At 42.5% G+C, this 265,000-nt stretch overlaps 3 protein-coding genes and 1 pseudogene across 3 annotated transcripts in view; 1 reads left to right on the forward strand and 3 right to left on the reverse strand.

Annotated features, from left to right (window-relative positions):
* Window positions 1-12,083: 12,083 nt before the first annotated feature.
* Window positions 12,084-151,009, reverse strand: SKAP2 (src kinase associated phosphoprotein 2). The gene is made up of 13 exons (XM_066630952.1): window positions 150,916-151,009; window positions 141,226-141,331; window positions 136,277-136,302; window positions 122,033-122,134; window positions 77,185-77,262; window positions 76,245-76,328; window positions 59,060-59,184; window positions 58,058-58,121; window positions 57,483-57,602; window positions 42,355-42,456; window positions 33,490-33,602; window positions 18,844-18,945; window positions 12,084-17,422 (listed from the first exon to the last, which is right to left on the reverse strand). Exons 1-12 carry the CDS (start codon window positions 150,965-150,967, stop codon window positions 18,853-18,855), a joined length of 1,065 nt encoding a protein of 354 aa, XP_066487049.1. The 5' UTR covers window positions 150,968-151,009; the 3' UTR covers window positions 12,084-17,422; window positions 18,844-18,852.
* On the forward strand, window positions 127,784-127,900 carry LOC136655156 (5S ribosomal RNA; annotated as a pseudogene).
* Window positions 151,010-257,766: 106,757 nt separating the features above from the next.
* Window positions 257,767-259,241, reverse strand: HOXA1 (homeobox A1). Its single transcript, XM_066628617.1, has 2 exons — window positions 258,605-259,241; window positions 257,767-258,122 (listed from the first exon to the last, which is right to left on the reverse strand). The coding sequence occupies exons 1-2, from the start codon at window positions 259,239-259,241 to the stop codon at window positions 257,767-257,769; spliced, it is 993 nt and encodes a 330-aa protein (XP_066484714.1).
* Window positions 259,242-264,542: 5,301 nt separating this feature from the next.
* The window catches only part of HOXA2 (homeobox A2), a 1,895-nt gene continuing 1,437 nt past the window's right edge, over window positions 264,543-265,000 (reverse strand). The window contains exon 2 of the mRNA XM_066628615.1: window positions 264,543-265,000. This exon is cut by the window's right edge and continues 325 nt beyond it. Coding sequence (XP_066484712.1) covers window positions 264,559-265,000 — 442 coding nt within the window. The 3' untranslated portion in view covers window positions 264,543-264,558.

The raw sequence follows: 265,000 nt of genomic DNA on the forward strand, positions 1-265,000 counted from the left end.
ATAGGACGCTGTTGGCATGCAAATGAATTATCCTTTATTCTTCTGTTATATATGCTTACATAGACTAGCCCTCAGTAGAATTCAATATCATTCTGCTTTTCTAATGTTAATTTCCTTATGATGTTGGAAATGTATGGGGAAGACAGACTCTACCACAATTATGGCCAATTTGATATTATAATTCTGATTTTTCCCCTAAAAGGAAATTGTTGCATTATCAATGTTCGTTCTTACAGTCCAAGTGTAGTGCACATCCTTTTTTTTTTTTTTTCCTCCCATGCTGTAATAATGGACTAAAAGCAAGCTTGCGCCTGGCTTACAACGGCAGTGACCACAATAGTGGCATAATTTTTATTTTAAAGGTGCCTCGACTAAAGATCAGATGATGAGAAACATCATTGAGCTCATTTTACTCTGAAAGGAACAATAACACATTATGCAAATAAACAACAGGAGCAGGGAGTATTCAATATCCAGGAATAACTCAAGAGAACATTAGGTGCCACAGCTCTTTTGTCTGGAGTGTGGCATCAAGTTTAATGAAAACAAAGACAACTGAAGGGGGGGGAGACTACTTATGACTTTTTATCAAAGGCAAAAAAACATTAGCTAACATTTGACTGTGAAGCTGTAATGTACATTTATTAATGTTGTTATAATAATTAAGGCATTTGCACAGTCAGAACATTGCGGCTAAATCACTCTAACAGCACAATCTTATGCACATTTACTCAGAAGTAAATTCCACTGCCTGCAACAGGACTTACAGGGGAAGCCTATGCAAACTTACTAAGTTCTACTGTGTTTGATGGGACTTGCTCCCACATGTGTTTAGGATAGCAGTTTCAATCTCTATATCAAAATCCATGATAACTGGGCAAAGAAGCCCTTTTTAGAGTGGTGGATTTCTTATATTTAAGCAGGGGGAGATCAACTCTCATTCTTCCCAGCATGGCATCCTTTTCAGTGGCCATTGGCTGCTGTCTCTCTTGTGTCTTTTAAGCTTGTGTGCTCTGCTCCGGAACCATCTTCTTTTTTTTCCTGCTATGTAAACTGCTTTGTGGATTTTTCTGTTGGAAAACTTTATATAAATACAGATAGCAATAAGAAAATTACACACAGAGATTTGTTTGCTGGGCAGTTCTGCAGGTTCATTCTTACTGAGGACAGATTCAGGAAACCATCAGATCTGCACTTTGACGTGGGAAAGGATAGTTTTCCTTATGCAGGCAAAACAAGACCCCTGGAACAAAAACAGCATGTAATACTGTAGATCCCACTTTTGAAATCTGATTTTGCTTTCTTTGCTATTGCTTCAGAAAGCAATTGCCTAGAAAGCAATTTTTCTGTACATAGTATTAGCTTTTAAAAGTAGGAAGTCTCCATTTTTGACATATTCAAAAGTTATAAGCCTTCCTTTGACACTTATCTTTTATAGGCTTGGTGTTATTTCATAGGTCGTTGTACAAGTGACTATTTAAGCCACACTGAAAAGTTAAACCTTCTTTTAAACTGATTTAATAACATTTGGTGACTATAAATATGAAGTCTTTCTGTGCAATTGAAGGTATTTTTTTAAAAAATGCTTCTTCTATTAAACTTCTCTTATAGAGGTGGGAAAGAATCCAAGGGATGCAGTTTATATTTCTTAAATCAAGCCTCTGAAGTACAACTAAATCCTTGTTTATTTAAAGCAAACCAGGCAGAGGAAAAAAACAAAGCGAAACAAAGCCCACCCCTAACAATGCTGAAAGAAAATGATCTTTAGGAAAACTTATCCTAGAGAAATACCCCACTACATCAAGTGGTGAATAGCAAGGGATAGTACTGCATTTGGTTCCATGTTAATCTTTAAAATTTAAAAACTCTTTAAAAATTAAGATCACAAATAGGCTACAAGGCTGCTCCTGACTAAGTATGCTTCCACTGCAATTAAGCAATCAATAAGGAGTATTTATGGCCATAACCCCAAGCATGAAGAGAAAGATGTCAAAGATGTGTGCGCCAAACCTCCCTGCTTGGCCATTTGTTGCTTCTAGAATCTTCTTTCATTTCCCATCCTCAGAAAGAATGGATTCTTCACAGTTCTAACTCTGACTGTATCTCTTCCTGCCAACCCCATCTGTCTTCACCCTGCCCCTGAAACCATAGGATATTATTTAAAAGACGCTAGTTTAGAGTTTGGCTGAGGCCTCCAGCATGCTGGGCAAGGTAGCGTGTGAATTGAAATATTACCAATAACAGTTCACAAGTCAATCAGATCTATATATTACTTGGACTGGTAATTACTGTCAGTGCCGACAGCAATGGCATGGCAGTCATTTCTCTTCCAACGTGTGCATCCCAGTGTAAGAAATTAGCTACATCGCTGACGACTTTTCTTCGACAGAGATAATTCTTGAAAATGCTATCTGCAAAAATAAAAGATTGGGCAGCACTTATAATACATTTAACAGCCAGGGGTGTGGAGCCAGTCCAAAATTGTGGTCACTGCAAACCTGAAATCTTCTGACAGCAGCATGGTCCCGTTCCCCCCCGCCCCCAGTTAAAAGGGGAAGAAGATCCCAAGAGACAGTCATTGACTAAATGTGCATTCTGTACAACTATCAGAAACCAAGATAGTAAGTACATAGTAAATACATTAGAACCAAATGATGACCATTTCAAACTGTCATTCTCCCTGAAAAATAAATTTGTGAAGTACATATCTCGCAGCAGCACGAAGGAAGTTCAAACGAGCTCAGACATCTGTGCCAGGAAACAACTACTGAGACCAGAGATGTTGAAAAGTGCTCCCCCTCTGAGGCTTGTATCATTAATTGTTTTATTAGTCAGTGGACTATCCACAGAAATACACATGCACGGCAGATGTTGTCACGGACATTCTGTCTTAGTTGGTCATCTCCCTTTTTTCTATCAACACCAGTTTGGCTAGAATGTCTGGAGGTGCTGAAGAAGGGAGGAAGTTGATACTGTACATGAAAGGAAAAGGCACTCTTTAATTTCCCCACAGGGCCTTCACTACTTACCAGAAGGGTCTCCCAGCCTCTGCCTGTCTTCTTGAAAGCAAGCCTATGTGACATCGGCCTGCACAGAGCCAGGAGCACAAGAAGGAACAGTTCCTAGCTATGCCATCTGGCACCTGGGAGCACCAAATTTTTTAACACCCCTCCCTGGCTCAGAAGGCCTTAGAGAGGCACTTCTGGTTTTCAGCAAAAACTGAAAGTGCCTTTCTAAGACCTCCTGGAGGCCTTCTGAGTGTCAGGAAAAGCCTCAGAAGGCTACTTTTTTACCTCGGGTCTGCCATGGGGGGTGCAGGTTGGCACCTCCTCAAGGCATGGTACCCAGGGCAATGTACTCCCTACTCCCCCTTAGTCACATCACTGCCTAGGAAGCCCTCCAGGTGTCATGTTCATTTTGACAGAAGTTGGCTGTGCAGATTTCACAACTTGCACTGGTCCCACAATTACCTCTGTCACTTGCATGTAAGGAGGTGGGCTCAGGACTAATGGAAACTCCAGTGAGTATGGCATACAGGCACTGGTGGTAGTTTCTTCACATTGAAAGACAGGCTCCATGAGAAACTGCAACATGAATCAATTCCAGAGGTGTAGATGTAGTCTGTAGCAGTGACTAACTGTTGCTTTTTGTGACCTCTTAAAGACTAACCAAGTTCATCTGTATGTTCTTTGTTTGCATTTTCAATAATGCCTAATAAAGGTGTCTGAATCTGACTAACCAAGTTATTGTAGCACATACTTTTGTGCACTACAGTCCATTTTATCTTTAAGCTGCTACAAGATCTTTGCTGTTTTTGCTGCTGCAAACTAACATGGCCACCCATATGGAATGGCTACAGTAGCTGACATTCAAGATTCCTTGAACTGGAGTCTAAGCACAGCAGTGGATTCGGTAATGAATAAAAACTGAGATTATGATTGTGGGTAGTCCAGTAGACCTAAGGGGTATTATATATGTCCTAGATTAGAAGGATCACACTCCAAGTTAGAAGTCTGGGTGTCCTCCTGGATCCATCTCTGCTTTTGTCTTCTCAAGTACATCCTTGGTCAGGACAGGCATAATTAAAATCTGCATTGACTCATGTTGGGCATTGGGCAAGTCAGATTTTCTCAAACTGAATTCCCCATATGCACATGAATCTGCTATAAATATATTCAGTGCTCATCTTAGCGATGTCCAAGGACACATGAAAAACACTGATATATATAAAATACACTGTTCAACTTCTTGTTTTGTCATTAGGATTCAAAGCATTGCAAACAGACTGTGGATGGTTACTGCTTGCTATGGACTATGGGCCCAATCCTATCCAACTCTCCAGCACCAATGCAGCCATAATGTAGCTCCAAGGTAGGGAAACAAACATCCCCTAACCTTGAGAAGGCTTCTGTGACCTGAGGTTGTTAAAACTGAACTTGTGAAGGAAATAACACATTCTGTTCACATACTAGACAATACAGCGGGATTGAGAGGCTATGATCTCTCACATACAGATTGCATGCCAATGCAGAGATCCATACATATTTAGGTGCGCACACCTATTTCTTACAGGTGTGGGGTGCTCCATTTAACCAACAGACAGAGCACTTGTACATGTGCATAATTCAACATGCACATAAACCTTTTTTCCTGTTGGAATTAAGGGTGAAAATGCTTTGAGTGGGTGAGCTCTAGGCATGTGTTGGAGATCCGAAGTTAGGAAGAGATCTCTTGAAAATGACTTGGATTCCAGCAAAATGTATTTGAAAACATTCACACTTTAAACAGAATTAAGTCTCATATGACACTCGTAACTTGACTTCACTGAGACAATTCAAACCCATGTCTTTGGTTTGGTTAAAGAGAATGAAGGTGCTCCCAGCATTACTGTAATTTCAAACATGCAAATCTAGAATCTTTACTTATGTTCAGTGCATAACCAGTGAATGACACTAGGGAAGGAGATTAGAATTCAACTGAAACTCTTCTAATCTTGAATATTCAAACTGGGAATTAAATATGTACAGTGAAGTTTCCATATGGACAGGAGAAGTATCTGGCATGAAGGGGATCTTCTCCAGGCAGTTGCAAATTAGGACAAACCAAGTCATTCGTTTGTCTTTCAGGAAGAAGCACTCCATAATCTTTAAACATGAGAGGGTAACCTCTCAAAGATAAGTAGAAATGCTACATAGATGTAATAAAATTCTGCACTCTGTGAAGTCTCTACGTTACAGATCTTGCAGAACCAGAAGTCAGTCACAACCCAACCATAGGTGGGTCGCAGAAGATCTGTTGCTGCCATTTTGAGGCTCAGGCTTGCATTGCTTGAGCACAAGCCAGGGCTAAGATGAGGTAATTATGCCTGAGACTTGGGCAGGTTTCCTTTGGCCAACCCTCCAAAAGTTTGGTAGGCTTCCACCCATCCCCTTTGTTCCCCCGCCGCCCGCTAAGGCACTCTTCCTGCTTTCTGACTTGTATTGCTTCCTCTTTCTAAAAAGGTCTGTTCTTAGTCCATGCCAAACAAATGTGTCTTAATGGAGGGCAAAACTTGTGAGGCAGATTGTAAAGTCCAGGAGGGCTTGTGTGGGTGAAGGTGGTTCTTAAGGTTGCCTGGACCCAGATCACTTAGAGTGCAATTCTAACCAACTTTCCAGCACCGCTATAACTATGCCATTGGGGCATGTGCTGCATCCTGCAGTTGGAGGGCAATCATGGAGGCCTCCTCAAGGTAAGGCAATGTTTGTTCCCTTACCTTGGAGCTGCATTGCCCTTACCTCAGTGCTGGAAAGTTGGATTGCAGCCTTAGGCATTTAAAGGTTGGAATTAACACTTGGTTTCAGACCAGAAACAAACTGGCAACCAATGCAACTGGTATAGGACTGGAGTTGCACTGTCAGCATCTGCATAGCTGCATTCTACACCACCAGAAATTCCAGAACCATCTTCAAAGGCAATCCTATGTAGACTGCATTATAGTCATCCAGTCTGGATGCTACAAATGTAAGTATGATGGAGGCTGTCTTCTCCATCTTACCTAAAAGTCTGTTCCATTGAATACAATCACTCTGACTGTCATTTAGGTTTGAACATGGATCTTTTGTTCATATGGGTTCCACCTGTTTAACAATGGAGAAGCTTGTTCCAATGAAAGGTCTACAATTTGCTTTTTACATTTTAATTGACGACACCTTTATATAAGGTGAAATAGAATTCTACTGCAAGCCAATGAACAGATTATTTTTTTTTATAAAGGATTTAAATGAGTATTACAGCAACAAAACTATCTAACCTAATTAGCTGTAACTGATAGAGTTTGGGAATTTTTATTTAATATAAGTGGATACATGTTGTTCTGGAACTACCATAATGATATATTGCTAGTCTATGCCTAGGGATGAAAGCTGTTGAAATGTTCTGCTAGTGTTCATTTCTCCCCACTTACTTCAACTTGCTGAAGTTTCTTAAGGAGACACATCACACTTTTGCAAAGTGTGGGTATATAAATCATAATGCCAACCATTTCACTTTTTGTGAGTGTGCCAGAAACCGCTTACAGCTTAGGCAGTGAATGGTCTAATTTCCCCTAAGTTCTTAAAAGTGTTCATCTTTTTCTTTTTAAATGAGGGGCTCTTCTAGTTTGATGTTCTCCAAGGACACAGAGATTATTTGCACAGACAGGAAGTATTTCCATAGTGAGCAAGAGTATAAAGTTAGAAGGGGGGAGACTGCCATGGTTTTACTACAAGTAATGAACAGTTTCTACTTAAGTGCATTTGCCTATTCTTAACACTCCATAGAACATCAATGAGTTTGAGATCTCCAAATTGATTTTATCAATATTCCTAAAAATGTCTCTGCCCACATGCCAGGAGTCAGAGAGGATTTCCAGACTGCATCCCTTATTTTTGATACCATATTCCAAACCCCCAGATTCATGACAAGATTTGATACCGAGTAAGACTGCCTGATGCAGACTGGCGACTTTAAAAGGGGATTGGACAAATTCATGAAGTGCAGGTCTATCAACAGCATGATGGTTATTTGCTACTTCCAAGTTCAGAGGCAGAAAGTCTCTGAATTCTAGTTCCAGGGGAACAATGACAGGAGGATGCCTTCACAGAGATAATAGATGGGTCACTGTGGGTAATGTGATACTGGTCTAGAAGAGCTGGGAGGGGGGTTAGGATACAGTGGTAGGGCCTGCCTCCATCTCTGCACTGCTCCTGCCCCACCCTTCCCGCTACACATTTTCCCCACCCTACCCCCCGCCCAGACTTACCTGTCTGAGTGGTCCTCTGTCCAGTCACCTAGCGCTGGCTCAGTGTGAGCTTGTGCTGAGTTGGCACTGGACTGGCACAGACTGTTGCAGGCATGACTTATAGCATGTTGCAACAGTGCACGCTGGTTCTGGGCTAGCATGCGCCGCATTGTATCAGGCCCTAAAGCAACATAAGAGATTGGTCTTCTTGTTTGGGGGCTTTTATCCAGATCCTGGACCCCTTTTCATCTTCAAGAGTCGATCTTATAGTCTTTTTTAAAAAATTTACCCACACATTTTAGCGTATTTACATTCATATACTGTATTTCTATTGTTAAATGTTTTCATCCCTAATTTGCTTCTACCAAGTGAGGGCCTAATCCTATCCAATTTTCAAGCCGCAGTGCAACCCCAAGGTAAGTGAATAAATGTTCCCATACCTTAAGGAGGCCTCTGTGACTACCTCCCTATCACAGGATGCAGTTCATTCCCCACTGGCACGATTGCACCAGACTGGAAAATTGGATAGGATTGGGCCCTGAGACATTAATGTCTTAATATATAGTGGGACACTTTATTTGCCTTCCCCCACCTCTGACACTGCTGTAGTACCATCAAATTCAATGAAATTACAATAGTACTTTGTAATTAATTGAGTCACTTCCACTTATCCCCCTCCCCCAATGAAGAACACATTTTGGAAAACACTTGTGTGAAATTCTGAAGTTAATGGAATTTAAAGCGCTGGTTATAGCTCTGTAAAAAGTTGTTGTGATCAACTTGCTTTAAAATACTAGAAAAAATGAATATCTTCAGGATGTGTTCCTACTGTTCTCTGTATCACTATAGCCTCTAATACATATCAGTACCAGAAGATTAATCTTAGGAGAATTTCCTCCATCTTAATGTTCTATCATAACTGTCCATGTATTCTTGAATGCTTTTTCTGATTTGACTGGAAAAAAAGCTATTACAGTAAAAATGAGAGGGAGATTAAAGACTCACAGACAGAAAAGGTTATTCCTTTAAGATGCATTATGGTTGTGATCTTTTTGCTCTTCGGCTTTGTGTTTTGAATCTTTGCATTATCTAACAAACACTGGACCTTTCTTTAAGTGACCCTATATAAAATGAATCTTGCAAGTTGTTAATGGATCAATGGAATACACAATTACTAAAATAAATAAGTCTTTAAAAGTTGCCTGAACAGGTGTTCTTTCACATCATCTACATTTTCAGAAGGGCTTTACCACTGGATTCATATAAGCCACTGTCCTTTTTGCTACAGTTGTGGTTTTCAGACTGTATGCTTTTAGGGTACTCTTTCTACATCCATGACTACTGAGGAACCCCTGATTGTCAACTATGGAATACAAACATGTTTCAGAGAATTCCAAGATGCCTTCCATTCATGTAGAGCACCAGTTATGCCCAACCCACATGAACTCAGAGTATGTCCTACAACAGTGGTTCCCAAAACTTTTGGCACTACAACACACCTCATCTTCTGTGGTGGGTTGCAATGCTCCTGGTGGTGCCAGAGGGAGCCTATGGAGGGCTCCTCTGAGTCAGGTTGGACTGCAGACCCACTCTATCAACCTTCGTGAGTCTTGGAATTGGCCACAGAAGCTTTTGCAAGCCACTTTCGGTTTTCAGAAGCAAACCAGAAGGGGCGTCTGAGAACTGTAAGTGGCTTCTCTTGGCTAGTTTGAGGCCCACGGTGGCAGATAGAGTGGGTCTGCAGTCTGGCACAATCCAGAGGAGCCCTCCAGAGATTCCAGGTAAGTCATTCAGCTTCTAGAATGGCTTCTATTTGGAACCATTCAGGAGCATTTACAAGAGGGAAGGCACAACCCACGACCCACCTTGTATGGGCTTGCAACCCACCAATGGGTTGCGACCTACCTTTTGGGAACTCCTGCCCAGCAACATGGTTTCTCAACCTTTTTTTTTTTTTTTGCTCATGGCCCCATTTACCTCTGTGCCTCTCCCATAGCTTCCGTTGGACAAAAAGATACTTTACTAACTGCTCTGATTACACAGGCCAACACACATTTTGCTTCCTTAAACATTACACCAATTCCTGGGTATATTTGGGGTGCAGATTACCTACACCATGGCTTCCTCATGAGGAAGTTGCTTGAACCATTCACTAATGAGGCTATACTCTGTCTCCAAAACTAGATGTGATAGGGCAAAATGGATGTCATTTTTGGAATTGGCACCCCAAATTCATATCAAACCACCATAAAGTTTGGGGAAAAACTTTTCTGTCCCTCAGTTTTGTAGTAATTCTGTGTAATTCTGTAGGCCTAAGTACTTCATTTTTAAGTAACAAAGAAAATTCATAAAAACATAAGATATATAGTGGCAGCATAACCCTAACCCTGCTAACAAAAAAAAATAAATTCTGATAATTGGCACTTTATTCAGTGTGATCCTTGAGACAAATTCATCATACACCTGGCATTTAAGTTTGGATGGTCCGTTCAGAAGCTTACTGTGGCCCCCTAGTGTTCCATTTTTCTGTGTGGCCCCCTATGGTATGGTCGCTTACGGGGGAGGGCATTCAGCCCACGTTGAAACTACTGTCCTAGAACACACACAACATTCCCCTTGTGACTGCATATTGCAGGAGAAAGTTAATAACAATGGACACTCTTGTCTTCTAGGGAAGCCTGTTTGCCACTATTGATCTTGACACTGGGATACCCAGGGACTACTAATGTAAAATTTCTAGAAATGTTGAAACTCAAGAAGTGTCCATTTTGTTCAGAAAATTTGAGAAAACGGAAACAGGCGCAATATTTTTCATCAAACCTAAAAGTACTTGACTCCTTTAAGGATACCTCCTAACTGGGCAGTGGGACACCTCTTAAAGTGATGGCTCTCTTATATTGAGGACAGGTAGAGCAACTGTCCCTGTTCATCCCAATTTAGCATTCTTCTTGGTGCCTTTTTACTGCTGTATCTTTTCACTCACATGTATTTTGCAAACCTCTTTGGAACCGGGAACCATCTTCTTATTCCTTTGATAAGAAAACCAGTTTGAAAACTTGGGTGTTGAAAAGTGGTCTATAAAAATATGCCGTGTTCAAATTGCAACTACACAATATTATTTCTTGTGTTTTACCCTTATGTTTATTATTTCTTATGTTTTACCCGAGTAAAACTCAGTTTTCATAGGTTGGAAAAATAGGGGGATACAGAAAAGTTAAAAAAATTGATGTTTTTTATATTCAACAAACAAAGTAAGTATTTTATTATCTGATCATGGGAACAGTATGCAGACATCAGCATTATCATATGAAAACAGAACTCAGTTTTAGAGAAATCATCAGAAAATTACATCTGTAATGTGCGATAAAGTAGTAAACAATACATTGGATATTTGGTCACACTTTATGGTAACACTATGGTATATCAATATAGTTAGGCTGCAATCCTATGCATATGTCCTACGTGCCTAGTAATATGCCCCACAGAACTAAGTGGGACATGTTTGTGTTTAAACATGCATTGGACTGAGCTGCAACTGGGGACAAGTGTAGCTATTCTAAACACTTCTCATTCAATATCCCACTACATCCCAGTAAATAACTTCTTAGCACCAAGAACCACTTTTTAGAATGACAATCTATTGGGACCCACTGGAAGTGATGTCATTAAGCCATTTCTGCCCAATGTTGCATATAGGTAACAGGGATCAAATGTGGGATCAAACAGGGATCAAATCTGTGGGCTGGACAGAAATGGGTTAATCTGGAAATGATGTCATGGCTGAAAGTGACTTCATGGAGGAAAATGTTTAACACCCACATATGACAAAAGCAAATCAATTAATTAAAAGTTTACAATAAGTTTTAAAAAAATTTTTTAAATAAGAACCCTCTGAACTTCCCAAACAGTTGCTGTTCTGTTTAAAAAAATTCCCCAAACACCCCAAAGGTTGCAATCCTATCTACACTTATGCAGGAGTAAGCCCCATTGACTATCATCGCTAAGAGCGTACAGATCTATAGCATTTCCCCAAATGCAGTCACATACCATGGCCACATCAAGACCAATATATTAAAAATAAAATACACATTGAAATGAAAGGAGACCCACCTGAAATTGGCTTGCAAACCACCTAGTGGACACCGATCCACAGTTTGAGAAACACTGCTTTAAAGTACTATTATAATAGCATTATAAAGTATTATTATAATCCTATACTGGCTTAATTACAAGTCCTATTGTGCTCAATGGACTTATTCTCAGAAAGATCTGTATAGAATTGCAGCCTAATTCAAGTTTATATCAGAATCAGCACCTGAAAGGTCCATAGTTTCCAATTCTGAATTCTTTCAAGGATTGTAAGTGGAATGGTTAACACTAATTGAAACAAGGTTCTAAACTCTGGTCACATGTTAATTTGGTCCTTGCTAGTATGCATTTATTTCCAAACACACAGATTTTTTTCTTCACTTGATGCAAAAGATGGAGGCTTCTGTGATGATGTGCAGTCAGGGTAGGCAGAGCCTCACCAGCAGAATGGTTGGCTTGCCAATCAAAAAACAGCAGGTCACCTGCGTCAGCAATGTCTGGGGAGACAGTAGGAAGAGTTGCTTTTCTTCTGTTAAAAAAAGCTCAATAAAAGAAGTAGGAAGGAGTATGCACAATGGACCGGCTGTCCAGATCACCAGGAGCAATCATGTTCTAGTTGCTTCAGGAGGCCTGTGCAAGATGTATAAGGAGACCCGATACTCAACCAGAAGGGAGCTCTGATTATAGACTGTAGATCTACAATCTACAGAGCTCCCTTCTGGCAGAGTATGGGGTCTCCTTACACATCTTGCCTAACCACACTTTCCTGAGAATAAGCCCCGTTGAACAAAATAGGACTTCCTTCTGAGTAGACCTGGTTAGGATTGTGCCCTCAGTGACCTATCTGTATAAATTCTCCCTTCCCTGTTCTTCCCTCACCATGTTTGACGTGGTAACCATGTGTACAGCCAGCCACTTCCCCTGATTTTCCATACTCCAGTACACTCATACAAATTGGACCGCATGTAGAAAACTCAAAATGTTGCTTTGTCAGTCAAAACACTTTCAACCATATTTTATTTTTTGACTTTTTTTTTAACACAGAGACTGTTTCATTCAAACGTCACACAGTATAGAAAAAGGGATGACAAAGTTGTTTGCCACATGCATTCTCAGACAATCTTTTATCACTCAAACTGGTGTGTACAATCTTGGCCCCTCCCCTCACATCTAGGGAGCTTTTCATATGGAAGAGGATGTCATCCAAACTGCTCTTTTACTCATGTTGATAAACTTATTTTAAAGTAGGAACCATTCAGACAAATTCTCCACCCTCGCAATTACAGGAAGAGCTCCCCAATTTCCGCAGATGCAACCATGATCAGGTCCATGCATTCTTCAAGAGTGCACTTGCGGTTTTAACACATGGAGACAGTACAGTCCATCAAGTATTGTCCACACAAACCCTATATGAAAGTGGCCTACAAACAGTACTGAGCTCCTATTCTTCACCCAGTGGTGTTACTTCTCAGGTTCAGCCTTATAGTTTCACCAAATTACTCAGGCAATTCCCTCTCTTCTGTTGCTGAGCTTCCTTGACTGTCAGTGGAGCTCATCACTTTTATTTATCAATCACATCACATTTTTATACCATCCTCCCTCCAAGGAACTCAGCTTGGTGTACATAGTTCCTCCCCTCCTTTTGTCCTCACAACCCTGACATTTTAATGCCTTTAGAAGGCCTTCTGAGGGCCGGGGATGCTGCGCGTGGCCTCCCTGGGTCTCAGAACATCCTCTGTGGTGACTCAGAGCAAGGCCAGCCAAAAGCAAGTGGCCTCAATCCAAACGGTATGGCTGCAAGTGGGGCAGGACCCTGGCAGCATTGCTGCTCCCTGGAGTGCCATCCAAGATCATAGCATCCCTGTGATTCCCCCTCAGCTACGCAACTATGCAGTGGTGGCTGTGTAACACCACTGTACCCTGCAGACCAGCCCAAGATAGGATTGGGGCCAAAGAAGACCTTACAAGATAGTCATTTTGGAAAATGTAGCCACACAGCCAAGTGAAATGCAATGGAAGGCATTTGCACCACCCTTACTTCTCTGAATAAATTCAGATGACAGCTCCATTTCATTTCTTCATTCACTTTGGAGGCCAGATGGCATTAGAATCATTTACTTCACCTTGTTGTGTTTAATTACTACAATCAACACACTATTTTCCAAATTAATCATAACAAAGTAATTTCATTAGTAACACAGCAGGCTGTTGAATTATTAGCATCATAACAGTTTGCAAACAATTAAACTTTATTTGAACCTTAAAAATTTGCAGCGTGGAACATTATTGTAAGATCTAATGGCAGTCTAGTACAAATCCAGTACAGAGCAAATAATCAAGCAAAATGCTGCATAAAATATGACTTACAAAATAGCTCTCTTAGTATTCAGAGGAACGCCAAGGAAATATAAGTAAACAACGAGAACAAAAGCAATTAGCATATTTTGCAACATTCTGTTCAGTTGCAGCCACATTAATGGGGAAATTTGCCCATCCTAAAAAAAAAGGCTGTGGTATTTGTCAAGCTTTCAAAGCAAACATTTCATCCCTTTTGTTTTGCTGGTTTATTCTACAGCATGTCTGCTTAAGAGATGGGAATATATCACCTTCAAAATATCTTCATTTTTAATGTGCATGTATGTTTGCTAACATATCAATTTGATAACGTGAGAAAAAGGTTATGAAAATAATAAAATGGCTGCTCTCTATACAATCCTATCAATACGAAAAATTGTTTGCTGGGTCTGTCATTCATCAGTTGGCTAAGGACTCCCTCTCCTGGATTTACATGAAAAGAGGAAGGGAGTCCTCCAAATATTTTAAGTTACAAAAGATTCATCAGAGCATCACTAACATGGGTGGGGGATGGGTTTCCAAGTTGTCCAATATGCTGTGAAAGTCTACTGCCATCTACTGGCAAACCACGGCAATACAGCAAGTTCTATTTTCCTCTTCATATAACCATATTTAAAACAACACCAAAGCCAGCTAGTGGTGATAATTCTTGCAAGCAAATATCGCCTCTCAGAGACTTAGGTCAGATTCATAAATCTGCACAGGGCTTTAATCCTTGCACACAAATTCTTCATCCCTGGAAGCATCTCCTTTAAATTAAAAAAATAAATAAATCTACCAATGAACTTAATAAAACTCAGATTTTTCCCTCTTCTAATTAAATTTACAGCTGAAATAAACCACTAAACTTTGATGTACAAACAGTTAGGCAAATAGATTACATAATAAAACTGTTCCTGGACTATACCATACTTCAGACTGCCAATAGGAAGAGAGGGGAATAAGTATCTTTTCTGTTTTTCTATCTTTTCAGATAGAAAAAAAACACACATTCATGGGAAAAGGCTAGACTATAAAGCTCTTGTTCCTGACATGCTGGTTTTCTACTTGCAGGTGTTTTCTTTTTCTTTTTTTTAAGTGAATTATTCAACCATGCAAGTGGTACAAACCCCTGCTAATTGGGTAAGAGGCACTTTTTCAAGTGGGTGCTCCTTTTTTAGCAGGGGGAGAGTAACTGGCCCACCTCACCTCAGCAGTGTCTGTTCTAGTGGCTGTCTGCTGGTATTCATTTCCATCTTTTTAGATTGTGAGCCCTTTTGGGACAGGGAGCCATTTAGTTATTTGATTTTTCTCTGTAAACCGCTTGTGAACTTTTAGTTGAAAAGCGGTATATAAATACTGTTAATAATAATAATAATACAATCAGAGAATGGTTTTACCATGTGATGAACTGTTTGCTCGTCTAGGCTTAAATTTAGTTCCAGCTTGTGGCAAGAATAATCTGCTACACAGAGCACAGCACTAACAGGTCACAGTTAAAAAGCGGTTTGAACACATTTGTTTCACATTTATGTTTTAAATGCACAAGTTGACTTGCAGTGAATCCATGTTAACTCTGGTTTTATCTGCAACAGTTTTTTTTTTTTTACAAGGTAGGAATGGAATGAGGTCTTGGTGAACTACCACCTATAGTCATTCCTTGGTGTTATTTTTTGTTTTTTACATTTTTAGTCACAAACACTAATACTGCTAGAATTACTGATGCTCTTGTGAGAGACATAAATAGCTTCATAATGTTTTAGAGACATTTCAGGTAACCATTTGTAATATAATTCAGAGTTCAGGGGTAACAGACATTCTTTCAGTCTTAACACAATAGCACCATTTGAATGTGTGGTGCTTTACAGCTCAGAAAGGCATTTTGCCTATTTTTTGAGATAGTATCATCAGAAAGGGATCTCTTTTAGCAAGCACATTCAGAAGTGATGAAAAAAGAACCCCTTTGTCAACTTTTCAGGGATCGCTCTCTCTCTCTCTTTGTGGGGGAGGTGGTGGATGGGTAGGGGTGTTCCAGGGAAAATCTGTTCAAAAATTTTTCTCCAAAGTTACATTTACAGGCAATGCAACTCCAATTGATGTAAAGTACATCTGAAGTGTAAAAATGGAGGGGGGGGGGGCTGCTTTCTCACCATCTTCCAAACACCCTTATATATTAAAAAAAATATAATATATTTTACCCAAAGGCCAACAAATCTGTGCCAAATGCCAATTTAGGATACAAGTACTGTATATCTTCTTCCTTCTATGGCTAGCTGGTGTGTCCTTAATTGACATGTAATATATGTGTGGCATGTGTGTAGGTAGCTTAACTTCTCCTACTGTTTGCAGCTGCAACGACTACAGAGGATACTTATTCAGAAATAAAATGTTCAAATCCGTGTGGTCAAGGCCTCAGCTTTAAAGCAACTTTGCAGACCAATAAAGTTGATAAAGAATTATTACATTACCAGCAGAAGACAAAGGACTACTCTGGAGAAAGTTGTATGAAGACAACAGGCTTTAGTCTTCAATGCAACTTTCCCCAGTATTAGAATCCCTTTTGAAAATAGAAGCCGCAACATTTTGCAAGGGTATGCTCTGCACTCTGAGTGACCCTAATTCTGTGCTTACAAAGTAACTCAATGGCAATAAAAAAATTCATATTGTTGCTCTGTGTGTGTGTGTGTTTTCAATATTCATTGTCAAAAAGTCACAATACCCAATCTATTTTAAATTCATCTGCATTTTAACTCAGTTATGTTTGACTGCTAGAGTCTGCTATTCAGGAATAAACAGACAACATACAATATTGTACTAATTTACATTAGTAAATTACATCCTGATTTTGCAATTAGGAAACATACTGCACAAATACCAGAGTATTTATCACATTAAAACAAGCTGGAATGGCAAAAGATTCAAAATGTTGCAAAATATGAAAGAAATCATCAAGAATTCTTATAAAGTACAATATACAGTAAAGCTACATTTACTCTGAAGCAGCTATCCTATTATATTTCACAGAAAAAGGGATCTGCTACCACAGTGTCATTGATGGTTAAGTTTTTGAAAGGTCTGAATCTATTTAACCCATTTTTGCCTGGCCCACAGGTGTACACATGGTCCCTGTTGCATATATGCAACGTTGGGCGGAAATGGTTTAAACAGTAAACACACAGTAAAACAAAACCCAAAGAGAGCAAATGCTAATTAAGCACCTACTGAAATCCATGAAACTTTAGTTACAACTAATGTGTCTTCACTTATTTCAATGATGCTCAGTCAAAATTCACTTTCTTTGGCTACAACTCACTGCTAGAAAAAAAGTTCACAGAAAATTTAACAGAGAAAGATCCATTGCTGCAGAAATGGCAACCCTGTCAAAGTAGAAGCACAATCCACTGGAAATGCTACTCCCATTAAAATGGATGTGAGATGCTTCAGAACTCTTATACATTCATTTCAATAGGACTTACCCAGAATAAATTTCCAGTGCTTGGTGTCCACTTTGCCAAAAGTGCCAATAAATGCCCAAGCTCAACATTTTAGCAATAATTCCACTGCCAAAATGATTAAAATTATATGATAAACAGAGAAATATTTGTGTATAATGTAATAGGGGTTGTGCTCTTACTAAAACCTAGGCATCTGCAAGACTGTACCAAAGATACTTTGAGATGGCGTTCTGTTCAGCAGCTGTAGCCCTGAGCCAGTCTTCTTCTAATTTGTAGTTCTTTCCTGAGAAGGAAAAAAAAATGAAGCCCACAGTTATGTATAAGAAAACACATCACATGACTTCCAAACAAAAGACAACATCCTAATACTCTTGACATCGCACTAATGTTCCCTATGGATGGTGATAAGTAATGCCAGTTGGGGGAGGGGAAGAGAAGATGGCCATTTGATCTAGGCCTCAAATCTCTCTCAAATTCCCCGGTTCTATTAGCAGGTTCTAATAAGTAGCATAACATCTCACTTATCCAATTCCCCGGTTCTATTAGCAGGTTCTAATAAGTAGCATAACATCTCACTTATCCAAATAGCCATGAAAATAATTTAAATCATTCTTATAATAAGAAATTTGGACACATATGAGCATTATTACAGAGTCATCAGGATGGGGTACAACAGAGCTCACAATATTGACTATTCTACTACCAAAAAAAAAAAAAAGATTGCTTAAAACAACTACCAAGCAAACTGCAGACAGGGAAATTCATATAACTACTAAATACATAAAATATCTTAAGTGCACATACCTCCTATAGACTGTTGAAAAGGAATACAAAGTTACAAAGGGATACACTTTTAAGGGCAAGTGGTTTCCATGGGATTGAAAACGATTACAATGATTACATCTCTCCTACTGAAATAAACTGGCCTTTAAAATGATTACTGGATCGTGCCCAGAAAATAATAGTTTCAAGGTACGCACAGATGCAACATTCAGTCAAAGGTTACTCTGAAAGCAGATTCACAATGTTTTGTTCAAATGAACCACTGTCTCTCCAAAATTGAGCCTCACAAGTTCAGGTCAGTACAGCTGCAGCAGAAATAACAGGAGTTGTGCACAGATCTTAATTGGCCAGTGTCAATTAAATAATATGCTCAAGTGCTTTCCCCAACCCATCCCTAAACAGTTTTGAACATTATAACAATAAATAACAAACAAGGCTGCAAAAAAGTACAGTATTATAAATGAATAGATATACCAGAGGTGCTTTTAAAAAAATCAGTTAGTTCATATCAAAAAAATGGAGAAAAGGGGTAAGACCATGGGTCTGTCATTTGCATTACAGAGGTGAGAGAGAGAGCAAGGCTGACCCCAGAAGAGAAAAATCTGCTCTGACTCCCATTTTAACATTACATCTGTACATACCGTCATGATTCAAAATGAGTTTGAAGCATGGTGGTTCACTGAGAGGACAAGAGGAATCCTAAAATGTATCTTCTTTCAAAACACACCACAGTAGTTTATTTTAGGTTCATATAAAAATTACAGATCTGACTTTTTTTTTTTTGCTGCAATCTCTCTTTTTTTTTTTTTTTGTTTTTTTTTACAGAACTCCTGCAAGGATTCCAGGAAAAGAAATCTGTATGAAACAGAAACCAAGAGAACATATAAGCCATTACAGAAGATTGAATTAAAATGTACTTACCCGGGCCTCTCAAATATCATACATCTCCATTATGTAGGCTTTAGGCACCAAGCCAACGGTTCCTTTCATTTCTCCTACCCACCAGCCAAATGTATTGTACTCCTAATTGAAAACAATATGCAATATTAACCTTTAGTCTGATATAAATGCAATAGAGTTTTGCATGCAACTCCTTAAGTTTCCCCCCTTATATACAGTTACAAAAGCATGAATGGAAAATTAAAACATTAAGGAGTTGCGTGTCTATGTTTCTGAAACACTTGAAATGCAGTTAGGCAAAGCAGGAAATTATATTTTAAAAGACTTATCTGTTACCATGTCAAGGTGGGGGGAAAACAGAACTACCTACCAATTGGTCCCTAAAATAAGCCAAAGTTCACCCCATGAGCAAAATAAATGTGCTGTATATTGTAAATATATGTGTATGTAATAATACCATTCATATTCAATTGAAATCTTTTGTTTGCTTGGGATTTTTGCAGTCATATCAAATTACTAGAGACTTAATTTTTTTATGTACAGTTACAGGTGTACTACCTGATTCAAGTTTTTTGCAGTGCAAGTCATTATACAGTTTAGACATATTGAACTGTAGCCGGACAGTTCAATCCATTGAAACTCCCCTCTTGATGACGCACCAGTAGGGGCTCAGCTGAATTGTGAAGGAGAGTTTCAGCTTTGGGAAGCTTCCTTGGGGTAAGGAAACATTTGCTCCCTTGCGTCCCAGGGTAAGCACCTGTGGGCCCAGTGAGTCAGGTCAGATCTGTGCCAGCTCCATAGCTGATGCAAGATTGCGTTGACCTAGGAAGGTGGATCAGGCCTGGGAAGGGGTTCTGGATTTGGCTGAAAGTATACCCAGGTATATAGGATCTCATTCCCAACCACAAGCATACATACTTTAGCTCTCTTCCCTTTTACATCCTTCCACCCAAAACAGCTGGCATCTGAAAACTAATACTTTATAATCAGATATGAAGACCAACTGGGAACCATTCAGTTACATATTCTTAAGCTGCAATGCACCTTGGTTAGTTAACACCATGCTACACTCGCATACAAGAATGATGCTCTCTCCACATAGCCTTTATTCCCTTTCAAAGTCCACTATTGCTTTACAGAGAAAATTCTATCATAGTTCTCATATTCCTGACAGATGACTAATGTATTTTGGTTTGAAATTTGTTTACGCTTGGCGAGATAAATCTGAAACAAAACAAGTATATAATAGTTTAAGGAAATAATATTTTCCAGAAGCAATACCACGTAAGAGCCTTGCGGGATCCAAATTTAATTTTTGTACCTCTGAGGTAAATATTGTTAAGATCAATCCTAACAGGAGCTCAATAACTTCCAGCTGCTGGAATTGTGCCCTCATATACTCCATAGCACAGAAAGCCACATTAAAATAGAGACCTTGCTCAAAAATGATACCGACAGAGACCATGTAGGAAAGCAGAAGATACACACTTAGAAAAACAGAAGATACACACACAGGTCTAGATATAGGTGAAGTTCAACCTTCTGCTGCAATATGAAGAGTTAGTGTCTCTGCTGAAGAAATAACGTGTGTTTTTTATTTATCTGTCATTGAAGGTCCACCAGCTGGCACTGGGCTAGCTCTGGCACTGCGCCGGCGCTAGAGGCTTGCAAACATGCTTTACGGCATGTTTGCGACAGTGTGTGCCGATGGTAAGCTGGCGCGCACTGTTTAGGATTGGGCCTTTACAGCAGGAAACAAAAATGAATTTAAATTGCAACAATAAAATCAATAGGATAAAAACAAAAGTTAATCATAATTGTAACAAGCCAGTTAACTGGAAAATTTAAAACAATAATCCAATTTAAAAAGGAGGAAACAGGTATCAAAAAAGTAGTTGGATGCCATCTGAGAGAACGAGGAGGGTTTGGCTAACACATGAAAGTTAGCAACAAGGCTCCAGGTGAACATCCTTAGAGTATTGAGAAGGCTGCCTTGTTGGTAGCCGACTGCCTAAGCTACAAAGGTGAAAGTGCCCAAAGAAAGGCCTCTGATGAAGGTTATAATTGACAGGCAGGTTTGTGCTGCAAAGGCAGTCCTTCAGTTTCTCCAGGCCCTGGTCATTTAGCATTTTAAAGGCCAAAACTAGCACCTTGGATTGAGTCTGAATCCAATTAGAATTCCATTAATGCTCAGCTTTTACCTGAAGCAAAGTCCTAATGAGATTCTGACATGCACGTGTGCCAATTAACCTGACATTTACTAGAATTTTTAAAGGGGTGGAAATGGAAATGGAAAAATACCAATTTCAATTTCTCTAAGAATTCAAGGATCTAATGTACTCAAGGAATCACTTGGTCTCCATTGCCCACATACACACCTCCCATTCCAATCTTCTGTACATGCATGTCTCTCATCTGCTTCCAACCCACTAATCCATTAGTTGGCACTAATCCATGTAGTGCTGTTCATGCCATCCAAAATATGTCTTCCTATCTGAACCACCTTACCCCTCTCCTTTCAAAATGGACATCTCCCTGACTTGCAGTTTGTCTCTAATGTGCTAATCTGGGAGGAAGAAATGCTTTTGTACAGCTAAAAACAACAAAATATCTTGTGGCGCCTTATGGACTAATACTTATCATAGCCAAAACTTTCATGGCCTATACATTGGCTCCCTGACATACAGACAGGTGTGTTGGCACTTTTTTACAGACACAGTATGTATGTTCCGATTCCAGAAAGACCTGTAGAATGGACCCAGTAGATATGTTGGGACGTTAACATACTCCATCAGATACATGAAGTGAAATACTTAGTAGGGAACTATATATATGAATGGGTACAAAAGGGGGGGGAACCTCTAAAAATTGTTAGTCTTTAAGATGCTACAACACTCTCCGTGGTACTTGTTGCTACAGACTCATACAGCTGTTCCTCTGGATTCTGAACGGCTGTACCCTAAGCTAAACAATACTGATGATCTCCAAGCTCCTTAGAACCACCACTTTCATGTTTTATGTGCTTGGATATCAGGAGCATAGGAACAGAAATTTGTTTCTACTTCTTTTGTGTATAGGATATCTTTTGTGTATAGGATATTAAAAACATAGGAGATGCAATAAAAGCCACGAGACACACTACATGCATTTGTTTAATGGAGCACCTACCACACAAAGTGTGTCGTGCTTGGTTTTCAAAATAACATGCCTTCAGGGGAATGAGAGGAACTCTGAGGAAGAAGTGCAATTCCCCCCTTCCCCACTGCAATGAATGATGCGGGTTCATCAGTGCATGTAGCAATTGGGCCGTGCTGCCAGGATGAGAATTGCTCCTTGCTGCAGCTTTGGAATGATTGTTCTGGGGCCAAAATCCTTAAAGGCAAGAGAAGTTTGCTGTATCACCAGGGGTTCTCATGTTCCAGCTGGGTGTGTTTGCTTAATAAACACATGTTTTTATCCCACATTACCCTGCTTAAATACACAACCTATGTCTCCACAGATTTGAAGAACAGGCAATCATTCATGATGCCAGCCTTCACCTGTGCTAACGGAATCTTGCCAAGAAATATTTGCAAAAGGGGAAAGAAAAACCCCTTTTGTTTTGTTTAATATCAGCTGGAGAAGCTGTCCGTAGATGGGACAGAAGCTTTGTGGAGGGTTTTGGTTAAGTGATCATTAAGGCACTAATGACTAGCGGCAGAGAATACAAGTGTTGGACTAAATTACAGCATGGAAATATTCCATGTAGACATGTCATAAACTAGAAACAACATGCATTTTAAGAAAACCTTTAGGAGTCTCCAGTTGAATTCTTTTTTAAAAGTTGCTTCTTGAAAACTCACAATTTGCTTCTTATTTAGAAATATACCATTTACAGCCCAGTCCTAACTTGTGTTGGAGCAGGCAGGGCAGCAGGCATCCAGCGCAAGTTTGGAGCCAAAAGCAGCACAGCCCAAGGCAAGGGGAAACCATAACTGCTGGATCCTGGCCCTGCCTCCAGCTCCCTGCCCACCCCACACCCCAGGAATGCCCGCTGCTTACCCTCCCCCCTGCCCCAAAACACCTCCCTCCTGCCCTCTTCACAACCCCCCCCCCAGACCCTTACGTCAGTCGATGCAAACTTACACCACAGGGGCTTGATACATTACGGGGAGGCCAAGGCAGCTCCTTACACCCGCCTCCCTGACTCCCAGGTCGGTGCAAACGTGCTTTACGGCATGTTTGCGACACTACTGGGTCAGTGCAGGGGACTTGTGCCCTCACAAGGATTGCACCCTTAATGTACTTGCATGGAACAAATTGTTTAAGACGAAGTGGGTAGTGATGCAACAGTCTAGCAAGCTAATTTATGGATCTGTTGCAGAGGTTAGACTTGAGAAGAGCAGAAAACTGCAACAAAGATGCTTTTAACTTTATTCTGGTGACCACCCTCACGAGCAACATTAATCCTAATTAAAGCATTTGTGGTATAAAGCAAGCAGGAATGAAAATACAGACCAACTTTATAGGGAACCCTTACACTTTAACATTAAGTTGGAGTCATCATTGCAGAAAGACCCTTCTGTAACTGGCTACTGTGTTTACAGCTTGCTTGAAAAATGCTTCTAACTTATGTTTGTGCATGCAATGTTCAATTTGATGCTGCTGTTGTTGTGTCAGGACACATTGCAGGGAGAATAAAAGGCAAGTGATTCATGCAATCATGAGAGCTATATGACAATATGTTATATGAAAATAATAATAAAATATTACAGCATTTATCTTTTTGGAAATATATATGTTAGGGCAATTCATGGGTTCTGATTTCTTTAATAATCTACCTGCTGACATGTATCTTATTATCTATTTTAAACAAATATTTATTAAAATGAGGAACTAATATAGTATGGGTGACTTGTGGAAAAATAAGAATATAAGTATTTCAAGAGAAATGGTAAGAGATAATCAATCATGCTTCAGAACATCACTTTAAATGCACCCTCATTCAACAAAGACCCTTTTAACATCTGAGAGACTAACCAGTTTTTTACCCCAGCATAAGCTCTCATGAACTGGAATCTACTTGCCTCCAGTAGGCCTACAGTTCACAAAAGCTGATGATGAAATTGGACAGTTTTTTCACGTGTGACAAGCCTCTTCACTGTTTTTGCATTAACAGATGAACAGTACAATCCTAGGCATGTCTACTCAGAAGTAAGCCCAACCGACTTTAGTGAAACTTACTCCCAAGTAAGTGTGTTTAGGATTGCAGCCTCACACAGTGATCCCTTGGGAAATTACACTCATTCAATATGAAAAGATGACTTCCAATCACTACCATCAGCAAAGCAGGCCCCTTTTATTGTGGGGTCTCGTGAATGCATTATTCTGCAGTGAATGAATAGATGCCACCAGTCACATGTCAAATATTAAACACTAGTTAGAAAATGAGCACTGTGGAAGCTTCCTGTGGATCCTGCTTATTTATACTTTGTGCAGTATCACTATCTGGTATCCCTCAGTGCATTCAGGTGCACTGTGTACACTTCTCATCAGCTCCGGCTTTGGCTATTGACTCCACTTCAGGGAGACTGATAAAATAATGAACAGTCCTTTAATCTGCAGGAAACCATTCTAGTCAATTTATAAGAAATATTGCATTCCTTTGTAGGATGTGTAATTATTTTCTATTAATCATGCACTATAAAGCTACATTATGTGGTTATTCTGTTATCACTGGGAAGAGGCCTGCAGTCAGCTCCCGACAATGTTTGGTAATTACTAACACAAAGCTTCTTTCTCCTTCTGTAGAAATGCTATCAAGATCCAGGAGCCTGGCAATGCTTTATTGTATGAAATAGCACTCCAATGAAATTAAAGAGCCACATAATGAATGGCTTAAAAGGCAAGTGTGGCTATAGTTGGGAGAAGTGGAGAGGGGAAGGGGTGACTACTTTCCAATTTTTTGGAAGCAGAACTGTAAGGACCACCAGGAGTGGCATTTTCAACTGGTATCAATGACAGGCATTCACATTTAAGCTGGGACCCATTAGTGCCTTCCACCCGAGGTTCTTCCTAATCTGGCAAGAACTTTCCATTGTGCACATTTCTAGCTCTCTTATGAGTTTCTGGCTGCAAACCTGCTCGGCTGCCCGCATTCAACTTACTCCAATGATATTTAAACAATCCTACTGTGTGCAGGACTGCGGCCTCTGCATGAACAGTAGCACGGTCCAACTCACCTGAGTTTTTCATAAACACATGTAACTAGAACTGTATACTAATTCACATGCCATTTTGTCCACATTCTTTGATTTAAACTGTTTTAGTTTCACTGACTTTGAGTCTTTAGAGGAATGATGATGATGGTATTATTATTATTCCTACCACCACCACCACCACCACCACACCACAGGGCTATCATAGCACTTTATACTGATCAAGAGGCTTTGTCCCAAGAGGTTTACAATCCAGACAGGGAATGGAGGTAGGAATAAGTGATAAACACCCTGATTCGATACAGTATCAATTCGGGAAAAAGATGCTGATCAGATACAGTAAATAAGCCCAATCCAAATTACTGAGACTTACTTTAATTTTGAATTGATTTCAACAATGAACAATGGGTACAAATGGTCGAAGTCACACATATTTTCTCATCAGAAAGAGTTAGTAATACCAGACACTAGACATTTTACAATGAAACTTGAGTAGAAGTAGTTAACCTACTCCCCTCCCCCATACTTTATTTTTCTATACTTTCCAAGTATTACATATCCAATTACATAGCAGAATGGAAGCCCAGTCTCATCTCTTTATATTTCACCTCTGCTGGAGGGGAAGAAAAAGGATGAAGAGAGGAGGAAAAGGATGGCAGCAGAGGTCTTGGTGGAATACTGTGTTCTACTTGGTTCCTTCAAGCCCCTCCCATACAAAGGCAGAGCTTGGTGCATGAATGACCGTCAAAACATTGCATGTTGGAGCCTTGGTAGAATATCATATATTCTGTTTAGACTCCATATTACATTCAATCATGGGGGGGGGGGGAGAAGAGGCCAATTCTTTGTATTTTGATTAATTAGAATGATCTGGGTGGATTACAAATTATTCAAACTAGTTCTCTCTAACTAATAAAGTACCACATATCCCTATGGATTAGGCTGAAAAGAAAAAATTGACAGCCAGTCTGAGCTCTGAAAACTACATCAAGCAGGTCCTCAAGGCTCATCCGAACAGCATTTTAAATTTGCCTAAGAGATTTGAGATAGTTGGGAAATTTTAGAACTTTCTTGGGAGTAGTTATAGAATGATACATGATAATCTTGGGGGAGTTAATAAGATCTCTTCACAGCCAAAAGGTTGTATTCAGAAACAAGGTACACAGGAATGGGAAAGAGATCATTATGAACTAAATGAAACAATGGGTCATTTGAATCCAGTATATTTCCTATTAACATGCAAGCCAGAGTTTCTAAACCTGACAGGAGCGAAGCAGGCACTTGCTGCTAAACTCTGAAATTCTACCTCTCCTTATTGAATTGTGATTCTGAACCTACAGTAAAGACACTTTATCACATCAGGATTGGAATTATGGTGCTGGAAGAATTGAGGGTAAGCATATTTCAAATTAATTTAAAATGCTGAAAGGAGTTACTTTAACTTGTGTTCTATTACCTGTTCTATTACCTGTTACTACTTTAAAATACTATAAAATATTTTTAGATTATAAAATGACTTAGGGTGCAATCCTAACCCCTTATGTCAGTGCTTTTCCAGCACTGACATAAGGGCAATGCAGCTTTGAGGTAAGGGAACAAATATTCCCTTACTTTGAGGAGGCCTCCGTGAGTGACTCCCAACTGTAGGATGCAGCACACATCCCATTGGCACCATTATGTCTGTGCTGGAAAGCACTGATATAAGGGGTTAGGATTGCACTCTTAGTTTTTAAAAAGAAAGCATGTACATTTACTTTTAAATTTTACTTTTAAATTTACTTTTAAATTTTATAAAAAATTATTTTGGTAGATTGCAAGTCAAGGATCATAAAGGGATTAGCAGGTTTGTCTTTCAGTTAAGAGGGTGATCATGGAGTGGGGGTGAAACATACAGAGACTGACTTGATTTTTTTTTAAGATTGCATAATAGTATATACATCACTCTCAAGCCTTGTTCCCAAAATCTACAGCAACATATCGTTCAATTGAATAAACACTGACTGTGTTTAGATATCTACAAGGCAACTGAATAGCAAAACACAGAAGCTATATGACTGAGGCTGGGATCCTACAGTATACATGCTTTCCTGAGAATAAGTCTCATTGAACACAATGTGACTTCTGAATAGACATGCACAGGAATGTGCTGACAGTCATTATGCTTAAGTTATAAGTAGGTAAGGCAGTGCAAATACACTTGCTCTTATACTGTGGTCTGGCTTACATGGGTTGATCTGCACAGGGTTGGTGGGCAGATGGCCCTAATGTTTAGACAGGTGGTTGAGCTAGATCGCCATTTCAGTCCCTCTAAGGCACTGATTCTATAGTTCAAAAGTTTGTTCAAAATATCCCCTGATCTGTTCCAGCAGTCTAAACTGTCCCACTGGCAAATGCAATGCTGGGTAGTTTAAAATCACCCAACAATAATATCTTCTTCCTGCAGGTGGAAAGCCCGTGGTAGGGAAAAGGATTTGAGCCTAACCTTCTAGATTTGTAAATTTTCCATGATATAGAGGTGCGTTCAACAAGCAGGTCCCCAGAACGCCCCTCATATGGTATGTTCACATTAGACACAGCACTTTTGAATTTAAGTTTATTTCATTCACAACAGCCATAAAAGGCAGATCACAACTTCTGTATAAACAGGTGGAGAACCAAGAGAAAGAAATAAGAAAAAAACACTCAAGGAATGAAGAAAGCTTGGACTCTGGTTCAAGATTACGCACTGGACCATACCGGCTCTCTGTTACACAGATTTATGTGAAGCCATTTAAACACAGAATCATTCCAAGCCTAAGTTGGATTTCATAAATCAACACATTTACACATTATTCACTCTAATAACTTTTACAGCTAATATTTTCTTCAAGCATCTCCTGGCAATGTATGGTTGAACAGGGGCCAGTTTGCCAATTTCAAGTTGTTCATTATAAGCAATTCAATATTAGTGCAAGATAGATACAGGACTTAAATTACATATGTGCCCTACCACACAAATGTTTGTGTATTCATCTCAAGATGAGCTGGTTAAATATACAAGCTACAGATGCAAAAGTAAATGGATAAATGGCATTATGCCTTGTTCTGGACTGAATTTCTTGATATAACAAAATCTGAAGGCAGAGGACTAGGCATACATTACTTTAAGAAACTACTGGTTTTTTTTTGGACCAAATTTCAGGTTAAGATCCAAGAAAAGTCCCCTCCCCCAACATTACTCTGATCATTACCCTACATTTCCACTATTACAAATAAAAAAAGACAATTCTTCTTCATATTCTTATTCTATGTGTAACAAAAGCTCTGCAGGTGTCCAAGCAAAGGATTAAGGATATACTTCATTTTTCAGGACAGTTTCCCTTCTGTTGTACTGGCATGTGCTGAATTAGAAACAGGAAATGAGCATAGCTTGAGCCATAGTCTCTGAGGTATGCCACACATCATCCCAGTAAATGTTATTTATTGCTCTCAAAATATGCACGTAGAAGTCTGGTGGGTAGAATGTCTGGTTATAAGGTAAATGCTCAAGTCCAGATTTCAGTTATAAGCAAGAAGAATGAAGGGGCCTGCTAATATCCTCACCACAATGCCATAATCATTTGCATCTGGCACAGAAACAGTATGCAGTTTTACAAACTGAAATCATCTCAAGATAACCCACACTCTCCTCCCTACTGTATAATTTGGGCCACAAGATACTCCTAAACACAGCTCAGACATCAATTAAAACTCACAGATACATGTTTAATAATGTTTGTGTTCCATTGAACAATCACACGCTAGATCATCAGGAGCACTCAGTTTGGGAAATGAAAACTGGATCTGGGTTGGTTGCCTGTTACAGTTGTATTTTGTTTTGACATCTTTAAAAAAAACCCAAAAAAAACACCCCTAACCATTTTTTCTGAATTTTTGTATACCTAGTATTCATAAGCACTAGAATAATGATGCCAGACCAGAGATCCTATATGGCACCAAAACCCATGTTGTAGTTTATGTAGATAAGATACAAGATAGCAAGAAGTGGAATAAGAGTCCTTCAGTTACTACATTTTAAAAAATGAATATGAATGAGTTTCTTTTGTTTGTTTGCAGTGAGTAAGTTTTGGAAAACATGTTATTGTCATGCTAAAGTTCCTCTGTGCAGTACAAAATGAGAAGTTGTTTACTATGCACGTAGAGAATCACTTGAAGCTTTTTCCTGCATATATAACAAATGAACAAAAACCTAACACCACAGCAAGAAGTTTTTCATGATAACTTTTTTAAAATTGGGCCTTATAAATATCATTAATCTAGAAAATCTATACACTGTCACATTGTTCCTCTTTATTGTTCCTACTGGGTTGTATCTAAAGAAAGGTAGCCTAAGTCCGACTGAAATTAATGAGACTTAAGTAAGTCACGACTAGCTTGTCTCATTGGTTTTATGGTGTTTTGTTAGGATTCACTTTCCTATTATACAACTCATTAATTTTTCTTTTAAAACACTGAGAAGTTTCTATCTACAGTCAACGTAACTGGAATGAACATAAACAGCAATGTACTAATCATGTGACTCTTCACGTGCATGTTTCTAGGATCTGGTCCACAATGGAAAAACTAGTGTTATCTGAGGTGCTTGAACATCAGTTGACTGCAGAAAAATTCTTTGTGTATGCAGGGCAAATACTATACGACATTATTATTATTAATAACTGTATTTACAAAAAGTTCACAAAGCAGTTTACAGAGAAAATCAAATAACTAATTTTAATTAAAACCTGGAAGCATTTTTGGCAGAACCCCCGCAAAGACGATGTCAGCATTAACATCAAGGATAAATTTTGGCTGTTTTCATTATTACTGGCCCTGTTATAATGTTATTTAAATTTTCCTGTCTTGAAATAATGCTTTGTCCCTGCACAAGCACTTTATCTTTGGACTCATACGGCCTCCTTCCTACAACATATAATACTTAGGTTTAATTCCTTATCAGAAGAATAAGATTTCCCCAGGATTAATGTCAATGGGGGGCTGATATATGATCAGAAAGTAATAAGCAATAGCTAACATCAAGCTGAAGTGGAATTTATGGCACCATTTTTGAACTGCACACATTAGTGACTCACAGCACCTGCATCTCTCATTTTCAACCACTAGATGGTGTTAAAAAATGTTCTTAAAATTGCCCAAGAATCATCCCAATGCCATAGAGCTGAAGCATGAATTTAGAGAGTTAAGAAATATTTCTTCAAGTCCTTAAGCTTCAGTGACTCTAAATTATATTTTACCTTGATTGTGTTCTTAACAAACTCTTTGTCTAGCCGCTAACACTCAGTCAGACCTTGAGCAGATGCCCAGACCACATTATTCTCTGGCATTTTACTTTCCAAAGTCCTTAAATTTAGTACCGACAGCAGACGTCATTTTGCTGAACAAGCTTCAAGAGTAAGTGAAAATGACATGAATTTCAACCTAATTTCTTCTCCAAAGCAGAGAAGAAAACTCACGTATATCTGGGCCGGCTCCAGCAGACCCAACTCTAGAGCCGAGGCCTGCACAGACATTAATCCCAGAAAAAGCAAATGATGGAGGATGAGGGGAAAAGCAAAGTTTCCCTTATTGTGGAATTCCATCCCACTCCTCTTTTTTTATCTGCTTCTTTATCTGCTTGTTAAATCATGTTTTAATCTATTTTCAACCATTGTAAGCCGCCCTGGGTCCCTTTGGGGAGAAGGGCGGGGTATAAATAAAGTTGTTGTTATTATTTTTATTATTATTGGTTGTTTTTTTTTAAGATGGAATGTTTTTGCTCTTGAATCTAACCAGACCATGCACGTGTCCACAAAAAAGCAAGGTATTATTGGTACAATAAAAGAAGTTGTTAAAATGTTTTATAGTCCAATCCTATCTCTCCTCCTGCCACTAGCAGAATGCACGTTCCACTTGCAGGAGGAGGAGGAGAATGCTGATGGAACATCATGTTTGCTAGCAAGTGCAGTGAGCAAATGCACTGGTGGGTGGGTGTGCTGATCAGTGGAGAAGACTCCATCAACCAGTGCAAAGTAAGTGGTGATAGAAGAGGGCAGGGGGGAACGGGGGTGAGAGGGGGAGGAATAGGGGAGTTTCTGGGCAGGACAGAGGTAGAATGGGGAGGAAAGGGGGGATCAGCAGAACTCATGTGCAGCTGGATGTTCTCCCTCTCCAATGCTGTTATACTCCTTGGTTCTGTGTCAGCAAAACAGTTGGCGTGCCTGCACTGATGGGGGGGGGGGATTAGGTTGGATTGCCCAGAATTGTTAATTGGATTTGCTCTTACTAGTTCCATCTGTTAAGTGAAATGTACAGTAATACAATGATATCAAGCAAAATAGGAGGTTCTTAGGCAATTTAACTCCAAGAAGCTGTTGTGTTTAACTAATGTAAGAGAATGGAAGTGCTGGACCTGGACTGAGGTTTAAATCCCTGCTCTGCTAGGAACTCTGAGTCAATCTGTATATGAAGACAGCAGGTGGTGGTGCAGAAGGGGTTCAGCCCTATATCTGAATCAGGGCCCTATGTATCCCATTTGTCCTGGAAAAGGGGCTTCAACAGGTTACAATGGTAATAGCACACGTGGGAGGGCATGATCCAGAATACAGATGTGATCTGCCTCTCATGGTCCCAGTCTGACTGCTGTTTACACACACAAAAAAGCAAGCACCCCAGGGCAAATGACATCTAGTGCGGCTGTCTGTGAGCAGGCTTGGGCTCTCAGTCCCAGTTCTGAGTTGAAAACACAGGAATAAAAATGATATACCTCACAGGACTACTGCAATAAAACATTATTGAACAATTTGCTAAGTTTACAATGAAACAAAAGTCATGCACAGTCAAGACTGTAATTAGCAAAATGACTTTTTGTATGATTCATTCTAGCGAACATCACATTTATTTAATGATTCAGAGCCCAATCCTGTGGTCCGTGGTATGGCTCCATGCCGCAGACCACAGTCGCTCACAGCCACAGACCACAGTTGCTCACCGCTGGGCTCCCAGACGCTGTGCTGGGCTAGCGTCAGGCGGTTCTGGGCTAGCGTCTGGTGGTGGCCCAGGTTCCGCGGTCTCCTGGACCACCGGGCTGCAGAACGGGAGGTGGAGGCGTGGACAGGGGCATGGGGGAGGTGTTCCGGGAGGGGGGAGGCATGCCAGGAGGCGGGCGGGAGGCTTGGATGGGAGGAGGGAGAGAGGTGGATCCGCAGAGCTGTGCTCCACAGGGTCCAGGGTGCTCGTGCAGGGCTGCGCGCCCTACACGAGTGCCTTTACTTTAGCGCGGTAGGCGCAGGATTCAGTGGCAGCCCTCCTCGGAGCTGCTGAGACTGGGCGCTGCGGGCAGCTCAGGATTGGGCTGTAAATCCCTTGCACTTTACTGATAAGGAATGGCACGATGGTACCCTGTATTGATGCTGGGATGATGATAGCAGCAATGGGATCTAATAAGGGATTGCTCAGAGTCACAAGGTTTCCAGACTACAGAGAGGCCCTAAAAGTCAGAGATGCCCTGAAGCTTCTCCATAAGGTCTCAACAATGACACCTTGTGGAAGCACCTACCAAGAGACTAAAGGGTGTTATCATTCTTGTAATACTTAGCATTTTTATGGTGCTTTTCTCAAGTGTGAACAGCACTTAGAATCATGTATTGTCTGATATAGTCAGTACTGCATCAAATGTTAAGTAAATACGATCCCCGTATTGTAGCTGAGGCTCAGAGGGAGCATCTTGCCCTAGTGAGTTCATGGTAGAGGTGAGATTTGAACGGGGAAAGTTATGATTTGCAATCCAGTCTCTTGCTCAGTACCGATCACCAGTACTTCTTACTGTCTTCTCTGTAAGTAAGAAACTTATTCAATGCACTAAACAGGACAAAGTCTATTTTGTGGGAATATCAGTAGGACACTCATGTCAATTACTGTAGGGCAATAACTCTGCCTTTCTTGGGAAATGAAGAATAATTAATTTACATTAGACCACAGGAGTTAAGGAGTGGGGGAAGATAAAGAATAAAACTGTGTGCTGAAGATCAAACGGATCTGTCAGAAGATACATGCACAAGGCCAATGTTCCAAAAATTCAGCCATCAGCACACAAAAAATTACAAAGGAAGAGGAAATATAAGACATATGCTCACCCACACACCGATATGGTAGTTGACAAGGCTAACTTTTACATGCAATTAAACAGCATTGTCTTCAAGGGAAGTTACTTCGTGGCCAGTGGCCAAGATTGCAAGCAGTGATAAACATGCTTTTAAGGCAATTCCTGTTGCACAATTACACTTGAAATGTGATTACACTTAATTGACACAGTAATTAATGCGCAAGAAACTTCTGACTGAATGTAAAGGACATAAAGGAAATGTCCGTTTCCCCACACCCTTGCAGACTGCATGTTTTTTTATTTTTTTACTCTATCTCCTCAGACCCATCTATTCTCAGCAGACTACAGTACCTTGCTAAGAATGTAGATAACGTCACCACGTTTGAATGTCAGCTCATCAGGAACCTCTCCGGTACAGTCCCACAAACCTTGATAGAAATTAGCATAATCGGTTTTTTTATTGCCTGGGGAAGGAAAGAGCGCATACATTAGGTTTGTCAGCATACGCAATCAGGGGCTTTATTATCAAGGTTATAAATGCATCGCCAATCAAAGACCTCCCAAATAACATTTTTCAACTTTTATTTTTTGCTGGAAGTCCACCCCACCCCATCATTTCCTCATATAAGTGCTACAGAAAAGAAGAAAAACAAGTTCTACTCCTTGCAGCCCTCAGACATGTTTTCCCTAAAACACGCAGCTACAAGTTCTCGCAATGCATCGAGTTACTGCAGATCACAGCTCTGCCACTTTAATTCAAGCAAGCAGAGTGCATTTTCCCATATAATAAGAAGAGATGCTTTTGCTACAGACATGGAGAACCTTTCGAAAGGGGGGCAAAACTAGCAGTCAATGTTCAGATTTGAAAAAGAAAAACTCCTATGAAAAATGCTCCCCCCCTCAATTTTATTTTTGACTAAAGCTGTAAAGGGTATAGGATCTGAAAGGCTAATGTTGCTGAAGCTGCATTTTAAAAATATTTGTGTCAGCATCAGCTTAGGACATTAAGTTCTGGCTAAATATGCAACACACACTGTAGCCATCAGCTCATCCTTCTAAGAACATAAGCACAATGAATGCGCTATGTTCAAGCTGCCATACAGACCATTAACTGATTGATTATTTTAGCACTGTTTGCTCTGTAATGCCACCATAACAGAGTAATAAATGCTTTGTCATATGCTTACCATACAGAGAAGCATTTATCGAAGCACAGAACTCAACAGCTAAAATGCATTAGAAGCTTCTGTGCACACGGCATACTTACTTCCTGTTTTCAGTTCCCTGAGCTGCGAGCTGGCTGAGTTAACCCGGCAAAGATGTTAAGTGGCAATAATGAGACAAAGCAGTGACATTATGTTTACACCAACCAACCAGACTAGATGCAAATATCCTGGCAATTTGCATCTGCTAACTTGAACTCCAAAATCATGCTGGTGACACTGGATGGTCAGCAGAACTCCACATCATTATTTTTATCTTTCTGTGCAATACTGTGTAATAAATTCTGGAAAATCTCATTACATACCAGATGGATAACTTAAAAAATAATGTTCTTTCCATTGGAATGATCATCTAAATTCAACTTAAAGGGTTCAATGTAAATTTTACCAATTTTACGCGTTTCTACTCAGAAGTAAGCCATATTGAGTTTAATGGCACTTATTCCCAGGTAAATTGGCATAGGATTACACACTTACCTTTATTTCATTGCTTCCTAAAAGAAGGCAAGATACAAGCCTTCCAATACTGAAATCATCAGTTAATTCAGCTCAAAGCAACACTCACCCTTTTGGAGACACCCTTACCCTTTCCAATAAGAAATGGTTTAACTTCTGGTGCACAACACTAGAGGGCACTTAGGACGGCAATATGAGCAAAATAGGGGATTGTGCACATGCACAAATATTTTTTTTTTTGTTATTTCTTTTTTCTGTAAGTAAATTGCAATGTTAAATATCTATGTAGTATACATGAGTTCATATTTCATTCAGATATATTAACAGCTTATAAATGTAGAGAAAAATGTGCTTCATGGAATTTAGTTTCACTCCTGTACACTACAGCTATGATAAAGAATATTAGTACACTACAACTATGATAAAATCTTTAAAAAGGTGGTGGGTTTGATAATATCCATATCTATCATTTTGTACTTATTCAGCCCAACAGAGTTTTAGCAACTACGATTTGCAGAAGCATTTAAGCCTCCAACTGACTTAGGAGAGGAGCCACAAAGACAGAGCAGATGTTTTGTGCAGGAAACCGCTTTCTTGGGAGTCAGATCACTGGCTAATCAAACTCAATATTGTTGACACTGACTGGTACCTTCACGATTTCAGACAGAACATTTTCTCTGTCCTATCTGGAGAGGCAAGGGATTGAACCATGCAGTAGATGTTCTTCAACCAAGCTATGGTCTTACCCCCTGAAAGAAGACCTCCTGCACACAGAAAGCCTAGGTTCAGTCTCCCACACTTAAGGTTAAAAAGTTCAGGTGGCAAGCGATGAGAAAGACCTCTGCCTAAGACAGTCCCTGATAGTTCAGACAGTCCGCGGACTAGACTGAGAGCTGGCATAGCACAATGGCTAAGGTATCAAGCTGTAAATGAACTGTTCTGGTTCAAATCTCAACTCTGCCAGGAACTTAGTGAGTGGTCTTCCGCAAGCCGCTCAAGCTTCAGCTTCCTAGCTGTAACCGGGATCCTAACACATATATACCAAAGTTATAGGGCTTTGCACACTCATAAAGCATTACAAATGCTAAACAATTATTATTAGACAGGCCAATGTACCAACTCAATATAAGGCATTTGCATCTGTCTTTCTGTCTGGAGGCCTTTCATATTTCTCTCTCTTTAAGGGAGTGGTTCCCAAACTGTGAGCCATGGCTTCCCAGGGAGCCACAGAAACCAGCCAGGACAGCTATGGAATCTTCACAAAAAAACTGCCACCCTATACAATGTATTCCCTATAATGTACACCCTATACCATTGTATACAATGTAGCCCTAATGGAGAGCTGCAGCCAATGGCCCAGTAGGTCAAAAGAGCTGCCAGTTGAAAGAGTATGAGAACCACTGCTTTAAGGGATGAAAGTGGAGAAAAATAGAGAAGAAAACTCTAAATGGCAAGCAAAACAGGGAGGGCTGACAGGACAAATAACTCTGTGTTGGTTTTAATCCCATGAAATTGTAGTGTGATGGGAAGGCCCACCCATTTGGCCCTTGTGATAACTGGATTCTTCCAGTACCACCATCAGCTGCTCTCAGCTGCTGAGCTGGGAAATGATGCTTTGGCAGAAGCAGCAGCCCATGTGATAACTGGGCTCTCCCATGTCTTGAAAATATAATCAAGATTTGCATATTTTCTCTTCTGTCATTTGCAGCTAATTAGTTTCTAAGTGAGAACAAAGTGCTTATTTCTGGCCATCATTGGTTTAGTGATGTCCCTTCCTGCTTAATGATGTCACTCCCAGCCCTTAGTAGGTACCAAGAATGCTATTCAGCCCACTGTATGAAATGACTTTGACATCCCTGCTTAAGGAACACTTAGCTAGTGAGCAGCATACACATTTTTAAAATGTATGAAAATAAAATATCAGGAGTAAAAGAAAGCAGAACCTTGCATGATGAATGCTTTCCTCTCTGGGACCCACAGTACTGCATTCCTCCTGCATTTTAGGAAGCAAATGAAAGCCACCATATGTTACCAGGCCTTGAGGGATTTACAGTACAGCCTTACACATATTGACTCAGAACTGAATTCTGTATGTTCAATGGAACTTGCTACAGGCAAGGGTGCCCATGTTTTGCTCTCTTATGCGTATTTGTGCAATTTTTTTTATATCAAGTTGTTGGGGTTTTTTTAATTGTTAGCCAGCTGGGTGACCTGAATTGTATGTGAAGGTCATGGTGGGACAGTAGCAAATTGAATTAAATAATGTACCTGGAGACACTCCTGTTAACATTTAAGGACATGAGGCAGGCAGACCAAACCAGCATGAGAAGTGATTCTCCTGTAAATGAGATTCTTTCTCCCTAGATATAGACCATGAGCATTTCTCATTTAAGCCTCTGAATCCAGCTACATCAGAACTAACAAATTAGTGGAGAAGGTTCTTTTTAAGAATAAGCACACTAATCCTGGGTGAAGATCAAAGATGCCCACATCACAGCAACAATATTTAAAGCCAACCTCCTGCATGGTAACTGGAATGTAAAAAGAATGAAATGTATGCACTGTACACCTTTGCATTGTCTGAATTTAATTTCAGCTTGTTTATCATACAGCCTATCACTGGCTTCAGACACAATTTCAGATATCAGTGGTTTGTATCCTAAGAAAGTCAAGACTTCTAAGTCTTATTGATATTAACTGAGGCTGAAATTAATCACAACTAACTTGCCTCATTGATTTCAAGGGTACTTCACTTTCTTAGGATACAACGATGAATGAGGGCTGACAAATTGAAATTAAAACAAACAAGGCATAAATGCTATTAGGCAGGGGACCTCTGAACATGTAATACAATATCAACTGATTTTGGATGCTGCTGGTCTCACCTTGTAGAAACAGTCTCAAGGTGCACCTGACCTAGCATTTTTTCCTGGATAGTGGCTTCAGCACCAACTTGAGTTTGTGCACCAATTAAATTTTTAAGCACAAGAATATACAGGAAGACAATGAACAGATGGATGACATTATGGGACACCCTGCTTCCTCAAAAAAAAAAGAAAAAAGAGCAAGTGCAACAATTCCAGACTAAACATCTTGACTGTAGCCTTTAGTTCAGACTTAGATGCTCAAATACAAAATGCTAGGTGTGCAAGAAAAGAAAGAAGCTCTTCCAGCACCCGTATCCAAAACCACATTTGTGGAAGAAGAAAGTGTGTAAGGAATTGGTTTGCGCTAAACCATACTCTACTTAGCTGCTTAAGTCACATCCAGTACACGCACAGAAAACTCTGTGTATGTTTGTGTTGGGAAAAGAAGGTTTAATGTGAAAAACATCTTACATTCTTTAGAAAGGTTAGGAGAAGTTCAGCATCATGCAATCCCTAGTAAGGCAGATTTCGTCAACTCAGTACTACACATAACAAACAAACTTCTAGCATTACATGTTTAACTGGCCAGTGAAGATCAGAGGTCACTGCCAAGCTAAAGTGTAAAAAACACTGCTTGTAATGAATTTCACATCAGGGGATAATTATTATGGTGTTTTATTTCAAGCATATTGGATGGAGCCTACTTAAATTTATGGGTAAACTCATAAAAACTTAAGACCACATTAACAAAGAAAAACATGAACATTTTACAAGAAATAGATCTTTTTTCCCCCCAGCACAGTGTGCTGGACTGAACACATAAACTAGGTTGGATACTATTTATAAGCAATACTTACAATTTGCACAGGATTTGCATGACTGGCAAATTTAGCTAGGAACAAGTTAGTATTATTCTGCAACTTTTTAGACAATTTCTGATGAGTTCAAAATTCTGGGATGGTCTCAAAGGCACAATCACTTCAAAGAGAGAATGACATTTCCACTGTTTTAGACTCAACAATGAAAACAAAACAAACGCCTTGCTTTCAAACATCCAAACCGAATTATTTTTTGATGAGGAAAACTTAAGGTGTTGGCACTTCTGAGTTGTTGTTGTTTTTTTAAAGGATCAACTAACTTGAGGTCCTGCCATAGTCTATTAAATTATGAGTGACATCGAGAAAGTGGAGGGAGAACTTTTCTCCAATTTCTGCAACACTAGAAGTTACCCAGTTTCATTGTGATCACCGAGTGCTGCAGTTTTCAAACTCTGCAGGAGTTTTGAAACCACAGTAAGTCCTTGCAGGGGAGGGGAGGCAGCTGGGGCAGGGAGAAGGCACTCACCAGTCCCTGCAGCAGCCTGTCAGGGGTGTGGGGAGCCCTACACAAGCATCTACAGGACTCCCCAGGCTTCTAAAAGTGAAAGTGGAGCAACCATTAAGGGGGCAGGGGCCAGGGCCTTCAGGCTGGGACATTGCAATGCTCCAGTTTGAATACCACTGACCTAGTGAAACTGACAGCAGATTCAGGACTGATAAAAGAAACTCACACAGTACATAATTAAGTTATGGCAAGATGTAGTGATGGCCTGTAGCTTAAAGGAAAAGAGACCATTTGAAGGACCATTTCTCAATAGCTATTAGCCATAATATCAAAACAGAACCTCCACGTTCAGAGGCCATATGATGCTGAGGGATGGGCAGCTGTGGTGTCAACCACGTGGCATGACCATCACCTTCCAGCTCTGTGTGAGCTTCTTGGGAGCATCTGGATGAACTATGGAAAACAGGATGTTGGACTAGAGCCATAGTTCCCAAACTGGTGGGTCACAAACCTACCAGCCTGGGAAGCACTTGGCTCTGGCTCCTTAAGGGTCGGGGGGGGAGGAGGGGGGAGAGCAACATCATCTCCAGGATCATGCTGCTGCTGGGTGGAGGGGTTTTTCACCTTACATTAGTGATTGCCAGCCTCTGGGGGGTACAAGGAGCCCTGTAGACACCTCTGCAGGGTTCCTCAAGCATCTGTAAAAGTAAAAAAAAAACTTGACTGAAAGCCACTTTCAATTTTTTATCAAAAAACCAAAGTGGCTTTCAATTGTGTTTTTTTAATGGTTTTGGAGGCTTGGTGAGTCCTGCTGAGGCATCTGCAGGGCTCCCGGCACCTACTGGAAACCAGCAGACACTAAGGTAAGGGGTGAAAACCCTCTCCCCCCCAAGCAGCAGTACGATCCTGGGGATCATGTTGCTGCCATAACCTCTCCTCCACCCCTTAAGGGGCCAGAGCCAAGTGCTTCCCAGGCTGGTGGGAAGACCTTAACCCTTGCAGGAGTTTGGGAAGCACTGGGCTAGAGAGACCTGTGGCATGATGCTTCAGGTCTTAACTTACCTTTTGGAAGAGATGGTCATTTAACTTTATGCTACAAGAAAAAGATGTTTGCCCCATATGACAAATTCCTTCTCATCTGTAAAGTGTTTCAGACTGCAATATCAAGTTATGCAATCTTGATATGTCTGCTAAATTCAGATGTAAGAAAGGGGAAAAGAAAAGAGGAGGGAAGCTATCAGTTCTTCAAATAGGATTTGTAAGTAGAAGATTGTAACATGCTTGAAGATTTAGGACACTCTGGCATCATATTGATATTCTCTGTCACCAACAGTTTGAAAAATACATGTTAAACTTTAAGTTTATCAGGACTCATTCCAATAAACATTCTGCAAGTCACAAACAGTGTAAGGCTACAGGTAGTTGGTGGGCTGGTTTTTTTCATACGAACAAAGTAGTGCTGTATCATTATATAATTACAGTTGGTTGTTCTCATCTGCAAGTTCAGCACCCACAGATTTGACTCAATGCAGGTACTGACCGATGTTTGAAGGGCATCAAGGGCTCCCAGATGAAACCAGAAGAGTCTTCCAGTCGCATCTGGGAGGTGTTTTGAGGTTATCGGCCTCCTTGGGACTTAGAAGACCTCCCAGATGCAATCGGAAGACACTTTTGGTCACATCTGGGAGGTCCTTTGAGGGCTTTCCGTAAGGAACTGACAGTCAGTAGATACTAAGGGCCAGCTGTAGTTAGAGCTTAAAGTTCAAGAAAGATGCAAGCCTATACACTCATACTAGGGAACAAGCTTCACTGAATTCAGTGGGATGGGACTAAATGGGCATTGGATCAAGAAATTCATGTTTTGCTTTTCTACTTTGGATGCTCTATAACAATGACCCTGAAATGGGACTGACCTACACTGCGGTAGTTTAAGCTCACATCTAGTTACCGAACTAGGCCTCAGTGATTCGGTTGCCAGTTATACTGAAAACAACATGTATTTAAATGCTTGCTTTATAGACGTCCACTTTTCCAGTGACATCTGATGACTCAAATCCTTGTTTCCTTTGCAGAGTACACAAACCAAAACTGCCTACAACAACCTGTTCATTAGTTTCCTGCAAGGGTCCGGAAATTAGGCCTGTTTCCTCTCCACATGCTCTAAAAAGGAAGGGCATAGCAAAGACATTTCCTGAACACATTCTTTGTCCACCCTTTCTCTGACAGCAGTGGAAGAATGATGTGGAGCAAACACGATGGGAAAGATAACCCAAGGTCCATGTCTTTGTAGTGCACATCACTTGCTGAGTTGGTGTCTGAAGCTGCAAAGAAAGGTCCTATGAAGGACCAGATGTTTGTTTTCCAAATCAAAAACTTAGCTGAACAGTATTACAAAGAGGGGAGCTCCTTAAACTTGATATTCTTTTAAGATCCTGCCAAAAAAAAAAAAAGGTGTCCCTACTGCCAGGCTTCACATACTATATTCTGGGTTTTTCCTCACAAGCTCAGTGTTAATTAGCACAAGGGCCAGGTGCCAAAACAGGGCAGAGAGAGAGAGAGAGAGAGAGAGAGAGAGAGATCACTTTACAGCACTTCTTGGACATGGCTGTCCTTTTCCCATTTTTATGCTGCCACTTTTCTATTCCGCTATCACTGGACGCTGGCATTTCTTAACCTGGTTCATTTGCTTTCTGTGGTATAATCATATGCAATGAAGATATGCATGGCCAACATTTAAACAGGCTGTGGATCAATTAGTGGTCTTAAGTTTATCTGATTTTTATCAAAGAAGACAGAGCTGTGGGTCGATTGTCAGAGCCCGTGTCAAGATGACCTTTTCAGAGATGTCTACATTGCTGGTCCCCTGGGCAACTTGTTGTCCCCTGTTAGTCTCTGAATGACAGAAGTCTGTTCTGCTCAAGCACAAAGTATACACAGATGTCTATATTACATTCTTATAGGTTTGACAGCAACTGCATGTTGTATCTATAAACTGTCCTTTAGCACTGACACTTCCTCAATGATGATAAGCTAATTTATGCAGCTAAATCTCCTTTGTGAAGAAATGAAAGCTAATTGAGTCATTACAAAGTAATTCAGGAAGGAATACCTTGTATAAATTGGCTTACTTTATAAATCCTTCTCAAGTGATTTTCATGCATCCTAAATGGTGCTAAACAGATTCTCCCCCACCCATCGCCCTGCCATTTCTGCTACCATGAGAAATCAGTTGAGAGACAGAAACTTTCTGGAACTTCAGTCCTTTTATTTGTGTGGGGTGGGAAAGAAAATGCTGAAAAGGGAATGTAGACCAATTGAGGTAAATATGAACAAAGCACAGGAGGTACCTGGAATATTGCTAATATTCTCTTGGCTCCATTTCCTTGGTTCTTCAACTTTTGCTGGTGTTGGCACAGACACAGCTGCAGGCACACTGGTTGAATCTTCTTCTGCAGGCACAAGCAATTGTGAAGAGAGGAAAAAAATTTTGTCAATAAGAATTGTAGTCCAACAGTTTAGAACATATAGCACATGGTTTATAGTGTAAATTTTGCCTCACAGAGACACAAAGTACTCAACACATATGTTGGGAAGCAACCAAAGACAGTGAATCCTGATGAAGAGCAAATGGAATCAATGAAATTAGTTAGTTGTGACTAGGGTTGCAATCCTAAACAAAGTAATGAGGGAGTAAGCCCCACTGAACACAATGAGACTTATGTCTGAGTAAACATGTGTAGGACTGCACTGAAATTCAAGTCCCATTTGTTTCAAGATGGGCGGCCCTGGGGGCTGGTGGGGAGCAGGAGGCGGTGCTGGGATCCAGCGCTTATCCTGGATTCTCCTGGGGAGAACAGAGCGACTTCAAGTCACTCCGCTCTCCTCGGACTTGCGCCACCTCCTGAGGTGGCGCAAGTCCGAAAGCCATAGGAGAAAGGGCACCTTTCCCAGGGGTAAGGGGAAACGTTTCCCCTTGCCTCTGGCTGAATCGCTTTTGGCTGCTATCCTGCGCTGGATAAAAGCACAAGCCTCTTGGCTTGCCTGTTCCAGCGCAGGGTAGCATTACACCCTTAGACCCTGTTTGTGCAACATGCTGTACAACACATTGCACAAGATGTTACACTCAAAACTGTCAGCACCTCATTGTTGTGCAATTGCTTCTGCATGTAGAGCAGTGCAAAATGCCACCTTATTTCCACACGTGTTCCTTGGAACAAAACTCAAAGTCTTGTGGACACTTAAAGACCAACATATTGTCTGTGGTGTAAGCTTTCATGGACTAGAGTCCACTTTGTTAGATGCATCAAGTATCTTCAGCTGGTGCATGATTTTTACACACACGCACAGGTGAAGAAATATATATTGGGGGGATGGACGGACCAAAGGCCATAAAATATAAGACACAGGCTATAATCCTATCCACACTTACTTGGAAGTAAACCACATTGACTATAATGGAAATTACTTCTGAGTCAACATGTACAGGATTGGGCTCACAGTCTGTAAGGTTTCTATGCAATGCACAACTGTACATAAAATAATTACAGTGACTTGATGGGAACATTCAGGATAGATGGCTATACAAAGGTGTGGAAGTTAGGCTTACAGAGTGTACTTCTGCCACAAGACAGGGTAATCTCAAAGATAAATCTGTATCTAAAACAAGCAATTCCACCCCATCCTCCTTGAAAAGGTCTGGAACTCAATCCTATATCCCAACATTATCCCCTATTAATAGCATGATTAGTAACTAGCACTCTATTGTGCTACATTAGTTAAGAGACACCATGTCATTGTGCAATATTAATTAATACCTCAGATAACAGTTTGTGGGTTAATATATTCTACTCAATACTTTAATAACAGTAAACAAAAACAGCTGAGTTATGCAGTAAAATCCATCAAGCCACACAGATGGTTGTGAGGTTTTCATTATGTGGTTTCCATAGCAATCATATTGCAAATCTGGAAGCTTCTTGCAAATAAGCAGCTTGTATTTACATGCCTTTCAGCTGCACCATGGAACTCTTCAACATGTGAAGTTATTATTCCAATCACATACAGTTAAAAGGATCACTGGAATATATTTTGATCCATCAACGTTATTTGAATGATATTTGTAGTGCTTTTTTTTTTTTTTTTAAAGAGGAAAAACCCTTATTTTTTGGTAAGAAATATGATTTGCCAATAATTTCATGCTTGTAAGAATTTTGAGGACACCTGTCATTATACCTAGAGGGGAAAGGACATGCAAAAATGATTATTAGATTCTGTAAAATAAATTCAAAGTGATGCATGGGATTTTACTAATGAAGGGCTATGATAAAATCCTGTAGGACAATGGAGTTTTTGCCAGCAATTTTAACGGGCTAAGACTTCAGACTGATTCCACCATTTCTGCCTTGGGAATTTTTATTTGGATTATCAGCCTTCCCTACTTCTGAAGATGTAGATAATATTTGGAATGTAACCAACACTGCAAAACATGCTTTAAAAAATCTGCCATTAACCCATTTCCCCCCAGCAAATAGGTGTACACATTTGAACCCTGTTGTGTATAAGCAACGTTGGGCAAAAATGGTTTAAAATAGTTCCCTCCGTTATCCCAGTCATAATTGCTTGCACATTCAAAAGGTTTTGCAGTTGTTCTATAAGAGTGGCTTCAGATGTTCTGAAAAGGAGGGGGAAAACAGGAAGTATTAGGTAGTACTTCTGGTAATGGCCTGAGTGGCACTCAAGTGTTTCTTACTGCAACAAGATGCACAATGTCTAAGTAAAGAGTCAGCTCATGTATCTTGTTGCACACTGATGGATGTCTGAAGTTGCTCTCAGATATACGTGCTTGTCTATCCCCAGAACAGTTCAAACTAGACCAATTTTCTGTAGGCTGTGGTAACGGAGTAAGCTCCTTTTTACATCTTTCTAATTTTGTGTAACAATTATTCCAGTTATGTCTGAAATTCATTTCTTCCTACAGTCCCCCTATGGAAATGTCCATATGAAGTCATCCATCCTAGGGCATATGGGTTTTACAGAGGCAATACCATACGAACAGGAATTTCTTGGAAGTCACATTAGATGCGTACACGGAAGGCTGTTCAAGTATTAAACTGTACCAAGGTACAATCACTGTTAGTTTGTATCTCGGTACAGTTATTCTCGCATTTCATTCAATGAAGCTGCAATCTACATACAAGTGTACCTGGACTGCAGGTCTGTAAAAACAAACCTAGGTACAGTCACTCACACAGCAATATGTAGCTGGGTACAGACAGCTGCATCCAAGTGCAGCATATTTCTGAACATTCCTACTTGTGTTACACCTTTAAGAGGTTTGATTGAAGTGGAAGTTGTCTCTTGTTCAACCAGAAGCAGCTATGGAGCTGCCGATAATAATTGAGATCATGGCAAAAGGGGAGGTTAGCTCTTTCACATCATGCCACCTTTCTTCCAAAAACACTCTCTCAGAGTTGTGCTATGCCCACAAAGGAGTTATCTGCAGCAAACTTGCCTCTCCTTGTGTGCCACAGTCCCAGTCAGAACATGCCCCCCCATAGCAGTTTTTAGGCTGCAATCCTAACCACACTTTCTTGAAAGTAAGCCCCATTGAACAAAATAGGATTTACTTCTGAGTAGAACTGGTTAGGATTGTGCCCTTAGGTGAGGGACTTCTACTTTTAAGCATGCCTGTTGCTAACACAAGTAGGTGCATGTCTAGTTCAACCCTTAGTTGAAGTAAGGATGATTATCCTTCAATGTGCCATGTACACATAATAGAGTGAGGTATTCCAGATACCTGTAGGCTCTTCAGGGTATCACATCTCATGGAAAAAACCAATCACCAGGGATTAGAATCACACATTTTTTGATACTGCTGAAATAATTTCCCCCACATACCCACAAGACAATATTTTGGCTCAGAATAGACACAATTAATTGAATAAAGCCATGAAGAAGGTGGCTGCTGAAACAGATCAGATGGATTAGAAAGTAATGTTTTGTTTTAAGGAAAAGAAAACTTGCTATATATTATTTACACATACAACAGCTTTAAAACCTCAGGCCTTTGCCCATTTTGTCTGCCTTGAGAAAAGGCAGTTTGTCTATCCTTGAGAAAAGCAAGTCCATAAAAGTAAGCTACAGCAGGCACCTGTTCCACAGGACCTTCCTCCCCCCAGATTAACGCAAGGGGTGATATAAGGAACAATTCAAGAAATATGCAGTTATGCTGATTTTATATTGATTTAACTATTTCCAGTAGGTGGATCAGAGTTTGTGGCAGACAAGCATAGTTGCTGAAAGAATTTCCTTTCTTGGAGGAAATTGAACCTTTAAGAATTAAGAAAAAATGTTTTAAATATATAGCTTGCTTCTTCTTTACAGACATCTCAAAAATAAGAAGCACATAGTGGGCTGCTGAAGTGAAACATATTTACGTGAAAAATGAGGAGGAAAAATCATGGGGCATGGTGTGGCCAGAGTCCCATTTAGTTTCATTGGGAAACAGAAGTATACTCTTAACTTTGTTATCAAAATCAAAGCGGCTTATGTTTGACCCGGTAGATGGGACTCATTAGCCTGGGAAGGCAGCTCATCTGAGAGAAGGAAAACTCTGATCCCAAACCTCCAAACTGTGGCTACCTGCAGTTATGGAAAAGGCTTCAGGAGTCAACCTCGAGGCAAAATCCGGAGCTGGAGTCCCTGAGGAAGTTCATGGCTGAACATAGTCACATTCTTGCAACTCCTGCGATGCCGCTGGAACCAACCATATTGACTTCTGTCTTTCCATTGGACCATTTCAGCGACATAGAGAGGGGGGATTTGCTGCATGGGTAACAGTCTATCCTCCATATCTACATTACCCAGGCTTCGCGCACTGGAGAGGACACTCTGTTCCAGAACCACTATTCAGAGCGTGATACCAGTCTTCCGAGACTGAAGGATGCCAACACACGTTTGACTAGATCACATACACAGTATCTTTAACAGGTTGAACGAAAAAATATAATTCTTATTATCCACATTTTAGTATTCAGCACACAAATACATTTCAGTATTTGTTATAAAAGAAGAACTTATATGTTTGGTGTTTTTCTTTTACTCTGGGACAAAACATAACACTGTTGTCTTAAGTAGGACTAAACAAAATTCTTAAAACACACGAAGATGCACAGTATGATGTGGGACAGGAGAAAGGAACATTCGGCATCTTGCTAGAACAGAAATTGTGTATTCCTAGGAAAATCTGCACACAAACACACAAATGCATGCCACTGTCAACTTTGTGCATATCCTGACAGCGTGGCAGGCTTTCATCAGAATTCCTCTGTTTCAGTTCTGGATACCATGTGGCAATACCACTTGGGAACAGAGTCAATATACAGTCAACCTTAAGGATTGGTGTAAAAAAAAAACACAAAGAAAAAAGAAAAGGGTTTTGAGCACCTCGACCCTTGAGTTATTAACATTTAGAAAATGACACCACTAGCGTAAGCCAGTTTGAGTTCATGGGATACATAAGGATAGAAATAAAATAAAGGAAAATGTACTGATGCAAAACAACTGCAGCCTTTCAAAAATGTATAAACAAATGCAATGTAGCCTAGTAATTTTTGACATTTTGCCAAGACTATTGCGCTGAAATTGCAAGTGATCATTACCTAATATTGTGCATTATTTCCAATTAATTGCACTTACAGGACTGTATCATAAGGTATTCTTTCTCTTGCTGAAGGAGTCTTCCACCTCTGGAAAAAGTCCTTCTGCAGATACCTGTAATCTTTCAGAAAGGGAAAGTAAACCTTAGAATACAACCCACTGTTTTTTGGTGGTGGGTGAGGGAGGGGGATTGGTTGGCTACTAGGACACTATTGGCACTGAATGAATATTTTGGGAAGGTGGTAGAAGTAACTTGTGAAAGAGAGCCCAAGAATTCACCTATGAAGGTTGACGCTTTGCATTGTTGGTGAAAATCAGTCAGAAGAGGTCTGTAACTTCAGGAAATGGAATAAAACTGCTTCAAGAATAATCCCTTCTGCTTTTGTTACAGCAGTGAACAGTATGAGGTGATCACTGAAATTAGCAGAGAAGAAAATATATAATATATACCTATCCAAATACACTGACACTTGGAAGGGTCTTGTGCAACCTTTGCCTGCCTGCCCTTTTTATGCACCCTTATCTATGCTTGTCTTGAAATAGACCAGTAATACTGGGCTTCCTGGAGAAGGAAAAAATAAAAAACAAGAGAAACAGCTCCATGGTGAGTTCTAGAAAACCCCTACATGAAAATAGATGGAATACACATGGAAATACAATGGCATTTTGTGCTGTTCCCTGTGTGGCTGAGTAACTGAAGGAAATTGCATAATAATTTCAGGTGTGATATCTTTGGCAACATGTTATGAAAGGCGTTGTGCAATGTATGCACAATGTATGTTGTGCACATGTTGCACAAGTGCAAAGCCAAGTCAGGATTCTATTCAGATTTCTATGCGCAAGAAACTTGTGCTGTAACTTTCACATGCACCATTATGCAATGGAAAGATGACTTAGGATACATCATGTTAGGTTGCAGTATTATAGGTTCTTTCAAAAAGAGAGAGTGGTTAAATATTGGCTTGGTTGGGTCTTGTTTTGACCTTTATAATGCCCTCTTGAGAGAAGTTCCTCTAACTTATTAGTTTCATAAAAGCTGCTAAAGGTCAGAAACACAAGGATGGACATATACATGCAATTAGAATGTCAAATGTAGCATAACAGTGCATAACAAATACTTTCTAAGGGGGCAATCCTATCTACAGTCTCCTGGAAGTAAGTTGCTTTTGAGAACTTATGATCAGCAATTCTGACATGTTTGGTATCAGTTGCTCAAGTCTACTTTTTTATTTTACAGTTGTTTGAGACATTGATAGGAGACTAGTTCCAGAGAAGCAGCTATGCGAGTTTGTAGTAGCAAACACAACAAGGAGTCAACTGTGTTTCTAGCTTTGACCTGAATCTTCAGGGTCAACATGAAAGTCATATTCAATAACCTCAATGGATCATCAAAGACACAGATGGATAAATATGGTTCAAAAATATTAGGGTTAATGCTTTCAAAACAGGTTGCTATTGCTGTGCATATGGAAGATAAGGCACAAAGCTTTACATTGCCAGGCTATTAAACTGAAATATCTTCCTTCCATGCGACATCCCTTCATGCTAAACATACCAAGTTCCCTCAAACTTTCCACATAGGGCTTATTCTCCAGATCATCCTAGTTGCTATTATTGGAACATGCTCCAGTTGGGCTACATCTTTTATAAAGTGAGGTGCCCAGAATTGGACACTGTATTCCAGGTAAGGTCTGACCAATGCGGAGTAAAGTGGAACCTCTATTCCTCATGACTTGGAAGCGATACTTCTACTAATGCAAGCTAAAATTGTGTTAGCTTTCCTTGTAGCTGCATCATACTGATGACTCATATTCATCTTGTGATCCACTGCAACTCCAAGATCCATCTCACATGTTGTGCTGCAAAGCCAGGTATCTCCCATTCTATACCTTTGGTTATTTTTGCCTATGTGCATAACCTTGCATTTGTCTCTGTTGGACTTTATCTTACGGAGACTTAAATTCAATGGGACTTATTTCTGAATAGCCATGCACAGCAAAGCTGTGCTGTTCAACATCTGCAATTAAAACCTACAAATAAAGTTACCATTATGGATGGCAAGTGGATCCAAAAGTTACTTTGGATCCATTGCATCCAAACACAAAGCAGAAAATGTTCTCATCATGTGATATTTTCCATGCATATTTATCAGCAGAGGAAAAAAAACATATCTTGATTTAAAGTCATGCCTGAAAACTAAATCTCTCAAATTGTAACAAAAGTGACATGGCATAATATTTACAACAATAGCATCAAAATCTGAACAGCTGATTTGAGCCACTGTATTGCTTGCTTTATGGATCATTTGTGGGGTTAAACACTGACATTTATTTCCTGCTCTTTGTCCAAGTAGATCCATTTCTGAATCCAGAAGAATATAAATAAGGAAAGTTGTAGGCACAGCTCACCATGGAAAAAGAAAGCACAATGCAATTTGGGACACAAATCCACAGGAAAAATTAGGTTTACAGATTTTTCTCTTGGTTGCTTTAGCCATTTTAAGCAACTGATACGTATTCTTTATGTTGACAGCATAGTAGCAAGAAATTCAACCAGAGAGACAATTTGCCATATTTTCATTCAGGGTCAATATAATTAGATGTGCCTGCCATTTTGGGGTTGCATGAAGTTGACATTACCATGTCCTACAAATTAGTCTAGATTTTATTCCAATTTCATTAAAATAGCCTCCTTCAAAAACTACATCATCTAGTTATATTGTACTAATAAAAGCAAAAATGAAACAGTGCAAAATGAACAGACATTTTAGAAGTCTAAATACTTGATGTCTAGAGGGGCAGTGTTTCAGTCTTCATTCTTTGACAACTCAAACTTCTGTCTCCTACTTGCACCCTACCAAAACATAAGGTGTCCATTTGCAAAATGACATCCCAAGCTGGGCAATGCACATATTCATAGAAAAAGTTGTAAAGTTTCACAGCATACACTTTAGGTCAGCTTGTTAAGGATAGATTTTACTTCTTGAACAAGCTCTGGCAACTATTGCATCAAGATGGCAGCCACTGCCACTTCAAAATACAAACTGGAGCAAAAGCTCCACTACAGTGTTGTTAAAATACCACTAACTCCTTCAAGATTATTTTCAGTACTTGACCGATGATTAGCATGTCCGAACCTTTGCTGAGTTTGTTCACTCTCCTCCAAAAGAGCCCTTCTTGGTTTTTCCCAAGTGAAACATTCAAGTGATATTTAAGATAGCACACCCACACACACTTAGAAAGAGAGAGAGTGCAAGCGAGCAACCAAGTAAAAATGGCTGCACATTAGTTGATTGCTTATTTCCGTTTGCACACTGAGGTACAAAGTGAGTAGTGCTGATGCTGTTCCCAGTGTGCTCTACAGTGATGGTAGACTTAAGTGTTTTTAACACTTCAGAGATTAGGAGCAATAATTGAAGTGAGCCAAATGGACAGTCCCTGGTCTTATTTGAACAACTGACACCATTGTTTTGGGTACACCAAAGTGCCTTAAAGAATAGTAAACAAAAGCAGGAATGTTGATTCCATTGCCATATAAGTACCAAAGGAAGTAGGGAGGTTGCTCACTCACAATTTATTTGTAAAAAAGATACTGATATACTACTTTTTATTCCAACCTACCATCAAAAAGTAATAAAGCAGTTTATATAGCAAAAGAGCAACAGAAAAAAATGAAGCAAGAAAAAGAGCAGCTCTGCATCTCTTCGGCAAGGAGCTCAATGGTACAGAACCAGTTTTTCAGGCAGGAGGTTCCAAGTCCAGGCCAAGATGAGCAGAGAAAGTCCAGAAACTCAAGAGGACGCTACCAGTCATTGTGGATAACAATGAGCTAGAGAAACCCGCTGCCCAATTCAATACAAGGTAGCTTCTTATGTCTCTGAAAAATCTATCCAGCTGTACAAGCCTTACAATACACGTTAAGCCCAACAGGACTAGGTAGAGACTTTGAGCCTTGCAATTATACCAGATGCTAAAGGCAGCCCCTACTGATCGAGAATATAGTATTAGTTCTAGGCCTTAAGATGTCACTAACAGCCCAGTCCTGTGCATGTTTGTTCAGAATTAAGCTCCCTTACTTTCTCTTACTCCGTAGTAAGCGCGTATAGGATTGCAGCTCGCTCACAAACTGAAACGACGTTGTTTCAATGCTGTCAAGATTTTTACGCCATGCCAATTCTGCTACCTACTGATGGAGCACTTAACTGTTTAAAAAGCCATGAGTGCTGCCTCTGTTACCTTGACATATTTAACAATAACATTTGCTCACTTTTTATGATTAATATAAGGTCTCGTTCTGGGGGTATGCAATTCTGGTGCCGTGTTCTAAAATGTTTCACTGTATTGCTTCTTAATCTTAGACAGGCATGTCACGGAGCAAGAAGACTTCGCTTGCAGAGAAACATTCTATGTTGGGTGTGTAATGTGCTGAAGACGTTCAAGAATAAACAAAGTGTTGCTAATGTGAAACACGAAGCCAGCTGTCAAATAGGTAGTCAACAGTGAAAAAGCTCCAATACAAGTAAAATTACTTTTGCCTCTCTAAGATGACAAGATTCTTCAATGTGGGATTCTCTCACTTAGAAGCAGCCAAGTTCTGTCACATAATGTTCACATCATATTGGTTTTACAAATCAATAGTGTCAAAAATGCTTTCATGTTGGCCCACTGAAAGCAGCAAAAGGAGTGATTGATCAGGACCAGTAATAAGGCATCTTATTTTCATATAAAGCAAATTTGTGGGAATCAAATGCTTGATAGATTGATTCTGAAGTTTTCAGGCAGTGAACTGAATGGGCTGTCAGAGTGGGCTGTGCTGCTATGATCCAGCTACCCCCCACTCACACACACATAGCACACAATGTAAACATCTGTGTTGGATGTGTGTGATGCTCAAATTTGGGCACACAAAATGTATTGAAATCCATTAAAGCCAAGCCTTGTTTCTGCCATCAAGGTCCTGCTTTCTGGCCTGTTACTAACAGCAATATGCTTAGTTAGTATCTTAGCAGGGCCTTTTGAGTGATGGCTTATGATGGGACAAGCTAGTTAATCTTTGAGCAGGAACAAAGCTCTTCGTGGTTCCTCATTGCTATGCAACTCAAACGCCAGAGAAATTGAGGACCCCTTGCTAGCTGTTTTTTATTAAATGAATTGAAAATCTTTTTTTTTAATTGTTCAGGAAAGCTCTCTCTTTTTAAGCACTGTTTACTGTATGTTTGTTAGCTGAATTGACTGCTTTTACTGTTTGCTGCTTTTACATTGTTTTATGCTGTTTTGACAATTTAATTTTTTATTGCATTTTATTGTGTTTGTTATTTGCAATACCTATTGTGAGACGCTTTGAGTTTTAGGAAAACCAGGATGATGGTGACAACGGAGGATGATGACGATGACGACAAACAACAATTTAAATTTATTAATTCAGGGACTTCCAAACTCTGGCCAGGGAGCTGGATCTGGGGTTTGGACTAACCCATTCTACCCATGAGTGGAGCTTATCATTCCACTGTGTTGCCGCTTGATTTTCAGTGAGATCAGGTGACAAGGCACTCTGGGCAGTCATGTCTGCCCGGACATCCTGTTGCGCAGTTTTCTGGGATGCCAGGCAACAGATGTGACTGACCAGAGTATCCCTATCACCCAATCTCACTGAAAGTTACATGGCAACATGGCCAAACAGTAAGCTCCAGTCTGAACGGGGACTGGTTTTTCCGTACACAGCAGTTGTAAGTTTGGGAACTGCTGTATTAATTAATTAATTAATGGGAAGATTTCAAGAGTTCACTGTGTATACCATAGAAAGTCACTATATTCAGCTTCTAAAAAGAACAGGAAATAAGCTACTGACTGTATTACCATGTTTTAGGGCAGTAGCAAACAAGTGAAATGAGAAAGTTGGTATATTCCTTTTGGGAATGTTACTGGGGGGAAAAATGATTAAGCCACAAAAATTTGGTGGATACTACAAAAAGTGCTAAGAAATGTGTTTTATTATATCCTATGCTGTGTGAAAATGACTGTTTTCTGGGTCCAGGATACCTGTGCATCTGCTGGCAAGATGCTTTGGAACCAAGTATACTTATGGACCACAGCTGCAAATATCACAGGTTTTATTACATTTGTGACCAAAGTACAATTATTGCTGACATTTGAGGTTTAGGGCTGAAATCTTGCAAAGGTCAACCTGAACAGTGAAGTAATAATCCCTGGGAACATTTCTTAAAAGTTGAAAGGGGACTCCTCCAGGCACAGAGTAGATCATGATCAGCAGATTGTGGCTCCACTATACATTACTAGCCAAACTCAGGACCAAAGTGATCAGATATCATCTGTGACAAATGTTGTGGTTATTGCATTATTTGAACAAGTGATTTAAACTAACACTTGCTGGAATAGTTGCTATGTCTTGGAAATCAGAGAGAAATTAAGTTTTATGATGTGTTGTATTTTACAGTCAATTTTAAACGCTTTTTATTTTAAATTTAAATATCCCATTAAATACATTTGCTAGAGGAGATACATTTAAGCACATCCAAGCGCTGAAGCATGCCCAGTGAAATTTTCCCCATCTCAGAAAGACGGATACCCTTATATTTGTTTCTTGCAGTGAAGTTGAGTTGCCTCCCCTAAAGGACCATTGTGCTTCAAGGTCAATTTTATGGCAACACAATCAAGATTTTATCTTAAGGAAGGTTAAGGGGATAAAACTGCATGGAATGAGATTAGGCTAGAGTAAAACTTTTGTCCCAAAAAAGTATTCTATTACATTTATATCCTGTGGAATTCAAGGCAGCATCCCCAAGCTATCTCCTGTCCAGAAACACAATCTGCTTAGCTACAGTCAAAGGGGTTGCATCATGTGACCCTCAGTTTGTGCCCTAGGGCTCAAGTCACAGTTTCTTACCTAGCTCAGGGTGTTAAAATGAGGTGCCTCATGGACAGCTGGTATAGACGTACCACCTAAATAGTGATAAATGCAAGGGGGGGAAGCACTTTGTAGAAGTGAAGGGTTCTTTGTTAAATCTGTACAGGCTCTGAGTAAGAAGACAAGAGTTCTCTCTCTTGTTCCTGCTTTTTTGCTATTAGGCCTGTTTATGCAACAGACAACAGTGACTCTAGATCACATACAATGGGCTCAAAACAATAACAAAGTACATTATACCTGTTGTGGCATCTGGGTCAGAATAAAGGGCAATCAGGAGGATGCAGATCAATTAGTAACAGCAAAATACGCACATAAGGATCAAATTACAAGGAAGTAAGACAAATGCAGAATGCCACCTAGTAAAGATAAATGGCAAGCATCAAAGCTGGCTCATCCCTGCAGCAGACAATGTGGCTACTGTCAAGCAGCAGGGAGCAGCAAACAGACTCAGGATGCCCTTCACCCCAAAGAGTCACCACCTTCCTCCCACCCACAGCAGGCAGCGCCACTCTGATCCTCTTCGCCACTTCTTACCTTGCTCCTTCCTTACGTGAGTTCTTTAAAAAAAAATCAGCAAGTGCATTTCCAAAGGATTGTGGAAGGAAGGAACAAGGTGCAGGGGCAGGGAAGGTAATCAACCACTATGACTCTACACACACACAAAATGGTGAAAGTGTGATGATTTCTATGGCTCAGTGTTCCACACTTCCTATTTTGTTGAAAAGAATGGCATGAGAATGAGCAACATGGAGGTAGGGGGTGGGATCACTGCCTTTGGCATAGGTTTCTGGTGGTGGGTTGGGAGTAGAAGATCACCTCAGGCCATACCTGGGAAGAACTACATTGGACATGGGGCAAGACTGGATGAAAATCATGTATGCAATGGTTCCAAAGATGGTAACAGCACAAGATCAGTGGAAAAGCCAAAATGTCAAGACATCCCCACTTCTCAGAGCTCTAATGGAGAGCCACCATTAGCTAGAGGTGTTCTCAAACTTTTTTATTTTTTCACAGATTTTGTTTCCCCCCTCCCCGAAGGAGGAAAAGTGCAGAAAGTGGTGTTATGTGTTTTTACTCCAAGGGTGTATTTTTATACATTATAATTGCTTTAAAAGTATACTAGGTAGGTCAGTGATTTTCAGCCTTTTTCATCTCACAGCACACTGGCAAGGCACTAAAATGGTCAAGGCACACCATCAGTTTTTTGACAATTGACAAGGCACACTGTGCTGTCAATGGGGGGCTCACATACCCCAATGGTCCTATTGGTAAATGATCCTCTCCTAAATTCCTACAACACACCTAGGGATCATTTGCGGCACGCTGGTGTGCCACAGTACAGCGACTGAAAATGGCTGAGGTAGGTCATATAAATGGTTTGATGTCAGCAGTCATTGGTTGAGTCATTATCATGAAACTCCTTCTTGTCCTGTCGAGCCCCTTAATTTTTTTTATTTTTGCAGAATTGGTGTGTGGTGTTTTTTTTAAAAAAAAACACCAAAATGAGAAGTGCCGACAGTGGTGTTATGTGGTTTTACTGCTTTATCATTGCAGAATCATGCCTCTAATCATGGCACATTGGAAGTAATAGCTTTCAAGCAGATATGGAGGCACATTGGAACGAATAGCTTTCAAGCAGAAACCTCCATGGAACCCCTTAGCTACCATTTCAGGCAGGTTCCAATTTATTTGTTTATTACAGTTATACTCCAATATGTCTTTGATGGTGCACTAAAGGCAATGTATTGGATGTGTTTTCCAGGTGGCCTCTCATCAAGGCACTGATCAGATCTAAACCTGCTTAGCTTCCCAGAAAGTTGCTGCTTGGTATGCCTTCAGACTTCACAGAAAATGACCTTGTACAGAACAGTCACATAAACATGAAGAGCTTCCTAAAGTTATCAAATATAAAAATATAGCATTCGGTGTGTACCCCTTCAGATACCAAATTTAAATACGTTTTTGGAAAAATTAAAATACATCTATAGTATATTTTGTTTGTTCAATTTAACTTCTGATTAATAACATCCTTTGCTTTCAGAACTTTGCATATCTATCACATTTACTGTAGAAGTGCTACCATGATCTGTATTTAAGAAAATACTTAATTTTTATATATAGCAAGTGAGGCAAGTTCACCTATGTAAGCTTATACTCTTAAAAAACCTTGCCTGTTATTTTCATCTTGTTGTAATGAACTTCAACTCTAGACACCAAGGGGAAGGGGAGAGATTTATATTTAGTTGTCAAGAGACACTTGACCATCTAGAAACATTTGATCATAACAATCCTAAGAAATTATATTATCAGAATCATGCAGAATTCAATGAAGCAAAATATAAAATTAAGCTCAGAATACCAGAACATCTTCAAAAAATACCACTTTGTTGTTTTGCAGATATGAGAACATACTTTAGGAAAAAACTTGAAACACAGAGAATCACTGGTTAATGCAAATAAGACAACAAAGAAAGAAAAAAAATAATGAGTGAGATGATGGGACAAAGCTGTAAGACATGTCAATTCTTTTAATTAAAAACATATGTAGCAGACATGGTGCTAATGAGCCAATAAACTCAAGAGGCCATATTTACTATTCTTGCTTGATTCCAGTGCCCTTAACAACCAAACTGAACTGTTCTAACTTACATTGGATGAAACAGAATGCTTTACTTCTTTAAATGCCAGAACTGTCTAGCACTATGGTGGAAGATGATGTAGAACTTGAGCTGATGAAGTTGCTCAGGGTCACACAGCCAAGCTTGGTTCTGAACTCAGTTATTCCATATCCAAGACCTATCTGTTAAAACACACTCGGTACTCTGACTATCAATTTTTTTCATACCATCAGACTTGTACACAGAATTCTCATTATGAAACACTTCAAACATACCTGGAAGTAGTTCATAAATGCTATCGTCTATTGGGTCTGTGATAGTTTGCGTTGAAGGTATATCATTTTCCTCAATGTCATCATAGTCTTCCTCCTCTGGAATAATTTCAGACGTCATATCTGTTAACAAGAATGCAGTAAGAGGTTTACAACAGGTATCCACCCAACACACACACACACACACACACGTTTGCTATACTATAGTAGGAAATCCGTAGGAGAACAAACATTCAGTACTTGATGTTGATAAGACTACTACTATCACTTTTATTATTATTAAACCAGCACTTTAAGTAGAGTGGGCAAAACTTACTCTCTGCACCACTGAAAATTTTACAAATGGCAAGAAGCTTAACAGCAGCTTTTTCACATGGTTACTTGAAAGTAAGTCTGAGAATCTTGAGAATCTGAGAATATTGGAAATCTTATTTCCAAATAAGTGTACACACTCTCTCACACTCATTCCAGAAAGTAACCTGAAAAATGGGGAAAAGCAGCATAGGTTCTGTGATAAACAGAAATCTATTAAAGTGCTATAAAGCTTTTTTATTTTTAGCATGCATCACAAAGATTACCTTGTAATACGAATCGAAGTCTCTGCACCCATTCCTCCGCTTCTTTGGGAGTCGCCGCTGTAAACTGTTTAGAAACTTGATTTTATTACTGGTCGGTTATGAAAATTTTAAAAAAAATACAGCCAGCACGATATTAGTAATGAAAAGAAAGTAGCATTCTTGTCACTTCCTTCAAGGCATGATTAGTTATTCTTTACATGTCTTCTGGTACTTTTCTTGCAAGGATGCTTCTTATAATGTACAGTTAATTTTGACAAATTTACGTAATTGAAGCCGAGGATGATGGATTTGGAACTCTGATCAGCAGCTGGCAGCTGTGCAGAAAAAAAAAGGAGCTGCTTCTCTTCATCAATGTCAGAAGCAGGACTGATGAACAAAATTCGCCCTTGACAATTAGAAGACACCCATGAATTTCTTTAGACTGCTGGGTACAGTTTTCTTAAAAATGTTCTTGTCAGATTCCAACACAGTACCTGACAACTTAATTAACTGGCTTTCAACCGCAATCTCAGATATTTAAAACTTATTAAACTTACATCCCACATTGATGCCTAGCTGATAGATCTTGAATCACACAGCTGATATGCGCTGTTACTTTGATTTTTTTTTTCTCCCAGTCCTCTAAGCAATACAATACATATTTAACATTTGGGGATTTAAAAAAATCTGTATGATTCAATTCTTTTACAAATATAATTCATCCAAGAAATCAGGCAGACCTATTAGATAATAGATACTCAAATATAAGCAGTCAAGTAGACCAATAGATTAAGCAGAAATTACATATTGGTTGTTCTTATCCAAAGAAGATAGTATGAGAACTTAATCTGATATTTTTAAATAAAGTCTATTATAAGCATGTATAAGGTAAGCAAATCAAGGACGTTTTTTCCCTCCTTCTCTAACACGTCAGGAGTTGTTTTATTGAAATGTTAATGTCTCCATAACTGGAACAGTAACAGTTTTATCAATTTAATTTCAACACGACATAAAAATTCCAACCTGATAGATGCGTTTATCAGGAGCAGAGATTTCAAAACAGCAATCTTTCTTTCCATCCTTCCGAAGGGTATTATTCATTTTGACGGTGTAGCCATCTATAGCAAATTCACCTTTCTGTTGTTTGTCTGTTGGAGATAAAAAGCAAAGATAGGGTTTCATTTGCAACACTGAACGTGAATGGCCCAGCAGGTTATCATTTATTCAGATTTTGTTTTCCATTTCATGAATATTCGAGAGAACGGGTTACACACATGATTAGCTGAATGGTTTAGGTGATGCCTTGGGAGATAAAGCTAAAAAGAAGGTGCAAAACAAAGTACATTTTTATGAAGCCTGCCTACAGAATCCCACAGGGCGATGCTTACAGATGGTCCTATTTAGTGAGAAATGCATGCAATGACTCTTGTACCTGGGGAGAGCCAAGAACTGGAACCTGGAACGTGTAAGGCAAGTGTACCATAAATCAGTGTCGCTTTCCGGTTCAGTAACAACTGGGAAAACCTGTCCAGTGAAGAAGAAGAACTTGCTGATCTCCCTGCTATATGTGTCCCACTACCACATCTCAAAAAGTGAACCTCAGTTGCTGCAAGAATTGCAAATCTTCAGCCATTGTCCAATACAGTGGAATACATGCTGGGTAAGTAACAGCATGACAATTAACTCTTCTGAGTTCTGGAGCAAATATACACAACTCATGCATGTAGTTAAAGAATGGAAAGAAAAGGTGTTCACATGCATTAGGAATCACATGCATCAGTAATAGAATAATTCAAATGCTTAAATCCATGGTATGCCCATGCCTTGGATGTTGTACGCAGTTGTAGTTGACCTTCTCAAGGAAGTACCATTAGAACTCTTCTGCTTCCTTGATTTGCACACAAGGTTGCACCAGATTCTTGAGCCTGTGTAAAGTCCCCAAGATCATCACATGCTTTTCTTTGATTCAAAATTTTCTAGCCTCAAGGTAATTAGCATTTCTTTGGATAATGTGCACAATGCTTCATATGATTTCTGCAAATGCTCAAATATCAACATCAGAATAAAGGAAACAACATGAAGAAGTTTATAACCACAAAAATGGATACCTATATGATTACCTGCCCTTGCATAATGTGCTTTGAACACACAATCAGAAGTCTTTTCGGGGAAGACAACAGTCTTAGGCCTAACTGGGCTGGTAAAATGGGCAGAGAAAAGTAGCAAACATTGAGCAGGTGATCTGTAGGAGGCATGAATTTAGATTAAGTCTCAAACAAGAAAAAAAATTATTGTGAAAGGGGGAAAACAAATATACAGGAGCACTCTTTGCAACAAGGAAAGATCAAAGAGAAATAGAAATAATCTGATACGCAAGACCATTAATCTAACGTAGAGAAAGAAGACAAGGAACTGCTATAAAGTCTTCCTTCTGTAATGCAAGAATTAAGAAGCATCTGCCAAGTTTGAGACGCAGAAAATTTTTTTAAAAGAAATGTTTTCTACTAGATGGAGGATATGTACTGGATGAATTTACTATCATGGGATGTCACTAAAGTCAACTGTATAACTAAGTTATACAGTTATACTGTATATACGAGTACATATACTGTATGTATGTATGTATGTACATACGTACGCGCATGCGCGCGTGCACACACACACACACACACACACACACACACAGTATAACTATACAGTTTTACTGTATAGTTCTAATTCAAGTAGAATTAGAAAAAAATCAAGAAAGACAGGGCCATTAACTACCACCAATCTGGTCGGCTAAAGGATATAAATATGCTTTGAGTGACCCAAAGCCTGGAAGTGATAAGGGAGCAATTCATCTATAGGTTACTCTGCGGCTTCTCTTTCATTTCCTCTGAAGCAACTGGAGCTGCCTGCTATCAGAAACAGGATGTTGATCTGTCCCAAACAATTCTTCTGTTTTTAGGATAGATGCTGACAGTTAGGTACGCTTAAAAATAAGGCTCAGCATAGTTTAGCTGCAACTGCAACCAAGTCTAAATTGTGCTTGGCTTTCTTATGGAAATCCACTGCAGATGGTATGGGAAACCCCAACTGAAAGTCATCTACAAAACTTTTATAGTATATCAATATAACTTTCAGGAAAGAGGTCCTACTGTTGCAACTGGAACACACAATTTTGCAGAGGGGTTGATGAAGCTGAACTTTAAATGGCTTTTTTGGGGTGAAATAAAAGGTGATCATTTGTTAACCAAATTAAATTGCCAGAGGGGTAGCTTCGTTAAGTCTGCTTCCTCAAAAATCAACAAAGCAACTTGTATCATCTGAAGGACAAACCAATTTATTTTAGCACAAGCTTTTGGGAACTACAATCCACTTCATCATATGCATCAAGTGATGTCCTAGTGCTCTCCATAAACCTGAGATGAAAATAGAGAGAAAATGAAAACCTTGCTTTAGAACATTTCAAGGTTTGCTCATAATGTGTGTTAGGAAAGTAAGGCTAATAGGCACAAAAATTACACGGAACAAGTGTTTCTAGCACATATTCTTCCACACAGTAATAGTGTCACAGTTGGGTACTGCCCTGCTGTCCCACATCATGAAAGCAACTTCCCTTGCTCCAGATGTTGTAAGCATCATGCTCACTATGAGAAACCACAAATTTCATGGATCTCAGTAGGCCATGACAACTGAGTGAACAAATCCAAGCTGAATCACTCAGTACATGAAGTTGCCATATTCCAGGTCCTCAAATCCAGTCAGTCTAATTTGCATACAGTGCAGGGTGACCAGATGTCCTCTTTTTCCAGGACACGCTCTCATTTTTAGCGTCATGTCCTGGAAAATAATTTAAATGCCCTCCTTTTCCCTGTAAGCGAGCCCCTGCAGGCAGCGCATAGGCTTCTTGTAATTAATTATACGTAATAAATTATATGCAATATCGTTTTTAATAGCAAGTAATAAAGTGTTTAAATGAACCACATGAAGTTACTATATGAGTGTTTTTAGCTTTTATCTTGTCATGTTCTATATTTTTCTGGGATGTCCTACATTTTGGGGTGCCTGGATACAATGCAAATCATTTGCTTATTATGCAAACAGATCGGTGAGCTGTGGAAATGTTAAAGCACCACTGGTACTGCTTTTCCCACAGTGTAGGTTACGGCACTATTATTACCGCCACAGATTACCCTCATCCCCTCTCTCCCTCTGCAATCCTCCATTACTCTCATCCCCTCTCTCCCTCTGCAATCCTCCATTACCCACAACCTCCCTCTCCTCCCTCCCCCCTTTGCAATCCTCCATTACCCTCATCCCTCTCCCTCTGCAATCCTCCATTACCCACAACCTCCCTCTCCTCCCTCCCCCCTTTGCAATCCTCCATTACCCTCATCCCCTCTCTCCCTCTGCAATCCTCCATTACCCTCATCCCCTCTCTCCCTCTGCAATCCTCCATTACCCTCATCCCCTCTCTCCCTCTGCAATCCTCCATTACTCTCATCCCCTCTCTCCCTCTGCAATCCTCCATTACCCACAACCTGCCTCTCCTCCCTCCCCCCTTTGCAATCCTCCATTACCCTCATCGCTCTCCCTCTGCAATCCTCCATTACCCACAACCCCCTCTCCTCCCTCCCCCCTTTGCAATCCTCCATTACCCTCATCCTCTCTCGCTCTGCATTCCCCCATTACTCACAACCCCCTCTCTCCTCCCTCCCCCTTTGCAATCCTCCATTCCCCACATCCCTCCTCTCTCCCCCTGCAGTCCTCCATTACCCACAACCCCCTTTTCTCCCCCTGCAGTCCTCCATCCCCCACAATCTCCCTTTCTGCCACTCCACTCCTGCATCATCCCCTGGGGGCTGGGGATAAGAACAGGCCCTCAGCTTGGCTGTACTTGTAAGAGGCGACCAAACAGCCACTGGGTAGATGGGACTCGTCAGCCTGGGAAGGCAGCTCATCTAAGAGAAGGAAACTCTGACCTCAAACCTCCACTGCCTTGTGGCTATATCCAGTTGTGGAAAAGGCTTCAGGAGTCAATCTTGAGGCAAAATCCAGAGCGGCAGTCCCTGAGGCAGTTCGCGGCTGTACACAGTCACGCTCTGGCAACTCCTGCGACACCGCTGGAACCAACCGTGTTGGCTTCTGCCTTTCCATTGGACCATTCCAGCAACGTGGAGAGGGGGGATTTGCTGCATGGGTAACAGCCTATCCTCCATACCTTCTTTGCTCAGGCTTTGTGCGCCGGAGAGGACACTCCAACTTTGCCAGACAGCGTCGGCACGACACGGGAAGCAGCAGTTTACCGGTTATAAGTCTTCGCTCGATTGGTGTAGATGCCAGGGGCTGCTTCCAATGGTGGGAGAGATCATTGAATCTCATTGGGCAGCTACCGCCTGTCTTAAGCTGGGCAGTCCCCAGCCAGTAAGGTGTTGCCTCGCCACGGTCCGTTAACCTCACAGGGTGTGTGGGGTTTAGGGTGAAAACCGACAAGCAGATCGACAACTCTGCACCATGCAACAGAAAAGAGAAAACTCCTGCCCTAAAGCTGGGCACCTAGAACGTAGGGACAATGACACCTGGCTTCTCTGACAACCTGCAAGAAATAGATGACGCACACAAAACAGCTGTCATTGACATGGAACTGAGCAGACTGCAGATGGACATTGTCACCCTTCAAGAGACAAGGCTGCTGGATTCTGGATCTGTCAAGGAGAGAAATTTCTCATTTTTCTGGCAGGGAAAACCACCAGACGAAACCAAACGAAACCAGGGAAACCGCAAACGGTCAGAAATACCCTGCTGGAATCCATCATCCCACCTACTGCGGGAAGTGAAAGAATTTTGTCCCTGCAGCTCCAGTCATCAGCAGGACCTGTCACTCTCATCAGTGCATATGCACCAACTCTGTCTCCAGCAGAAGCCAAAGACAAATTCTACGATGACCTGGCCACCACTATCAAGAAGATCCCTGTAACTGATCACAGTTCGTGGCCCACTTGCTTAGGTCAGTTCGGTACTGGGAAGATGAACAAAAATGGCCAACGCCTGCTAGAGCTTTGCTGTCATCACGGTCTCTGCATCAGCAACACCTTCAACACGAAGCCCCAACATAGAGTCTCTTGGAGACACCCAAGATCAAAGCACTGGCACCAGCTCAACGCGATTCTCACCAGACACTCCAGCCTTCCCAGTATTAAGATCACACACAGTTATCACGGTGCTGCCTGCGACACTGACCACTCCCTGGTGTGCAGCAGAGTGAAACTGTGAACAAAGCGACTGTATCACACGAAAAAGGAAGGAAGACCTCGCATTGATACCAACAACACCCGGGATCAGAGAAAAGTAGAGGAATTTGCACAAGCGCTTGAGGAATCTCTTCCAGGCCCGGCCGATGCAGATGCATCCAACAGATGGGAACATTTCAAGAATGCTGTTTACAACACCGCCTTGTCCATATTCGGCATGGAGACCAACAAGATGGCAGACTGGTTTGAAGCCCACTCTGAGGAGTTGCAACCAGTCATTGAGGAAAAGAGGAGAGCTCAAGCAGCATACAAGGCCTGTCCCAGTGAGCGCAACCTGCAGGTCCTCAGAGCTGCTCGCAGTAAAGTTCAGCAGACTGCCAGGAGATGTGCTAACGACTACTGGCTCCAGCTCTGTTCCCAGATACAGACAGCAGCTGACACAGGCAACATCAAGGGGATGTATGATGGTATCAAGCAGGCCCTAGGTCCAACACAGAAGAAAATTGCCCCTCTGAAGTCTGCTGCAGGCGAGGTCATCCAGGATCAGGTGCAGCAGATGGAATGCTGGGTGCAACACTACTCTGAGCTATATTCCACAGAAAATGTAGTCAGCGAAGAAGCGCTGAACAACACTGAGTACCTGCCTGTGTTGGAGGAGACTGACAGTGAACCAACCCTAGAAGAACTTCACATGGCCCTGGACTCCCTTGCCTTTGGCAAGGCACCTGGAAAAGACAGCATCCCTGCTGAAGTCCTAAAGTGCTGTAAAGAGATCATTGTTACTGAGCTGCATGAAATCCTCTGTCTCTGCTGGAGAGAAGGTGGAGTACCTCAGGACATGAGGGATGCAAACATCATCACGCTGTACAAGAACAAAGGTGACAGGGGTGACTGCAACAACTACCGCGGCATCACTCTCCTTAGCGTAGTAGGAAAGCTGTTTGCCCGAGTTGCACTGAAGAGGCTCCAGGTACTTGCAGAGAGCATCAATCCAGAATCGCAGTGCAGATTCCGAGTCAACAGGTCCACCACTGATATGGTATTCTCCCTTGGACAGCTGCAGGAGAAATGCAGAGAACAACGACAGCCCCTCTTCATAACCTTCATAGATCTCACGAAGGCTTTCGACCTGGTCAGCAGGGACGACCTCTTCAACATTCTCCCCCAAGATCGGATGTCCACCCAGGCTCCTCAGCATCATCAGATCTTTCCACAAGGACATGAAGGGCACTGTTGCCTTTGATGGCTCCACATCAGACCCCTTTGACATCCGAAGCAGAATGAAGCAGGGCTGTGTCCTTGCGCCAACCTTGTTTGGGAATTTCTTCGCTGTCCTGCTGAAGCATGCCTTTGGAACTGCAACAGAAAGCATCTATCTCCGAACCAGATCAGACAGAAAGTTCTTCAACCTCTCCAAACTGAGAGCAAAGTCCAAAGTCCAGCTGAAATGTCTGCGTGACTTCCTCTTTGCCGACGATGCAGCTGTCACCACCCACTCTGCCAAAGCTCTCCAGCAGCTCATGATTTGTTTTAGCAAGGCCTGCCAAGATTTTGGACTGACAATCAGCCTGAAGAAAACACAGGTCATGGTTCAGGATGTGGACTCACCTCCCTGCATTACCATCTCTACGCATGAACTGGAGGTTGTCCATGACTTTGTGTACCTTGGCTCAATGTCTCTGACACTCTTTCTCTCCATACTGAGCTAAACAAACGCATCAGTAAAGCAGCTACCACATTTTCCAGACTTACAAAGAGAGTATGGCCCAACAAGAAGCTGACGGAACATACCAAGAACCAGGTCTACAAAGCTTGCGTCCCGAGTACACTTCTGTACTGCAGCAAGTCATGGACTCTTCGCTCACAACAGGAGAGGAAACTGAACGCTTTCCACATGCGCTGCCTCCGACGCATCCTCAGCATCACCTGGCAGGACAAAGTTCCAAACAACACAGTCCTGGAATGAGCTGGAATCCTTAGTATGTGTGCACTGCTGAAACAGAGACGCCCGCATTGGCTTGGTCATGTCGTGAGAATGGGCGATGGCCGGATCCCAAAGGATCTCCTCTATGGAGAACTTGTGCAGGGAAAGCGCCCTACAGGTAGACCACAGCTGCGATACAAAGATATCTGCAAGAAGAATCTGAAGGCCTTAGGAATGGATCTCAACAGGTGGGAAACCTTGACCTCTGAGCGTCCCGCTTGAAAGCAGGCTGTGCAGCATGGCCTCTCCCAGTTTGAAGAGACACTTGCCCAACAGACTGAGGCAAAGAAGAAAGGCCCATAGGCAGGGAGACAGACCAGGGACAGACTACATTTGCTCCCAGTGTGGAAGGGATTGTCACTCCCGAATTGGCCTTTTCAGCCACACTAGGCGCTGTTCCAGAACCACCTTTCAGAGCACGATACCATAGTCTTTCGAGACTGAAGGATGCCAATGATGAATTACTGCTACAAAGATTATCAAGACTGTATCTCAATATTCTCTGCTTCATGGTGCTGTTGAAGTTCATCATAATTGTAAAATAACACACCAAGTACCCTACTTTCAAAATGGTTAGGATCCCAAGGTCTCTTTGTAAGCTGAAAAAACCAAAAGTAACAATTCTTCAACCAAAACGGTCATTCTGAGCTGCGCAGAGGCCACGGGCAGACTTACATGGTCTCTGCAGGGTTCAGAAGAGCCTCCGGAAGGTGTGGGGGGTCCACACCTGCAAATAAGTGAATCCAGGGATACAGGGGCCCACCCTGTACTGCACCTGTACAAAAAAAGCTGACGCAGTCCTCCATAACTTGGATGCCCGTAAGTTGGGGAGCCACTGTGAAACCATCCCTCAGCCTAACCTATCCCAGAAGGAAGTTATAAGGGGAAAAAATGAGATACCCTTATTTACAACATGTTGAGCTCCTTAAATATGTAAATAAATAAATAAAAAACTTGGTAAGCTTTAGATTCACCTGGCTTCCTTTCTTTCCCCCTTCTATTTTCTACCATAGCTTAAATTTTTTTTTAAGTTGCCCCCTGTTGAGCCACCCCAATACCTGACAAAATGTTGTACTGAAAATATACTACTTATTGAACATTGGAACAATGAGTGGTAGATATATTTTCCTATCCCTTCTCTGAATACAAACTCTGTAGGTGGAAGGGGAGAAACCTTCTCTTAGATCTTGAACAGTAAACTTTTGCATTGTCCACAAATATTCATCAGGCTGGGTGTTTGGCACTGAAAGTGGGAGGAGGAAGACAGCTAGGCATGGGGCTCTAGCTCTGAGGTCTACAGTTTGTAACAATGACAAAAATTGAGTGAAGCAGAAAGACTGTAGGGTTGAACTTTGGGATTATAGCAACATGGCCAGTCGTCCCGTTGCCCCAACTTAGGTTTTGCTTAACACCCAATATAGGGAAGTGTTCATGAGAATGAAAAAGTTTGCTCCTAAGAAAGGTATTACCCAATTAATCTGGATTTTTTCTAATGTATCTAACAAAACTAAACTACTTACAGTGTTTAGATATTTTAGTGCATGAGTTGTTTAGGGCAGGAGAAGCATTTCAAAGACAAGGGAGAAAGGAAGTTTTTAAAAGGGGGTTGCTTCTTTGCACCTGCTCTCACAGATATGGGCAGGGTAGACAGGAAGAACTTCAAGACTTCTCTCTGGATCCTCAAACCTTCCTGCAAGTTCTTGGCAGGGCAAGATGACTTTTTCCGACCCTGTCAGCAGGCAGTTGCAAAGGCTGCCTGATGGATGGGATACCACAATGAGAGTGGATGAAGCAGTGGGCAAGCAACCAGCTCTCCCTCCAGTTGCTGCAGGTTGTTCTGCTGCAGTTATTTACAAAGATCATCAGAATTGCATCTTGATACAGTAGGTCCCCACTTTTCGATGGGTTCACAATGTAATCAAATCACTTTACAATGGACTCTCAATGGTAAGAAGGCTCACCATACAGCTTATTCACTGTACGATAGGCTTATGATTGCTGCCAACAGAACTTCATAGGTGATAGCTAGACCAATCAACTACTGAAAATGTTTGGTAGCATCTTGGCCAATAGCAGCATGTTTAACATCAGGGCTTGCGAAAGTAACTACAAATCTTTGAAGTGGCCCTCAGCTCCTAGCAAAACATTTAACATTGTGATCCTGTGTTTAAGGAAAGGAGATAACACCACAAAGGCGACGTAAGGTTTTAAAGCAGCATTCAGCTCCTAGCATCGTGTCTAATATAACAATGGCCTCCTAAAGAGCACAGTAGGCAGCAAGGATTAGTTCTGTGGTGGAAGCTGAGGTCTTGGAGAGAATTGTCAAAAAAAAAAAAAAAAAGGGTTACTGGGTTTGTATCACACCTTTACAATACAATAATGTCACCAGAACAGTTTACCATTGTAAAGTGGGGGTCAACTGTATTATCTACTTTTTGGTGTGGTTGAATCTGAAGATCATAATGGTAAAATCTCACACTTACAACCCAGTCCTACCGAAACTCCCTCACACCAATTCAATGGATACAGCACAGTTTGCACTGTATCCTGCAGGAAAATTTTGCAGTCTGGAGGTCATCTCAAGGAAAGGGACTTTTGAGAGGTGCTCTACAAAGTAACACCTCAGCAGAAGTAGTGTTGCTGAAAGGGTGGTGCATGTGATAATTGGACTCTCCCAGGGTCTCCCTTAGCAAGGTCTCAGCAGGGTCTCCCTCTTGGCCTTTCCCTTTCCCCACAGCATTCTGAGGTCTCCTTCTGCCTCTCACTCCCAGCTGTGAAAGGGTGGTGATGGGAGAGCCTATATATTATAAATAATAAATAATAATAATAATAGTACAGGTATTTATATAGTGCCTTTCTCGGTTGTTAGATTTCTCCTCAGACTTTATTCAAGGTGGTTTACATAGGCAGGCTGATTAAATCCCCGTAGGGATTTTTACAATTAAAAGAAGGTTCTATCTTTCAAGAACCACAACATTCAGATGTTTCTTTCTGATCTGGTTTCACATTCTGGCCTTGATCCTCCCACGCTCAGAGCAGATGGAATAACTCGGCTCAGCTTGTCAGCTGCTCCAAGGTCGCACGGTGCCGGTGGCCTCAAACTGGCGACCTGTGGATGTTATCTTTAGGCAAATGGAGACTCTACCCTCTAGACCAGACCTCCTGCCCATGTGGGCAGGCAGACCCCTTGCCTATATCATGTGGGCAGGCCGGGTTGTATTTGGTCTGCGGGCCTTATGTTTGACACACCTGTCCTAGATATTCTGGTATGACCCTAAGCAAATTTCTCAATTTGCCTCCCGCTGAATCTGATGATTCTTCCTGGCCAAGGTCCTTCAAAAACCATTGCAAACCTGTGCTCCTGCTGATGATGTCACTGCCTCAGCAGTTAGAGGTCCAGGAGCTCCACTCCCTGCTGACTACACTCTTGCTACCAGTACATCTGGACAGCAGGAATACAAGTATTGAAACAGTACACCAAATCACTAAAATTAAAACCATCTGGATACATCTCGAATTGTCTGTAGGCCCAACTATGTCTGACACTGCCTGATGAGACTGGATGGAGAGCATCCAAACAGTGCAGTGGACTGAAATAAAAGCCATTCTTGCCTCCTGCACCTATTTACTTTTTCTACTTTAAGAGATATTGCAAGGCATATCATTAACTAAAGTGATGAAGAACAAATACTTCATGTCTACTCTATTCTTTCCTTTTCTGCCCCTCCCTTCACACCAAATCTTTGTACATGTAAAATTCATAGAACTGTATATTAGCATGCTGAGAGAGATATTAGGCGCGCCAGCTCGAAAAAGGTTAATCAGGTTCCTTTTTTCTGTTCTTATTTTCTTAAATGAAATTCACTTCAGTAAAAAAATTTTTATTGTTCATTCATTTATGACCCAAGGGAGAAGACAATACAAAATACGTTATCACTTTCCTGTGCTAGAAACGTATTGAACTCAAGAAGATGGAAGCAAGCAAACTGAAGAAAACCACAGTAAAAGGGAAAAAAATCAAGACCATTTTGTCAAGTCAACAGTGAGGCAAAGTTATTCGGAACTTCGGAATATTTGTAAGAAATATTTTTGCTCTGCTTTGCAGAACCGTTTTACACTGATTTCTACATTACTGAATATTCTTTCCAAAATCATCACAGCCAGAATACAAAGGATTCTATGATGGTTGCAGCACTGCTAGGAGAGTTGGCCAATATGTTTACAAGGTCCCTGGATTTCAGAACATGCTTAATAGCAGTTGCAATGATAATTACTTAGAATAAAATCTTGCTATAATCATTATTGCAATGACCCCTGAAAGCAGGTTCACTGTCACAGTAGTTTCAAAGAAGATATACAGAGAAACCTTAGCAAAGACTAACTTTCAAGCTCTGGAATGTTCTAATTCAGGTAATATATTTCTTTCTAGATCTCCTTTTTTTGTTTACTGTCACATTAGATTGTTTTAAAAAGTGGGTCCCAGTGCTTAAAAATTTGGGAAGCATTGCTATAGACTGTTCAAAACTATTTGGAACTGCTTTGAGGAGCAGAACATGAAATTTTATTTAGTTTTGCAGCATCAGAATTGTCCTTGAGGTGAAAAGGTATTTCAGTTTACCCTACTTCAGAAGTTGTATTACATACTTTATGTGGGAATGCCCTATAAGTCCTTTCAGAACCTTCAGTTGGACTAGGGTGTTGCAACACCCCAGTTTGAGAACTACTGCACTATACCTTGAAATAAGCACTGTACATCACTGGCTGGGCACAAAACAATCAGAAAAAGAAGCATTAACCTATATGTCAAGCCTGTACTTCACAAGCTACCCTTGGAGGGCTAGCTTCATAGCTCTTTTTAAAAACAGATTTCCTTATCTTTACCTGTCAACTATTGTTTTCCAAATCTATAATGCTCTGCTTAGACAGCGTTTCTGCAGTGAGCACTATGACATTCCTAAAAACATCCTCCAGCTAATGGATGTTTGCAAAGCAACATAGCTGCTACTTCCTGGAGGAGCCTTTATGTGCAAGACACAGATAGGGTGCTAGTAGAGTAAGACAAGAAAAGCTGACCTTTACTATTACAATAATGTATTCAGTTTTTATAACCACACTTCCAACAAATTAAGTTTTTCCACAGACTAGTGACTACTATTTCCCTCTCTCCCCCCATTCATACACACTTCTGAATGTGCCCCTTTACCCAGAGCCAAGCTTAAATGATCAACAGAACTCGCAGAGACAAATACACTGCTGCATGGGCCCGCTATGGCAAATCCCACCCACCCCCAGTGGTGCACAGGGTACTACTGCTACCATTAGTATTGAGGGTTCAGGGGTCAGCCTGGCTGGCTGGATCCTCTGATGGGCATGAGCCCTTGGCTAACATCCAATCTGGTCAACTTTTGACATCACTTCTGGGTTAATGTTCTGTCCTAAGTGTGAATTCTTGTCTGCTGACCCCCATAATTGAGAAAAAATCCATCCCTTAGTTTGACTGTTAAATTAGAAATATTCCTTTTTTAAAAAACTTTTCTACTGTTTTCTAGTTAAACTTTTAGTAGTTGTTTCTGTTGCTGCATGCATACTGATGTTGTGTGTGCTCTCTTGTTGACCTGGAAGTACCCTAACATAGGAAAATTCTTATGGATGTTCCCCTTTCTGACTATTCAAGCAATCAGTTTGCCTGGGGCAATGTGTGTGCCAGATTTGGTTTTTTTGAAGGGTTGTATTCAAAGAAAGTGAATCCTTCCTAAGCACCACTGAAATCAATTGAACCTAAATAAGTCTTGATAACTAACTTGTCTCCATTGATTTTAATGGGGCTTAGGAAAGTTTCATAAAATCAGAGTTGGAAGGGGCCTAATAGGTCATCTCCTATTAGGCAGGCAATCTCCTGCCTTAGGCAGGAAAGCCTCTTAGAGCATCTTCAACAGGTGCTTGTTGAGCCTTTGTTTGAATATCTCTAGTGAGGGAGAGTCCAAAATCGAAATCTCCTCTCTTGCAGTTTGTACCCATTTCTTCTAGTTTTTTCGGATCCAGTTCCTTACGTAGCCCTGAAGTAACTTAACCAATTGGGGGAGGGGTATACATGCCAAAACTTCCATTTTGGAAGGAAGAAGAACATACGTTCCATTTTCAGATTGTTCTAATGCAGGGGTGTCAAACTCATTTCATACAGAGGGCCACATAGCATTCATGATGCCTACTGAGGGCTGGAAGTGATGTCATTAGGCAAGAACTGGTGTTATTAAACAGGTCATTAAACAGGTTAAACAGGTTAAACATTAAACAGGTTAACCCCTGCTAACTGGTTAAGAGGCACTTTTTCAAGTGGGTGCTCCTCTTTTATTTAGCAGGGGGAGAGTAACTGGCCTACCTCACCCCAGCAGTGTCTTTTCTAGTGGCTGTCTGCTGGTGTTGCATCTTTTTAGATTGTGAGCCCTTTTGGGGCAGGGAGCCATTAGATATTTGATTTTCTCTGTAAACTGCTTTGTGAACTTTTTGTTGAAAAGCAGTATATAAATACTATTGTTGTTGTTGTCATAACCAGAAATAAACACTTTTTCTCACTTAGGAACTCATTAGCTGCAAGTGACAGTAGAGAAAATATATGAATCTTGATCATATTTCAAGATATGGGAGAGCCCAATTTTCATGTGGGCTGCCCTTTCAGCAGTAACACCTCAGCACTACTCAGCAGCTGAAAGCTTGAGGGCCGCATAAAAAGCTTCCGTGGGCCACATCTGGCCCCCGGGCCTTATGTTTGACACTCCTGTTCTAATGTATATGTGTGCTGAACCTTAGGATTACAGAGCATCTGAGAGAAAAATATGTATTGGCAACCTTCAGTCTCGAAAGACTATGGTATCGCGCTCTGAAAGGTGGTTCTGGCACAGCGTCTAGTGTGGCTGAAAAGGCCAATCCGGGAGTGACAATCCCTTCCACACCGGGAGCAAGTGCAGTCTGTCCCTGGTCTGTTTCCCTGGCTATGGGCCTTCCTTCTTTGCCTCTTAGCCTCAGACTGTTGGCCAAGTGTCTCTTCAAACTGGGAAAGGCCATGCTGCACAGCCTGCCTCCAAGTGGGCTGCTCAGAGGCCAGGGTTTCCCACTTGTTGAGGTCCATCCCTAAGGCCTTCAGATCCCTCTTGCAGATGTCCTTGTATCGCAGCTGTGGTCTATCTGTAGGGCGCTTTCCTTGCACGAGTTCTCCATAGAGGAGATCCTTTGGGATCCGGCCATCATCCATTCTCACGACATGACCAAGCCAACGCAGGCGTCTCTCTTTCAGCAGTGAATACATGCTAGGGATTCCAGCACGTTCCAGGACTGTGTTGTTTGGAACTTTGTCCTGCCAGGTGATGCCAAGGATGCGTCGGAGGCAGCGCATGTGGAAAGCGCTCAGTTTCCTCTCCTGTTGTGAGCGAAGCGTCCATGACTCGCTGCAGTACAGAAGTGTACTCAGGACGCAAGCTCTGTAGACCTGGATCTTGGTATGTTCCGTCAGCTTCTTGTTGGACCAGACTCTCTTTGTGAGTCTGGAAAACGTGGTAGCTGCTTTACCGATGCGCTTGTTTAGCTCGGTATCGAGAGAATGAGTGTCGGAGATCGTTGAGCCAAGGTACACAAAGTCATGGACAACCTCCAGTTCATGCTCAGAGATTGTAATGCAGGGAGGTGAGTCCACATCCTGAACCATGACCTGTGTTTTCTTCAGGCTGATTGTCAGTCCAAAATCTTGGCAGGCCTTGCTAAAACGATCCATGAGCTGCTGGAGATCTTTGGCAGAGTGGGTAGTGACAGCTGCATCGTCGGCAAAGAGGAAGTCACGCAGACATTTCAGCTGGACTTTGGATTTTGCTCTCAGTCTGGAGAGGTTGAAGAGCTTTCCGTCTGATCTGGTCCGGAGATAGATGCCTTCTGTTGCAGTTCCAAAGGCCTGCTTCAGCAGGACAGCGAAGAAAATCCCAAACAAGGTTGGTGCAAGAACACAGCCCTGCTTCACTCCGCTTCGGATGTCAAAAGGGTCTGATGTGGAGCCATCGAAGACAACAGTGCCCTTCATGTCCTTGTGGAAAGATCTGATGATGCTGAGGAGCCTGGGTGGACATCCAATCTTGGGGAGAATCTTGAAGAGGCCGTCTCTGCTGACCAGGTCGAAAGCCTTTGTGAGATCTGTGAAGGCTATAAAGAGTGGCTGTCGTTGTTCCCTGCATTTCTCCTGCAGTTGTCTAAGGGAGAATACCATATCAGTGGTGGACCTGTTGGCTCGGAATCCACACTGCGATTCTGGATAGACGCTCTCTGCAAGTACCTGGAGCCTCTTTAGTACAACTCGGGCAAACAGCTTTCCTACAACGCTAAGGAGAGAGATGCCGCGGTAGTTGTTGCAGTCACCCCTGTCACCTTTGTTCTTGTACAGCGTGATGATGTTTGCATCCCTCATGTCTTGAGGTACTCCACCTTCTCTCCAGCAGAGACAGAGGATTTCATGCAGCTCAGTGACGATGATCTCTTTGCAGCATTTTAGGACTTCAGCAGGGATGCTGTCTTTTCCAGGTGCCTTGCCAAAGGCAAGGGAGTCCAGGGCCACGTGAAGTTCTTCTAGGGTTGGTTCACTGTCAAGCTCTTCCAGCACAGGCAGGCACTCAATGTTGTTCAGTGCTTCTTCGGTGACTACATTTTCTCTGGAATATAGCTAAGAGTAGTGCTGCACCCAGCGTTCCATCTGCTGCGCCCGATCCTGGATGACCTCGCCTGTGGCAGACTTCAGAGGGGCAATTTTCTTCTGAGAGAAAAATAAGTATTTCAATAATCATGTACGCCAGTGTTCTTCAACCTTGGGTCATGAAGCCTTGGTTGTGGAGTCGAGGCTACATACAGAAATTAAAAAGGTTGAAGGTCACTGGACTAGAGCACCACCAAATAATGGGGGAGGCATCTGGTGTAACCCTTCAGGAATCAGGAGATCGTGCCCCAGTCCTGCTCAGGATCTTGGCAATTGTGCTAAAATAGCTTTTACTATTGCCAGGTTTCATAGTAACATTTTCTGCTCTCTCCAATATGAATATTTGGTTACAATGAACAGTGCTGAGTGTGCGCAGTGGGGGTGGGGAGTGGACGGAGACAGGGCAGGGTAGGTGGATAGGGTCCTGGAAAGAGGGCAGGATCAACTATGGGTCCCCAATCTCATACTTTTTTTATTTACTGAGGTCGTGGTATGAAAAAGGTTGACCACTGCTATAAACAGTGCTCCCTCTAATTTTCTAACAGAGTGCATTTGAGCACTATCGTGGATGAGAAGGGCAGCTGTGGTGCACTTGGTGATTACATCATCATTGCCGAGCTACATAGTGCAAAGAAGGAAGCTGTGAATGGCTTCAATTAGAGCTGTGCGACCATGTAATTTACAGGGAAGGCTGTCTGTAAATGGACCGATGATACTATCATTATGTAAAATGCTATGATTTTAACACTTGTTAGAATTAAAGCTTTTATAAATTCATTCAAAACTCCCAGGTAAGCATGAACAGGATAGCAGTCTTGGAGGGTCTTGCAAATTCAAAATTGCCATTAGTTCCATCTAGAACTAAATGGAGACAAAACAATGGTAAACAGGCAGAAAACATCAAAACCATTTTTGGAAAGTGGTGGGAAGAAAAGAATAAATACCAAAGGAAACCAAGTCACAATAATGCTAAGTCACCTTTGAAAACTGATCAAAGTTCAGAAAAAAAGGGCCTACCCAAAATTCTTGAGGAAACAGAACAGATAAGACAACATATAGCAGAGACAGCTTATTTGTTTACACCATCTGGAAACAGAATGCATCACTTGCAGAGCAAGGAGAGAAAACTGAACAGGCCAAGAACATTGTACGCAAATCCTGTATGCATCAAAAACAAAAGAATGACCCTCAAGGTCTGCAAACAATCAACTGCTCAAATGTATTCACTGGATTTGAAGATAACCATAAACATGATAATACCTTTGTCGCTTCCATAGTAGTAGAAGACTGTTCGACTCAAAGCACACCAACGTTTTTGCCATTCAAAGCCAAGAAAGCTGTGATCTGCAATTAACGCAATTCATGTTAGACTGGTTTTCCAAAAGGTAATTCAGAGCACAAATGTAAAAGTGCTTCAAATTAGGATACAGCAGAAGACCAGTTATAAAATTCTCCTTGGAGAAGCTTGGATACCCTTTTCTCTATCTTCCACGATGATCACCATATTAGGATAAAGACAACTGGGGGAGATCCTTGGTGGTTGTTAACTTCACACATAGCATTTAATTCAGGGGTGTCAAACCTGTTTCATATAGTGGGGCAAATAGCATTCATGGCGCCTGCTGAGGGCCAAAAGAGACATGATTAACAAGGAAGTGATGTCATTAAGCAGATGACGGCCAGGAATAAGCACTTTGTTCTCACATAGAAACTCACTAGCTGCAAATGAAAGAAGAGAAAACATGCAAATCATGTTCATATTTTCAAGACATGGGAGAGCCCAAATATCACAGGAGCCAGATAAGAGCTTCCATATTTGTGTGTCATAAGGCAATAGCCATGAAAATTTTGAAAAAACTGGTAAACCATGCCAGAAACTAAAGCTGGGATACACATTACCCTCTGGGGAGATAAAACAGGCATGTTTAGAAGATAGAATCCTGCTGCCACTGATGGCTAGATGTTTTAAGTTTTCTTTTCAGAAATCTTCAAAGGAACTCACTTCTCTCATTATCTTTAGCTTCAGCCTTTAATGAACACCACTTTCCATGTCATCTACAGGGAATGTTTTCCCCATTTTTTTCACCATGTTTTCTGTGGTACAGAAAACTGTTGCTATATTGCAACTAAAAAGGAAGGCAGTAAACATTTTCAAACTGCAGTTTATTGGGCATCACTAGAGCAGTCCAAGCCAGTTTACCTTTTCTGCGTTTTTCCAGGTACCCAGATTTTAAAACAAATTCAAGGTCTTGTGCTGCAACAGGAGGAAATTGATTCCCTGAAAGAAAAATAAACACACAGTAAGTTCCTGTTTTTCTAAAGCATTGGCAAATAACGACCTAAGAGAAAACGTGCAATCATTTGCAGTTATATTACTTATGGCCAATATATTTGAACATACAATTACTTTTTGAGCTTCAAATTGGATAGACAAATACCAACACAATGTTTAATTTTATATTGATTTCTTTGGGCTAGTATTCTCTTACTGGTGTGTACACATGTGAAGTACATTTTGAATACTTGCTCAGTGGAACATGGAAGATTCATTAACTAACAAAGGAGATCTGCTTTTAGGGTTAGATGATTATGAATTGTTAAAAGTGCATTCAGTACATGGTCTTTAGCTGAACTCTTCAACAGCTAGATTATAAAAATAAATTTCATAAATATTATGAATCTCACTTGCTGTCCCACCCCAGAAGTAACTAGCAAAAAAAAAAAAAAAAAGTAAAAAAGCGTCCCACCCCAGAAGTTACTAGCAATGATGTTATCCCCAGCAATGATGTCCCATCCCAGGTGGAACAGCAGAGGACAAATGTTGAGAAACACTGATCTAGGATTAACTCTGTTTGATGCACCTCTCATTGCAGTAAGAGTGAGCATGCCAAAACTTAAAATTAAGAATTGATGCCTTCCATGAATCTCTAAACAATCATCCACAATTGAGGGAATCTCTAGACAATTCCTTCCATGAATCTCTAGACAACCATCTACAACTGAGGGAACATCCCGAATTCAGTTAAAATATGAGAGTTCTCAATTAGCTTGCATTTTCCTTGTTGGAGAGGGAGAAAGAAGATGAACAAAATCCTTCACCACCATATTCATTCAGTATAATAGATGTTCAAACTATAAAAAGAATGAAATTGTTTTCTGAATATAGGTGATGCCTTGGCATTCGTTGGGGTTCTGTTCTCAAAACCCCTGCAGACGCTGAAAACAGTGTTAAATAAAATCAACAAAAAAATTTGAACACACCTCCCCTTTATACATCCAAAAAACCCTTTTCTTTCCACTGTAGCATGGCAGAGCAGCGAGGCAAGGACCTCCTCCCCCTTTGCCCTGGTGATGCTTTGCATTCCACTTTGCGTTCTTTCTGCTCTAGGGTTACGAGGTGGGGGAGAGGAGATCCTTGCCTGGCATGAACTAAAACAGAGGTGTTTTAAGCCTTGGAGACTTCCTGATTGCTGCTCTGTCACTCGACAATGGTAAGAAAGGACTTTTTTGTTATGTAAACAACATAATGTGGTTTTATTTGTGGGTTTTTTTTAATTTAAAGGGCCCTTCTCGTCCACGGTGGCCCTGCTGAGTCAAATCCATGGGCGGTGAACGAAGGGTAGACCTGTAGCAAACTTCTGCAATTTAATTGATGAATCAATTAATCACCTAAGATGTATCTAAGTCAGGGGTGCTCAAACTTTCAACTTTAGGGATGCTGGACCTTTAACAAGTGTATAGAAGAGAGAATTGCAGCAGGTGCAACTTGTCATCCCACAGATGACAAGCTGCACCTGCTGAAATTCTCTCTTCTATACACTTGTTAAAGGTCCAGCATCCCTAAAGTTGAAAATTTGAGCACCCCTGATCTAAGTGAAAACAGTAATTAGGAACTTCAGAATATTTCTTACACCATTTCCATTAGCTTAAATTTTACATTGTAATTAATAGACACTAGGAATTGTTCTTCACATCTTTGCTCTTAATTTGTTTGTGCTCCAAATCAGCTCTCATACATCAGCTATTGATGTACGCATCTGTCATCTGTTTACACCACTAGGGTTTTCCAGTAGTCCATGGAATGGAGGCTAAGTGTTGATATTACACATTCCTTTTTAATTTTTTTAACCTTTACTTTGGTTGCAAGGTTGCTACACTTGAACAAATACTGCAAATAATTAAACAGTAATTAATTTCTCTCCTTAGTCCCCATATGTTCCTTTTCCTATTTCACTGTAGTTAACAGAGGCTTTGCACCAATTTCAGAGGGAGCGCAACTGTAAAGTAGGCAATTACCCAACTGTCAGCAAATTACAATGATCACCAAGAGCTCTTGGCATCAAGGCTCGGGTCAGCATTGGGCAACATGAATCATCATTTCCCAGCATGACACCATAGGCAATCATGTCATTCACAGCAGCATCTGCAGGTCTTTTGATTATGGGAGAGAAAATATATCATTAGCATGGAAAAGACTGAGGAGGCGATGCAAGCCAGTAAGCAGAGGTGTCACTAGAGTTTGTGTCTCCCAGTGCGAGAGCTCAGTGCATCACCCCCATGATGGACCTCCTTCCATATCAGAACATACAAAATCATACACGGAGCCTAAATGCAGTGGCACACTAGGGTTGGTGTAACCCCATTAACTTTATTAAAATAATTAACAGTACAAGTTATCTAACAGATCACTAGCCAACAAAAAACCAGTGACCAACTTGATGACACTCACATAAATCAATAAGAGTTAACATAAAAACAGCCCCACTGGATCAGGCCATAGGCCCATCTAGTTCAATTTCCTGTATCTCACACTGGCCCACCAACTGCCCCAGGGAGCACACCGGATAACAAGAAACCCCATCCTGGTGCCCTCCCTTGCATCTGGCATTCTGACATAGCCGATTTCTAAAATCAGGAGGCTGCACATACACATCATGGCTTGTAACCTGTAATGGAGGATTTTTCCTCCAGAAATTGGTCCAATCCCCTTTTAAAGGCATCTAGGCTAGATGCCATCACCACATCCTGTGGCAAGGAGTTCCACAGACCAAATACACGCTGAGTAAAGAAATACTTTCTTTTGTCTGTCCTAACAGGCGCCTCTTTTCTAGGTTGAAGAGGTCTAAACGTCGTAGCCTTTCCTCATAAGGAAGGTGCCCCAGCCCAGTAATCATCTTAGTCACTCTCTTTTGCACATTTTCCAGTTTCAACTATGTCCTTTTTGAGATGCGGCGATGAACTGGATATAATACTTCTGATGGCCTTACCATCGATTTGTACAATGGCATTATAATATTAGCTATTTTATTCTCAATACCTTTTCTAATGATCCCAAGAATAGAAATGGCCTTCTTCACTGCCACTGCACATTGGGTCGACACTTTCATCGAGCTGTCCACCACCAACCCAAGATCTCTTTCCTGATCTGTCACAGACAGCTCAGAACCCATCAGTCTATATGTGAAGTTTTGATTTTTTATATGTGAAGTTCTAGTATTAGAGCTAATACATGACAGCTGACTCCTACTAACACCTTCTTGGTTTCCTGCTGTGCCATAACACCTCATTGGTTCTCAGAACACTCTCACAGGCCACTTTTTAGTTAAGGAAAAAGTTTAGTTTACTTAGTCTGGTTATTTGGCTATAACATTTGATATACAAATATTTCAGTATGGTTTGTTTCATTGCATTCTGCATTAAAATTACTCATCAATTATATATAATAATAGTAGTATTATTCAAAAATACAAACATTTGCATCAATTTTGGCCAGTAATGGTGTCATCCCTCTCCCAAGTGCGTCCCCCGGTGCAGTCCGCACCCCCTAGTGATACCACTGCCAGTAAGATCATTTGCTGAAAGTGTTGCTTCAGTGGGCTGTCCACATATCTTCAGCTTGGTGCTGTCAACATGGGGATGGGTACATAGCCTACTGGTAGGGCACATGCTTAGTATGCAGAAGATCCCAGGAACCTCCAGTTATGGCTGGGAAAGATCCCTCTATGAAATCCTGAAGTGCCACCACCAGTTATTGCAGACAATTCTCAGTTTTATGGACCAATGGACTGACTCAATATAAAGCAGTTTCAACATATTATTTTTCCCTTCTCCATCCCCCTCCAGTGAAAAAAGCACATACCATAATTTTTTTCTAAGGGTACATTTAGAGTTCTGTCCAACACTCAGCCTTTATAGTTAAAGTATCAGAATCCTCCTGTTCAGGATTATTCATTTCTATAAAATAGCAAGGCTTATAGCACAGTCCTAGGCATATCTACTCTAAAGTAAGCCCCACTGTATTCAATGGGGCTTACTTCCAAGAAAATGTGCATAGGATTGCAACCTTAATTTTGTTGTTCCTTTAAGCTTTATGTACATATTTCAAAACACTAATATAAACATACATCTCTGGAGCACAAACTGCCATCTTCCACTCCACTATCTAGCTGCCACAACCACTGCTTCCTGTTAAAGTTATCTGATTTGTCCACTTTAGCATGCAGGTTGCTTGCCTGATTGTCTGTCTATAAGCATTCTGCTTATAGTGTCTGGTAAAAAACAAGATACCAACTGCTTCAAGCAAGCTTAAAAAAGAACAAGGAAGGTAATGGGTGCAGGGGAGAGGCGGGGCATGGGGGGTGCAGGGAACTGCCGATAACTGGATCTGCAGATACCAAATCTGCAGATACTGGGGCAGTTCTATATTTATTTTCAGGTAATAGGAAAGGGGTCTGTAAAGATAGTCTGTAAAAATAATCTGAGATATGCAAAAACTCAGTTGATGCTGTCAGTGTGCCAAAAGAAGCAAGAAGCTGTATAGTTTACAAGGTCTGCAGAATGTTCAGAATGCACATGTACAAAAGCTGTGTGCACTGTCTCCCACATACAAATAAGCTAAAAAAGAAAACTTAAGACAAAATGCACCAGATTTCTTTCCTCCCCCCCCCCCCCCCCGCTATACTATAGGGTTAGCCTAAGATTTTCCAGTGCACCAGAACGCACAGACTGGAGACTGAAAATAAAGATTTGGAGGAGTTGAATATTCTAGTCATTCACACCTCTAGAGAGGGCCAAAGGTGACAGCTACCATTTATTAATATAGTTAAATGAGTAGGACTGTCAACACTGTAGACTGCCAAGCTAGTCAAACTAGTCTATAGGGGAAAAAAATCCAAATGCGGGAGGTGGGGCTGGGATCCAGCAGTTATGGGATCCCAACCCTGTTCCCCAAGCACTGCAGAGCGGCTACTAGTAGCTCCACTCTCTCCTAATGACATCACTTCTGGCCTTCAGCAGAAAAAACGAATGCTATTCGGCCCTCAGTACGAAACGAGTTTGACACCCCTGCGCTACGTGGTCATTGAACGCACTATATAAATAAATAACACAAAATTCATGGCGATCAAGGGCAGATCTTATTCTACACAGTACTGCATCTTAATCTGGCCAGGGTTCACACACCAGTATTAATCTTTATGGTTTAGCAGCCACTCATAGACCTTACTATACTCATCAATCACCACTCTGTTTTGGCCTTCCTCCATTATCTCTTACCTGCCCTGTCACCCTCTAACCTTCACCAGTAGCAAACAAAAATTCCATGACAATTTCTCTCAGGAATGACACCTACAAAAGACAGTTGGATATACTGTTCCTAATCATGGTCTCTCCCAGATGTCTCTGTACAACAGGTTTCGACACCTTTTGTTTCTTGGGATGTTTTATTCGAATACTGGTGGCTCGAGCATGTAGATTTGATTTTTTTTAGAACCAGAAGCGATACTGAGGGTATGCTGAATGATTTTGCTACTAGAGGGAGAAATACAATATTAGTTGAAAATTCAAACATGGTACATTAAAGATCCAGGCAGACATCTAAAGAACAACTTTTAGGACTTGAGTTTCATTTTTTAAAGTCTTTAAATAGCAAGCTCCTCTTGTCATATTACATATCAAATGCTTTAGAACGCCTCTCAGTTTGAAAAACAGCTTACTGTGTAGCTTCAGGAGTAACCATTCAAAGAATACAAGTCTAAAGCCTTGTTGAGCATGTGAAACTTAGCAGCGCAGGTATGGTCGCCCACATAGCAAAGTCACCACCTTATTGCTAGAACCCCTTTCAAAAATCTAAAAATGAAATGCACGGTTGGGGAGGATCCTAGTTCAGTGGTGGAACACATGCTTAACATGAAGCAGATCCCAGCTTCAATTCCTGGGGTTTCCAGATATGGTTGGGAAATACACATAAAACCTTGGAGAGCTGCTGCTAGATAGTGTTGACAAAAATCAAGCTAGATGGACCAAAGACCTAATTCAGTATATACCAGACCTGGACCTGCTTTTCAGCATACTTTTAGTGGTAGTTTACTACCTTGGAATAGGCATTGTAAGTTTTCAGACCTACAGTCCAGTTTTAACCTCTGCCTGTGCAATGGAACGCACTTCCAATTTTTCCAGGTCTGGTCAGTGCTTGGATGGGAGGACCACCTGAGAGAACAATAAACAAAAGCTGTTGCTCAACAAGACTGTTATAACTGAGAATTGAAAGAGCTTGCCAATTGGCATGGCCAAGTAACATCTCTGAAAACTGAATAAACAAACATCCAAAAAATTGTGTTTGTCCTCTTGAACCCCAACATTTTTAGTTTCAAAGATTTCTATCTTGCTTTTCAGGTTTAAAATGTTCCCAAGGCAGTGTACATAACAGAGTAAAAACAAACAAATAAATTAACACGCATCATTTAAACAGCAAAAAGAAGTTAAAATCAGTACTAAAATCAGCCATCAATGTGTAATAGATTAAAACAGGTCTTGTTACCCGTTTCAAAGTAGCAAGGGAAGTCATCTGGTGGTCCTTGTTAGGGAGAAGTTTTCAGAGACTTGGCACCACCATAAAAAAGGCCATGTTCCAGCAAAATCATTGGTGGGTCAGAGAGTACAGCTTTAATAAAGCTCAGGCAAGTTATTTGGGTGAAGGGGTTAAAATAAAGGTTTCATTCAGACACATTACATTTGTTCTGTAATTGTTCCTTACTAGTTCTTAATACTTTGGAGCAAAATAACTCTAGTCATACCTCATCAAATAACTAAGAACACTGAAATTAAGAAAATGCAAAAAGACATTTCACTTTTCCATTTTAAAAAAGATAGCATAACATTTGGGAATCTGAGATGCATTTTTGTCCAATGCACCCAATGGTCTGGCTTAACCATGGATGTTATAATTATACCATCAACAAGCCCTGCTTAAAAACTCTTAACACAAATGCTGAATTAGCATAAAACGTGTAGTGTGTGAGAGACAGAAGTTGATTACTCCATAGGGTCACAGATGGAACTCTTTAGCAGAACACAAAACTGCTCTCAAGATACCTCTGATCTGGGACCAGATTTTTAGCTTGGGAAGCTACTGAATGGAAACATATGTATGAACTAACAGCTCACCGCTGAGAACAAATGATAGCATTACCAGTTGCACTGGAAACATTTTCTGCATGTAGTAAAAAGGAAAAGAACAGATAACAAACACATACCCAAGTTCAGCAGTCTCTGAATTTCAGCACCGTTACAGATGTAAAAAATCAAACACTTCACTGACTCTTTTAAAATACTCAGTCTCACATAAGGTTTTTTAAAACACATCAAGTAGGACTGGGAACTGAGACTGCCGCAATCCTATACACACTTTTCTGAGAGCAAGCCCACTATTGAAGTCAGTGGGACTTACTTCTGAATAGACATGCATGGGATTGTGCTGTAAGTTTATCGTACTTTAACTACTCAACTAGCAATTTGGCATAAAGAAAACTTTCAATTAACAGTGAAAACCTCATACTTTGAAAAACAGAAGAGGAAAAAGAATATTACAAATATAAGGTTGGTGCATCTAACATGTCACGGTGGGAAAGCAATCCAGTCCCCAACCATTTTTGACAGGTTTGTGATTATTCCTACCCTTACTCCTTAAGAACTGGTGGTCTCTGATTTAAGAATAAGAGACTCCCACCTCTGTGGATCAGAAGACATTCTGTACAGAAGATATCTGTATCCAGATACAGCATGATGTCTGAATAGCCCAACTTTCAGATTTCAAAAATTGCATAAAGCTAACAGCAGAGTGCCATTAAAACATGTGTCTGTAAAACTTATACTTGTCTGATTACTAATAGCCCAGTCCTATTCAGAGGGGTTTATGACAGCATAACCCAGCAGAGGACCGCCACCAGATCCAGCAAGGTAAGTCTGATAGTGGCAGAGTGTGGGCAGAACAGGAAGAGATGGAATAGGGAGAAATCAGCACAGATGGCCAGGAAGAGGGTGGCAGCGATGGCACCAATATCCTATCCCTAGCGGTGGGCTTTTTCAATAACAAAATAAGAACATATAACACTGCTTTCTGCATTTTTGTAAAAAAACAAAAATCTGCAAATAAAAACATTCTCTGACCTTCAAATATTAACAATTAAACCTTCAAATAAAAACACCTAAAGTGGCTGCATCTGCTGACACTATACCACTACCTAGTACACTTTTAAAGTGATTATAATTTTAATTCATAAAAACGTGCCCTTGGAATAAAAACTCCTAACACTGTTTTCTGTCTAACGCTGGGAAACATCAAAATTGAAATCTGCAATCAATCAATATAAAATAAAATAAATAAATAAAACTGTTTTCACCCATCTCTATCTATTCCATTTCCCAGCCTCAATCTACCATCCTGGGTCCACTGTAGCTGGCACAGATTGGGGTAGACTCGTGCAGGCAACGGAGGCTTACCCCCAGCCAAGGGAACAAATGTTTCCCTGGCTCAGAGGAGCCTTCTGGGGCCTGAAACTCCTCCATGAGATACAGTGCACACCCTATTGGTGCATCTGCCATCAACATATGGGGAGGTAGGTAGGTTTGGGCTGCCCATCTTGGAGAGTCCTTTTATTCCTCCTTGTTAAAAGCATTGCAGCTTTCTGTTAATATGGAATATCCTCTTGGTTGAGCTAAGAAATTATTCTCCAGTTAGGCCTTCCAGCAGGGGCTAAAAACTTTCCTGTTTCATTTAGCTTTTTCTCTGTAGCTCATTGGTTTGTCATATTTCTCTGTACAGTTTATATTGATTGGGTTGCAACTGCTGGTGGTTGTTTCTTAAAGTATTTTTGAATGTTTGTTCTGAACGCAGTTTGTACCACCTTAGACAGCATGCGTCATTATTCGATGGGTTCTATTTTTATTGTTTTATTGTGTTATTATTTTATTGTAATTTTATGTATTTTTTGTAAGCCACCCTTGTGCAACCCCAATACTGGAAGGGAGAGTATACATTTTTAAATAAATCATTTGCGGCACTTTTTTAAAAAAGGGCATGATAGGGTTTCATGTCTTAAGTGCAAGATAGCATAGTAACATTAGAGTCAGAAATAAATATTTTAGCTACTATAAAATTAACAAGGGATTTTAATGAAACGGCTCACAATCTTAAGAATGGCAGGGCTAGTGGATGATACAATAATAAATTTGTCACTTCCTATAATGCCTACATGAAATCCATTAATATGACCGATATTTGCTTCACATAGCACACTATACACAGCACGAGCTCTGTCGTCTTCATCTTGAGAAGCAAATCAGTAATCAATATTTGTAGAAGCGAGCTAATCCTTTGTAAAAATTACTGGTTTAGTGATTGAAGAGTTTGCTCCATCCACACAGTTAATCCCTCTTCATCTGCTTGAGCCCTCTATTTATTCCAGCCACTTACAATGGTAACTTTGCCAGATTAATATATCTCCACATGCTAAACATGCCTTGACAACTGACAAAGCATACTACTGTCAGGATAATCTCTACAAACACAGGGATTTTTCTTAGCAAGCCAGAAGACAACATTCAGAAATCAAATGTTTGCAGACAGGTTCAACACGATGTGACATGGCCAGCCTCACCCTTCAACCCTACGCAAGCAGTTAACACATCGGCACCGGAACTTCTTTTAACCCTCAAAGATAATCAAATTTCCAAGCATTTCACCATGAAAAAATTCTTCATACATAGGAGAACTGATTTATTTATAGCCTGGAACACACTACCAGTATTCTGTAAGAAATAAAACCTTCCTAAAATCTGCAACTTTCCCACCAATTTGACAGATTGTTTTTCCCCATGGTGAACCAAAGTGGTACCCTGTATCATATCTGGTATGGCAACATTTATTTCAAAGCAGTACCACTCATTCTAGGTCAGGGTTTTCTAAACTATGGATTGCGACCCACTGGTGGGTCAGTAGCCCATGCTAGGTGGATAGCAACCTGGGCCCTACCGCCCACCCTCGCCTCTGGCTCCAAATCAGAACCATTCCGGAGGTGTGGGGAAGCCTCAGAGGCATCTTCCGGGCTGTGCCCAGGCTTCAACCCACTCTTCAGGCCCCATGCAGACTTCAGAATGGCCAGCAAAAGGCAACTTCTGGTTTGCCTCCAAAAACCAGAAATAGCTTTCAGAGGCTTCAGCAGGCCATTCTAAGACCTGCAGAAGCCTGTAGAGTGAGTCGCTGACCCAGTGAAACTCAGAAGAGGTCACTGGAGCCTCCCCCAACATTACAAGGATCATTGGCCAGACAAGGTGAGTCACAGGGTGGAAAAGACTGGGAACCACTGTTCTAGGTCAAATAATCTAGGTTCAATCATAAAATTTGGTCAGACCTGACTAAGGGCCCATAGATTTCAATGGGAGTTACTCAACAAAACTTAGGGTACAATCCTCTGTACCAAACTGCAAAGTAGTACAAATGTATCATAATTTTAATTATTTTTTAAATGTATACCCCACTCTTTTCCCCACTAAAGGACTCAAAGTAGCTTATCATTAAAAACAAACCATTCGGTCAAAAACTCAAAAGCCCCATCAGTAAACACACACTGCCACAAAAACAACTAATTGGATGGGATGCTAAAGAAGAAATCAAGGGGAACCTCAGTAAATGCCTGATGAAAAAGCAAGGTATTTGCTCCCTGGCAAAATACCAGCCAAACAAAAGGACAGGAGTATATTAAATGGCAGGAAATTCCATGGGAAGGGGGTAACATTACAAAGGCCCTCTCACATGTCACAAATAGTCTCCCAGATTTTAAGAGACAGGTAGTTTCATATTCAGAATACAGCGTGGGACCCTGAGATGAGGCAAAAGAGTAGAGAAATTGTTTTGTTTTTGGGAGCAATCCTAGGTATTTTGGGAGCAGTTAGGTAAGGGTAATGCAGCTCCAAGGTAGGGGAATAAACACTCCCTTACCTTGAGAAGCCTCCATGAGTGCCACCCAACTGCAGGATGCAGTACATGCCCCATAGGCACAGCTATGGCAGTGCTGAAAAGTTGGTGAGGATTTGGTCCTTTGAAATATAAAATTACTTTCTGAGAGTGTAAGAAAGTAAGAAAATAAGACTTAGAAATAAGTTCACTGCTGAATTAAGCTCTCTAGTGTCAGTCTTGCTGCTATTATAGTAAAGGCAAATAGCACAATTGAGCAAACTAAAATGCTGAAATCCCTAGATAAATCAAGAGAAAAACACCTGAAGTATCACACTGGGAGTCTGTTTTTATAGTAGTTTCTCTCTCTTCCCCACCCCCCCATCCCATGCAACTGTAAAGAGTTTGCAAGATCAGTTCTGGGACTCTTGTGGCTGCAAGGTGTCCACAGAGGGTGTGCTTCATCTCCATTTAAGGTTATTCTTATAAAAGAGTGTATCAGACTAGGGCTTGTACATGGCTCCACCAGACAGATGTTTGTGCTTAAGGCCAAACTGTGAGTCAGAGAGAAGGGAAACAGCTGGAATAGCAGCAAGCACCAGCAAGTAGAGCAGAATGCTGAAATCCTGAGGCAAACCGCAAGCCGGAGGAAGACAACACCTGAAATACTGTTTAAAATGCCTGTTTTTCTAGAAGTTTCTTTCCCTCTTCCCAGCAAATATGCACACGCACGTGCCTTCTCCCTCTCTAATAAAAGCGGTCATTATTAAGAACGCTGAAACACTGACAGGCAATTAATATAGATTTTCTCTATGTTTTGCTATTTCCATAGGAATACAAGTAATTGGAAAGGCCTTGTTGTACAAAGGACCCAACCCCAACAAACACAGTTCAAATCTTTCATGAAAGACAAACATTCTGCAGACAGAACTTGTTTGAGTCAGCACTAAGTCAAATATGCAAAGTGAACTTTGGCTGCTGTATATGGGGTTGTTTTAAACTTGACATCTTCAGGAGCGGAACAGTAGAGGGTAAGAAAGGCTAAGTAGAAAGGGCAAGAGCTGAAATTAAAAACCCTTACAAATCTTTGAAATGTACACAAGTCTCTCTGGAATTGGCAAATACCACACATATATCTTTAAATATCCCCCCTACTGCAGAAATAAGGATCAAAAGAATACACAATAAAATTAAAAACACAGATATTCCGGAAAGCGGTTTTGAACAAAGTTTGCTTTTTATTAATTGCAAGCAGAGTTCTATACTTTTCTGAATAATAAGTTGTATAAAATAAGCACAATGCTAATATTTCAATATAATCAGTTATTAATCAGGTTTTCCCTGAAAGGGTAAAGAAGAGAACTTTACACACAAATGATGAGCAGATTACCCATCATAAACATATGAAAAGTCAAGCAACAATTCAGGTGCATGCAAAAGCAGATAACATCTGATAGCATGCACTTTCACTTGGAGAGTCCCCCACCCCTTCTTCCTAATCTGTTTCCTCCAGGAGTTACCAATATCCAATCATAAATCAGCTGGGGGGGGGGGAATACGTGTTTTGGAAGCTTGGCCTGAAGAGTCACTGATAAAGGAGCTTAAGTAGTAACAGTACACATTATTCTAGCATCTGTACAACTGGGAATTTTCCAAAACCTGCTTCATGTTACTGGGCCGCCACTTGTGGGGCTTGGACATTGATTATACGATATGAACTATTATGACATACCCATATGATATGAATTGTGATAGTGAGCAATGCTAAACATGGTTTGTCCACCCCTGCCACCTCCCCGAAACTACCACAGGGATGTCTATTCCTGCAGGCAATGATGCAAAAGTCTATTTGTAGGGAGGAGGGGTTTAGATTCGTTAGGCACTGGGGAACGTATTGGGATAAGCGGGGCCTGTACAAGAGGGACGGGCTCCACCTGAACCAGAATGGAACCAGACTGCTGGCGCATAACATTAAAAAGGTGGCAGAGCAGCTTTTAAACTGATCCCTGGGGGAAGGCCGACAGGAGCCGAGGGGCATCCGGTTCGGGACTCCTCATCCCTATGGGATGAAGATGGGGAGGTTAGAGAACAACAAGACAAAGGCAGAGTAGGAGAAGAAATTGGGAAAGGTAGCGTGATGGGATGTGATAGACGGTTCGGCACAATGAGAGGATGTGGGGACAAAGGAGCGAATAAGCAGCCCATCCTAGGGCATTCCATGTACAAATGCTTTTATGCGAATGCCCGAAGTCTACGAGCAAAGGTGGGAGAACTGGAATGTCTGGTGACAAGGGAAAACATTGACATAGTAGGCATAACGGAAACCTGGTGGATTGCGGAGAATCAGTGGGATACCGCAATCCCGGGCTATAAACTCTACAGGAGGGACAGGCAGGGGCGTGTTGGAGGTGGGGTGGCCCTTTATGTTAAGGAAGGGATAGAATCCAGCAAAGTAGAGATTGAAGGTGGGTCCGACTCCACCGTAGAATCTCTGTGGGTTAAATTACCAGGCTTGTGCAGCGATGTAATACTGGGGGCGTGCTATCGTCCTCCAGACCAGAAATCGGATGGGGACCTTGAAATGAGGAAACAGATCAGGGAGGTAACAAGGAGGGACAGGGTTGTAATCATGGGGGACTTCAATTATCCTCATATTGACTGGGTCAATTTGTGTTCTGGTCACGATAAGGAAACCGGATTTCTTGACGTGCTAAATGACTGTGGCTTAGAGCAGCTAGTCATGGAGCCCACCAGAGGACAGGTGACTCTGGATTTAATATTGTGCGGTACACAGGACCTGGTTAGAGATGTAAACGTTACTGAGCCATTGGGGAACAGTGATCATGCTGCAATCCGTTTTGACATGCACATTGGGGGAAGAATACCAGGCAAATCTCTAACAAAAACCCTTGACCTCCGACGGGCAGACTTCCCCCAAATGAGGAGGCTGGTTAGAAGGAGGTTGAAAGGGAGGGTAAAAAGAGTCCAATCTCTCCAGAGTGCATGGAGGCTGCTTAAAACAACAGTAATAGAGGCCCAGCAGAGGTGTATACCACAAAGAAAGAAGGGTTCCACTAAATCCAGGAGGGTGCCCGCATGGCTAACCAGCCAAGTTAGAGAGGCTGTGAAGGGCAAGGAAGCTTCCTTCCGTAAATGGAAGTCTTGCCCTAATGAGGAGAGTAAAAAGGAACATAAACTGTGGCAAAAGAAATGTAAGAAGGTGATACGGGAGGCCAAGCGAGACTATGAGGAACGCATGGCCAGCAACATTAAGGGAAATAATAAAAGCTTCTTCAAATATGTTAGAAGCAGGAAACCCGCCAGAGAAGCGGTTGGCCCTCTGGATGGTGAGGGAGGGAAAGGGGAGATAAAAGGAGACTTAGAGATGGCAGAGAAATTAAATGAGTTCTTTGCATCTGTCTTCACGGCAGAAGACCTCGGGCAGATACCGCTGCCCGAACGGCCCCTCCTGACCAAGGAGTTAAGTCAGATAGAGGTTAAAAGAGAAGATGTTTCAGACCTCATTGATAAATTGAAGATCAATAAGTCACCAGGCCCTGATGGCATCCACCCAAGAGTTATTAAGGAATTGAAGAATGAAGTTGCATACCTCTTGACTAAGGTATGCAACTTGTCCCTCAAAACGGCCACGGTGCCAGAAGATTGGAGGATAGCAAATGTCACGCCTATTTTTAAAAAGGGAAAGAGGGGGGATCCGGGAAACTATAGGCCGGTCAGCCTAACATTCATACCGGGTAAGATGGTGGAATGCCTCATCAAAGATAGGATCTCAAAACACATAAACAAACAGGCCTTGCTGAGGGAGAGTCAGCATGGCTTCTGTAAGGGTAAGTCTTGCCTCACAAACCTTATAGAATTCTTTGAAAAGGTCAACAGGCATGTGGATTTGGGAGAACCCGTGGACATTATATATCTGGACTTTCAGAAGGCGTTTGACACGGTCCCTCACCAAAAGCTACTGAAAAAACTCCACAGTCAGGGAATTAGAGGACAGGTCCTCTCATGGATTGAGAACTGGTTGGAGGCCAGGAAGCAGAGAGTGAGTGTCAATGGGCAATTTTCACAATGGAGAGAGGTGAAAAGCGGTGTGCCCCAAGGATCTGTCCTGGGACCGGTGCTTTTCAACCTCTTCATAAATGACCTGGAGACAGGGTTGAGCAGTGAAGTGGCTAAGTTTGCAGACGACACCAAACTTTTCCGAGTAGTGAAGACCAGAAGCGATTGTGAGGAGCTCCAGAAGGATCTCTCCAGACTGGCAAAATGGGCAGCAAAATGGCAGATAGGCTTCAATGTCAGTAAGTGTAAAGTCATGCACATTGGGGCAAAAAACTTTAGATATAGGCTGATGGGTTCTGAGCTGTCTGTGACAGATCAGGAGAGAGATCTTGGGGTGGTGGTGGACAGGTCGATGAAAGTATCGACCCAATGTGCGGCAGCAGTGAAGAAGGCCAATTCTATGCTTGGGATCATTAGGAAGGGTATTGAGAACAAAACGGCTAGTATTATAATGCCGTTGTACAAATCTATGGTAAGGCCACACCTGGAGTATTGTGTCCAGTTCTGGTCACCGCATCTCAAAAAAGATATAGTAGAAATGGAAAAGGTGCAAAAGAGAGCGACTAAGATGATTACGGGGCTGGGGTACCTTCCTTATGAGGAAAGGCTACGGCGTTTGGGCCTCTTCAGCCTTGAAAAGAGATGCCTGAGGGGGGACATGATTGAGACATACAAAATTATGCAGGGGATGGACAGAGTGGATAGAGAGATGCTCTTTACACTCTCACATAATACCAGAACCAGGGGACAGCCACTAAAATTGAGTGTTGGGCAGGTTAGGACAGACAAAAGAAAATATTTCTTTACTCAGTGTGTGGTCGGTCTGTGGAACTCCTTGCCACAGGATGTGGTGCTGGCGTCTAGCCTAGATGCCTTTAAAAGGGGATTGGAGCAGTTTCTGGAGGAAAAATCCATTATGGGGTACAAGCCATGATGTGTATGCGCAACCTCCTGATTTTAGAAATGGGTTATGTCAGAATGCCAGATGCAAGGAAGGGCACCAGGATGAGGTGCTCCCTGGGGCATTTGGTGGGCCGCTGTGAGATACAGGAAGCTGGACTAGATGGGCCTATGGCCTGATCCAGTGGGGCTGTTCTTATGTTATGGCCTTGATGATAAATCATCTGGTGACTTAGTATTCACTTCTTAGTTTAATCAAGGGGCACACAGTTGCTTTTCCAGGCAAGGGGAGAAGGGTGGGGTATAAATAAAGTTTATTATTATTATTAGGTTATGTTGCTTCCCAATACTTGCACTTGCACTGTAAGAGACTGCACATGTCCCATCCTACATTGCTTATCAGGGCAAAAAAGCAGGACAGCATCTTTCCAAATTTTCCCCCCAAACCTACACAGGTGGGGCTGTCACTCAATAAAAGAGCACATGCTTTGCATTCTGATTCAATACTGCATATCCAGTTAGGAAAAGGCTGTTGACTGAAGCTGTGGAGATCTACTGGCATAGACTGATGTCTTAAGGCCACATGAGGTCTTTTGTGTGTTTGTCCGCAAATAATAAATCCGCTTTTTATTTCATGACTTAATGCAAGCTGGGGTTATTTTTTGATAACTTTTATTTATTCTTTCCTGCTAGTGGCAACTCGATAACTGACAACTGGCAATTGCCCACTGACTTGAATCATAGGTGAAGCAGCTTCTTCAGACAAGAACTATAATGTGTTAAATAAAAATGTTTGCCTTTTTTTTAGTTAAGGAAAATAATTATATATAAAAGTAAAATATAAAAATAAAATGTGACTTTCCAATATGAAAAGGTTCCCCTTTCCTGGCACAGACAATTCAGGGCTAGATGGACAGTCAGACTCAACATACCCTGTACACTTATACCTGCTAACTGGGCAAAGAGGCACCTTTTAAAGTGGTGTCCTCTTATATTTAGTGGGGGGGGGGGAGCAACTATTCATCCCAGTATTCCATCTTCTCTAGTGACAGCAGCTGGTGTCTCATCTGTACCTTTTTTCGACAGTGAGCTTTTTGGGGACAGGGAATCATGTATTGATTTATTTTGCTATGTAAACTACTTCGTGAACTTTTTTTGATGATGATATAAGGCAGCTCTGTATGTTCATAGGTTCCAGTTCACTTCTAGGAACATCACTTACAAGAGTCATAGCTGAACACACATGTGCTTGTGCTCAGTTCTTCAAACTTTTCCTCTGAGATTGACCAATCCTACCTATATACCTGCAGGGTGATGGAGCAGCTCTGGTGTGGCTTCTGCTGTATCCTGTAGGGAATTTGCTGGAGGTCTCTTTAGGGTAAGGGGACATTTGGCCTGTTGCCCCAGGGTAAGCCTCAGGAGTCACTATAATTCAACTTAGACCTGCACCAGCTCAATTGCTGGCTCATTTCTTCATTGATCCATGAAAGCAGGTCACACCAGGGAAGGGGACTGGGATTTGGTGTGCCGAGACGCCAAAGTAGGACACAACCCAACCTCAGGTAGCTGCGGCAGTGAAACTGCCACCATTTTGATTTAAAGCTTAGGTCTGTCCAGTTTGAGCACTGGCTAGGGCTTATAGATGAAGGAAATACTGCAAGAGATTTCCAAAAAGATTATTTGCTCACATATCTTATCTTTAACAGGCTCCCTCAGCCTCCCATCCACCAACCTGCTCTTCCATGCTCTTGTAATCCATCTAGTTCTTTCTTTTACTAATTTCCTTCCCTTCTGCTTTCCCCCACATTGTTTCTATGCCATTCTCTTCCCTTCCTCACCTTCTAACTGACCTGAAGAAAAGAAGGAACAGAATATCACCAGAGTAGCACAGGCCAATTGGCTGCCACCAGAGGAATCATGGCCCCTCACTCACCCACCCTTCTTGTCCACTGGCTCCCATGTTGCAGGTTGACATGGATCCCCACTTCTGACAAGACCATACCCCAGAGGACCCAGAAAAAGTGCCAATGCACATTTTTCCCCTTTGTCAATCAGGGTGAAGATTGGCTGAGGCAGATTTTCTTTTCCTTAACCAGCTCTGTAGTATGCTGGAAGACAGAGGATTTTGCATTAAAAACAAAGGGAAACAAAAGGTTGCACTTTTTCATAAAAATGCAGTAGAAAAAACAGTAATAGACTTGCATAATTCAGAGAAGGCTTTCAACTGTAGTGTTACTAATTTCTCTTTCATGCAATGTGTAAAAGGTCAAATGGATATTTCTGAAAATGACAAAAATATACATTCTGAGAAAGAAAGTTGTCCCCAAGGCTTGATTTCTGCATGTTTAGAATTTAATGACAAAATGACAAAATATACATTCTGAGAAAGAAAGCTGACCCCAAGGCTTGATTTCTGCATGTTTAGAATTTAATCACAGCAATTTCTACTGAGTACATGAAAACAAACAAACAAAAATCTTCACACTCAGGCTGAAGAATGGAAATTCTGGTGGGATATGGACGCCCTTGCAGGTGGTAGGGCAAATGCTAAATGGAGTGATTAAATGACCACTTAGAACAGTTCCATTGCCTTGAAATGGGAAGATACCACTGTATGTGATCAGCAAGTTGCCTCTTAAGTACCTTTTGGACTATAATTTGCTGCTCCACTTCACTGTATATTTTATTAAACTCTTAACATGCTTTGGTTTTTTTTTCCAAAGATCAAAATGCATTTGCATTATTTATCTATTCCCCACCCACCCACCACCAAGCAACCACTCTTTCCAGGCTTTTTTATTTTCTCAGCAAAATAATAACTCCTGGACCTTGTAGGCAGCCAAATATCAGGCTTTAACCATCTGTCAGCTGGCTCGGATTCAGCAAGCATGCTCTCGTAGTTTTGGTTCTAATTGTGTTTAATGCTGCACTAATTATTTCAATGGGGAATAATCTTGTACAGTCAAAGTTGACTCATTTTATAAACTGGAAGCTCCTCAGCTATAAATTGGCAGGTCTCATCCTTCATTTCTCCTAAGCGTTGTGCCAAAGGGGAATAAGTATATGGTTGCTCTGTGACCAAATGTCATGTGCTGGGCAGAAACATTGATCCTGGCTATTAATCACTCTGCAAGCCCTCCCAGTAATCAAAGGGCACAGCTGCAATGATATATGACCAATGTCAAAGCAGAAAGCCCTTTACAAGACTGCATGCCTACCAGCTGATGGCCAGTATGTAGTACAGCATGCACACTAGCCAACCCAAAATGCCCAGGCTAATTAATCATCACCTCTAACTGTTCATACTATCATTAAACACCTTTATTGGCTGAATTATCCAAGGATTCTTGCCCCCTAATTGCTGAGGTCTGGAAGCTCAGAACCTTCTTACCTGGATACACAGAGCTGACTATTACCTGCTCTGGACCACCCCTGCCCTTTCATTCTCCCTTCAGTAAGCATTTGCTGACCTAGCAGTGAACCAGTGACAAGGAGAAAATTGGATACCTTTCCAACTGATCTTAGTGAGGTTCAATTTATTGAGAGAACTAAATAATATCAAAACTGTCAAAATCATTAGATCAACTTTAAAGGCTACTTATTTGGACTTATTTCCTCAGAGTTAAAAATGATAACTGGGGTAGCCAGGGATTGATGAGGCTGTAGCTCAGTGGTAGAATACCTACTTTGCATGCAGAAGGCCCCAGGTTCTATCTCCAATATCTTCAGATAAGGTTATTTCCCCAGCCCTGTCTGAAACCCAAGCCTAGATAATTTAAGGACAATCCTCAACTAGGTGGATCAATGGTCTGACTCAGTATAAGGCAGACTCATGTGTCAGTGATATGCCACTTTTTTCTCCTTTTTAAATTCAACAAGCTCTGTGCATGAATCAAAGTATTGCCATTACCAAAAAAAAAAAAAAGGTCCAGTCATAGTGCACAGGTCTAGGTAGTAGATATCCTTATCTTAGGCCAGGTCTGGAGTGATATCCAATCTGCTATAGGTATTTCAATCTCAAGAGGTGGCACTGAAGCAATGAGTGCAATGAGAAAATGAATTGTACGTGGGTGTGCTTGTTCTAAAGATTTGCAGATGACTTCATAACAAGCTGCACGATTTACCAGAAAAGCTGCAAAGGGGGACTCTTGGAATTTTTACCTGGTCTGGCTCATCTAGAGGCCTCCTAATGCCTGGCTACCACAGATGTCTATGCTGGGATCCCTGTTCTGCCTGAAGAGAGCTCAAAGACCTAAGATATCTTGACAAGACCCATGTAACACACAATGAGATCTTCTCAGAGAGATCCTCCTATTTTTGCAAGAGGAGTGGACTAGAGGCAGTCGTTTCTTAGGTTCAACCCCAATCATGACCCATTTCCAGACCAAACATGCTATGCGATTCTGGCTGAGAACAAGTGTTGTATCTAGATCCCATAAGGTGCAAATGGGTATAGTCAAGTAACTGACACTGATACAGAACCATGGAGAGCTCCAACAGACCCAACATGCCCCAACAAGAGCCAAAGATTGAGATCTTAAATCTTCCCCCCCCCCCCCCCCGCTCAGTCTACTGCACAATGTTGGTATGCAGGCACTAGGAAAGGCAAGTCTACTGCTGAAGAAAAAGCTAGTTCTTTTGGCTCAAAGGGTGCTGTTCCCGAGTGCTACCATTCTTGGGTCTCTTCAGGCTCTGTTCAAGTATCACGGCTCAGGACTAATCCAAACCTAGTATGTCCAAGTCAGCTGGTCCCATCTCAGCACTGGATTCCAAGCCACCACTCAGGTCAAGACACTCCAGGATCTTTCATGCCAGGTGCCCCAGGTTACAACTCACAGCTCACATCCCATTGGCAACAGCTGCATCAGAGCTGGGAAGTGGGATAGGATTGGGCCTTCAGTCATAACTATCTTTCTTTAGATACATCTCATTCTAAATAAAGAACCTAGCAAACAGGCAAGCCAATCACACTGAAATTCCCCTGCGCTGATGGGAGTACAGCCATCACAGCTTGTGCTGTATCCCACAGCGGAATTTTGCAATCTGGAGACCCCTTTGAGGTAATGGGACATTTGTTCCCTTGCCCCAGAGAAAGTTCCAGCCATAACAACAAAGGCTTGTACCACAAGCCTTCCAGGCTATGTTTTAGCCAGATTTAAAGTCACTACCAGCAAGGGTGGTGAACCGTGAACTTCTGTTTCACTGTAATAATGTCAGTTTGGATTGGGCTGCAACTAAATTAAAATGAAATGGGGGGGGCATGGAAGCACAGTTGTCAAATGGAAAGCTTGTATCAGCTAAAACTGCATTGGTGCAGGTGTATGCAAAAAAAACCCCACAGGACAGTATATCCAAGTTTTGTAATATAAAAGTCAGCTATGGTAGGAAAAGGCTTCTTTGCCATCTTTGAACTATTCCATATTTTAAAAAAGAAAAGAAAAAACCTAACGAGATGAGATATCATTCTTAACTGAATTCCCCGGTTGCAGGGAGGGTGATGTTATTGCCAAAGTATGGGTAAGGAGTCAAAATAGGGACCTCTCTGGGTTATTTGACTTATCCACATATTGAAGAAGCTGCCATATCATAGAATTCCCAGGCAGCAAAACTTACTTGAGAATGAACACAGAGAAAAGAATGAAAGCAGGAATACATATGGAATCGGGGAATGCAGGTCATTGGTTGCAATGAGTAAAATGGGAAGTAGCTGGCACACATGCCTACCATTCATGAATCCCCCATAACCCCAAAGACAAGTGTAATCTCAGGCATCAATTTTCTCCCAAACCTTGAAGAAAAGCTGCAGAAAAAAGTGACCAAAATGATTACTGAGCTGGGGCATCTCCCTTATGAAGAAAGGCTACAGTGTTTGGGGCTCTTCAGACTTGAAAAAGATGCCTGAGGAGAGACTGAGATGTACAAAATTGTGCAGGGGGTGATAGAGGGATGTTTTTCCTCTCACACAACACTAGAAACGGGACATTCACTAAAATTGTGTGTCGGGAGTTAGAAAATCTTTCTTTACCCAATGGAACATTAATCTGTGGAACTTTTTCCCACAGGATGTGCTGATGGCATCTGGCCTAGATGCCTTTAAAAGGGGCTTGCACAGATGGAAGATAAGTTCATCACAGGTTGCAAGCCATGATGAAGAACACAGGTTGCAAGCCACTTCTTCCTGGTTTAAGAAGAAGGCTACCTCAAAATGCCAGATGCAAGGCAGTAGCAACAGGATGCAGGTATCTTGTTGTCTAATGTGCTCCTGGAGGCATCTGGTGGGCCACTGTGAGATACAGGAAGCTGGACCTTATGGCCTTGGTCTAATCCTGCAGTACTCTTCTTATGTGGTCTAAAGCTTCTCTAACATAGTTGGTTACAAGAGTGTGGATACTGTATCATTGATATAGGTAAAAAGGAAGTGACCCTGCTCCCCCCCCCAAACAACCTCATAATTCCAGAGAAAAGACTTTAGAACCCCAACCTACAAAGAAAGCTGAAAATTACTTTTCAGTGGTTTGACAGAGAATTTAAAGAAGAAATTTTCAGATAAATTATCAGATAAGAAGGAGGAAAAAGTTCTTTGAGATCTACATACAAAAGTAAGAGTGCTTTGAAGACAATTAAATTATTTCCCTGCAGGCACTGTCTTTTCAATCTGAGCTAATGACATCATTTAAAGATGGTCCATTTAACTAAGAGTCTTTTGCAAGGCAGGCAGACAGAAGGCAATCTAGATGTGTTTGCTAGGATTTTCCCATATCTCGGAATTTAATATTGAAATGCTTCCATCAAATCCTTACTTTCAAACATTAATCAACAGAATGAAAGAATAATCTCATAAGAAGAATAGGCTAAAGCTTTTTAAGTTTCTCCTACATTTTCCTCCTTCCTTGAAAAGGAATCAATTTCACCTTAATGGCAATTATGCCACTTTGGAGTAATAATGATATTGAGTTGGCTCAGTCTTTACTCCTGCCTCTAGAGTGCGCCCAAATCACTTCTATTACCTACGGCTTCAACAGTAAATTTCCAGTTCCTACTCTATCAATATGTAAATTAGCTCAACATTCCTAGAAAAGAAGGAAGCAGTCTAGCCTGTGCCAGCCATTTGCCATATGACCATGATGATTTTATGCTTCTGCAGAGCACATCTGCTTTGCCTTCTCTTACAACCTCTAGGAATCCATACAGATGCATTGTCATCATCACAACATAGGAAACCACCGTATTCAGTCAGACCTCTGATCCATCTAGCTCAGTATCATTAACACTGCCAGACAGCTACTCTCCAGGGATTCAGACAGGAATTGCTCTCTATCCTTCCTGAAGTTGTCAGGGATCAAACCAGGAACTTTCTGGATGTAAAGCAGGTGCTCGGCCACTGAGCTACAGCCCCTCCCTATCAGGGCTTACCATCCTGCACTGGGTATAGATGCCCTTGCCATCCATGCAAAATGCACAGCCTAAGCTGTACATGTGTTCACCAACCTATTGGTCACATAAAAATTGTCCCTTACTTTCAAACATGGGTACCCTTCTACTGGTAGAAATATCTCAAAACTGCATGGAATGTTGTTGTAGTCTGTTCATTTCCTCCTGGACAGGGGAGATGCATGTGTACGTTAGAGCACCTGTGGAGCTCTGAATAGAAGTCAGCAGCCCTGACCCAAAGGTCCACATATACACAGTATTCTACTGCAGGGTACAGCAGATTTCATTTTAAAAGAAGATTCAGTGCTTCTTCCAACACTGCCAGAAATGGGAGAGCCTTACAGCTATTTCCCTATGGAAAATATTGGGAATGCACGTATTGGCTACATCATAGCCAATATTGGCATGCCCCTATAAAAGAATCAGAGTTGCTTATTCTGGGACAATTAAGCTATTTCTGCCCAACATTTCATATATGCCACAGGGATCAAATGTGTACACCTGTGGGCTGGGCGAAATGGGTTATATTCACAATTCAGCAGTACCTCCCACCCTGACATGGCTCAGTTCTGATCACAGTTTACCAGGATGAACTTGTGGATTTTACTTTGCAACAAAGAAAGCAGATTAAAGAATAAGCCAGGCATAAGGACAATTTTTAAAACACTGCAAATTTAATATAGTAGAAAGATACCATAAGATACCATATTGAATGAGAGTGGGACAAGATGTCATTCTACTACTATAGTAATGCGCCAAATCCAGCACAGGCACAAAATTTGTTACTGCAAAATTCAGTATCCTTTAAAAAAAATATTGAGATGCTCAGTGCAAAACAAACAAACCAGCAAGTTTTTAGCCCTTATGGATTAGTAGTCCTTATGGATTGCAAATCTACATGCAATGCTTGGTGAAATCCTCTAAGCCAGAGTGAAGATTCATAAGACTGTTAAAGATTAAAAGATTCCAGTGTCCTACAAAACTCTTTGCACTTTTATATCACTAGAAGAAGCAAAATTATTTGCTTTATTTATCTTAGCTACCCCTCCTACCCTACCCATATCAATGCGTTATCATGCTTGGCCCCAGCATTCTCACACACAGATATGAGCATCTCTGGATGGGCTACAGCACAACAAGGCAATTAGTGAAAGAAGTAGGAGCTCCTCCATGCAGAACTATTTTTAACACAATCTTCCCTGGATTGAAAGAGGGGGATACAGAGGAAGAGGAAATGTGGAGGAGAGGAGAATACTGGCAAATGGGAGAAGCAAAGGCTGGCACATAATTGGGTAAGGGAGGCAGCATCAGGAGGTCTTGAGCTGGTGTTGGTGCCAGCTAAGCGCACTTTAAATCCAAGGACGTTTGAAATTTCAGAGAGCCTTTCAAATTTTTTGAGCGAGATCTGTGAACCAAGTTACTGCTGCCCCCCGGTTGCACTGCCACTCTTTGAATTTTGCTGATATTTTCTTGCTCCATTGTTACTTTTAATTTGATTGGTTTGTGCTGTCTTATTGATGATTGTTTTGAATTTGTACCAATGTAAAATTTTTGGATGAGTTACATTATACAAGTATTTTAAAATAAAGTATCAAGCTGCAAAGCAATCTCATTACAGACTGGACAAGGTGCCATGCAAGAATGTGCAGTGAGTTTCTATGGACACAAGCATAGTACAGCTAACACTGTGATTAAGGACAACTTTCCTTTGTACAAGATCATTTCACTTGATGTTTCTCTCTATAAATCTCACCAGTTTTACAACTTACAAACTAAGCCCCTGTTTTTTTCCAGGTCATGAAAACACACTGTAGAAGACACCCTAGGTAAGTTCACTTGAATGACAGCCACATAAGAACACAACTGCTTTGTTGGATCAAACCAAAACCCATCTAGTCCATCATTTTGTCTTCAACTGCAGTTGGTCAGGAGGTCCATAGGAGCCCCCAGCAGATAATGGAGATGGTCATCACTTATTTGGCCAAAGCACCTGATATTCAGAAGAATGCCATCTCAATTCATGGCGATTTCAGTTGCCTGCCAAAGATAGTAGCCACTGATAAACCCACTCACCCCCCTGAATATAGCAGATTCCTTTAGGAACCATTTAAGTTTGTGACCACCACTACATATTGGGGCAATCAATCCCATATGTTAATTATGTTTTGTGCAACAGCCCTATACTTTTCTCCTTTTCTCAGCCCTATACTTTCTGTCAACTAACTTCATTATGTGATCTCAAGTACTGGGATTACAAAGAGAAAAATTCCTCTGCAAATTCTCCATACACCATTCATGGTTTCACACATTTCTACTATTTTTGACAATATGAAAAAGCATCACATACTTTAGCCTTTCCTTGGAGGAAGCCAGACCAAAGTAAAACCAAATTGCCTTAGTGGATGGTGGCAGAATAAGCTAAGGAGATATTCCTGATGAAGGAAATAAGTGATTTTTGATTTTTTTTAAAGGTACAATAGATTGCCATATTAAAAGGATTGGGAAGGGGTCTGCAAGAAATAGATTGGGCAGTGGGTCAGCTAAACTGTGGTTTAATCATGAACCCCTGCCAGCACTCCCACAGAGTCTTCCACAGCTCTATCCAACCTTTCTCCATGGGCAGAAGGTTCCACCCATTTTCAAGCAGAATGTTCATTACTGGGGAATCCTTATGTTCTCCTCTGAATTGCTGTGCCCATATAGGTAGTAGCAAAACTTTCTGCATTCGACTTTGTTCTCCACAGGGGCCACCACTCCTTTCATGACTCTCTTCTTGTGACATAATAGCTTCCCCAAGCAACGCACCCAATTACAGTCAGGTAGGCTTTTGGTTTTAGGTAGCAGTTAAGGACACAGGAGGAAAGTGATGATAGTACTATCTGATATAAACTGAACCATAGAACTATAAAGCACTGCTCTGAACTTATATAGTCGCATGCACCAATGGACTTTGGCTAACAACTTTGTGTACATATTTGTGCACACCTGCCCTGACAGCGTGTCACGTTTGGCAGCACTGATCATCTGTTTGGAAGGAGGCCCAAGATTCAGTTCCTTGGCACATGCGACCAGCGTTATCAAACCCAACAGCATTGCCCATCTGTTGGGCACAGAGCAAGGGATTCCCAATACAATGCAAGGAAGCCATCTTCAACCCCCAGTCTTGAACACAGAAATCCAGCACATCAAGATTCCCTGCCCCTACCATATGATTTATGATCCAACAGACAGTACATGTACACAATCCCAATTCTGAATGCATTATACTTGCCAGATCAGAGCCACTGTACACTGAAGTGAGCTATAGAAATAAGCATCACCCTTTTGCAAGTTTCCATAACTCTCTTATAAATCGCAAAATGGATTCTCTACACCGCCTCAAAAGGCATTTCCAAAGTGGAATAACAAATATTTAATGCATGGCATCCTAAGCACATACTGTATGCACATTTCTGATTGTTAATGAAACTGGAAGTCGCATTAGCTAGATTGGGATATTAACACCAGTATCCTGGCCAAATATCAAGTTGGATAATTACATCTACCTATCCAAAAAATAACCCTTTGTCACTCCAATTAGATATGCTACTCCTCATTTTCAGGCTTTAAAAGTGTTCAGTTGCATTCACAGTACCACTGTGACAGTTGCTAAATTCTACCCAAGAGGCAGCTGCATTTTTAGCAAGCACAAATGCTGTCTCTAGGTTGTAGATTACAATATAGTCTATGAACACTTCTAAAATATTGGCAGCATGTGTTAACAGTTGCATGAGAAAGGTTTTGAGAATGAAGAAATAATTCACTAACTGGACAGACTGAAAATGTAGAACTTGACACTATGATGCAACATTGATGGGGCCCAAGTGCATGTGTGGAAGCCACTCGAAAGCCAACACATTTGGGAAGCAACAATAGAAAGAGGCTCACGTGCACAAAATGAAACACCTCATTTTAACAGGAGCTTAACTCAAAGATATATGAATCAAAATCTTACTAGTAACTCTTAAAAAGCATTAGAAAGTTTTCCGAACTGTGACCCAAGGGCCACATTTGGTACACCATCACCATTCTGACCAGTCCACTAGCATTACAATTGCATCCTGCCACTTTTTCCATCCTTTTCCCTCACCACTGCTTTTATTATTTTATTTTTACTGCTATCTGCCACATGCTGGACCACTTTTGCTGAAAGCAGCCCTTCAGCTGTCGATACGGTTAATATTTTGAAAATATTCTTCACATTTTGAGAACATTCTCAGGACTTATCTACAAAGTGTATACACTGTTTTCTATAACCGACATGTTCCAGCCCCCTATAAGAGTGAGTGACATCAACTGAAAGTTTGGGGACTCCAACATGCAATAACATTCCAATATTACAGAATACCATACAGCAGTGGTTCTCAAACATTTTATAGACCCCAGATCAGTGGTTCTCACACATTTAGCACCGGGACCCACTTTTTAGAATGTGAATCTGTCAGGACTCACCAGAAGTGATCTCATGACGGGAAGTGAAATCCTACCCACACTTACCCAGGAGTAAGTCCCATTTACTACCATTGTTAAAATAATATACATAGTAGCTTGCTAAAAGTACAGGTCTGTAACATTTTCCCAAATGCAGTCATATACCCTGGTAGCATCAAGTCTAATAAATTAAAAATAAAATATTGAAATGAATGGGGACCCACCTGAAACTGGCTCGCGACCCACCTAGCGGGTCCCGACCCACCGTTTGAGAAATGCTGCCCGATTTATAAATACCAAGGAGCGTGGCTATAATGGTGATGGGGCAGCAGTGCTCCCCCCAGTAGCAATTTGTTTCACCCTTGATACACATAGCCTAATCTGCCCTCTCATTTTTGCAAACCAACAAAAATTGAGTCACAACCCACTCAGACCAGTTTGAGAACCGCTACCATGTAGTTTTTACTAGTAAATGATTTGACTATTTCCCTCGCCCCTTCCACCATCAAATCCATTTTTCAAATTGGCAAAATAAAGAATGTTCCGAACCACAAGTGATTTTCACCTCAGACTCAAAAATTTTTCACTGTTGCCTCAGACTCAAAAATGTGCATGACTCAAATATTAAAATGAAAAGGCTATTTTTCTTATTGTTCTCCAAAACTGGTAGGAGTAGAAATGTTTTGTGCCTCTATTAAGCTACATTAAAAAAAAAAAAACCCACCTCTGTATATGGAAGTATTATTGTTACTAAGAGTATTTATATACTGTAAAAAAGCTCCCAATGCAGTTTACAGACATTTTTTTACTTGGAGGAGGAAGTGCTTTTTAAAAATGGAGTATGTCACTTCACTGCCATTCAGAGATCAAAAAGGCTGCAATCCTAGCCACATTTTCCTAAGAGTAAGCCCCATTGAAAAAAATAGGACGTACGTCTGAGTAGATCTGGTTAGGATTGTACCCTTAGTCTATCCTGGCCAACATTTCTCTGTTACCTGTTGCAGTACATTAGTATTTTATGCCTGAATAAAAATTCTCTCTTGTGAGGAAAAAAAAAACAAAAAAACACCCTTGATGGATATTGCAGAATATTGCTGCTGCATACAATTAATATTTACAAAAATAAAATGGCAGACTTTTGAAAGAAGTTTCAGTTAAGAAGCAGGGAGGAATATAAAGATAAAAGTTAGATTCTAATCATCTAACTTCAGGTTTGAAGTTCTCTGGTGGAAGACAAGATCTCCTGCATAAACTGTCCAAAACCGTTAACTGTCCTATTATAAATGCCACGCTACATGAATACAAATTATTCTCCTACTATCATGAATTTCTTAGTAATTTTATTATTACAGTAGCTTAAGAACAACCACTGTTAGCAAACAGAATCATCTTAGCTAAAGATTTAACTATGAATACGCCCAACATCAGAACTTCAGCCTAAGGGTGAGAAACCCATAAAAAGTCATAAAAGCCAGCATGCGATTTCCCTGATCCGGCCTCTTAGGGTCATAAAACTCAAAACATCTTTCCCAAACTGTCTCCATTCACTTGTGCCTTAACTATCTGGGTTATAAATACTTTCACCCCCTGACATGTTTTCTCCCACAGGCTCCATTTCCTGTGGAAATTGTAAATTCTTTACAAATTATCATAATAACCAATGCATTGATGCAACATTATTATGGACAAAGAGCTGAAATGCTTCCCTAGACAATATATGCACACATACACAAGGGTGTGTAAGCAAATAAAAACCTTCTCTTGAGTCGAAAAGGTTAGTATTGGGGAATACTTCTTTCAAAGTGCAAAGAGAAGATATTGTTTTGGAATTGGCTAAAAAACAAAAACGCCACCACTATAACATGTGTTAATTCGTAAATACAATGCACAGCATCAGTACTCTGCCTGTAAACATCTTTATCTCCTGCATTTTCACGACAACAATGCAACCACTAGAAGTCTACAAAGGACAAATACAAAATTGCTTGTAGGCTCTTATGGAACAGCTAAGGCATCTTTTGCATGTCGCTTGACAATAAAGCATTATTCCACCACCACAAAAGGGGGGGAGGGGAGATCTTTGGAGAGCGTATAGTTTGTGCAAATGTGCAGTTGCTAAGAGGAAAATATGCCTCTCTTCGAATCAAATAGCCCAGCTCAGCACTGCTGTTGGCTTGGGGCGAAAAGCAAATTCCACCAGCCACAAACTTAGAAACAGTCTTGAATTATTTGTTGCTGACCGCTGGTTGAACCCTGTCCTGATGAGCACCATCACCATTAGCTACTTCTCGGCGTATTCCATCACCCAATGGCAACAGCAGCATGCTACAGCTCAGGCTAGGAGAAATTGATCAAACAGGGTAATGAGACTATTTCTTCATGGAGGTTGTTTTAAATGAATATAAATATTTTCTTTCTACATAATTTGCCACAAAAAGGTCACCAAGCTCCCTACGATTCTGAAGAAATATGCTACAGACACCCATCTCCATATTTGAGCAAAACAAACAAAATTCCATAGATTTCCCTTCCCCCTTTCTTTTTCTTCAGTATAAATCTTAATGGCCTGGTAGCATCCTGTACAATTGATTAGAGGAAATAAATATTTTCTACATGTTTTAGTTACAGCTGCAAAGATATCATGCAGTTTTGGAAATCATGACTTTATTATGAACTGACTACAGAGGAACATTTTCGCTGAGCAGCCTAAACAAGCATACTTGAAGACATGGGTTGGTGTGTGTGTAATAATAATAACTTTATTTTTACCTCGCCTTGCTCCCCGAAGGGACTCAAGGCGGCTATGTATGTGTATGTGTGTATTATGTGTGCAATCCTCTAAGGAGTTTTTCAACACCTTAAAGACCAACACATTTGTGGCAGCATAATCTTTTGTGGACTAAGGTCCACGTCATAAGATGCATGAAGTCCATATATACCGGCCAATTGAGGAGAACACATCATGCATCTGATGAAGATGACTGCTGCCCATGAACCCTTACATTATGATCAATTCATTCACCCTGAAAGGACCACTCTACTATGGTCAATGGCACCCTACATGACTTTGTAAAGAAAATGGTGTTTCATTCTCTCAAATATTTGCGTAGATACTAATCTAGCGGTGACATTGACTTTGTGGAGTGCCCTCCTTGCAGAGGTTAAGCATGCCCTCACTCAATGTAGGTACCGACTGGCTCTTCCAGAGAGCTTTAGTGCCTGTTTTAAGTCTACTTCCTGCTGCTATTTCTAATATGCTATTACTGAAACAACTGTGTTATTTGTTCCTTTGCTGGCTTTATATGCTGTTGGTTGTTACTATTTTTTACTTTGTGGCATGTCTGCATTGCTCTGTTGATATGTTTTGAACCACTTTGGATCTTTTCAGGGAGAAAATGTTTTGTTATTAAATAAATACTTTTAGATAGGTTTTGTAGTTGCATATAATTTCACAGTATCCCAATTTGCTTCCAGATTTCCAACACAAAGTGCTGGTCTTGGTCTTCAAAGTCCATAACAATTCGGGACCACATTACCTTAAAGACTGCAGACTCTTGTATTAATCTACTGCTAAGGCTCTGTTCTCTCACCTGCCATTAACAGAGGTGCATTTGGTGCGGGCCAAGGACAGAGCTTTTACAGTGGTGGCCCCATGGCTACAGAACTCAAATATTCAAACAGTCCTCTTAATTGCAGCTTTATAAAAGGAATTTTAAACATTCTTTTCAACTAAAATTTTTTAAAAATTATGATTAAGTCCTTCCCAACCTTTACACCTACTGATAAGGATATAAAACAATATTTAAGAGCAGTAATCATAGTGTTTCATGTCTGTGGTGTTTTTAATTTTCTTAAAAAAAATCCAAAACAATTTATATTAAGCAATCCAAAAATACAGTGAATAAATAAAAGGCTATTGGTGAAACGGCTCTGCTTTTAGGAAGTGCCTAAGGTCTTTCCATGCTATCAAAGGTACCCAGAGCAGAACTTCAGATGTTGAAAATAGTTAATGGGGAAGAACATAAAGGAAAAGGCAATCCTCTAAGTACCCAGGCTGCAAGTCATCTAGGGTAATGTTTCTGAACCAGTAGTATTTGTACCACCTGTGGTACTGGGGTTGGTGTCTGGTGGTATATGCGGGACCTCCCCCTGCTACCTGGCAGCAAGACCAGCAGTGCAATGCAACAAGCAGCAAATTTCTCAAGTCAGAGATAAAAACACATGCACATGCGCTAAAGCACAGGTGGCCAAACTGAATTCTTGGGGGGAGGGAAGGAGATGATAATCTTAAGGACTGAAAATGTATTTTCCCACTTAAAGCAAATTCTTTTTATTTATTTATTTTTTAATTAACACACACAGGCATACAAACATATAACATACATTTAGGAGTGCTAAATAGCATATACCAGGCTTGTCCAACTTCGAACAGGTTGTGATCTACTTTTTCCGGCCAAAAGTGCCGGTGATCTACCACCATGAAAATTAAGTTTCAAATTAGTTTCAAATTAAATTTTAACCCAATAAAGTTCGAGGATTCCCCCCCCCCATTTTTAATGAACCTTCTGTCATTTACTTGGATGTGGTCAGCTGTTAAGCAAATTAAGCAAAAACAAAACAGAGAGACAAAGATCCAGTAAGAACTGCGAGGGGAAATGGAAAGTACATTTTTTCTTAAAGTTTTATTGAGTAATAACTTTCTTTAACTGTCTTGATAACTTTCTTTAACTTTTATTAAGTAATTTGTGTTAAATTTAGGTCGACTATTGATCCAGGCTGATCTTGCACAATCTTTAATATTTCGCTCTTGCTCATTAGTGAGACATCTGAGCCTGCATTTCATCCACCAGCTTTTTGAAGTTGGGTGAATATTGTGTGAGGGCCAGTCTCAAGGAATCCTGGAGATGTTCATCTGTCATGTTGGAACGTTGTGTACTCTGCCATTTTCAGATGGGAAAACGCAGATTCACACAAATAAGTTGAACCGAAACAGGAGTGTACAGCTTCACTGTATCTTCTCAAGTTGGGAAATTTGTCTCTAGGCACTAGCTTCCAAAACGATTCCTACTCAGCACGGATCTTGAGAAAAATGTCATTTTTAAGGGTTAATATTTCGTTTTCAAGAGATGGCTTGTTCAATGAGTAATTTTTACTGATAGCAGCTGCAGTTTCTTTAATGTCCACATCTACTTTGAACAGGTATGACAAGTACTCCACAATTGTTCCAATTTTTTGAAAGTCACAGAAACTATTTTCGAATTCCTGGATAACAGAACAGATTTCTGTCACATACTTCTCGTTCTGAAAAACAAAATTTGGGTATTGTCCCAGATGGTCCTGCGTATTAGGAAAATGATCAAAAGTGTTGTTTGCAAGGTCAGTCATCATTGACTCAAATTTGCTCTTGTAGGATGAAACTGTACTCATCATCTCGCCAATGCACTTGTTTTTACCTTGTAGTTCAAGGTTCATATCACTTAGTTGGCCTGTAAAGTCAGTGAGAAATGCCAGATCACATAACCACTCCTCATCTTCCAACTCTGCTTGATCATCTCCCCTCTCCTTCAAAAAACTTATTACATTCAGTAAATCACAAAATCTTTGCAGAAATTTTTGCCTACTTAGTCACCTTACATCTGTGTGCAAAATGATTTCTGCTGCCCCTTCATCAAGAGTAAGATTGAAAAGCTGTCTTTGAAGTGATCTTCCACGAACTGAATTTACAATTTTGAAAGTGATGTCCATGACAGTCTTTGTATTGAGTCTCTTGCTTGCCAAAACTTACTAGTGAATGATGCAGTGGTAAGAAAGGAAATCTGGGAAGTCGTCATGCTGTCTACAGAGGGCTCTGAAACCGTTAACCTCACCTGTCATTGCTCTTGCTCCATCAGTAGTGATGGAAACAAGTCTATGCAATGGAAGATTACACTTTGTCACAAAAGAATGGAAAGAATTGAATATTTCCTGACTGGTAGTTCTGCCTTTTAAAAAAATCATTCCAAGGAGTTTTTCTTTAACACTGAAGTCTTCAAAAACCATCCGGATAAAGACTAGTAACTGGGCTATGTCTCTTATGTCTGTAGATTCATCCAGTTGGAGTGAGAAAGCAACACAATTTGATACATCCTCCAACAATCGTTCAGTTGTGTCTCCACACATCTTTTCTATTCGCCGCACGACGGTGTTTCTTGACAATTGTACATCTTGAATAGCAGCTAGGATCTCTTTCTTATTTTTAAATCCCTCAAAAAGATTGTCAGCTGCTTCGAGAAAATAACCTTTTACAAATTCCCCTTCAGTGAAAGGTTTGCATTTCTTTGCGATCTGGTCGCTGACCTTGAAGGATGCTATGGTTACATTGACCGAATGTAACCTTGGTTTCACCATCAACTGTTGCTGAGTAGCCAATTTCGGTTTAAGTTCTTTGAGCTTCAGTTTACGAATTTCACATTTTGGTGGAAAATCAGCATCAAACTTATTGCTATGCACAGCCTTATAATGACGTTCCAGATTACCCTTTTTGGGCAAGGATACTGGGGCGTTACAAATTAGACCACAACACTTGTCTTTCACCATGATGAAGAAGCAGCCCATTTCCCATTCATCATGAAAGGTTTTGCTCTTCTTTGCAACACTCATCTTCGTTATACTGGGGTGGCTGGATGTAAGAAGGCCAAATCTGCTTAGTATAAACACTGGCTGAATCTGATCCAAAACAGTCATTGTCCCAAAGTATTAAAGTATTAACAGGAACTAAGGACCTCTGGATGATGTGCAGTACAAGGACTAGAGATGACAAAACCACACAGGCAATTCTAAAAGTAAAAATAAGAATTCATCATACTGGCACCAAACAGTCATCAAAAAAACTCAAACACCTGTCCAGCAAACCAGAGAAAATCAAATACCGCCAAACAAGTTCAAATACCACCACATGCAATTTAATAAATTCTGCACACAGTGTAGAATCAACACAAAGGCAAGGCAAAAGAAAATTGCAGTGTAGAATCAACGCAAAAGCTAGGCAAAATAAAATTGCAGAGGCAAGCAAAAGTCACAATGGTTTGAACCAATTCAAAGACAGGGCATAGGCAAGTTAGAACAAAATTGGAAAAGCCTGCCAAAATCACCAAATTCTTGACACTTTGTTGTGCCTGCCTGAAAACGTTTAATGAAAGTGAACTATAAAGCAACCAATGACCAGCACACGACACAACTAATACGTTAAGTGTGTTCAGTTAAAGCCTGGGCGAATGGATATCGCCCGGTATATAACACACTTCTAAGGGATGTTGGGGCGGGGGCAGGAATGGATTATTCTGAGAGGCAGGAGACCAGGTATGACGCCAGGCCTGAGGCGTCTCGCCACGGGGCACGGGCGGCCGCCCCCTGGGGTACCCACAAACTATTGGCACGAAAACAAGCACCCCCAAATCACCAGCAGGCAAGATTCCCACAGGCAGGGAAAAAAGACAGGCAAAGGATCAGCAGCAGCAGCAAGCCCTCAGCAGACGACCTGATTCTCCAATCTGATTATATTTTTTTCTTTAACATAACCACCTATAAAACAATTCATCCACACGCTAACATTTCCAGCTATTTTTTCTAATTCATATATATCACTTTCGTATATATTTATTTTTAAGTAAATTTAAACCAGTTATTAACTAAATAAAATCCTCCAATTTTCTTTAACCCTCAGGTTAACCCTCGGGTTTCTTTTTCTTTCTTTCTCTCCATTTTTTCTCCTGTAACATCTTTAATAATTTATCACCATAACAGAATCCAATAAGCCCACACTTTCTTGTATAAGGTATGTTCATTCTTCCAATTAACTGGGATATGTTTTCTTCTTCTTGTTCCAACAAATTTTGTATTTTGCGCACCCATGTTACACTGTCCATCTTCTCTATTTCAATCTCCATCAGCGTCCCCTCTAGATCCTGCTGATTTTCCACTCTTCTAATTTCTGTATCACTCTTCTGATGATAATTTCATCCCTCACCATCATCTTTTCCGCTTTATCTTCTGTTTTCTTCACATCTTCCAATTGCTCCTTGCACACATCTCTGTTGAGAGTCTTTAAACTGGCTTGAATCTGCAAGGACTAACTCAACTGCTGTCTTCTCATTGTGAGCAGTTTTTCCAAATTTTTGAAGATCATTTGAGTTCAAATATCTGGAACAGGCTCCATCTTGCAATTTCTCTCTGATCCACAAGATGTTCACAGCGTATTATTCTCCTTACTTCCACCACATGTTTTTTCAGTCAGGCATTTTTTGAATTTTTCTTACAGATAACAGTGTGATTAATGGAGAAAAACAAAACGAAAGGAACAGTCTCAAGGAGACAAAACTCAAGTCTAATAAAAATTATGTCCACAAGTAATTCTGGATTTTAGTCCACACACCAAATTATATTTATAATTATAATCCACGACCGATTTATTCCACTACAAAGATAAAGAGCACTTTCAAAATCCTTAAAAAGTTTCTCATTAACGCCTTCAGTGTATCCAGGGTTTTAGCCAAATCAGTCAAAGCCGGGGACAATATTAACACGTACTTATCTTAAATTTCCAACTTAAACTTTACGCTTCATGTTTTTTCTTCCATATGGTATCTTAGCACAGAGCCAGCAGCTTGATTGCAGACACTGTACCTCCCCCAATACTGTCCCTGACGATTAGGTTTCCGAAAAGAAAGCCCCCCCCCCCACCTTTCAAAATCTCTGGTACCTGCACTGTGGAAAGATCTTATCTCTCCTGATAAAGATCTTCAGATCCTCTTCAGACCTGCAGTTTTTTGGGGGGAAACAAACTCTCTCAGGAGCCCCTGGAGATATATCTGTTCATCCACTGTTGGCTCCTCCTCCTTAAAGCAAATTCTTAAGTGGTCATGAGGACCTATACTAAAGTTGGTGGCTTGGTATCTTAAGTTGGTATCTTAACTAGGGTTAACATCACAAACCAGGATTATAACCAACAATCGTTGAGCGATATATTTTCACAGGCCATAATCTGTTCATAGAGACCTTCAGTAGCTGGAGATACTCACACACAATGAAAATGTATGGTTACTGCAAAGTATTATTGAGAAATATCCGGTGTGATGTGAATCAGCTGTGCAAATTGCCTTAGAATTCTAAGCCTAGCCAATAAATTTCTAAAAGGAGACTAAAAATATTTGTTGGACCATCATGCAAGCTGTGAAAATTGAACCACATGGTTGAAGTTAGAACACTACTGGCAACACCATTATATCCTTCCAAAACACATCCAACACTGAATTCTCAACATGTACACAAATGAGTCAAGACTGCATAAAATTCCCAATTAAAATCAATAGTTAGGAAAAATTAGCAACCACCAGCAAAAGCGCTCTAATCAACAGTCTAGGCATTTGACAAAGTCAGTGGCAACAGCAAAGGAGTCATCACAACTTCAAGTGCCAGTGAGCCAGATGGCATGACTGGAAAAAATTATGCTCACAGACTGGCAGCTTGATCCTGTGATTACTGCCCAAGGGATGTGGTAATGAAAACAAGGGATAGTTAGATGTGACGGAGTAAATCAATTATCACCAACTCATTGCAGCCCCCTTTTTCCAGATTACTTCAGAAACTTGTCCTAACTATCAAGCACCTGGTAGGTGAAAAGGTTACCATCATTTCCGATGACAAAGTAACTTTGTCAATGAAAATGGAACAGCATGAAATACAATGTTTATCTACAGTTGATCAAGAAATATCTCCATCTTTTGCAACCAATGATTATGGAAGAGATAAATGTATTTCTAGCCAGTGCCATGAATCCCTTCCTACAAACATCTGAAATATGTGCACACTGAAGTTGCATTTTACAATCTTCCCTCTACAGAGTTCTTTCAAAAATGTGTTAAAAACATGCAAAAGGAAGTAAGGCAGTTTTATGGGAATTATTTCTGGATTAACATCACAAGTTATTTCATATTATAATTTAAATAATCCAAGGTTGAAATCCTCTGTACATTTTCCTGGGAGTAAGATACCCAATTCAAGAGGGCTTAATTCTGAGTTGACATGCATTAGATTGCTAGCATCCACCTCCCTGCTAGGGTTCTAGAGTCACCTCCAGGAGTATGAGTGATTTGCTGTGGTGAAGCAGTGACATTACTGCTGGGCTCCTAGGAAGGAAGAGGTGCTAATGGCTGTGCAGCTGCTGACATTCTTGGCAGAAGGAGCTCAGCAAGGGGATGGGAGGGTTCAAGAAACCAGTCAGGAGAAAGTAGAGGGTGAAGGTGCAAGAGAAGCAGGCAAAGAGAACAGAGAAGGTAGAGAGAAGGATAGAAATGACAGCGGAAGACAGAGAGGGAGAAACAACATAGGAGTGGGTGCACAAAGGAAGAAAAGGAGGTGAGGCCAACTGGGATGGGGCTGACAGAGAAGGGACATACAGCCCAGCAAAGGAGTAGAAGAATGCTAAGAGAGAAGCACAAGGAAAAAGGAGTGAGCAATAGGAGGAAGAAGGCGATAACTGGGAAAAGGCAGGAGAAGAGGTGGGGAAGGATTTGTCCTCATGGAAACCTACAGAGCAGGCAGGAAGGCAGGCACTAACCCTCACAGGCAGGGGATTCTTCAGACCTCTGTGACACCCCACTGAGACAGGAAGAGAGCTGCAGGAAGTTCCATCGCACTTGCTTACAGAGAGCAGCTTCTTCAGGCAGCTAGCTCAGTTAGCGCCTAGGTTCCTCCAGGTATGCTCAGGACACCCTACATAAAGAGGCAAGCTGTAAGTGGGTAGATGGCCAGCACCTCTGAAGCTCCCTCAGGAGACTCCATAAAGAAAGTGAGGAAATTACACAGGGTCAAGAAGTTCCAACAGGTCTGGTGAGCAGCAACGCTGCCAGCATCAGTTCTTATTTGTGGCACCAGCTACATATTTGTGTCCCAATCCCTATGAGGTGGAGGTTGCTCTTAGTCCAATCCCAGGGCAGGGACATGGGCACCTACACTAATCTACCTTCCTGGATTGAATCAAGGTTGAAATATCATCCAGTGTGGAAAAAGGCTTCAATACACTCCAAAAGCAAGAAAGACTTTCTATTTTTTCTTCCAAAGATATACATAAGCCAGGGCTGGACAATCCATTAAGTTTCCAGGGCCTCTTTCCCCCGCCTCTTGAAAAGCAATGAGCCAAACAGCAGCAATGCCATATCTATTTTGGACCATCACAGACTTTGAGCAGATTCCAAATGCAGCAGACACTGCGAGCCACAGGAACCACTCATTCTGACCATTGTAATAGCAATATGCAATTCCCTGGCTATTTTTCCCACAATAGATAGGACAACACAATGGGCAAAAGGCACAACCCACTGGAGACAGGAGACACTACCACTAGGAGACAGTGGTACAAATGAAGATGCTAAAGTGGCAAGTGGGCATCCAGAAAAGTGTCTATGGGCCCTGGTTGCACAGTTAAAGAAAGTTGACATTCAGCAAACAGCATCTGTGTCAAAAGGAAATGGTTTTTTGGTCGTGGGAAAAAGGACTGAATGCTTTTGCCCAAAGAAACGTCTTGGTGGACATGAAGAAACTCAGAACAAAACAAGAAATGCAAAAGTAACAATCATCAGGTGAATATTCTGTAAGGCAACCCAAACAAAAAGGCATTAACAGATCACGAGTTCATGAAGCACTCAGTTCTGCAGTGCAAGCAAAATCATGAAAACTGTAAGAGGTGGTCCAAACCGAAGAGTAGCTTCGGATTTTGTTTCACTTTTCTCAAGCACCATTCCCACGCCAAGCAGAAAACAGTGCTTTGAAGACACTTTCCCAGGTGCAGAAGGGCACCCTTGGATCCAGTTCACTGCCTGTTGTACTTAAATGTTGTGATCGGCCTGGTTCTTATTGATATGGCACCTGCTTTATTGGATACTGGTTTTAAGGTAGCTGTTCATAACTGTGAGAGTTCTACTTCAGTATGGTAAAGTGAAGTTTTTTTTTAAAAAGTTAATGATCATTCCCAATAAAGTCCTTCAAGTAGCACAGGCCAGGTCCTTTTGAGGTAACTATATGCCAAATCCTGTTTGGAGGCAAGAAAGGACCACCTTTACTGAGATCTTTTTAAAAATGTTTTACACAAAAAAAGCAAAATACAAATACCACAAGACACGTTCCCTTCTAATCTGACCTGCAAGCTTTAAACAAGAACACATAAGTGGTGTGTCATAATTGATTTTCTTGATCATTAATTTCCTTCTGCAGTGTGTGGATACTGTGCGCACCATATTTTTGAGAATCAAGCAAGCACTCAGACGGGCATGTTTTCAATGTTCATTTTCACTGCCTGTATTCAAAGCAGAGAGCTATCTGTAGCTCTTTGCACTCACGGCATTTGTTTCAAATATTTCCATCACAGATGTAGAGACTCTGATGTTACAGGGGAGAAGAAATAAATAAATCTGCACATCAGTAGAAGAATCAGATGCTAAGCCTGAAACAAGAGCTAATAGACACATTTTATTTCACAGCTGAAAAGACTTGATGCATCATGAAATAATTTGAGTCCTTTTCTCATAATCAGAGCATCTGAAGCTTGATCAGGCTCCGTGATACATACCATAAAAGGACAAACTGACCAGTTTCACCCAATGAAGAATTTATTTCACAAGCATTAGATGGCATTCTCAACATGCTGCTCTAAGCATTGTCATTTTAGGGTGGCAAAACAAATGAAACAATCAATACGTTCTGAAAAGATGTCCATCCAAATATGAGGATTGTTTTAAATAGTTCAGGCAAGTGGGTGAACAAAATCAAGTAATTGTAGAACAGTTTTTAAAAATCAGTACAACAAAAATACAAACAAAATTCTGCACACAAACGACTTCAGGCACACTAGCCTTAGCTGCCGTTGACTTCCAATGAATCTTTGCAAACCATGCTTTCACTTGAAACGTAGTTCACAAAGGACTTTCCTCTGACACATAAGCAGTCCCAGCCACCCTTCAACACACATTCAGATGGTTATAGCCATCTGCTATAGATGTGCTATAGAGGGCACAGAGACTCAAAAATCTTCGCTGCAACCATGAAAACTGTTGCGAGCTTCAGCCACCTGCAATCATGAGCACATGTGCAGCAGAGGGTAGCTTAAGGTTGCTTGCTTACTTGCAGGAGACAAATCATACTATATGAACCCACTGTAATTTCACTCCAAATCAAGGTCAAACAACACAATATTAAAGATTTGCATAGCACTTTCTGAATATGCAAAGCATTTCAGATGTACCATCCTGCCATGAACCTTACAACAGCTCTTTAAAGCACATATTACCCCATATTACAGATGGGAAAGACTGAGGCAGAGAGAAAGTAGCCTGTCTAAGGTTACCTAGTAAGAGATCATGGCAGAGGCAACATTCAAACCAGAAAGCCCCCGTTCACAGCCCTTTGCCACTATGCTACAACAGCTCTTCTATGAGACTTTTAGAAAGATACTGTACCTTGCAAATATTATGTTTTGCCATTCTCCCTTCTCACCTTACTGAGAAAGACAAGTCTCTTTGCAAGAAAGACAGCAATACTAACCATGTAAGATTAAGTCAACACAGTCCTTTCCCCATCCCGTTCCCCCTGACTTCCAAGGCTAAAAAGATCAAGTCAGGGGCTACACCCTGCCATAAACATATTAAAAACAAAAAGATGTGCAACATTGTTGTATTCCACAAGGGTCTGTCATTTCAGTTACAAAAACCGAGTCATCAATAAGTGGGGGGGAAATCCTATTCAAAAATCAATTATCCAGAGTCTTTTGTATAGAGAAGTGCCACACCTTTCAGACAACTGGTATTAATGAGCAGGCATGACTATAGAATCTCCATCAGTTTTTCTGACAAAGCTGCAACTACTCCAGTCTCTCATTGAAATTCCATTAATCTGGTGCAGCCGGGTCCACTGCGAAAATCAAAACTCCATCTAACCCTTTATCAGTTCACAATAACCTACGAGTGAACTCTGCCTGTTAGCATACAGCAAGTTATGATTTTGCTATCAATCAGGCTGCAAGCCAATAAAATAAAAGCTAGTCAGAAACAATGTGCCTGGCAGGATAAATCCGTATTGTGTTTTATTTTGAGTTGTCTTGTTTTGCGCGATTCTTTCCACACCCGTTTTAGTAAGGTGTCCGGACTGCAGCATTATTCTCCCTTCTTGTAATTTAACTGCTGCCAGTAATCAAGTCAAAGCATCACTGAAATGTGCTTGAATTTCGTTAGGAGATGCGACTTATGCTACTTTTGTACCTTACCTAATAAACCATAAAGAAACCAAAACACATATGGCTAGAGGGAATAACTGGAAAATTAGGTGGCCATTTGGGAACAGAGTGAACTTTTGAACCAAGGAAGCAGAGGGGGGAAATATTTTTTAGAAAACAAAGAGTGGGATTGGGGGAAACAGGTTTTAAAATGCATTCAGAGATTTTGGGTGGGCTGACATTTTCAGAACCTATGAAGTTTCATTAGCATTATGAAAATATACATAAGTTTAGAGTTCATCTTCTACTGAAGTTTGGAGATATACTTTGTGCGCACCACAAAGGAAGTACAGAAAACAATCAGATTTGACAAAACGGCCTTTTGGTGACCTGTATAATTTAGTTATACTGTACTCAATGTTAAAAGTTAAAGTCCTAATTAATACACCATTGGACAGACAGAGAAGGATTTTTCATTATTACACTGTACATATAACACCCCACAGCCACAAGCAGAAAATTGTTGCTATACATTCTCAATTGTCTTTGGCATTTTGCTCAAAACAGTCAATCAGAAGCTAAATTATTTACAACACAATCTGAAAGACTGTGTTTAATTCCACTGCTGCAGTATAGCCACTGAAGATGTATGTTAAATGGAGAAAGCTATTGGCTAATTGAACACTTTATGCCACAATTTACAATACATTTGTTTTCATGTATATACCAGCAATTTCATATGAGCAGGTACATATATTTTCAAACTTGATACCTGGCCCTGTGTTTGAGTACCTAACGGGAATGGTTTCACCTGCTCTGTCATGAAAGATCAAAACTTAAAATGCTGAAAAAGCAGTCACAACAGAAAGTAGTCTGAAAAGAGATAACGGGCTTAATCAGAAAAGTGTCATCATATTTAATGCATTGTCCTACACATAGATGTCATACAGTGCAATCTTACAATGTTTACTCAGATGAAAGACTCCCAGGAAAATACGCATAGGATCTCAGTGTTTGTGATCCACCGATTACAAAAAATTTACGTTTCCTACTGAGCAGATATCAATACACATGAAGTACATTCCACATACACAACTTGCACCAGTTAAAGGAGAGATTGATACTTAAACAAAACAGGAACAGCTTGTTTCATACAAAAATGTTCATAGGTATTCCATATGAATTTCACTCATGGCATTTTTGATAGGAAATGAACTGTAAGAACCAGTGGAAATTTGTTAAATTATCTGCAGATTAATATGGATGACCATACTCAAGCATCAAGATTGTTTCAAAATTCAGCATCCCTTTCACGAGCAAAAACAGTTGTCAATTTTTTCCTTCTCTTTTCCCATCTTTCTTTTAGCACGCTCATAGCCATAAAACAAAGCAAAATGGCATGTTAGTGGGATATTTGTTAAGATATAAATTGCTTCTATCTTTAATACCTGGGGGGGGGGAATCTTTGGAAATAAAATCTAGAGTGTTTTGCCAGTAAAATATAAATATATATTTGAAAAGATTGAAGGAAAAAAAATGTGTTGTCACCCTTCCCCTTATGCCAACGTTGGGCAAATTCAACAGAAAATTTTTTTTTGGATGGCTGCTGTTGCACCATTTCCAGAGTTCTATGAATACAAAGATGGTGTACTCTGAACCAGTTGTTAGAAGGTTTATCACTTAGGCACATACTTGACTTATCCCTGTTCTGCAATAGACATAATTTTATACCTCATAAAAGCAATATATGTTTCCAAAGGGAATAATCTGGATAACATAAAATGTGGAGTAGCATGTTGCAGGAGGCATATTTTCATTCAGCAATTGTACCTCGAGATAGAGATGGAGCTGCACAGTTTGATCATTGTATGACAGCAAAAGGCATCGCTCATTTCCAAGTCTAAATTTTTGAGCAGCCAATTAATATACACAGTTATTTATATACAAAGGTAATTTATCCGTGATTTCCTGATAAAACTCAAGAATTTTATCATTGCACACAATGATGCAATAATTTGCATTGAATATTCAACTGCTCTTGTCCTCAAAGATAATACAGAAAATGATAGTGTGCTATTTAATGAACTCAGAATTGGGGCGGGAGGAGAGGACCTAGGCAAGCATTATGCCAAAAACTGTTTGAACAAGAAATCAAACTGAAAAGCCAATATATTAATTAGAAGACGCAGACAAGTAATTAATTTAGTATTTTTATGAACTCATTCTGCATGGAGTTTGCCAAAGAAGAAGAAAGAAAAACATTGATCAAATATGCTGTTTCATTATTTATAACATCAACAGAGCAGACCATTAAGTAGCACAATAAAATTAAGCAAGACTCTGATGCAGAATTCACATGAGATTTGTTCCAAAGAAAAATTCTGTTTGTGTTTTAGTCACAGATCCACTCTTAGAAAGGGAGGAAAATCTGAAGAATTCTATTTTGGTAACAAAGAACAAGTGAACATGATATGAACTTTTAAAAAATAAAATTCATTGCACTTTTTCTGCCACTAGAGAGCGCTCTTCAGTTCCTTAAAGGGTCTAGTGACAGTAAGAAAACAAGGCCCACATGTATCTTAAGGCCCTGATGTTTATCTGTTTCCTAACAAATACACCAGTCAGTTCAGAAACGCTGCAGTCCAACAAAACTTCCAAATCAACAAAACCACTGTGTCTTGAGATCAAGAAGTCACTTACCATCAGAGGGGCCTTCATCATCTTTATCATACCGGTCAGAGACCAGGGAAAGATTGTCATGAGGGGTAGAGCCTTCATCCTCTTCCCCATCTTCTAGTTCTCCTACACAAAAACAGAATTCGCCAGTTAGTAAAAGAGCCAACAGTGCATGGTTTCCCATTAGTGAAGAAAATGTCCCCATCTTCCTCATCTAATTAGCACTATAAACAAACATGCTCTTCCCCCAAAAAGGGGAAAGGGAAAAAAAAAAAAGTAAATGTGGGACAAGACAGGGCATGTACTTGAATCCACCACTCTGCAGGAGTGGTGACCTCAGAGGTCAGCCAGGTTAAGCACTGGCTAAGGGCCCACCCAGTTAGGCTAGTTTCTGAACCCCAAGTACTGGCAACAATGATAGCCTCCATGCACCATGAGGGAATAGAAGGGGGCACCACAGAAAATCCCCTGCAGAGCTTTGTCCTAGCCCACCCCATTCAGTCCCCCCCCCCCAAGCAATTCAGCAAGGACATTGTTCTATGGCTGAAGTGACAGCAGTTTTCTGTCAAAATCTATGAACTACTTTTCTTGTGCAACGCCCGACATTTGCCTTCTGACAGAAAATAACAGCATGTAGTTACATATGAATGTTTATAACAAAGAAAAAGTGGGATCTATATTAAAGTCAAACTAGATGAGCTGCACATCATTGTGCAGCTGCAGGTTTGTTTTTACTTTAAAGCTGCAGCCATGTGAAGGGGCACAGTCAAAACTCGAGCACACAGATAGCAACGACTAACCCAGTGATTTTCAATCTTTTTCACCTCGTGGCACATTGACAAGGCACTAAAATTGTCAAGGCACACCATCAGGTTTTTGACAATTGACAAGGCACACTATGCTGCCAGTGGGGGGCTCACATTCCCATTGGCCCTACTAATAAATGATCTTCCCCCATATTCCTGTGGCACACCTATGGACCACTCGCGGCACACTAATGTGCCACGGCACAGTGGTTGAAAATGGCTGGTCTAACCCTTTACCTCCATGTCATTTTCCCCCAAACACCTCCCCCCAAACCTGTCATGGGCTCTTGTGCAGCTCTGTTTTAAATAATAAGAATCCAATGAGATGGTATTGCATGCAATGCACCCTTTAACTTGGCCTTTAGCTGCAACAATATGGGCCTGGTATGCCTGTAAAGCTTCAGCGCTGCCAGCCCCTCACCAACACTAGCATAACAGTCACTCAACACCAAATGGAACACTGTGCTATAGCACAACGTAGTCAGATTGCTTCATACTGAGCACTCATTTACTGAGTAGCAAATCACGGGGCATATGTGGCATGACATATTTGTTACATGAACGCTTCATCAGCCATGCGCCCGGCAATTCAGCCTATATCCATCATGCCAACATTCAATTCACTTTTCAGCAGCATTCAAACAGGGTAGAAGCCATACCATTCACTTCACCCACCCACACATCATGAAACTGATTTGGTCATGTGAGTGGTCTTCTAGCCCAAGATCATTAGTAAGTTTGTGCAGGCCACAGTGAACTCAACACTTGAACATGCTTTGCTTAACAGGGTTTATTTCTACCATTACTCCACTACAGTTATGTTACATTGAACTATATTACTAAATGGAGTGAGAGACTCCTCTTTGATGAAAAGCAGGAGATGCATGACACACAGATATTAAAACATTTTCAGATTCCACAGACATTTAAATGCTGCACATAAGCTACTAATTAAACTACCGACAATTTAAATCAGCACTAACCAATTGTGAATTTAAAGACAGACACAAGCCCAATATTGCATTAATCTATACTGCAACTTTTCACTGTCATGGCTTTCCAAGTAATCCTGGAAACTGTAGCTTTAATTCTATGAGCAGTCTAGGACTCTCCAGGTTCACTGTACTTCTATTATGCTACAATTCTTGCAGATCTCTGTAATCTAGACATGTTATTGAATTTTCTACAGTGTACAGAATCAATAGACATTCAACTATTTATGGCCAAGAGCATAAGGGCACTTGTCCCCTTTCTTCCAAACACACTTTCCTCTCAGTTTTGCAGTGGGTATGTGGATGCTAGCAATACTTGGGGGAGGCACAAAGTTGTTTTTTTCTCACTTTGCCCTGATGCTACAGTGCTTTATGCCTTGTCACATTTCCTAATCCATCACAACAAACCCAAAACAAAACTCCCCTTTGTAGCTGCACACTGCGCCATGTCTTCAATGGAGAAAGTCACCCCAACCCCATTCTGCTGCACTGTCATCCAACAGCAGAAAGATGCAGATGATGGCCACGTAGTACCCAATAATACACTATCAAGGAACACTCTAATACAAGGCTTTGTCCAAGGGCCCTTACTAAATATACAGCAGACCTGCAATCAAACCAAACATATAGTGACATAGTAGCAGACTGTTTCATGCAAGGTACAGATTGGTAACATCATAAATTAGGGCTTTGCCTCTGACAAAGAACATTGCAAGACTGAAATAGAGAATCTGCATGATAAAGAAGAAAGGTACTTAATTGAAGCAGGTTCAAAATCTACTCTTTTTAAAGAGTAAAGTTTTCACAAGATCTTGACCACAGCCTAATTAGTTGAGATTAGCAAGGGGAACTACACTGCAGTCAGGAATGCTACTCCTTCACGCAGTCAGAGGAGTCGTGGTTGAGCAGCCCAAGGCACAAATTTTGTCTCCTCGACAGGTGCCCAATTGTACCTGGGAAGGAAGTCAATAACCAGAAGTGTTTGGTCAGTATTCATGTAATAGAAAGCCAAAAGATCAAAGCAACAACGGGCTTCAGGTAAACGCATCTGATACAAATTCGCAGGCATAATTGAAAGCATTACAGCCTAATCAGACATCTAAAAGCAAGGCATGTTCAAACAAAATGTCTACAGACTCATTAGTGGGCAGCCATTCCATTATAATCATGCATAATGTCAGCGGTGCCTTGAGCCTGTGCCAATGACAACAGCATAAATTTTGCATCTCATTTCTGCAGTCGTAAAATTAATGATCAGTTTAAAAATACTTCTTTATAAAAAGTTATTAGACAAAAGAAAGGCACAAATGTGTCCCTGTGATGTAGCCATGAGGATAATTAAGAGGCTAATGCTCATTAATATGGTTTCCCCCAGAACAACCTTTGATTTATCCTAGAACTTTTTTTAAGTTTCATTAATTAAACACAGTTAACGGTTACAGGGAGATAAAAATTACGATTTCTACCTTCTTTCTTTTCTAATCACTTATGTTTTGATAGTAGAATAGTCTACTCCAGTGGTTCTCAAACGTTTTAGCCCCAGCACCCACTTTTTAGAATGGCAATCTGTCAGAACCCACTAGAAAGGATGTCATGGCCAGAACTGACAGAATCAGGCAGGAAAATTTTTAACACTCCCCATATGACAAAATCAAATCATTAATTAAGTAAATAAATTAAAAGTTTACAGTATGTATAAGTTTAAAAATGTATTTAAAATCAAGAACACTCCTAATCCCCAGCAAATGCTGATCTGTTTCAAAAAAAACAACAAAAAAAACAATACCCAAACATCCCAAAAGCTGCAATCCTTTCCACTCTTACCCAGAGTAAGCCCTATTGACTGTCATTGCTAAAAGTGTATACATAGCAACCTATTAAGAGTACAGATCTGTAACATTTCCCCAAAAGCAGTCACATACCATGGTAGCATCAAGTCTAATATATTATAAATAAAATACACGTTGAAATTAATGGGGACCCACCTGAAATTGGGTCCTGACTCACAGTTTGAAAAACAGTGGCCTACTCAGTTGCTGGCAATAGGATACACAGTACCTAACCCTTTTTTATTAAGCACTAACTTTTTATTCATATTTGGTATACGTATATTGATCCAAGCAGATAATGCTGCTGTGCCAATACGGGAAGCTATATACTTAACTCTTCTGTTAATGGACGTTCCCCTTTAATTCCCAGTAATCACAGTAAAGATTTCTGATTGACTTTGCATCAGCTGAACATCGAGGAATCCATTAGTATTTTATACAGCTTTATAAATGTTCTAAAACATGAAGTCTCTTTCCTCTCCCCACCACTCTCCAACTGGTTTATGATCAAGAGTTTTGTCATTATCAATATTTGATTTCTGCCACATAGTCTGCCATAAGGCACGCATCAAGATATTTCAGTCAATACCTCTGAAGCAAGCTGTTGCTGCAAGGAGGCGTCCCAAATCCCTAGGCACATGTACAGTGTTCCAGGATAATTTTTTAGGCAATGGTGGTCCTGGAATGAAAGTGCTCAAAACCCAACTCAAGAAGGCACAGCTGGCTTTTGCCTCTTCATCTGCTGCTATATCATACTCCACTAGAGCTAAGTTGCTTGTTTCCCCACTTCAAAACATCACTGACAGTGTGCGGCTCGTGAGCATTGCACAGCTCTGACATATAATGTGCGACTCTTGGAAATGTTAGCCAAGCTCCTTTTTGCATCACAATTAATATAAAAGGTTTCAAGCTTTATAATTAATTATTTACCAGGTATAAACAGCGTCCACTGGACTAAAATGTATGTTTAATATTCATGGTGAGTAGATATTTTGAATAATGTAAATTTCAAAACATCTGAAGTTTATTATATGTGGCTCTTTCATTAAGCAAGTTCAGCCAACCCTGATATATACGCTCTAGTCACCAGGGTTTGCCCATCCATAAGGCTATCTGAAGCAGTCAGGCTTGAGATTGGCAGAGGGAGCCCACTTCTGTCCACCTGCTTGTCTCTACAGATCATCATCCTCTTTTTTCTCCTGGCATTGGAAAAAAAAAAAGAGGGGGGCAGAATACAAGTGTGGAGGAGAACCATGGGGTACAGAGTCAGAAGAGCAAAAGCTAGCACATCACCAGCTAAGGAACGCAGCACTTGGCCCACCACCTCAGATCTTGAACTGGGCCTGCTAGTCACTTTATTTCTTCTCTTCACTCAATTCCGGCCAACCCAGCTAGCTATCTCAAGCTGCCTGCATGTTTTAAGCCCAGGTCATATCCTCCAATTGGAATCAATGAAGACTCTTAAGTCTTTCCAGCTGACAAGAAGAAAGGCAATAATGCCTGGGGTCTAGATAATGTCCAATTGTAGCAGAACAGGTGAAATTTTTAACAAACTTGTTTTTACTGTCAGCTAGATGTGCCATGATACATGGTGAATAAGGAGATGGGCAGACAGAAAGAAACCCCTGAAGCAGTCTGAAGGGTCCAGGTCGGGCGAAATCTGGAGAGTTGGAGAGGCTGTGTGTTGGCCTTTCTGGCCCGCAGAAGACCCTCCAGACGCAATTGGAGTGCACACACACGAAATCTGAGGATTCAGAACACACGGTTAATTAAAACTGTGCTTCCAAAATCTGCTGCTAGAGAGGCATGACCTGGGTGTGTGTGTGACCAGAGCTGCACTCCAATTGCATCTGAAGGGTGCCAACACACAGCCTCCCCAACTCTCAGAAGTCCTTCTGACACCTCCAGAAAGTCCTCCTGATGGGACCAAAGCAGAGCTCCAGTCGCATCCAGAGGGTCTAAAGTGCCAAGACATGTGGATTTCATTATCTGCAGGTTTCAGCATCCACAGGGATTCTGGGAACTGAAACCCTGTGGATGCTGAGGCACAACTGTATTAATACTTGGTGGAACTAGCATATGAAGAGGAGAGTGCCATCTCCAAACAGATAGCAGGATGTGGGCTTCCAAATTCTCAAACATGCCAAAGACAGCAACTGTTATCCTGCACTTGCCTGATCTCAACTGATCTCAGAAGCTAAGCAGGGCCAGGCCTGGTTAGTACTTGGATGGGAGACCACCTGGGAATACCAGGCGCTGTAGGCTTATACCATAGTCTTTTGAGACTGAAGGTTGCCAACCAAACCAATGCCTCCAAATCAGGCTAAGTCAATAGCACTAGTCAGTTCTTTCCTGAAAGGATCGTGCTGCAGTTGAAAGACACTGGGTGGGCAACTTGGAAAATGTTTCACAATTCCAAAGAGTATTGTCTGGATTTGTAGTAAACTAAGTGAGCAAACACCAACTGTAATAGAGGAAAAAGATAGCAAGTTGAGTCTAAAAGTACTACACAAGGTCGCTCTGATATATTTGTAGCCTCATGCCTTGGTTTTCCTGCTAGTATACTGAGCCAGGAAGCAGGCAGCGACACAATGCAAGAGACAAGTCACAGACAGGAATTCAGGTCTAACATCATCACATCTGGGCCCTCCTGCTGCTATCCTAGAGTTATACAAATGACTGGTGCCTCTTTTTCTTGTAGCAGCCTTGCCCCTGGTTGGCCACATCCTCTTGCATGGAGCGCTCTAGCTCAATGACAGAACACATGCCTTGCATACACACAATGTCCCAGGTTCAATCCCTACCATCACTTTCTCTGAAAACCCAGAGAATCACCACCAGTTTGCATAACCAATACTGTGCTAGATTACCAAATGGTCCAACTCGGAATAAGGCACCTCTTCCTATGTTCACTAGGGAGTGTGGCGAGAAGAGGAACTTAAAACAAATGTAGTGTGTTTTTATATCTGCCTATCAAAAGACAAATTCTGGGGACTTGTAAAATACAATGTGTGCAGCCAAAGGTATGCAAGCACCTGCAAAACAGCAACCTCCTTCCTGCTTAACATAGGAAAGATGGAAACAACCCCTGGGTAAATACATCAGAAGTGTACAAGTGTGGTCATACTTGGGTAAGGAACCACCAAATGGACCCAAATTAATCATGAATTCAGGTATATTTCTAGCTTTTGCTATCTGGAAGGTTCAGGATGAGCAACACTACTAAACATGGAGAACAAGTCTATGAAGGGATACAGTAGTGGGCCACTGTACAGGAAGCTGGACAAGATGGGCCTATGGCCTGATCCTGCAGGGTTGTTCTTAAGTTCTTAATCATGGTGGCTACATGCTACCTCCAGGTTCAAGGCAATGTGCTGGGCAGCCTAGTCCTATTCTGGATTGTATGGAGAAGTTTACAACAGCAGAATCAAGTTCAACTATTGTAAAATGACTGCTGATAGAGCACACAGAGCTCCATTGGGGACGTTTTCAGAGCTCTACCACAAGAAGTGAAAGCACTCCCTATCCGTTGCCAGGCCTGCTTGGACCTGCTGGCACAGGAAAGATGGGGCAGGGAGAGAGAAAAACTGGGCAGGGAGGAACAGGGGGTAGTGGATCCAGCAGTAATGGTGCATGCTGGATCCTATCCTTTTTCACAGCCTTCCTGCCACTTCCTCCCCTCAGATTTTTGCCAGCTAAGGAGCTGGCACAGATTCAAGGAGACTCATTGTGGAGTGGAAAGGCTTACAGAGGGGTAAGGGGATTTAAATCCCCTTTCCTCTCCAAAGTCTCTCAATCCACACACACACACGTGCGCACGCACGCGCCCTGGATACAACATGCACCATTTCAGCACAGCTGCACTGGCGCTGGGGGAGGGGAGAAGGATAGGATTGGGCTCCAGGAAAAACACTTTCAGAGAAGCAATGCCAGGGGAGGGCAACGTTGCCTTCATCTCCTGCTTGTAGACTTCTCAGAAGCATCTGATTGGCCATGGAGAAACAGGTTGCTGGACTAGATGAGCCTTAGGCCAGATCCAACAGGTGTTTTCTTAAATTCTAAAAAACCATCTATTACTCAACACAAAGATGACACTGCGCAGCTGCCTCACAGATATTTTTCCCCACTGATTTAGGTGCCGCGGCCACACAAACTCTGTCATCAGGAAGTCTGAGCATTGGGTGTGGCAAGCTACTGAAATGAAAGGAATTCCCAGTACTCTCTTCCAGCAACAGCTTTCTGTTGCAGGCTTGGATGGGTATGGACCACTGATCCCATGTTCCACAAGACACCATGTGTGGTGCCACATCAGGGGGGAAGAGATGCTTAACCCCATTTCCCTCTTGCAATGTTTCAAACCAAAAATTACTCTTCAAACTTCTTTACTCCCTCACTGGGGACAGAGATATGAGATAGCATCCTTTTCCACCTACAGAAAAGCAGCTACGGGGTGCAATCTGATTAGCAAACATAACCAGAGGGAAAACAGTTAATTGCCCACCCTCCATCCACCACTCTGATGAAATTCAGAGTCTGCTACTTCTGCATGTCAGCAGGAGATTAGGAAAAAAAACACCAGACCTATTGGGAGATAGTTTACGCACCTTCAGCATATCGAGTCTAGCCCATAGATATCTATGGTGTTGTAACACACAACGATGCATCACACACATAAAATGGCAAAGCAACTGTGTTACATACTAAATAATAAGTATCACAGATCAGGAAACAGGACAACAGGTCCTTTTTAAAAGGACCCCTAAATAAAACAACAACAACAACAACAACAAAAAAGCTATGCAGTCAGACAGCCAGCAGCAGGGTGGGGGCTATCCAGTGTTCTGCATTGAGTGCCACGTGTATGATTATATGCCTCTGGGGCATAAGTCATGGGTGTGTCCTCGGTGCAAGGAGCTCCAGGGTCTCAGGGAACGCGTCCGCTCCCTTGAAGCCTTGGTGGCCAACCTGGAGAAGCGCAGGCAGGCAGAGGAGGACCGTGGGGAGACTTCCGGGGACGACCAGGCTTTGTCCCAACCTCAGGTGTGCAGCTCCTCAGCTGCCCGGGTGGGAAGTTTCGGGACTGGAGGACATCATCCTGGAGAGGAGGGAAACATTCCCCTAGGGGGGACCTCTTCTCCAGGGGATGGGCCCATATCCGAACGCACTCAGGATACTCCTTGGTGGGAGGGGGGTCGGGGGCTTCTTGTAGTGGGGGATTCGATTATTAGAAACATAGAGAGGGGGGTTTGCGACGGATGTGAGGACCGCATGGTGACTTGCCTGCCTGGTGCGAAGGTTGCAGACATCACTTCTCGTCTAGACAGGCTAGTAGACAGTGCTGGGGGAGAGGTAGCGGCTGTGGTGCATGTCGGCACCAACGACGTGGGCAAGTGTAGCTGGGAGGTCCTGGAGTCCAAATTTAGGCTTTTAGGCAGGAAGCTGAAAGCCAGGACCTCAAAGGTAGCGTTCTCTGAAGTGCTACCTGTTCCACGCGCAGGGCCAGCTAGGCAGGCGGAGATCAGGGGTCTCAATGCGTGGATGAGACGGTGGTGTAGGGAGGAGGGGTTTAGATTCGTTAGGCACTGGGGAACGTTTTGGGATAAGCGGGGCCTGTACAAGAGGGACGGGCTCCACTTGAACCAGAATGGAACCAGACTGCTGGCGCATAACATTAAAAAGGTGGCAGAGCAGCTTTTAAACTGATCCCTGGGGGAAGGCCAACAGGAGCCGAGGGGCATCCGGTTCGGGACTCCTCATCCCTATGGGATGAGGATGGGGAGGTTAGAGAACAACAAGACAAAGGCAGAGTAGGAGAAGAAATTGGGAAAGGTAGCGTGATGGGATGTGATAGACGGTTTGGCACAATGAGAGGATGTGGGGACAAAGGAGCGAATAAGCAGCCCATCCTGGGGCATTCCGTGTACAAATGCTTTTATGCGAATGCCCGAAGTCTACGAGCAAAAGGTGGGAGAATTGGAATGTCTGGTGACAAGGGAAAACATTGACATAGTGGGCATAACGGAAACGTGGTGGAATGCGGAGAATCAGTGGGATACCGCAATCCTGGGCTATAAACTCTACAGGAGGGACAGGCAGGGGCGTGTTGGAGGTGGGGTGGCCCTTTATGTTAAGGAAGGGATAGAATCCAGCAAAGTAGAGATTGAAGGTGGGTCCGACTCCACCGTAGAATCTCTGTGGGTTAAATTACCAGGCTTGTGCAGCGATGTAATACTGGGGGCATGCTATCGTCCTCCAGACCAGAAATTGGATGGGGACCTTGAAATGAGGAAACAGATCAGGGAGGTGACAAGGAGGGACAGGGTTGTAATCATGGGGGACTTCAATTATCCTCATATTGACTGGGTCAATTTGTGTTCTGGTCACGATAAGGAAACCGGATTTCTTGACGTACTAAATGACTGTGGCTTAGAGCAGCTAGTCACGGAGCCCACCAGAGGACAGGTGACTCTGGATTTAATATTGTGCGGTACGCAGGACCTGGTTAGAGATGTAAATGTTACTGAGCCATTGGGGAACAGTGATCATGCTGCGATCCGTTTTGACGTGCACGTTGGGGGAAGAATACCAGGCAAATCTCTAACAAAAACCCTTGACTTCCGACGGGCGGACTTCCCTCAAATGAGGAGGCTGGTTAGAAGGAGGTTGAAAGGGAGGGTAAAAAGAGTCCAATCTCTCCAGAGTGCATGGAGGCTGCTTAAAACAACAGTAATAGAGGCCCAGCAGAGGTGTATACTGCAAAGAAAGAAGGGTTCCACTAAATCCAGGAGGGTGCCCGCATGGCTAACCAGCCAAGTTAGAGAGGCTGTGAAGGGCAAGGAAGCTTCCTTCCGTAAATGGAAGTCTTGCCCTAATGAGGAGAATAAAAAGGAACATAAACTGTGGCAAAAGAAATGTAAGAAGGTGATACTGGAGGCCAAGCGAGACTATGAGGAACGCATGGCCAGCAACATTAAGGGGAATAATAAAAGCTTCTTCAAATATGTTAGAAGCAGGAAAACCGCCAGAGAAGCGGTTGGCCCTCTGGATGGTGAGGGAGGGAAAGGGGAGATAAAAGGAGACTTAGAGATGGCAGAGAAATTAAATGAGTTCTTTGCATCTGTCTTCACGGCAGAAGACCTCGGGCAGATACCGCTGCCCGAACGGCCCCTCCTGACCGAGGAGTTAAGTCAGATAGAGGTTAAAAGAGAAGATGTTTCAGACCTCATTGATAAATTAAAGATCAATAAGTCACCGGGCCCTGATGGCATACACCCAAGAGTTATTAAGGAATTGAAGAATGAAGTTGCATACCTCTTGACTAAGGTATGCAACTTGTCCCTCAAAACGGCCACGGTGACAGAAGATTGGAGGATAGCAAATGTCACTCCTATTTTTAAAAAGGGAAAGAGGGGGGACCCGGGAAACTATAGGCCGGTCAGCCTAACATCCATACCGGGTAAGATGGTGGAATGCCTCATCAAAGATAGGATCTCAAAACACATAAACAAACAGGCCTTGCTGAGGGAGAGTCAGCATGGCTTCTGTAAGGGTAAGTCTTGCCTCACAAACCTTATAGAATTCTTTGAAAAGGTCAACAGGCATGTGCATGCGGGAGAACCCGTGGACATTATATATCTGGACTTTCAGAAGGCGTTTGACACGGTCCCTCACCAAAGGCTACTGAAAAAACTCCACAGTCAGGGAATTAGAGGACAGGTCCTCTCCTGGATTGAGAACTGGTTGGAGGCCAGGAAGCAGAGAGTGGGTGTCAATGGGCAATTTTCACAATGGAGAGAGGTGAAAAGCGGTGTGCCCCAAGGATCTGTCCTGGGACCGGTGATTTTCAACCTCTTCATAAATGACCTGGAGACAGGATTGAGCAGTGAAGTGCTCAACTATAATGCCGTTGTACAAACTATGGTAAGGCCACACCTGGAGTATTGTGTCCAGTTCTGGTCGCCGCATCTCAAAAAAGACATACTGGAAATGGAAAAGGTGCAAAAGAGAGCAACTAAGATGATTACGGGGCTAGGGCACCTTCCTTATGAGGAAAGGCTATGGCGTTGGGCCTCTTCAGCCTAGAAAAGAGACGCTTGAGGGGGGACATGATGAGACATACAAAATTATGTAGGGGATGGACAGAGTGGATAGGGAGATGCTCTTTACACTATCACATAATACCAGAACCAGGGGACATCCACTAAAATTGAGTGTTGGGCGGGTTAGGACAGACAAAAGAAAATATTTCTTTACTCAGCATGTGGTCGGTCTGTGGAACTCCTTGCCACAGGATGTGGTGCTGGCGTCTAGCCTAGATGCCTTTAAAAGGGATTTGGACAAGTTTCTGGAGGAAAAATCCATTATGGGGTACAAGCCATGATGTGTATGCACAACCTCCTGATTTTAGAAATGGGTTATGTCAGAATGCCAGATGCAAGGGAGGGCACCAGGATGAGGTCTCTTGTTATCTGGTGTGCTCCCTGGGGCATTTGGTGGGCCGCTGTGAGATACAGGAAGCTGGACTAGATGGGCCTATGGCCTGATCCAGTGGGGCTGTTCTTATGTTCTTATGACAAGACAGGAGCAGGACAGTAATAAACATCTGTGCTGCTATCAATCACATATTCCTTTCAACATACAGGTGAGGCATCCTGCTTTCAGAGACTATAATTTCACGGGAGACTAGAACACACAAATCCACAATATCTTCTGAATTTACACATTCACAACAATGAGCAATGTACCTCACAGCAATGAGTAATTTAAATTGGGCTGCAGAGGCTTGAGCAGCTTGTATAATTTGCCAATTGTAATTTTTGGTTTGACAAAAACTAAAATGCCAATTTTAACTTTTGCTGTGTTTTCATCAAGCAAGCAAACACACAAGCACACACATATAGCGCATTGCAACATTTTTTATTTTCTCCCTCATTCCAATCCAGACAGAACACGCACACAGCAGCCAGGGCTATGTACACCAAGATCTTTCCTAAGAGCTGTTTGGTGGAAATGGGAAACAGAAGCAACCTTTAATCAGCAACCTTGATTCACACAGTCCTGGTTGCTGATTAAAGAGGGATACATGCAAGTTGCACCTAGACGTGCACGTGGTTCCCTATCCAACTAGGAACACATGCACAGGAGCCTCCTTCCATGAGTGAAGTGTATTTAGTTAGCTGGATCAGAGTACCCAAAGTTGGAAAAGCCTGCGTTTCAGCACCAAGTGCTATTTTCTATACATACAGAACTCGGCTCTTTCCCCCACACCTCAACCGGGATCAATTTGTACAGCTTGCGTATCCCTAATCTGAAATGTCCCAAAATCTGACATGATGCCGAAAACTGACATGATGCCACAAGTGGAAAATTCTACACCTGACCTCATGGGATGGGTCACAGTCAAAACTTTGGTTCATGCACAAAGCTTAAAATACTGTATAAAATTACCTTCAGGCTATGCGTATAAGGTGTATAGAAAACAAAGGAATTGTGTGTTTAAACTTTGGGTCCCATCCCCAAGAACTATTATTATGTAGATGAAGATATTCCAAAAAAATCTGAAATCTGAAACAATTCTGCTTCCAAGCATTTTGGATAAGGGATACTCAACTTGTACAAGTAATTATTTAATGCTTTTGTCCTGGTGCTTGTTTTTTAAACATCTATTTTGAACAAAAACAAAGACATTTAAATTCACTGTTTTACCAATAATAAAGTTAGGATGGTTTAAAAAAAACAAAACCAGCACCTAATGTTTCTATTGTTTTGCTTGCAAAAATGAAGGAAGGAGTAAAGCTGGTCTGAGGAAATATCATTATACACAGGAACGAAAAGCAGATAAACTTTACTGTCTCCTGCCCAGCATTCCTACCCTCGGCAGAGAACGGAAAAAAACCAACAACAAACAACTGTAGTTCCACACACTCTTTTCTGACCTCATGCTGTCACCCTCATACCAGCATTCACAGACTGCAGGTCACGACCTCATGAATTAGCATCATGAAAATAAGAGCCGTTCCAGGTTTGGCTTCAGAACAGGCCACTGTATCAGTCTCCGTTTAATGAGGATATAAAGGTCTGTTTCACCGTACCCAGTGGAAGACGACATGCAAACTGCATGTCAGGTTCCAGTTACAACTTTTGAACTCTTGTTTCCCATACGCCCAACTCTGTTAACCAAGTACATACTGGGAAAGTAGAAATTAAGTTTTCAGTTAGTCTGCTTTTGGGAAATAAAGTCTATATTAAAATTTGATTTAGCAGTGCTTTTGTCTTTCACACACACTATATGCTTGTGCCATTTCACAAATCTTAACTTAATATCTGAACACACACAGTTGCAGCTAAAATGTTCATTTAAAATAACACAGTAGGAATTGGTGGGGGGATGTTTTTGTTTATTGTTTTCTGTCTTTCTGCACACTCAAACACATTTTTAAAAAAATTATCTTAAAGCTTTCCACTTTTTCTTCCAGCAGGGGGAGCTAGCATCCTCAGCCACAAAAGAGACAGCATGAGCAGGATGCTTACATTTTTGCAATCATAAATATAAATATGACTCAATACACCTATTATCAGTTCAAATGTTTACCAATGAGCAAAATATTTAAGCCACATGCAAATGCAACATCATGCACCTACCTCCATCAGGAAATTCTTGAGGGTAGCTGCAAAAGAGAGAAAGAGGGAGATGAGGGAACAGAAGATAATAAAAGTGTTAGAAAAGTCTCAGACAGTCTACATATTTAAAAAATGGCAATATACAGAACTGACATCAAACACTGAATAATATCTTAATGCTTACTGAGCTATAAAGCTTTAGTCAATAAGTTTTAACACATTTCAGGAGTTATCTTTTGCACATTTATAATGAACATAAAAACAAAAAGATAAAATACTTTAGTTTTGAAAACTAATTACTAATTAAAACCAATTAAAGAATAACACATTAGTTTGGAAAACTGAGAAGTGTAAGTTCTTCTTGTTGGCATCCTTCAGTCTCGAAAGACTATGGTATCGCGCTCTGAATAGTGTTCTGGAACAGAGTGTCCTCTCCAGTGCGCGAAGCCTGGGTAAAGTAGATATGAAGGATAGACAGCAAATCCCCCCTCTCCACGTCGCTGAAATGGTCCAATGGAAAGGCAGAGGCCAATACGGTTGGTTCCAGCAGCGTCGCAGGAGTTGCCAGAACGTGACTGTGTTCAGCCATGAACTGCCTCAGGGACTCCGGCTCCGGATTTTGCCTCAAGGTTGACTCCTGAAGCCTTTTCCATAACTGGATATAGCCACAAGGCAGTGGAGGTTTGGGATCAGAGTTTTCCTTCTCTCAGATGAGCTGCCTTCCCAGGCTGACGAGTCCCATCTACCTGGTGGCTGTTCAGTCGCCTCTTATGACAAGTACAGCCAAACTGAGGGCCTATTCTTATCCCCAGCCCTCAGGGGAAAGGTAAGTACAGTTCTGTAAGATGCATATTCACTGATAATAAATATTAGCTACCATTTATGTAGATTTCATGAACAAGAGATTTTAAAAGGGTCAATTCAAAGCACAACCCTAACACACTGCTGGGTTGGTGCAGCCATCCCCACTCTGGTTCAGAGTTGCAAATCTGCTGCAAGGCCTGAACCAGCTCAGCAGCACCAGATCCAATCCCCACACATTCCAGTAGGTGCAAGTTTGCGCCAGACCGTGTGGGAATGTGGGGAGGGTGGCCAGAGGGCAGCTTGCAGGTGGGGAGGGAGTGTTTTGGGTAGGGGGAGGGTGGAACATGGGAGGATCGGGCCCATGAAGGGACAGGGTGTCAGGGGCCTCTTCTGCCATATTCTAATCCTCGCTCCTGTTCCAGGCAGTCCTACACAGGATCCTCAGTTTTGCACCAGCTATATAGCTGGCATGAATCTGAGAGGCCCCATAAGGGTGACTGGGGCTTTACCTGGGGTAAGGGGAAATATATTCCCTTATCCTGAGAAGATCTCCATCCACCTCCTAAGCTGCATCAGATGCAGCACAGGTCATGCAGCCTGGCTGTACCAGCACAGCTGAGGATTGGGCTGCCCATTAAACTCATCACTGACATTTTGCAGGAAAGAACAGAAAATGCATGTGTCAGTAAACTTACTATAATACAAGGAGAAACACATGGAACCACTTATGTGGGCAGAAAGAGTATTCAGATACAGTTTGGACACAAGAGGAAATAGAACTTCAGAGCCGAGCTACACATTTTATTTATTTACAAATTTATACCCTGCTTTATTTCCCTCTCAGGCACTCAAAGTGGCTTCCAAATGTAATACAAAAAAATAAGCATAATAAATTTTTAAAAAATATAAATATTAAAAAAAACCTAAAATCCAGAAGTGACCTAAAAAACTCATAAAAAAGAAAACTGATAAAAAGACAAACCATCAGCAGACAATTTAAACAAAAAAAAACTAAACATAGAAAAGCCCTGAGTGCCCATATTAAAAAGCTCAAAAGGCTACAGTAAAAAAAGATACGTTTTAAGCCCCACCAGTAAGCCTCTAAGGAGGAAGCAGTTAGTAAACTTAGAGGGAGGGAATTCCACAAAGTTGGTGCCATCGAGGAGAAGGCCCTACTCTGTGCCACCACCCCTCCAACTGCATGGACAGTGGCACTTGTAAGAGGGCCCTCTCCGATGACCGGAGAGGACGAGCTGATTGCATGGAAGTAAACGGTCTCTCAAATAACCTGGCTCCAAGCTGTACACTTACAATGCAGAATTGTCTCACATGTCAGACTTTACCAGCCACTGTAACACACAGAACCTACAGAACATGCCATGGGTTATCTCTATGCCTAGACTGACTAAACTACTGGAGGAGACTAGCTCTGGCCTACACACATGTGCGTGCAGAACGGGCGACATCCTGACCAGTGTTCCAATAGCAGGAGCTCTTTGCAAAGAGAAGCTTCCTCCATGAAGGGAAACAGCTCCACATTCATGGAGGAAGCTTTCATCTGTGACATGAGCTTCTGATCACAAAAGTGCTAGCTAGACTGCCACCCATGATAAACAAGTAGGCCACAGTTTACCAGGACTAAATGTTACAGTGGCTACAAGTTATCACATAGAAACACTCTGTGCTTAATAGGCATAACATGCAAATAAACCCTTAGTGACAAGCAGCAAATAGAAACCAATCACAGTCCCAGAAATTGCTGCAGCACTCTGTGCACTGCCTGATTCACACTGCCCCTTTCTCCTGTAGTCACCTATTTTTATAAACAATCATGAGCAGATGGCAAATAAGGTTCATACGCGTGAACTAGCCCATGGAAACACCAAGAAGTAGAGAAATTCTCTTTCAGTTGACTGCTGCCATTTATTTACATAAAGAGTACAGAAATTTTATGCTATTCTTCTACAACATTTCATTTTTTCAGGGAAACCAGTCTCCCCAGGTTGGGCAGGGTGCCAAGAGCTCTCTTACTAGGTAAATAATCTGTCTAGCTTGGATCAACTGAGAGCTTTAGCTCTCCTACTTCCAGGGACCAGGGTGTGCCAATTCAGCAATTCTAGTCCGTACATCCCAGATGTGCTGGATTCTTCACTATGTACTAGTCCCTACAGGTCCAGGCAGCTGACAAGTACTGGCACAGGACCAGGGGAAGCTATGCAAGCCAGACTTTTGGCTTCCTATGCTGAATATGGGAGGTCGTGGGAAAAGCCATACTGTACATAAAAGTGCATAAAGTTTCCATTGAAACAGATCCTTAGAACCCTGTACAACTTGGAAATCTTGAGGTTCTGTCTCTCTCAGTTTTCCAATTCAGAAGGTTTAAAAGCACATCATCACAGCTTCACTATTTTCACACACTCACAATGAGAACTCATCTCTACTTCCCCTCCCCACAAAAGTGCCCAGAAATCACAGTTCACTTCAAGCAGTTTACAAAGATCCAATCCCACAAAATAACTCAAAAGAGAGAGCCTTCTTGCTCCATTAACACAAGTGGATCTTCTAGAGACATTCACCTAATTAAGCAGCACACGTCAACAGCTACTCTGGTACAGTGGCCAGAGTGCAGGACAGGTTAGAGAAAGCCAGGTTCAATTCCTCACTCAGCCATGAAGCTAACCAGCTGATTATCGGCTAGTCACCATTTTTCAGGTTAATCCACTTGCCAGGAGAATAATGAGCAATAGCATAAAACATAACAGGTCGCATCCAAGAGTGTTCTTTTCCACCTCTGGAAAAGGGGAACTTTTGGATCCAACTCATTAGTAGCCAGTTAATCCTGGACATGACCACATCGTAACTGAAGAAATACTTGGTAGCCGAGAGTCTTTCTGCATGATCTGTCTGAACATGTTTTGCTACATTTCAGCTCATGTGTCAGTCTTCCCATTTCTCCTGCTATTGAAAATAACACCATATCTTGTCCCTATTTAATACAGTGGGAGAATTGCTTTGTTTTTTTAAGGGATAAGTCTAGCAATTTGAGCACTCTGGCTTAGACAGGAAGCACATAGCTTTCAAAGAACTTAAACAGTAAAAAAAACTGCATTATAAACATAGAGGAAAGGAAGAGGGAGGAAGGCTGTACAACTAATCAACAATTACATTTTTAAAAAATCAAAACTGATATTTATATCGGCACATACAATGCCACAATCAAGATAGCAATGAATATTCTGTCAGGGAGACATTTCACATTTTCTCCAGGACAAAATATTGCAATACTGTACTTAAAATACAGTCTTCTCACAAGTAGCGTGAGTATTAGGGGATATGTGAGGATTGTGCACAACAAGCAATAAATGTGTGTGCCTCCATATGATATTAAGTAGTGGAGTAAACCAATCATTCAGCAAGCTCCAAAGAGGACCACCAGAACCAAAGTGTCTTAGGTTAGAAGGATCTGCAAGATATAGGTCAAAATGACTCTTCACTGTGTGTCTTAGTGGTTATGCTTCTGTGTCAGTCCCCACCCATCTGAAAAATGGGCATAAAAATTAATTTAATTTTTTTTTAATTAACAGTATTTATATACCGCTTTTCAACTGAACGTTCACAAAGCGGTTTACAGAGAAAAATCAAATAACTAAATGGCTCCCTGTCCCAAAAGGGCTCACAATCTAAAAAGATGCCAAGGAATACCAGCAGACAGCCACTAGAACAGACAGTGCTGGGGTGAGGTGGGCCAGTTACTCTCCCCCTGCTAAAAAAAGGAGCACCCACTTGAAAAAGTGCCTCTTACCCAATTAGCAGGAGTTGGGTAATAAATAATAATAAATGTAACCTACATTTATAAAATAATAAATAAAATAAAATAAAATAAAATATAAAATAATAAATAAAAAATAATAAATGTAACCTACATTACAGGCTTGTTGCAAGGCTAATTCACTTGGGGTCCAATCCTATCCAACTTTCCAGAGCTGGTTGTGCCATGGCAATGGTGTGCACACTGCATCCTGCGGTGATGGGCAGGTACAGAGGCCTCCTCAAGAGGACAATTGTTACCTTATTTGGGGGCTTCATTGCAGCTGCATCGGTGCTGGAAAGTTGGACAGAACTGTTTCATTAGCATACCAAACATACGTGCATATGTAACTACTTACTTGGACTTAATGTCTTTTATCTTCTTAATCAGAGCATCTCTCTTTTCCTTTGCCCTTTTGGATAAATTTTCTCCTTTTAGGATGTCTGATACAAATGTGTCAACATCTGTAGCAAGAAAGAAGGGAGGAGAAAAGATACAAGTCAAAAGGAGAAATGATAATTTTCAGAAGATAAATACCTCTATTATGGCTTTTTTCATAAGGCAATAATATCCAAACTATCTAATGGAGTTACTTTATCAGTCCCAGGCATAATATAATTGAAAGATATTTCAAACGCTAAATTGGATAGATTTGTTCACTGCTGTGCTTCTGCTTAGCACAGCAAATGCTGTTTTGACATTTGCCATCATTAAATGAACAAAATCCAACAAGTTTTAATAAACTGTCAAAGTGTGTAAAATATATACACACCCTATCACTTGAGGAATAAAAGCAAGAAGACAAACTGCTTTAATGCTTATATGATTGCCACAAAATCAAACAGCATTTGGTGCTTCCTCTAACAAAGGCTCATTTTCTGAAGTGACTGTAGATTTGGATTGTCTTTGCAAAAGCTAAAGATGGCTCCAGTCTTGATAGCACGGGCATAAAAAGGTTCCGTATTAAATGTAAACTGGTAAACAATTTCAGTGGCATCAACAGAACCGGCTGATAGAAAATTTGATGCCATAATCATTACTAAATTGTATCTTAAGAAAGTTAGCCATGGCTATGTCCCAATGAAATTAATAGGATGAAAGAAATTGACTGTGCCTAGCTTATCTCAATGATGCCAATGCTGCTTAGTCTTGACTCACTTCCTTAGGATATTATCCAATGTGAGCAATCCAGGCCCAAATTCTATAAAGGTACAATGCACTCTGGTAATTAAAACATGAAACTGAAGTTGCCCTTATAAGTAGGACAAACCATACGCATTGCACTGATGCTGTCTAAACAGCACAGTCCTTACTCAGTTGAATGGGTTCCACTATGCAATGGAATGAACCCTAAGCCTCCTTGTGAATTTGCTTCGAATCAGAAGGCACTATAGAAATAAATAAAAATGCAGTGCAATTAGTCTCATAAATGTAACCTCAACAGAACTAAAAGTTATGTGACATGATAGATTTAGACCTCCAAAAACATTTTGGAAAAGTTGCACATGAAAGGCTCCTGCCACAGGAGAAATGGTTATGACCTCTAATAATCAGCTTTTGTATAGTGCTTTGAGTGTGCAAGGAGTTTCACATGTATGTAATCCTTACAGCCCTCAATAAAATGGAGGTGATTATCACCATGTTGCAGTTCAGTTGAAAGCGACTGCTTTCAAAAAGGCAACAAAACAGCAAATGAGATTCAGTGTAAGTGCAAAGGAGTAGTAATTGGAGCTGATAGGATCCAGACTGACTGCTGGTAACCAGGTAACAGACCCAAAGGTCAAGATGGATAACTCACTGAAAACATGAACTTTGGGTGCAGCAGCAATAATAAAAGGCAAACATATTCTTAAGCATGAGTAGGAAAAGGACTGAAAATAAAACTGCCAATATCACAATGCCTTGTGCATAAAATTATTGGGTAGTCACATTTAAGAACTCATCACAAAAAGGATATCATGGAGCTGGAAGTGATACAGAGCTGTACAATCTGAACAATCAAGGGGCTGGAGCAACTTCTATCATACATACATAAGATCTTTATTGGCATAGATCAGGGGTCTCCAAACCCCAGCCCAGGGGCCAGATGCGGCCCGCAGCAAGCCTCTTTCTGGCCTGCAGCCAACCTCTTGTCTCCTGAAAGCTTCTGGCCCACTCAGCTGAGCATAACCAGAACTGTGCTCTGATTGTGGCTAGAGGGTGTTCTGAGGGCCAGAGAGGTTGAATGAATAAGCCCATTCATTCATTTGTTCATTCATCTAAGTTCCATCTCTAATTTATTTATTTAAATTTTATATTTAAATTTTTTTGCCGGCCCTCCACACCACGCCAGATATTTGATCCGGCCCTCTGGCCAAAATGTTTGGAGATCCCTGGCATAGATAAAGGAAATACACAACCACAAACAGACATCCAGAAAAAAACAGAAAACAATAAAATAAAACAATCATAATCATCCAATTCCCCCTCTCCCCATTCACCATAATATAGCAGAAGACCCAGAATTCCGTCCTGCCAGTACCCCAGAAGCAAAGTTTGCAACCTTGTCGAGAGAATCAGTTTCCTCTATAAACTTCTATCGATAGACAGGCTAAAAAAGTTGTGACATCAAAGAAACAAAGAGGGGGGAGGACAACACAATAGATCAGGGGTGCTCACACTTTTTTGGCCCAAGAGCTACTTTGAAATCCAGCAAGGCCCGGAGATCTACCCTCCAGGGGGGCAACTTGGGGGGTGATGAGAAGTGGGGTGACTCCATGTGTGGGGCCACGGGGAGGGGTTGGGAGCCCTCCGGGGGGGCAACTTGGGGGTGATAGGAAGTGGGGTGAATCCATGTGTGGGGCCATGGGGAGCAGCTGGGGAGCCTTCCAGGGGGGCAACTTGGGGGCAGCCCCACACACTCTTCCCCGCCCGCCCTCCCTCTGCCCCGAGGCGCCTGCTCAGCTCACCCTCTGGGAGCAGGAAAAGTTCTCCGAGGGTGCCGCAGGGCCGATCCCAGCCTCGGGAGGAAGGCGGCGACACGAGGCAGCGCAGCCCAGCCACGCCGCACTTCCTCCCGGGCACCCCTTATCTGTCCCCAGGGAGGGGGTTTCAGCGGCGCCTCCGGCGGCGCTCACCCTCCCGCCGGCCGCAGCCTTGCAGCGCCCGGCTCCCGAGGCGGGGACGGCGGCGCCCGCGCAGGGCAGTAGCAGCAACCAGAGCGTCCCCACCGGCCACGGGCTCCCGCGCCGCCACCCCTGGGGGATGTGCCACAGCTGGGGCAGCTGCCGCTCATCTCTGCCACGGCTCCTCAGCACTGGATGCGATGGCGGGCCAATCGGGAAGCTCCAGGGCTCTTTCCCGTCCCTTTCATTGATTGAAATCATTGATTGAAATCAATGAAAGGGGCGGGAAAGAGCCCTGGAGCTTCCCGATTGGCCCGCCATGTTGAAAGGGGCGGGAAAGAGCCCCGGAGCTTCCTGATTGGCCCGCCATGTTGAAAGGGGCGGGAAAGAGCCCCGGAGCTTCCTGATTGGCCCGCCATGTTGAAAGGGGTGGGAAAGAGCCCCGGAGCTTCCCGATTGGCCCGCCATCGCATCCGGGACACTCGGCGGCGCCGGGCCAATAGGGAAGCTCCGGGGCTCTTTCCCGCCCCTATCAACATGGCGGACGGGAGGCTCGGCGCGCGATCAACCGGATTTTGCTTGGCGATCGACCGGTCGATCGCGATCGACGTCTTGAGCACGCCTGCAATAGATGTTTATACAATTATAAATAGGTAGTGTTAGACAAGTGGTTTCTGGTGTGCCTAATCAAAGACATATTAGGGGATCATTTTGTTTCTAAAAATTAAAAATACAGGAGTGCAAACCTACATTTTACCCTTTTGCTTCTACTCAGGGTAGTTTTCTGACAGATAACTGAGGGGGAAAAAATCCAGCAAAAAGATAAGACAACTACACTCAGTGTTAATTAAAAAAGAAACTAATTGAGCAGCAAGTATATAAAAAATAGGCTATACCGTTTTTATTACTGATATGACACTTACTCTCAAATTTATAGCAAGGACAATTGAACTATGTTTCAAACACTGTAGGCTATCTCAAGAATGTCAGTGACTTTGCGCTCTCTCTCTCTCTCTCTCTGATTCAATGTATCTCGTCTCATTTCAATACTGTTTTAATAGATGGTAATTGCAAAGGTAATCAGCTAAAATGATAGCCACATAATGATTATGTCTTGTGCTGTTATCCAGAATTCTCCTGTGATGAACATTCATTTTAGTAATGCTCAGACTGGAAATGGAGCACTTGAAAAGTTAGTTCTCAGAAATAAAGACCTAAATGCAGAAAATGAGTTCAGCTTGGGTAGACTGCATTGACTCAGAGTATGATCTAGAGAAGGAGAGAAGTTGGGATGGGCAGTGTCATATATGCCAATGATACAATAATAAATTATTGTACCCACTGACCACAATACAACAGAAACTGCAGCAATATTTGGGGGCTTCCATTCAGTTAATTCTGCTGAATTGTGGCCACAGTCTGCAGGCAAGATCCAAACAGGTTTTAAGGTTCCTTACGTTGCACTAATTTCAATAGAGGGGGGAGAGAGAGCCAGAATTTGATAGTCATGCAATGGGACTTGAAATGGGCTAGAGCTAGAACAAGTCCCAGAGGCCAAGTATTTCACATACTTGTATCTGATTTTAAACAAGCAATTTAAATAAAACAAAGTTGGTGTGATCCTCAAACTCACAACAAGGACAAGTTTGTTTTGAAGAGCGACAACAGTTCCTAAATACATTGAAATATGATCCATTCACATGTATGGAATTAAATACTTAATACTGTATTAAATACTGTTAATAATAATAATGATAAATACAAATGAATGCATCTTAAGTTCAAATGCTAACTCACAGGAAATCGTCTGAGCTTTTTTTAGCCTTGGGAGTAGTCAGCTGTTTTATAGTTACCACAAATTTGAATGATAGCAGTTTCTTCTGCAATTTACTCTCCCAGACACAAACTACAAAAGTTTCTTCATACATTCATAAGGAAAGTCTTTCCTTTACTTGAAAGGCCCTTTGGATTTTCCACATAAGTCACTTTGGCTGAAACATCAGTGATTAATGTTATGGACAGTCAGGACAAAGCACACTGAAGTAGCACAACTTTGTGACCAGCCTTCCCTCTAAGCTGCACAGCTGTGCTGCTGGACTTGGAACCCCCTTGCAGCTCACAGCACTCAGAGTTCAGCAAATACATCATCACCTTGCCAAATGCTCAGAATCTGGCACTGTTAAGCTCCTTCAGGGCTCCATGCAGTCCCTGTAAAAATTACAGGGATCATTGCTTGGGACATTACAAAGGTTTTAGAATAACAATGATTTCCAAGATACTTTTGTAAAAGTGCGCAGCTGGCCCTGTGGGAGTCAAACGGCCCAATCCTATCAAGGACCTATAGAAGCAGGTCTTGCAGTCCAGATGCCACAGGCCCTGTTGCAGCAACATGGAAGTTGTGCCATTGTCATGCACTTCAGAGTCATTAGTGCAAATTGCCAGTATCTCCATGTGCAGACCAGAATTACCCAGACTCTCAGTTGGTGTAGATAAGGTGGCAGTTCATGGGAGGACCAGGTTGGGCTGGTGGTGTATGTTGAGGGTGGACCTCAGTGGTGCAGGCAACACTAATATCCTATGCACTGGGTCTAAGCCCAACATGGCCCTTGGACCTACTCATATTTATGCCCGCAAAAGAGCTGATGTAGATTTGAATAAGCCCACTATGAGCCAGGAAGTGGCAGGGTAGGCCAGTATAAAAATTCTTTACTTACCTCTCCACTGCTGCCTGGTCCCTGGCCAGCCCACAGCACACTCAGTGGACACTCAGTGCTGCTGTATGCTCTGAGCCAGCCCAGGATAGGATTAGGCCAAAAGAGATCCACATTGCAGGAAACTACAAGATGCAACTTTGCTCATTTTTTTCTGCTAATACTTCTCACTCTAACCCCAGTCTTGCTCATCCTGACTTTCCTCCTGGTCCAGATGTACCTGTACTTCATTATTAAGAATATTTATATACCACTTTTCAACAAAAAGAAGTTCACAAGGCAGTTTACAGGGGGGAAAAAATCAAATAGCTAAACTGTTATAATAGCTAATCAAAATTTAGATTAGAAACCATGCATGTGATCCAGCTCACTGCTTCAATATTAAGAAACTGTAGCTGTCAAGCTTTAAAAAAAAGTCTGGTCCAGCAGACAAACACCCTCTCTAACACTATGATGACAAAACATGTTGACCTTGCAGAAATGGCACCTAGAACAAAGGAACTGAAGGTGTCTTTGCAGTTGCTTGTCACTAGCACCTCTTCACACATTTCAACTTCTGACTTATCAAGAAGCAACTAATCCAGTCATTTGTCATGGCACTTCAAGTTAATGCAACAAGATCTTGGTTAGCGGTAATGTGCAAAAAGGCTAGGAGAAGAGCCTATCACCTCAGTATTAGATAGTGCTGTTCTCCACCTCATCCAAAGTGGACAGATTTCCTGCCTAGCCTTCCTCAGTGTGTAGATACTAGAAATCCTAAGTAGGAGATCAATGTTTTCTCCTTCCCCTCCCTGCCTGAAAAAAATTTGGTTACATCTGCCAATTGCCTAGGAACTGGAGAAACAAGTGGAAGACTTAGCAAGAGAACAACTGGATTGTTGTTTATCAGTATTGTAAGCTTCCTTGGAGAACTTTCTGATCAAAAGACCAGGCATAAACCTATAAATCAGTATGTTGAGAGCCACTTTGAACACCTCCAAAATTACAGGAGGGGAAAGGTGGGATATGAATATTTTAAATAAATAATGCCCTGCCTAAAGAAAGCTAGGCAGATGTAGCCTCAAAAACCACCTGTTCCCTAATGCTGTCCTTAAAAGTCGCAGAACACGAACTGTCGACCAATTTCATTTGCACACAAAATCTGCACAGTTAAGGTACACTGTTGGTGGCTGTCTCACAATGACAAAAGTGATCATAGTCACAGCCTGAGCATCTTTCCAAGAGCTCAGGCACATTTTTGCTCTCAGTGATGGAGTAGTCTATACAGCCACTGTTAGTGGAAATTTTAATTGTCTGAGATCTCTGGTTTTCAAAGCTAAATTTTGAAAATATAGGTAATCACAGCCTTGGAGTTCCTTTCAAAAATTCAGATTACAAGATGTATTCCTCTATCTTTCATTTTCACCTTGAAAAGAAGATGACACCCAAGGTAAGTCCTCTTGCGTGTGCATGGGGCTGAGTGTACATACTGCACATCTAGCCACTCTGTTCCACACACAAGTAAACTCTTGCTTATGAAAGTTCATGTTGCAATAAATTCATATTTAAGGTATGACCAAACAATTTGTCTTTGTATTGTTATTCATGATTGTGTTCAAATTACAAAGGGGGAGAGGCAGAAGGAGGCCAGTCCCCTTTCTTTTCTTCATCACTCCTCCTTATGTACTATTTTTAGAAGGCTGCTGCATCTATAGCCAAACTTCCACTGGAATTGAACTATGACTGTATTCTCCTGGTTTGTCAAAATGCAGTTCATGCTAAAGTCCATGTAATGACATCTCTTCTGAAATGAAAAGACACAGACTGTCACATTTGTAAAGGACATTCTAGCAAAGTGGACTGATTTTAAATCACCAAGGGAAAAGGAAACCAATTTAAATATTGACTTAAGGGAACATTTTCCAACCAGAAGCAAGGATTGATAGTAGATATAAAGAAGACCATTGTTCTCCATGATATGGAAGGTAAAAAAACATCCAAGTTCATCATTAGGTGAATCAGTGGGCAACACCTAGAGTGACTTGCCTCAATATCAAACCGTAATGTAAGTACATGAACCATTGTGGGCCTATCCAACTTTCCAATCCTATCCAACTTTCCAGTGCTTTTGCAGTCATGCCAATGGGGCATGCACAGTCACAGAGGTCTTCTCCAGGTAAGGGAATGTTTGTTTCCTTATTTCAGGGCTGTGTTGGCACTGGAAATTTGAGCAGGATTGGGCCCTATGTTGCATAATGACTGACAAAGATGCTTCCTGCAAAGTTTCTACTTTGAATTTTCTTTCTTTGAAGAAAAGCAGGCTTTCACTAGTTATACATTCAAACCGAAGAGATTTTAAAATAGCTTTGAGAAAATTAAGTGTTTTAAAAATAGTTCATTTTTATTCACTCTGTACTCTAACTGAACTTTTTCTGTTTTGAACAATAAAACTACTCACTGTAAAGCCAGGAATCAGCCACACTTAGCTTTACAATTTCTATAATGTATTGGCTTCTTCCACAATAAGTGAAGTTCAACTCCATTAGAGTCTCTAATGAGGTCTATAACTGATTTCAAGGAGGTAGTAAGCAAAGTGATTGCATAAACATAGCCTCAGATGCACAAAAAAAAAATCACTATTGGTAGAATTATGGGAGGAACCATTACAATTAGCAGTTCATTTGAGAGCTTCTGCAAATGAGTTTAAAAAGAGAACTTTATGGAGGAAGTTATCAGTTACAAGATGAACTTAGTTTACACAGATAATCCATGCAAATTTAAACAGAAACTAGAAGAGGGCTTTCAAAGCATGTATTGTGCAGTACAGGAAATGCAAACAATCCTTCCACTGTTCAGACATATGAAAGTGTAGATAAACATGTAGAACTCTCTCTGGTTGAGAATTAGGTTCAAATTCTAAACACACTGCCACTGACATCAGCGAAAAGCACTTTTAAGTTTTGCAGTTAAAGCCCCAATCCAGAGAATTACATCACTAGCTTAGACAAAACTCATCAGACTCATCACAAAAGCAAGTTGTGATATGGCACATAGGAATAGGCTGTTCTGCTCAAAGAAACTGTTGTAAGCACAACTGGACCAAGGTGGTCAGATGTCATAACTACAAAAGAGGACAAGGCACCCCAAAATACATATCCCCAAAATACATATACCCCAAAATACATATCCAAGAAAAATGTAGGACATGATAAAATAAAAGCTAAAAACACTCCTATATTGATTTCATGTGTTAATTTAAACACCATATTACTTATTATTACATTTAAAACTATATAAACATATAATTTATTACAGATAATGGATTAATTACAAGAAGACTAACTGCCAGGCAGGGAGAGAAAGCGGGGTATAAATTGTGTGTGTGTCTGTGTAATAAATAAATAAAGGCTATGTGCTGCCTTTATTTCTTCCTGTCAGGGAACAGAAAGTCATTAAAGTTTTTTTCCAGAACACGAAGCTAAAAATGAAGACATGTCCTGGGAAAAGAGGACATCTAGTCACCCTGACCTGGACCCACCCAAACTCTTTAGTGCACCTAGACACCTATAGTAGAACTCTAGGATAGACTGTCAAATAAATGGGACTGTTAAATGCAACCCTAAATAGTTGCATATGAGTATTTCAGACCATGCAAATAAATTACAGTCTGTGCAAAAGAGAAATGCAATAGAGACTATGCAATAGACAAATCCATCTCAGAAGTATAAGAAGGGGGGACATGTGGCTTTAAGGAGAAGCAACTTTTCCACAGGTTTTATCTTTGGGAGGTTTTTTTGTTGTTGTTTGTTCAAGTTGGTTCAACTAGAGGTTGCCCCCCACTAATGTCCAAAGTGTCCCTCTCTCACCCTTTGGTTGCCCCTAGTAAAAGTCCTTGATGACACAAGATGATCTACACCCACCTACTCAGTTTTCCTCCTAACCTCTACTAATTACACTTTGGAAAACTCAACTATACAAACTTTAGACTCTCCACTGGCATTGCCTCAGAATGTACACCACCACCACCACAAACATACTGAGACACCCCCACACACTCACACACACTGTGAGACTCACACACACACACACACACACACACACACACAGTGAGACCTCCCACACTCACACACACACACTGTGAGACTCACTCTCACACACACACACACACACACACAACTTCCCTACACTCACGAGCCCCCACTCGCGCTGCCCCGGAAAACTCTGCCCCCAGCGCGTGAAGCTGGGAGTCCCTACCGGCTAGGAAGCCGCTGATCTCCTCAAGGAGCGCGGGGGCGCCGCCGTGCATGTTGAAGCGGGTGGTGGTCGCGAGGGGCTCAGCTGTCGGGCAGGGACCGCTGAAGGAGGGAGAAAGCCACGCCCCCTTTGCACGAACTTCGGGAACTCAGTGAAAGAAACCACAGCCCGAAGGCGGAGCTACACTACGATAGGCCACGCCCTCTCTGCTTGGCCACGCCTTTGGGGTCAAAGTGCGCATGTCCCGGTTTGCGCGCTGTTGGAAGCCGCCGCCGCCGCCGCCGCATGTTGGGCTTTGCCTTTAGTTGTGTTGGCTACTGGACTTCTCGGCACGTGATCTTGTGGCGCCATTTTTAAAGAGGGCATCGTATGAAGAGCCGTGGACTTGCTTTCAACTTCAGTTCCCAAAACAAAAATGGTTCCTTCTCAGTTCCTATGTGAGGCCTTTTCCCATTGGGTAGAATTACTGGGGAAGTGAAAGCTGATGCCTGATTGGTGGAAAAAAACATAGTGGGTTGTTTTTTTCCGGCTTCAGCCACGCCCCCTCTCTAAGAGGCAGCCAATCAGGAAGGGAACTTTTACCCTGCTGTACTTTGCAGGGAATGACTCTTGAATGGGAGTGGGTGGAGTCTGTTTTCCTGCTGCCTCCAGTAATAATAACAACAACAACAGGTATTTATATACCGCCTTTCTTGGTCTTTATTCAAGACTTTATTCAAGGCGGTTTACATAGGCAGGCTGATTAAATCCCCGTAGGGATTTTTACAATTGAAAGAAGGTTCTAGCTTTCAAGAACCACAACAGTCCAGGTGTTTCACTCTGATCTGGTTTCACATTCTGGCCTCCATCCTCCCACACTCAGAGCAGATGGAATCGCTCTGCTTCAGTAATTTTTGGGGGGTGTTTTCTTCTTCTTTATGTAATTTAAGTGGACAGGGGGGGGTGCTCTTTTCCCTCTCATAAAACACCAGGACCAGGGACACCCACTCAGAGGGAGCATTTGGAGTGTTAGGACAGACACAAGAACATATTTCTTTATCCAGCATGTGATCAGCCTGTGGAACTCCTTGCCACAGTATGTGGTGATGGCACCTCACCTAGATGCATTTGAAAGGGAACTGGAGATTTCTGGAGAAAAAAGTCCAGCACAGGTTACAAGCTGTGCTGGGGATGTGCAACCTCCTTGTTTTAGAAGTAAGCTACCTCAATGCCAGGTGCAAGGGAGGGCAGCAGGATGCAGGTCTCTTGTGGTCTTGTGTGCTCCCTGGTTGGCCACTAGATGTTGGCCAACTAGATCAGGTTTGGCCTGATCCAGGGGGGCTCTTCTTATGTTCTTATGGCTTCCAGGCTTATAATTAGTCTGTGGAACTCCTTGCCACAGGACATGAAGACATCTGGCCTAGATGCCTGTAAAAGATGCTGAAGGAAAATTCCATCATAGTGATGTGATGTGTATGTGCAACCTCCTGATTCTAGAAATGGGCTATTATTAAATAGAAAATTATTAAAATATTGTACATTTACATTTAGGCTATGTGAAACATCAATGAATTTTGAGTTTAGATTTCAGCCCCATCCTGGAGAGCTCTCATTATGTATATGCAAGCATTCTGAAATATGGAAAAATCCGATATCAAAAACACTTCTGGTCCCAAGAACTATATTAACAGCTATTAGTTGTGTGTAAGAGAGGATGTTTGGGTCATATATAAAAACTGGTGCTGTGTTTTTGAATCAGATTCCTCAACCAATGTGTAGCTTAATGGGGGGGGGGGAAAGAGGGAGATCAGAATTTGAATTGATAAAGTTCAGAGTTACTACAGTATCTTCACATGTTTATTATGTATTACAGCATAATTACAAGTAATTAAAAAAATGTGTTTAATATGGCCTTCCCTTTCAACAGTTTATTCTTTATATGGTTCCATCTGTGTGCATGTAAGAATGAATAACTTGTTTTGTAAATGATCTTGGGCTTCCTTTGATGTCTGAAAAAGACACCTATGAAGAGTAAGCAAGTGTGTTTACTTTTACAGTGCAGTAAGAAGGAAGAAGTAATTCAATGAACTGCACTCTTAAGGAAGTGTGCACAGCTTTGCAGCCTTGATCGATTAACTGGAGAACAGGCAATTGATTATTCAATGGAAAAGTTTGCTAAACTGGGCCAGGCAATAAAACCACTGGCCAGCTCCAGTCTAATATCTACAGGATGCTGACATTCTTGTAATAACAGCTATATGAATCTTGGTCTGATCCAGCAAAATGTGCCTTTTTCCTTTCTTAAACAAAAGTGCATCCTCACAGTTAACACCTGTGTTATGACCACTGTGGCATGACCACTGTGAAACTGTAGCAAGTACACACTTTTGCTTTGTATGATAAACCAAAAAGATTTACTGCTTTGTACATTAAACCTTGGGATCACAGTGGATAGCTCAATGAAAATGCTGACCAAGTATGCAGTAGCAGTGAAAAAAGCAAATTCCATGATAGCGGCCTTTAGAAAAAGGATCAAAAATAAGATTAAAAATATTATGATGCCTCTATTCAAATTGATGGTGCTTATTCACACAGCACATTATTATTGTTATTGTTGTATTATTATTATTAATATACCACTTGTCAACCAAGATGTTCACAAAGCATCTTACAAAGAAAATAAAATACAGCGGGCCCTGCTTACACACAGGCTTGGCATCCATGGATTTGAATATCTGCTGATGCTGAGCTTGCGGCTGGAGGGCCTCAGAGACCTCCTGGATGCAACCAGAAGTGCCTTCCAGTCATGTCCAGGAAGCCTTCAGAGGTGCAAGGAAGTCATGGGTTGCCTCCCTACACCTCAGAAGGCCTCCCAGAGGCTTCTGGAAAGCTCTTCACCACTGTGCTGTGGTGAAGAGAAACAATAACTCTTCTGCTAAATATAAGAGGACCACAACTTGAAAAAGTGCATCTTTGCCCAGTTAGCAAGGTTAGTCTGTGGAATTCCATGCTAAAAGATATGATGGACAGGTCCTCTCATGGATTGAGAACTGGTTGGAGGCCAGGAAGCAGAGAGTGGGTGTCAATGGGCAATTTTCACAATGGAGAGAGGTGAAAAGCGGTGTGCCCCAAGGATCTGTCCTGGGACCGGTGCTTTTCAACCTCTTCATAAATGACCTGGAGACAGGGTTGAGCAGTGAGGTGGCTAAGTTTGCAGATGACACCAAACTTTTACGAGTGGTGAAGACCAGAAGTGATTGTGAGGAGCTCCAGAAGGATCTCTCCAGAATGGGCAGCAAAATGGCAGATGCACTTCAATGTTAGTAAGTGTAAAGTCATGCACATTGGGGCAAAAAATCAAAACTTTAGATATAGGCTGATGGGTTCTGAGCTGTCTGTGACAGATCAGGAGAGAGATCTTGGGGTGGTGGTGGACAGGTCGATGAAAGTGTCGACCCAATGTGCGGCAGCAGTGAAGAAGGCCAATTCTATGCTTGGGATCATTAGGAAGGGTATTGAGAACAAAACGGCTAGTATTATAATGCCGTTGTACAAATCTATGGTAAGGCCACACCTGGAGTATTGTGTCCAGTTCTGGTCGCCGCATCTCAAAAAAGACATAGTGGAAATGGAAAAGGTGCAAAAGAGAGCGACTAAGATGATTACGGGGCTGGGGCACCTTCCTTATGAGGAAAGGCTACGGCGTTTGGGCCTCTTCAGCCTAGAAAAGAGACGCTTGAGGGGGGACATGATTGAGACATACAAAATTATGCAGGGGATGGACAGAGTGGATAGGGAGATGCTCTTTACACTCTCACATAATACCAGAACCAGGGGACATCCACTAAAATTGAGTGTTGGGCGGGTTAGGACAGACAAAAGAAAATATTTCTTTACTCAGCATGTGGTCGGTCTGTGGAACTCCTTGCTACAGGATGTGGTGCTGGCGTCTAGCCTAGACGCCTTTAAAAGGGGATTGGACAAGTTTCTGGAGGAAAAATCCATTATGGGGTGCAAGCCATGATGTGTATGCGCAACCTCCTGATTTTAGAAATGGGTTATGTCAGAATGCCAGATGCAAGGGAGGGCACCAGGATGAGGTCTCTTGTTATCTGGTGTGCTCCCTGGGACATTTGGTGGGCCGCTGTGAGATACAGGAAGCTGGACTAGATGGGCCTATGGCCTGATCCAGTGGGGCTGTTCTTATGTTCTTATGATGACTAGTGGCTCTGATGACTTTAAAAGAAGACTGGACAGAGCAGCAGCTCTATGAATGACTAAGTAATGAAGGCTATGAACTACCTCCACGTTCAATGAATAGCATGCTTCTGAATACTAGCTGCAGGAGAGCAATGGCAGGAGAGAAGTACAGGTTGAGACTAATTCATGTGGGTTCTGTTCCAAGCACTCATGTGAATGGCAAAAAACAAACTCCAGCAAATCAATTAAAAAAACAAAGTTTCTTTGCTCCAGTGATTTAAAAACAGCCTTGATGATGTTTGTGATGTAAGATAAGAGTCATTAAGAAGACAATCCATCAATCAGTCATTCTCCAAGAGCTTAGAAAGGAGCTTCAATCAGCCCCTCCCTTCACCAATGCAAAATGATCACCTTTCTTTCTTGTGCTCAGGGGGAAGGGAGGGGTTCTCTGGAGAGAGAAGGATTGATGGATTGTCAGCCAGCTGCCCTGTCTCTATCTCATTAAGGAGGCTATTGTTAAAGGACTGTTCAGTTTTTTAAACTGATTTTAAAGAGATGCATTTTTCCCCTTCTCCAGGGATCAGCACATTCCCTCTCATTTGCAGGGCCCATTTGTGTTGAGTTAAATCCATTTATAAAAAAATCCGTGTAAAATAGGCTGGACCTGTATGCCTTTCTCTTTTGCTTGTAGGCTTCCCAGGGGAAGCTGGTAGGCCACTGTGGAAGGAGAATATTAGCTGGGCCTTTGGTCGGATCCAGGAGGGCTTTTCTCATAGTTTCTGAAATTCTAGCAAAAAGATAAACTACTCTGAGATACCATGAAAAATTGTTTAGGTTATCTTTTGAAACGGCATAATCAGTTGCTCCTGAAGAGAAATCAATAGACTCAAAACTCATTGAGTCTATAATCCATCCTCTGAGTACCTTTGATGCATCCTCTATGCACCTCCTCTCTTGTATTTGCTGGCTTTCTATCTTTCCTAATTGAAAAAGTATGAGCCTGCATTTAGGGCACAATCCTAACCCCCAGGTTAGGCTGGCACAAGTCACTTCTGCCGATCCGGGGGTGTTCCTCTGAGGCACCAACTCAGGAGTCAGGAGGCCAGTGCAAGGAGTTGCGCTGGCCTCCCCATGCTGGATTCACGCCCAGCAGGGTAAGTTTGCATCAGGGAGCTTGGCCAACACAGGGATCTGGGGGAGTATGGGGAGGGTGGGGAAAAGTCATTTCAGGGTGGGGGACAGCAGGCGGCAGGTATTCCCAGGGGCAGGTGGGTGGGTGGGAAGTGGGAGGCGGGGCCAGGATCTGGCAGTTATGTGGGATCCTGATCCCATTCTTGAGCAGCGCAGAGAGGCCCCTGGCCACTCTGTTCTGCTAAGAACTGCACCACCTTGTCAGGTGGACCCACTGGGGCCAGTGTAGCGTGACACGGGGTAATGGAAATGTTTTCTACTTGCCTAGAGTTGCACCGCTTCTGGTTCCAAACTTGCGCTTGATGCAGCACAGGCCCAGTGGCTTGCCTGCTCCAGCACAAGTTAGGATTGCGTTGGACATCAATTAATAGCCCTAGCTTAAAAAAAAAATCCTATAAGTGATGAAGAATATCTTTCTTCATCCAATTGATTGCCAATTTGTCAAATGAAACCATAAGAGGAGTTTGGAGATCAGGGATCAACTAGATTGGGCACTGGCTAAGGGCCTACATCAGGGGTTTCCAAAGTGTGCATTAGATTTTGTGGCACACTCACACTCAGAGGGGTGTTGCAGGATATCCCCGATGGCCCCTTCTACCTGCTTCTGTGGGTGCCACCATCTTGGATCTCATGAGATTTCCTGAGAAAGATGGTGGCACCCAAATCTCACAAGATTTCATGAGATCTAAGATGGCAGTGCCCAGCTGAGCCAGGTGGCTGTTGTGTTACCAAAAAGGGCTGTTATGTTTTAAGAGGAATTATTATATTACCGTTTTGGAAAATCAGGATCGCAGGCTAGATAACAAGACAGCGTAATGCAAAGAAATTCCTTTTTAGCTTGAAAAGAGACTGGGAGAAAGATAACTTTCAATAGGATTATATTTTTATTGCAAAAACACACAGGTATACATAATGCACATGGAAAATTGTTAAGTATATGTTTCTAGTACTTGTGTCTAGTGTACCTAGCTTATGGTGGTTGCATATGAGCAGTATTTGGTGCATCCAAGGAGATCAGGAAAAGGGAAATTTGTAGGGGAGGATTTTAGGGGTCCCTGGTCTGCATAACCCAGTTGCTAACTAAAGATAGGGAAAGAAGGAAGGAATAGATGGGGAAGAAGGGAAAGAGTTTCAGAAACGCAGGATAGTTACCTGTCTTGAGGAGCAGATGGATGGGGGGCGGAAGTCCTGGAAGGAGGACCTCTGCCTTGGAAGGGCAACCAGAGAGAGAGCTAGCATGTGCAAAGCTGTCTCTTAAAAGGGTTTTTGCTGGCCTGAATGACCCGGATGTGGCCTAGAGCTGTCCTGGATGCGCATGCTCACTACACACAGTGGGACACGTGGAGCCTGCAAGAAAAACAGGATGATAGGTATCAGCCATGACTGGCCTCCTGGGGAGGGACTCGACCAACCCCTGAAGGCAGTTTGTATATGGTACTTAAGAGTGGTTGAGTTACAACAATGAGACATATAAGCAACGATTTACAGTGATTGAGACAACAATCTACTCTTCCAGACTCCTTGACTGGGGGATGGGGATGTGGTCACCATGAGCTGATTGTCCTGTGTGTTGAGGTTTAATGGGTTTGCATAACAGTGATTGGATCAGGAGACCCTTTTGTATTGCTACAGTCTTTGTTGCTACAGTCTTTGTTGCTGTGTGCATGGAGAGGTAGAGGTTGTGTAAACTTGTGACTTTTACCAGGGTTTTGGAAATTGGACCTGTGAGAAGTTTGGCTTATAACCAGATATAAAATCACAACTTAAAAGGAAACGGGATTTTCACGTAACAGTTGGGCATGGTAACCTAGGAAACCACTGGCCTATGCCCATGACTGGGCCAACTCTTGAACCCTTAGTCCCAGTGACCATGCCCAATGCACCAACAGGAGGTGATGGGGGGCCCTGTGCAAAGCCAGCCTTTGCTCCTTCCACTTGCCAATGTTCTAGCTCAGCACTCTCCTCCCTTCTACAGTTCATCTTCCTTCTGTCTACCCCCTATTCCTTTTCCAATCCAGGGAGTGGAAGGAGAAAGGGGTAGTGGAAGCAAATAAGTGATGGATGCCCCCTACCAATCTGCTTCCTGAGGCGATGGTTTCAGTTGACCGCATAGATGGGCTGGCCCTGCCTACCTCATAGGATAAAAGGAGGGGGAAGAGTCCTGTATGCTGCCCTGAGCTCCTTGAAGGAAGGTATGTAAAATATGTTCCTGACTGCAACTTTCAGCAGCAATTAAAAAATAATAATCAAGGAAAGTTACATGGAATTCAGTGTGACAAGTAATTTGACCAAGTGATAAAAATGATACTTCTTTGTACTTCATGGGCTGTCTGTGTATCTTTTCCACTTTTTATCTTTAATTAGACAGGGAAGCTCATTTTAGATAACAGTACTGTTTTATTATCTGTTTTATAGCTGGCTTAGCCAACATTCAAGCAGTTAAGTAACTGGCCCGTATAATGTCATACAGTAATCGTAGCTGTGGGTTATAGTGATTTTATATTTGTGTTAATTGTTAATAAATGCCTGTTCTTTCTGCCTAGGGAATATATGTATTGTGTTTGTCTCTCTCTCCAATTGTTATAATGGTTATTAATGGGTACTTTCCTTTACCGATTTCCGTCGAAAGACTCTGGAAGCATGCTATATGTACATAATAGGTTAACAAGGAAATGGTATCCAATCCAGTGACTTTGACCTTTGGGGCTAATCTTAATCCCACTTTATTCTTTTAGTTTAATTTACTGTTCAGTTTCTGCTGGAAGCCAATTTAGGATGTCAGTCGAACTAACAAATACTATTTACACTGAAATTACTTTCCCTGTTGACATTATTATAACTGTTAGCTGCATGGAAAAAGGTGATCGGCAGTCAACTGAAAATACTCCAATAAAAAGCAAGCATGCTATCTTAAATGGCTTGTGGATCACAGCCTAACAGCTCCAAGACAATACAGTCAAGCTAAAAGCTGTGGCTTAAACCGATATATTGCCGTTGAAGTTCATGAAAATAAATTGGTATAAGGCCATTAAATCTTTCTTAACTTGCTCGTGGATTAGACTGGCAGTCTGAGCCTAAGGGTGCTTTCAAAGAGTTCCTACCATGCTAGCACTCAACCCAGTGAAATCAAATTAGCATCACGGTCCCATCTGGCATGCTGTATTCTGTCATGGCTTGATGTGAGCCCTCTGTGCAATATGTGTTCTCTGTCTGTTCTCCTTTGTGAACTGTGAGCAACAGTTGAGGGTTGGAAATACTATGACAGTGCTGACTCAGGTAACATTAGGTATGTTTTTTTCATTCATTTATAATGTGTTTTCAATGTGCACAAAGCTTTACATAGAGAGAACAGGCAGGTCCCTGCCCCAGGTGGCTTACAAGCTAGATCAGCCATTTTTAACCACTGTGCCATGGCACACTGGTGTGCCACAGATGGTCTGCAGGTGTGCTGCCACATCCTAACCCCCACTCCCAGCCCGGGAGTCTCAACGCAGGTCTCCTCGGATCCGTGCCCACTCAATAGCAGTGCAGATCAGAGGAGACACATCATGGCCGCCTGAGTGCTGCTTCCCAGCCCCATGGGATACAGCAGTAGCCATTTCAGCTTCACTGCAGCCCTGTGTAGCTCTGGATTGAGCTGCCAGTCCAAAACCATGTATAGTCTCCAGCTGTTCTTTCAGTTTTGCATAATAGGACAAAGCAATCCAGTTGCCTCACTCTGAACCTGCTCCGGGTAACTCGGGGATTTTTAATATTACCTAACTTTTTCCTGTTACAACATGGTATGCAACTTTCTATTTAGAAGGAAACAGGAAGATCTATTCTGAGTTTGCTTTCAACCGATTGAGAAAGAAGTGCAATCCTTCTTACGCATCTAGTTCCACAGGCACTGTTTTTGGACACTTAGGAATGTGGGGTGTGCTGGTTCCTTTGGGCAGCATCAATAGTTGAGGGTTTAGTGCTGCTATGTTAGAAAGCTAAGGATGCAGTCCTCTTTACACTCTCCTGGGAGCAAGCCCCATTGAACATAATGAGATGTACTTCTGAATAGACACACACAGGCTTGTGTTGTAAGATTCCTCCGGACCTAGAGGAATGGATGTTTGACCCAACTGAGCAGGTGGCCAAAATTAAGGAAAAAAATTCACAGTGTGGACACTCAAGCGTTTTGGGGAGAGGGTGTAGCTCACTCGTAGAGAACACAATTGGCAAGCAGATCCTCCCTGGTTCCATCTCCAGGTAGGGCAGGGAAAAAATTTTCTCTGAAACACTAGGAAGGTGTAAGCAGTCAGGGTCAACAATACCAAAGTAAATAGACAAATGAACTTGGGACCTATATTGCCAGATTCCCTTTCCAAACTTGGTCTAGAGAACATATGCCCACTTTAAGCTAATTAGTTTCCTTCTTCACTTGAAATAGCCCCAATTCTGTAGAAAGCACTGCTGGATATTGCCCCACCACCAGGGTAGCTTGCCTGTTCAACCTGCAGGGATCGTCCATCCTCCCCTCTCCTGCCAGCAGCTTCTCCAGCCGCCACACCAACACCTTGGTTATCAACAGGTCTTGGGCGTGGCAGCCACATATCAGACTCCAGCGTCTCCAGCAGTCCCCATTCCAGCAATCCTCAGTAGCCTGTTTGCCTGCCCACCCATGCGTCTGTCCATCCACCAGTCAGATAGTCTGTTGGTCAGTCAGCAGGTCCTGTAGTCCATCAGCAAGTTAGTTTAGTCGCTCAGTCCATTAATCAGTCAGCTAGTCCATCAGTCTCCTCCAAGCTCCTTCTTTTCTCTTGGTCTCTCCAACCTCTTTCCATCTACACCCATAACCTTTTCCTTCCTCAAGGTGCTGCTTTTATCCCTAAGAGCCTTGTTGCCTCCAAGTGTTTGCAGCTGTGCAGCACACTCACTGCAATCCTGGAGGCCCTGGTGTTAACCCCATACTTGCCTGCCAGAGAAAGGGGCCACACCACACCCTATCTCCTCAAGAGATCCTGCACATTTCCATTACAGACCCACTGAAAATGATTTCATTAATCTGGAAGTGATGTCATGGCCAGAAGTGACATCATCAATGTAGGCTTCAAACTTAAGCTGCAATCAGTCAAAGGTCCCATTACACAGAGCGCTGGGGCTGTTATTTTGCAGAGCTTGGAATTCAAACATTCCAGCTTGGAAATCAAAGCAGAATGCAGACTTGGATCTTCTCCAACCACACAGCCCTCCCCCTTATCAGCATTCCATCCTCCCACCTATTCAGGGTAAAGCACCATGCCTCTCTCTCACTGGAAGCCTGTCCTTCTCAGCAGCTCTTTACCCTGTATTTTCAGCTCTGCATTTTCAATGGCAGCTGAGTTAGGTGCTATGCAGCCCACTGAAATTGGCCCACCTTGTCCACTAGGTGGGTCTTGACTCACAGTTTGAGAAATGTAGCTATAAAACATTACCAGCAACAGTAGCAGTTGCTGACACAATGGGGCCAAAAAACACAGTTATACCAACATGATGTTCTGGGTAAGACTGAGGCCTGTGTATTGTCCCAGATCATGACATTGTGCTTGCACTGGTACAAAAAATGGTTTCTTCTCCTAAGAATTTATCTGCTGGCGTAAATGTTTATAAGTCAGTCAAAATCCTGATCACTCAAACACACTACTAATATGGGCTTTTTACTCGTTCTCTGAACCATTCTCATTTTCAGCCCCTTTGGGCGCAATCCTAGCTCCTTATGTCAGTGCTTTCCAGCACTGACATAAGGGAAATGCAGCTCTGAGGTAAGGGAACAATTACTCTGTAATTCCCTTACTTTGAGGAGGCCTCCGTGAATGCCACCCAACTGCAGGATGCAGCACATGTCCTATTGGTACCGCTATGCCAGTGCTGGAAAGCAATGACATAAGGGGTTAGGATTGCGCCCTTTAATTTGTTCCTTCTAAAATGCACCTGTGAACTTGAAAAACAGTGCTGGGATTTTCCAAATTTTAGAAAGAGACAAAAGAGCCAAAGGGGATTGCATACAGCCAAGAGGCTGCCTTTTCAAACCGGAAAGAAAGTACACAGAACAAAAGAATAACTTTCACCATTTGTTGGGGGCCACATGTAAAACCATCCACATCTGCATCTGTTTCCAAAATACATTTACATCACTAATTCATCTTAATAGTACAGTAGCTTTTGAAGCTGTTTGATTATCTGCCAACTATTTTGTCTGTTCTTATCTTTGTAGTCTAATGACTCACAGACTAATGAGGTCATTACTTCACAGTGCCTTAGGTATGGTTCTTCCTCGGTCAACCGCCAACTTTTATCAGACTTTATTAACTGTGGCTTACAAATGCTCCCTTGCAGAGATCTGATATTTTTTTTATTTTTTAACAATGCTCCAAATCAAATCATAAAACCGTCAACCATATTTTAAGCGAATGCTCCAAGCACTCATGCTTATGGTCTTTTCAGAGTATGTTCTGGTAAGATGTGCTATATATTTGACAGCACATTTGTTGTTTCCTTCCTCTATCAGAAACTAGTGGTGTGCACTTAGTAAACTGTTGTACAGAGTGTGCTGGGATCTAAATGAGCTTTAATATGTTAGTTTTTGCTGTAGCTTCCACCTCTTAACCTCTTCTCTCTAAATGTATTCTGTTTCACTCTATGGAGAAGTGTTAACTTCTGGTTTGTCACTTTTAAGGAATGCCAAAGGTTGCATACATTTGAAAAGCTGCTTTAAAGCCCTACACAGGGCTCTTGTCCTAATGCATGCCACTCAAAGTCCCCACCTGAGACCCACCTGCTACATTGCTAATAGCATTTGAATTGTGGAGTTTAGATACTATTCAAGTCATTCAATCACTCTGAAAAAGAAACCTTGCAAGTATGCTCCCGTCCAGCAAAACTAAAAAGACTTGCAGCCCAATCCTAAGGCCACCTCTGCATCCCACGTGGGCAGAGATGCAGCTCAAGTTTGCCTTTGTTCCCTTAACCTGTGTTGAGCCCCATCAGCCTCTGTGGGTTTACTTGGATCCACACCAGCAAAATTGCTGGCACAGAAGCCCAGTGTAGGGCTTTCAGGCCCAGGAGGGGGCAGATAGTATTACGTGAAAATCCCCTTTTTTCTTTTTAAGTTGTGATTTTATATCTGGTTATGTATTATGGACTAAAACCCATGCAGGCCAAACCTCAAAACACAGGACACACTTCCCCCAGCACACTTTTCCAAAAACCCTGGTAAAAGTCACAAGTTTACACAACGTCTACCTCTCCATGCACACAGCAACAAAGACTTTAGCAGCAAAGACTTTAGCAGCAAAGTCTAAAGAACAAATTGTTGTCTCAATCACTGTAAATCGTTGTTTAAATGTTTCCTACTGTTGTAGCTTAATCACTCTTAAGTACCATATACAAACTGCCTTCCCCCCTCCCAGGAGGTCAGCCATGGCTGATAGCTGACTTCCTAATCATCCTGTTTTTCTTGCATGCTCCACGTGTCCCACTGTGTGTAGTGAGCATGCACATCCAGGACAGCTCTAGGCCACATCCGGGTCATTCAGGTCAGCATCCAGGTCAGCAAAAACCCTTTTAAGAGAAGGCTGGCACATGTTAGCTCTCTCTCTGGCTGCCCTTCCAAGGCAGAGGTCCTCCATAGGACTCTTCCCCCCTCCCATACAACTGCTCCACAAGACAGGTAACTATATCTGTGTCTGGAACCTTCCCCCCCCCCTCTTTTCTCCCCTTCTTTCCCTATCTTTAGTTAGCAACTGGGTTATGCAGACCAGGGACCCCTAAAATCCTCCCCTACAAATTTCCCTTTTCCTGATCTCCTCAGATGCACCAAATACTGCTCACATGCAACCACCAGAAGCTAGGTACACTAGACACAAGTACTAGAAACATATACTTATCAATTTTCCATGTGCATTATGTATACCTGTGTGTTTTTGCAATAAAAATATAATCCTATTGAAAGTTATCTTTCTCCCAGTCTCTTTTCAAGCTAAAAAGGAATTTCTTTGCATTACGCTGTCTTGTTATCTAGCCTGTGATCCTGAGTTTCCAATAAGGGCAGTGTACTAATTCCCCTAAACAAAACAGCCCTTTTGGTAACAATAGGGCCACCATCCCTGTTACGTGAAAATCCCCTTTTCCCTTCCAAGTTGTGTTTTTATATCTGGTTATGTATTTTGGACTAAAATGCAGGCCTAAAACTTCTCTTACAGGCCACAAAAGGAGTCAAATCATAAGCTCACTCATTTCTCATGTTGTTGGCCACCTTCAGTCTGGAAAGACTCATTTTCTCTAGGGACACTGGAAATGTCTTTATTGTTTAAGTCAATCACTGAATATGCAAACACCTTAAGGGAAGAGGACCTTGGCAGCAAAGTCTAAATACCTAGCCTCCACCTATTGTTAACTAAATCACAACCATTAAGCTACATCTCCAAAGTCCAGTAGCAACAGGAAGCAAGCTACCCCCCCTCCCCCAGAATCAGGCTTTGCTGATAGCTGATTTCTGGACCCTTCCACCCTTTTTTACATACTCCACGTGTACCATTGTGTGTATACTGAGCATGTGCACAGCTCTGGGATACTTCCGGGTCATTCTAGGTCAGCCACATCCCTTTAAGAGAAAGCTCCGAGCACATGTGTCTCTCTCTCTCTCTGGCTGCCCTCCCACGGGAGTGGTCCTTCCTAGGACTCTTTCCCTTCCCTACTGCTCCCCGGGACAGGTAAATATATCTTGCGTCTAAAACTCTCTCCCTTCTTCCCTATCTATTCCTCCCTTCTTCCCCCATCTTTAGTTAGCAAACTGGGTTTAGCAGATTAAGGAACCCCTAAAATACTTCCCTACAACCTATCCGTTTCTGAATTCCTTTCGGATGCACCAAATACATAGCACATGCAACCACCATAAAAACTAGGTACATTTTTCAAGTACTAGAACCAAGAAATGTGTATTATGTTTACCTTTGTGTGTTTTGTAATAAAAATATAATCTTTGATTGAAAGTTATCTTTCTCCCAGTCTCCTCTTTAAGCTAAACAAGGGATTTCTTTGCTTTACGCTATCTTGCTATCCAGCCTGCGATCCTAAAAGTTTCCAAAAGGCTAATATACTAATTCCCCTAAACAAAACAGCCCTTTTTGGTAACATCCCCACCCACCTCAAGGGTCAATCCGTCTACCATCCATCTCTGCGCCACCCTCCCCTCACCCAATTTCACCCCCCGCCTTTCCCCACCCACCCCAGCAAACTGCTGTCAGTTCCCAGGGCATCTCCCTGGCAAAGAGGCACAGAGACCCAACACTGGCACCTGCCTCCTCCTGGCTCGTTATGGCACATTCACAATGGCCATTGCCAGGGCCGCATACCTGAGACCAGCGCTATGGCTCTGGAGGACTGAGCCATTAGGTACTGTCCATGAACTACATGCCCTTGGCGGCTTCCATCATACATGGACCTCCTCCAAACTAATGAATGTTTAATAGAGTACTGAGAAGCCAACTACCCTCTCTTTTGGGTTTAGTACCTATGTTTTGCACATTTTATTTCCTGTTCTGATGTGCTGGCTGGAAGCAGTAACAAATCAAGAAGCTATCATAAACATTCCAATAAAGCAGGAGATCAAAGTACTGTATCTGACTTCAGCTCTGTTATACGGGGAAAGTGTAAATAAATGTCACTTTTGAACCTATTGTGTATAAAATTCTGGTCAAAGTTACATGTATTTATCATCTGTGCCCTACACTGCAAATATCTTTCTGTCTATAGAGGAGGGGTACTATTATATATGCCTCCTCCTGAATGATACATATAAAACCACATGCTAACTAAAGAATACATTTTTTTCCTGCACTAGTCATTGCATTGCCATTTCTGTTTTAGCCCATACCATGTGATTGAGCCTCACCTTTGTGAGACCAGTTTAAGCCTCAAAATTATTACTCTGTAAAATTGGGGCAGCTTGGCAAACTCTCCATGCAAATTTAGTCCTTATTTATAAAGTGTCTTCTGGGATGTCACGTGGTTTACGGGGAGACTGTTCAATTAATAAAAGAGCTTTTCTCAGCATGTATTTCTGGTGCAGTGTCCATAAGCCAGAGATTCAAAGGCTAAAGGTTTATCAAACTCATTTCACTATACCACACTTGCCAAAACTAATATTTTCTCTCCTTTTTTTGCCACCACTTCAGTTTATTCTGAAAGCTGTGAATATGATAATTTACTCAGTCTTTGGTTATTGTTTGACATGCATTGAAATGGGAAATAAAAATGCTGGGGTTCACATCTCTTGTACATTGGCTAATTTTCTTCACTTGCATTTATCTCAGTGGTTCTTTGGGGCTAAATAATGGTTTGGTTCTCTCCACTGCCCCAACTGATGAAAAGTCCAGGAATAGCACTATAGAGTTTCATTTCCTTTGGCTGCTGGACCGTTGGAGGTTGATGGTGTCTTTGCAATGACTGCTTTGTTAACAAATGTACAACACATTAAAACAATAGACTCCTTCAGCAGGTGGTAAGATCACTTATCCTGAATCTGCAGCCCCCCCCCACCTACTGTTTGAGCCCCTGCAGCCCTCCCTGATTGCTTCCAGTCTAATTTACAGCTCTCTGGCTTTGGCGCTCTCCCTAGATTGCTACTTTCAAGACCTGTTCAGTTGTTCTAGAACTAGATATGCTGTACTGAGGTAATGGGGAACCAGAAGTGCACCAGCTAACTTCCCCCTTCCCCCATATTGATTCATCCTTAGCTCCCAGGACATTCCACGGTTCTAACTCATGCAGAGGAAGTGACTCTGGGTTAAGCACTGACCTCCACAGTCAAACACTGAAACCTGGAGAAAATGGGGCATGATGAAGTGCATTGGTGTGAAGACAGGGCTAGCTAGAATGTTCTTGCTTTGATGGAATCTAAGTTCTTCCTGTTTAGATGGAATCAACTACTAACTACTTCTAGTTAGATGGACTGCTGCTTAGATGGAATCAGCTACTAACTAGATGGACTAACTACTGGTAAGGAGGTCAACTGGCATGGCAAAATGTCCTTCTGAGGCCTGGAGCAGTGCCTGGACAAGTGGCTCCTCAGAAGTTGGCCACCCTGCTCTAAAATACAGTCACACCTAATAAAAGAGCCCAATCCACGTAGCCCACACTGTATCCAGCACTGCAGTGGTTCTCACACATTTAGCATTGGGACCCACTTTTAAGAAAAAGAATCTTGTCGGGACCCACCAGAAGTGATGTCAGGACCGGAAGTGAGATCATCGAGCAGGGAAATTTTTAACAATCCTAGGCGGCAATCCTACCTACACTTAACCCAGGATTAAGTCCTATTTACGATCATTGTTAAAAGCATATACATAGTATAGGTTAAAAGTTAAAAGTACAGATCTGTAACATTTCCCCACATGCTATGGTAGCATCAAGTCTAATATATTAAAAATAAAATTTTGAAATGAATGGGGACCCACCTGAAATTGGCTCGCAACCCACCTAGTGGGTCCCGACCCACAGTTTGAGAAACACTGCAACACTGAGAAGGAGCTGGGTGGAGGTCTCCTTGGAATAAGGAGACATTTGTCCTGTTACCCTGGGTAAAGCCCCAGCCTGTGCAATGGGGCTACTCGTATCTGTCAAATGGTATTGGGCTTTCTAGCCCAGGAATAGGATTCAGTGTGTGCCTGTGCCACTGATCCCACGCTTCTCCTGGACCTGATCCACCCCTCCCTTCCTCCAGCCCCTGCACAGCCCTGTAGTAGTTTACCTGCTTTATAGGATGCTCCATTTGGATCCAGCACCAGTGGGTTGGCGCAGGCCTTCTCGCCAGTGCTTCTTACTCAGGTGTTGCAATGTGCTTTACATTCACGACACCCAAGACTGGCGCAGCAGTCTCCGTGCCAGCATTACTTTCAGTTAGGATTGTGCCGAAAATATCAGACACTAGTTTATGTTGGCCTATCCATCACAATCCAGCATGGCACTCATTTTATCATTCCAATTATGTTTGATGAAAGCATTTTTAAAAGTTTAGTGCCAGTTTCTTGTGGGTCAGAGGGCTGATTTCCTCATAATTCATTCTGTAAATTAATTAATGTGAATGCAACTCCCATGTCATGAAGTCAAATCTCCCTCTAATGAAAGACAATGGCAGATTTCCCATTGACCTCAGTGGAAGCAGGTTTAGGTCCATAACTTTCATATATAATGCTTTAGTGACACAATCAGGAATGCTATAATCAGATATTCTTCCATTATGTATGGAGCATGACAAGTGGCTATACCGAGGAATAGCCATAATTAGTGGTTTTAATGGTGCGGATATATTTCTGCTAATTAATTCTGAATTCCTGTTCTCCAGAAGGAGGCCTGGGTACCTCCTTATGTATTATATAACTTTGGAGGTAGGTGAAATTGTATATTTCAATTCAAATACCTAGTTTTTGTTAATGTCGCCTTTTCTGATTCATCGCACTGCAGGAGTACAAATACGATGGAAGCAATTACGTCTCCTACTGAGAAGGGTTATTGATAGAACCCTCTTAGCTCTTTCTTGTGGTCCTATTTCCTATGTCGGTCAAATTCCTTGTACTGCAGATCGTTATTCCTCTGTGCTTGTTGACTGCACTTGAAAGACTTCCCAATCAAAACACAATTCCTTCTTTTCTCTGATACAGCTGTATTGATTATCCAAGAGGAAAAGCAAGGTGAAGCATGGAAAGATTGGTACAGTCTCCGCAGCACTGGAGAGATGTTCTACTAAGAATTTAGTTTTAATCCAGCACTTGTCACTGAATGCCTTCAGCGTTTTTATGTACTTTTTGCTGGTGCCTTGGGTAGCACCTGAAAACATTGGATATGAACACCTAAAGCTGCCTTTTATTAGCTCAGACCATGGGTCCATCAGGTTCAGTACTGTCTATTCTGAATGACAGTGGCTCTCCAAGGACTCCAACCAAAGCCATTTCCAGCCTTGCTGCCTGAGATTGTGTTATCTGGAGATGCTATGGATTGAAATGGGGGGCTCCTGCAAGCAAAGCAGGTGCTGTATCACTCTGCTAGGCCCTCTCTTATGAAGCTGCCTGCATCTGTTATCAGCCTATAGGTTCCTGTAGCCCAGCACTGGGTACTCTGACTGGCAGTAGCTTTCTAAATTCTTAAGCAGGGGCTTTTTCTGGCTTTCTAGATGTTGAGGATTGATAGTGTTGGCATCCTTGGGCAAAGCCTGGATGCCAGTGTTCTGGAAGGGCCCACTACTGTAATGCCTGCAGAGTGACCAGATTGTTTAAATCAGGGGCGGACAAATATTTTGGCAGGAGGGCCACATCATCTCTCTGACACTCTGGGATTTCCAGCACCTGATAAGTCTCCCAGGGCCCTACAAAGGTGAGGCTTACCAGATGACACTGTGCCTAAGACGCCTCAACCTGGAGCCAGTCCTGAGGTTGAACCTGGGACCTTCTGCATACAAAGCACATGCTGTACCACTGAGCTCCTAGGGAGTTTCCTGCTAAGGTTTTGGGTCTTCGTGTGTAAATTAGGGTTATTAACATCATACGTCCAGGGCCTATGAGAGGAATTTTATCAGGGGGTACAGAGTTTCTTTCGGGACCCTTCCCAAAGAGGGAGGGGTGAAACAGAGTGGTGGGGTGGCAATGGGGGTGAAACAGGCAGGGGAAAAGTGACAACAGCCAAAATAGTCTTTGGAGTCCAGGTCTACCAGTCTTCCCAATGCAGAGGTCAGGTCTACCTGCCTGCCTGGTGTTGGCAGCTAGATACAGTAAATGGAAAACCAAACATACCCCTAAGTCTCTCTAAATATTTCAAATACAGAAAATCATTGCAGGAGATTACTATCATTGTATTTAGGCTCACACTAGAATGAAAAGGGTCCTGTGTACATCAAAACCAACTTCTGCAGTAGTTCTACAGCTGTGTTGCTGAGCTCCTATACACTCCTTCATGGTTAGCAAATTCACAAACCAAAGAGCTACTGTAACAGGTCAGTTTCCTTCCAGATGTGACACTGTTAAGGAATGTATGCAATCCTGGACCTGTCATGTATGGCTTGTGGCAGTAGTTGTCACGATGTGCCCACGGTATTGCCCCCAGCATCCCGCATGGGCAGTGAGATTGGAGAATGTAAGATCCCAGGAAATTTATGGGCCCCCTCCTTTGGCTCCTGGACCCCCTTCCTGGCCCTGGGCCTGGGTACAAATTACCCCCTTTACCCCCCTCTCCTAGGCCCTGCATAAGTCACAGGATTGTTCTGTGGGTGCCTGCGCTAATGAATATAAAGAATGTTGTGCATGAAATTGCTCAAGAAATGATACATTCAATCTTGCAGAAATAAAAGTAGCAACTAAGTGATGCAGGGCTAGTAAGCTTGCCCCAAGCTGCTTGATCAGCATGATGCCAGACTGGCAATAATCATATTTTTTCCCTTGATAAGACATCTTTCTTGCATGGGACTCTGAGCATTTAAGTAATTAAACCTCTCCTATGTTGTTCAACTATGTATTCATTAGTATTAACATTTACAAATGCATGTCAAGAAGAGGTCTGGCAGCCCCAGCTTTTCCAATTGCTTCCAGACTTGATAGGAGAGGCTGCACTGAGTGGCAAAGGAGGCCATTCCACAAAGCTGTCACATAGTACAGATCCACAACCTGTTTGACTCCAAGAGCTGTCAAGCCCAGTGGGGACATAGGAAGGAAGGCGCCCTTATACTGAGTCACACCATTGGTCCATCTAGATCAGCATTGTCTACAGAATGATTTTCCATCTTTTTTGTCTCATGGCACACTGACAAGGTACTAAAATTGTCAAGGCACACCATCAGTTTTTGACAATTGACAAGGCATACCATACTATTGGTGGGGGGCTCACATCCCCCAATGGCCCTACTAATAAATGACTCTTCCCCAAGGTCCTGTGGTACACAAACTTTTCACTACACACCAATGGGTCCCTTTTAGGGAGAAGGGCGGGATATAAATAAAGTTTATTATTATTTATTAATGTGCCACAGCACAGTGGTTGAAAATGGCTGGTCTATACTGATTGGCACCAGTTCTCTGGGGTCCAGATGAGGGTCTGTCTTGGATATGGGAGAGGTTGAAGCCAGGACCTTTTATGTGCAAGTGCAATGCCGCTGCCACAGAGGTAGGGTTGCTCTCTGGGGGAGAGAGGGTGCCAACTGTGTCACAGAGAGCAAGAAGGATAGTATGCAAATAATCCTTTAGTGGATTTGTGAGGTGTCTCCATCAGCCAGGTTTGGTTCTGAACAAGGCCCAACTTTCAGGCTCTAAACCTTCAATACAAGTGGCTGTGGTAGTGCCCATTATGCCTTCCGGAGGTGGGTGGCACCCCTTAGTGCAAGTACAAGCTTCATGAATCAGAGATGGGGATTTTTTTCCCTTCTTTTTGTTACAGGAGCTGGCAAATGTGATGCCCCTATAAACAATTAGAGTAGCTCTCAGGTTTCTAAGAATACCTTGATATAGAAAAGATGGGAATTAACATCAGGCTAGAAGGACTTCTAAGAGGCCTAGGTTCAAAATCCATTTAAGCATGAATTTTCCTTTGAGCAAGTCCTGCTTTATTAGGCTCTGTAAAATGGAAATACGAATGCCCTACTTCACATAACGCTGTTTTGAAAACGAACAAGATAAAGATGTCATAAAATGTTACCATGAGGATATATAATAAAATATAATATCAGTGGTAGGTAATCCTTCATTTATACTTAGAACTAACCTGACAAATGACATTACAGTTTTAAGTATGCCAGATTGTTATTTTCATCTACCGTCATAAGACATATGAAGATATATTTGGTGGGTGTTACTCTGTAAACGTATGCTTATTTACTTCCATGGCTTCTTTCTTTGCTGACCAAAGGAAACCACAAACCATTATGTATAATGGTGCTATCATTATAGATTTATGCGAGAAATAAATAATTCCATTTGACTGATTTAAAGCTCCATATACTCAGGCTAAATGCTCTCTCTTAAGCACATGTTATTTTTCTCAGACCCAAGTGACATTACCATGTCAGCCACTCCCCAATTCAGCAATGCTTCGTTAGAAAACCAAACCAAAACCTGAGTTGTGCAACAGAACAGCATTTGATCCAGGTAGTTGAAAATATATTGAGACAGGTGTCAATCCTTGCTAACTGGGTAAGAGGCACTTTTTCAAGTGGGTGCTCCTTTTTTATTTACCTGGAGAAGAGTAACTGACGTGGGTATTATATGCCCACTGCATTGCTTTCAGTGTAACCTGCATTTATATATGTTTCCAATAGCATGCTTTTTTGAACAATGGAAAATGAATGGACAGCATTCACACGTGCATCAGAGAAGGATGGTCTTTCTGCAGTGCATTCCTTTCCACAGAAAGAACATTTTGTTGTGCCTCTGAATGTACATTCCCTTGAAAACTAGATAGTGTGAATAACCTACCCATAATGAGACACATATTTGCAGTGGTGGCATCAGATTGGCCAGGGTGAACTCAAATTCAAGAGTTCACATGGAACTAAGTGGAAGTCATACAGTATTTTACAGATCACACAGCCATTCTTGATCCAGCTAACTCCTGAAGCATCTACTTTCAATAGACCTTTCAGTAGATGTCCCCATGGGAGCCTTGATATACCAGATTACTGAAGGCAGCAGATGCTACTTGCAGCCATGGCACCATTTAAAAGTTTCCATATCCCAACTTCCCCAACTACAAAAAATTGCATGGAATCCAGCATGGGGATGGGCGGTTTGAACCGTCTCACTCAAGAGCTTGAGAGTTTTCTTAGTTTTCACTTTCAAATCCACCAGGGATTTGTTTAATAAATAAATAAACCATAGCCAACCAGCTTCAATGATCATTGGGAGAAAGGCAGTACAGGCATGTAGTAAATAATAATAATTAAATAAACTCTTTCTTGTTCCCGTAATTAGACAGCAATGGCATGCATGTGTCTGAAGACTGGAGCAATGTTGTAAAGTAGTTTAAGCCATCAGTCAGAGTAATAACAACAAAGGTTCATGCAGCACCTTAAGGAATAGCAGATTTATTGTAGCACCAGTTCTCATGGAACAGAGCCCACTTCACCAGATGCATGAAGTGTTATCCTGAGTTGGCAGATATATATGCATAGGAGTATAGGAGAGAAGAGTGGGACCAAATAGCCATGAAATGCAAGAGGTATAGACTGTGACAATTCTATGCCAAGTGTTAAGAGTATACACTTGTATGCGCTTGAGTTGTACTCTTGCATTTCAAGGTCATTTGGCTCCACTGTTTACATTTTATTTCACTATACATATATACAGATCAGGCCAAGGGAGGCTTCATGCATCTGATGAAGTGGGCTGTAATCTCAAAAGCGTATGCCATAATAAATCTGTGCGCCATTAAGGGACCACCAGACACTTTGTTGTTTTTACAGCAAAGTGGCTATTCTTGAAGTCATTTTCAGACTCATGTTTCATGTCACATTAGAAAGTATAAACATGTAATATCAGCGAGCAAGTTGTTTTTTCAAGGGCTTTGTATGTGCATATAAATACACACATGTTTCTGCCTGGAAATAAAGAGGCAGAATCTCAGATTTATGGACATATTCAGTGGTTGGGTATGCCTTAAAACTGCTTGTAAGATATAGAGCAAGGCCTACTCAACCACTTTTTAAAAAGTATTTCTTGAGTTACTATGTAGCCACTGGTAATGGTTATATGGTTTTTCTAGAACAGCCGTAATATTTTGCTGGTAGCGTAAGTTCAGTGATAAATGTCACTGAAATGTTTTGCTAGTCCAGTATTTTACATCTTTCTGTCACTATCCAGTGTCAGTGGTGGAAGTGGATAGTTTTGCTATCAGAGGAGGAGCAAGAAAACTGGAAGTGGGCCTTTAAAGCTATTTTTCCACTATCAGCTGATTTTTTTATCCACTATTGTACTGGGGTTTTGGAAAACCCCATGGATAAAAAAATCAGCTGATAGTGGAAAAATAGCTTTAAAGGCCCACTTCCAGGTTTCTTGCTCCTCCTCTGATGCCCCAGAATACATATACAGCATTCAGCCACTAGATGGGGTGCATAATGGAATCTAGTGGAATGAAATTATAATTATTTAACAGTATGAAGGTGGTATATTGATTTTGGTGCTTTTTTCCTTGTTACAAGGCGTTTAAAGTTGGACCTCGATAACAGTAGTGAGTCAAATCAGTGGATGCCAAATCAGTGGATACCAAGGTCCCACCTATAAATCTTTACATGGCAATGGTGATGGTTGTTAGGACAGTGACAAGATTGTAGAGGTGAGGCCCTTTGCACATACAGAAAGTGCAAATAGTCAGTGGTATTAATTAGATTCACCAGATTAGACGTTTTGAGAGATGAATTTCCTAGGAGCTGCTTTTTCTGGGTATGAATGTATTTTTAACAATCATGTCAATTTCTATATAATATAAATCATCTTCTATCACCATAACTGGTTCCATTCATTTCTTTGGCATGTGCACAGGCCTAGTTTACCTCAAGAACCACATTAGATCTGTTGGATTCTCCCTGCACTGTTATATACTATCTGGCCCTGTAACCTGTTGTCATCCTTAGTATTCATATATGAAAGCTTTTTAGAGTGTGTGTGTACATGTAGTTGCCATGTCAATGTTTATATGTCTTCTGTCACAGCTCCATTTCCCAACCTCAGTATGAGCCTCTCAGTTCACAGTTAAGAAGATCCACTACGCCTGTTAGATCTTGGTTCTTTGGAAGAGTCATAAAAGGTTCATGTGAAGAGGTCAAAATGAGCAGGCTCAGGTTGCAATTCATACTGTAGTAGCAATCCCTGAAGGAAAACTTCCTTTGTCCATTTATCTTCCCTCTTCTCCTTGAACAATAAATAGTTCTGCTAAACAAATAAGGGAACTTGGATGAAAGTCTCCATATAAAAGAACCAAATGTTCTACATCTGGGATATTCATCTTCCTTTGCACTTCGCTCTTTAGGTCTGCAGTCTCAGCGAGGGCTTTGGGGTCCTGCTCTTCTTGGTTTCTTGCTTCCATTTGGATGCTTGTTCAGGCTCAGGCAAGCTGAGGCCCCAATCCTATCCTGCTGCTGTGTCACTGGAACATACAGTATGGTGACACAGTATGCTTTACAGCCATTGCAAAACACAACACACCCTAGAGCACAGCCTGACAACTACCTCAAATGGTGGTGGCTAGGTGACAAGCCACAGGTGCCTTGGCACTAGTAAGTTGGCATGAGGGTGGATGGGGAAGAGGCAGGGGTGGGGAGTGGATAGAATGAGGCAGGGACTTGGGCAGGGATGGGCATGTGCTGAGAGTGTGAGTGGATGGTTATTGGTGTCAGCAGCTCCATCAATACCTATCCCCCTTCCTGGCCTAGATCCACCTGCCTGGGTCCACTAGGTCCATTTGTGCCAGCAAACCCACTAAGGGAACCAAAAGGAGCAGAATCAGTTTGGAAACAAATGTTCCCTTACTTCAAGAAGGCCTCTGGGACTTGAATCTTCCCCATGGGAGGGATGGAGCACGTTTCCCATTGGTATGGCTGCATCAGCACCTAGGAAGTTATGTTGGATTGGGCTGGTACCAGCCTGCTACCTCCTACCAATCTGTCTGCTGCCTCAGAGGGACCATTCTGATCTCTGCCACTTTCTTGTGGATCAGCCAAAATACTTGTACCAATGCCCATGGAAATTATTGCACTTATTCACGAGTAAATGTGTAAATGGGTTTGACACATACATATATATATACACCACTTCAAAACATAAAAATTTTACTGGCCTCATTCTCATATCCTTGATGTTCACAGCCAGCAAATGCCCAAGTTGTAAATTTGCAAGTCGCATTAATGTGGCAGTAAAATTTAGTAGTCTGAAAGCTGCACTTGTAAAATATTTATGAATACGCATGATTGTCACTGGGAGAAACTGCTCCATCAGCTCAATCTCCCAGCACATTCTCCTTTCGCCTCTGCTTGCCTGCCCTCCCTCCGCTGGTTATAGCCCATCAAGTCCACAGCACGAATGCACAACATTACACTGGCGAATTCAAAGAGCGAGCTGTTATTTTATAGAAGAGCATACAGCTGTTTCCACCAAGGCTAGGATCCATTAGCTGAGACTGTTTTTCTTTCTCATTCCAGGTGGTTGATTTGCTTCTCTTAATTTCTATTAAGCATGTTTCCTCTTAATGTTTATAAATCTAGTCTTTCACCTCTTTCTGGTCCATCTCATCTCTTCCATGGGGGCTTTGACTAATTTCACACCAAGGGTCAAACTGGATTTAATTCAGCATGCAATTGGCCCTCAGCAATACCAGTGTCTGGTTGCTAGAGGTCCTGGGGCAAAAAGTGCATTGCACCCAATTCTGCACCACCGACCTCAATGGTGCAATGGGTACTACTGCTACCACCACTACTGAGGGTTCAGCAATTTGACCTGGCCCAATGAGAGTCACCTTTATGCATGGGCTAGTATGAAAGTCCTGTGTACCCCCAGTATCTGGCATCCGTGGATTTGACTCACCGCAGATGCCGTGGATACTGGGGCAAAGCCACTTTCAATTTGCTTGTCAAACTGAAAGTGGTTTTCTGAAGTGCAGCCTCCACAAACCTCCACTGGCCACAGAAGGCCTGTCAGAGGCCTCAGAAAGCCACTTTCAGTTTGACAAGCAAACTAGAAGTGGCTTTTTGAGGCCTCCAGGAGGCCTTCTGAGGCCCGTAAAGGCCCATGGAGGTCTGTGTCTATGAGGTCTCAGAACACCTCTGGACAGAACTAGAAGACACTTCCAGTCACATCTGGAGGCCCTCGATATCAGGCAGGCGTCCAGAAACAGATCCCCCACAGATACCAAGATCCAACCTGTATTGTTGGTATTGTGTCTGAAAGGTGATAGCAGAGTTGCCAGGGATGCTGTGAAGTGCCTATTGTTGTAGAACATCATTTCTCCTTTCTACAGCTCTTCTTGTGTTTTCATAAGGATCATTTCTATGTTATGCCAGCATGTCCTGGCATAGCACTACTGGTATAACAGGACCACAGGATTATCTTGTCCATGTGTTTCTCTCTGTTTCCTTAAATGTTGCCTCTGATAAGTTTCTCTGGCTCAGGATCATAGCCTATCATACACGTAGTCAAATCCAAACAAACTTTCCAACATTGATGCAGCCGTGCCAATGGGGCACATGCTGCATTCGGGGGGGGGGGCAGTCACAGAGGCCACCTCAAGGTAAGAGATAATTTGTTTCCTTTTCTTGGGGTTGCATTGCGGCTGCATCAGTACTGGAAAGTTGGTTAGGACTGTGCTGTAAGGCTACAATCCTATATATATGTATTGGGAGTAAGACTCATTGAATGAAATAGGATTTACTTCTGAGCAGACGTACATAAGATTGCACTGTAATAGACCTGTTTGCTGCATATGTCTCTTCCCAGGTGCAGAAGGAGTCAGCATTGTAAATCTATTGAGGTTGGGCAGAGACAACATATATAAATCTTATTTTTATGAAACTGCAACCCCACGGACAAGACTGAGTAAGCTACAACATGAGTATCCTTATTAAAGGACCTTCCTTTCAAGTAGCACTCAATACAGGTAAACCACTGTAGGGACTCTGCTGAAAATGCAGTTCTAGTGGTAAGTTCTCACTTTGCAGCCCACACACTTCTAAGCATTCTCTATTCTATCAATGGGACACCAGAAGTTAAGTACTAATATGGGATCCGCTCAGATGATACTTTCTAGACTGATCCTTATCAATCAATCAACAGTATTTATATACCGCTTTTCAACTAAAAGTTCACAAAGCGGTTTACAGAGAAAAATCAAATAACGTAAATGGCTCCCTGTCCCAAAAGGGCTCACAATCTAAAAAGATGCAAATGAATACCAGCAGACTGCCACTAGAACAGACAGTGCTGGGGTGATCCTTATCTATGCACTTGCACTGAGTGTGCTCTGTGAATGCATGGCAATGAGACACCAAAGCAGGAGAGCTGACATCCTCATCAGGAGTATTCAGGTGCAGCCTTTGAAACTTTTTTTCAAAAATTCTTTGCTTTGAAGACACATCAGGCTCAGTGGGAAGAGGCAAACTGAGAAATTTGCTTAGTAGCCTTAGGGTGCAATCCAAACCCACTTTCCAGCACTGACATAAGGGCAATGCAGCTCTGAAGTAAGGGAACAAACATTCCCTTACTTTGAGGAGGCCTCTGTGAGTGACACCCAACTGAAGGATTCAGCACACATCCCAATGGCACAACAATGCCAGTGCTGGAAAGTTGGTTAGGATTTGGGCCTTATGTTCTTAATTGCCTCCTTCCTGCATGGAAGAAAGTGGGTGTTTGTGGGAAAGGTGAGTTTTAGATCAAGATGACTGGCTGGTAGGTAGATCCCAGGCAATACTGCCTCTGAACAGATCAAGAATGCAGATTCTTCAGATTTGCAAACTACTGATCAGGCCTGAGGGGGGCTGGATCACTGACACACTGGCACATATCATATCCTATCCCTCTTTCTGGGCCAGATCTGCTGATATGTCTCAACTTGAACTTGCACCAGCAAATTAGCAGGTGTGGGTCCAAGTAGACCTGTTGCCTTGGCTGGGGCTTTCCCTGAAGCAAGAGGACAAATGTTACTTTGAGGAGACTGCCAGTCTGCTCAGTGCAGCTGTGCTGGCCTCACTGCATCAGTGCAGGTTAAGACTGGGTTGTAAAACTTAAATGGTATTTCTCTTACAAAGTATTTAGCAGGGGGAGAAAAATTATTCATATTCACCCAACATAGCATCTTTTTTCCAGTGAATGTTTTCTGGTGTCTTTCACATCTTTTTTAGATTGTGAGCTCACTCTGGATCAGGAAACTATTTGTTTTTTCATTGATTTGCTGCAGAAAATGCTTCGTGATCTTTTTTTGTTGAAGAGTGGTAAATAATGCCATCAATATGCATGACATTTTACAAGGAAAAGACAGATCTCTGCCCCAAGGGGCTCACAATATAGAAACGGGGGCGAAGGAGACAACAGAGGAAGGGGAGGGAAATTGTGCAAAGGTAAAGTAAATGGGGAAGAATATGCAATTTTTTCATGTACCTGTAAGGCTTAGTTGCATGTAGGGAAAAGGGATAAGAGGTATACAGTATAAATATTCCAAATCATAATGAATCCTAATAATCACAACAAACAGGACAGGAGGTGCATCTTTTCCAATGTGTATGACTCATCGCCAGCTCCTGGATTTAAGGAAGGTGGGGCTACTGCAAAACCTGAACAGTAGTCCCTCTACATAATACAAAACGCCATCTGGAGAGAGTTAGGGAGCTGTTCAGGCTGCAGTGTTCCTGCAGATGGTGAGGTGTAAATGTGTTTTACAGGAACTGTAGATTATGTTCTCCTGATGTGTGCTGCTTTTATTAGGCGCTTAAGCACCAGCATTCCAGAAACATGAGGAATGACAGGGGAGAGGGGGAAAAAAGCCGCCTGAGCTTAAATTACAGCCACATCTAATGAAGCGAGGGGTGCTTTCATTGTACTTGGGCATTTCTTTTCAACTCCTGCAGTTTAAATGGGCCTCATGATCATAACAGTAAATATCGGCTCCAAAGATATCCCAGGAGGTATCATTAGTCACATATTACATCCTTTTCTAATTTGTACACTTATTCTATCGCAAGATTTCACAGGACTGCTGAAACCTCCAGAATTTCATGTTTCCCTCAGCAATCTACAACAACCCCTTAGTCTGAACGACATGTATTATTTCCTCAGTGAACATGTGAGGTAGACGGGTTACTAAAAGATTTATGGTAAGGAAGCCTAGAAGTTTTATTTCCACCCTAATTGAATACATCATTGCTTTTGTGATTTAAAAAGGGCGCACTGATGTATTGCACCCTCTCTAGGCCTACACCCAGGGTGCATCTGCAGAAAGGAACATTGCTGGACTGGATGGCAGAATGCAGATTGTGATAGAAAAGTTATGAGTGCTAAGTACTATGGAAAATGATATTTTTGTGCATAAATCATAACAACTGGGCAGTAACCAAAGCATTTTGTTTAAGATAACATTGGCGTTTTTACTGGCAAAAGGCCTCTCAGCACAGCAATGGAAAATAAATTCAGTCTGAAACTGGACGTGATGGTTCAGACTCATTTTGGTTACACCAATGATAAATCAGATGAGGGTAGAGGGCTACAATGATAAGATCAAAATGGGTGCATAGGTTAACTTTACTATCATTCCTGCCAGTGGCTAGTGGGGGGTGGCAAAAACAAACAAAAAACAGGAAGTACTGCAGGTGCTGTAACACACCGTGTAAACAGGCCCTCCCACTCACCATCAGAGCCATTCGGGGCAGTGGTGGCAATGTGCAGGAGAAGCATTTGGGGTGTGTGTGTGTGTGTGTGTGTGTGTGCATGCATCAGGGCTGGCCCAAGCACTCCTGGTACCTGAGGTGGCATGTCAAATGCTGCCCTCTCTACTTTGCCAGAGCTGTAGACCACTGTTCCACCACACTTGTGTTTCATCCTTGTTCCAATCTAGGGGTTGGGAGGAAAAGGATCATTGGAGGTAAGTGGTTGGCTGGAAATGGGTGCTGCCTGAAGTTACCATTTCAGTTGGCCTCACAGATGGGCCAGCCCTAGCGTGTGTATCAATTGCCAATTGAACCTTTAAGATATTGCACAGTCAGAGTCTTACAGCCCACCCTGTACATGTTTGAGAGACAGTTGTGACATATTATACATCCAGAGCTCCAATATTTGCAGGCACTGGGCCCTTCCTACAGATGGCTATTTTTGAAATTTGATATTTAGAATCAAGCCTCACTTGTACTACTGTGCAGCATGAGAAGAAGGAGGTTGGAGGATGAAGATGACTACAGCAGTCTGCACATGGAGAAAAGGGGAACAAGACTGAACACCTTTCTCTACATTAGAAATTATAATCAGCAATGAATGACTTTAATGTACACACATGGATATATACCCGTATTTCCCTTTGGAACAAAAACTGCCTTTTAAATTCTTCTCAGTCAAGTTGGTGTGACAAACTTATTTGATGGGCATCAGGGACCTAGAGCAAGTTTCCAGGGGAAAAGCAACCATCACTCATGCTTCATTGGATTTCTATGACAGAACGATCAAATTCTGTAGAGCCTGGCATAAGCACATCATTATCAAGCCCCTGCTTGAGCATTTCTTAACCGATCACGGATGCCGAGGTCCTTGGTGGCTCCTGTTTCCTGGCACTGTTTGTAGTTATTTGACCTTTTCTCAGTGGATAATCCACACAAAAAGCCCTAATTACTTCCCCAGCTTTGAGCGGTCCAGCCGTGTGAATAATCAATGACACTGATTTAGGAATTGCACAATCAGATGCTTGAGGTGTTTAAAGCACATTTTTTCCATTGACCCGACACAGATGTAGGACAATAACAGCACTAAAGCTGCTGCTGTAATCACAAGCTGACCAGGTGACCTTGGGGGTCGGAAACTGATTATTGGACCCTTGTTTCAGGCAGTGTCATTGCACAGGACATATTTTTGATTTAAGACGGCTCATCAGAAACTGTCAATGCAGCCAATTTTGCTATGAAAAAATAATAATAAAAGACATGTGTGGCTCACATGCCATCTAGAAACAACTATTTGCCAACACTCTAAGGCAGGGCTTTTCAAACTGGGGCACCGTGACGCCCCAGCCTGAGGGCCCTGGCCTCTTTCCCCATAAGAGGCAGGGGCAGCCAGGAGGCAGGGAGGAGGAACAATTGTTTCCTTACCCAGAAGAGATCTCCGCAATTCCCCCCCCCCCCAGCATAATATGCAGCAGTCAACATTTTGGCACTGCTGCATTGGTGTCGGTAAAGGATTGGGCCATTAGTAACACATCTACTTTGGCTGCAATTGACTTTAACCTATCACACACCTTACATTTATCTCCTGCCTTGGCAGTATAATCTTGTTGTGCTACTTTTATCCTGATTTCAGCCTTAGAAAGAATCTGTGACTTTCAAGTAACCACCGGAGGTTAAATTGAGGCTACAATCCTATATACATGCTTATATCAGAGTTAGTCCCATTAATGGAACTTACTTCTGACATGCCTAGGAGTTGCTTCTAGACTTTATGTTTGCAGAATAATGGTTTGCAGGTGTAGTGTAGTGTAGTGCAGGTGTAGTGGTCTAAGTTGAACTTAGACCTGGAAGATCCAGGTTCAAATCCTTGTTCAGCCTTGAAGATTCCTAGGTGACCTTGGGACAATCACTGTCTTTCAGTCTCACCTACCTCACAGGGTTGCTGTAAGGACAAAAGGAGGGAAGGAACCATGTACACCGCCCTGAGCTCCTTAAAGGAGAGGTGGTATGAAAATGTGAAAATAAAAAAAATAATAGGAATTTGTGAGTATATCCATTACAGAATGCCTCCAAAAACTCTTGTTTCTGTAAGTCACGCCAAATGCCTGGGATTTGCTTGTGACTATTGAAGTATTTCTCCTTCCATCATTTCCTCTTTGTTTTCATACTCCACGCATTACCTATATCCAGTGAGTCTAAATAATCACACACAGTACCATAAAATAGGTCTTAGAGGCATGCGCACACAACCTTACCCCCCCCCCCAGATCTGACCATAGATTGTCTTTTTCTTTGATAAAAAGTAATGGTATCCTCCAAGCAATACACAATAAATATAGATGGGAGGGTCGAAGCATCTACAAAATGAAGCAGCTGTGAAGAATGAGGAAAAAGGGACTGGCGAGCACAATTCAAGCAAAAAGAATCCCTTAGGAGACAGAATATTTTGAAAAACCTTGCTGTGCAAGATTTAGAGGCCTCTAACCAGCAATAGTTTTATGTCACTCTCAGGGGGCAAATAAGCCAAGATTTCACTTATCTTGGCCAGCATCATATGCACAATATATTTCTGAGATAAGGAACTGTTAGTCCCGGAAGGATTCTTTATTTTTACTTTGGATGTTTATTCTGAATTAATTTTTTTGCGGGGGGAGATCCCTTTTTATTATCAAGAATGCAAAGATAATTTTTTTCTGCTTGATTCAAGAGGTTCAATTTTCCTTGCAGAATTTCAGGAAACTGACACTCATATTCCCGTATTTTATCTTCCCGTATTTTATCTTCCAAGATTCCCCATTCAGAAATTGGCAATTGCTCTTGCACAGGAGTAACTGAGATTGAAATTAACCTTAACCATTTTATTCAGAGGAATTTAAAGGTTACACTTTGTCAGTTGAAGTCCCCTTCTTCCCATCCCATCACTGTGGTAGCTGGAAAGGGTACTGTAAGCTCTGCTGAAGAAGGTTAGCTGAGGGACACTTGGAAGAGCAAACCAACCATCTACAACCTCTCTTTATTTAATTGCAACCTCTGCTGAAGCATCATTGTAATGGCGAAGGATTAAACTGAAGCAATTGGTGATAGATTATTCCTGGAAGTGGTCCCTAAACATATTTTTGTTCCAAAAGTTTTATATCGTTTTAAAAGATCTACTAGTCTCATATGTGAAGACAGGAACCTCTCTACCCCCCCCCCCGGTCTTTGTGGATCTGGTATCTGAGGTTTTCTGTGGCGCATCCCCCTTCACATGCATTAATGTTGTTATTTTCTTACTGCTATGAAAATGTTCTTCTTTTTACAGATCGCTATAAACATGCAAGCTTATAGTGCCATGTGCAGGGAGGCTTCAGGCAGCCTGAATGCTTGAAGATACTAGACTGAACATTAACAGAAAGCAGTGGTTGGGGATAGGATTGGGCCCAAAGCCTCCGGAGATTGTTTCAAGTTTATTTCTGGCAGTGTCATTTGTTCCTTCATGGAACGACAGGAGGGAATAACAGCTGCTGGATCTGATGAGTCTTGGCATCATATCCTGGATTCATGCACTAAGAAGTAAGGATGTACTTGAGTCACGAAGCCCGCGTCACAAGTCGAGTCCCAAATCTGCGACTCAGCTCAAGTCATGAGACATAGCGCATGGCTGTCACAACTCAACTCAAGCCACATTTAGATTCATTTCGAGTTGAGCCACAAGTCATTTCAAGATACAAGTTGAGTCAAAGGTGTTCCTCCTGTATTGCAAACAAATGCCTCCCCCAGTTTCCCCACCTCCTTTCTCCCCTCCTTGGCTTCTGCAGGGGGAGGGGGAAAGGAATACAGTATTTTCATGACTCGAGTCATTTCGAGTGCCCATCCCTGCAAAGAAGTCATCACATTTTTATCCTTGCTACTCTGATAGCTCAATTTTAACTGAATCCCTCTGAAAAACAGGGGTGTTCTGAGCATTAAATGAAAAGTAATTATTAATGTAAGAAGCATGCGTACGTCTTATAGTTTTGTGTCTCTATGTCAGTAATAAGAAGATGTAGTAGAGGAGATAAATATTATTTGGATAATTCTTCGTATAGCGCTACTTGAGAATTGTATCTAAACACTTCACTCTCACATGTAATATTGTTAGCCCTACTTAATAGATAAGATATGGCAGAAGGGTGTTTACACTGCGGTGTATTTTCTGATAAAAACTGTTGACTGTGGTATCAACATTCCTGCTAAGTGGTGCATCACAAGAACAGTATGTGCCAGATCAAACAAGCAGTGAACAGTGTGCAATGTAAATATGTAATACAGCATATTATTATCTCAAGTCAGTTGGCCATTAAGCCAAGTCTGCAGAAGTCTCCAAGGTGGAGTTGAGGGTTTTTGTTTAATGCTGACAAAGCTGCCTCGACTCAAATTGTATTAAAGTTTGATGCTGTTTCCTTCCACTTTATGGATGTAAAGAAATGTTCAACACTAACTTGCCAAAGGGAAAAGCAGCCTAAACAATGTGATGTTTTCTTCAAAGAGATTAGATACATCATTTTTGACTTGTTTCTGGATCCTGATCCCCAACACTATTCTAATAGCCCAATCTTATGGGCCCCTAACGCTGCCGGAACAAGCATGCTGGTGGTGTTAGGCACTTTCTGGCAGACGCAAAAGGCAATATATTGGAATATACTGACTTGCTCTCCCCCACCTCCCCCCATCCAGAAATACCCCCAGTCTGCCCTCCCACCACCCTGCCAACCTCCTGCACTGGTTGCCCTCGACTTGTGCAAACTAACCTCCATTGTGCCAGAATCTGGCATGCAGAGGCCATCACACATCTTTGTGCCTGCCTCCCTGACTTCAGAGTAGTTGCAAATGTGCTTTATGGCATGTTCATGCAACTCCCAGGCCAACACAAGAGACTTGCGCCGGCCTATCTAAAAGGTAGGATTGTGCTCTGAGGCTGCAATCCTATACACACTTTGAACACAATAGGACTTTCCTACGAGAAGACACATATAGGATTGTGCCCTAAAATACTTACCTCTTTGTTCACATCAATGAAGTTCTTACTTCATTGTTAAAAACTAGTCTTTTAAACAGATCCATTAAAGCAGTCCAACATGCCATTTTAATCATACTTAGATATGAATACCTCTCAGCTTCCTTTATGTAATTAGTGAGTAAGTAGCTTTGATATGTTTGTGACAACACAAAATGTCAGATTATCAGTTTGGGCTTAGTTTATTGGATATTTAATTGACTGTATCCTCAATTTTAGCCAAGAGATTGGAACGATGATGCAAATGAAAATGGATCCTTTCAGTTTACTGGCAGTTCAAATCTAATGGGAACATTCTCTTGTTTAACTCAAAAGAGAGAAAAAAGGATATGGTATCAGACTTTCCTTTAGTCAAGAATTTCTGTAACATGAGCTACTTCCATTAAAGAAAACACAGAGCTCTGTCTGTAACAATTTCATGTTTTCATTTCGTATCAGTTTTACTTATTATACCAATTAGTCCAAACTGTACAGTACTTTCGTACATTTTCCTATCATAATAGCCTGGATTTAAAACATGCATTTCAAAGAGCATCACACCATCATAACAGATAAACTGACTTGCTTTCATCTTGATTTTAGTCCACAAAAGTTCAGCCAGCTGACCTGCTCCTCTGAGTCACTAAATTATTTTATAAAAAAGATATTAAACTCTTTCCCTTTGGAGGAAAGGTAAAGTATATAGCTAGCAGTAACAGTCTGTATTAAAACAGTTCTGATATTTATGTAGCAAAAGAAGATGGAGATTCTGAGTTGTATGGTACAGGGGACCTGCCCTAGGGCCCAATCCAGACCCATGCATGCTGGCTTACCACCAGCCTTACTGCAGGCCCAGCACTGGAGTTAGCTCAGCGTGAGCCCATGTTGGGCCAGCTCTGGCAGTGGCATCACTAGGGTTCACATCACCCAGTGCAGGATGCCAGCGCGTCACCCCCCATGCAGTGGGCGGAGCAACACCCCAGGTGGTGGGTGTGGTGATGTACCATCACTCCGCCCCCACTGGTTTTTTGGCTGTATCTTTTGATAGAACAAAGATAGAACACATTCTGCATGAAATTACGGATTGATTGATACATAACATGATGGTATTATTCCTCCAAATTCTGATTTTAGTGATTTTGGTCACGAGTGGTGTCACACACACCCCTTACTAACACCTTATTGCAGCAGTTCTCAAACTTTTAGCACTGGGACCCACTTTTTGGAATGACAATCTGTCCAAGACCCACCAGATGTGATATCATGGTGGAAGTGACATCACCAGGCAAATTAAAATAAATAAGTATAAATAATTAAAGTAAAAGTAAAACAAATAATTAAATAAGCAGAAGCCTGCCCTGTTCCACCAAGTGAATTTCCTCTGTAGCCTGCCTGCAATAACACCCCCCCTCCAAAATCAGTAAGGTTTTCAGCCCTACCCAGTGCCCAGTTCAATTTAAGAACTTCTGTTTAAACCAGATCACTGTCAGGATCCACTTGGCTTTGCAAGTCTAAAAAAAGTTCACCTTATCAGCTGAAGCCTCTGTTTTGATCCTTTTTAGTGGGGGGGGGGGGAAGGTTGCTTTCTGGAGCACTTGTTTAGCTCCAGGTGCATAGGATCAGGACCATTCTGGTAGCCTTGTACTCTCCTTCACCTGATCTTCCACACGAGCCAGGGCATGTTTGCTTACTCATGAGTAAACATGACCGTGAGGCTTAGTTTCGCTTTCCATAGGGTTCAATACATTCATCTGCTTGGAGGGAGGGACTTCCTTCTCAGATATTTTTTGGGGCTGCATTCATTGGATCAGGACCATTCTGGTATGGTTGGATTCCTCTCAGCCTGCCCTTTCCAACGGACTAAGGCAGGTTCACCTACTCGCTAATAAATGCGTGATACGGCTCACTTTCACTTTCTATGGGGATCCACGCATTTTTTGTTCTCCAGTTTTTTGGCCATACCTTTTGATAGAAAGGGGATATTTCACTCTGGTTTTTTGCATTGCATTCTGCTTGAAAGTCCACATCCAACGGTATATAATATGATGGGGTTACTGCTAACCACCACGATTTTAGCATCTCACCCCCCCAGTGCGGCCTGCACCTCCCACACCTCCCTAGCAACGCCACTGAGCTCCGGCATTGAACCCTCATTCTGCTGCCTGGTGGTCGCCCAGACTGCCTGGCAGCAGAAAGTTGAGTAGAGTGTGGGGGGAGCAGGGAAGAGGCATTCTGGGGTGGGGGGGGAGGCGGGGGAGAGCAGATGGAGGGCGGGAAGGAAGAATGGTGGGGGAGGCTCCACTGGATCCTGAGCCCCATGTGGGACCGTGCAGTCCGATACATAACTCTCCAGTTCTGCTGCAGCTCCAGAGTCCTCCACCTGCCTTACCCTCTGCTTCACTTTCTGCCTGCCTTACCTATAAGAAGGGGACAAAAGTCCCCATCCCCCAAGGAGCCACTAGTGGCTGCCTGGTTGCACACTGGATACCGCGGCAGCCATTTTAGCACCACAGCAGTGTCACAAGCTTCGGCAGCTCAGAATTGGATTGTTGTAGCACAATCCTATGCATGTCTACTCAGAAGTAAGTCCCATCAGTGTGTATAGGATTGCAGCTGCTCTGCAATAGGTTCATTTCCAAGATGTTTTACCCTTCCATATAGGAAATTAAACCCCACCACGTGTGATGATTGCATACATTCCTATTTTGCTGCATGTATATACTATGCAGACCTTAAGTTAAGGCTTTGTACTGCTTCCAGCCTGTTCCTTGCATATTAGACTAACTGAACGCTTTCCACATGTGCTGCTTCTGACACATTCTCGGCATCACCTGGAAGGACAAGGAGAGGAAACTGAATGCTTTCCACATGCGCTGCCTCCGACGCATTCTCGGCATCACCTGGAAGGACAAAGTTCCAAACAACACAGGTCTGGAACGTGCTGGAATCCCTAGCATGTATGCACTGCTGAAAAAGAGACGCCTGCGTTGGCTCGGTCATGTCGTGAGAATGGATGATGGCCAGATCCCAAAGGATCTCCTCTATGGAGAAATCGTGCAAGGAAAGCGCCCTACAGGTAGACCGCAGCTGTGATACAAGGACATCTGCAAGAGGGATCTGAAGGCCTTAGGAGTGGACCTCAACAGGTGGGAAACCCTGGCCTCTGAGTGGCCCGCTTGGAGGCAGGCTGTGCAGCATGGCCTTTCTCCGTTTGAAGAGACACTTGGCCAACAGTCTGAGGCAAAGAGGCAAAGAACGAAGGCCCATAGCCAGGAAGACAGACCAGGGACAGACTGCACTTGCTCCCAGTGTGGAAGGGATTGTCACTCCCAAATTGGCCTTTTCAGCCACACTAGACGCTGTGCCAGAACCACCAGTCAGAGTGCGATACCATAGTCTTTCAAGACTGAAGGTTGCCAACAACACACATCCTCCCACTGCAAATCATTTGCTCATAAACTGGCTTCTCCTTGCCTCTTCCCAGTAGTCACTGTCCATCATCTTTCCTCTACTCCGTTTGGGTCATGCACCAAAGTGTTACTGAAAAGGGAAATCCCTTCCATCAGCTAGTGATGGAAGTCAGAATACTAATCCTTGCGATGTGTTTTTCTTGGCCGCTCCAACTTAACTAAAGAATGAGTCTATTGTTAAATTGGGCCTTGTCATTTTGGTGTAGGCATCCCTGTTTCAGAAGAAATAGCTCTTAGGCTGCAATCCTATACATATGCACCAGTGACATGTGGTGTGGGGTGGAAGGTGAGGCAGAACCACCCCACTGGAGTTCTTTGAAAAGTGCCACCACTGACATTGCTGTGATCACACAGAGAGTATGGGTTGTGAATGTTTGTGCAGTCATAGTATAGGCCGCAGCAGCAGCAGCACTTTTTGAAGAACCGTGATGCGACATGGTTGCCTCACCTTCTTCCCCCACACCGCATGTCACTGATATGCACGTCATTAGGAATAATCTGAATAGGCATGCATAGGGTTGTGCTTCACATTTTACTGTCGTCAAACAAACATGCTCTTTATTTTGGGGCAGAACACACTAACGCTAACACACTACAAGGAGAGCTGAAAAAGAAAGGGTGAAGTTAACCCAGGAGGAAGGTCAACACGTCCCCTTTTTCTGTTGCTTTTGGGTTCAGTAAAAGGAATGTGATGTGCACCACTTGTGTGGCCAGATGCATTGGTGACTTTCACCAACCCCCTGGAAGTGGAGCTGCCCCCAGGACAAGATGACACCTCCAAACATGGGGCACCCAGGTTGGCTTACAGCCATTATCCCTTCTGCATCTCATTTGAAATGAGGGTAAAAGGAGGCACTGTAACTTTATGCGCTTGATAAACAGCAGGTTTTGATTTGGAAGCACAATCGCTTGGATGGAAGACAGTGGCTGAACCGGTCCAGCCTTGCTATCTCTTTTAATGAAAGATGGTGGGGTTTGAGATAAACCTGTCTCTTTGATTTTGGTAAGCAGTACCACAGACCACTCTCTTTCAAAGGTTTCAGGGCCCTGATATGAATTACTGTTTGATAAAGAAAACATACCCCTTTCGGGGCTTCTTGGTGTCTGAGTCTGGTGCATTTCAAGGGTTTTTAAAAAATATATATTTTTGTTACTTAATCCACATCTTGACAGTGCGGTTCTATGAACAAACCTGGCAGTGCCTGAAAATGTGCAGCCCAACATCATGCATGTTTACTCAGAAGTAAAGCCCACTGAGGCCAATAGTGTTTGCTCTCAAGTGCACGCGTGTCCGATTGCAGCCTGAAAGGGAGAGTTTGCTAGATCTGATTGCTTCCAAGATCCACAAAATTGAATAGAAATGAATACAATTACATTCAACCAGCCAGTTCAACTTCACTAACGAACCCCATTTAATTGCACTTTCCTTCACTGAATACATTGCTGCTGCTTTCAGTGAGACCGCTTTAAGGTTAATTCTCTTATTTATTTATTTGCCATTTTGTGAGGATTTGTCTGTTTCTCTCTGGACAGCAAACAGCTATTCCCAGCAGAGTGATAAGACAATTGGCAGAGCTATAACAGAAACACTCCCCCCCCCCATCTTCCTTTGAAGTAACTTAATTACATTTGTTTCATGGTGTTTTCCCTTCCTGCTGTAACTCAGCCAGCCTGGTTCATAGTTGTGGAATGTGAAAACTGTAGAAAGAATTCTGGGATGTTGGGGTTTTTTTCCCCCCAGTGAGTTGCTACCATATGCAAATAGAGATATGTGCCCACACTTGTTGTCATTGCTAAAAGTGGAAAGAAAGTTTGCATCAAGAAACAGATCTAAGGGTACCTCACTGGGCGAAATGTCACATAGATTCATGTCTTGCAAAGGACTCTTTCTTGTCCATCATTATCCAGTCAATGACACTTGAACCTGGATTGACCAGGTCATCACTCCACCCCCGTTTACAGGAAAATGCAGAGGTCACCTCTTTGAATGACAATTAGTACATGGAAGATATGGTAATCCTTCCGTCTTTCAAAGTGGTTTTGTCTTTCCATGCAAAACTCTTCGTGTACTTTACACAGAATGCCTGCTCCCGCTCTCTGTTCTTCACACAGGGGACAACAAAAGACCTTTAGGAAACCATCTCCCTGGTGGTTCTTGTTTAAGTAGAAAATCCTAGGGGGGAGTGGCAACCTGAAGTTTGCAGGGCTTTTTTTGAAAAATGCAGCAATGTTTAGAAGGATGCGCTAAAATCAAGATGGAGAGATTAAAGAAAAGTCACCTCTGGAGCAGAGATCTTCTGCATATGAATGCATGCATCTAGTCAATGGTAATTTAGCATTTCTCTTAAGCCACTTTTCCTTTGGGCAACACAGTGTTGACTGAACATCTACTGTCAGATCAGACTCTGGCCAGAGTTTTATGCTTAATTGCAGCAGTCATCGTTAATGGTAATACGCTGTATGTGTTTGGAATTAAATGTAATCCCTCTGTGTGCTCTAGCAATTTTGTCAAGTCCCTCAGCAGATCAAAAGCTTGAGAGGTTTTGTCTGAATGTGCATGGAAGCCTTTCCACGTCCTCATTGCAAGAACAGCCTAGAGAGAGCAGTCTTGAAGCCATGTAAAAGTGCCAACTGACAGAGCCTGCCGGGAGTCTTTGAGGTGTGCATGATCAAACAGAAGTAAATATGAACCTTTTGTTCAGCCAAATGAGGGGGGGCGGGTAAGGACAACATCCTGCCCTGGTTTCTCACCTCAGTTCCCTTCTATACAGAGATTTATAAGGGCTTGTTTGTACAATAGGGCATATTGCAGGCTAAGGATCTCCAATTATAAGGGCTATTACAATTATGTTTCATGAAGTACAAGTGGGGCAACGTGGAAAAATTGCCATTGTGAGGTGTTTTCTTTTAAAATCTCCATCTGCTCTCACCCCCCCCCCCAATTACAGCTGTTACTGTACTTTGATCACCTTACTGTTGCTGACAAGGGCAGGGCTCAAATTGCAGGCTCTTCATAAAGCAGCCAACGTGACAAACCCCATTGGGTTCAACAGAAGTTTTACTTAGGTAAAGAATGTCTGGCAGTCTTGTATAAAAACCACACTGCGGATCGCATTATGTTTGCGTTTATAATTTGTGCCATCCTGTTTGAGTCCATTGATATAAAAGAAAACTGAATACGGCTGGGGGTTGTATGTATTGCTCGAGTTAAAAGGAAATGATGAAAAGGAAAGATTGTGGGCTAATTTTTTCTCAGAAGTAGTCCTGCACTAGCTAATTGGGACAAATTACTTGATAGGAATGTTTTCAATAAACGCAGAATCTGCATCCCGCAGAAGCTCATGGCAGAAGAGAAGGTTAGCAAAAGAAGGCGAATGTATGACTGCCCAATTCACAAATTATGTCATTCATCTGATGTGAGCTGCACATGTTCTCAAGAGCTGGCCCCAGGTTCCCACCACATGGAGGTCCCTTACTAAGGGACCAAATAGCTGAACTGGGGCAAAAGACTTCACATAATGGTAGTCACTAGTACCGATCAGTTCTCTGGCTAAGTCCTGGGTTCTCTGGCTAAACTAATGGGAGTCACCAGATGCATCAATGCTGAACTGTGAGAGGAAGACTGAAATATGAACTTACCTGGTTTTTTTAAAGAGCCATTTCATGCATAACAGCTGCCACGTGGAGGTCAGCAGATCCATATCACCTGCCGGACAAAGCTGGCATTTCCAAGCATAGCCCGTTCCCCTCCTTGGTTTATCAAGGAGTTGTAGGCTCTGATATTGTTAAGGCAATGGCTAGAGCAATGATGGAGAAACTGCATGATGAATCTGACTGAAAACAGGCTAGAACTCATCGTAGAGATTACGCCACTGGCAGAAGTCATACTTCTTGTGCCACTGCATCTGTGCAGTGTCTTCCACACTTGCAAGCTGTTGGTGAGGAGGGGTCTACTGTATTCTGGCTCACGTGAGGGAGGTAGTGGAGTCCTTGGCAGCCCACTTTGGCCAGTTTGCTGTGCACTGTACAGATAAAGTTGTTTCATGCAACCATTCCTGCTTGAACTCCACAGTTAGAGAAATAACTGAATTACCTGTAAGACTCTGTCTTACGCTGTTGTTTTAGATACTTTTCATTGTGTGCAACCTAAAGACATGGAAGAGTAAGATCAATCATTAATGCTATTGCCCTTTCATGATTGATTAAAGTTGCCAGGGGGACAACAGCTTCCGGGGAAGAAGCACTCCTTCTCCACTAGTCTACCTCACAAGCCTGTTGTGAGGATATAGGGGTTGGGAAAACTAGATCTGCTGTTTTGAACTCCTTGCAAGAAGGATGGGATATGCATAGGCCCTGCTGGACACAGCTAACTTTTGCTTTGTTCTGCAGCTAAAATCTCAAAAGAAGCAGAAATCTGCATTAAGCAGATGTGTGAACATTCCCCAGTCACTTCTTCTCCACAATGGTGGTGTTAAGCTTTTATAGCACCTATTCTGCAAACCAACAAGCTCATTTTTCATTTGGATGCAGTGCTGATAACTTTAATGGAACTTCAAGCCTCTTTACTTTAGTTCCCTTTAACTATCAGCATGATTTTTATGACAACTTCCTTTTTACTGCTGACCCTATTTCCTGAGATTACAGTTGGGGAGTTACAGTTCAGCTGCTGCCTAGAGCCAAGTGCCATATCTGATATGCGAGGTCATCTTAGGCTGGTGGTGACACTGCTGTGTCCTCAAGTATGCCTAAACAAGTGAAACAAATTAGGAAGTTTTCAAAAATTCAAATAGAAAACACTGTCAAGGACATAAAATTTTGCATGCCTGTTTAAGCAACATCCTTAAAGGAAAAAAAAAATCATTGGCCTCTTTATCAGGACCTACAATAAGCAATGGCAATGCAACATAAATAAATTGCTTAGTTCAATACAGTAAGGGCACAATCCTAACCAACTCTGCAGCATTGACATAGCTGTGCCAATGTGGCATGCCCTGCATCCTGCACTGGGGAGGCAGTCAAGGGAGCCTCCTCAACGTAAGGGCATGTTTGTTACCTTACCTTGGGGCTACATTGCGGTTAGGTCAGTGCTGGAAAGTTGGTTAGGATCTTGCTCTTAGACTGGCATGAACACATTATTTTTCTTATTATGTATTTTATATGTTTAAAAAATCATTCAAACTCTGTAAAATGATGCATATTCTCTGCAAAGATCTTGATTGAACAATAAACCCAAAAAGTTTGTGTAAAATTTCATTAAAGTGTTGTTTTTAACTGTGATTACTTTGTATCTGATTTTAATTAGCAAGTGTTTAGTCATTTCGCTATGTTCCTTGCTTAAATTAATAGCAAGGTTTCTTTTTATTGATTAAGCTAGTTGCAGATTCAGGCCGCACAGTAATGCCCTAAAGAAAAGCTTGAAAGTCTCAGGATTATATTATGCAAATGGTTTAAAAATATTTTGAAACAGGCACCACTTCAGCATGTAGATATTGGCTAAAGCAACTTTAATATGCAAGGCAGGTTGTGGGATGCTTAGCTGATCCAAATGCCAGTCTATAGATTTGAAAGACTAAAGATCACATCACTAGGATGTTGACAGAAGTGACACTTTGCAAAGTGCCAATGATTTATGCCAATGTCTTGCTTGATGATAGTGTTATAGACAGCACTGTCATTACAAAGTCCCTAACGACTTCACTCTACATTTATGGTGCACAAATTATAGGTGAGCCCAAAGATCGAAACCTTCCTGACTTTTAGATTTCTGTGACCATGGAAAGCTCACTAGGCTTGGTTGCAATGAATATTAGCATCTCCTTCTTTTAGCCCAAGTTCCACCAAAGTGGACAATAAATCTCCTGCAAACAATTGCTAAGGGATGGCCCATGGTAGAGTGAAAGCACTGCAGAAATGGAAACCTGTGTCAGTTTGAGCCACAAATGGACTTCTAATTCTTTATCTTTCATAACCTTGCCTTACTGTCTTAGAAACCAAGTCAGCTCTGCAGAGCATGGCACATCCCGACAAGAATGCACTTCTGTTCAGATCAATGCTCAGTACCATTTTGGATCAGGCATATGATTCTAAAGAGCATCTTTTGATGCCGTGGAATAAACTGTCAGTGTTATGGATTGACCTTCTGCAAGGAGCATAATATTCTAATGTTGTACAGCATGTTTTATCATGCCTAAAATAGTCACTGGTATGAAAGGAATTGTCATTTATTCAGTAACAGCTTGATTTCCTAATAGCACAGCATAGTAAGAATGAACAAGGCTGCTGAAGCAAGTATGGATTTGTGGATGTTACTGATTAAAAATCATACTGAGAAGTCATATTTCTTTAATATTTATTTTAAAACAAAGTCTTGTACAGTACTAGGGTTACTTGAATAAAACCCATTTCAAAGATTGACTGTTGAAGTTTTGCTTCTAGGGATTGAATGAATCATCCGTTGCTCTTAGGAATTTCTAAATTTTGGCAACTTTTGTGAATTCCTACGATAAGCAGAACCATTGTGACATATGAGGATGACAGATTAGGGCTAAAATAGTTAAAGCCTCACATTTCTTATTAGTTTAAGTTTGTACTTTAAGAACCGATCAAAAAATTAATATGAACCTAAGAGATAATCAATTTTTTTGTTGTTTACTTTCAGCCCCACCCAATGTAAATCCCTGTGTGGTGATGCAGCACTGCTGGTGTGAGCTATGCTGCATGCCATGGGATGCAGATCTCCTTGGAGATCTCCTTGGGGCAAGGAGACATTTGTCCCCACTTACTTGATGATTGCTGGCACCGGCAGCAGGGCTTCAGCCTTCCCGCTGGTGCGCCTGAGCTTTGTGCTGTTGCAAACCCCTTTACGATGCTTTTGTGACATCACACACTGGGGGAATGTGTGTTCTGCCAGCACAACCCCTTGTTAGGATTGGGCCATTTGATTCTATTACATTCTGTTTAAGAAACAACTTCAAGCCAGTCTGAAGAATTCATTTTAAACCAAGGCAGCTACTCTGGGGTAAGTGGCTAGTGAATCATAGCCTAAGGAAAACAAATGAATCAAAAATGGAAAATCTCCACTACTTAATTAAGGTCCATTCTGTGTTCATATTGCCCACTAAAAGAAAAATGATCTCAATTTAAGTGATGCTGAACTCTTGAACTTCCTGAACGCTAAAAGTATTACAGATCCTTCAGAGCTGGCACTTAGCCCTGATGCAACCTATAATTCTTTCCATTATAATCAATAGCACGGAAAATAAAATAGGAAATGTCCAAACAGTTTTACTAACTGTACGTAATGCCATAAGAAACATCCCCTTTCATTCTACCAGCACAATGCTGAGGAATAGCACTGCACAAAAATAATGAGAGATTGAAGAGCCAGTGACAAAGGTGACAAACGTTTTGGACTTTAAGCATAGTTGAACACAGTGCATTCACAAGATTATTCACTGCCAAATAAGCTTTGGATAGCTTTATAATCAGGGATGTGACAAAATGTGTCTCCTAGGCTGACATGTCCAAAGCCCTGGTGATTTTTGTTTCCTTAGAATAATGGAAGAGATGACTTGATTTACATTTACATTTATCCTAGCAAGAAGAGGCTGGTCTGTGCTCTCCTGTTGAGTACAGTATATCCACTTTCTGACAGGGGGAGTCCATAGCTGTGCCTCTAAAAATTGTATATGATTATAGCCCTAATGGGAAGCTCAAGTCAAAAAAGTTTGGGAACCACTGCTCTAGGCAATTGTCTCAATTTGCCTCCTGCTGAGACTGATGCTTTTTCTCAGCTCAGATCCTTTGAACATTTCAAAGGGTACACCTGAGTGCTCCTGCTGATGACACCACCTATGGAACCCTGGAGCTCTGCTCGCCTTTCCTGAACATCATCTAAAACTTGGTGAAGATAGCACTATCTTTAGTTGGCAACCTCCAGTCTCGAAAGACTATGGTATTCCAGTATTCCCAGGTGGTCTCCCATCCAAGCACTAACCAGGCCTGACCCTGCCTAGCTTCCAAGATCAGACAAGATCAGGCATGTGCAGGGTAACAGCTGCTGCTATGGGTTGTAAATATTCAAATTGGGATATACAGTTATATCTCTTCAGGGATCAAAAACTGAATTAGGGTGATATAGTAAAAATTTTAGAGTTTATAGTATCACTGTATAAACATATAAAAAGTCGAGGCAAGATATTACCTCGGTAAATTCATGTGATGCATATTTCTTTTAAATCCACCAAGTTGTGACAACTAGCACTTTCCCACATCAGAATGTTTGCTCGTTCCCAAGCTTTCCCCCAAAATGATATATACCAGCTGTCACCACAAGGATGTATTCACAAGAAATATTTAGCGTGTGAAATTGGCACAGTTAAATTATCTGGCAATGTCCTTATCGTGGATAAATACAGACCTGCCATTAAGCAGCAACTTACAACAGTGAACTGTGAGTGTAAGATCGCATAGACTTGGACAGTATCTGCTGACATAAGGATTTTTTTTTTTAAATCACATGTTGGGAAGCAATTAGAAATTTGGGAAGCAAAGTGAAATTCTCCACAGGAACAATTAATACAGACAGCTGGCATATTCAGGGCTGACCTACCCATGAAACTGACTGAAGGCCCAATGCTAACCAACTTTCCAGTGCTGATGCACCCCTGAGCCAAGGCAAATGCAATGCAGCTCTGAGGTAAGGGAACAAACATTCCCTTACTTGAGGGGGCCTCCTTGACTGCCCCCCCCCCACAAAGGATGCAGCACATACCCCTTTGGCACAGCAGCATCAGTGTTGGAAAGTTGGATAGGTTTGGGCCCTAAGACTGCAATCCTGTGCACATTTACCTGGGAGTAAGTCCCATTGAACTCAGTGGGGCTCTCTTCTGAGTAGAGATGCCTAGGATTGTATTCTGAGGCTGCAATCCTATCCACACTTTATGGGGAGTAGGCCCCAATAAATGGGAGCTGAAATCTGAGTAGACATGCATAGGATTGGGCTATAAGGCAGTTACTTCAGCTATTGTATTGACTGGGGCAGCCACCTCCACAGGTCCTCCTCCTTCCACTTTCTGGATTTGAAAAGGAAGAGGGAAATAGTAAGTGGGGAGGATAGAGGATAGTGGGCTAGAGGTCACATTCCATAAAGGGGAAGAGGGACATAGGCAGTGGCTAATATGATGTTGGGTAAAGGGGGGGCATACCAGAGAACTTGGACTGGCCCTCTACTCCTTCTGTGGTTTTACATCTTCACAGTTAATTTACTGTATGGTAAAATACTGGTACTTGTCTGTATTTAGTCCATCTCAAAAAAAATGTATGATTGGCCAGAAGTATATCCCTAGGAGTTCTGAGATGTTCACTAATCTGGAGTAAGCAGAGTATTTAGAATTCACATTTGCCAAAATGTTGCAACCCTTGCAGTTTCAGTTGTCTTCATGAAGTATTGCTACTTAGGGAACCAGCCTGGTGGAAAGCAGAATATTCCTGATGTCTTTCAGAGTCCCCTTCATTGTCTCCAATCTAAGAAATTAAATAGCTTCTGGGGAACAATAGAGATTTCTTTACCCTTGAGGTGAAGCCCTAAAGATCATTTTTTAAAATGTCAATTCAATTTTTCTTTCACTTTCATTCTCTTCATCCTCACCTATTTTCTATGTGAGTGCCTGAGACATGAACAAGAATCCAGATGTTGCCTTCTACAAGCCATTCAATCTAAACAACCGTCTGATAGCTCATTTGCTTCACTCCTGTGGTTTTCAACGTCACCAAGACCGTTAAAGAAAAATACAACCTTGACGTGTTCTTTGGGGTATACTTTATTCCAGATATATGAGCCTCTTGCACTTCCCTTTTGAGCTATTGACAATTCCCCATTGAAGCTACAGTCATTAACACAACACACAAAACCACCCAAGCAAACACACCAATTCTGTTAAAAAGATGAATGCTGGGAAGAACATCATCCTTCCTTGTGAACTGCAGTTCATCAGATGGCGATGTGTCCTACAAGGCTTTCCTTGAAAATTCTGTTCATTTTAAGGTGAATCAGTGGGTATCAGCCAAAATGACCCATTTCAGTCATATATATGCTGATATACTGGATCTCAGGAGGGTACTTAATGTGAACTAGAAAGGGACACAGATAATTGCTAATGAGAAGTAATTGGAAGATTCTGATTTGTCTGAAATCATGCTGCCTTAGCCATTATTTCACCAAAGGAGAGACTAGTAAAGAAGTATTCTTAGATACATTATAGGCAATTACATGGACTCCTATCTAATAGTCCATCAGCCTTGATACTGAAAAATTACTGTGATAGCCAGGAAAAATGAAACATTGCTCAAAACTAGTAGTCATTTGTTATTTGAGTGTGTGCAGGTGACTTTTCCAAAGACACCAGTCTGTCGGATAAGAAGAGCAACAATTCTTAGCTAAAGAGATTTAAAAAGCATCACACTATCTCTAGATCTTCACCTTACAAGATGGTAATTGAATGATGTGAGATGGAATACTTTATTAGCATCCTGTTTTGTCATTTCAGTAACAAGATCCAGTTTCCTTACTGTTGCATTTTACAAATTTAAAAAAGCTTTAAAAAAAAATCAGAGGTATATATCCAGAGATATTAGGTTAGCAGTATATAATGTGTACTTGCATAGTTATTCCTATAGCTAGAGAGAGTGAGATAGATGTATTATTGTGATAGTCCTGTAACTTCCTTTTATGAAGGAAGTTACAGGCAGTTAAGTTCATCTTTGTGAGACTAAAGGCTTAGAAGAAAGCTGAGAAGACCATTGAAGGTCAGAATTTACATATTGATCAAACTGTAAGTTTACACTCTTGCAAACCTGTAATTAACTTTGTGACTATTGAATTTTAGTTCACAACCAATTTTATTAGCCATACTTTCACCAATAATTCTGCCAGACTGGAGCATGAGTGACGGGCACTTGTAACACAAAGGACACAATTTACCTACCTCACATAGTGAAAACACAGTGTCACTTTGGCTGTGTCTTTATTATGACTGAGAAAATGTAGGCCACACAGTCAAAGTGAGAATGTTGTTTTCTTAGTTCTTAAAACTTCATTCTTAGTGCTATTCTTAGTTGCTAACTTAACCCATTTCTACCCAGCCCACAGGTGTACACATTTGGTCACTGTTGCATATATGTAACATTGGGCAGAAATGGCTTAATACAAATCCTTGCATAAAGATCAGCTTTTTTACTTGTGTCTTTACTCATGTGAAACATGCATTGGGCAGAAGAATTTTACATAATGAAAGGGAAAAAGGTACAGTAAAGGCCCAATTGTGTCCTCCTCCCCTCTCAGTCAACATAGCCACACCAAAATGTCTTGTGCTGCATCCTGTGGGGGGGGGGGGGTAGTCATGAAGTTCTCCTCTGAGTAAGGGAACAGCTGTAAGGGATAAGCCTCCAAGGCCTAGTTAGGGCTACTTGGATATGTGCCAGGAAATAGTAAGTCTGCACAAGTCTACATGGGCCTAAGTGAAGGGAGCATTTCCTGGAAAGGGCCCTGGATTTGGCAGGCACCGATAATGACAGTGGAACCACTGCCAATCCACCCCCATCACCACCATCATCACCGCCCCCTTGGCCTCCCCATTCCACCCACCCTCCACTCCATTTTGCCTCCACCACCATCTCACCTGGATCAGTGGGCCTCACTGGTCTGCCAGCACATGGGTGAGGGCTTCAGTCTCCCCACCAGTGCTGTGACAATGTGCAACTCTGCTCCAGGGAGGAAGCCCAATAGAATTGGGTTGCAAATCATCCCCCCCCCCCAAAAAAATTCCTTATTAGATATATTGTTTGAAATATTTGCTGTTTGTTTAGATGACATTGATTCTGACTATACATTATCTGTACAAAATTTGGGGGCATGTGAACTATGGAAACTGCACAGTAAGAAAACAAGAGAAACTGACTTTACATTGCTTGATCCGAGTGGTAGTCAGTTCCCTATGGCAATTTTCCACTCTCCTGCTGTCAATGTGTAGCACCACATTTCACATGAAAACAACTAATGAGTTGGACAGTTGAGTTCCCAATACTGTGAGGAGGTATCCATCACCAGCACAGAAACTTTCCATGTCATGGTGAATTTTCCTATGAGAAACTGTACATGTTATAGCAGAAGAGTGGGAAATCACTACGGCAGAGTCAATTCTATACAGATCAAGTGTATACCAGCACTATAGCAAACATTCTAGAACACTGTATTTTAAGTGGAATGAAGAGGAAGTTTTATAATCTGAAAAATCTACACTGAACAGTTGTTGGGGGGGGATTATAAATGACACTGAACACTGGGAGTTAAACTGTAAGTAATAAGAAAGGGAGCATTTAGAAAAGATCACTCAAACACCAGTGTGTATTTTTTCTGACCCAGGACTGAACTTTTTAGAACTATGTTACTAATACCTTCTGCCCAAGGGTTGTGTTGCTAAAAAGGGTAAAGAAACATCAAGATCACTACAAAGGTATCAGGGATGGTTATCATCACCTCAGCAGACTGTCATGTCATCAGCACACATTGCCCTCAGCCATCATCTCCAGATCAATATGGCCATCAGTGACATAGGCTCCCTGTCCACATGGGTCATTCTTAGGTCACTTTGTGGAACTCAGATCCAGAAACACAATGCCACTGAACACAGTCTGAGAAACAAATTGTCAACACAACCACCATTAAAACCAGAAATGGACACATTCTTATAACTAGCCAATACTTCACATAAACATGGTTGCAAAATCTGAAGAGCTTCAATTATGTTTACACTGGCAGAGAGTTTTCTATTGAAAAGTAAATGCTTGCTGAGAATGATAAATTCAGAAAAATTGTTAGTTGCCTCAATTGTTGGTTGACCCAAGCAGAAACAAGAAGAGTATTAGGCAATTTACCCACTCAGATCCTTAGAAGCAGAAAAGGAAAAATTTGGTCATTTTTTATTCGAACATGAGCTGAACTGTTTTGTACCTGTTTTTCACAAATGCATTGATTTTCTGTCACATGTTCGCCATAAGTATTCTGAAATAACTAGATTTAAATAGAGATAGGTTTAAATTAGGAACCATCTCTGAACATATCCTGCTTTTCAAAAGCTATGTACAAATTGAGTTAGCTGCTCTTAAGGTGTTTGATGTACACTGAGTTGTATTCTAAGTTTAGTCATAACTAAGTCCCACTGAAATGAAGCTTAAACAATCCAATCAACTCCCTCACCAATGCAGCCACACCTTTGAAATGCATGCTTCAACTTGGTGGGGGGGAAGAGTCCCGGAGGTCTCCAATGGATCAGGGGTACTCAGGGGTAACCCTCTACTACCTGAATAGTTCTACTTGGACATTCAGCTGGTGCAACTCCTAGCATACCACAGAAGACAGATCAAGACCTGGTGGAAACCCTCTCTTCATATTTTTTGCGATGCAAACTGCTTTGTAAAGTTGTTTTCTTGAAAAGTGCTATACTAATAATTATTACTATTATAGAGGGTCTTGTTGTACCATTTATGTGACCAATACATACATCCTTTCTCTGATCTTCTGTACTGGGGACTGGCTATTCTATTGTAGGATAAAAAGTTATTATGAAGAATGACCAGTAATTTATTTATATAAGATTCCCAATCATCACCATGTTCATTTCCATGTAGGATCCAATTCTGCCCCTTGGTTAGTTTTAAGCAAATCCTTTCAAGTCAAAGGGTAAAATTGAAAACAATGTGCCCTTTAATCATTACAATATTATTTGAAGCAACATGAATAGGAACAAAAGCATAGAGAGTTCCCACTTCCATATCAATGTTCCCGATACTTTGCATACCTACAGAGAAGAGTTCACGAACTCTTCCTAACCATGTTAACAATCCACTGGGTTTCTAAAGGATCAGCAGGGGTTGGGATTACATGTCTCTCCCATCGGCATCAATAACATAAACCATGACACACTGATGGGATTTGCAGTTTATTCCTTGCTGAGGGTTCATCAGCCACAGTCAGCAGCTCTCAGCAGTTGTGTCTATCTATGCCTTGCAGGAAGAAAATATCTAATTCTGAAGTCCCAGCTGTAAATATGACACATACTTTTGCTTTTTAAAGAAGTTTGGAATAGACAGTTGCCAGTTGGTTCCTAGAAAGTACATAGTTATGCAGTGGGATTACCGGAGCAACTTCTGTTGATTTTAAGATTATGCAAGCTTAAAGTTACATAAAATATTTGTCTTGACACTTAATTACTGTCCTATGGTTAAGAATTAGGTGCTTTGCCACTCTGGGTAATCAAGGTTTCTGTGTGACTAAAACCTTTTCATTGAACCAAGCCAGGGAATAGGGAGGTAAAACAACATCATTGGGTTTAAGCAAGAATCACAACTTCGTTAACTGGATTAAAAGATATGCAATGGAATAATTTTTAAATACCATTCCTATAGTGTAATCTGCACTTTTCCCACCAGCTATGACCTGGTTGAATCCACCTATTTAACAATGCACCCAGATATGCTAAGAAACCTCACTCCATGTAGGATAGACCAGCCCCTTCCCCCAGAGCAAATTATCCCTAAAACCAATGCTGGATGAAGAGGGAAAAATTCCACTTGGACATTACCAATAGCCCAATCTTGAGCTGCCTAGCGTACTGGGCTGCCACAGTGCCAAAATGGCTGCCAGGCATCCTGAGCACAACCAGACAGCAGCTGGTGGCTCTTTGGGGGAAGGGGATTTTTGTAGACCCAACAGTGGGGCTACTTGATTATATAGAAGCTCTGGAGCTACTGCAGAATAGAAAAGTCCCATGTTGGACCACATGGTTCCACACAGGGCTCAGGATCTGGTGGAACAGAGCTCCACCGGTCCCACCCCACTCCTTTCCTGCTCCCTCCCCCTGCCACACCTCCTCCCTACTCTCCACTTGCCTTCCCCCTGCTTTCCCCTGCCCCGGAATGTCTCCTCCCCACCTCCCCCCACACACCTCTCTGCCGCCAGGTGGTTTGGGCTACTGCCGCAGCACAACGTGGGCCCAGCACCGGAGCTCTGGATCGAGCCCTTAGTCCTGACCTGTAGACTTGGAGGTGGACAGGTGCTTTGCTGTAATAAATTAAGCTGAGATAGGCTTTCTGGCCAAAGCCCACTTCCCATTGGCTAAGTCATGAGTATACTGTGGCCTGGCACTGATGCATCCCATTTGCATCCAACCCCAGGAGGAAGAATCATAGGCCCACCATCTGGAAGGGGGTGGGCAGGAATGAGCAGTATTCTACTAAATCAGTAGAAACTGAGCCATAAAAAATAGAAAATGCATGCAGTGGTATCACTTATGATTTGTTAGCTGAACACTTAGAGCACAAGGATATTTTTAAAATGAACAATTTCAGATTTCTAATAGAAGTGTTAAGCATTATAATAAAATTGTCATGCATAAAAGGCTGGTTAGTTTTGCTGTACTCAGTAAAGGAATGGTGGATAAATTTATTATCCAAGGTTCTGTGAGGCTAACAAAGGCTTGATGATTTTGGTGGAGGCACATCAGTATTAAAGCTCATTGACTTGGGTTTCTCTTTGCCACAGGAAGTGTAGCAATCAACCTGGAGTAATTAAGATCACCTTCTTGATTTAAAATGTCAGGTGTGTTGTGATGCTTATATGGAGCTTGTGGGTTTGCCCACTCACTTCAAAGGGAGCAGATCTTTGAAAACACAGAGCTTCCTGCTTTGCTGAAATGAATGGGGAAGGCTTTGTGAGCAGGTAATTTCCATGTGTCTGCTGAAGCCCCTGCACCGACAAGTAATAATGGGCTCTGTGGCACAAATAAATTCATAAACCAATCTTATAATGATTCTTTTCTGAAAATTGCGTGCCTTCCAGTTCTCCCCTCCACCTGCCTTCTAAGATAAGGGAGAGCTAACAGTAAGAGTGGGGCCAACCCCATTTTGAGAAAATCCCAGTCTTGGAGCAGCTTAAACTGAGGTAAGGTTTTCAAACTGGCATACTCCAAATTTTGAACTTCCCCAATTCTGAATTTGCCCCCAACAGTACAGCGCCAGGCTGCTCATCTATTAAAAATATGTAGTGGTAAATCTAGTCTATTATTCAACACCACATACAGTGCAGGACCTTGTGCTACAGAAAGAGCTAGGATGCTTCATTCTGCCATCAGGGAACTCCTGTCAGCATCCCTTCCTCCAAATCATAAAATCTTTGAGATCCATAATTCTAACAGTGTCCAAGATAATAATAATAATAACAGGTATTTATATACCGCCTTTCTTGGTCTTTATTCAAGACTTTATTCAAGGCGGTTTACATAGGCAGGCTTTATTAAATCCCTTATTAAATAGGAATTTTTACAATTTCAAAGAAGGTTCTTTCTTTCAAGAACGACTACATTCAAGGTGTTTCAATCCGATCTGGCTTCACATTCTGGCCTCCATCCTCCCACGCTCAGAGCAGATGGAATTGCTCGGCATCAGCTTGTCAGCTGCTCCAACGTCGCACGGTGCCGGTGGCCTCGAACTGGCGACCTTGTGGATGTTATCTTCAGGCAGACGGAGGCTCTAGACCAGACCTCCTGCCTTGGTCTTATTTCGTAATTCCCTCACACCTGGTTTGGAGATGTTACCCTTAAACCAGTGGTTCCCAAACTGTGAGCTCTACCCTGGGGAGCTGTGGAAACCACTCAGGAAAGCCTCAGAATCCTCACAAAAAACACCTGTAACCCTATGCAATGTTAGGAATGTAGCCCTAACGGGGAGCCACAGCCAATAGCCCAGTAGGTCAAGGGAGCCACCAATAGGAAAAGTTTGGGAACCACTGCCTTAAACAATCAGATACCTCTGGGCACTCACCAACTTTAAACTAACACTTAATAATTCTACCTGTACTGAACCTTCCAACTGTGACCAAAATGAATCTACGCTTAAATCCTTACACCAGGTCTGACACAGTGTAAAACAGCTGAAAAAGCACCCCATATCCTGATCAATTTGGATAGAAGAGCAAAAAATTTCCTATTCAGCTCCTAGTCAAGGGGCAACCAGCCAATCCCATTCTGTGCCACTGTGGTAGGTCAATGGGCAATGACTTCCGCAGGGCAACAGCCCCTGGCCCTGTCAAACATTCAAAGAGTCCCATGAGAGATAATCTCACCAAACCTTTCTTGTGCCTCATTTGAAAGGTGGGATGCAGCAAGAGGGAATGTGATCCTTCTGTCAGTCACCTACGATTGGCCAAAAGTGTATAGTTTAAATGTTTAGTGCAAACAATAGAATCTACCTGGGCTATTCAAACTATTGGGGCACATATGCATTGTACTTCCTTATTATGTTCTTATTGCAATGCTTTAAAGCCAAACCAGAAACATTCTTCCACTACTACCTACCAGGGCTAGTGTTAAAGGGAACAGCATCCACTGAACAGCTACTAAGGACTTAGGGCCCTCAGAAGGGCCCACCACTGATTCCTGAAACTATTCTATGCCCTTAACCTCTGTGCGGTGGTGGAAGAGCAACTCTCTCAAATGAGTCACTCTGTCAGTTCTGCTTTCCCGTCTCATCCACCAACAGACCTTAAGGATTCCCATGCAGGTAGGAAGGGTTCATGGAAGGCGGTGCTGAGGGCCCCATGAGAAGTGGAACCACTGGGAAGATCTGGTGGGATCTAGAGAGAGCCAATAATGCATTTTAAAAACAGCAATTTTGTTTTAAGTTTCCCATGTAAACTATATCCCCATAGCACTAAATTGGAGGAGGAGATTTGTTTTTTTCAAAACAAAAACTGAACATTTATTTGGACCTGTAGAAATTACGACCTCATCCACATCTGTCAGAGGGTCATGCTTCATTGTACAGATTTGCTTGACCGCTTTTGTCCTCAGTTTAATGGGCCAGGTAAACATGGCTGCCTTCAGCAGGTAGAGCACAAGCACAGCATTCCACGGTTAGGTCAATGAAACATCAGAGTCCCAGCTGCGCACAGCAGCAGATAACCTGAAGGGTAGATCAACAAGAATGCCTTGAAGGAGCATATATGTAAACTCGGCTGTTTAAACACAGTTAATTATAGGGGTAAAAGGAGGCGTTCCTGGTCACTACTTTTAGCTGATTGACAAAATAATCTAACCATCTCCTAGAGGGTCATAGCTGTTCTGAATAAGCACAGCGGGCAAAATGTTTTAACATAATTTCATCTAAAGACTAGTAGCAACGCAGTGAGGAAGCATTGTATCATTTGACTGTGTTATTTTGAACAAGGCAGGAGATGGGGACAGATGAAAAATGAAGTTACCTGCCCATATGCCTCCAGGCACTTTATGTTGTAACAGCACCTGTGTTTCTCTGTCTACAGAAATCAGCGGCTTTGTCTATAAAACCATAACACTAACTAATCTTAGACACTTTCTTTGGATGCAACCCAGTGTGACAATCTCTGGGTCCCACTGAAATTAATTGGACTTAATCACACAACTAACTTGTCTCATCGATGTTAACGGTGCTTGGTCATCACTGACTTTCTTGGGATGTACGACCCATTTGAATTTCAAAACTCTGTGTCTCCCCCTAATAGCTTACTAAACTTTGAAGCAGTATGGTTGAAAAGGTATATTATTTTTATTAAGATTATTAATTGCTTTTCTATAGAAAATTCTATAAAATACTGTAGCACAATCCTATACAAGCTTACTCAAAAGTAAGTCCTATTCTGTTCAATTGAAATAACTCTTAGGAAAGTGTATAGGATTGCAACGTTGGGAATTTATAAAGGCAAATGAAAAAAAATACAAAAATAAAAATCTTTTTAAAAACATTAAATAATTGAAATTGGTAGCATTCAAAGATTCTTACTTTGAAGAGAATGGCTCTTACTCTGAAGGAAGAGTAATTCAAGATGTTACCCCCTATCTTTATAGTACTACATTCAGATAAAGATAGAATTTCTAAACATCATATCAAGCAGCCACAGGGAATGAATGGCAAGTTTTCACATACTGGTGAAAGGAAGGTACAGATATTTTCTAGAGTGATCTTACTAGATAGGGCATTTTATGTGGCACAGAAAAACCCCACTCATTGTAACAGAACGTGTTCTAGCCTATTGGTTTTACTGTATGTTTTATAGTGGTTTTGAGTGACTTTGGTACTGCTCTTATCACTATTTTCTTGATATTATATTTTGTTAACTATTTTTAATATATGTATATATTTTATTGTTGTAAGCCCACAAGTATCATTTTAATGATGAAAAAGTAGGATATACATTTCTTAAATTCTATGACTTTATCACCCCAATCCTAACTGGGCTGAGCACCAGTAGTGTAGCTAGCTATCATGGAACCCAGGATAGAGTTAAAAATGGTGCTCCCCTTGTCACACCCAGAAGTGACATCACTTCCAGGTTTGTCACACTCACTTAAAAAAATTAAAAAATTAAAAAAAATCCCCTAGTTGCCCCCCAAACCGCTGAAGCAAGGGAAGCAAGTGGCCAGAGATTGCGATCCCTGCTGCACCTCTTGCAAAGAGTGCCTTTTTTTGAGGGGGGGGGCTCTTTTTGCAAGGGGCATGAGTGGTGATCATGGAGGAGAAGCAATTGCATGGGCAACTGGCCAGACTGTTGCCTCCAGGCCGCCTGCAACCCAGTGCAATTACTACCCCTGCATCCCTGCTAGCTATGCCACTAGTAAGCAACAGCACAATGTGCATTGTGCCATCAGACACTACAAGGCAAGAGCAATGCAGTCTTTGCTGATGTGTGCTGCTGAGCTGCTGGCGGAGAGGCCAGAGCAGCCTCCCAAGTGCCAACAGATGGCTGAACAGCTGCCAAGGCAGGTAAAACCATGCAGGGGGTGGAAAAGAGTGGGGAGAAGGCAAAATGTGGGTGAAAGAATGGGGTGGGCAGAACAGGGAAGAGAGAGGGACAGGGAGGAGGGCAGATCAGACCCAGGAGGAGGGCAGGTTCACCAGCAGCAGCACATAATAATAATAATAATAATAATAAATAATAAACTTTATTTATATCCCGCCCTTCTCCCTAAAAGGGACCCAGGGCGGCTTACAACATGTTAAAAACAGATAAAAAACATAATTTAACCAACAGATAAAAAACATATTAAAAACACATTAACATAAAATGTGTTATGTGTTATAAATGTAACCATAAAAACAGTAGTCAGATAAAAAGAGCATAAAGCAGCAGATCACAGAGGAATCAGGCCTGTAAAAAATACTGTCCTGTTGGCATCCTTCAGTCTTGGAAGACTATGGTGTCACGCTCTGAATGGTGGTTCTGGAACAGAGTGTCCTCTCCAGTGTGCGAAGTCTGGGTAAAGTAGGTATGGAGATAGGCTGTTACCCATGCAGCAAATCCCCCCTCTCCACGTCGCTGAAATGGTCCAATGGAAAGGCAGAGGCCAATACGGTTGGTTCCAGCGGCGTCACAGGAGTTGCCAGAACGTGACTGTGTTCAGCCATGAACTGCCTCAGGGACTCCGGCTCCGGATTTTGCCTCGAGGTTGACTCCTGAAGCCTTTTCCACAACTGGATGTAGCCACAAGGCAGTGGAGGTTTGGGATCAGAGTTTTCCTTCTCTCAGATGAGCTGCCTTCCCAGGCTGATGAGTTAAAAAGGCCATGAACTCAGAAGGCTTGTTTAAACAGAAGGGTCTTCAGGCCTCGCCGAAAAGTCTCAAGAGAGGGAGCCATTCTCAAGTCAAGGGGAAGGGAGTTCCATAACGTTGGTGCCACTACTGAGAAGGCCCTATTTCTTGCCACCGCCCCACGTGCCTCCTTAGGCAGCGGCACTTGTAAAAAGGCCTTCTCTGATGACCTAAGCTGACGAGCTGGATTGTGCGGAAGTAGGCGGTCTCTAAGATACCCTGGCCCAGAGCAGTATAGGGCTTTAAAGGTCAAAACCAGTGCCTTGAATTGGGCCCAGAAACAAATGGGCAGCCAATGTAGCCCCTGGAGAAGCAAGCTGACAGAGTCAAACCGCCTAGCTCCAGTGACCACACGGGCCGCTGCATTCTGCACTAATTGCAGTTTCCGAACCGTCTTCAGGGGCAGCCCCACATAAAGCACGTTACAATAATCTAACCTCGATGTCACCATAGCATGGATCACCGTGGCCAGGTCTGCACGATCAAAGTACGGCCACAGCTGGCGCACCAGCTGAGCGAAGGCCTCCCTAGCCACAGCCGCCACCTGGGAATCCAGGAGCAGCTGCGAGTCCAGGTGGACCCCCAAGCTGCGGACCTGCTCCTTCAGAGGGAGTGCAACCCCATTCAGAGCAAGCCGATAGTCCAGCACCTGCATCGAGGATTTCCGAACCAGGAGAGCCTCTGTCTTATCTGGACATGTCAAAAGCCTGATTCCCTTCCCAGCCCTGATTGGCCTTCATGGATCAACTTGGACTTGCATCAGCAATTGAGCTAGCATAGGTTTAAGTTGTCTCATAGCAGTTGCTAGGGGTCACCTTGTGGCAAGGGAGCTCCCTTATCCCAAGAAGGCCTCCAGTGATCAAAAATCCCCCACAGGGTACAGCAGAAGCTGCATTGCCACACAGCAGTTTCATTAGGATTGGGCTGCTCGTGCTTTCTGTTATTTCAGTTTTATTATAAGGCCCCTGAGACTGTTATTTTATTGAAATGAGGTACATGAATGAATGCTCTGGCAGAATCCATACATATATAAATCATGGTTTGTTTGTTTTTTTCCTCAATGTATTACACTTGGGTGTGTCCCAACTAATTAGGCCCCAGAGCAGGATCTGAAGCACATCGTGCAGCTACATTGCTGAAGCTAAGCAGGTCTAGATGTGGTCAGTGCCTAGATGGGAGGATCACCCCCAAGAAGCCCACACTGACTGTCCTGCATTCCATGGTGAAAGAAACATGCAATATAAATAACATAATGAACCTTACATTACATGCAATGTAGTAAATAAATAGTTATCTACCATATTTGTAAGACATATTCTCTGCCCATGCGCACCCAAAGAGACAGATTGATATTAAAACACGAGACCACAACAGAGTTTCACATTTCAGTAGAACTTCAAAATCCAATAAAAGTGTCAGGGTTCCCTTGACTTACCTGAGAGTAGAGCTGCCCAGGAGTGGTGTTGCAAGGTTCAAAAGCAAGACTCAGTAGGCAAGGGTGATCATCTGCAAGCTTTTATTTCATTGCCAGCAACAGGCATCTCAAGGGACTCCTGCCCAAAGCTTTGGGAGCCAATGTCAATCTTAACCAGACCCTTTATAGCATTTTGGGTCCTTTGTTTGAAGAGTTTACACTTTCCATCGGCTGAGGTTTGACATCATAGATGGGGCTAACTCTGGATTGGCTGGAGATAGCTTTAGAGACATTTGATTGGTGAGTTTCAAGTTACAAGCTTCAAATAAGGCAAAAACATACATTTAAACATATACAATACAAAGTTTTCAACAACCAGTAGAGTGCACTGTAACCTTATTTTTACTCAGAACTGGCCGTTTGTCAAGTATTTAGACCTTTATCTCTTGGCACACTAATTGAGATGACCTCGCTTTTGTTGCAAGGAGGCATCTGTGTTACGTGAAAATCCCCTTTTCCCTTCCAAGTTGTGATTTTTATATCTGGTTATGTTATTTTGGATCATACAGACCAAGCAAGCAGGCCACTCCTCCCCCAGCACATGTTTCTAAGGGCCATGGCCAAGCTACAAGCACATGAATTACACAACCCCCAATTCCTTGCAGGTCAATGTATAACCTAATCACTGTGTCTCCTGATTATGCAAAACAAGCCTGCACCTGAGGATTATGCAAAACAAGCCTGCACCAGAGGAAAAGGTCTATTGTTCTGTTGTTGTACTCTTAAGCACCTTATGCAGATTGCATCCCTCCCCCCAGAAGGTCAGCCTGGCTGGTAGGCTGACTTCCTTCTGGTTCATCATATACTCCACGTGTACCATTGTGTGTGAACTGAGCATGTGCAAAGCTCTGGGATACTTCCGGTCAGTTTAAGTCAACTTCCAGGTCAAAGACAACTCTTATAAGAGAGAACTCAGAGCACATGCTCTCTCTTTCTGACTGCCCTCCTGCCGGAGTGGCCATACTCTCTCCCATCATAAGAACATAAGAACATAAGAACATAAGAACAGCCCCACTGGATCAGGCCATAGGCCCATCTAGTCCAGCTTCCTGTATCTCACAGCGGCCCACCAAATGCCCCAGGGAGCACACCAGATAACAAGAGACCTCATCCTGGTGCTCTCCCCTACATCTGGCATTCTGACTTAACCCATTCCTAAAATCAGGAGGTTGCGCATACACATCATGGCTTGTACCCCATAATGGATTTTTCCTCCAGAAACTCGTCCAATCCCCTTTTAAAGGCGTCTAGGCTAGACGCCAGCACCACATCCTGTGGCAAGGAGTTCCACAGACCGACCACGCGCTGAGTAAAGAAATATTTTCTTTTGTCTGTCCTAACCCGCCCAACACTCAATTTTAGTGGATGTCCCCTGGTTCTGGTATTATGTGAGAGTGTAAAGAGCATCTCCCTATCCACTCTGTCCATCCCCTGCATAATTTTGTATGTCTCAATCATGTCCCCCCTCAAGCGTCTCTTTTCTAGGCTGAAGAGGCCCAAACGCCGTAGCCTTTCCTCATAAGGAAGGTGCCCCAGCCCCGTAATCATCTTAGTCGCTCTCTTTTGCACCTTTTCCATTTCCACTATGTCTTTTTTGAGATGCGGCGACCAGAACTGGACACAATACTCCAGGTGTGGCCTTACCATAGATTTGTACAACGGCATTATAATACTAACCGTTTTGTTCTCAATACCCTTCCTAATGATCCCAAGCATAGAATTGGCCTTCTTCACTGCTGCCGCACATTGGGTCGACACTTTCATCGACCTGTCCACCACCACCCCAAGATCTCTCTCCTGATCTGTCACAGACAGCTCAGAACCCATCAGCCTATATGTGAAGTTTTGATTTTTTGCCCCAATGTGCATGACTTTACACTTACTGACATTGAAGCGCATCTGCCATTTTGCTGCCCATTCTGCCAGTCTGGAGAGATCCTTCTGGAGCTCCTCACAATCACTTCTGGTCTTTACCACTCGGAAAAGTTTGGTGTCATCTGCAAACTTAGCCACTTCACTGCTCAACCCTGTCTCCAGGTCATTTATGAAGAGGTTGAAAAGCACCGGTCCCAGGACAGATCCTTGGGGCACACCGCTTTTCACCTCTCTCCATTGTGAAAATTGCCCATTGACACCCACTCTCTGCTTCCTGGCCTCCAACCAGTTCTCAATCCAGGAGAGGACCTGTCCTCTAATTCCCTGACTGTGGAGTTTTTTCAGTAACCTTTGGTGAGGGACCGTGTCAAACGCCTTCTGAAAGTCCAGATATATAATGTCCACGGGTTCTCCCGCATCCACATGCCTGTTGACCTTTTCAAAGAATTCTATAAGGTTTGTGAGGCAAGACTTACCCTTACAGAAGCCATGCTGACTCTCCCTCAGCAAGGCCTGTTCGTCTATGTGTTTTGAGATCCTATCTTTGATGAGGCATTCCACCATCTTACCCGGTATAGATGTTAGGCTGACTGGCCTATAGTTTCCCGGGTCCCCCCTCTTTCCCTTTTTAAAAATAGGCGTGACATTTGCTATCCTCCAATCTTCTGGCACCGTGGCCGTTTTGAGGGACAAGTTGCATACCTTAGTCAAGAGATCTGCAACTTCATTCTTCAATTCCTTAATAACCCTTGGGTGGATACTATCAGGGCCCGGTGACTTATTGATCTTTATTTTATCAATGAGGTCTGAAACATCTTCTCTTTTAACCTCTATCTGACTTAACTCCTCGGTTAGAAGGGGCCGTTCGGGCAGCGGTATCTGCCCGAGGTCTTCTGCCGTGAAGACAGATGCAAAGAACTCATTGAATTTCTCTGCCATCTCTAAGTCTCCTTTTATCTCCCCTTTCCCTCCCTCACCATCCAGAGGGCCAACCGCTTCTCTGGCGGGTTTCCTGCTTCTAACATATTTGAAGAAGCTTTTATTATTCCCCTTAATGTTGCTGGCCATGCGTTCCTCATAGTCTCGCTTGGCCTCCCCTATCACCTTCTTACATTTCTTTTGCCACAGTTTATGTTCCTTTTTATTCTCTTCATTAGGGCAAGACTTCCATTTACGGAAGGAAGCTTCCTTGCCCTTCACAGCCTCTCTAACTTGGCTGGTTAGCCATGCGGGCACTCTCCTGGATTTAGTGGAACCCTTCTTTCTTTGCGGTATACACCTCTGCTGGGCCTCTATTACTGTTGTTTTAAGCAGCCTCCATGCACTCTGGAGAGACTGGACTCTTTTTACCCTCCCTTTCAGCCTCCTTCTAACCAGCCTCCTCATTTGAGGGAAGTCCGCCCGTCGGAAGTCAAGGGTTTTTGTTAGAGATTTGCCTGGTATTCCTCCCCCAACGTGCACGTCAAAACGGATCACAGCATGATCACTGTTCCCCAATGGCTCAGTAACGTTTACATCTCTAACCAGGTCCTGCGTACCGCACAAAATTAAATCCAGAGTCACCTGTCCTCTGGTGGGCTCCGTGACTAGCTGATCTAAGCCACAGTCATTTAGCACGTCAAGAAATCCGGTTTCCTTATCGTGACCAGAACACAAATTGACCCAGTCAATATGAGGATAATTGAAGTCCCCCATGATTACAACCCTGTCCTTCCTTGTCACTTCCCTGATCTGTTTCCTCATTTCAAGGTCCCCATCAGATTTCTGGTCTGGAGGGCGATAGCACACCCCCAGTATTACATCACTGCTCAAGCCTGGTAATTTAACCCACAGAGATTCTACGGTGGAGTCGGACCCACCTTCAATCTCTACTTTGCTGGATTCTATCCCTTCCTTAACATAAAGGGCCACCCCACCTCCAACACGCCCCTGCCTGTCCCTCCTGTAGAGTTTATAGCCCGGGATTGCGGTATCCCACTGATTCTCCGCATTCCACCAGGTTTCCGTTATGCCCACTATGCCAATATTTTCCCTTGTCACCAGACATTCTAGTTCTCCCACCTTTGCTCGTAGACTTCGGGCATTCGCATAAAAGCAATTATACACGGAATGCCCCAGGATGGGCTGCTTATTCGCTCCTTTGTCCCCGCATCCTCTCATTGTGCCAAACTGTCTATCACATCCCATCTCCCTGCCTTTCCCAATTTCTTCTCCTACCCTGCCTTTGTCTTGTTGTTCTCTAACCTCCCCATCCTCATCCCATAGGGATGAGGAGTCCCGAACCGGATGCCCCTCGGCTCCTGTCGGCCTTCCCCCAGGGATCAGTTTAAAAGCTGCTCTGCCACCTTTTTAATGTTATGCGCCAGCAGTCTGGTTCCATTCTGGTTCAAATGGAGCCCGTCCCTCTTGTACAGGCCCCGCTTGTCCCAAAACGTTCCCCAGTGCCTAACGAATCTAAACCCCTCCTCCCTACACCACCGTCTCATCCACGCATTGAGACCCCTGATCTCCGCCTGCCTAGCTGGCCCTGCGCGTGGAACAGGTAGCACTTCAGAGAACGCTACCTTTGAGGTCCTGGCTTTCAGCTTCCTGCCTAAAAGCCTAAATTTGGCCTCCAGGACCTCCCAGCTACACTTGCCCACGTCGTTGGTGCCGACATGCACCACAGCCGCTACCTCTCCCCCAGCACTGTCTACCAGCCTGTCTAGACGAGAAGTGATGTCCGCAACCTTCGCACCAGGCAGGCAAGTCACCATGCGGTCCTCACATCCGTCGCAAACCCCCCTCTCTATGTTTCTAATAATCGAATCCCCCACTACAAGAAGCCCCCGACCCCCCTCCCGCCGAGGAGTATCCCGAGTGCGCTCGGATACGGGCCCATCCCCTGGAGAAGGGATCCCCCCTAGGGGATTGTTTCCCTCCTCTCCAGGATGACGTCCTCCAGTCCCGAGACTTCCCACCCGGGCAGCCGAGGAGCTGCACGCCTGAGGTTGGGACGAAGCCTGATCGTTCCCAGAAGTCTCCCCACGGTCCTCCTCTGGCTGCCTGCGCTTCTCCAGGTCGGCCACCAAGGCTTCAAGGGAGCGGACGCGTTCCCTGAGAGCCTGGAGCTCCTTGCACCGAGGACACACCCATGACTTATGCCCCAGAGGCATATAATCATACATGTGGCACTCGATGCAGAACACTGGATAGCTCCCACCCTGCTGCTGGCTGTCTGACTGCATAGCTTTTTGTTGTTGTTGTTTTATTTAGGGGTCCTTTTAAAAACTGTACACTGGATAGCAGCCCTTTTCTCTAGGGAAGAGGAAGGGCAGTGTATAGGGCCCTGGCCTCCTCGCCCTGCTGCTGAACTCGCCCAGATGCTAAACTCTTGTGCCTTACCTGGCACTTAGTTCCCAGAGGCACTTGGTTCCCAGAGGCCACACGCGTCTGCAGAGAGCTTCACGCGATGGCCTGCCTAGCTTTATACTCCTGGCTGGCTCCTCCCCCCTCCTTCCTTCCTGATTGAAAGGGGGCTGGCCTTCCCAGGTGAGTTTACAAAAGCTCAGGAAGGCAAATGGCTGCTGATGGGCGTGACCTACTCTGCAGGCTCCTGAATGGACTGCTTGGATTAGCCTAATGGGGCTCTTACTGGGTTGGGAATTGGCCCTTCCTAGGTCCTTTCCCTCCTAGTTCTGTTCTCTTAGGCTGGACTGTTTTTGTAACCTCAAGCTAGTTTTTATTTGGGTTTGTTTAATTATTTATTAATCCAACTGCCCCCCCCAACAGGTAAATATATCTGGTGTCTACACTCCCTCCCTTCTTCCCTATCTATTCCTCCCTTCTCCCCCATCTTTAGTCAGCAACTGGGTTTAGCAGATTAGGGAACCCCTAAATACTTCCCTACACTCTATCCATTTCTGATTCCTTTTCGGATGCACCCAAATACATAGCACATGCAGCCACCACTAGCTAGGTACAATATACACTAGAAATCTATACTTATCAATTCTCCAAGTGTATTTTGTTTACCTTTGTGTGTTTTTGCAATAAAAATATAATCCTTTGATTGAAAGTTACCTTCCTCCCAGTCTCCTCATTAAGCTGGGCAAGGGATCTCCTTGCTTAACGCTGTCTTGGTATCCAGCCTATGGTCCCAAAAGTTTCCAAAAGGCTAATATACTAATTCCCCTAAACAAAATAGCCTTTTTGGTAACATCTGTGTTATCTTCTCTTACGTTATTTCTCCTGTTCCCAGCAAACACTGTGGGGCTTTCTGCCAACCTTTGTCTTCTACTTTATGCCTTATTCTATTTGTAACCTGTTTCTTGAGTACCTTCAAGGGATGTATAGTGGTGTACTTTCATATACTTTAATAAAAAACAAACCAAACTCTCATTATAAGAAAAGATTTCTTTTAAGATTTCTTTTAAGAAATCTTTCTCTCATTCACTTTTAAACAAATTACAGCTCTCTCTGTCAGCTATAGCTCAAACAGGGACTTTCTCATGGATGTTTCTGTTATCTCCTGCTTAGCTAAAAACCCTATTTTAACCTGCCAAAACCTTAGTCAACTGATACTCTTTCCCTGTATTATGAAGGCTTCCTCCTACAATGTTGCAAATCTATGTTTTCTCATCCTCATAACCTTTTGTTTTTCCCACTTTCTGGTGCCAAATAAGAGCTTTATCTATCTCTCTCTTTCTGAAACCTTTATTGGCATATCAAACGATTAACAATTGTACTTTACAATTGACATGACAATTTGCATAACACTCAACAATTTAAACAAGATACTAGAATTATTTAAATGGCTTTATCTATCTTTGAGATGCAACTCTCTTTGCCATCAACGCAAGACTTTGTGACCTCAAGGTCTCAGCTAGCAAAACAGCTTTTTATGCTTCTCTGTGAGACTGACAATGATTTTAACCTGAAATGGCTTTTATTATGTGTTTCTATACTTTATTAAACCCTTTTAATGAAATCAGGCAATTAAAACTTCTTGTAATAACTCCTATATGTCTATATATGCTGGTTACACTTTTTAGGGACAAAACTATTCAAAACTCCAGGGCTTACTGTTGCCCCCTTGCTTGCCAGTCTGCAGGGGCAACACCGCCCACAAGGCCAATCCACTCCAGGGGCGAGGAGGTGGGAAGTAGTCTCTGCAGCCTGGCTGGTGTAGTGACATTGCGGAAGATATTACCGAGGAGATAGGGTGTGGTGTCCACAGTGCCCCTTGCTCTAAGTGAATGCAGGATTAAGGCCCAGGTGGTAGCTGGAGGTGTGCTGCACAGCTGCAGCCACTAGAGGCTAAAGGAGATCCCTCAGGATATAAGGAGCACCTGAGATAGAAAGGATTCTGGGTTGTAGGAGGAGTGAATGTGGAGAGGAGAGACTAACTGACTGATTGAATTGACTGACAAACTGACCTTGGACTGACTGACTTGGCACCTTTGACTGATTGGACTGATTGGACTGACTGACAAACTGACCCTGGACTGTGTCGTGGCTTGCTGACTTTGGACTCTGACTTTTGTGTGCTGTACTGATGAGTCAACCCAGGAAAACTAATCAGCCTTAAGTGGGCACAAGGCCCAGTGGGGAGGAGCTGTGACAAGACAGCTGGCAAGCAGAGCAGGAAGGTGAGGCACAGGTGAGAAGAGAGAGGGGAAGCTCAGGTGGACAGCATTATAACCCTCACAGGGAGAAAGGGGCAGAGCCTAAGCAGACTGGTCTCCAGCTTAAAGCCCGGCCCAGCCAGGGATGAGGGCAGAACTGGCTAAGACCCTGGCTGGAGCAGATGCTGGCTAGCCCATGAGCCAAAGTGGCCTGGGATGAGGAGAGTCCAAGATTGTGGGGAGAAGGACCTGGGTGATGTAACCCCTTCCCTCACAACCCTACTGAGGTCACTTGGGCCAGGCTAACATTGCTGAGACCAGCCCCCAAGGTGCCCTGCTGCTGCCTCCTGCAACCCCAGGGGTCCCCCATGTCCCAGGCCTGACAAAAAGTATTTGCAAAGTATTGCATTCACAAAAATTAACAGGGGCAGGCAAGTGTTCTTGCCATCATGTTTAGGAATTAATTTTGCTATCATGGACAGGAATGAATTCTGGTAAGGAGAATTTTTAAACAAAAACATACGCACCCAAACTGTACACCAGGTGCTCACAGCATATCTAAGGTCAAGTCAGCTCTTAGACCCCTTTACATCACACAAAATTCCAAACTTCATTCTTCACCACCTCCCTCAGCAATCAACCTGATTGCTTGAGGAGCTTGCTTGTAATTGGCACTTCTTGAAAATAAAATAAAAGAACATTCTATGATATATTACAAAATGTATTGGGTATGTTGCATTTTGGCTAGACTTTGATCTTTTTACCCAAGTTTCTTATTTGACATTTGCTCAAAGACTGGTCTTTACTTTTTTCCCCTCTCTTTGATTCAGTGACAAAACTTAACATAAAGGTTTAGAAAGCAAAGCGTCTCAAATGAACATTTTTCCTCCCCTATGTCAGAACACATACGGGAGTGAATAGCAACATGTTGAAATGTCTTTACCTTGGGATAATACCCTCCCACTTATCTCATTTCTATCTGTCATACTGTCTAACTTCTATATTAACAGAATCTACCTTTGGGCGGCTTACACAGTACAGTAGCTGTCAATCTGTCCTCACTCTTGAGTATTTACTGTAAACCAAACTGAGGAATGTTATTATTGTAGCAAGAAAGACTGAGACATTTTCTGTGTCTTTCCAACCAAATCAAGGATAGCCTAAAGAGTGACCCTCCAGCACTGCAGATGTGGAGAAACACAGACCACGTTAACATAGCAGATATTTCAGGGAGTTATTAGGCATCTCGACGGTAGAGGCACCCTCAATCCACAGTTTAAACTCAGAATCTGCTAGTACTAGAGTTTGTAGGCAGAACTTAAGTCCCAGAAATTCACAAGTAATTTCCAGAGTTTGAGTGTCACATCAATAGCCATTCTAGGTGCCAGCGTATCTCCTAGCTGTATCTGAAGGGGAGAGATGAGGCAGTCAGAAACCCTCCATTGACCCCTTTGGGACCAAATGCCATTTGTTTCTCCCCCTCTCAGAACTAACTCCATTGTGCAGGCCTGAGGCAGGCGGGAGGGAGGGGTGGGAGGGCGGTAAATTCCTCCGGCCCAGGCTTCCAGGGGTTTGGGGCTATGACAAAACAAACTATACAGTACAAAATAAATTTGGGTATCTCAATCTCAGCCTATTCAGGCTGCATTTCCCCTATAGCAGTGGTTCTCAAGCCCTTGTGTAGAGCATGAGCTGCTCTAAGTGTTTGCAGGGTGGGGGTGGTGCCAATCTTAATGATTGTGCCACCAGCAGGAACACAGGGGCATTGGTTTTTACTCACCCCATCTGCTGTGGCATCCAGGGGGTGTGGGGACCCCCATGGACCTCTGCAGGGCTCCCCTCACCTCAAAACATTTAATCTAGAAGTGGGTTGCAATAGCATTTCTTTTACTCACAGGGGTTGAGTCCCCGATTGTGTCACGATCATTCCCCCACCACCATCCCCCCTGCATCTTAAAGGGACAAAGGCAGAGCTTCTCAGACTGGGGCATCGCAGCACCCCAGTTTAAGAACCTCAGTCCTACAATTTTATCCACTTTCAAAGCACTTCTATTATCCCAATACATTCTGGGGACTGTAGTTTGTTAAGGGTAGCACAAACAGCTCTCAGATTCCTTAACAAATTACAGCTCCCTCAGAGTGCATTGGGCAAATAGAAATGCATTGAAAGTGGATTAAAACTGTAGTGGAAATATAGGCCAGGTCTTCTCCATAAGCACCAACATGTATTAGTACAATTCAAATGTGGGAAAGTGAAACTTAAACCTTTATACCAGAACTACCATATATACTTGCCTATAGGTTGAAAAAATTTTGCCTAAAAATGGAGCTTGAGATCCTGGGTCAACTTATACCTGGGTCAATGCAGTGAGTGGGGCAGAGTCCTTTGGAAGCTTCTAGAAAGCTTGTGGAGGCTCAGCAGCTGTCTGGTGAAGGGGGGGGGGCGTGGAAATGGGCTGAGAAGCAGGAAGCAGGTGAGAAAAAGGAGAATTTTTTACCAGTAATTACAGTATTCAGAGGCAGCCTCTTCTCCAGACAGGAAGAGAAGTGAAGGCACTTCTGGGAACTGTAGTCTGTATGGGCTGCTGCTATGGAAGTGTAGCACATACTCCCACATAGCCTCCCCACAATTCCCCAAAGCCCATTTGTCTCCCTTCCAGTTTGGAGAAGAAGGGAAATGCCTCCTTCTTTTGCTGCTGCCTCTGAACATTCCTGGCAAGTCATTTGCAAAGAATTTCACCCCCCCCCCCAAAGTTTAGGGGTCTGTTTTTTAAAACCCCAGGATGTGAGCCTCATTTCCATTGGAAACAAGATCCCAGGCTCATTGCTTAAGAGCAGGGCTGCCCAAACCCCGGCCCCCGAGCCACTTGTGGCCTGCAGAGGGCCCCAATCCAGCCCCCCAGAGAGCCCCCCATCTCCAATGGGCACTCAGCCCGCTGGATACCCGCCAGAGCCCTCACTGCCCCGACGCCACTGCTCTTCAAAGCGACAGCGAGGAAAAGGCTGAGCACTCACAGGAGAGCAGGAGCCCTGCTGATCTGCAACCCTCCCATTAGGTTGGGGAGGCTGCAGCTGAGTGCAGGCTTAGGATGGGGGTGAGAAGTCCTGTGTCTGTTTGTGCTGCTTGAGTTTGGCTTGGGGGGGGCAGGCACTGAGGAGGGGAAACTGTGAGTCTATTTATGCTGCTTGCCTGTGCTGGGGGGGGGGGTGGGCACTGCAAGGGAGAAATCAAGGGATGTTTGAATGCAGCTGGAGAGCATGTCTACTCGGCAGTAAATCCCATAAGAACATAAGAACAGCCCCACTGGATCAGGCCACAGGCCCATCTAGTCCAGCTTCCTGTATCTCACAGCGGCCCACCAAAGGCCCCAGGGAGCACACCAGATAACAAGAGACCTCATCCTGGTGCCCTCCCCTGCATCTGGCATTCTGACATAACCCATTTCTAAAATCAGGAGGTTGCGCATACACATCATGGCTTGTACCCCATAATGGATTTTTCCTCCAGAAACTTGTCCAATCCCTTTTTAAAGGCATCTAGGCTAGACGCCAGCACCACATCCTGTGGCAAGGAGTTCCACAGACCGACCACACGCTGAGTAAAGAAATATTTTCTTCTGTCTGTCCTAACCCGCCCAACACTCAATTTTAGTGGATGTCCCCTGGTTCTGGTATTATGTGAGAGTGTAAAGAGCATCTCCCTATCCACTCTGTCCATCCCCTGCATAATTTTGTATGTCTCAATCATGTCCCCCCTCAAGCATCTCTTTTCTAGGCTGAAGAGGCCCAAACGCCGTAGCCTTTCCTCATAAGGAAGGTGCCCCAGCCCCGTAATCATCTTAGTCGCTCTCTTTTGCACCTTTTCCATTTCCACTATGTCTTTTTTGAGATGCGGCGACCAGAACTGGACACAATACTCCAGGTGTGGCCTTACCATAGATTTGTACAATGGCATTATAATACTAGCCGTTTTGTTCTCAATACCCTTCCTAATGATCCCAAGCATAGAATTGGCCTTCTTCACTGCCGCCGCACATTGGGTCGACACTTTCATCGACCTGTCCACCACCACCCCAAGATCTCTCTCCTGATCTGTCACAGACAGCTCAGAACCCATCAGCCTATATCTAAAGTTTTGATTTTTTGCCCCAATGTGCATGACTTTACACTTACTGACATTGAAGCGCATCTGCCATTTTGCTGCCCATTCTGCCAGTCTGGAGAGATCCTTCTGGAGCTCCTCACAATCACTTCTGGTCTTTACCACTCGGAAAAGTTTGGTGTCGTCTGCAAACTTAGCCACTTCACTGCTCAACCCTGTCTCCAGGTCATTTACGAAGAGGTTGAAAAGCACCGGTCCCAGGACAGATCCTTGGGGCACACCACTTTTCACTTCTCTCCATTGTGAAAATTGCCCATTGACACCCACTCTCTGCTTCCTGGCCTCCAACCAGTTCTCAATCCACGAGAGGACCTGTCCTCTAATTCCCTGACTGTGGAGTTTTTTCAGTAGCCTTTGGTGAGGGACCGTGTCAAATGCCTTCTGAAAGTCCAGATATATAATGTCCACGGGTTGTCCCGCATCCACATGCCTGTTGACCTTTTCAAAGAATTCTATAAGGTTTGTGAGGCAAGACTTACCCTTACAGGAGCCATGCTGACTCTCCCTCAGCAAGGCCTGTTCGTCTATGTGTTTTGAGATCCTATCTTTGATGAGGCATTCCACCATCTTACCTGGTATGGATGTTAGGCTGACCGGCCTATAGTTTCCCGGGTCCCCCCTCTTTCCCTTTTTAAAAATAGCCGTGACATTTGCTATCCTCCAATCTTCTGGCACCATGGCCGTTTTGAGGGACAAGTTGCATACCTTAGTCAAGAGATCTGCAACTTCATTCTTCAATTCCTTAATAACCCTTGGGTGGATGCCATCAGGGCCCGGTGACTTATTGATCTTTAATTTATCAATGAGGTCTGAAACATCTTCTCTTTTAACCTCTATCTGACTTAACTCCTCGGTCAGGAGGGGCCGTTCGGGCAGCGGTATCTGCCCGAGGTCTTCTGCCGTGAAGACAGATGCAAAGAACTCATTTAATTTCTCTGCCATCTCTAAGTCTCCTTTTATCTCCCCTTTCCCTCCCTCACCATCCAGAGTGCCAACCGCTTCTCTGGCGGGTTACCTGCTTCTAACATATTTGAAGAAGCTTTTATTATTCCCCTTAATGTTGCCGGCCATGTGTTCCTCATAGTCTCGCTTGGCCTCCAGTATCACCTTCTTACATTTCTTTTGCCACAGTTTTATGTTCCTTTTTATTCTCCTCATTAGGGCAAGACTTCCATTTACGGAAGGAAGCTTCCTTGCCCTTCACAGCCTCTCACAGCCTCTTCACAACTTGGCTGGTTAGCCATGCGGGCACCCTCCTGGATTTAGTGGAACCCTTCTTTCTTTGCAGTATACACCTCTGCTGGGCCTCTATTACTGTTGTTTTAAGCAGCCTCCATGCACTCTGGAGAGATTGGACTCTTTTTACCCTCCCTTTCAACCTCCTTCTAACCAGCCTCCTCATTTGAGGGAAGTCCGCCCGTCGGAAGTCAAGGGTTTTTGTTAGAGATTTGCCTGGTATTCTTCCCCCAACGTGCACGTCAAAACGGATCGCAGCATGATCACTGTTCCCCAATGGCTCAGTAACGTTTACATCTCTAACCAGGTCCTGCGTACCGCACAATATTAAATCCAGAGTCACCTGTCCTCTGTTGGGCTCCGTGACTAGCTGATCTAAGCCACAGTCATTTAGCACGTCAAGAAATCCGGTTTCCTTATCGTGACCAGAACACAAATTGACCCAGTCAATATGAGGATAATTGAAGTCCCCCATGATTACAACCCTGTCCCTCCTTGTCACCTCCCTGATCTGTTTCCTCATTTCAAGGTTCCCATCAGATTTCTGGTCTGGAGGACGATAGCATGCCCCCAGTATTACATCGCTGCACAAGCCTGGTAATGTAACCCACAGAGATTCTACGGTGGAGTCGGACCCACCTTCAATCTCTACTTTGCTGGATTCTATCCCTTCCTTAACATAAAGGGCCACCCCACCTCCAACACGCCCCTGCCTGTCCCTCCTGTAGAGTTTATAGCCCGGGATTGTGGTATCCCACTGATTCTCCGCATTCCACCAGGTTTCCGTTATGCCCACTATGTCAATATTTTCCCTTGTCACCAGACATTCCAGTTCTCCCACCTTTGCTCGCAGACTTCGGGCATTCGCATAAAAGCACTTATACACGGAATGCCCCAGGATGCGCTGCTTATTCGCTCCTTTGTCCCCGCATCCTCTCATTGTGCCAAACCGTCTATCACATCCCATCACGCTACCTTTCCCAATTTCTTCTCCTACTCTGCCTTTGTCTTGTTGTTCTCTAACCTCCCCATCCTCATCCCATAGGGATGAGGAGTCCCGAACCGGATGCCCCTCGGCTCCTGTTGGCCTTCCCCCAGGGATCAGTTTAAAAGCTGCTCTGCCACCTTTTTAATGTTATGCGCCAGCAGTCTGGTTCCATTCTGGTTCAAATGGAGCCCGTTCCTCTTGTACAGGCCCCGTGGGGCTTACTCCCAGGAAAGTGTGGATCCAATTGGGCTGTGCATACTCAGTGTTGGAGGCAGGCGCTGCAGGGAAGACCTCATGGGATGTTTGAATGGGGAGGAAACCTACTGCTTTTGCTTGTTGGGGTTGCTGGCAGAGAGGGAGGAAGGTGGGGGTCTGTTTGTGAATGGGGAAATAGACACAGCTCTCAGCCTGCTTCTAAGTTTGTTTGGTGCTGGTTGCAGGCTGGGGGAGGGACTGCGAGGGGGAGTCAGGCAGCTCCCTTCTCTGTGTGAATGAGGAGAAACAAACTCCTGTCCAGAGGGGGCAGGTGCCCCCACCAGCTCCCTGACTGATTGTGTTCCTTTGCTGCTGCTTGTTGCCAGGACGGGGGGGGGGGGGAGAGTGAGAGTAAAAACATGCTCCTGCATGGGGGGGAGAAGCCCACTCTGACTCCTCTTAAGTTTGTTCTGCACTTTTCCCAGGGAAGAGGTGTGTTATATGTGTCAGGAATTATTTTAACAACCCCCCTTTTCTGGATCTCATGTGTTATTACAAAAAAGCTCAGTAAAATTCATTCATGCATAAAAGTTCCGTCTCTAATATATTCATTTATGTAAATTTATTCAAATTTGAAATGTAAATTTCCCCCAGCCCCCAACACAGTGTCAGAGAGATGATGTGGCCCTCCTGCCAAAAAGTTTGGACACCCCTGCTTAAGAGTAACACCCATGGAAAGCAGTGGCTCTGCTTCTGAGCAAAGAGGCTTGCACCTGTGCGCAGCTCAGTCCTTGTTGCTCGTCTCCCTGCTGTGAACTGAACTGCACACTCCCAATTGCATGTTTTATGTTGCATGTTATATGTAGAGCCTTTGGCTTAACACACCAGGCACCTTAAAGAAGGATTTGACTAATGGTTCTACTGGTATGTTGTTTACAGGCACAACACTTACTCTGACAGTGTTCACACAAATGTTGTGAAGACCAGAATTTTAAAAGTTAATGAACAAAAATGCATCTTATCTTTTATTGTATTTTTAATAAATTAGAAACTGTACATTTTTTAGGTAACAATTACTGGAAGGTTATTTTTCAGGATCTGGCCTCTGGTAAAATCAGACAAAATTATAGTCAGACCCCCCTAAGTTTAACCCCTGACTTATCCAAGGGTCATAGAAAATTCCATTATTTGGGGCTCGAAACCTGCCCTCAGCTTATCTGTGAGATCAACTTATAGGCAGGTGTCTGTGGTGCTAGGCCCCAGGGGTAGGTCAGAATTCTCAAAAGGAACAAAAATACATGTATACTGGGCCTATGTAAATTAAAAAAAAAAAACAACACTAAATCCAGAAGGATCATCCACTTGTTGTAATTGTAGAGGATGGAGGAAGTATGTATTTCCATCCAGAGCCACTAGTGGGGAGATCTAATTAGTTTTGCCTCCTGTTTTTTATCACCATAAGAACTCCAAAAGAGAAGACTGAAATTGGTTAGCTTCGTATCCTTAATGACTGCCAGAGTTTATGGGGGATGGTTGACACACTTGAGTGACTTTACTGCAGTGCATTTTTAAATCCATCATGATGAACAAATGTATATCTGATTGTCCATATAGGACTGGCCCTTCCGTGAAGTAGGGTGAAGCATGCCACTTCAAGCAGCAACTTGTGGCTTAGTTCTCACAGTTAGCACATGTCAACCCACCTACCACCCTTTCATGGACAGCCTGTAGATGAAGGAGAGTGAAATGATATCACAATGCTTTATTTTCTTGCCTTCTAAATAGAGAAAGAGAATGTGCAAGGAAGGATTTTTGTGGACGAAACAAGAGAAAAGGGAGGGGAGATAGCAATGCCATTTAGTGTTCCACTTCAAGCAGCAGAATATCTCAACCTGGCACTGCCTTTGTAGACATATGGTGGGCTATCATGGCAGGTGAAAATGCCTTGAAACTACCTCAGCACTGAAGCCAAACAAGTCTGGGTGTGGCCAATAAATGGCAGACTCACAGCCCAATCCTGAGTTGCCTGGGGTGCATGGTGGCAGTGGCGCCGAAAATGGCTGCCGCCACATCCTACATGCCCAAGGCAGCCGCCGGCAGCACCTTGGGAGAAGGGGATTTTCATCCCCTTCCCTTGGGTAGGTGCAGTAGCCCCACAATGGGGCTACTCGATTCACCGCCAACGCAGAGGTAGGTGGTGAATCAACAGCCTCTGTGTAAGGCGGCAAGCCCGACATGGAGGCTTTGGATCCAGTGGAGCAATCCTCTACTGGTCCCGCTTGTCTCCCTCCCCGCCTGTCTCCCTCCCTGCTTGTCTCCCCCCGGCATGCCTCCCCGGCCCGCCTCCCTGACACACCTCTTCCCTGCCCTCCACCCACCCTCCGCTCATCTCCCCACTTCCTGAAACACCTCCTCCCTGCCTCACCCCATGCCCTTGCTTACCTCTCTGCTGCTCCGCAGTCCGCGCAACTACTGAGCAGTGGAGGTTGGGGGCCCGCCCGGCAATAGCCTGCCGCCAGCCAGTGCTGGGCTACCACTGGCGCTCGCCTGGCGGTAAGACCAGCAAAGGTGCCATGTTATGGCATGTTTGCAACAGTGTACACCAGAGGTGAGCCGGCGTGCTGAGCCCAGGATTGGGCTCTCAGTGAGAGTTCCAAGTTTGTGATGTTTGGAAAAAGGTGTACTATGGATTACAAACCTAACACATATTTACAGGAGAGGTACCTTCCTACTTGGGGATAGAGTTTTGTTAAAACAGTCCACTTCAGAGAGCCTTTCTTCTCCACTCCCACCTTAGCAGTGGTGCCTGCTATTGTAGTGGTGCCTAACTCAAGAAATTCAAAAAGCATCTCCCCTTTCAAAAAACTGTAAAAACAGCTTTAATAACTTCTTCCCTTTATTTCTGCCCAAGGTGATTGGCTGCCTGACTCTGCCTTCTGTTAGGGCCATTCCTGCCTCCAAACCATTTTCATAGATACGAGACCCAGGCCATTGAAGGAATCCATTAGGGACAGGTCTGTTCCTCAAGCTCTCATTTAACAGCAATTGCAAAGAGCATGCAGGGCAAACCCTTGGAGAATTCAGGGTTTGTGCAATCTCTGTTTGTTCCTGAATTGACAGACACTAATGATAAAGGGCAGGCTGAGTACAAGGCAATAGAACAAGTGTGAGAAAAGGTGGGAGCAGAAACTGAACACAAATGGCTGTACTAAGTTAGACTACTAACAGAAACACAAAAACCAGCATTGAAATTAATATGGCCCTCATCCTCTTTCTTAATCACCATATAGTTCTTAGGCCAAAATTATGGACCAAATAGGACCTTAACTGTTATCACAATCTAACTGATATTGAAATTACTTAGAGCTAATCTACACATTACATTAAACACATAATTTGATATTACATGTTTAATTTTTCTCTTATGACATTGGGGAGTCCAATCAAGACTGGGAAAATGGCACAAGTAGAGTGTTTTTAAAAAATCTTTCTACTGTAACACAATGAAGATTCTTCCTTCACCGCCAACCAAAACTGCCTTTTATTTTGGCATATAAAAATGAGTTGCCTTTGGATTTGGAAGAGACCCAATCGATTGAGCCAGTGGAAATAAAATATATTATTATTACTCTTGTAAATATTAAATGAAGACTCTTCAGTGATTCAGAAAAGAACTTCAAAGAATTACTTCCTTAGTTTTTCACCTGATGATAATTCATAGGATTGTGTGTGAAGTATCAATGCAGCCATGTAAATATGAAAAGATACCACTGGTGGAAACAATATTTGGTATTTGAGTGTGTATCCATGAATGAAGTGCTATAGTCTCTGTGAATGTACCCACCCTCTTATACAACTTGATTGTGAAGAATATGCTGCTATGAAAATGCATTTATATAGCACTTTAAGGCTACAATTCTATACATACTTACCTAGAAGATAGTCCTATTGAACTCAGTGTGACTTACCATACTTCTGAGTAGATCTACATAGACTTGCACTATAAGGTTACTATCCTAAGCACACTTACTTGTAATAAATGCCATGTAATGAACTGGGCCCTGGGCCTGCTTCAGAGTAAAAATGGCTAGGATCAGGCTACATGCTTGCAGCAAACATAATATTTACTGTGTTTCCATTCACTGCAAAAAAAAAAAAAAGTCCATCTCTGTGCATTTTTGACAAAGGTAATCATCCTATTTTGAGCTCAATATGGGTAGGAATATAGGTAATATATAAAACTATATTGATAATATTTGTAAAATTGCTTTGGTTATGAATTATGGTGTATATGATTTGCTTTCTTGTCTCTCCCTCCACCCTGTTTTTTTTTTTTAAAGGAACACACTCTCATTCAGCCATTGCAAAAGGTTCAATTAACATTCCAGATTTTTTGTTTATTTGGTCTTAAGGGAATTGACCACTGACTGAAGATATCATAAATTATCTGCCTTCAGCTAAATGAATAGCTGAAGTACAAAGGATGCCCAAGCATGCTTGTAGGGTTATTTGCTGCTTGAAGCACATAGGATACCAGCAATCACCTGCCATTCACTTATCTCAAGAAACTTCAGCTTGTGGCAAAAACAATGAGACATGACAAGACATGCTATTGGTTAATGGCCATCTGGTGCAATCCCATCACACAAAAAGCCTTATTACACTGTTCAGTGATTTGTCACAAATAATATTTACAGGAATTTAAAAAGAGAACCCTATCCTATTGCTGATTATATATCCAGGACCAAAACAAAGCACATATGTGCAGGAAACAAATGCATGTAGAACAGGAGACATATTTGCTGTTTTCTTTGCAGCAAGGAGTTATAGCAGCTCCTCGTCAAGAGCAATGAGAGATTCAGCAAGCACTACAGCCTCTCATGGGAATGATGGATACTCACAAAACCAGCAGTAACAGAACACAACCAACCCTGAGTCTTACTTAGAAACAGAGACCGCTTCAATGGAGTAGAGGCATATCCAAACTGGGCATGTCACCAGAAGCCTATTAGGCTTTATAAGGCTTTTCTCAATGATATAAGGATCAATAGGTTAAAGGCTTGTATAAGTTGAATGAAGAAAGGGCTGAAGAGGAGAGCAAGTCTGTGGGTATTTTCCTTTTACACCTTTCTAAAGGCCATGCTACACATGATGCTAAATGCATTAGTGTGTCTCACTGACTCCCTGGAAAGGGGTATCCTTGGGAATGGAAAACGTCTGCTCTCATTTTCTGGGAATTCCCTCTTCTTTAGCCTTTGCTATATAAACTAGTCCATGACTGTTGTCATTATTGAAAAGCAGGGTAAAATATTTTAAGTTTAGCTTCAGCGGGTTGGGAAATGGGAATCTCACGTTCAGATGAAGACATTCAAAGGAGGAAGCATCTCCTGGACAGGAACAATTCCAGTAGATTCTGGCTTTAAGAGTACAGCTGCATTACTAGTCTAACCAAGCGGTATAGTACTAAGCAAACTTCCAGCACTGATGCAGCCACAATGCAGCCCCAAAGTAAGGGCATAAGAGTTTCCTTACCTTGTGGAAGCCTCCATGACTGCCCCACTACCACAGAATGTAGAATGCCCATTGGCATTGGTGCTGGGAAGTTGGTTAGGATTGGGCTATTAAAGTTGGTTATTTAGAGGGTGGGAAGCGTTTTTGTTTGTTTTTCTCTTTTTCAGTATTTGGATATTTTTGTCTGTAATTTTTATTGATATAGTGAGACCATTGTGATTTTCTGTGAATCAACCTGAGTGTCCCGTATTGGAGCAGAAACATGGGACACAACTCTTCATAAACAATAGATGGGTTTAGGGTGTGTCCTGAAACATCTGCACATTACATTTACACATATCTTTCAAGGATAGGAATGACTCTTGAGAAATGTAAGATGAGAAACATCCCTCAGGCAGGAATATGACAGAGCTTCATGAAGCATGGGTGCTACATAGGGTTGCCTCTTTGCCAAAAATTACCTTGTTTCTCCAACTTGTTGCTTTTGTGTTTGTCAAGTGCAGGGGTGTCCAAACCTTTTTGGCAAGAAGGCCACATCATCTCTCTGACTCTGTGTTGGGGGCCAGGAAAAAAAGTATTAATTGACATTTCAAATTTGCATAAATTTATATAAATTTACATAAATATATTAGAAATGAAACTTATATGAATGAATGAAGGTCTTACAATAGGTCAAGGCCTATAAAAGGCCTTGCACAAAGCAAGGCCAACCTTTCCTTCACTGCTGCAGCTGCATCACAGACATGAAACAGCAAGCAGTGAAGGGAGCCTTCATCCCACAGCTCATGCAAGAGGTCAAACGGTCGCTCTTACACTGAGAGCAGTTGCTGGGGGCTCCCCGTGGGCCGGATTGGGAGTCCCCGAGGGCTGCAAGTGGCCCTTGGGCCAAGGTTTAGGCACCCCTGGTCAAGTGGATAGACAGCAATGATTAATCTCAGACCATTTTTATTAGGTCACGCCCCTTTACTGTTGGGCTCCACTGAGGTACCAAATTCCCCCCCCCCTTTCAAGGTTGGTAGTGTTGACATCACCAGGCTCTTCCTTGGAAATCTCAAGTTTGCACTTGGCAACACTAGTGCTTGAGAAAAGATGGGACTTTTGAGATCATCTTCAATTAGCAGCATATCAAAGCATGGGCATAAAAGAAATGTCAAGGGAATTGGTTGTCTCTGTACTCCTTTTGCAATCTTTCTGGTATCTCATGCTCTCAATGTTTGGCAGGGTTAGGAAAGGAGAAGAAAGTTCTCATTCTAGGGATGGGAAGAGGGAGGGAGTGCATGTTACATGTCTACATTTTTTGGTTGTTGTTGTTAAAAAGATTGGTTTGCTTTGTAGTCTTCTCAGCTTCAAGAAGCACCAGAAAGAGACATACTAGAGGACAGTTTGCATTCTCTTTGCATAGGCCTCTCTTTCACAACATGTGTTCTGTGTTCATATTATGGTTCATCTTTTTGAGAAATTATGACACGATGACAATGTGGCTCATTACTGAGGAACAGCTTGTCTATTTTGTCTATTGTACAATGGTGAAAACTATTTAAATAAAAACCTGATTAAGATGTGAAGCTGTAAGGCTTGATATGTAGCAGGGGAAGCTGGAAATTTACTTGCTACATGCTGGTAAATTACTAATTTGTACCATTTTATTTTTTAAGGCGCTGTGATTTCATCTAGCAGGCAACACTATGATGTGTGTATCATTTCACTATAAAAGTGTGCATTATCACTTGCCAATAAATTGCTGTAATCTAACCTGAAATAAAAACGCAATAGGATTTCATTGCTGACTTTTAAATATACTGCAGCTCAGTCCTATGCTCAGAAGTAAATCAGAGCTTAGGTTAATGGAACATACTTTCACCTCTCTTTGTATAGGATTGCAGCCCGGAACCTATGAATACAGTGATGAATAGTGTTACAACTAAGCTGCAAATCAAAGCTTTGGAAATCAGGATATACATTGTTCTTTTAACTAAAATGGCCAATAGTAAGAAAAGTTCAGATGGGGTTTCTTAGTTCATATTATTGCTGTGTATGAAAGGAGAATACAAAACAGTTGCTAGACTAAGGGCGCAATCCTAACCCACTTTCCAGCACCGACATAAGGGCAGTGCAGCCCCAAGGTAAGGGTACAAGCATTCCCTTACTTTGCGGAGGCCTCCGTGAGTGCCCCCCAGCTGCAGGATGCAGCACATGCCCCATTGGCACAGTTATGCCAGTGCTGGAAAGTTGGTTAGGACTGCGCCCCAAGTGATTTAAATAGTAGGACAGTGTTACTTCTATATATTTTATTTTTGTTCTGAATTTATATAGGAAAGTATGTTCACAATTATATCCCACAGTTTGAGTCACTCTTCTTGCTAGTCCTAAGGACTGCTCAGGAGTATATTGGTGGTAGATCGGAAGCTGTGTATTCAGTACGGAAACTTGGATTACAATTTTAATCTGAATGTTCCAGAATGCAATTACTATAAGATTACTTTCAAGAGAATGTTGGTGTTAATAAACTGTCTTAGCACCACACTGATGGCAAAAGACGCTCCTTCAATCAACCCTTGATTTCAGAAACTTATATTATGGAGAAAAAAATAGATTGATAATGCTAGATTGGAGTCAAATATTCAATTTCATTCTCGAAATCAATATGTTGTTAGAAAAACAACAGCCGGCAAAGAGTTACTTGGGTAAAGAGGACTGAATATCATTTTTAGTATATGAGAGCAATTAGGGCTGTGATCTTTAATCTATTGAATTGGTAGAGCAATCAACTAAAGCTTTAATTGATTAATTGATGGAGACCAATTTTAATTGGCAAGAGCAAATTTAAATTGGCCCAAGGTACTGGTATGTATTGGTATGTTATTGGACTGGTATGTTATTATGTTAAGAAACAAAATACAAGATGCCCTTTCTTTCAAACAGGTATGATAAGTTTTTCCTTATTAAATATTAGGTCATCTTATACTTCTTTCACTATTTCAAAAACACATCTTTGATGAACTTTGGTAATATAAACACTTACTCAAATGTAATTGATTGGCAGCCAATTAACTAATTAATCAACTGAAAGCCCATTTGCAATTGTGAAAGACAGAAAGAGGAGATGTACAAATCTCCAAAGGAGATGTACAGTTGAACAAATTTACTTGTTCAACTGAGGGCACAATCCTAACCAGGTCTACTCAGAAGTAAGTCCTGTTTTGTTCAGTGGGGCTTACTCTCAGGAAAGTGTGGTTAGGATTCCAGCCTGACTTGTGTTATGCTTGTCTAGGGGGACAGTCTCCTCTTTCATCAGTCTCAACCACCAAGAACACTGTGAAAGGGAGGTGAATGGGTGCTTTCCCACTTATCACCATTGTGGGAAAAGGATGCTCCTCTGACCCTTGTTTCTCTTCCAGCAGCCAAGAATAATGAGAAAGGACTTGGATGGGTACTCTTTTTCTTCACTGGTACTGAGGGAAATGAGCATCAGTCTGATATCCCTTTCACAGTTCTTGGTCACTGAGAACAGTACAGTGGCATAGCAAGCAGGGGGTAGGGGGCAATCTGCCCCAAGTACCAGGCCAGAAGGGCTCGCAAACCACATATAATTAGCAATGATGTCACCACCAATTACACTGACACCATCATATCACCACCAATTACATCTGCGCAGCAGGACTAGGAAAAGGTAGCAATGCCGCTGACTGTACATCCATGCTAATTCTAATGCATACTCGGTTGGGGTATGTATGAGTGTACACACACCATAAGGCAGTGTTAGGGTGCACCATGGGAAGCTCAGGGCAGGGCTTTGACCAAGGGCTCTCCACTACTGATGCCAACCCTAAATTCCCTTTACCTTAGCAGGTTTGATTCAAATTACAGTCCAGTTTCAGACATTTTAGTCCTGTTCTTTTGTCCAAGCAAATTAATGGAATTTCCTTATTTTTCTTTCACTTCTCATAGTACCTATCAGAAAAAGTAGTACATGAAAGGACTTAAAAAAACAAACATGCAAAATGAGAAAAAACTCTTTTGTTTTATGTTAGATTTTTTAATCTTCTGCTGGAGATGGTGATATATGAAAGCATACATGAAAGCAGACAACACGTATCATTTATCTATTGACACAATCCAGTACATGACATCACTCAACTATTTCTGAGTCTGTACATTTCAGTACAGACAGAGGTCAAGATAAATAGAAAGCAACCAGTTCAGGCAAGACAGAAACATACCTGGGAAGCACATAGAAACCGTTTTTTATACTTCAGTTTCATTCCAAAGCTCACAAAGACAAGATAAGCTCTTAAAAAGTGTTCTTCTAGGTGCCTACCTCCTTATCACTGGAATTTTTCTACAAACCCATCAACTTTTTCTGACATCAGCGCTGGGCAGGCCAGGGTTGATGTTATACCATGTGTTTGCAACAAATGCACATCAACCATAAGTCAAAATGGTGTTTGAATGGTCAAAGTAAACCCACTGCAGATTTCTACAAAGAGCTACTATGTATGACACAAAACAGTCTGGTGCACTACTCTGGTCTGAAGCTGATTTCTGGCTGCATATAACTCCGAAAAATTAAGATGACTATCCCAGGTATAGGACAAGATTTAGTTCCCAGAAGATTCCTACTTAGATATATATGCATCAGACAGGCTCCAAAACAGAAGAGGTAAACATTATATAGACAGATTCCCAAAACAGTGTAGACATGGCCCAATCCTATGTAAAGGAAACACTTGCAGACTGCTTTGAGACTACACTAGCAGCCAACACACTAGTGGACAGACCAGAGCCCTCCCGCATGTGTTGGTGGAAGTTGGGAGGTCTGCTGGAGCAAGTACTGCTAGTGCAGGAGTGGAATGATGGGAGGGGAGGCAGGGAGGCGGTGGAACAGGGAGAAGATGGAATGGGAGATGGGTGGGTACATGCAGAAGGTCCAACCCCTGGCATCTGCAGGCAGAAATGGAAAGCATTCCTGAAACTCTGAAGAGCTGTTACAACTTAGTGAAGACAAATGCTGAACTGAATGGACCAGTGGTCTGACTCGCTCTAAGCAGTGGCGACATCGGGGTTTGCGTCACCTGGTGTGGGGGGCCAGCACGTCACCCCAATGATGGACCTCCTCTCGTGCAGTGGGCATGGCAACATCCCAGGCGGTGGGTGTGGCAATGCATCATTGCCCCGCCCTCGCTGGTTTTTTGGCTATAACTTTTGATGGAATAGAGATATTTCAATGAGGTTTGTTTCATATTCTGCATGAAATTACTCATCAAATGATATATAACTTCATGATGGTGGTGGTGGTGGTGGTGGTGGTGGTGGTGGGCCCCTGTAGTCTCATACTGTTTCCAGTGAAGGTCTGTGGCCTGATGACCAATACCTTGCAACTCGAAATCCTTTCAGATCTTTTCTTGAGGTGGTAAGAGATTTATTATTCCTGAGACATAATTAAGAGGTTGGCTGACCTAACAGATATGATGGTTATTAGTAAAAAGATACTTGACTGCAGACTATAATGAAATTCTGCATTTCCAAGATCTCAGTATGATTGGCAGATCTAATACTGTCTTATTAGGGAGCTAATGAATTTTCAGACAGAAGGCAACAGCTTTTCATGTAGGCTTATTACACAGATGCATATTACTATAACAGAGCCATAGACAAGTAGCTGACTTTGTAGCTGGCACATTGTTTGTGTGTGGTGTCTCTAAAAACAAGTTCAACTGCAATTTTAGCAGGCAGGCCTGTGGCATGTTCATTAATATAAGTGATAAATTCTTACATGGGTTCTGCTTTTTATGAGTACATGGCAGTAATGGTGTAATAAAGATTAATTACGTAAGTTACAGTGCCTAAAATGTGTACCTTCAAGCTGTTAAATGTGTGAATGGAGATCCATTATGACAACAATGGGCATATTACTCTCAATAGGGATTACCATTATGTGCCAGTTAGAAATGTGTGCCCCTATAAGTACAATAAAGGCACTAAAAGAAAATCCATTTTAACCACTCGCTGAAATCAAATCTTTGCTTTGAAAAGCCTTCCATGCCTTGATGTGTAGAAACAACTTCTGTAGGGCTTTATTATATACAGTAATACTTTCAAATTATATCAGAGCACAGATCATGTCTGAGGTTTTACGTTTATGCTTTAATGCCAGCAGCAGCTTCCTGGAAAAGGAGGTTTACCACTGGAAATATTGACATGGTAAACCAGAAACCTAAAGCAGAATGATTTCCAACTGACATGATTTCGACCCAATCATCTACAATATTTAAGCTGCAGTAAAACCATCTATCAAACTTTTTTTACAGATGTTACTGTTTTTGATGAAACTAAACATTCCCCACAGATTTATGATCAAACAGCGTAAGGATCCATGCCAGATTTGGCTTTCAGATACCGGTTTGGACACTTCAAATAACACAACATAATTGAACCAGTCCAGTGCTTCTAACTACCAGATAATCTATTTGTAGTTTTTGAGTTGGATTTGCGTGATCAGATTGGTATGGTGAAATCATGAGCTGTGTGGATCCAGGCTGCACGCGGCATATAATGACATGATGGTGGAATTGTTAAGCATATACCCAATTCTAGAATCAATTCACATTTATATATCGCTGCACAGCTGCTGAAAGTGAGTTTCATATGGCGCAATTTCTGGAATTCGAGTTGGTGGTGGTTGGCAACCTTCAGTCTCGAAAGACTATGGTATAAGCCTATAGCACCCGGTATTCCCAGGCGATCTCCCACAGGCCTGACCCTGCTTAGCTTCCGAGATCAGGCGAGATTGGGCATGTGCAGGGTAACAGTTGCAGGCTGAGCAAAGAGTGGTTAAGAAATTGCATGACTGGTTCTTCCACATATTGCGTGGAACCAGCCAACTTGTCACATGAGTGGATTATTAGTGTGAATAGACCTGAAGAGGACCTCATGGAACTAACTTAATACAAGCTGTGCGTAAACTGGGATTATCCTATTTTAGTCTCTATATGCTGCATTATTAAATTAAGGCCCAAATTAAAACCAACTTTCCCATACTGACACAGCTGTGCCAATGGGGCATGTGTTGCATCCTGCAGTTGGGGGGCAGTCATGGAGGCCTCCTCAATGTAAGGGAAAGTTTGTTCCATTACCTCAGAGCTGCATTGCCCTTATCTCAGTACAGGAAAGTTGGTGAGGATTGCACCCTAAATTTAGTAGGGCCTTCCATACAATACTCAAATATTAACAGCATAATTCAATGTAAATCTCTGTTGGCGATGCAGCAGCTCTAACTCCAGCTATGCTGCATGGGAGATTTTTGGCTGCTGGAGGTCACCTTGGAGTATGGGGATATTTGTCCCCTTGCCCTCGGGTAAGCCCCAGCAGAGACAATGGCTCAACTCAGACCTGTGCCAGTGATGTTGCAGGCACAAATCTGCATTGATCCATGCAGGTGGATTCGACCTGGAAAGGGATTTGAATATGGCACACGCCAACGCCACAGATCCTGCACCATCCAGGTCCTGATCAGCCACCCCACCCCCTTACTGCCCCATTCAGCCCTTTTCCCTGCCCTGTTCAACCCTGTCCCCACCATCCCCCCACCCTTGCACTGGACTTACCTGCTGTGGTAGGCCTTCCAACGCCGACTGGTGCCAGCAGGAAGGCTCCTGCTTCCCCACCAGCATGCCTGGGCCTTGCAATGTTGCAAAGCACTTCACTGTACTTTTGTGACAGCGTGCAACAGCAGGACACATGTTAGGATTGGGCCATCTGTCTTCTGCAACCCAATCCTAAGCTGCCCCAGCGCCATGTGGAACAGCACCACTGAAATGGCCTCTGCTGTATCCTGCATGGCTGGGGTAGCTGCCAGCATCTCCTTGGGGTAAGGTAACAAATGTTACCCTGTGTTGAGATCTGCTGGCAGCAATGGGTCTCCTCAGATCTGCGTCCACTGTTTAGCAGGTACAGAACCAAGGAGGCCCGTGTCAGGCTTTCAGGCATGGGAGGGGGCATTGGATTCTGCAGAAGATTCTTCCACCATCCCCATCCCCTCCTGGGCTTGATTCTCCCCTCCCCCCACCTTCCCTCAGCCTGAGTAGCCTCACTGCTGGTCGGTGGGAGCACTTACCGGTAACAGCAGCATGTCTTCCTGGTGCTGAGACTAAGTGCCAATTGACACTGGCCTCTCCAATGGCACAGCAGGCTCTTATGGCACTTTTACGATGCCCAGAGCTAGCAATGGAGCTGCAGTGCCGGTGGTATGCCTGATAGGATTGGGCCCTTAGTCTCTTCATCAACTCTGCACTGCATTCCACCCCCCTTCCTTTGGTTTTGAAATAATGTGACTTCATCTCATTAAATTGATGCTCTGCAGACCATCAGTGATATGCCATGCGCTTGCAGGTGGTCTGTAAGACCACAGTGAAAATAATGAGAAATGCTCAAGAGGTGGAGTTTCCACCATGACTGACTGCTCCACATGGATATCTTAATGTCTACGGTCTCCTAGCCATGCATATATTTAGATCCATTTTGCTGCTAATGCCATCGCTGGTAGCACAATCCTGTGTATGTCTACTCAAAAGTAAGTCCTGGTAAGTTCAGTTACAGCTTCCAGGTAAGTGTTTAGAACTGCAGGTTGAGTCTGGCTTTGGAAGATTTTAGCCTTTTGTGAAACCCACATATTTTCATTTCCATTTAGAGTCATTTTAATTATCTCCTGTATTTAGAAGTTGACTATATAATTTTTGTTCAATTTTACATGGAAAGCTGTTTTACATGCACTAAGTCAGACCATGGTCCATCTGGCTCCATATTGTTGACACTGACTGTCAACAGCTGTTAGAATTTCAGACAAAATCTTCACCTGCCTTATCTGGAGATGCTGGTGATTGAACCTAGGAACTTCTGCATAGTCCCCCTCTACTGAGTTACAGCTCCTCCTAATTTAACCCCACCCAATCCACTTCAATCTTTTTTATATCTGTGAAAATTTTGTGGAGACTAACAGCCCAATCCTAAGCTGTGCTGGTGCAGCTGGGCCGAGTGGCCTACGCTGTATTCAAAACTGCTGGTGCAAGCCCGAGAAGCCCTGTGTAACGCTTGCAGGGCCAGGAGGGAGGATAGGATACAGTGGAGGCCTCCTCTGCCTATCCCTCCCCCTCCCAGGCCTGCCCTACCCCTGTTTTGTACTTCCTGCCTCCATTCCACCCTCCCTCCCCTGCACCGCTCAGCACTCACCTCCACCAGCAGCCTTTCTTTTGGGCAGGAGATCTGGTCTAGAAGGTAGAGCCTCAATTTGCCTGAAGATAACATCCACAAGGTTATCCACAAGATAACATCCACAAGGTCGACAGTTCGAGGCCACCGGCACCGTGCGACCTTGAAGCAGCTGACAAGCTGAAGCCGAGCTATTCCATCTGCTCTGAGCGTGGGAGGATGGAGGCCAGAATGTGAAACCAGATCAGAGAGAAACACCTGAATGTTGTGGTTCTTGAAAGAAAGAACCTTCTTTCATTTGTAAAAATCCTGCATTTTTAAATAAGCCTGCCTATGTAAACCGCCTTGAATAAAGTCTTTAATAAAGACCAAGAAAGGCGGTATATAAATACCTGTATTATTATGATTTATTATTGTTCTTTTGGATACAGTGCCAGGGGGCCAGTGCAGGCCTTTCCGCTGCAGGTGTTTGCACACAAATCTTCACAAAGATGCTTTACATGCTTTACATTTGCAACAGCTAGTGTTGGCACAGCAGCTGCTGCGCCAGTGCTTAGTGATAGATGGGATTGTACTGTAAAAAGTCTGCTTTTTAGGCAGAGTTGCCTGACTTTAGCTGCAGCAGTTTATTAGAAATTGAGTTTACCCTTCAGTGTTTAACTCCCCACCTCAAATACTTCTCAGCATGTTGGAGGCCTGTAAATAGGGCTGGATGATGTCTTGATTTTATTGAAAGTAGTTTATCTGAATTTGAAATTTGCTATTTACCACTGCATACCATATTATTCAACATGAGGGGCATGTGTGGTTTATTGTTTGCGCTTGCCTTGCAGTTGTTTATTTAAAAATACAACTTCCCCCAAAACAAACTAATATTTCATTTCTCATACATTTAAGGGCTTCCTCTATATATCTCTGCTGTGTCTCTAATTTATTATTTTTATTTTGCATATCACAGCTGCCCATTCTTTAGCTGGACTTGGCATTAATTACTGGTTGGGCTCCACTCAGGGACGTTGGACGTCATAATGTATTTATGAATAATGTGTGCTGCACCAAGCAGGGTAGCATTTGAATTTGACCGATAGTCATTTTGTCAATGTTCAGATGTTTTAAATGCAGTTCAAGCATTTTTGAGACCGGAATTATTATTATTATTATTATTATATAATAATAATAATAATAATAATAATAATAATAACCATTAGCTTAGACACAGTGATATTACATATGCATGCTGTTTTGAGTATCATTTATTTTGTCCCCTTAATGCTATCTCTCTTAAATTTGGCAGATATGATCCCTTATAGGGGTCCTCAAATGTCTGCACATTTCTTACAGATTGGATTGGCTGGAAAACAGTGAAGTTATATGCAGGAGAAATTGAGGCTGTTTCTCCATTAAAACCAGTGGGAATGAAAGCAAATGAATCAGCAAATGAAACCAGGTGGTTTTTGCGATGGCACAAGCACTGTTCTCATAAATAGATACAGACATGGCCAGCTCTTTAGATATGAAATTAATGAAGTCAGGAATTTTTTTTTTCTTCTACACCTCTAATCTCAATGACACCGAGCCTTGCATGAGGCTAGCAGCACCTACATACTACCTAGCAAAGCATCCTATATTTGTGCATTATTTCTTTTGAATGGAATGTACATGGTCTAGCTATATCAAAGTGCAGAAGGAGCAGAGTTTCAGTCTAGAAACTTTTCATGCTAACTCCTATGTGGCAGCTGTAAACTATGAAAATTGGGGGGGGGGGTCAACAAAATTAATCAGAATAGTCATTTGAAAAATAACAAGCTGAGAATCACCATCTTACCCAAATAGATGTACTGTCCAAATGCACAGGATATTGTATTACAGAAAAAAGGTATTAGAATGTCTATGGAATCATTTTGACAAGTGGAATTCATGCAGTCAGAAAACATTCTGCATAAAATAATTAAAGCTGCAATCCTAGACTCACTCTCCTGAGAGTAAGTTCCATTGAAGACAATGGGACTTACTTCTGAGTAGACAAGCATAGGCTTATGCTCTAAAAATGAAGTAAACCCATTTTGATGAGGTTATAGGCCCATTCTAAATTGCTATGTAACATGCAAGCTTCCCATCCAATCCCCCAAAATTTAGGATTTAAGCCAAAATTATTTCCTTAACGTTTGTCATCATGGTAGATGACAAAATAAAAGGCCCCCTATGAAAAACTGGATGGCAAAATATAACCCTCCTGGCCACTTTAATGATACCCTTGTTTCTATCAGGCTATATTTTAGAGTGACTTAAGAAGTATTTTTTCTCAATCATAAAACTCTCCTGAGGTCGGCTTCCTGATAAAATCCACTGGCCTGTGAAGATGTATCAGCTGAGCAGAAGATGAAGTCCTCTTGCACTGAGCTGTTGTTTCTGGCACAAGTCAATATTTATAAGACAGGAAGCAGTTCCAGTATGCAAGTTAGCATAGTGGATAAATCTTTGCGGCAGGTTATGGCAAGATTATGATACTACCCACCAGGTTATATGATAGAAATGTTGCCACCTTGGAGCAGTCCTAATGGCTCTCATTCATTTAACAGTGTGAGCCTCGTTAATGAGGTCACACTGATTCACGTCATTTCACCTTTGGAGACAATTTGATCTAAGCAGAACCTGCGATATATAGAGAAGAGATCCCAACACTTAACACTTCTGGAAAGGTGTTGTGTAAACCTGGATTTCAATTTGGATTAATGTATCTGATTATTTAGGTGTTCACCATGAAAGGATTACGTTTTAAATTTATTTCAGTGCACAGCCCCCCCATGCTAAAAGCTTGTTGTAGGTAATAGTGAGTGAAAACAGATGGGGGGGCACCAATTCGTATATTACCCTGCTTCCAAAAGGCCTTTGCTATGTAGTTGGGACCCACATTGCAGTGGTAATTTATACAGACCCTGTTCACCTAGGTCTCATGATTCACATGGTTACTTTTCATACCAGCACTGGTAAAAGCTAGGAATTAAATCAAATGGTGTTTTTGCTAATTTTTTTTTTTCCCCAGACAGCACGTTTATGCTGCCTCCACTGTGTGTGACAAAAAAATTATAAATGCTGGACAAAATTTCTTAGGAATGTCAGCATGAATAGACCTGGATAACTAGCCCAGGCCACATGGGAAAGGAAAAGCCGTATGAAAGATGTATGCCCATTTTAATTTATCAGCGTGCATTAATTTGCTTATTTATGATCTGAGACCAAGGTCATTTGTTTTAGCCTAAGGATAAGAACAAGAAGTTAACAGCTGTGAATTTCTTCACATTTGGGACAAAGCACACTTGCTTTAAAAAAAAAAAGTTTTAAAATTTGTATGCAGTTTCCTTGTCAAATGAGACGAGGCTTGGTCTTGTGGTGTCACTCAGCTGTGCTCTTCAGATGTGTTCTCTGCCTCCTGTCAAGACATATGATATGTTGCCCCATAATAGACCAAACTATCTCACAACCAGCTGAGCTCGGGGTCATTCCCAGGTCAGGCTGGTTAAAGATGGCTGTCAACTCATTGCCAGAATCACAAATGCACTTTAAATCACCTTTATCTCACTTAAAGCATTGATGCTTTCCAGCGATTGTCGCCATAACCATAACATCAAGATGCTGTTTCAGAGAATGTTTTGTGGAACCACTGAAAACCTCTCTGAAAGCCTCTCCTCGTGTACGTTTATGCAATGCCCAGTGTGGCTAATGTAGGGGCGAAGCCACTATAATCTCAGCCCTTCTATCATTAACAAAACAGCTACAATATTTGCAATAAGCCAAAGAGACAGTTATGGTTTCCAGCCATGTTACAAATGGTAGAGATGATTTCAAGAGGGAACAATGAGTGGAATCCATCTTTTTAAAGTGGAAGGCTAATTATTATTCAGACGAACATATGCCGTGGGAAGAGTAATGGCAACAGAAGACATTCTAATCGCAGGACAGTGTCACCTGATGTTTTTTATTGTGATAAATATGCTCTCTTTAGCTCCGTGTGCTGAGCCTCGCCAACTTCTCAATGTTTTTCATATGTCTGCATGGTATACTGGAGATGGCGGCTTTATTGGCAGTAAGTTATTTCTCTGGCCTGTCTTTCTGGTTAGCTACATTTATTCTGACATGTACCTATCACACATATATTGCCCAAGGTCTTCAGCCCCATCACATTGCAATATATAAGAAGGCTACGACCAAAGAAACAACTGGTTAGTTCAAACCAATATGTTAAATTCAACCCTTGCAGCTCTCCATGCACATGCACTGCATTTAGACCCTCATTGCCCTTTAGGGTTGCCAGGTCATAATGCTGCAATGACAGGAGATATTCCATGAATCAAATAACCAAATTCCCCTGGTACACGTAAAGTCTAGACATAGCAACCCAATCTCCCCTTCGCTTCCTGGCTTATGGTTCCCAGCCCTCCAAGCCTCCCTTGTTTGCCCAATTTCTTCCTGCCAATAATGCAGAACCCAATCTTAACTTTCCAGAGGTTTCTTCCAGTCTTACTTTCTTCTTGTATTCTCCCCTTTTCCATGTCACCACTACCTAGTGCAGCCATTTTCAACCACTGTGCCATGACACACTGGTGTGCTGCAAATAGGTGTGCCATGGGCGTTTGGGGTAGGGTCATTTATTAATAGGGCCATTGGGGATGTGAGCCCTCCACCAACAGCATGGTGTGCCTTGTCCATTGTCAAAAAACTGATGGTGTGCCTTGACAATTTTAGTCCCTTGTCAGTGTGCTGTGTGACAAAAAAGGTTGAAAATCACTGACCTAGTGGTTCCACAGGTTCTTGGTTTTCCTAAGAGTTTACAGATTTAGTGCACCCAGGAAAGGTTTGTGCTAGTCCTCCAATCACTGCCTTTCCTTTTCCAAAACTTTCCCTTGCAAACATGGCAGTGGTAGTAAAGTTTATTCACCCTTAAGGCCTGGGTGATCATGTGGAGTGTCTGTGGCTACCAATAAGATGGGGAAATGGAATTTCCAGCATTCCATTGAACAGGGAGGAACTGGGTTCCCTGGCAGCAATGGAGGCTTTGAACAAGTATCCAGTACTTTAAGATGATGCTTTTACTTTTACTTCATGCTGTAATTGCTGTTAGATTCCCTCTTTTTCTCAGGAGTAAGACAGTGGACTGACAGTGGAGGAGGCTTTTGAACAATGGGAAAGTCTGGTCCCAAGATGTACCCATCACAAGCTGGTCTCATATTTCACTTTGTGTGGTCTGCACCCCCCCACCCCTCTAGCAATGCCACCGATAGATTTATTATCTGTATCTAAGTATAATTCTCTCTCCCTCTCTCCCTCTCTCCCTCTGTGTGTGTGTGTGTGTGTGTGTGTGTGTGTGTGTGTGTTCGTGTATATGTAAAATTCAGTTGTTTATAACGTATATCCAATATCCTCCTGCACTGTTGTCCATCATGACTCCATCTTGTAACTTAGGGTTACAACATAATTATCCATGTGTAACTATGATAGGGGAGGCAACTTCTAAAGCGTTGACATAGCTAGAGGCGTGTCAAAACACTAAGTATTGACCGCACTGCAATGCACCTTGTAAGCAGCCTCTTCTCCTCGCCTTCTGAACCATTCAGGGTGGCGAGGGCAATGTGGCGAGGAGATGTCTCCACGTTGCTTTTGCCACCCAGTATGGCCCCGGTGGCAAGGGGTAGGGGCCACTAACACAGCACATTGCAGCATTGTCAATAGCATTCTGACCCCCCTCCAGCTACGCCACTGACCTACAGAATATCTGAATCACATTTAAGCACAACCTAATGTGAAAAGTGATCCAAGTGAACTTGGACTGAAGCATTGCTACCACCCCAAAACCACTCTCCATATGCAGGCGAACTGAAAAACTAGGGATTACAGAAAGAATTCCCAAACATCATACAGGTCTATGAGTTCCCTATTCCTTTCCAGGAACCTTTAGCCAGACATGTTGTTACACCTTCTGGGTGAAACAATAAATCCTGCTTTGCATCAAGGAGTTACTAAGGAAAATGCAATGTGGATCAGAAATGTATCTGAAAATATAATGGAAACATGACAGTCTAACATTAACAAATGCTATGAAGTCTCTGGACCAAGCAAAGGAACAAAGATATGAGTTCCTTAGTTTTTCTCTACTGGCTTTCCTGTCTGCTTCTGATCCCTCTGCCTGTCAGCTCTCATTCCAGAATCAGAATCTGTATGTCAGTGTCCTGACCTCTGCCAGCGCAAGAGTGTCTCTAGGGTTTGTCCCCCAAACAGAAATCAAGCTCTGTAATCTGTTAACATGCCCAGGAAGTGTTTCTTTTTTTTATACTGAACTCCCCAAAGATGCAGAGCATGTAGTCTCCTAGGAGACAAATCAAGGTGTCATGCCCTGGTGTGGGGGTGGTGTGGCAGAGGACTGTAGATCCATGTCCAGGTCTATTAATTGCTTATTAGCTGGCCTTCCCTGAGGTACGCGTATATTTACACAAAGAGACTTCCTAGTCACAGCTGGTTACAGCTAGTCACATAGCGAGGCTGGTGTATGTAGGCTTTTTAGGCAACAATTTCTAATTTCTGGTTAGATTAGGGTGATGGTTAAGATGTCACCATGTGTAGGTCCTGGCATTTGAAGTAGATGGGAATGCTGCAATTGATCATGGAACATGGCATGATCGAAAGCCGTGTGTTGCCAAAGGGCAATACTTCCATTTGTTAGTAGAAGCAATTTGGCTTTGTTTTGCTTTTTCACAGTTGTGATCCTGAGGTCACTTACTTGAAGATAAATTCCACTGAAATCATGTAAACGTGTTCAAGATTGAAGAATCTCCTGTGTACGTACTGATACAAAAAGTACACGGACTCCCCAAATGGGTTTTTTTAGGGATGGGAAGAGTGCAAGGCTTTTGTCCCCATAATACTATGTAGTGGGGGGAAAAATAATTACTAGAATCCTTCTCCCACTAACGTTAGAAAATTTTACAAAAAATACAGCATCTTTGTATACAAAAACATTAAGACAGAGGAGAGTCAACTTTTGACATTTAGCATTTGAGCTGCAATATTAAAATGACTCAGCAACCCTGCATTAGGACCTGAGCTTCATGGGCCTGAGAACCCTTCACACTCCCCCTGCCTGACCCTGAGCGTTTCCATCTTTAACCCTGGCCATACCACCCAACAATGGTAGCCCCTGCCTCAGTACATTCCTGTAGAACACTCACCAAGAATGTATCATTGAGACTTAAAGAGTTACTCCTGCTCATTGCCTAGTCAGTAAGTACCTCACATCCAACCATTGTCCTATTGGGCTCCTCTTTGTCCATTGAGTCCCACCCAGTTGTTCTCTTTCTGAATGCCCAACTTCAAAAACAAGCAGCACAGGGTTGGGAGAGAATGAGAGTGTTGAGTAATGTCTTAGCAAACCAGGCTTCTCCCCTATTTTTATTTTATAGATTTGACCTTTTTTCCTCTGGAAATGTTCTAAATGAACTTGCTGTGGTTTTGCCACCTGGCTGGCAACCAGTTAAAGAATCTGGCCTCTTGTGTTTTCTCTGCTCTTAAATTCATGTCACCAGGGCTGGAAGACTGCTGAAGATGATGAGGGAAGATGAACTGTGTGAGGAGAGATGCATCTTCCTTTGGTCTTTGCTTGAGGGGAAATGATGAAAAACATCTGGGGGGGAGAGGGCTATGAAAATGTCCAGTGCAGGTCTCTCTTTACTAAACTCTCTGCAAATGCCAGAATCTGTCACCATGGAACCCCAGAAGGGTTACCCTATCACACGATCCTGATGGCATGTTCAATACCTCTTCCTGGAGTCCATTGTTGGCTGAAGCAGTGCTGAAAGAGACAAAGGGAAACTTATCCAGTTTAGGAAATGAGCATATTAATAGAAGAAGGAAATGGGATCATCGGTGATCAAGTGAAATGCTTTATTAATCTGCCAAGTTTTTTAATAAAAGCCAAACATGGATGTAAACTGATATGTGCATATGAATGGTAAAGGGCGTGCTTCCGCCTGCCATTTCAGACAGCAATAATTTACTCCCACATGAGTTCCAATAGTTGTACGTTATTTCATTTCATACTGATGCTTCAATGCAGAGAAAAGTGTTGCTGCAGTTCCTCTCTTCTATTTCTTTGACAAGAAAAGTAGTGGCTATTCTAGATTCTCTTGTGTTGATGCTGGTCTTTTTGAAAAAGAACCAGATACCAACAATTCCTGCAGAGGAAGGCAAAAGTAGTTATATTTCACTCTAGAACTGTTTGCATTGTTCAAAGGCAGGTCAAGGAAAACAGCAATAATTTCACACATGTCAAGTAAAAACCATCCAAAAATGATGCTTTATCCTTTAGTAGGTTTAGCAATCTCTCTCTCTCTCTCTCTCTCTCTCTCTCTCTCTCTCTCTCTCTCTCTCTGTGTGTGTGTGTGTGAGTGAGTGAGTGAGTGAGTGAGTGAGTGAGTGAGTGAGTGTATAATACACACACACCCCAAATTTACTTTTCCCTCTTGAACATCTGTTTCAAATGTCTGGCTGTTCTACTTCACAATCTGTATTCAATAAGAATCTCAATATTCAATACTGAATCTGTATTCAATAGTCTAATGGGAGCAAGCCTGAGCGTATATGTTGGGTTTTTAAACCAGTGCAATCTCATTGAGGTTTTGTAAAGAAAACCATTTCCACCACGGGGTTTAACCACTGTGGCCACCATCTACCGTTGAGATGGAAAAGTAGACATCTGTTCAGATGACCTCATCATTTGAAATACCAGGGTGAGAACCTATGGCTCACAGGATGTAGACCTACACTTGGGTTTGGAACTTCCAGCACTGCTATGAACTCATTGTGTGGCCTTGAGGAAGGTGTCTCCCTGAAAAGATGGGAATGAAATAGCAATTTGGCTCATAAGGCTGTTTGTATTGTATTGCCAGTATTGTAAAACACTTTGAATGATTAGTGGTGCGAAAAAGGACATTATGTCTTCTTAAGGGGAAAATGATGAGGGAAACAGCAACATAAAATACAAAGGGAAATGGTGGAAGTACCGTTCAATCACAGCTATTGAAATCCCAGGGACTTCTGCAATTGTCATCAGTGGGGAAGGAGTGGAAATATCAAACCCTCTGGATTTGGGGATTTTAAAAAAGAACTTGGAGGTGGCTTGAAGCAACTGTTTGAAGGTGACAGGTTTGAAGGTGACAGGTTTGAAGCAACTGTTCTCTTTGCAGTGATTTTGGTACAGTGTATTCCATCATTGTATGCCAATGCAGAGTCCCTACTTATTCATTAGGTATAAATTGTACTCACCCAATCCATTTGAGGGCAGCTTCACCTGATACTTTCAGATAGGTTTAGATCTAGTGTAGGAAGAAGGGGAAATTCTGCCCAATGGTGCAAAGCATGAAGATCACACACAGATCTATTCTACTGGGTGCAAACTGTCCTGAAGCTGGAATTGACAGTTGGTTCTCAAAGAACTCTCTGTGCACCCTGCCCCAGTGAGTTTGGGGACCCAGTGCTGGTTTTATCCAGACTGTTTGAATCCAAACTGTTTGCACTGAGCAATAGTAACCATAAACGAGATGAAAGAATGGGCTGAGCTGCATTTTATATAATCTACAAGGACTTTACAGAATGCACCTGGGTATGCTCTGTCTGTCTGTCTGTGATGTGTTATTTTGGGGCAGATTTGGGGGGGGGGAGTGTTATCTCTTCCTCATGTAAAACAACAGGAGTAATGCTCACAATAATCCCTATGTAGGTTTTGGAGGATTTTTTTTTTAAGTTCTAGCAATATTTCGTTAGCTCAGCTGGCTTTATTTTTGCACGTCTTCTGCAAACAGAGCTGATCCAGTGCAAACAAAATCTTAAACTGTTTCCTCTCCCCACCCACCCTAATCAGTTAACTGATTTGAGAGGCTTGTACTGCTAAGGGTGAGCTGTGATCCGGGTCATGCTTGAAACGGGATTTCAGAAAATTCCTTTGTAAAAATTTTTTTAAAAAAATTAGAAAAAAAATTCCAAATATTAAACCCACCCCCCACCTCGACAGTCGTATCTCCTTCTTTGTCAATACTGTCCTGTGGGGATAAAATTTATTTTATTAGAATTCTGAGCGAGGAAAGACTGAGGCGTTTTGTTAAGTACTATATATTATACTATTATGCTATTATACACTATACTGATATTATAGTGAGAAGTTTGCAAACTGTAAAGTTGAGTTTATTCTGGGGTGGAAGCTCTTTAAAGAAGTGATCTATATTTATTTATTTTATATTTATATAAAGTGTGTGTGTGTGTGTGTGTGTGTGTGTGTGTGTGTTATAATTTTAAGGCTTTGGACCCTTTCGTCCACGAAGCCCCTGGGCTTTTATATTTTTTTCCCATACTTCATACACCATACGAAATGTATTCATATACTTTTATATACTGTCTGCTTCAAACAGTAGGTGGAATAAGGGCGAGCCTTCCTTAGAACGGCGGTATGACAAATTGTTCAAGGAATCCCATTGCTGATGATTGGGGGGCGACGCGACAGGAGTTTCGAGAGAACATTCTCACGATCAAAGGTCCAACACTTGAAGAAAAAAAAAAAACAGGTAGCCCGACCCGCCCGCCCGTTTCCCCCTTTCCAAAGCCCACTGGAGGGTCACAACTAGTTCGATCAAGAAGCCCATTGCAGGGCGATCTTCGGATCCAAACCGATTTCGTCCTAGTGAATGAATGGCGACTGAAAACGAAGTGCATCCGCTTGCATGTGTTGCTGCGGGCCTAACCGCGCTTCTTGAGGATGATGCCCCACGAGGAAAGCGTTGGAAGACCTGGAGCCCAAGCCTAGCCATGCCTACTCAGAAGTCAGTTCCATTCGAGTCCATGGAGCTTACTCTCAGGTAAGTATGGGTAGGATTGCAGCCTTTGGGGTCTTTCTCTTGCCTGGCTTTCTCAGCAGCCCAGATGCTGCTTGCTCGCTCTTCCCCCCCCCCTTTACTTCAGGCTGGGCAATTGTCTGCATTTATATTGATTTAACGTTTGCCGGATGTGTACCAAACCGGGAATCGTTGGGCTGCCGATGGCTTCAAGAGCTCATGCTTCTCTCCAGTCATCAAAGATTCCCAAACAGATTGAACCGTGCGAGGAGAGTGAAACGGGGTGTGTGTGTGTGTGTGAAATCACTCACTAGGCTGTCCTAAGAATCAACACAAGAGCAGCCAAACGAAGGTCAGTCAGGCAGTCGGTCGGTCAGTCTGTCTGTCTTCCCTCCCCCCCCCCACCCACGCCCCATCCCTGAGAATCAACAAGGGTAAACTGGGCAACTGGGATGAGTGAAGTTACAAGCCCTGGGCTGGTTGGACGCCCACTATCCTACGGCTCATCCCAGCCTCTGACAGTGGAGTAGAAACTGTCCCGTGGCATCCCTGAGCTTAAAACAAGGGTGAAAAGAACCTGGGAGGGTTCACGAGGCACAAGCCCATAAAAACAGGAATTTCGACCGTGAAAGACAGCCAAGGAACATGCCTGGAGACCACTGGAATGCTGGGGGAGCGACGGGGGTGGTGCTGGAAGTCTGTATGGGGGGAAAGGTTACAGAGTCCTGGTTTTTACATCTCACGATGGATCTGAACGTGGGCTTTCATCTGTCGGCTTTCATCTGCTAGTCATGTGTCTGACCTTTATTTTTCAATTTTGGAGGGATACTTTTTTTTTTTTTTTAGTCCTCGCCTATCCAGCCAATCCCTTATGCCCACATAAAGCCCACAGCAGCAAGACATGTGTGGCTACCCAAAAAAATCTTAAAGCTGTGCAACGGGGGGGGGGGGGAACCTGCATGTTTAGGTGAGATCGCCCAAAGTGAGACAATAGGCTTGCGTTTGCCATTGAAGTGAAATTGACTCGCACAGAAAGAGAAGGTAGATGACAGAATCTCCGTTCTCTTTCTGTGTGAGTCAATTTCACTTCAGTTGCAAACCGCGAGGCCACTCTACTCACTTCGGACAGATCCCTATCTATCTATCTATCTATCTATCTATCTATCTATCTATCTATCTATCTATCTATCTATCTATCTATCTATCTATCTATCTATCTATCTATATCTGCGCATCTGCAAGTGGAACAAAACTTTCATGAAAACACTGAAAACATTCCAGCATCGCCAGAGAAAGGACACCCAGCAGGATTTCGAAGTGATGATTCCTGTCAACCAAAGTGCTCGTGAACATTAAATTGTACTTGCAACGTGATTGCTACTAGGGGAAATAAAAATTGCATAAATTCCTATTAAGCATGCATTTATGCAGTGATTGGGTGATCTTTGACCTCTGGAGAGTTGCTGCAATTAGCCACAACGTGCAGCACCTTCAGATGTTCGGTTTTGGTGGAGTCCCACAGTCCCCTTTCGGGATGGTTAAGAAAGTGGAGCGGCGATTGTGCGTCAACCCGGATAAATCTCTCTCTCTCTCTCTCTCTCTCTCTCTCTCTCTCTCTCTCTCTCTCCGTGTGTGTGAGAAAGAGAGCGCGCGCATAAATTCCTATTAAGCTTACATATTAAGCATGCATTTGTGTGTGTGTGTGTCTGTGTGAGGGGGAGTATAATTCCAGTTTTCTTGGAAATAAAATACATTGACACCCGATAGAACTCGTTTCAAGGAACATCTGAAGGGGATACGATGTCGGCCTCTTTCCTCACTTCTCTCCTTCTCTCCCGGTTCTTCGACCAGCCAATCCTCAACCCGGGTCAGGCGAAGCCATAACTTCGAACCAGACTCGCTTCCACGTGGATTTGGCTTAAAACCACCCCTTTCAAACTGAACAAGGCTGAGCTCCAAACCAAACATTTGATCTCCAAACCCATCTCCTAGAAAATACATCCTATTGAAAGCAGCCACAGTCTATGCGGTGTCTCAAAGAAGCGCCAACAGTCCTGCTCTGTAAAAATCAAAAGACTTTCAAGCAGAGTCCACATTTTCCCCCTTTCTTTTAACGGACTGGTTTATCATTAGAATGGCGAAGGGCAAGAAACAAAGAGGAATTCCAGGGAAGAGGAAGCAGGAATCTCTTGCAGCGCCATCCTGTGCATATTTACTCGGAAGTAAGTCCCACTGTGTTCTGGGGGGCTCACTCCCAAGTCTTTGCAGACTAGTGAACTTTGCAGCTGAATAAAGTTTTAAGCAAAGGGGTGCAGGATTGACGTTAGAATCGTGGGCAGGAGGCTTCAGTGGGAAGAGGGTGTGTCTGTGTGTGTGTAAATAATTGTTGTCCTTAGCCTGAGAGATAAACCACTGGGGCTTGCTCGAAGCTGACCCATCCCTGAATTCATTTCTGAGTGAACTCTCGGTGAACCTGAGATTAAAGGGGGGGGGGAGCTAAGCAGTTTGCTGTTCGCTGCCTTTTCAACAGCCCTTTTCAGACTGAGTAAATATTGATCGCTTTCCATCTGATTGCCCCAGAGGAAAACACCGAGCATCTCGATGCAGCCTCCCAAAGTAAACTTTAAAGGCGAACCTCCAAAATGAGCTGCAGACCGGGAGGAAGGGACTCAGCTCCGTTTGACATTTGACCGAAAGCAGCATAATAAACACACAGCTGGAAGGAAGGGGTGAGAAGCGGGGGGAGGGAGAACCAAATCATGTGTTCGGATATTTCCCCCCCCCCCAAAAAAATATATATTATCCACATTAATTCTCCTTCTCTGGCACCATCCAGGGAAGGAGAGAGGGAGATTGATCTCTAATTTCCTTGTCAGTAAAGAGGGCATGATGCATTAATCGATTCTTGGGTGTGATTAATCGATCAATTCATTTAGTCGCAGTGATAAAAATGTAGATTTTTAAAAAAGGGGGGGAAACCCAAAGTGGAAGTGGCGTTCATAAAGTTGTGGCAAGTAACCTATGCAGATGTCTTCATTGAGGCAACGGGTTTTCCCTTGATTTAATTCCAGACCAACTCACAGATTCTTTATCCCCAAGACAGGCAGTGCACAGACTAATCCTAGCAGTTAATCTATTAAAGAGTTAATCGACTGTCACCTGACTTCTCTAAAGTGCTTTGCCCGGAAGTAAATTTTACTTGAATGTTTCGGTTTTCTCTTGAATGTGCTTAGCCTAGCAGTGTCCACAATGTTGATGTACCACCCTATTAAAATGATCTCTAAAAGAGAAGACACTTTAAAGAAATTGACTCATTTTTGGATGGGAGGGGGCAGGTAGACTTTCCTTCAACATGTCCTCCAGTTGCTGCAGAATTGAAGCCATTTCTGCCCAATGTTGCATATATGCAACAGGGATCAAACTTGTACCTCTGTAGGCTGGGCAGAAGTGGGTTTTAATTCGCTTCAAGTGTACTTTATTCCATAAGTAAGGTATAAAGTGAGTCGACTGAAGATATATTTCTGATTGTGTGAAAATTGTTTGAGGCTTTCACCATAATTGCCCCAAACATACACGGGAGTAAACCCCAGTTGAATTCTGCAGGACTTATTCCAAATTAAGCATGCATGTGGTGTAGGCATTATTCAGAAACAGGTGCCTTCAGCAAGATATTAAACCGAGTTATTTACTCCTGAATAACCCCACATAAGTACTTTAAATCCAGTACAAGGAAGCTGCTCTTGTTTTGTGCATGCAAGCATATTTGGCAAGGTCATTCATTTTTGCTGCCTTTTTAGCCCGCCTTTCTCCCCAAGCGTACCCAAGGCAGCTTACAAAAGTGTAGGTACAGAACCAGGTGGCAGCACTAAATGTTTTGAACTGTGAAATGAGAGCACACCCTTTCCCAGTGCGTGCCCAGTCTGCGCTGGGTAGAGCTGCTAAATGGAGCCCTTGCATTTACTGCTGTCCTTCCTTCCTTCCTTCCTTCCTTCCTTCCTTCCTTTTTAAATTTATTTTTCAGGCCCTTCTATTCTCATACCAGTCCCAGAGGGGCAACCCAGGAGCCGTGAGATGGCCCCAGTGAGAGTTCTGCCAGAGGTGCCAAGAAATCCCATTGGCATGCAGATGCCACTGAGGCGGCTTGGAAGCTTCTGGCAGGAGGCCATCTGTTGGCCTTTGTGGCCTTCCCCCAATCCACAAAGGGGGAACGTACCAGGCGGGCGGAGAGGCGAGGGAGAGAGAAGGTGATGGAATGAAAACAAGGTCTGCTCCTGCTTTGAAGTCCAGAGGCAGCCTGTGGAGAGACAGCCCTGCGCTCTCGCGGAGGCCTCCTTGCTGCGCCTGGAGATCAAACCTTGGGCACTCCGCGGACAAGGACGCGCCTCTCTGAGCAGTCTCCAGCGCTTCGTGGTCGCCAGGAGCAGCCTTCTGATAAGGCTTCTCACCGATAAAAAGTCGCGATCTTGGTCTTGGTCCAGATCTTGGTCGCGATCATACGCAGCTTTCAGATGAACTGGAGAGGCAAAGAATGACCTCCCTGTTGGGATGAAATGCCAGGGCTAGGACTCGCCCATGCACCAGCCCATCCTGTTAGACATGGTGGAGTGAGGAGGTCCGCTGTGCTTGGGTAGGCTTGTGCTTAGAAGTAGTAGTAGAGGTAGCTTGTCTTCAAGATCTTTCAGGAAGTAGCTGAGAGGCACCTGCTAGAACTTGTTTGTCCAAATCAAGGGGAAACTGGCTGGGGCTGCAGCGTTGAGTTCATACCTGGGATAGGAAACTCCAAACTAGACAGGGATCAGGGATGTCACTGGCGATTTAGGGGGGGAGGGAGTGACGCTGGGCTCCTTGAACAGCTTTATATCCAGGGATAATGAAATGTGACTCTCTTAACTGGTGGCTGGTGAGGCGAGGAAAGCCCGGCTGAAGACAGCTTCGGCTTTTGAAGAGGACTCCCTGTTTACACATAGGTCAATATTCAGTGCGGGGTGAAAAGGTTAGCACTTGACCCAGGAAGCTCCCTCAACGGTGGTTCAAAAATAACACGGGTTACCTTCGCCCTTCTTTAGCAGCAAAGAATAAATAAGGACCTCTCTCTCTCTCTCTCTCTCTCTCTCTCTCTCTCTCTCTCTCTCTCTCTCTCTCTCTCTCTCCTTTCCCTGATTGATTATCCTACTTGATGTAGTTTGGAGACACTGCCCATAGGGCGCAAAGAATTTGATGTAAACAGAACTCCTGAAAGAAATGTTTGGGCAGCCCATCCAAAGACCCTCTTCTGTGCTCCCAAAGGCTCCCCTTCCCCAAAGAGACGGACGCGAATGAGAACCTGAGATATGAATATATTTATTACAGAGATTTGTAGGACCCGTAAAATTCTGCTCTGGATTCCATCCTCTTTTTTTTTTTTCTTCCCTTCCATGGAATCTCAGAACCTCGAATGATTGTACATAAAAAAAAAACTCAGAGAAGTCCTCCATTACAAATGACAACTGATAGAACTCAGTGTGAACTCAGTACATTAAAGCTTTAGTGCGCCATGCAGAATTCAATTACACGAATCATCACAGAAAATATACATTCGTTTGGCCATTCATCCCGTTCAGGAGGTTGGCTGAAAGGAGATTAAGTCTAGGTCTAAGGAAGGGTCATAGAAAGGGAGGCGTGGTCTCCCATCATGTTTTTTTTTTTTTTTTCCAGACATAATTTGGGGTCGGGAATCCAGCAAGGATCTGGGGAGAGGGCAGGCTTAAGGGGAAGAGGCTAGACACTAAACAAGGTTTAAAAAAAAACAAACACCTAGTGCAATTTCGACGTTCTTTTTTAGCTCAGTTCGAAGACATCCTACATCTTCCAGTCGTGATTTCTGAGGTATCTGATTGAGGTCACATCTCCACACATCCTCGTGTTTTCGCTATAAAATCGGATCCAATGTCTCCACCCTGTTTCATAATCTATCTAAACATTTTCCCCCCTAGAAAATCCGTAAAAAGATAAATCTCTTGGACAAAAGTATTTACAACCAACAAACTCATACGCGCAAGGAAACAGGCATTAAATTAAAGGGTGGGAGCTTTCGAACTCGTGTAAACGCTTTCAGTAGTGCATCTATTCATCTGGATTATTATTATTATTTGGGACTTTTTTTTTAATGCCGCTCGTTTTGTCTTTGCTTTGAGGAAAAACCTACAGAGGAGATCCTTGGCGACTTTATTGTGTTCACATATTCTGAATGACTGTTTCCACAAATGGAAGGATGAGATGAAAACAGAGGAGATAAACTCGTGTCCTCAAAACTGAAGAAGGAAGATGATGATGATGATGATGATGATGATGATGATGTGATATATATGATGATAAGACCTACTCAGGCTGTGACCCTAAACTTTCCAGCAAGATCCAGACAAAACAAGCGGTAGCTAAATCCAATTGAAAACAATGGAGGCTTAAATTAGTCGTAACTGCAGCTCTGTACAGACTTACTCGGGAGTAATCCCCTTGAGGAGAGTAGGGCTGACTGCTTAATAAGCCTGCAAAGGATCATTCTGACAGCCCCCTTCCTCTGTTTTCTATGGGATTTTTAAGTGTGACTCTGTTCTGGATTGTACACGCAGATTTGAATGAAATCGGGGGGGGGGATGTACCCCCAGACAAAAGTGTCCAGAACTGGGGTGTGAGTTTCTGAGTGTGCCATGGGCCCGTCAGCTGAGCAGGCGACCGAAAATAAAATACCTGCAACCAGTGTGTGTGTTTAAGCGATTAGGACAATAAAATGACACTTAGATTGTGCAGGGGAAGAGGGGAGGGGGCCGAAAGAGTTCAGTTCGAGGTAGTAAGAGTGTCTGAGGTAGAGGAGGCTGGTGAAGGAGTACACGGGGAGGAACTGGACTTCTCAGAGCATTCCTCCGCTTTCTCTTCACTTCCGGTTGGGGTGGCAGGAGAAATGGGCAGCAAGCCTTCTTTCTCCCTCTTCTTCTGCTTCATTCTGCGGTTCTGGAACCAGATCTTGACCTGGGTCTCGTTCAGCTGCAACGACGCCGCAATCTCCACCCTGCGGGCCCGGGTTAGGTACTTGTTGAAGTGGAACTCTTTCTCCAGCTCGGTCAGCTGCTTGGTGGTGAAGTTGGTGCGAACCGTGTTGGGCTGACCCACGTAACCGTACTCGCCAACTTTCCCTGCAAGAAGGAAAGATCAAAGCACACGCACGCACACTCCCTGACATTAACCCGAAGCAGTAGTTCAGAAGTGAGATCAATCAACAAGCGGGCCCGCGCAGGTAGAGCCATAGAAAAGAGGCTTTCACTTTGGAAAGAACTTTTGGGCAACCCAAAGTATGTTTAGAGAACCGATTGAATTCACAGGGACTGACTCCTGAGGAAGAGTGTTTAGCAAGCTGCTAACCTGTCTTGGAAACAACAACTAGAGGAGATCAGAGGAGATCTGGGGGCTGGCCGATGTGTATGACCCAAGAAAGGAAGCATTAAACAAGATTCCTAAATTACAATATGGCTTTTCCAAGCTTCTTTCCAGATCCCTCTGCTCCCTACACCTGGAGAATATATACCTGGATGGCCTCCTTACTGAACAGGAAGAAAGTTCCTAGGCTTAACTTTTCCAAGTACAGCACAGAGTGGGAGAGATCAGGTAGGCGACTCACCTGTTTTAGGAGGGTTCCTCTTCACTTTCATCCAATCAAAGGTCTGGGCTGGAGGAGAGGTCTCCAAAGAAGGGGAGGCACACGTTTCCTGGGGGTTGGAATGGAGAGGGGAGAGAGGGTGACCGTAATTGGTGAGGGTTTGCTGTTCTTCTCCATAAGAGGGGTGGATATACTGAGCAGAACTGACCGTGCCCCCAGAATAACTCTGGGGGTTCTGGACCATGGACGACGAGACGTTTCCGGAGTAAAGGGCAGGAGCACACTGGGGGTAGCCCCCATTAATCTCTGCCTCTGGACTGAGTGGGTAGTGGCTGTAGCCCCCTGCGCTGAAGTTCTGGGCGCCATAGCTGGGGTGCGAGTAGGACATCCCCAGATGCTGGAAGGCACCAGACTGGTGGTGGGGGTGGGGGCTGATCTGGACCCCTCTGCCCACCAGGAAGCGATCGTCCCCGTTGCAGTTGTTGGCGCTGACAGCGCACGACTGGAAAGTGGTGGTTGTAATCCCATGGTCGGGGTGGTGGTGGTGGTGGTGGTGGTGATGGTGGTGGTGGTAGGCACGGGACGAGCAAGTGGCGGACTCGCCGTTGAGGCTGCTGGGCGGATAATCGAGGAAGGAATTCATCCTCGCCGTGTCCATCTATCACCGATTGACCGGCTCTTCGGAGTCCTGGGTGACCGTGCCAACTTTCTCACTTCCTCCATGGGGGCCAGGAGAAAAATGATATGAATGTACAGTGAGGCGGAGGCCACGTGAGGGAGGCAGCCAATGGCCGTGCCTCCTGCCCAAGTTGCCCTGTTCCTTCCTGGTGATGGATCACCCTTTCGGTGGCATTTAAATTCCGAGCGCTCCTCCATCAAGGTGACGCGCAGCCACCGCCACCTCCCGCCCACCCACCCACCCCCTCCTCCGCCTCCCCCGTCCCCAGTCAGCGCGCTGGGCTTGGAGAGCCGGACCAGAGAGGCGCTCAGCCTGAAGCGGAGAGCTGGCAGGCAGGCAGGCAGGCACAGACCAGCCGCCGGAGGGGGCTGCTCCAGCGTGGATGGAGACTGGACAGCGAGCCAGACTCTGGCTGTGCAGGTAAGCGAAGCGCTCTCTCCGGTCCCCGCGACTGCGTTCCCCAGGGCGACTGTCTGCTCGCCCTCCCCCCCCCTTGGCTGAAGCCCCCTTTGGCTTTGCTGGGAGACACCGAACGCGCCGCTGTTGTATGCTGGGGTCCCTGCCCCCACCCCCGGCTGCCTGCTTCGGATCGAGGGGTGGGTGGTTGGGGGTTAGATTGGGGGGAGAGAAGGATCTGGTGCCCGGGGGTGGGCAGGAGCTGAGGGCGATGCCTGGCGCCGCAGCCCCTACGTGCCTGCGAGCCGGCAAGAGTTAAAGGCGCTTGGTCCAGCCTCCCCACGGTGATTTGCATGGAAATGAGGCTCTCCGCAAGGCTGCGCCATTGTTGGGGCTGCAGCGATCAGGCAGGCTGGCTGAACGCACAGGAACGGGCAGCCTCTCCGAGAGACTGGGAGAGGGGCCCTCCTGCCGGGCGACTGGCAAACGGGAGATCGGAGGCTGGGAGGTGCTGGCGAGGAGAGGAGGCGCTCGCAACCGTGGTCAAGGAAGCCCTCACGGCTTCTCTGCAACCCACTCGCTGAGCCATCAGAGCGCCTGTGCGAACTCCTGGCCGGCTCTTCCTCCTCCCTCGCCCCACTTTCTGCCCCCCCCCCCGCGCCTCTCTGCATAGCCTCTGCCTGTTTCGCCCTCCTCTCCACCCCCCCCGTCGTGGATACACTGTTTGAAAACATGAACGGGGGGGGGGGTTGTTCTTCTTGCAAATCTCCAGCTCTGGATGGCCTGCCCAGCAGTCAGTGGGAGGAGACTGAGACAAGGGGGCGAGGGGGCCACACAGTCCAATGCAGTTTCTTGGTCACTCGGCTGCTGAGCTCCTTCCGAGGGGGCAGTGCTGGGAACTGGTGGCTGGCTTTGGAAGCGGCCTCCTGGGTCCCTTTCTCGCTGCTCCTCCAAGCTTCGTTCTTCTGGGGGCGGGGGGGGGATTGTACTAAATCCGGATTGTACTAAAGGCAGTGGAGGGAACACGCCTCCACTTTCAGCAGACTTAGAACTGACCCACAGGAAAATCAGGGTCTACTGATGCCAACGCTTGGAGGGGACAGGGGGTAGCTTGGGGGTTTTGAAAGATCGGGCAGGCAGAAAGGCGAAGCTGCTAGAATGGGGTAGAAAAATGAAAGTGAATTTTGCCTTCAGGAGACCGGAAATAATTTCTTCCAGTTGGCACAAAGAGGAAGAGTTATTAAAATTAGCTTACGTGCTGGTGTTGTCTTAATGGATGGTGGTTTTCCTATTTGATATGAATGTATAGTATATGCTGCTCTTACGGTTACACTCATGCACCCAGCCACACCTTCAACCTGTCTGCACCATCCGATTCTCCACCAAAGGAGCACACCATTTACGCTCATTCGTAAAATGCTGCCTGTTCGAATCAAGTAGTTAGTTACTCAGCTGCTCCCAAATGATCGAATGCAGGATTCAGTCAACACTAAGCACTAAGACTTGGAATTCCATCCATAGTCACTAGGAAGAAGGTCTCACTGAAATTGGTGAGTGGGATCAGGCAGTAAACCGCATTAATTTCACTGGAACAGTTATACTTGTGTTTGAAGTATTTCAAAATACTTGACTGTGGATGAATCAGGCCTCAGTGTCTATTTCCAGCAGTCACCTCTCAACTTTATCTCTCTTTTTAAAAATATATTTTCTACCTTCTTCAGTTTTTTAGGGAAAAGGGACTTACATGCAAAGTGCAATTCTCCCAATGAGAACAAATAGTTCTCAGTTGCACTCACAGCAAGTATGTGCAGCACCAGCCTCTGCAAATTTACTCGCAAGTAGATCCCAGTGTGTCCAGGACCACACCTTGAGAACCTAAACAGGGTTCCTGGGAAATAAATTACTTTGATAAGAATGGAGGTTACAGCCTAATAAATAGATTTAGGATAGGTCAATATAAATACTACTTTTTCCTCCCTAAGAAAATCCAAAACTCACTCCAAAAATGTACACATACCAAGTAATTTTTATCTAACAATATTTGAAAGAAATAGGAAGGTTGCATAACAGGGTTGATTTTTTCCCTCCCATATGTCCTGAGTTAAAAGAAGGCTTTGTTTCACACAGGAATCTGACAGCCCAATCCTATCTACACTTTCCTTGGAGTAAGCCCCATTGACTATAATGGAACTTCCTTCTGAGTGGACATGCATAGGATTGGGCTGTAAAAATGTTATAATTTCACTGGGGCCCATAGTCTTGACCCATAAATCAATCTATCTATCTATCTAATTTTCACTTTGCTCCTCTCTGGTGTCTGCTCTGTTTCCAGCTCTCTTCAAAATTTATCCTCCCCACCCAGTTTTCCCCTCTATTGTTCTGAAAAAATCTACCCCCTTTTGTTGTATTGTCTCGGGCCCAATGGTTTGCATTCTGAGGCTTGCACCAGCCCTCCGCTTACCAGAACGCGATGGGGACAAATGGAGAGGGAGGGGGAGGGGGAGAGGAAAGAGGTTGCCTCTTGGTGGTAGTGGAGGCACCAAAGTTTCCCTCCAACTCTACTCACAGAAATAGGAACAGGCCCCCACCGCACCCCTTAGCTCTCAAGCCTTTCTGAGCAGAGGCCTGCTCCTCCTCCCATCCCCCACCCATCACCCCCACATCCGCCTTTGTTGTATCTGTTCATCTCGCTTTTCTGAACGTGGGGAGGCCATTGGTGTGTTTCTTTAGTCCGGTGGCTCCAGATTTCTGGCTTTTTTCTCACGCTGGACCTCCTCAGACCCTTAAAGTCCAAAACGTCTGCAAGGATTTCTGAAAGAGGAGATCCGTTATCTCTTGGAGCTGTTGTAGTCTCAGGGAGAATCAGTTTGGGGCGTGGGTGGGTTTGTATTGAAGGAGCCTTTTGTTCTTGGGAGTTGATGGTGCCCCCTTAAACGTGCACAGATGCTACCTTTCTGTGAACTAGAAGGTCCAAAATGCTCGACTTGGAATGGAATTGATGCGCTAAGAGAGAGAGAGGCAGGCAGGCAGGCAGGCAGGCAGGCAGGCAGGCAGGGGATTCCCTGCCGCACCTGAAGCTTAGCCAAGCTGTTGTTTTAACAGAGCAATAAAAATGAATTATGACTAACCGCCTTCTAACTTAATGGTTTTAGACGGGGATCCCCAGCCCCAGCAAATACGTAAGAGGATTTTTATTTGTGCATGTGTTCCTGCAATTGATCTCTTTGATGACATTCTCATTCACAGAAAGCGCTTGATTTATGAGTTTAGGAAGAATTGCAACCAGCCCTTCCAGCTATTACCCACGCAGCTCAGCGCCACCCCACTTGGAGGGCTTGGAGAACAGAGAGTTGCAACACAGCGACCAAAATAAACACAGTGAGAGGAGAGGAGCGAGAAATCGAGGCACGCAAAGATCAAGGACAGGGATTATCTTATGTGTCTCTATGTATACATGCTACGCGCACGCACACACACACACACACACACAGGTTGTGAAACACGCCACTACACACAACACACACGCAAATGTGCTAGCCTTTCCATTTTCTGATGGATCATGGCACACAAAACAGCGCACACTGGACCGGTGCTAATAATCGGAATTGAAATCGGTTTAGAGCACATGCATACACCACCACCACCACTTTTAGCTGGGCCACTAAACTGTTGCTTTAATTGCTTGCTTTGCTGCAGTCCATTGAAATGTACACTTGTTAATCCAGTCTCAGCACATAGTATACCTTTCTCAGTATTTTTGTTGCTGTTCTCTAAACCTAACAGAAACCCAGAATTTAAAGCGATTATTTAAAGTATATTGCAGAGATAATAACTTTTCTCCTCCCTTTCTTTTCTGATTTCCTCTCTTTTAGGTTTATTTCCCGGTGAGCTCTGGATCGAAAGCATATCTTTGTGGGCATTTAAGCGTTGGTTTCCCTCATGCCCCTCCCCCTTCAAAATGTTTCACAAAAAGAAGTCAAAGCTATTTTTCAAAAATAGGAAGGGGAAAAAAGCATTTGTACATAACATTCCTCCATTAATGCAGCATGCTTTTATTTTCTTAAACCACAACATACTCTGCCTATAATAGAACATTAGTTCTATTAGTTCTAATAGAACATCTATTCTAAACATATATCTATATTAATAGATAGATATAATAGAACATTAGTTCTATTATATATATCTATATATTTATATCAATATATTTTTTAAAACTAATATTTTATTATAGGCAGAGGCACACCCCCCCCCAAAATAATAGAATAGCATTATAATAATGCACATAGCATAGAAACCTCTTGTTTCCACACTTTTGAGCTTAATGTACTATTGCCTTAAACGGGGACAAAATGTCTAAAGTTTGGGGGCTTATTAGTGTTGTTTAAATGTTGATACTTCAGAAAAAAAGTTTGAAACTGTTTTTCTTTTAATAAATATATTTATAATGACAGAGGTTGTGGCCAAATTGTTTGGTTTTATTTCACTTCCTGTGTTATGTATGGGGCGGGGTGGCGAGAGAAAGCTGAGAGAAGCAAATGCTTGTAGCAAACAAGAATTTATTCTACCAAAAATACTTATGACAACGCATCCTAATGTAATACAAAAATAAAAAGAAAGTGAAGATACAATTCGATATGATCACTTTCTTACAGGCCTTATATATTGCTTTCTGAGAAGGGCCTAGAATGTGGCTAGGTTCAATTGAACACAACTAAAATGTCATAGGAAAACGGCAAAATGGCTGTCCCAACACATTAAAAAAGAAACGAATAAACAGAAAATACTGACCAGGAAAAGGAAACAAACTTAATTTTTCCCCAAAAAAAGGAAAAAAGGGGGGAGGGAGGGAAGGGGAGAAAGAAAGCATAACCCTTGGCGAAGGAAGTTCTGTCCTTTCTCAGTAATTCAGATGCTGTAAGTCAATTGTGGTGAGTGTGTCTGTAAAAAAGTCAAAGCTGTCAGCTGAAATATCTACAGGACTATCGAGGGATCCTGGCAAACTGGGGGAAACGGCATCGGAGAGCTGGAGGCAGGAATCTGCGGAGAAAACGCTGAAGTCCTGCAAAGAAGGGACCTCCAGGGCCTCAGGACTGTCATTGTTGAGGCCAGCTGCACAGTTCTGGGCCATTGTTGACAGGCAGTGGGGAACAGTGGGGGACTGATGCTGAAAATGTTTCAGATTTTTCTCATTGCTCGTTAGAGGCGAAACTGGGAAACTTGGGGACTCTCCATTGTGGACCCCCGGAGCCTGCTGCTGTTGTGTGAGTGCATTCTGTTGAAAAGTGTAACCTTCCCTCTCCAAAAGGGCGCCTGAGACATTGTTGAGGGCTTGCTCGAAG

The sequence above is a fragment of the Tiliqua scincoides genome, chromosome 5 (assembly GCF_035046505.1).
Source record: "Tiliqua scincoides isolate rTilSci1 chromosome 5, rTilSci1.hap2, whole genome shotgun sequence".
Classification (NCBI taxonomy): domain Eukaryota; kingdom Metazoa; phylum Chordata; class Lepidosauria; order Squamata; family Scincidae; genus Tiliqua; species Tiliqua scincoides.

Bases quoted from the DNA above. Each gene is read 5' to 3' on its own strand.
- SKAP2 (XM_066630952.1), bottom strand. From the start codon at position 150,967: ATGCACGGCGGCGCCCCCGCGCTCCTTGAGGAGATCAGCGGCTTCCTA. The intron at 122,135-136,276 runs GTAGGTGCATGA...GTTTTTGTGTAG, and splicing joins TCAAGAATTTCCTGATGGAG to GAGAACTAGAAGATGGGGAA. The intron at 77,263-122,032 runs GTAAGTGACTTC...TTTTTCTTTCAG, and splicing joins TGATGAAGGCCCCTCTGATG to GGAATCAATTTCCTCCTGTT.
- HOXA1 (XM_066628617.1), bottom strand. From the start codon at position 259,241: ATGGACACGGCGAGGATGAATTCCTTCCTCGATTATCCGCCCAGCAGC. The intron at 258,123-258,604 runs GTGAGTCGCCTA...TCCTTCTTGCAG, and splicing joins GAGGAACCCTCCTAAAACAG to GGAAAGTTGGCGAGTACGGT.